The 288,358-nt window shown below is 37.5% G+C and overlaps 2 protein-coding genes across 2 annotated transcripts in view; both read left to right on the top strand.

Moving 5' to 3' along the window:
• ISOC1 (isochorismatase domain containing 1) overlaps positions 1-11,779 on the top strand; it is a 15,749-nt gene extending 3,970 nt beyond the window's left edge. The window contains exons 2-5 of the mRNA XM_086770461.1: positions 5,534-5,653; positions 5,825-6,028; positions 6,415-6,531; positions 10,283-11,779. Of these exons, the coding sequence (XP_086626587.1) occupies positions 5,534-5,653; positions 5,825-6,028; positions 6,415-6,531; positions 10,283-10,429 (588 nt within the window). The 3' untranslated portion in view covers positions 10,430-11,779. The remainder of the gene's footprint in view (positions 1-5,533; positions 5,654-5,824; positions 6,029-6,414; positions 6,532-10,282) is intronic.
• Positions 11,780-137,638: 125,859 nt separating this feature from the next.
• Positions 137,639-288,070, top strand: ADAMTS19 (ADAM metallopeptidase with thrombospondin type 1 motif 19). Its single transcript, XM_086770465.1, has 23 exons — positions 137,639-137,717; positions 138,718-139,328; positions 169,097-169,262; positions 176,641-176,813; positions 177,721-177,804; positions 178,625-178,782; positions 187,767-187,810; positions 214,384-214,489; positions 226,786-226,926; positions 227,988-228,138; positions 235,500-235,601; positions 238,484-238,614; positions 240,220-240,389; positions 243,484-243,611; positions 245,552-245,672; positions 247,674-247,754; positions 257,524-257,681; positions 258,524-258,677; positions 261,580-261,715; positions 264,080-264,284; positions 266,161-266,313; positions 283,558-283,735; positions 286,826-288,070. The coding sequence occupies exons 1-23, from the start codon at positions 137,639-137,641 to the stop codon at positions 286,975-286,977; spliced, it is 3,582 nt and encodes a 1,193-aa protein (XP_086626591.1). The 3' UTR covers positions 286,978-288,070.
• Positions 288,071-288,358: the final 288 nt, after the last annotated feature.

The following is a 288,358-nucleotide window of genomic DNA, read 5'->3' as shown; positions in this document are numbered from 1 at the left end:
AAAATAAATATTTATATTCCTAAGTTGAAACACTTGTAACCTGTTTTTCCCTTGAAATACATTAAAGTGAATTTCTTCAATTTTTTTTCACCCTTTGAAAGATAAGCAGCAACATAAAACTGAATCTTACAGGTTTCCTTTTAGAAATAAAGGGAGAAGAAAATATGATAGTCAGCTTCTTTTTGTTGTCTTTTTATGCCATCCTTGAAATACCAAGGCTGCAAGGTCCTCTGCTCTGCCCTTTTAGTGGGTAACCTTGGCAAGAGATATATGAGGTGACTAGTGATGTCACATGGGATTATTTCTCTGCTTCCATTTTTGTGTTCATTACAAATACTGGGGGAAAATTGCATTTTGTATGTGTAATGGTTTCCTGAAGTTTAAACAGGGAAAGGACAGATAAAGAGCCAGTAGATAGGTGAATATCTTCATAAAGCCAATTCTGTAATTACAGTATTTCATTGCAGTCACATTTTGTATGATTAATAATAATCAGCAGAGATGAAATAGAAGTGAAAAACACCTACCTGTCTTTTCCCACCTAGGGCTTTTCTAGAGTATGATTTAAAGCTGTATGTAACTCGTGACAGCATACCTTTAAATCTTGGTCTGTATGAGGTCCTAGGGATGACTCCTTTAGCTGGGTAAAAATGCTGTATCAGGTTACCTGGCTGTCTGACGTACCTGTTCTGGTTGTGTGGTGGGTAACTTGCAGCTGGTGACTAACTGAGAGAGGTGAAGTGAAGCAAATGGAGAAGCTCATATACTGTGTGGGGGAACTTCAGGTGATTTGAGGTATTTTTTTCCTTTTTTTGCTTTTAAATGTAGGTTGTTTAATGATATCGTGGGCTGAGTAGATGCTGTATTCGGCGTGGATTCGGACAGGTACTGTCTGGCTTCAGTGGCTCACTATCCTTGCCCAGCCTGCCTGTCCTCGGAGTGAAAGCAAACAGGTGCTGGCGTCCTGGCCCAGGGTTTGGTGTTTGGGGGTAGGTTTGCCCCCACCCCAGCTCACTGGTAGAGTGCGATGCTGGAGCAGTGCAGGCAGTGATGGTTTTCACTGTCAAAGGATGTGTGAGGTGGAGGTGTCCTGTGTCCCTCACGCAGTGTGGCTGTGGAAGGGGAGGACAGCTTTGAGAGAGAGTGGGTGGTAGCATTTACGTGGCACATTGAGGAACCAGTAAACGGAAACTTTTCTTTATGCGTAGTAGGTAATTCTATGAATTTCTTTATGGACTACATTAGCTACTATTTATGAAACTTAATTTCAAACTGCTTTCTGCTGCGCTCTCTGTCCCACATCTGCTGTTCCAAGTTAACAACAAGGGTTGTTTTTTCGATCTTACCATCTATTTCTTCCAGTTTCTTCCTGTTCTGCCATGGGTGGCATGGTTCAATTCAGACTGCAAGTTAATCAGAAATAAATATGGAAATCAATATAGGAATTATTTGTTTCGGATTTTGTAAAAGCTTTTATTTAGCAAATACAGTAGACCCAGCTTTATTTTAGAGTGCTGCTGGTATTAAACTGAGGGCATAAATTAAATCACCTTAAACCAACTTGATAATAGAGGAAAGCAGATATGAGGCTTTTGCTGCAGCTCCCTGTGATGTTTGTCATAAACACATGGGATTACGGATTTGGTGGAGGTCTATAATGAAATGCTCCCTAACTGGAAAGGCAGTTGTTTTTTTTCCGCGTTTCACTGTGAAATCAGTGTAATACTGAATTGGACTCTATGAGATCTGTTCCGAATCAACTGTTTATAAGTATTCAGTCATCTATGTCATTGCTGAAACTTAGGCCAAATACTGTTTTTGCAAAAGGTGCCAAGCTGGGAGGAGCTGTAAGCATTTGAGAGAGGAGAGTTCGGGCTTTTCATGACAAGTAGGAGAAGCAAGGTGAACTAAGATGCAGTTCAAAATGGAAGCAACAAAGGTAGAAATAATTCCTACACTAAGGTGGAAATAATCCACTGCGCAAATAAAAGATGAGGGAGAGTTCAAGGGATGATTCTGAGGCTGAAATGCACTATAGGAGTCTAAGTATCATCGATTATGAAAAGGGCAAATAGCATCCTGGAAAGTACAAATTGAACAAGGCCTGCAAGGGCTGTGAATTTATCTTCTCTGAGGCTCTACTAGTATGAGCAGAGAGACACTACTGTTATAGTAGTATTGAGTTTCTCACTGTAGACTGCAATTTGAAAGGGCAATGAAAATATTTGAGTTGTAGAAGGAAAGATTGAAAGTATTAGGTATGTTTTAGAATAAGGAAGGAGAGGAGAAGGACTAAAGGGAGACTCAGTATGAGTCTTGAGGTATGGTAATAGGTGTATTTGCATGGTTATGCATGTGAAGGAAGATGCTAGTGCTCTTGCATTTCAAAGGCACCATGGACAGAACTGGAAATAATGCTTTTAAATGGCAACAGAGGATCTGTGGGTGAGAAAACACTGCAAGGTAAAGATAACAGAGCTGTGGGATGGATTGTATAGGAGCTCTGTAAATTGCGCATTGCTGATGGCCCAGACTAGGTAGGTATCTGTGCAGAGTATTTGCATTTGGTTGATCCTTCTGTAGAGGTGGACTATGCAGATTCTTGAAGGGCTTCCTAGTCTATTCGTACTTGTTTGTCTGCAAGGGATGGTAGTGCTATTCACTACTTGGCATAGGAAGGTGTATACTAAGGCAGTAGACTAACTCCACATAGATCACTCTACAATCCATGATGGTTTTCAGGAGTTCCAAATTGATCTTAAAAAAATTGAAGTGGTGGAATAATTTATAGGAGAAAATAATGGTCTTTGCTTGCGTATAAATACCAAGACAAAATGACATGTTTTCTGAGTGGGAGGCACATTTATAAATATTTTCTATTCCAGTTACTCTAATTTTGCTGCTTAGCAGTAGGAAACTTAAATATCATGATTGACTGCTTTGATGGTAGTAAGTGCCAGTTAGAATGGGTCACAATAGATGCTAACTGTGATGCTGAATTGTACATTAGTACTTCCCACCAACTGACTTCTGCATTGTTCAAGCACATAGATGGATGGTGTTCGAGAACAAGGCAGTTACTCAATATTTACGTTTTTTTCCAAACATTCTTGATCCCAGGCCTCATTTATTACATGGTGTAGAGTTGCAGAAGTGTTGTTTGGGAGAGATATCTAGAGGCTGCTTCCCCTAACTCTTATGCAAAGCCAATTCTTGATCAAATCAGCTGTTGCTTTGCTGAATGCTGAAAACCTCCAAGGATGGAGATCCCACCACCTGTGGTAACCTTTTTCAGTGCAGCTGTACCTTCCTAGAGAAAGATTTCCTTGATGCTTGTTGCGATGTTCTTCTGTCTCCCTGTGGTATCAGTGGGCCCAGTGTTAGAGCATCTGCTTTGTGGTCGTATTGCATTTGCCTTCCTACCTGCTTGTGTTAAGAATTGTATTAATGCCATTTTGCCCATGAGAACTGAAGGAACTGCAGTTATGAGCATTTGCTGTTTTGGCAGTACTGGTGTACTGAATCTGAAAGGTGTGGGAATTTAGTGTTTACAATCATAATGCACAAGTCTTCTTGACTTCTTGAGGGACTCACATTGGAGAAGTTCATGAAGGACTTTCTCCTTTTGGAGGGATCCCACTCCAAAGCAGGGGAAGAGTGTGACAAGGAAGGAGTGGCAAAGATGAAGTGTTATAAACTGACTGCAGCTCCTGTTTCTCATCCCCCTGTGCCGCTTGAGGGGAGGAGGCAGAGAAGTTGGAAGTGAAGCTGAGCCTAGGAAGAAGGGAGGGGTGGGTGAAGAAGGGAAGGGAAAGGTGTTCTTACCTCTCGTTATTCTAGTCTGTTATTGATTGGTAATAAATTGAATTAATTTCCCCAAGCTGAGTCTGTTTTGACCGTGACTGTAATTGGTAACTCATCTCCCTGTGCTTATGTTGACCCATGAGTTTTTTGACATTATTTTCTTAACTTGTTCTGTTGAGGAAGGGGAGTGATGGAGCAGCTTGGTGGGCACCTGTCAGCCAGCCAAGATCAACTTGCGACAAGGGAAGTGAGAATCCTTAAATATCAGTCAAAAAATCTTTCATTCTGCAGTTCTTCACCAGCTGCTCCAGCATGGGTCCTTTCCATGGGTGCAGTTCTTCAGGAATGGACTGCTCCAGCGTGGGTCCCCCATGGGGTCACAGGCCCTGCCAGCAAACCTGCTCCAGCATGGGCTCCTCCTCACAGGGTTACAGGTCCTGCCAGGAGCCTCCTCCAGTGCACTGCCACAGGGTCACATCCTCCTTCAGGCATCTACCTGTCCTGGCGTGGGGTCCTCCATGGGCTGCAGGTGGATCTCTGCTCCTGCATGGGCCTCCATGGGCTGCAGGGGCGCAGCCGGCCTCACCATGGGCTGCACCTCAGGCTGCAGGGGAATCTCTGCTCCAGTGCGTGGAGCACCTCCTTCCTCTCCGTCTTCACTGGTCTTGGTGTCTGCAGAGTTGTTTGCTTACATGTTCTCCCTCCTCTCTTTGTCTGCTGTTGCACAGGAGTTTTTTCCCTTGCTTAAATATGTCAGCAGAGAGGCACCGCCACCATCACTGATGGGCTCGACCTTGGCCAGTAATGGGTCTGTCTTGGAGCCGGCTGGCATTGGGCCTATCTGACACAGAGCAGCTTCTACCTTCTTCTCACAAAAAAGCACCCCTGCAGCACTCCCCCCTGCCCCCCGCTACCAAAACCTTGCCATATAAACCGAATACATCCTGGCTCTTCCAAAATACACTGTTTTACGGATTTTGTAATTTTATTTTAGTTTAAAACATCACAACCTCAGTTTGCAGAAAATGAAGTGTATACAATTAGTGGCTTCTGCAGGAAGTGCAAGTAATTTCATAATGTAAGAAAATGCTATCTCTGATTCTCCCCCCACCCCCCCAAAAAAAAAAAAAAAAAAGAAAAAAGTATGCAGTTCATTTTCTGGTCATAATAATGACAAGCTTCTCCATTTTTATTTTACCTTTGGACTTTAATCAGACTTGTGCTAAGAGATGTCATAGACAACCTGAGTTCACAATTAAACTAGTAAAAATTTGTGTACATACAGTATTGAAAAAAGTGGAAGTCTGACTTCTTTTTCATGTTAATTTATCCTGATTTTATGTCAGTTCCAAGAATTGTGGATTTAAAAATGAATTTGAGGAATGTAATTTTTCTGTTGGGTTTTTTTTTTTTCCCTTTACAGTACTTTAGGCAGTATGCTCCTCTGCCCCACTTCAGGGTTCAGAAGATTCCATGTGCAGTTACATTGACTTGTGTCTCCCTCCTAATAAAGTCTTGATTACCTGTTGAGGTTTGTACTGTACTGCTCAGTATCAGCCATTCATTTGAATTTAGAAACATAACAAAATCAGACTTGAAAAACCTTTCTCCCATTTTGACCTAAAGTAACATAACCTGGCAGAGGCATTGTAGAATTTTTCTCCTGCTGCTGCTTTAGTGAAAGGATCTTCGCTGCCACAGAAAATGTTATCTTTATTTTGTTTTTCAGATTACTACTTTGGGCAACCTGACACCCTCAAGCACTGTGTTTTTCTGTTGTGATATGCAAGAGCGATTCCGGCCTGCCATCAAGTACTTTGGTGATATCATCAGCGTGGGCCAACGACTGGTATGAGTTTTGTGGTTTTTTTTGTAGTGAGTTTTCATCATACATGTAAATTATTATTTTATATACAGCCAGTCTACTGGTTATTCAGTTTCAGGTAATAACAGTGTCTTTGCTATTATTGTTCTTTAATAATTTATTTTCTTGTATGCTTTCCTCCCTGCTCCCTTGCAGCTCCAAGGTGCACGGCTCTTAGGAATTCCAGTTATTGTAACTGAACAGTATCCCAAAGGTCTTGGCAGCACTGTGCAAGAAATTGATTTAACAGGAGCTAAACTTGTGCTTCCCAAAACAAAATTTTCAATGGTGTTGCCAGAAGTTGAAACAGCATTAGCAGAGATCCCTGGAGTCCGCAGCGTTGTCCTGTTTGGAGTAGAAGTATGTGCCTTGCCCTTCTTATACTGTTTTGTGGTAGTGTCTCTTGGCCTACAATAGTATTAAGCGTTGCTCTCTGTAATTAAAAAGAGTTAATTTATGTTGCTTAGAGTTCAGATATCCTCTATGGATTAACTTATTCTTGTGTTATTTCTCTTTGATATTATCTCATAATATGATTTGAAAAGAGGTATTTGTAAACTACAGGCTCGTCTCAAGCTTGGCTGGCATTTAAAACCCATAGAGTTCCCTAGTAATGTCAAGGGTAGAAAAATACATGTTTGAACCCTAATTGATTATGTACACTAATTTGGCATTGTGCTGCTCATATTTTTCCTCATGATAATCGTTTGTTGGTGGGGTTTTTGCCTTTGATTTGTCCCTTGTAGACTCATGTCTGCATCCAGCAAACAGCATTGGAATTAATTGGTAGAGGTCTGGAAGTTCATATCGTAGCTGATGCCACCTCCTCAAGAAGTATGATGGACAGAATGTTTGCTCTTGAGGTAAGTTTCTTAGTCAAAATTTTCTCCACCTTGGGTCTTTATGTTAATTTCCCTGCTTACTGTAAGCTAACAAGGAATTTCTAAGGACAGTAAGCAGTGGACAAATGTAGACTGAGCAGTGCAGAAGTGCTACAGAGCTTTTGGTTTTGTTGTTCCAAACAGTATTTGTTCTGTTCTTGAAATTTCGTGAAATCCAATGGAATATAGTAAGTGATCCTTTTCAAAGCTCCTTCTTGTATGTCTGGCCCTCCCTCTACTCTTCCTCATCAGAGCAAATTAAAGCCTAATCTGTGATGTGATTATAGTAAAGATATTTTTTTTCCTCCTGCTTCTACAAGTTTAGTCTAACTAAATATTGAGAAGGTGGAGATAAATGTAACAGGAAGATTGAAAAGCGTGTGCAACTATGTGGTAGCAAATTCATGCATACCTTTTTTTGATAGTGTGTTTTAACTTAACTACAGGCATCACTGTTGGAAATAAACTGATAGATACATTAAGTATTGCAGTTTTTGCCTCAATCCGTAACAGTTATTTGGAAATTGAAGTGAATAATAACTACAGCATTTTATACTTTTTTCATAGATCTGAGAAGATTTTTAATTTCTTCTGTTTCTCATTCATAAGAGAATTAAAGGCTAAAGGGAAATCGCCAGCATATAGCGTTTGATGAAACCCATGATTTTGATTAAGTGGAAGCTTAATGTCGTCTGTCACATAAAGCATAGTGACGCACACAAGTGCAGGAATGACTGAAATAGTGGACTTCCCAAGTTAATGTGATGCAGCAGCAGCAGCAAAACAAATACAGGGAAACTGAAATCTGTTTGCTTTATTGTATATGTCTTTGTACATTTGATTATCGCTTATGCTGTCTGCACAAGCATAGAAGTTGGTTCAGTGTAATAGACATTAAAGCAGTGATCAGCTAGCTTTGCTTTTCTTTCTAGTCAAAAAAGTATTGATCATCTTAAAAGTGTAGGTGGTTGCAAAAGCTGTAATCCAGGCAAACTGGTCAGCTTCAAGTAACTTTTTCATAAGTCTTTGCAGTGTTTTCTCACCAAGCACAAAGAAAATGTTTTGCTGTGGTCCCTTAAGTGGTCATCATTAAAATGTGACTCAGAGAGCGTTTGCTGGCTTGCTGTGATGAACCAGCCAGTTATGTGGCAGTAACTCCTACTCCTCTGTGGCTGCATGTGCTAGCATTATCTCCTTTTTTGTGTTGTACTGCCTCTCTTAAAAATACTACGGAGGGCTGTGGGCTAGAGCGGGCAAGAGGTGGGCATGCTTGGGAGCAGGAGACAAGGAGGAAAGGACACATGTACTCAATACGTCAGTAATCCTGCTTGACCGTGGTGATAATGTTTCTTAAAGAAGTTGGTAAAATACCAAAGCATTGAGTAATCCTGCTTTAATCTCGCCGTACAGCTCACAGTTCCTAGTCATGCTTTTTTAATTAATGAGCCTGACATTCTCTTGTGCAAACTTCTTACATACCTGGTGAGCCTCTGAGGTAGGTTCATTGGTCCAGGTTCCCTGCATCCTTACCCTTACCTTTCTGGGAAGATAAGTGTAATATTTACCTTTTCCCAGTAACACAGCCCCCTCTGTTCACAGTGACCTTTCAAGAATGATTAAGAGTGACCTTGCAGTGATAACAACCAGCTTCCTCAATAACCTCAAGTAAATCCCATCTGGTCCCACCCTCCCCTTCAGTTCTCCATGTTTCCCCTCACATAGCATGTGTTTTGATGGTGCTGGTAACAAACATGCAAATAACTGAACAAGTGTACTAGGAAATGCAGTTTGAATTAATTGATAGCCAGAGCTTTCATGTCTGCCTGGATGACCCTAAAGTGTTACTGTCTCCACTTCTCTTGTGTGCTTAAAAATGACAGCAGGCAAAAATTTGCAATTAAAAAAAAAAACCAAACAAAACCAAACCCAGAAACCAAAAACCCTCAAAATTTTCATTGATTAACTAATTCAGCCCAACTGGCCAAGGTTGTGACTGTTCTTAATCTCTGACCTACCTGGTAAGGATACCTTGTGTCAGATTGAGCCAGTTTAGTCTGTTCCTGCTGGATTTCTTTTCTGTTCTATATCTGTTCCACTTGTTCCTGCAGTGGGGATGCAACATGTGCTTGCAGCTTTCTGTAGTCTGAAAGACTGTATTCTAAGAAAACTTTTCCTTTCCTTGAAAATCATCCAGTATGCTCGTTCTTTCTAATCTCAAAACTATAGAAATTATACCCAGTCCTAGAAGGAAAGTATAAGCCGGTGACAGCCTCTTTGACATGTTATGGTATGTTTTACTTCTAAAGAGAAGACATTCTCCTTTTTTTCAATCAACGTTTCTCAGAAGGCAAGGTTCCTTAACAGTCTGTTTTTTCTGTCATCCATGATAGTTAAATCAAAACCTTTGTATTCCTGGAGAAGTACATCTTGAAAATGTTGTTTCATTTTGTAATGTTTCATTTTGATTTCCCTATTTTTCTCCTTCGCATGTGTATGTGGTTTAAACAAATGTGTGGTGGTATGGAGTAGGAGAAGCTATCTGCTTTGTTTCAACTTACGAATACAGCTAGGATTGCTGCCATAATTGCGAGCAGGAAGCATTGACTTGAGTAAATCTTGCCTAGTTAGTTTATCATTATATAGACTGTAGTTATATATATTTTGACTGGTCCCGTAAAACAAATAACTTGCTCCCATCAATCGCTTTGTAACTGAATAACTAAACAGCAGTGATCTATGTTGCCCTAGAAAGTTTGGAGCTTCTCTTTCCATTAGTAATTACAACTGAAACCTGTCTGAAGGTGTACACATCTGTATTTTCTGCCTCTTGCCCTCCCTGGCTCATTCAGGACCCCATTAGATTTGGTGGAGCATGCAGCTGAGTAGAGGATTATTGACTGAAAGCTGGATCCATGAAGAGTTTTACTACCAAAGCATCTGTATTGATTGCTGGGAAGCTGACAGGGGGCTGGAGGTGGTCAGACTTCACTTAGAGTACTTTGCTGCATCGGCAACAAACGCAGTCTTAAAAGTCCAAAAACTTTGCAATAGGTCCTGTGGCTTGGGCTACATGAAGCATTGCTCTCTAGTTGTGCAGACCTGTTTCAGTTTTGCTTTCTATGCAGGGATGCTTTTTATTCTGTAGCCTGTAAGAACTAACTGAGGTCATAATGAGATGTTGGTTAAAAGGAGCCAGTGTTGTACCAGTATGATTTATAAGGTCTGTAAACCAGCTTTTTGTTCTGTCTCCTGAGATTATCAGTATTAGTGCACTGTGTAGTCCAAAGACTGAAGTACTAGTGCATAACAAGCCTTGAAAGAGAAATTGTTATGATTAAGTTTCTTGCTTAACGCCTTTAGCCTGGAGCTCACTATTTTCTTTTTCCCCAGGCCTTTCAAATGTACATGAGAGTGAAGAAAGCTATCCTTAGGACCATGCAAGGGGAAGGGATTGTTAATGTAAGAGGGACTGGGTCTTCTGCATATTAAATCTGATGTGGGGAAAGAATCCAGTCCAAGTAGGAAGCCTTATTGTAATCCAGGGCAGCCTTTTTCCTCGGTAAAGTCTAAAAACAGTCACTTTTCATCCTAGCTTTATAATTGGCATGGCTAAGAAATGCTGGAATGAAATTGGCAATACTTTTTTTGATAGGAGATGTTTTTAAAAATACCTGTATACTCATTCTCGTTCACAAGTATCTCACATCATTCTCTCTGCTCTTTTCTCTTGCAGCGTCTTGCTCGTACTGGAATTATAGTTACTACTAGTGAAGCTATATTGTTGCAGCTGGTAGCTGATAAAGAACATCCAAAATTCAAAGAAATCCAAAATCTCATTAAGGCGAGTGCCCCTGAGTCAGGGCTCCTTTCCAAAGTTTAAAGAGGATGTGGAGGAAGCAGAACTCATTGTCATCTTTAAGGAGGAAGGAAAGCTGTAAGCGCACATGTACACCTTCTTTCACTCAAAATTCAGCAGAAGTGTAAAATTAAAAATTGACATACTTGTGCTTGCCTTAGCAAAATTGTCTGGCTTTACATCTAGGTGCCAGTGTGTTCTGTTTAGTTACAGCTGTCAGAGGCTTTGGGTACCATAGGACCCTTTTGTTGTCAAATTACCTTATTTATTTATAAAACAAAAATTAAGAGGTGCCTGCTAATCTATCCTATACACTGATTGTAACAGGAAAGTGCGTATTTCTGTGACACCTCTTGATTGTGCACTTTGTAAAAGCATTCTGTGATACTCTGTTTTACTTTTGTGTTAATAGAAGGTAATTACCTGTTGAATAAATGTAATGTGATACGCTTTGATGTTCTATGTAAATGAAGTATTTTAATATGGCATAAGTTAGAACCAAGTAAGATATATGGACTACATATGTGCTTTTGTTCTCTAGGATAAAATTTAAGCGCTTTGCTTGGTAGACAAGACACATAGATCAAGCCGTAGCTGATGTTTGATTGCTCTAGGTAGATGAATCCTGCATCATGACTTTCAATTACTCTGAAATTGACTGCCCAACTCTGTACTTCACTTAAGTGTACAAAAAAAAAAAACCTGTCATTTAATGTGTGCTTGATAAACAACTGGTGTAAGTCCTTCAGAACTAGCAGAAAATTACCAAAACTTGAAATAAATTGGCAATGCTAAGAATATTAAAGAACGAAAGCTTTTCAGCTTCAAGTGCTGAATCTACTACTGTATTCAGATTTATTTGGCAGTTTTTTACTCTGTTTTAGTTAGATTGAATAATTCATCTGATTTACTCGTTTGGCCAAGCGAGCTCTGAAAGGAACCTCAGCTTCTCTAGGCTTTTGTGCTTTTTTTTTTTTTTTTTTTTTTTTTTTTTTTTTTTGTGGGCTGCAGTTGGATGGAGTTTGAATAGAATCTGGCCTAAAAAGCATTCTTTGGAAAAATGGCATCTTTAACTTGATATATATATATTTTCTATCTAGAATCAATATTTTAACATGTGGCTGTTCATAAAGGCACTTCCTTCATGTTCCAGTAGTTGAAACAATATTGTATAAAGTTTACAGTGTGACTGAGACATTTATTTTTTTAAGAGTACTAGAAGATGTCATACAGAACACTGATCTTTTTGGTAGAAAAGCAATTAGAGTACATGTATTGTTTTAAATTGCTTATTTTCCCCACAAGATGGCTCTAAGAGAATTGTTTCAGAGTTATAACCTTTATATGTTCAAAACAAATAAAATGTTAACATTTGCTGTCTCTCTTACACTTGTGATATTTATTGAAGAGCAAATCTTGAAAGCTATGTTTGCTGTGGACCCTATTCTGATTTGCGCAGCTGTGGAATTTCTATAGATGTCATGGGAATTTTGTGTAAAGATCAAGGGTGGATAATGTTTAATAATTCTTGTCTTCTGTGTCTAGTTACAGTGTTATTTAGTGCCCCAAAATAAGAGGAATGAATGTTATGCTTCAAGTTGGAGGCAGGGAGGCGAGCTGAGTTGAAGAACTATTGTCCTATATCACTGACCTATTTTTTATTTTCTTTTCTGGTATATTAATCAGGTTGCCTAGCAGTATAAAGTCCACTTATATAAATCCACAGCTGTGCACAAAAATACTATAAATTTCTTAATGAAATAATAGTTTTACAGCTTTCTTATCTTTATGTGTTGATGGTACCTGGAGTACAAGTTTTTTACACGTGTTTATTTTTGGAACGATATAAATTTCCTCAATAACAACTACATGTATTTTTAAGAGATAATTGAATTTGTTACTAAAAATTTACTATCGTTATACAAACATAAGTTGGAGGACAGATGTCACAAGTTCCTTTGCACACTGTCCTTTCTAACTAAGGTTTTTACCACAAGGGGAATCATTTGGTAGCAAGATGGACTAGAGAAGAATCTGTAAAATCTATTTATATTCTCTGTGATTATTTTACTTTTTTTTTTTTTTTAATATTTGCATAGCCTTCTGTGGTAAACTAGATTTTTGTCAAGGTCCTTAATTTGTGGATTTTTTCCGTAAGCTTTAAAAATAAGAATGCAGAAATACCCAGTGTTAAGTTGTAAAACTGAGCTCTTAAATGTGAATTTAGGGGTAGAGTGATTGAAGTCTTTCTCCTTCATTAGATAGGTGCGTTAATCAGCATCACATGCATGGATCATTCAGATGAGATTCTGAGAGTATTTAAGAAGAGTAGACATGGTGTTGCCATATTTCTCTTATGTAAAGTAAGTTTATTCACAGGAGAGAATTTCCTTTGCTGCATCGTGCTCTGAATCATCTATATTTTCTGTTCTCTGACAAGTGGATGTTCCCATGCAGTTGAACAGCAGCACTGAGCCATGTAAGAAGAGGTCTGCAGGCTGTTATCTAGTGTAAGTACTGTTTTGCCCTTCAAGGATATAAAATAAATTAATGAAATAACATGGAGGAGAATTCCGTAGAGGTATACTCAGGTGATTCTGAAGAAGCCTAATTAATCACTTTGTAAGTGCCAAGCTGTCTTTTATTTGAAGGCTTCACCACAGCTATGGCTAAGCAACACAATTGCCACCTGCTGTAGGTGGCTTCAGCATAATTTCTCTTTCCTTGGGGAAGCAGACAGACAGTCCTTGATGGAGAACACTAGTTTCTTTTTCTCAGTAGGTGTTCTGCTTCTCTGCAAAGTTGCCAGTGTGTTGTTAGTCTTGCTGGAGTGGCTGGTGTATAAATTCTACACTAAATGTAATAATAGGCATGTATGTGACTAGTTTTCCTAGTCACATACTAGGAAGATGTACAAAAGATGAGTGCTTACTCATCTTTTACAAGATGAGTGCTTTTTTCCTTATTGGCACAGTTTAGGTTTTGTGTTTAAAATACAACCTGTCTGTTCCCAGATCCATGGTCCTTTTATTATTTTTCCACCTGTATGATATCTTTGTATGAACTAAAACAAGTAAGGTCTCCAGGACCCTTTGCAAAATCTTAAAACGGAGACTGAATTAAAAAAAAAAAAAATTGTCTGTTGCTAGCCAATGTTTTCTTTCATGGTCATCACAAATGGCTGGAGAAATTATGCTGCTCCATCATCGTTTCTGCACTTCCTTGACAGTAGTTTCCAGGTAAAGATGCACTTAAATAAATCACGCTGCTTATTGAGTATGTTTCCTAGTAGACATCAGGGTGATGCCCTCTCCCTCCTGCTCCAGCATGTTATTACATTACCTAAACAGTGACATTAATCTCTCAGGAGAGAAGAATTAAGATCAATCTTCTCTTTGACGTGAACACTTTGGTTTCTGCTTTTAGAAGTCTCATAGATTTTTATTTTTTGTAAAGATTATTGTTGAGCTGAAACTCTTCTACTGCTATAGATTTGTTCTCTTATGTAAGAGATGAACTTTCAATGCTTTGTTGCTTTAAAAACTTTTTCAATTAAACAGAAGTAATAGCTGGAGCTATGGAGCCCTGAAGAAAGGCAAATGCTATTAAGGAGGATAAAGGCTTTTACTTTAATAAGTGGTGATTCTGAGTAGTCCTGTTACGTAGCTCACTTGTTATGCTTCAGAGTATTTTCTACCATATTAAGTGCTATGGCAGTGACAGAAGATGTCAGTGATTTGTAGAATCTGTTTTTTCTTTTCCCTCTGGCTAAATTAGAGATAAACTATACTAGATGGGCGTAACAGATGTCCTTCAGATGGGTTTAGAACATCTGCTCTGCAAATGGTCTATGGCAGGAAATCCTTTTTAAAAAAAAAAAGAAAAGTTCTATTTTGATTGTCCAGTGCTGGTTTCTTCCCAGTAATCTCAGAAACAGCATACTTTCATGAAGCTGTTGTTAGACCTTTCTGTAATCTCGAAAGGTGCAGCAGAGGTTACAATTGATAGTATGCTGCTGTTGTGGAGTCTGATCTTTTATTATTCATTTGAATTGCATAACTTTTTTTTTCATATGAGATAAAGGAATATTTGCAAATGACTGCTGTGAATAGAAGGAGTTTATTAAGTATTAGCATGCTTAGGTCAGCTTAATAGACTTAATAAAACTGCCAGAGTTGGCAGCTCTCCTGCCACTGACAGCATTAGGCTTTGCTTTGATGAAACCCTTTTATCTGCTCAAGAGAGAAGATTGAGCAAACAAACGAAGAGAGCAGTTAATAGAGAATAGATGGTGAACTGCAAAGGCAAAATCAGAAAGAAAACTTGTTTTCTAATTATTACTGAGGGTTTTTTTTTTTCCATGGGGATGCTACAAAGCTGGAACACTTGTTAACATAGAATTACATACCTTAAGTTTGCAAAAACTGAGTAGATCACAGCAGTCCTTGCCTCTGTCTTGCTGTGTACTTTATTCCCTTCCTGGACTGTTTTAACCTTGTTTTCCTTACCTTTTAACTGTCCAAAAGGCAGGATAGCTGCTAAGCTTTTTGGCTCCGAGTATCGCAAAAATTGCCAACCAGAAGAGTAAATAATCTGTTATCAAAGTAAAAAGAAGCAGAAGGTGTTAGAGCAAAGACTGAAGATCACCACGTACTTAGCACTGACTTATGAACTGTTGTGTGTACTGTGGTTTGAAGAGCAGGAGCACGTACAAATGAAAAGCTTTTTGAAAACAAAGATAGCTCATTGTAATTGGAGTTTTTTACTTGTCTGGGACATGGATTTTTTGAGCTAAAAGGTCTTTGTACACCTGAAATACAGTAAGTTGATCCCCCTCATCTCACACCATAAGGAGGGGGCTAGATTGTTAGACTGAGCCAAAATCCGTTAGAGGTGGCCTCTCGCAGTGCTGCCACAGGGAAACAGACATTTGTAATTAATATGAATGAGAATATTTGAACTATTTTTTTCAGAAGTATTTGCCTGTTCAAGTTCACAAAGCTCTTGGTAAAACCTTAGTTCAGCTGAAGTCTTTAAGCCAGGTTTTAAAGTATTGTTCAGGCATCTGGAAAAGCAGGTTTTTGGCTATTATGTTGTTTCCATACTTCATAGGACCTTACTAAAATTAAGTGCAACACTGCCATTATTTTGAAGTTCCAATATGTACCTGTTTGTGTTATTGGTATCCCAATAAAAGACACTAGACATTCTGGCTTTCAGATTTTGATCCTGAATTTAAAGCCTTCATTTGGTATCTTAATAATTTCAATAGGATTTGAATTGAGGTGTTGCAGACAAGGAAGACTCCATCCAGATTTCCTCCCAAGTAATAAAGTAGGAAACATTGCTGATAGGAAGGGAACAAACTGTCCAATTGTTCCGTGTTTAACAAACTCGTGGCATCAGTGTTTCCACTTTATGTCTCTGGGTATCTTAAGAAAGACAAACTGAAGAGTCCTCTCAGACATTGTATGTATAGTGGCATTGTTTACTTTTTGTTTATTCATACTGAGGCACTGAAAATCTTGGAGTGTTTGTCATGTTGAGTAACCCTGCTCTGTCTTCCTCCTCAAAATCCTTTTATTCAAGGAATCAGAGAATTACCATGTCATCTGCTAGCAACTTCAAGGCTATTTCAAGACCCTTACAGAAGAAAGACAGTCTAAAATTTGGTAAACAGGAAGATATTATCACTGAAACACGGTAAATGTAGATCTATGCTCTTCGTGCCTACTGACTTAATACTCAAGGTGCCATCACTTGCAAATCCCATACCCTAAAAACCATAAAGTACCTGCACAGTTCTATTAGTGTTTAGTAGATGTGTTTCATCTGGTAAGTATGATTAAAATGACCAGTTTCACTGAAATTACTAAAATCAGCAGAAACAGTAAATACAGGAGATGTATTACTCCATAATCTAGTAAAATTGTGCTGACCAGATAGACTAGACTATGATGCTGCTGCATAAAGTTCCCTTAAGCAAAAGACAACCTGTTGTAAAGATTGTAATTTCTATTTCTGCAACTTCTAGTGCAAGGATTAGTATATTAAAAATTCCAAGGGGATTAGTTTATTAAAAATGCCAAGGTAAGTAAATAGTTAAATGGGTGAAATCTCACTCCTGTGTACTATATGGGAGTTCTGCTGTTTGAATTAAACAGGCCACACTGTTGATCTCTGTGTTTGATTGGAAATGAGCTGTTTATTGAGCTCTGGCGTAACAGCATGGAGCTGAAGCCCAGGGCAGGGTTCTGCACGCTGCTGGAACTGATGCAGCCAGTGCTGCTAATTCCTCCCTGCTCTGGTTTCTCTGGCAAGTCTTGACACACTTATTAACTGAATAAGAACGAGGCAGGTTCTGAGTAGCCTGGCACAAATAAAACTTATTCCATGTAATACCCAAATTTTCATACAGTTAAAAGGAAATCAGTGTCCTGCCATGTCAAGGAGCTGACAGGTGGTGCCTGCTATTACTAAACTAAGTGTGATGTACTTCAGATATAAGCTGAGAATGAAAAGTGTATCTCTAAAGTTCAGGATTTTCCTTCCCTCCACCCTCTGTTCCTTCTGCCCTCCCCCTTCCTCTCCCAAAGTAAGAAGTAGAAGATTTTTGCTTAAAGCGTGTCAGGAGAGAAAGGAGAACCTGGTTTAATCTCCTTCACGGTCGGATTCAGGCCATTGCGTTCCTGTTACTGTTGCACAGCACAGATCCTAAGCATGCTCCAGGACAGTGAACTACTCAATACATGGGTGACTGACAGGAGGTGACAAGAAGTATCAGTGCCATGACCATCCAAAAGCTTAGACCAGGCTTTGCCAACTCCAGGGACAGACCTTTGCAATGCACAGTATCAGTCACTCTAGGGAAGCACTGCAAGAATCTTGTGAGAGCGAAACAGCAGATTTCCTCCTAGGAAGCAGTAGTAGTTGAATGCTTAGATGCATCTCTCTCTACTGGGGTGATATGAGAGGGAAGAGCAGCTGAAGTCTGCTAAGGAACCACTCTTCCTCCCTCAGTGATAAACCTCTCCTCTCACAATTGTGGAGGTCGAGCAAAAGGCTGAAACTGAAAAGCTGAAGAAGAGCAGTTTTATTGTTTCAGACAGTTAGTTTATTTTAATGAGTACCCAGGAGGATACTCAAGCAATCTACAGGAGTGGTTGAGACCAGCAGGGCATGACAATTCAAAGTTCCACACTGGAGAAATACTGAAGATTTACCAAACTCCAGTCTGTAAAATGAGATAGGGTTAGACAATTTTCCTGAAAAGCCATGATTTGCAAGGGTCACTGTATTCAATTAAATGCTTGTCCTTAATTGTACATCCATGAAACATGATTTATCCTATAAATAGCGTCATTATTTCTTTCAGAATAGCGTATTTTAATATTTTTTTTAATTTCTGAGTATTAAAAATGATATTCCTATTATGATTCTTTAAAACAATTGGGTAACATAAAACAGGTTTAAATAGCGGATTTTCTGGTGAGGATAGCTAATATGGTCTCCTTATAAAAATGTATTTTCACACTAGAACCTCTGTATTTCATACTTTGCATATGGTAAGAAGAGTGGCAGTAGCTGTGTTCCATATTATTCATTAACTAAAATCCATGCATTCCCAGTGGAAAACTGACTAACAGAAGCTGAAATGCTGTGCTAAAGTAATTTCCTCTGTGAAAAACCTGTTCTAAGCGTGCAAAGAGGGATGACAGAAAATATTTCTTGCAATGCATTGCAGTAGAAGCAGGTTAGGGCATGTAACAAAACAAAACACAACATCTTGCAGGGATATGCATTGTAGCATAAAGGTGTTTTAAATTAGCCTGTGAAGGTGACTTTTTTTTTTCTCTAAGCTACATTAGCTCAAGTAGGTCATCTGTATTTCTGTTGCTCATTATCAATAATTTCCATTATTCAGGAAATAATTTATGCATCATTTATAACTTGTGCTCCAACTAGAATTTAGACCATGTGCAAACATCACCAGTCATGAATGGAAACTTTCAATTTTCTCAACATGTGTCTTCAGTACGCTTTTATACTGGTGTACTGATGAGAGTCACAAAGGTCAGCTGTGATTGAGACAGATTGCCCAGTCCCCAGGTGTTCACATCTGGGCTGTCACAGGCCATCGCAGCTCTACGTGATGTACTTCCTGATGTCACGGCGAGAGGCAAGCGGTCCCACACTATTGCTGCACAGCTGAGCCAGGCAGCTCTCCAGTCCAACTGCTGGCACAGAAGTGTCTGTAAGAAATGCTACGTAAAGTGGACCAAGCTATGACATCTGAGCAACTTCTGAAGTGACACAGCTCATATCCTGCTGACTGAGAACAGACAGCAGTCAGGCCTCTCTGAATTACATGCCTCTAGGAAAAGATGGTTAGGGGCTGAATTTTTGCATCTCATTGTTCTAAAAGTTGTTTTGTTATCTATTGTCACAAGCTGATACACGAGAGACAACTGCTAAATGCATTGCTTACATACTGACATTATACATTTGAAAAAAACATGTTCATTTCCCAAATGGGATCTGCTGGCAAAGTGGAATTTGTGGGGTCAAATAGGGCATAGCACCAGAATTTATTTTATTTTTTTTTTTTGCATTGCACTCCTTTTAAGATGCTCCTTCAAAACTTTGGTGATATACAGAAGAGGAAATCACTGTCATTTCTGGTCATGTGGAATAAGTATACACAGTGGAAATTGTTGTAGCCAAAGATCTTTCAGGTTTCCAAAATGTATTGGCGTAGAAATGGTAAGAATTTCTGGCATTATATACTTCCTTATTTCACACTTTAAATCTTAAACAGAATTTTATCATTGACCATTGGAAATCCCAGATATGCAAGTATGTATCAAATAGAGTAGAATGGGGCAGTGCCGGATGCAAAGCCAAGTACCAGTGATATCTTACAGCCATTAGCAGTATAATGCACTACTTACATGCTTGACTAATTTTTCTACAGAAATAAATTGATGTGAAGTAAGGAAAAAGTATGAAGTTAAGGTGACTTTACAGAGACATTCATAAAGGCTCATTATGAAACTCCACTGTAATATTATTGATGCCTTATGCAACCCCTTGCCCCCATGAATACTTCCAGTGAATGTGTCTTCTGTTTAATTTGTGAGTGTAGGGAACGGTAAGAGATTTCTCTTTCCCAGAAAAAAACCAACCAAACGAAAAATTTCAGAGTGCATGAAAAGATATTTTGGAAACAAAATGTGAATGTTCACAGAGGGTAATTCTTCCCAGCAGGGTTTTTGCAGGCGTTCAGGTGCAGTATGAGACAGCATCCTGTTGCTTCACCACACACCACAACCTGTTTCTGAATACCAATGGAATAAATGCAGTGAAAGATAATTAGGGTAGTATTTTCAAATGTAACTTGAGTCCAAATACGTACTAGAACTTATTGAAAATCTCTGCTTCATGAATGAGGAAAGACACTTTGTTCAGATGCTTTTAAAAAATTCAATTACTAGTTTAAAAGACGTGGGATACTTCAAACTATTTGTTTTTGGACTGATCCTGTCTAGGTCATCAGTATTATAGGCCTATTACCAGCATATGCACACAAGCAAATGTTTTTTTTATAATGTTTGCTCTTTCACAAGTGTATGTCTGTATTATTAGAGTTCTTTTAATGTCATCTTTTGTTCTGCAGCTAAGGGTAATTAAGATGTCTCCTTGTTGGCCACTTGCCTCCTATTGAAACTGCTGGACATAGGTAGGCTGATGCTCAATTTCTTTGCAGATTATATTCTGGAATCTAGATTATGAACCCATTTTATTTAGATTAATGATCTGATAAACTAGCGAGTAATCCCATTGATTACAAAGAGATTAGCAATTAAATAGGATGCAATAGTTTCACCATGTGTTCTATAAACAAAGCTACTAAATACTCTCTGTTACTGTTTATCACAAGTCCTTGAGATCTTCCACTGTTTCCCGTTTATAGTACATTCCATATGGCTTTTTTTTTCATAGGGAGATTAAATAATTCTTACATGCCTGAATAACATGTGGCATAAAAGAAGCAAGCATATTGTCACCACTAGAACAAGAATTAATGTTTAGTAATTATTAGTAATACCAAAAGCATTTTTTCTGAAAGTGATAGTTGCATTCTTTTCATTGTTACATGCAGCCCTGCAAAGACTTGATAATATTTTGTCTTTTTCAATACCTAGTGGAGTGAACTGTTCTGTACAGAATGCTACATATTGCTGGTCTGTATATGACAGAAATGTCACACCTGCATTACCACACTACATTTGATCCCATCCTTAAAAAAAAAAAAAAAAAAGATAGTTGGAAGTTGGTGGACAGGCATTATTTGCTTCCTGGACACAGCAGTATAGTAAAGGGTCCAGTCTGGCTAGGTTTGACTGTACTAAAATGGAGAGCTCAGCTGAGAGACAGCTTAGAAAGCTGTTTCTTACAGCTTACCAGTTGTTAGCTGTTATTTTCAAACTGAGAGGCTGGTGCCTGGCTGTGTGTTACTTTGGATGCAGTAAAAATTTAGGAGTCTCAGGCACAGGCCAAATATGCCGTGTGAACGTAATTTTTAGATGGTTGACTTATTTAAACTAGTGGAGTGAAACTATATGTTTGCTCTCTATATAAGCATTGGGAGAAAAATGCTAGAGAAGAAAAAAAATCATAGCTAGGGAAGAAAAAAAATCATAGTTTAAGAGTTACAATCACAAACAAACAAAAAAAACCCAACCAACCAAACAAACAAAAAAACCAGCCAGGAGTGACTTTAGACTGGAAATTAAAGATAATTGCAGGTCATCAGAAGAATGTGTTTCTGAAATATTCCTCAAGTGGAAATAGTGGCACAAACACTGACTGCTTTCAGATGGAATCTATATTTGTAACCTGCATGTCAAAGCCTGTTAATAAACAGGAATATAAGATGTAATTACTTCCAACAGTAGGGAGCTGGTTAGAACTTAAACTCTGAATACTTGCCACTTCATGGAGATGAGCACTTTGCACCTGCACAGACCAGCTGAGCCTGGCAGGCCTCCGCACACTTGTGCTGAGATCATTGGTGGGTCAAGACGGTCACACTCGGCCAGCGCAGTTTCAGACAAAACTGACAACAAGCTACAAGACTTAGATGGGAATAAAATCAGACCAGGAGCTGAATCGAAGTCCCCTAACAGGCTCTAGATTTATCATAGAATCACAGAATCATAGAATGGTTTGGGTAGGGAGGGATCTTTAAAGGTCATCTCGTCCAACCCCTCTGCAAGGAGCAGGGACATCTCCAACCAGATCAGGTTGCTCAGAGCTCCATCCAACCTGGCCTTGAATGTTTCCAGGGATGGGGCATCCACCACCTCTCTGGGCAACCTGTTCCAGTGTTCCACCACCCTCAGTGTAAACAATTTTTTCCTAATGTCTAATCTAAATCTGCCTCCCTCTATCTTGAAACCATTACCCCTTGCCCTGTCACAACAGGCTCTGCTGAAGAGTTTCTCCCCATCTTTCCTGTAGGCCCACTTGAGCTACTGGAAGACCGCTATCAGGTCTCCCCGGAGCCTCCTCTTCTCCAGGCTGAACAGCCCCAACTCTCTCAGCCTGTTCTTATAGCAGAGGTGCTCCAGCCCTCTTACCCTTGTATAAGTATTAAAGTTACAAATAAACTTTTGTTTCTATATGGATAGATACGTAATTGATCTGTTTACACAGAAATAGTTCTATTATCACTTTTAAAAAATATGTATTTAGGTTGCAGGATAGTATGGGCTGCTGGATCCAAGAGCCTGGAGAGGCGAGGCTGCTCAGCTCCAAGTCCCCGGGTCCAACCAGCAGTGAGTCTGGAGACATGTTCCCAGAAGGCAGACACACACAGAGAGCACATGTACGCATCACATATGTACCTATACACGTGTCCAGACACACGGATCACAGAAAGACACTCAGAGCACTCACATGAACACAGGCAACACCAGGGACCTCATCCTGCTCCTGCCTCCAGCAGAGCCAGATGGGGATCCACAACTGACAAAATACACGCATGGATGAGGTGGGTCCCTCTGGCTGCTGGCTAAGACCCTCAGCCTGCCCAGCAGCTGCACCTTGATTGCAGTCTCCCCAACTGCCAGCACTGGGACGTACAACCCCTGAGGCTGCAGCTGCACACCAGCTGCTGCAACAGGCTGTGCACACCCATACATGTGTGCACACGTATGTGTGCACACACACACGCGCGTGCACACAAAACTGACTAGGACTTCCCCGTCCTCGTAGCATGTCACCTTGTGTTCCTGCCGTCAGAGACCCCCATACCCACTCATTCCCAGCCACTTAAGAGCCCAGTACTGTGCAGCGCAAACCTCACTGGCACTTGCACGCTCACTTGCACACCCACACCCACTATGGTCACCACATCACGGGCAAGAGGCTCCCACCCACCCGCCACTGCAATCAGACTCTGAATGTGTGCACAGATGTGTGCACATGTGCACTCACACCCACACGCAGACACGTGCATACAGAGATGTCACCCAGGACAACTTGGGGAAAAAATGTCTGCATGACAGGAAATTATAGACTGGAAAAACTAGGTTAAACAGGCAAGGCTGATAAAAGGCTGAGGCATATTATTAAAATACAATGATATTTGACAAATTCAGTCCCATTGCTACCTATAGGCCTATGCAGGAAAACAGAAACCAGTTCTGTTCCATTCAATTTTTCTTCTATTTCTTCTAAGCATCTGAGATAAAAGTGGGAGAGAGTTAGCTTGGTGCTTGCTTTGTAATGAAGACTTTTAATTAATATTTAAATTATGGCCTTTAAACTATGTTAAACAATATTATCTTTGAAAGTAAAGCTGTATTTCAACAAGAGTAACAATGAACTATATTAAGTATTTTCTTTCCCGTAACATTACAATAATGCTGTCTCTGGGGTGTTTTTTGTAGAGTTATACATCTTTGAATTTTTTGTATGTAAATAAAGACATCTTAGATGTAATCTAAAATCACATTTTGAGGTCTTAGATAAAAGTGTTCATTTTCAGCAGAGTGTGGCTTCAGCCAATTAAATTTCGAGTATTCTACTTTTCAGCTCTTTTTTTTTCTCATATTCCAAAATTACATGTACTCCTGAACAGTTCCAGTAAGTACTAGAGTTTCTTTGGGACACGTAGTTTATCACACAGGAAAGTGTAAATCTGATTTACTCTTTCCATTCATTCTTAACTTGCTCGCATACTTGGCATGGGTATAGCCTGCTTTAGTGCTAAATATTTACTGTGGCAGTCTTGAATTGAAACCTCTGAGTGTTCAAGATTAAATATGAAACTCCTATGTCTTCTATTTTTAAATCCCCCAGCCACACACACAAGCGCACACACACACTCACATGCCTTAACTGTGGGGTTTTGCTGACATTTCATAGCATTTTATTACTTCTAGAACGTCTCAGCCACAGAAGCCAGTGTGTCCCCACAAGTATGCCAACAGCTTATAGATTATTCATTTAACTTCACAGCTTTTTACACAAAGATGCTGCAAATCCCCAGTGTAGCCTGCTCTTAACTTGCATGATTGATAGTCCCATTAGCATTTCTCAGCTTTCAATTACAATATCTTGAGAGTGATAACCATGATTCTAAACAACTTAATGGTACAGCCTTTAGTACCTTTTAAAAAACCTCAATGTCTATTACAAATCTTTATGTTTAAATACACACACATTCTGTTTTCCATACCCTGTTCATGTTCACGACATCTTTGCGCTCTCCTAACGTGGCATTACACTATCACGATGTATCACTAGGACAGCAGGCAGTCTAGGGACAATTTACAGCTCGGTGCTCCACCATGTTCACCCTCTGCACACTTGTAGCCTGCAGCCTCCAAGCTAATACATCTTTTCTGGTATCGAGGAGGATGACAGTATTTTCCACTGACTTTACAGAGGCACAACTGATCGGAAAATGTGACAGCAAGGAAAATGTGAGTCCACATAGTCTGATTTTAACAATAGCTCATTCTGACTCTCTTCACCAGGGAGCAAGACAGGGGAGATCCTAGTGAGTCAGATGCATAGCAGCTGGAAGGCATAGATATGCACCATGCTGCATGAGGTCTGCTTTGGGGTTGACCCTGAAGAAAACATGATCTTTTAAGGGCATCGGGCAGCAGAAGCAAACCAAGGAATGCTCAGTTGCCCCTATTGCCAGCTTCCACAGTGCGCTGCACTAGAAACTCAGCGGCTAGACAGAGGGAGCGTGTGAGGAGTTAATACGGGAGAGACGGTGGTTGTGTTAAGTTGCAGTTTAGCCATGGGGTTACCACTTCACAAAATACTGATAAACACGATACTAGAGAGAGGACTCACGACCACAATTTTCTTGTTGTGCTTATTACTTTGTAAAGTGTTACTTGAAATTACTCCCAAATAACTGTGTTAATTCTCCAGTTAGTCATTCCAGCTCATTTATCATAACTTCTTGAATTTAAGGGTGATATTTCTTTTTATCAATGTACTTGGCAGTGCTTTCAGGGATTTCAAAACCACTGATTAACAGATGCTGAACAAGTTGTTAAGTAACATTATACCTCCAGATTCAGACAGAGTGGTCAGAAAAAAAACAACTTAAGGAACATTCTTTAACTGTAAGGATTGTACACACTGTGTCTGTAATGCACAGGGTTTTACATTAAGATTTAATGAGCACTTGATGTTCTCTTCATCAAGAAAATCTAGACTGCCCACAGGTCTAAAAAGCAGGTGTTATGTACTTAAAATAAGATAACAGAAATTACTTGAAAAAATAGTTGCTGTGATACAGTGAAATCCATGTGTATCCTGGACAATCAGAAAGCTGTTCCTCACACACTTACTGAAGTGGAAAAAAAAAACATACTTAAGGCTGCCTAATTATTACCTACAGTTGGATTGTGATACTGAAAGGAAGACTGCAGCTAGTTAATAAAACCACAAGTGCCTTGAAAGTGTCTTATCTCAGGATAATCCTTTAACTCCACTCATGGGTTAATCAGTAACCGCATGAATGGTAGAGCAATCACTGTGGAAAGAGACACATGAGGTACTTTGGAAAACATTAAATGCTGAAAAGGTGAGGAAATGGAGCAAAGTACAAGATGGTTAGATCAGGCAATGCTTTGGAGTTAAACTTTGATTCAGAGGATGATGCTGTTACAGCACATATTTAACCCTCAGAGGTAGAACCAGCCCAAGCTGACAAAATATCTGTATTTACCAGTGTGATTTCTGGATGTTCTCATTAGGAGCTCAGTTTGGGCATCTTTATAGCTGACCCTGCTGAAAAGGTCAGATTCGAAGCTCTGATGTGAGGTACAGCAATCAAAACACCAGTGTTTTTGATGTAATAGTATGATTTCTGATGTTCTATGATTAAGGACTAGTGGATCCACAACCAGACAGTGACTACATGTAGAGAAGACCAGTTCTTAAATTCTGCCCTGTAATGTTAGAGTTTTTTAGTTGTCGGGTTTTTTTCCCCCCTGAAAAAAAGGTGAGGAATCTGGTAGCACATCTTAATTTGAAGAAATAAGATTTGATTAATCTTTGGAGAAAATCCTACTTTTAGATCTTTTAAGACCACTATCTATAATCTTGTGCTGATTCAGCTTTCTAAGACTTTTTTTTTTTTTTAAAAAAAAAGATACTCTTCTTCCTATTATATATTGGAAATTAAAAAGTCAGAAAAAAATTACTTTTTTTTTTTACCACTATGCTTGACTTTCTCTAGAAGATTGCTGAGGCTTTCTCTGGGAAATTTGTTACAAGGAAATATAGCTGACAAGCATTTAACTTTTAATCTAGCAAAGAAATATTGGTAGAAATCAACAAATTCATTGCTAAGATGAAGTCAGTCTACAGTGCGTTGTTAAACACGGGCTGGAGAAACGTGAAGTGCTTTTGATTTCTCTCTGTGTTTTAGAGTCCATAAAATCTTGATAACAATTTAAAATACGTATTCTACTTGTGTACCATAGTTTACTGACCCTGTAGAGACATCCCCTAAAGACAAACCTCCCACATAGAAAGAAGCTACTCTTATAAGGCTGCCTTGACCATTACTTCCCCCATGTTTTCAGAATGAGTATCAAAGGTCTCTAAAGTTCTTTCCATTTAAATAGTGCCTGAATTGGTACACTGGTGCCAACTATGCTTCGGTTCTTGCAAGAATAATAAAGGTGTGTGGGAAAAAGTCAGATACCACAAATCCTTTAAGGCATGACATTTTTAGTGTGTGTTGTACAATGTGTATTTATGTATGTGGTCTCTGTTGAATGAGAGACCTGACTAGCAGTGTACCTTTTACTGCCAGCTGCTTGTCTGCCACAGCTTTGGCTTTCGGGTGTTAGGTCCCAGAGTACCTATGTCCTTTGCAATTACTGCCAAGGGTCAAGCCATCCACGCTGTGACAGCAGTCCCTCTTTTGGTATCATCTAGGAAAAAAAGAAATAAAAACCTTATTTATACTTTCATGGTGACACAGATGAGATGAACAGAAGCCTAAGAAGCATTTTCTAGCAGAGAAATAGAGAAATGGTGAAAGGAGCCTGGGGAATGTTTTCTCTGGGCTAATCTAATATGAGAAAACAGAACATTGAAACATTTGAGGACTGATTATTACTGTTTTGTATTATTAGCAGTTTTCTAATGGTAACTACAAAGGACTAATTGGCACAAAGTTAACCAAATTTCCCATAGCTTTGTTTTCTGAATTATTTCTGGTAAACTTGATGCATACTATTCCAGTGATAGTCTGATACTTATTTTGTTTGGGGAGAAATAGATCCAGAAGGTGTGGGTTTTTCAGCATTCGGTAATTGGCTATACATTACACTGAAATAAGAACTGCACTTTTTCAGGGAGGTTTCAAGGGTCTGCTAAGGAACGCATTTAAAGGAGTGGGAGGTCTGAGGGGTATTTCAGAAGTTTTTCTGGAGTTCTGCTGCTTTTCAATTTATTTCTGTCTCATTTAGAGAGGTATTTGTTCTTCGTTTATAAGCCAAGATTCAACATAATACCTGCGTAATTATTGTAACCTGTCAGAAAAAGAGATGCTGTAGTAGAATCTGATAATAAATTTCATTTAAATTGGGAAGTGGAAGATGGGTGCTGCTCTTCAGAAAAAGTAGGTCACCTATCAGTGAAGGCTTCTGGCAAGAGAGCATGCTGGTGCTTGCAAGAACAAAAGAATAAATCCATTTCATGTTGTACAAAGCACGAAACTAGTATGAGGAATATTTACCTACTTTCTAAAAAAGGTTTTATATTAAGCTAGATCTTAAGATATGCTCAACAATCTTTCTTAAGAGTGTAACTGTAATCTCTACCAAAGTACTGAGAGGAATAAATTGTTACCAGACTCTTCTACCCCACTGAAAAACAAACGGAAAACCTACAAAATGCCTGATTTCATTATTCAATTGGACTGCTTTTGAGCAGTATATGTATTTATATTCTCAGTCTTTACTAAGATCTTTCACTTTTGCTGATTTATCAGGAAGATTCAATCACCAGAAAAGACTAGAAAGGCTGCTTAATCCACAAACTTCATACATGCATCAAAAGTCTGGGGATTTAGTACCCTTGGAATGGTACATACCTCTTTTTCCCTCATGAGAAGACTCTTTCTACATCATTTAGGTATATTAAATACTGAAAACTGCAAAAAATGTAAGCAAATCCTTCTACTTGATGAGAATATAAAAAAGCTGCTTTCCAGTCGTAATACATGCCTCAGTATGATCTACTTCTGCTAAGTTTAAGAAATGTTATTTTCATACACGCCAACTCTCCCAAACTGGTGATGAAACATATTTCAGCTTCTAAAACTCTCTTTTAACCTTGAATTCAAATCTTTCCCAAGTTCTTTCTGTCACTTTTTAGAAACTTGTAGTTTTTCAGTTTTTCATTTTACATTGTACAAAAGCTTACAAACTTTTCATTTGCAATACAAAATTTGATGTACCAGCTATAATGTGTATGACAGTAGCACACCTGCCAATGCACTAGATAATATTCCTGCTTGAAAGTGAAAAACAGAAGGTGTGTTAATTTCTTAACAAAAACCATATCACTTGCCCTTATGTGAAGTTAAGTGTGGTGAGAAAATGTTCAGACAGGAAAGTATCTCCAGGTTTATGAGAGGAGGGAAATAATCAGCTTGAACTCTCTCTCTTCTGCACCTATATCCTAAAGGCATGGTGGAGCAGTAGGACTTTGGTAGTAGCATCTACTGCCCCATAGACAGAACATAAAAATATTCTGTACAAAGCCAGACCACAAGCCTACCTAGACAAGCCCAGTCTCCCACAGTGGCCATAAACAGATGCTTAAGAGGCCAAGAAAAGAATAAGGACAAGGCATGTATTTATCGATCTTTCCCAATCTTCAACTTTCCTCAGCTTAATGGATTTCCTGAGGTGGCTGTGATTTTGTGTCTTTATTAAAGCTCCAGTAGATTTTCCTCCAAGTGCTTGTCCAGATTTCCCTTCACCCTGTACAAATTATAGCATCAAAAAAGTCCTTTTCTTGTTTCCTTCTGTACCAGGAAGAACTACCTCCTTGCATGGGTCTTACTGTTTTATTTGCTGCCAGCCACTTCTTGTATCAGGAAGGACAGTAAACAGCAGGTGTCTAGACAATGCTCTCTAGACTACTTCGATTTTTGTAGATATCGGTGACATTCCCTCATCCTCAATGTCCCTTTTTTTCCATCTGAAGTGTCCTAAACTGCTCCAGAGTTCCTCACAGAGAAGCTGCTCCATGCCTTTCCTCACCCTTACTGCCTTTTGAATCTTTTTCAGCATTCATATATCCTGCTTGGAATGGGGGGACCAGAACCACATGCAGTGTTCAAAGAGACAGTGAACCAGGGCTTCATATGGCTGCACCATAATCTGTTCTAGTTTATTTGCTTGTTTTGAGCTCTGAGCAGAAGATAATTTTTTCACTGAATTTTTAGCCCCGGGATCCTACTCCACCAGTGGTCACTTCTGAGCCTCTCTGTTTATAACTGGAGGTGAGATTGGTTTTGCCATATGCATCACTTTGTGTTTATTGACACTGGCTTTCATTCACCTTTTGTTTCATTGCCACTAAATGGATCTAGTAAGGTGTTTCTTCCATTCTTCTGTTGGCCCTTCTCCTAACAGGTTTATTAAATTTATTCAGCAAACTGTCACCTTATACAGTTTTTTTTTCAAGTCATTATACTTACATAGTGCAGGTTACTTGCTTTATCTCACGACTTTACTGTAGTATTATATAAGGCCCTTTTTTCACCAAAAGCAACCTTCTTTTACTGTAGAAAGAATCTGTGAAGAAACACATTTTGGTGCTCTGATTTGCTCTTCTTACTACTGAAAACACAGAGCTGAACAAGTTTTAAAACTGAGAGAAAGACATGGGTCCTGAACTATCAATTTATACTTCAAATGTGTTTTAAAAAAAAATAACTCAAACCCCCAAACATAACAATTTCCAAGAAGCAAATATTATCTTGAAGATGGCTTTTTGAAATAAAATGCCTTATGCAACATCTTATACAACATGTCTTCCTTCAGTGACAGGCTCTGCAGCAAGTGTTTGATTGAAAAGACATCTCTGTGGTACTCCAGTAGATGAAGGACATACCCAGGATTAAAGAATTAAGAAAACAAACTCACAGCATGGAAGGTGTTGATGAAGTAATGATAGAAGTAAGACGAACACACATTTAAAGTTAGATTTTTGGAGACAGGTCCAGAAATTGGGGCAGAAAGCTTGTAGATGCCGATAAAAAGATTCAGAAATCAAATAACATGAGAGAAAAGTAATTTTAAATGTGACTGGCAAGATCAGAGTTAGGAAGAAGAGGATGGGATATGATTTGCTAGTAAAGATGAGAAGAGATGAACAGATTAACACACTTCATCAAAACAGTCCTGTTTTGGACAGGTAAACATGAAAAATCTTTCAAAACTGGTTTGTAATTGTAGCAGGTATTCTTAAGAACTGCATGTTTTTGTTTTGTTTTGGGTTGTTTTTTTTTCCTTCACAGACTGCCATATCTTTAAAAAAGAAAATTGTGTTCCCCTGAAGATGTGCAATTATTGAGTTGGATTACTATAAGCTGCTTTCCCATTCCCTGCACTGACAAGGAGCCACTTACTAATTATCACAGGAAACCGGCTTGTCCAGATACACTTAAGAAGCTCATCTTTTCATTTTATACTGATTTATTGAGAAAGATAAGAAATTCTTTCCCATAAAAGCTGTGCAGTCAATGGACTATAAATCTCTCCTTGTCAGAAAGCCCATGGAATATCAAGCACCTTCTCAAGAATCAGCAGAAGGGGCAGGAATAGGCATCCACGTTGCCTTTTCTTCTTCCTCACTGTCTGTCACTCTTTCCTCAGAGGTCTGTAATTGGTAAGATTTATTTTCTAGAGGAAAAGCAGAAATATCTTGACAAATGTGTGCATCTGTGCATAACAATTTCCAAGAGGAACAGAATTTCAGTCAACTAGAAACAGCTCCCCACCTCATCCGGCAATTTCTTTTTCATTAGTTCTGCGAAGTGGAGGAGGCGGCAGAGCCTTTCACATTGAGTCCCACTGTCTTTGGCAAAAATCCCTTTCCTACATTTCTCTGTTGAGACTTGAATCTGTATTTTCAAAGATTCAAGAGAGGTACTGATCCCTAATTCTACATGGCTTACAGTGAGCTAATTGCAGTGTCCCAACTGGAGTACTGGTAGAGAATACTAGAAGAGAGTACCTAATGTAGATAATACATTCCTTTTCATGTAATCCAAAACAATTTTACTTTCTCTCTTCTTGTTTTTAAGTACAAACTTGAACAAACAAAATACAAACACTTAATTCAACTTTTCCAGGGGAATACCACACTTAAGGGCTCAATTTGCCAATGTGTAACATCCATCCCTAAAACACAACTGGAAATGCAAACCACCCACCATAGCATCTGAGAGAGATGTTCAGGTGTTATGACGAGCAACATAGCTGTCCTGGGACAGGGTTTTCCTCGGCATGCCCTGGTACGTGACAGGGCTGATGGCATTTCAGGAAGGCTCATGCCACCACTGCTGCCTCTGCAGACAGTGCCTGGGGGGCCACCTCACCTCCCATAAGTATCTCACCACCTCAGCAGCCTCTGGAGCCTCCACTCAGCCTCCAGTGGAAGAGTTTTATTTCTTTGCTCTTCACCTACCCTTTTAAAAATCATAGAATCATAGAATGGTTAGGGTTGGAAGGGACCTTCAAAGGTCATCTAGTCCAACCCCCCTGCAAGGAACAGGGACATCTCCAAACAGATCAGGCTGCTCAGAGCCTCATCCAACCTGGCCTTGAATGTTTCCAGGGATGGGGCATACACCACCTCTCTGAGAGGCAACCTGTTCCAGTGTTTCACCACCCTCAGTGTAAACAATTTTTTCCTAATGTCTTATCTGAATCTATCTCCTTCTATTTTAAAACCATTCCCCCCCGCTCCTCTTGATGCAGCCTAGGATGCGGTTGGCCTTTTGGGCTGCAAGGGCACATTGCCAGCTCATGTTGAGCTTCTCATCCACCAGCACTCCCAAGTCCTTCTCCTCAGGGCTGCTCTCAATCCATTCCCCGCCCAGCCTGTATTTGTGCCTGGGATTGCCATGACCCAGGTGCTGGACTGGGTTGAACTTCATGAGGTTGGCATGGGTCCACTTCTCCAGCCTGTCAAGGTCCCTCTGGATGGCATCCCTCCTTTCCAGCATGTCGATCACACCACACAGCTTGGTGTTGTCAGTGAACTTGCTGAGGGTGCACTCTATCCCACTGTCCATGTCGCCAACAAAGATGTTGAACAGGGCCGGGCCCAACACGGACCCCTGAGGGACGCCACTCATCACGAGTCTCCACTTGGACACTGAGCCGTTGACCACCACTCTCTGATCTCTCTTAAAAGATCTCTCTTAAAATCCGATCTCTTAAAAGGTCTTAAAGCTCTCCATAATGCTGCTGGCAGGCACGGTATCAAAGTGAGTTTTAGAAGCCATATTGAAAAGTAAAATAAACAAATTACAGTGCACCTATGTGGAGCTTATTTCCTGCTATTTTGAATATTACAGAATACTTTAATAAATATCAACAAACTAATATAACATTAATTAATACTAAATAACACTGGGAATAGTATCTTTTTTTTTTTTTTTTTTTTTTTTTTTTGCCTCCGATCGTTGAAAAGCAGTTGAGCAACATTTTCTGGAGAACCAAACTACAGGAAACTCGGTCTGCCTTTCGGGGCGCAATGTGGAGGGTTAAAAACACCCTTCCTGCAGGCGGGGTGCGCGTTCCCGCGGGAGCCCGCGCCGCTGCTGCCGCGCACTGACGGCGGGCGATGCTGCAGCGCCGCCGCCCCAGCCCCTGCGCTGCCGCCCGCGGCCCTCCGCTGCGCTTTCCTCGGGAATTGGGAGGACGGGGCCAACCGACTGGTTCACAGAGATGCTCTTCCCTCAAATCGGAAAATGAAGTTAGTCAGCAGACGTTTTAATCGTCTGTAGAATTTAAATGGTTGTGGCTTTTTTTTTTTTGGTGTGTGTTCTTTTTTTCTTTTTAATTTTTTGGTTTGGTTTTGTTTTGTTTTTTATTGTGGGTTTGGTTTTTTTTTGGGGGGGGGGAGGAGGGTGTTTGACTTTTTTTTGTGTGTGTTTTTTTTTTTTCCCCTCTGTGTACCAAGGTAATAAAAACACACATGAGATTTTTTTTTTTTCCCCCTCTATAGAAAGGGAATGTCTTTCACACCTTGCAAACTTTTGCTGGACATAACTTCAGCAATGACTATGAGATATGACCTCATCTGTCAGAGAGAGTCCAGAGGAGGGCCATGAGGATGAGCAGAAGACTGCAATGTGTCTTCTATGAGGACAGGCTGAGAGAGTTGGGGCTGTTCAGCCTGGAGAAGAGAAGTCTACAGGGAGACCTTATAGCGGCCTTCCAGTACCTAAAGGGGGCCTACAAGAAAGATGGGGAGAAACATTTTAGCAGGGCCTGTTGCGATAGAACAAGGAGTAATGGTTTTGAAATAGAGGAAGGTAGATTCAGATTAGATATTAGGAAAAAATTGTTTACAATGAGGGGCAGGTTGCCTCTCAGAGAGGTGGTGGATGCCCCATCCCTGGAAATATTCAAGGCCAGGTGGGATGAGGCTCTGAGCAACCTGATTCCAGTTGGAGATGTCCTTGCTTCTTGCCAGGGGGGGTTGGACTAGATGACTAGAAGACCTTTAAAGGTCCCTTACAACCCAAACTATTTTATGATTCTATGATTCTGTTATTCAGGTAGGCTGTGATGAATGCCCAAGAGAAATGTCAAATGCTTGAATCTGCTGAACACTAGTATTGATTACTTGGACAGAAAAATACTTTTACAGATCTATGTTCTGGAGGTTACAGTTCTGAACATGTCTTCAAGGAAATGGAAAATTCTAATTCTGAAGTGAGCTTGAGGTAGGGAGGGGCAAAAGACTTGTGACTGGAGTGAGAAAGGCTTAGATACACACATATGTATTTTTCCTGCATGACTTCAATGCTCCTGAAATTGAGAAACTTAGCAACGGCTTGGATCAGATGTAGTGCGGGCAACCACTGTGAAATCCTCCCCGTGCAACTCTTTTAATGCACCTCAGTGCTGGCTTCTGGTATCCCTTTTTGTTCCAGTTCTGGACCTCTCTCAAGCGGAGGCTGCCGACTGTATTGCATTATGCCAAATTATGTGGTGGTTTTCAGATATGCGCAAATTGTGCCAAAGAGAGATTTATTTAAAGAAATGAATCAGGTGTTGAGATGTTGTTACAAATAAAATAGCACCGGTTATGTGCTGAGCTGTTTTCTAAAGTCTCTTTTGATACACAGATCTAAACAATCCAACTCTTGTTAAAGTGCTAATTTGTTTTGTTTTGTTTTGGTTTGTTTTTTTTTTCCAATTATAACATAAGAAAGCCACACTGACTAGGTTCAGCTGAGAAATGGTTTGTTAGTTAGTATGCACAGTAGCAACCCCAGGAATTAAGTTGAAAAGAGCCAAATGAGGAATAACAGATTCAGTGGAACAACCTGTTTCGAAGTTTTAAGGGTTCCCTTCTTGCAGCTTGTTCTATTCGTCACACAGAGTGACAAAGTGGTTTGTCTTGTTTGTCTTCCCATGTAGCTCACAAGTAGCTGGTTCCTTTGGTAGTACAGATGTGTGGATATAAGACAGGAAATTTCCGGTTTTAGATTCAGCCACTGCCAGATGAAAAAAAAAGCCACAGAACATAGAATCATAACAAAAAATATTTTTAACATGGTAACTGCATACCCTAAATTTTTTCTTCATTCCATTGTTTTGGAGCTAGCATTGATGAAAGAGAAAACAAAAGACCTGGTTACTATGTTAAAAGTGTTTTTGAACCCTTAGGCTAGGATTCTCGAAAGTGCTTAGTGCTGGCCTTTCTTTGCCCCCTCTGACATCAACAGGAGCAGAAATAAGTCAACACTGACAATGCTATCCTTAACGTGTTCTATAGTAGGACTTATACCCCATGTGACCCCACTTTATTCTGCTTCTATCTCATCTAATTAATGCTTTCTTTTAATTCATTTACTTTTCAAATTGTTTAACCGGAGTGTTCAATGCTAAAGTAATTTTTGATACTTCATCCTTAAAAAGACTTGCTGCTTTTAGGGAATGTAGGACAACTATATGCAATTTCAGAAACTATCCAAATGTCATGGCAACATACTGACTAATACAACAAAAATCTAAGACTTCTGTTAAGATAAGCATAAAAAATGGATGATTGGTAAGAGATCTCTAGTATACAAAATGGTCTAGAAGTCTTGTAAATGCAGTGAGGCATTTCTATGAGGTTGCTAACATATCTTTGTTTTAGCCCAACTTCAAGGACCACAGCAACAAACCTTTTTTGTTGTTGTTGTTGTCTTTTCTCTTTGGTTGACTGATAGTCTCTCTTCTCACCAAAACTAAAAGGTAAAGAGGTAAAATAAAACACATACTTAAGTGATTTGGACATGCAAAGTTTAAACGCACTTTTGTCTGTAAGCTCAGGTCCCATTTTTTAATGGGATCATAAATGTAGAAAGAATGTAAAGGCACGATTATCCCCTTTAAATTTGATCTAAAATTGAAGGCTCAGATTCTGTTCTGGTTACTCCACAAAAATACTGGGCTAGTACTAATCAGTGAATTTCAGTAGAACCTTGCATAGAATCATAGAATCATAGAATCACATGGTTGGATGGGACCTATAAGATCATCTAGTCCAACCGTCTTCCCACTACCATTGCTGCCACAGCTACTAAACCATATCCTGTAGCTTCTCATCAAGCCTCCTCTTGAACACTGCCAGGGACGGAGACTCCACCACCTCCCTGGGCAGGCCGTTCCAGTGCCTTACCACTCTTTGAGAGAAAAAGTTTTTCCTCAAGTCCAATCTAAACCTCCTCTGGTACAACTTGTGGCCATTTCCTCGGGTCCTGCTTGTTGCCTGGAAGAAGAGGCCAAACCCCTGTTCATCACAACCTGCCTTCAGGAAGCTATAGAGTGCAATGAGGTCTCCCCTGAGCCTCCTCTTCTTCAGACTAAACAATCCCAACTCTCTCAGCTGCTCCTCATAAGACTTGTGCTCCAGACCCCTCACCAGCTTTGTTGCCCTTCTCTGGACACGTTCCAGGGCTTCAATGTCTTTCTTGTAGTGAGGGACCCAAAACTGAACACAATACTCAAGGTGCGGCCTCACCAGCGCCGAATACAGGGGGATGATTACCTCCCTGCTCCTGCTGGCCACACTATTTCTAATGCAGGCCAGGATGCCGTTGGCCCTCTTGGCCACCTGGGCACACCGTCGGCTCATGTTCAGCTGAGCATCAACCAACACCCCCAGGTCCCTTTCCTCTTCACAGTCCTCCAGCCACTCAGCTCCGAGCCTATAGCGCTGCATGGGGTTATTGTGGCCAAAGTGCAGGACCCGACACTTGGCCTTGTTGAACCTCATGCCATTCAGCTCAGCCCAGCGATCCAGCCTATCCAGATCCCTCTGAAGGGCCTCCCTACCCTCAGGCAGATCAACACCGCCACCCAACTTGGTGTCATCTGCAAACTTACTGAGGGTACACTCAATCCCCTCGTCTAGGTCATCAATAAAGATATTGAACAAGATGGGCCCAAGTACCGACCCCTGGGGGACACCCCTTGTAACAGGCTGCCAGCTGGACTTGACTCCATTAACCACCACCCGCTGGGCACGGCCCCCTAGCCAATTCTTTATCCAAAGAAGGGTATACCTACCCAGTCCACAGGCAGCCAGTTTCCCTAGGAGAATACTGTGAGAGACCGTGTCAAAGGCCTTGCTGAAGTCCAGGTAGACCACATCAACAGCCTTTCCTTCATCCACCAGTCTGGTCACCCAGTCGTAAAAGGAAATGAGGTTGGTCAAGCACGACCTGCCTTTCGTGAACCCGTGCTGGCTGGGCCTGATCCCCTGGATGCCACTCATATGCCGAGTGATCTCACCCAAGATGATTTGCTCCATAACTTTCCCAGGTACTGAGGTCAGGCTGACAGGCCTGTAGTTCCCCGGATCCTCCTTACGGCCCTTCTTGTAGATGGGAGTCACATCGGCAAGCCTCCAGTCCTCCGGGACCTCCCCAGATAACCAGGACCGCTGGTAGATGGCCGAAAGCGGCTTGGCAATCACCCCCATCAACTCCCTTAGCACCCTAGGATGGAGCCCGTCCGGTCCCATGGACTTGTGGCAGTCCAGATGGAGAAGGAGCTCTCTAACTGTCTCCACCTGTACCACAGGGGGTGTACTCGGCCTGGCATCCCAGACTTCCAGATTAGGGCATAAAGTGCCCTGAGGATAACTGATCTGCCTATTAAAGGCAGAAGTAAAGAAGGCGTTGAGGACCTCAGCCTTCTCCTTATCCTCAGTGATCACATTCCCCGCTGCATCAAGTAAAGGGTGTAAATGCTCCTTATTTCTTCTCTTACCACTGATATATTTGTAAAAGGATTTCTTGTTCTCTTTTACTGCAGTGGCCAATCTGAGTTCATGCTGAGCTTTTGCCTTCCTAACTTCCTCCCTGCATACCTTAGAAACTTCTTTGTAATCTCCCCAAGTAGCCTGTCCCTTCTTCCAGAGGACATAGACTCTCTTTTTCTTCCGGAGCCTCAACAATAGTTCCTGGTTCATCCACACCGGTCTTCTTCCCCTACGGCTCACCTTACAGCATTCAGGAACAGCCTGTTCTTGTGCCTTTAAGATCTCCATCTTGAGGAGCGTCCAGGCTTCCTGGACCCCTTTACCCTTAAGGAGCGACTCCCAAGGGACCCTCGCAACAAGCGTCCTGAACAAGTCAAAGTCCGCCCTCTTGAAGTTCAGGATAGCCGTTCTGCTAGTGATCCTTCTGACATCTCCAAGAATAGAGAATTCTACAATTTCATGGTCACTCTGCCCAAGACAGTGCCCAACCTTCACGTCTCCCACCAGACCTTCTCTGTTAGTAAAGAGTAGGTCAATCAGGGCACCACCCCTGGTAGGCTCTCGTACCAGCTGCATAAGGAAACTATCTTCCACACCCTCTAGGAACCTTTTGGACTGTTTCCTGTGCGCTGTATGATATTCCCAGCATATATCAGGGAAGTTGAAGTTTCCCACAAGAACGAGTGCTGGTGATTGGGCGACTCGCTCAAGCTGCCCATAGAACGCCTCGTCCTTCTCTTCATCCTGATTAGGCGGTCTATAACAGACCCCCACCACGATGTCACTCCTACAGGCCTTTCTTCTTATCCTTATCCATAGACACTCAACTGTATCATTCCCAACCCCAAGCTCTTCAACGTCAAAACAGTCTTTAATATAAAGGGCCACACCACCACCCTTCCTTCCTCGTCTATCCCTTCTGAAGAGCTTATAGCCTTCCATCACAGCACTCCAGTCGTGGGAGTGGTCCCACCACGTTTCAGTAATGGCAACCAGGTCATAGTTATCCTGCCGCACAATCGCTTCCAGCTCCTCCTGTTTGTTACTCATGCTGCATGCATTGGTGTAGATGCACTTCAGCCGAGACAGCTGGCTCAGCCCCAGATCGAGCACCGTTCCCCTGGGCTCTTCCCTTGAGGGCCTTGTTTTGTCCCCTTCCCCCTTCGTAGCTAGTTTAAAGATCTGTCGATAAGCCCTGCCAGCTCCTGTGCTAGGATTCGTTGTCCCCTGTAAGAAAGGTGGGTATCGCAGATTAGGTTTATTTGCACCTACCTGCGATCCTTCCCTGACTTCTGGGCGCTTGGTGCTGGCACTGGCGCCATGCCAATAGCCGTGGGCTGAACTGTGCTCCCCCTCCCCCAGCAACACTAGTTTAAAGCCCTCCGGACAAGTCTGGCAAGCCTACGTCCAAGCACAGTCTTCCCATTCTCGTTTAGGTGTACGCCATCCGGCCCTAGCAGCCCGGGCTTCTCAAAGCACGCCCCATGATCTAGATACCCAAAGCCCTGGCTGTAACACCACTTCCTGAGCCATGAGTTGACTTGCCAGATACGCCTGGCAAGGCGCCTGTTTAGTGCATAAGCGCTAAACAAATTAGGATTTAGGACACAGTTAGGTTTGTTTTTTTTTTTTTTGTCCCAAATACTAGTATTACAATATAGAGAGAACAATATAGAGAGAACAAGAACTAAAAACTTAAAAAACTGCTCTTACTTTAGAACTAGCATAATATCTTTGTAAGCATCTTGTTTCAACGTGACGAAAATGCTAAAATCAAGAAGTTACACAATTCTGGAAAAAGTTACAGAAGAATTAATGTTACAAATGAATTACTATATGCAGTGATTCAGTTCTTCAGTGATGAACAAGACAAACATACATCACCATCCTAGTTTTTGAACAACTATCCCGTTTAGAGATGGTTAGAATCAGCAAAGAGCAACTGAACTTTAGAGACCGCCCAGAGGAGGGCCAAGAAGATGATCAGAGGGCTGGAGCACCTCTCTTATGAGGACAGGCTGAGAGAGTTGGGGCTGTTCAGCCTGGAGAAGAGAAAGCTCCGGGGAGACCTTATAGCGGTCTTCCAGTGCCTCAAGGGGGCCTACAAGAAAGATGGGGAGAGGCTGTTTAGTAGGGCCTGTTGCAATAAGACAAGGAGTAATGGTTTTAAAATAGAGGGGGGTAGATTTAGACTGGAAATTAGGAAAAAATTTTTTACAATGCGAGTTATAGAGCACTGGTACAGGTTGCCCAGAAAGGTGGCGGAAGCCCCATCCCTGGAAACGTTCAAGGCCAGGCTGGATGAGGCTCTGAGCAACCTGATCTAGTTGGGGATGTCCCTACTCCTTGCAGGGAGGTTGGACTAGATGACCTTTGAAGGTCCCTTCCAACCCTAACCATTCTATGATTCTATGATTCTAGGATCTGAACCTGAAATCTGTCTTGGATTGTAATCCTAAATTTGAAAATGGAAGAAATTTGAAGGAGTGTAGATCGTCATCCAGACAGCCTGGCTTAGACCCATTGTTATTCTTTTGCCCATGGATTTAACTGCCAGACGCTACTGGCTGATTTTTTTTTCCAAGCATGACTGCTGTTGCTTTTGTGTGCTTACTTAATGGAACTGCTCAATAGCACAATTTTGTTAGAAATCTTTTTAGGAATAGTATCCTCTCATTTTCCTACTCAAAGAGTATACTTCTCAGTGATGGTAGTGTTTTCCTTTATGTATGAAATGTTAATTGCTAAGGTAGATGAAATCAGTTTTTAACCATGGAATTAAATTATTAGCATTAGTTTTGATTAACATTAATGTGCAAGACCTTTTCCAGCAAGGTTCTGTTCTCATGACACCTACTGTAAGTGTAACTCCTCAATGTGGAGAAATTGTTGCTGCTGGTTAACACAGCTTTCCAAGATACTTTTTTTTTTAAAATTTTGTCTTATGAATTACAGACACCATAAAAGTGAATTAAACACCTACTTGGCTGCTAAAACAGTAATACAGAGCACTGGCATATTTTTCTCTTTCAACACGGAAGATCCTCCACAGCAGACAAGAGTGACCTAGTTACAAAAGGTACTATAGGAAATTAAAATGAAAACGGAGGAAAGTAATATCACAGGCCACTCTTTCTTACTATCAGAGACTCCTTCTGCGAATAAATAAGTTATAAAAGTATTCTTCTTCTTATGACACTAAGATTGTTCATCTATAACAGTAGGAAGAGCTGAATTCACATATACCAAGGGAATATCAAAGTTAAATTATTTTTGAAAAGCATTTTAGAGTATGCTTTTCCTCCTTTTTCTCCTTTCTTACTTTGCTGATGAGCTAGCAGATTTAAGTGTAAGTCAACCAGCAGGTGGTAGCAGTGTTTAAGATTTCTAGAACTGGTGTCTAAATCGTGCAAGTTACTAATACATAGACAGAGAAAATATTTCAGAGAGTAGGGACCATATGGTCAACGCTTCTGCAAGTTTACCTTCGTGTCCACGTTCTTCTGTCTTTATTGATGATGGATGGACATTTACTGGACCCCTTTAAGACATTTCAAAGATTATTCATGTGCAGGGTAATGGTAAAATAAGACTAACAGGGCCTTTTTCTTTTTTTTTGACAGGTGATGTTTTATTTACCTAATGGGTCATCTTCACTGTAGTCCTCATTTCACTGTTTCCTCTGCATCTGCAAAACCTAGGAATGACTTGAAAGAGTTTGTAGCAGAGGGTTTTTTTTTTCACATCCTCTTCAATTTCAGCTCTACCTTTTTATTCTATTTGGCTTCCTTTATTGTAGCCGTTAAAGTGAATGGAAAAAAATGCACTCCATGCTACCATATCTTTGTAATTACTTTTGTAACTTAAGATAAATAATTGCAAACAATATGAGAGCTCTGGATGTTGTAGCACAAACAAAATTTGATTTTAACAGGAGAACTTTTGTGTTAATAAGACAGTTAAAGTGCATGATACATGCAGTCTCTGTTAATAGGTAGTTCATTTCTGAAAAATGCCTGAGGCAGATGCCTTTTAATGAACATGTGCAAGTGTGTAGCTGTACTTGAACAGCCAACCCTGTTTGAATAAGTAATTTTGATCCATACTAGGCAGTCACGAAGACGAGCACAATTGCATTGACATTACTGATCCATATAGCCACAGTTTCCCAGCCAATAAGTAGAGGAAAAGAGGTATATATCCCCATACCTCAGTTTTAAGAGGTTCTTATTAATACGTTCAAATTGTATTTAAGATCCTTTCAGCAACTGCCAATATTCATGTAAATATTAGCAAGAAGACTCTGGCAACAAAGTACACTGGGCATTGCACAGCATGCAAATCTGTGGTGATATCAGGGCTTATCTTTTGCATTTAAGGCATATTTGTTGCTCTTCTCCATATTAAGCAACCCAAAATCTCACAAAATGGGAAGGAAAAGCATGACTGTTAGGATATAATTATGTCAGAGATAGGAAAGAGAAGAAAACAGTAGATCTTAGTCACAAGTGAGAAACAGAGAATGATTTAGTCATAACATAATACCATTCTTTAAACATTCCAGAACAGAGTGCACAAACAATGTGCATATATCATCACAAGTATCAGAAATCTATGCTGGTATAGCAGTGTTTACAGTTCCCAGCCTTAACATGCTAAATCTTTTAAGAAAGAGAGATTTTGTGTCCTTTTTGGTACTTTTGAGGTAGCTGCAATGTATAAGCCTGATACAGCTGTCAAGAGCTGGTCCGCTTTGTAGGGTCAATCACATTTTTGGGAACCCAACTTCCTCTCTTCCATTTACTGCTAGTAATTTACAAGAAATATTTTATTTCTTCAAGTAGTTTTATTATTATATAATTTTCTTTCATCACTGCTTTGTAATCAATTGATCTCTGATTCAAGTAACTCCCTAGATGTTGTCAATAACATTTTCTCTTTTTTTTGCATGAATTTGATAGTCAATGGTGCTAGTAAAATATCATTCACTGTCTTGCATCTGTTAAGAGTATGAAGAATAGATAGCTGCTGTTATTTGAAAAAAAAAAAAGGTGATCTATCAATTAGTGTGAAATGGAGTTAGATATTTGGCTGCACACACAACTTCACAGAGTGTCCTTAAGATTGTAAATGTAGGTAGTTGCTGAACTAAGCCTTCCAGTACCTAAAGAGAGCCTAGAGCAAAGACAAGGAGAAACTTTTTAGCAGGGCCTGTTGCAATAGGATGAGGGATAATGGTTTTAAAATAGAAGGAGGTAGATTCAGATTAGATATTAGGAAAAAAATGTTTACAATGAGGGTGGTGAAACACAGGAACAGGTTGCGCTGAGGGGTGGTGGATGCCCCATCCCTGGAAACATTCAAGGCCAGGTTGGATGAGGCTCTGAGCAACCTGATCTGTTTGGAGATGTCCCTGCTCCTTGCTGGAGAGTTGGACTAGATGACCTTTAAGCGTTCCTTCCAACCTAAACTGTTCTATGGTTCTGTGATCCAGAGCAGATCTAGCTTCCTTGGGCCAGCTTGGGCAAGAGGACCTGAGCTTACATCTCACTGCAGCTGCCTATGTAGATTTACCTTGAGAACTGGAGTATCTCATTACAGTCTGCTGTTCACTTTATTTTCCCTGTGTTTGCTACAAATTTTTCACACTGATGTTCTCTATAGGAAAGATTGCCAAGTTAGCATCAATGAGATACTTCAGGTTTTGAGCCCATTGTTTCAGACATTCTGGTGCTTGTTCAGAATTCCTGATCTCAGACTATATGTTAATTTCAGAAAATAAATAATATTTATGGTAACGTGTATAAACTCCACCCATGGTCCTGGATTAGGGATAGGGTCAGGCTTGGAAGAGAGACAAAGCCTAGTGATCCTGTTGATGTAGGGCTGCAAAGAAGAAAGACTGGGCTGCAAAAAGGTTTCTCCCCTAAGACCATTTTCCCCTGGGCCGTGGGGTGTGTTAAGGCTAGCCAGAGTGTGCCTAAACTGGCCTTGTCCTACTCATCGTGGAGAAGTATCTGAGTCATGTGCTGAATTTTGAATTTGCATTGTATGGCTTTCAGTTACATGAGCAAATCTATGGCTTAAAGCATGAAGAAGGCTGGATGTGACTATAGTGGGTAGATAAGACATATAAGCGATTTTTAAAGGATAAATTGAGCACAAGATATCAATGTTAGTTATTGTAAAATTAATGCCGTTTATGGTTTTTCCACTTCTCAACATCTTCATTTGTTCATAACCCACAGAAGGTCTAATCTGAATCCCTCTCAACAGGTGCAAAGACTCCTTTTATCTTTAAATAGAATTGAATGGGAACCTGAAATATTGCTTCTGTACATTGGCTGCACAAATATAAAAATTTTGCTCTTTTATGTGGAAATCAATTTCATTTCGTCATAAGGACGACACAACCTCTTCTCTGAGTTGCTGATGAAAAAGGTAATAGTAATTTTATCCCACTGCATGATGAATCACACTTGTTCCCTGTTAATTTCTGAATGTATTTCATCAGCTTTTCCATAACAGTGCACAAAGAAACATAGTTTAAATTTGTTTATGGACTGTATCCCTAGCAAGGTCTTAATCCAGTCCTCAGGTGGGCTTTTTTTCTTGTTTGTTACTTAAAAGGTTTGATCCTTTGGTCGTTTTAGGTTTTCAGGATGTAAATTTCTGAATGACAAGTAGGAGTTGACTTGTGATCTTTCATTTACTTTTATTTCAGCTAACCTTCTTTCATAATTTATGCCTTTCATATCAATACTTGCATTATGAAACTCTTTGCCTTGCCTATATCACACATTTAACAAGTAATGTATTGTACATTTAGTAATTTTTCATACTCACTTTGCAAAAAGAATCATAGTAATGATTAGAAGTCTGCAATACTTGAATATGATGGTTTATTATCTGGTTTCATTGTGCCTCATATCTACTCATAAATATATTACATGGCAGCCAAGAAGCAACTGCAAGCACTCTGTTTTTTCATTCAAGAACACACTTGCACTTGAGGTAGTGTAAAGAAAACATCTTCCAGAAAGACAGACATCTGCAACAGCTGAGCTTTTAAGCATTTGACCAGTTCACAGTATTTCTATACTTCTGTGAAAATACTTAATCTTTCCCTATATTTTTATTTATCAGTAGCCCCTACCATATGCATTCCTCTCAGTAGCATGTTCTACTTTGACTAAATAAAAATTATTTATGTCATACTGACATTCCCTATCGAGCATAATAAAGCCATCTTGTTTGAGGTTTTCTTTTAATTTCCTGCCATAGCTTCTTCCTCTTGGAAGGCTGAGTGAACTTTTATGCAGTAGGCATGCCAGGTGTTGCTAAACCATTTAGTCCATATAATATCTGTCTTACTAAGATAAAAGTTAGGATTCACTTGTGGTTTTGAATGTCGGAAAACACTCTTCCATATTTTTAAAAAATAATTTTCATCTATATAGAGGTGATAAAAAGCAAGGAAGATAACGTGACCTGCTTAATGTACTGATTCATGGGAAAGGAATCCAAGGACATACAGTAACACGAAGAAATTGCAGCGTTTGTTCAACTGACCTGCCTTCTCACCAGGCACTGATTATTAACATAGAACTGAAAAATATGCTGCAAATAATCAAGTGCCTTGTTTCTGTGATGTAGCACCTGGAATTGTTTAAGGAAGGGATGTCATGTTCACAGACAGCCTAAGGAAACTTATTAGATGCTGCAGGTGGTGCAGTCAGTCACTGCATGTCATTTTGCTTTTATAGAATTGACTCGTAGATGAATCAGCCATGAAAAATGATTTAGTGTATTTCATAATTTAGGGCACTAAAAATTACTGAGGAAAACTGAAATAGTTGAAACACATTTAAAATTAATCTCACAAGTTGTTTATTTATTTTTCAAAGTATAAACTGAGAACTCTGGAAGAGGATCAATCTCCTTTCAATCTTCTCTCCAGTAACCGCCCACACAGTCCCTCAAGCTCTGTGCTATCACAACCTGTTACTTCACTTCCCTTTGCTAGTGTCACCATCTAAATATCATTTAAATGTGTAAACTGGCAAAACTTTATTAAATAATTTAACTCTGCTGTTCTGAATAACCTCCCCCGTTTCCTGGATAGATTACTTACAGTGACTGTAACATGAAGAACTGATCAGCTGCAATCAGCTAGCAAGCTTGCCCAGTGGCTGCACAAGTCTGCTGCTGCTTAGTGTTGTCCTTCAAAAATGCACACGCTCTTTATCTCTAATGAAGAATTAAACTGATCATTTCAAAGCAATAGATAAACAAAGTTCTGCAAACTAGAAACAACAACTGAAGAACACAGACTATATTTTGTTTTAGTAATATTTTGGTTTAATCCTAGGGTTTGTTGGTTTTTTTTCACTTTGATATTGCTTTTCTCCTGTCAGAGCTTAATTCCAGTGAAGGGCTATGCACTTTGTTGCAAGAGGATGCTCTGGGAAGATAACATGGCTGAGATTTGTGTTTAGAATGAAAATTAGGGGAAAAGTATTGAAAATATCTGTATCAAGACATGTAGCTGGCAAACTATTTAAAGATATTATTTTATAAATGCTTTTTATTTGGCTAGTTTATGGCTATGAAAATTATGCACACATGTTCGCAAGCGCTTCCTTCTATTCTTTTCTTTTGGCAGGGGGGAGTCAGGTTTGTTCTATGCTACTCTTTCCAGTGTATTTTTGTTTCCAACAGTAAATCAATTCCTGGAGCATATGATCTTGGATATTTTCCCCAGTGTACTTAAGTTTCAAGTTGGACTACAACAGGAAACTGCTCTTAATCTTAGATGATAGTAATGATGTGTTCAGCAGAAAGGTCAAATATCTACTAGACCTGTCATAACCTTTCCTCCTTTGATCAGATGTTGCTAATAACTCAATTAAGGAACCTTGCAGAGTTGACCAAAACTTTCTAATACGTTGATTCAACTCCTGTTTTAGAAGATCACATGGCATTGTACATTTGCTCTTACTCTCTAGGGGTCCTTGTTCTGTTTTCAAATCAGTCACCTGTCTCAGCTGATATAGAAGTATACACACACACACACATATATGTGTATAAATATGTATTTACACACACACATATATGTGCATATATACACATGGGAGTATCTATATATACATATACTCACACAAATATATACACATAAATATAAATATATCTGTATTGGAACACATATGAAACTTCTGTAGCTCTAAGAAGTTATGAATTACATGGGTGATAGACTCACGTAACCAACTAGGACCTTTCAGGCTATGACTTCAAATTTGTATATATATTTTCAAGTATTTTCCTTTAGTACACCTACAGTTTCTTCCATTTTGGCATAAATCTAATAAACATTATTTAGTCATTATTCACATTATGAGGGAAAAAACTGGGGGGGGGCAGGGGGGAAGGAAAACCATATGTGAAACTGTGCTCAAGACAGCTATGTTGGTAGTGTGCTGATAACGACTACTGGCACTTTGGCATTATCCTGTACTGATTTCCTCTGGCTCATACTTTTGTAGTTGCGTATAATGCCATGTGAAACATTGCCAAAAGCTTTTCTAGGCAAACTCAGTGCATGTGATTAGTGCTTTCCTTTGCTCAGGAGGCTATCAACCTGTTAGAGGAAGAAAACATTGTTTTAAGATTATTTGGATTTTGATGGTGTTTGCAATGTGGCTTCTTGTCATCTTATTTTATTCAAATAACTGACATTTGTTTGTTTACTTACTCATCATAGCATCATAGCATCACAGAATAGTTTGGGTTGGAAGGAACCTTTAAAGGTCATCTAGTTCAACCCCCCTGCAAGGAGCAAAGACATCTCCAACTAGATCAGGTTGTTCAGAGCACCGTCCAACCTCACTCTGAACTTTGCCAGGGATGGGGCATCTACTCTTTCCCCTTGGCCCCATGGACATTAAACTCCAGGATTCTGTATGTACCTCACAGAATCACAGAAGAGTTGATGCTTGAAGGCACCTCTGATGGTCATCAGGTCCAACCCACCTGCTCCAGCAAGGCCATCTGCAGCTCGCTGGCAAGGACACTGTCTACATAGTTTGTGACTGTCTCTAAGGGAGCAGACTCCACAACCTTCCTGGGCAACCTGTTCCAATGCTCAGGTAACCTATTCCAGTGGTCCTTCCCCTATTCCTGTTCTTTTACTGCTAACTATCACTTTGGCTTTCTTCCAGTTCTTACCTGTCATTGCCACTAAACAGGTGAATGTTCCTGATCTTTGCAACTTGAAATCAGAGGGACTAAAGTTAAATTACCTTGAAGGTGACTGTAGACTAACCTGGTCACACAGAAATGGAATAAGAGTGCTCTGTAGTGGCTGTTACTGTAGTGTAAGGCAGTAACAAACAACTGTTGGGAAGGCAATGCATTGATTTCTTCTTACCCTGGAAAGATCATGTGGCTATGCTCAGTCACAAACCTTGTATTTACCTAGTTCAGATCCTCGACATTTATCTTCTCCTTTGCAATTATTAAGACTGTTGTAGGAACTATTTACTTGGTAATAATAAATTGAATGAGAATTATCTACTCTTCACTTTGCAAACAAGAACTGTAAGAGATATAACCTCCACATGTTCCCCCTTTCTGTCTTTTTTTTTTTTTCTGATTTAGTTTGCAATTTCAGTTTTACAGATATGAAAAGCTGAGTTCAATTCGTGAAGCTGACTTAAATGCAGTACATAATTCTAGCTGGAAGAAAACATATTGGAAGCAGAACTAGAATCTGCAATTGGTACTACTGCTGCTGCCAACATCCCTACTGTTTTACCTAATGGTTGACTGAGTGCACGGAGGACAACATTCCTATCTTTCCCCCTGTTTAGGTGGAAAATAGGCCTTATCATATGTCCTCTGGAAAAGCGTTCTGATCATCAGGCTATAGGATATTTTGAAATAGGCTGTTTTCTGTCTAATTCAAAATTCATTACATCAGTTTTAGATATCCTGTCACGAATGCATGCTCTAAATGGCCTCCATTCTGAACTCTTTACTCAGCTATTATTTCTGTTAAATATCCCATAAAATATACAGTATCATCACACTAACTTGAAGAGTGTCATAATATCCTGTAGCCCACAAGTGAATTTCCCTGGGAGGAAAGGTATCCCAAGCTGCTCTTTCCCCTCTCTGTCTCTGCTGGAGAGCACAGATTTGTGCTTAGGGCTCCCTGATCCTGGTGAAGATCCTTACCTGAAGACCAGGTATTTTGTGCCATCAGAGGGAAGCAGTAGACTTAGTAGAGGCCACAAGATACTAGCATAAAATAAAAATAACTTGCCCTCTGAAGTTTTGTGGCGTGGTCTTTAAGGCTTATTCCTTTAAGTATAACACTATAAAAAGTAATTTTAGAATCAAAAGAGTGCTACAAAAACAGATTTATTTGAAAAAATATATGAATTGTCCTAGCACTTTTGCTCACTGAAGTCTACTTAGGCAGTTTAAGTGTATAAAATATGCAACATACATACTAGCAGTACATAATTTAGGATCCTGTCATGTGTGTCTAAATGTCTAGACCAGGTATCCTGTTCAGTTCAGCAGCAGGCCAGCTGTTACAGTTTACCAACTACAATATAAACACTTAGAGCTTGGATAGATTTCAAAAATACTAATACCATTTGCTTTTCTAGTCTGGAAAATGAGCCATTAGCTCTTTACCTACTGTATGTAAACTACAAACTAGACTATTTCAGCTATAAACTTGAAGACATTTAGTTATTCCTGTAAATTGATTTATTTCAGTATGAAAACATAACTGTTGGACTTGTTATAAATAGTCTTGGACTTTTTTTTTTCCATTAGAAAGCAGCATTACCTTGGTAGAGTACAGGATTAACAATCTGGATTGTTAACTTCTATCCCTGGTTCTCTCAACGATTTGCTATAATAGTCCATGTAAATCACTTTCTTATCTTTCCAAATGCATTCTACATCTTCAACTACTTCTAAGATTATAATACTGGTATTTGTAAAACCACTTGATATCTTTGAATAAGCAGTTTTGTAAGTAACAAAAGCTTTTTCTAGTTACGAGACAGTTCAGATGAAAAACTGAATATAACTGCATTGGATCCAACTGCCCTATATTAAAAATATTGTATTCTTCTATTTTCTTAGCTCTGGCACAATAATAATTTAAAAATTATTAATTAATTACTTTGAGTAGATAGTCTTGATTACTTTTTTCCTTTGTCTTCAGCTTGTAACTTCTATCAGTGTCAGTGAGAACTCCATATGTAAATCCAAGGTTAAGGAGCAAAAGTTGCCTTTTAAAGTACATTATATGGCAAAGGTGCATACTATTTAGAGTGCTGAGTACCCCTTCCTGCTCCCTTCACTAGTTCTGAACTTGTTGATACTTGCCTTTCATTTATAGGAATTCAAAATCATGTCAGTTATGAAAATTAAGGAATCCTTATCATTGTTAAAGTATCAGTTCTGTGAGGAAGTCTCAAGTGACTTCTGCTGCCTTGCTTATCTTCTTTGCAATATACTGATAAATATAGTCCAATTTTTACAATATTTTCACCTCTGGAATACCAGTAATTAATTATTGCAAAGCAAATTAATTTATCCTACATTTCGGTTAATGTTCTGAGCTAATTACATGGTAATGATTCTGTTACTAACAGCTCCATCTTTTAAGTCTCTGCTGATATAGAAAAAATACAGATAAAAATAGTCCGATTTGCTTGAACTCTGAGAATAATTGCCCTTATGAAGTTCTTTTATGTGCTTGCAGAAATAATTTTTTTTTCAGCCCTTGTCTTTGAATTACTTTGAAGGGAATTCAGTGCTATCAGTCTTCAAAGTGCTGAGAAAAAAACATTTAGTCTTCAGTGCAGCCCTGGAGGCCACAGGGCTCTGCACTGCCTGAAGAGATAATTTTCCTGAAATATAGCAGTTTAAATGAGGGAAATAAATTTGAAAAATTATTTTTAAGACTCATCAGAGTGATCACTGTGCTGAAGTAACAGGACTATTTGATTACAAGTGTTGCAAAGCTGCAAGGCTTAAATATATGGTGTTTGGAGCTACGAGGCTGGGCCAGCATTCTAGATGAAGATGACACAATTTGTACAAGCAGTAATTTGGTTTATTTTAGGTGACCCAGAGTAGAAATAAGGTCTTTGCACCTCCTCACAATGGAGGTGATGAACTTTTAATCTCAAACTCTCTGCAGAGTCCCAGCATCCTTCAGCCACCTTCTTATCAGGTGAGATCAAAACCTCAGATGTTCCTGCGGCTCTGTGTCTTTTCCTCAGAGGCATGTGGAAAGCACAGCTGGTCAAATTTGACATGTTGATGAAAAACAGAAACTAACACTCGGAATGATTTTAATTTTTGTTTTTCATAATAATTTTCACTTTCAGCCAGGAAGAAGGGCTGGCAGAACTGGAAAACAGAAGGAGATTATTAATCTGAGTGGTCCCACCAGGAAATCTTGGCAAAATGTGATCAAGTTATAAGGAATTATCAACTCCTTATGTGACTAATTTTAAAACTTCAAAACTGACCGATTGCAGGAGATGCTATCACAATTTTTGGAGGTGGTAGGGGCTGAAGTGGTTTATGTAGGGAAAACTAAACAAATACTAGGAAAACTGGAAGAAATTATCCAAAGAAATAATTTTTTAATATTTTTTCTTTATAAGAAAGCAGAACACTAAAGCTTTCATAAGGAGTTTTATGTTCTGTCAAAAGACATCATGTGTTTAGCAGTCCTGCAAACTGAGCAGCAGGACTTGTTTTCTGCCTTATCTGCAAATTTCAGCAGAATTAAAAGATGGAGCTGTTAGTAACAGAATCATTACCATGTAATTAGCTCAGAACATTAACTGAATGTAGAACAAATTAGTTTATTTTACGGTAATTAATTACTGGTATTTGAGATGTGAAAATACTGTAATGTAATTTTTTTTTATATTAACAATTTTTAAAATTTGTTTTCACAAACTGATTGCTTCCATATGACAGCTAAGTATATTTTAATGACAAATAAAACAATACAATATTTAATAATAAAATAATGATTTAATTTGTTTTGCTGTAATTAAATATGAGTAGGTAAGAGCTATTCTTTTCTAATAATGACATCCTATACCAAGGCAAAAATAATTCTAGCTATGGTGTCATTTCAGGCTGACCATAATAATGCTTGTATGTTATAGTGTCGAAGTAGTTAAGCATCTGGAATTAAATTAAATCTTAGTGAAAAAAGGGACATTCAGTGATTTCAAGGGAGTTATTCCTCCGTATCTTGGGAAAGCTTCTGCTACTCTGTACTCATAATGCAATACCTGTGAAATCCCTTGAACATCCTTCTTGCTTCCTTCCTTGTTTTTGCTGAAAGCACTTTGGCCTGGTTTATTGAATTATGAGTCTAAAAGTATTTTGGTATTTAAAATGCTTTATTGAATTGGTTTGACAGGTGTGAAAGCTCACTTCTATAATCCATTGGATATATATAAGAAATATTATTGCCCTGTGTTCTTCATTGATATCTATTGTCTGTGGTGTTTCCACCTCTTATCAGAGTATCTGAATGCTGTGTACTGAAACTGAGTCTTACAATGCCTTGACGGTAGATACACAGATAACTGCATATTAAATTTAGGAAAATTTGGGTATATGTATAATGATACCTCTGAAACTGTAGTCTCTGACAGTGTAGTACTTCCATTTTATTTTGTGCATTTGACTCTTCATCTTTAGGTACCATAAAAGAATTAAGACATGAGATAGTCTTCTAGACTTCTAAAGTTAAGGTTCCTTAACTATAAAAATATGCAGGAACTACTTCAATGACTGTTCTGTGCCGTAAATACATCAAAACAAAGTACAGTACTGCATAAAAGCCTTCAGTTTGGAAAATAATCGGATAAGTCTTTTCCAAGTATTTGTCTCAGCCTAATGGAAGTAGGTATAGGTCAAAAATAAAGGATTTGGCCCAAGGGTTACACCTGCCAGACAGCTTTCTGAGCATGTGAACCACTCATGGTATCACATAAAGACTGGTGTTAGAGAGAAGCTGCAGAAGACTCAGTCCTGTACATGAATTTGCACTGTTGGACCCGTGCAGGATCCCACTGATACCATCAGGGCTCGGGGAGCCAGCCATAAAGCCAAGCAGCTCCTCAGAGATTTATTTGCAATGATCAGAGTCTTAGATGGTGAACATGTGAATTTTGTGGAATGGTTCATTAATTTTTTACAGCTTTGGGGGAAATATGACAAATGACAAAACTTAATTTCACAGCTCATAGATCATAACTGATAGAGAAGGAGAAAGCAAGCGGACGGGGGTACTGTAACTTCCCGTTAAGGGCTCCCATCATCAGGAGCACAAATTTCCCGTTATGTGCTGGGGAGGCATCCAGCTGCATTTGACAGCAGATAACAATTATTTCAGAAGTTTAGTTTGCTACAGTGCAAGGATGTAGGTTTTTACAGGATAATTCATAGGAATGCTAATGGCTTATTTTGCTAGTATTTTATCAATGTGGGGATATATCCTCAGACTACTGGAAACACATCCATAGATTTAAGTGGATTTGAGAATTTAACAGGGAATGACCTTGAGAGCAGATGATCTTTTCCTCTAATTGTATAATTTTTGAATTGGAGAGTGCAGGATTGATTTCTGTACTTTTCATTTGTCGGGCTCCTGTAAAACACTTCAGTTTTTAATTTTTTATCCTAACAGAGCAAAAATAAAGGCAAAGTTAAACCAGAAATTAGAATACTTTTTTTCTTCTCTACTCACGAAAACTGTCATTGCCTACTGACAGGCTTTCTCGGTAGCTGGAGGAAAGAACGGTGAATCCCAATTTTTCCCTGGGAGAGATTTCTAGCAGTAGCACTTGGAAAGCACTTAGAAAGCTCCAACCTACACTGCAACCCCTGCTAGGCAGGGCAAGACTTCCAGAACTGTGGCAGAGAGGGTAATGGATAAAACAGTTGCTAAGAAAGGATATTCAGTAAATGGGATTATCTTAAATGGGATCACTCAGTAGGGGACCAAGTGTGAGTGAATACTCTTATGAGAGAGAAAAAAAAAACCTCCAAATTAACAACAGGTTGATGTGACAGGGCTAAGGGGAGTGGAAATTAAGTTCACAACTGGTCTGAGATATTTGCCTTTCTGGAGTTAAAAAGTTAATGCAGGCAGTTGACCAAGGTTTGCCTTTAATGCTTCAAATACTGTATATTATATGAAGTGGGTTTCTTTAAGCTTAAAGAATAATTTTTACTAAATAGGCTTGATATGCAAGACTTTGTAAAATTCATATTCTTACTGACTTGGCCAAACCTAGAACTAACATAAAACTTGAAGTTTTAGCTTCACCTGGAACTTCTGAAGCACATAATTTTGTTCTCATGTTGACCAAAGTTGAAAAATTGAATTTACAGAAAGCTAACCCCAGAAAAAGTGTCAGAAGCTTTCAGTTCAGTGAAGAATGATACATTTCCTGATAGTCTTTCTATTAAAATAAAAATCTGTAACATCTCCAAATGTTTTTGTTTGGTTTGCCAAACAGTCTTTCCTCCTTTATAGAGATTTAAGGATGGAGCATTTCTCAATTCTGCAGGTATCTGGCAGATGATGCCTCCTAAATGAGGCCCTTGATAAGGCTTGGTAGGAGGTAAGGATGCACTACACTGGAGGAGAGGAAAACTTCAGTGGATCTGGGCTCAGAAAAAAAAGAATGATGCCTTAAATTACATGTCTTATGGGGCAGGGGGCTGCTAAGTAAATGTTGACCTAATTAAGTTCAATAAACAAAACAATTTTGGTAGACAAAATATTTTGTATGTATTGATAAAGAGGGTTTAAAATGTCTACCAGTTACATTTTATTTTTTAAATAAATATTCATGTTAAACTATCTGTTGCTGGGTACTGATGGTACATTTGATGTCATTTCTTTTGACAGGCAGTAGAAACGCTGAGTGTGAATTAGGCTTATTGACAGAGCCTGTTCAAAAGCTGCTGTCCCTAAAATACTAATTTTAACATATCCAACATCTGCATTACATTATATTTAATTCATACAGAATAATTCCAGTCATTTACAGTAAGTATTGAAAGAAATTTAAAACATATGTCTCATAAACTGTTTGCCATAATCTATGTAGATTCATTGCTACAGCACAGACGCTTATGTCCAGGATGCTAAATAATAAGGTTAAGCATATTTTTGCATTATTGAAAATCTTTAAAATGTTCTGTCAGTTTTTTACTTCTGTGTATCATATACAACTATTAGCCAGAGCCTTTCTTTTTACAGTCCCTAAGTAGCTTTTGTGTGATTCTGAGAGTAGGCATGAACTGATTTTTCTTGGGATAAGCTACCACGATGACACTCCACTAGTCGAGCTTTATAGACTCAGAGCTGGACACATGCACTCAGCTAAATTTATAAGAACTGGAAACATTTGTTTATGGGTGAACCTGTCCCTTCACGGGTGTGTCATGCATTCCAACAGCCATGAGAGATGCTTTATAGTTCTGTATATATACCTCTATTCCTATGACACTTGTCCATGATAATTCTACAGAATGTCATATAAAATATGATTACTATCTCTGATTGCATCTTAAAATAGTCACCTCGTGTCTTTGGTAGCACATAGAACATGCTATCTGCCTTCACCTGGTACAATTTTTAATCTAATAAAACTAATTGAAAACTCAGTTCTAATTGTAAGAAACAGGATGTTTCCCTTGTTTGTAGTAAAAGCTACTGTCACAAAGTATTCGCTTTTTTTTTTTAAAGGAAAAATAAATCTGAGGAGAGACATTGGATATAAACTAATTTAAAAAGTAGAAATAAAGAGAGGATGCATAGGATACGATGATCTTTATTCACTTTCTGGGTAGTAAGTTGTATTAATTCTGTACTTAAGTGAGCAGCAGAAAATCTGACGTCAATACCTGAGTCTATAAAAGAGCACAATATAATTGCGTTCTTGAAGACTTCATCCTGGAAAGGCAAGAAAAAGAGTCGAATTATTGAAAAGAGCAACTTAATTTCTTAGGGATTCAGGGAACATACACACACACACATGCACATATATACATGTATATGTGTATATATATATACACATACATAAATTTTTTATGCACATATATGTATATAAATATAAAGATAACTAGACTTGAAGAGTGGGTCAGCTCCCACTGAGGTGTTTTGACTTCAAGTTGCATCAGATAGGGATTGTCCAACTACAGCTGGGTAACAGTCATGGGACTTAATTTTATTTCCACAAAGTGGTTACAGTGTTCATCTGCAGCAGTTTTTAGAAGCACAAGGGAACTTATGAGATTACAAACCTCATGCTGTTTTAAACAGCTACAACAGGACATCCACTCTGATGTGTCCAGATCTTCTCTTTCAGTGTTCATACTTGCCCACTTCTCATGAAGTGGTTTTAAATGTATGAGGTAAACAAAATAACTATGTGGAAATAATGGGGGTTTATACCTTATATTCATATTCAGCATAGGTTAGTGTTCCAATGTAGTCAAAAACATTAAGTGAGGTAAAAGTTAACTTTATCCACTAGCATTTTCTTACAGAATGTTACAAGGAGTCTATACATCCAGCAATCCTCGTCCCTCTGATTGAACCTCTTGGGTAAAATTCTGGCACCGCTGCAATCAGCTGAGGTTTTACCGTTCTATCTACTGGGACAGGATAACCCCTCCTGTTTCTCACCACCTGGTAAAATTAAAACAGAGGAAATGTTAACTCTGTAACTTACACAATGTCAGTGTCCAAAATTTGTGGTGTTTTCTATCACTTTTAGTTGCAGATAAGATGGTATCTCTTAGATGCCACTGACAGATCATTAACAATAAGTTAATTAATAACTAATTTGCTAATTAGTTGTACCCCCCCAAAAAAAAAAAAAAGAAAGGCCTTTTTTCCCTTTAATTACAGTGCAGAGGATAGGAGTCATGAACATTTCATGCCCACATTGCTGGAAGAGCCACATGCAAATTAATGACTGTCCCTCTGACCTTTCAGAAACATCTGTCCAAAATCTACAAGAAACCTACCAGGAAACAGGAATCTTAGTCAGTAGTCCCTAAGGTAGTTAAGCTTTGGTTGCTGAAGTAAAGAGCTCTTTGTCGCCCAAACCCTTCCTTTGATTTAACTTGGAAAGGTTGCTGGAAAATTGTTTGAGTTGGCCTTTTCCCACCCAGTGATTTCTGTGTAGTCCACATCTAAGTAAATATGTAATCACAACAGCATAGAATTATGTTAAAATATGACTCTAGATTAATAAAGGATTTGGGGGCTTTGCAAAGTGACCAGAAATATTTTTTGTCGTAATGTTAATTGGCACTTTAATTATGAAATGTATGTTATTATGTAGCTTGGTTGTTAAAGCTGGATGAAAGTAAAAGTAAAAACAAATAATCAAAATTGGCTTTCTTCTTCCTTTCCTGCTCAGAAAAATATAAAGAGTTTCATTCGATTAGTCATTGACTTCATGGCTCATATGTGGCCTTCACACATATTTGGAGGTTAATATCCTAAACCAAACTATTTTTCTTCTATGAAAGGTCCTTATTGTTCAGCATTGTTTGATCTGGAAAAAAAAAAATTTCAATTTTCCCTGCATTGCTATCAGAATATTCTAAGCTAGAACTATTGAACTCAGTATGAGGAAAAATTTACTGTAGGCTATAACTTCTCTGTGAGCTTGGAGATTAGAGCAGACAACCTGAGTTAGAAATATCGCTGTCAAGCATTGTCTTTGGCAAGGCTAAACACAAGAATTTCTGGGGATATCTGCTTGTTAGTCTTGCCTTTTCACAGTTGAGAGATGTTTGAGGGGGGCTAAGAAGTGAAGACAAGCCACTTATGGCCCATTAGAAGAGTGCTGATCCCTTCATGTTCTCAGAACCCTACAAAATATTGCCTAGACAGAATCTGTTTTTTGCAAAAAAAAAAAAGAAAAAGGACAAATCTGAGAAGAGCACTGTATTGAATGATTTGTGGGACAAATGACTATGAGGAATATAATAAAATAAAATTTCAGAGCAAATGCACACTGGAATTGGTGTAATTTGTGGTGTACTACTGTACTAGTGAATAAAGAAAGCCTAATTCTCCATTAAATTCTGACATTCAGCATTGAATTTCCTAAGAATGTAATTAGTATATTATGAAGCAATGTACAAAATCAGTTTCCATGTGATTATGGAAACTTCTAGTGAGTTTACTTCAACCTCGATGATGATTTGTTACATTCCACTTACAATAATATCTTCCCCTCCAATTGTTTTCTTTTACTGCCAGTGAGATTGTATATTAAATTCTATAGAAATTTGACTCCTCTCCTCTCCGAACCTCTCTTCTTCTCTCCTCTCTGAACCTCTCTGAACCTCTCCCCTCCGAACAGAACCTCTCCTCAACAATATTGCAACAAGTAATCATTGTACTGTAACACAATGTTATCTACATTCTGCTTTCTAATTTCTAAGAACACATATTATCTTTTAAAGTAAACATGTTTCAATACTCTAATGGACTATTCAGACCATGCAAGTCTATATACATTTGTCTTTTGCACATATATTTTTGCTAATGTGCAGTGTTGTGTCACTAATACATAGATGCAGCTGTTCAGCTGAGCAGGGAATGTATGAAGATTAGGATACCTCATATTCCTCTTTAATCCTTTTTACTGAAAATTATTTCTAGTCTTCAGTTTTCATCTTTATTTTCCAGTGTCAAAGATCTTATGGCTTGGAGAAATCACCAAGGTAATCTACTTACAGAAGAAAAATATGAAAATATAAAAAGTCAAAATAACAGGGAATGGGAGCAGAATTTGATGCAGAATACTTGAATTCTGAGACTTCACATAACATCATTTCTTTCTTTACTTGGGTATGATAATGAAACATCGTATCTATGTGTTTTACCTCACGAAGCCAAAAGTATTTCTGAATCCATTCCTGTTTACTGCTGGGAGAACTTTCTTTTGCCATTGATTTCCATGAGTTTTAGCTGAGATCAAGATGAACAGCACTTTGAAGCATTTGTTAATTGAAAAAAAAAAAAGTATCTAATGATTTTTTGTTTACTCATCTCCTTTAAAAAGCTAATAGGGGTATTTCTGTAGGCAATACAGAGGGGTTTGAATGTCTCTGATTTTTGCAATTTTCACCTTGCAATATTCAAGTAAGCTTTTCTGCACTCTTTCTGTCAAGAAATGTGTGAATGACACTGCTACAGCAGCCCACTTCTATCTACAGTTAACTGAGAAGGTGACAGCCTTTTGAGACAGAAGATTTCTTATAAAGGAACTATGTAAAAGTCTTAATCCTACTTCCTATAGAGGTCAGTGAGAGTTTTGCATTTGACTTTGTGGAAGTCAAATTGGTCCCCAGTTGAATAGAAAACAATCACTCACTGTATAGCAAGAATTTATATCCTGCAAAAAAAAGAGTGTCTATTATTAAGAGAGACTGACATAAGAGTCACTGGGCAATTTTAGTAGCCTACAGATCATTACATTTAGTACTTAGTTTTTTTTCCTTTTATGCAAGAAAAACTCACAGTAACTTCAGCAGAGTTTTTCTTACTTAAGGAATACAGGATTGGGTACTTAGTTGAGAACTAAAACAGCATTAATGGCTTCCATATGTCATTGCATAAACGTTATTCATGTGTTTTTGATTTAATGGATTATAAAACAGAAAACAATAATATTCTGTGTAACTTTTTGTGAGAAGTAGAAATGCTTTAAAGATCACGGATGAAAACAATTGGATTTTAGTTAGATGTGCAGTAATTGTTTGAACCCTGGAAATCACTTATACAAAACAGTCTCTTGTTCTTTTTGTTCAGTCTATCTGTCTTACATACTGTTTCCATTCTCTTGTCTTCGCCTTTTTTAGTTCCAAAAACCCTGTGGGGATATTATGTCAGCACTTCTTGACCTCATGTGGTGAAGTTGTCAATGTTGAATTAAGTATTTTTTTAATATAACTATACCAATCCCATGCACGGATCTTCCATGCAATGTCCTTGATTTTACAGGGAGGTGAAAATGCATAAGGTAATGCTGCAACCGAACTAAAGTGGGAATGTGGAAGCTAGCAAAATAATATGAACTTGTTACGTAATTATTGATTCAATGTACGAATAGTGCTAACCTCTCAGTTTTATGCGGAAATCCTTCAGTACAGACACAATCCACTGCCCTAGGATGTGGGATTGCAAGGACAGCAAGACTAAAAAAGAAAATGGAAAGAAAACCCTTTGCTGCTGAGTCTGTAAATATTAGCAGCATCCTAAGGTACTGAGAATAATTAGACTATTTTTTTGTTTGTTCTAAATATCATACCAAAATATCATATAACCCAGCCCTGTAAAGACAGCTGTCCAAAAGGTCACTATCTGGGATTTTCAATTACTTGTATTCTCTAACTCAGTTTTCCCCCCATGGCTGTTATTTGGGTTCCTCTGCCAGATAGCTGTAGGCAGACAGCATGAAAAAAGCTGCTATTTTTGCATTTACTATATTCAAAATTCAGCTTGCAATTTACCTGGAAAATAGTGTAAGCTTTAGATCATGATACAAGGAGTTGATCTTTTTCTTCATATTTATTTAATGAACTGTGCTGTGTTACTCTCTTACTGATGAAGTGAGGAAGAAAACATGAATATGGTAGTCTTTTAATGAGCCGTGGTCATACCAGACTAGCAGTTTTCAAGCAAACTTGCTGTGGCTGGAGATTTCTATAGTAGTAGATCAAGAATTACTGATTTAGAGAAAGACACTGATCAAGAAGGCTGTAAAATTTAGCAGCATGTATGAAACAAACATATATAAAAACAGCAAATAAAGCAAGCTGAAATGAAATAAAAGGATCAAGGAGATGGAAACATCTCCAGGCCTCTTCCTGTGGATTATTACATTTTCAAGAGCTTTAGTGAGGGCATTGTCAACCCTTGAGGAAGGAAGATGTGCCTCTAGAAAGACATGAATAAGCAGTCATCATTTCATACATGCAAAATGTAATTTTCTCACTATCAATAATCTAATTTTTTTCCCCAGTAGTTCATATATCTCTTTGCCTGCAAAATAAAGTTAGAGCTTCCTCCACGGTACACTTCCAGGCCTTTGACCCTCTCCACTGTTTGAAGCAGTTTCTCTCTCATCTCTCCTCATTCTTTGAGTGGTGCCTGGGGTCTCCCCTCAGTGTGGTCATTCTCTCCGGTATTGCTTACATGAGGCACTCTGGAGCACTGTCTTTTGAAGCTAGTACAGAGGACTGAGAGAACTCATAGAAAACAAGTTGTGGAGAAGGAATAAATAGGTGGTTATTATCTCAGAGTTTTTCCCATCTTCCACCATTGCTCTGAAATCCTGATGGAACTTTCCAACTGAATGATATGAGCACTGAAGTATTACTCATCTAATCCTGAACCGCTTATGTGTCATTGATCAGGAATGCAGCTTCTCCATTTTCATTTTGAATAACTTGTTTGATCAATGTAAGCAAACAACTGAACTTCTTTACTCTCAGAGGTTGCTAAAAAGTTCTATCATCTCTGTTTTGGATTGCTGACACAGGAATTGATTGCTAATACAGGTAAGAGATTGTTTATCAGGACACAGACAATTCCTCCTGGGTGGTAGCCATATTAATGGTTGTATTTTAGCTATGTAAGCAATAGTTTGAATCATATTTATCTTGATTTTAGGCAGATAGGGCCTCATAGAATAAATTAGAAACAGTAAACTGTTACATAAACTTGATAGAAGAAAGAATCTTTTTCAGTGAGAACAATCAATCACTAGAACAACCCCCCCAGGGATGTGGTGGAGTCCTAATCGCTGGATATTTTCAAGATGTGATTGGACAGGATGCTAGATAATCTCATCTAGACTCTTTTTCCCATGAAAGATTGGACCAGATGATCTCTTGAGGTCGTTTCCAACCTGAGATATTCTACGATTCTGTCTTTCCATGATAACCTTAAAATAGCAAAAAAGCCACACAAAAGATGTAATTCAGTAAACAGAATCTCTGCCCTTAAAAAGTTTTTTTCTTAACGTTGACAGTAAGTTTCCAAGGCATTTAAAATTAGAGATGGCAGGGGTCCTCTTGAACGTTTTTTTTTCATTGCCTTGCACACTTGATCTGTCTAAAGTTCCCAGCAAAACAGACCAGGATCTTGTGTCCCAGCCAGAAGCAGGAAGTCCTTCTGTTCTCTAGAGGTACAATATTCTTGCTGGCTTTCTAGACAAGTTTTTGATATCTAGGTAGGCATACATATTCAGTGCAAACCCTCTGAGTGTTCTTATTGGAATTTAGTACTGTTTCCTTCACCTCAAAGAAGTAGTAGTTGCTCACTATACAAATAATTGAAAAAATGTCTATACTTGTCCTCTCTACAACGATGTAATTAGAAAATTAAAGGGAAACATTGTATACAATTTATTTCCTGGGGTACACTGTGGGGAAGTCTGAGATATATAGTGTGTTACTGTGCTATTAGTGACAAATTACTGTTAGGGTTTTTAAGTATGTAGACAAAATGATAACACAAGATCAACTAAAAAGTGGATAACTTAGATCAACGTTTTTAAAAAAATATTCTTTGGCCACCATCTCCCAAACACTCAGCATTTGTTTTTCATTTGCAGACTTTGGTGGCAGAACATTGATCATGTTGTGTCAAAGATTTAAAGAAATATCACTTTGAGAAGAAGGATTTAGTTAAAGAATGTACTTTGTTAACAGAGATGCTAGTAATAATGTATGGAGTGTAACATATACAAACGGCGTGGCTTCCAGCTGTTGGACTTCACAGTTATGTGCACTGTGAAAGAATAAATTAGACTTTTGATACTGCAGCAAAACATTCTGAGGTCCATCAGTTACTTTTTCTGAAGATGTAAGGAAAGTTTCCTCTCACTGTTAATTCTGAGTGACATAATAACCTCTATTGGACAGGTCCTAACAAATTGTAATGACCAGTGAATTTTGAGAGTGAAACTAAAAGTTAGTTCAAGAAAATTTGTTATGTTTCCCTAGATATAACATATCTGCCTTAAAAGTCTTTCCAGAACAAAATACAATTTCAAGTTAGTACAGTTAATATTATTTCAGAGTCTTCTATTCTGATAGTGATTTAAGTCTAGGCAAGTGTAAGTAAAAATTTTGGCAAATCCAGCATTTAGGGGAAATATATATTTGGGAGAATTTTCGTAGGTTAGTGTGTACTAAAAAGGTGGCTGTATTTTTGCAATTTCTAACCTTCTGATTTTTTTCCCCCCTTTTAATGCCAGATATTATCCAAACTGCGTTTGAAGGAAGTTCTTTAAGGCAGCTTTATCATTCTTACAACACATTTTCAGGGGGAAAGTATTTCTGCTTCTTTATCTATTTCTTGTACATGTGTGTAAACTCTTGACAATATAACCTGAATCTGTATTTACACCTAGGAAGAAGTGTACATGTCCAGAAAAAGAACAGAAACTGAAAATGGAGGTAAATGCAATATAACATTTGACTTCTACTGCTTGGGTTGAAGGAGATGTTGTTCTGGTGTCACCACATTCCACTGGCTACTCTCTTTAATGAGAAACTAGAAAGTTCAGTTTTAAATCAAATATAAAGACCTTCTGAACTTGGCAATTCCTTAAGACACAGCATTTAGTGAACAACACTGAGATTTAAATATGAAATGTACAAATTGTGCAAAGTGTTGAAAGAACTTGGAGCTGACTGAACAAGACCTGATGTGCTTAGACAGATGGGAATTCTGTTTGTAAACCTTCATTTAAAGGCTGTTATTTTGGCCATAAACATAAGTACAATTTACAAACAAGAACTTCTCTTGTTAACCTCCTGATACCTATGCCAAGAAATTTTAGAATTGTAAGATAACGGAAAATAAGAGACATGATTTAAGAGGTTAAGTATCTCTTCAGTCTGCTCTTTGAGCTCCAGCCTGAGATACAAAGGTGGCTGCCAACCCACCAAAATACAACAAAAGTTAAGCAATGAAATGAATTACAGTCTTTCTTCTAGGTGTTTCATTTCAGCAAATGGCCTGCATGTTGGAATGAGACACAAACACAGTAATTATGCCTGTATATAATGCAAGATTGTATGTGTGTGTGCATATACACCTTATTATACAGTAAAGTGAAATTTTTGTTAAGCCATTATTTTTTCCATCTTTGCATCCAGATTGCACTTAGTGGAAAAATGGCAAGATTTAACTCTCTTACTGTCATTTCAGGAAAATGTTTGTATTGGGAGAACGGCCACTGGGGAATTTGGTTTTACCCAGTGAGCCAGAACATAGACAATAGCTGTTTTTCCTTTGTGTTAATCTGTCCAGCTCTCTGGTATTTCTGCATCCATCTTACAGCACTATACTTGACCTCATCATCCTAACTGAGGTGAAGTTATTCACTATCTTCTTTTCATCACTAGCATCATTTTTTTCTGTCCCGTCTTGCCGTTAATAGTGTTCTTGGCTCACCTTCTGCATTAGTCTTCACTGTTACATGTTATTTTCTCAGTTCGTGTAACTTAGTCCATGATTTAGCTGTTTATTTGCATTGCTATTGTAAGAAAAAAAAGTGCATAGATGGCTCTGACTCTGAGTCCAGAACAGCATGAGTGGAGCCTCAAACTTCTAGGTAGCTGCTTTAAAGATACATAACAGAAAAAGAAGACAATAAAACTCAATAAAAGATCAGAAGTTTGTCCACATGGGCCTTGTTACGGGATTGGGGTCCAAAAATTATGTCATTTTGGCGTGTTTTTACAGATGGTCTGTAAAGAACTCTTTGGCCAGGTGATCCTTTTTTATTCCGCTTACTTGTGTAAGTCACATGACTACCACAACGTGTGTGGGGGCTCCAAAGGTATAATTACATTTCAGAAGTGGGCACACTTGTACAAAGTGCTAAAATGACTTGCAAGGAACACAGAGGAAGTTTGGGGCAGAAAAATAATGGAATTCATATTTCTCACCACATTGCCAACTCCTCGAACCGCTGGTACATCCTTCTGTTTCACTATTACTGTCAACACTTTGACTCATAAATTGTCCAATTTGTAGTCAGGCTTGAAAGCTTTGGTTATTAGAGCTGGGAAATTAGTAAAAGAAGATGAAGTATTCAAATAAACATGCAAAAAAAGGGGCTTTGGTCAACCGTGAACACCATTTGTATTTACTGTGCATTGCTAATTATACAACTGAACCTTCTTAGAATCATTTTTTTTTCTGAGAAAGAAAGATAAGTGTTGGATATTTTTCATACATAAATTTCCTATAACATACAGCAACCTGCAATGTGTGTTCAGTTACAGATAACTGGTCTCAGAAAAATAGAAAAATTCCACACCTAGGATAAAAAAAAAATAGTGAGAAAAAACATCACTGATACTAGGAAGGGTATGATTTTACTTTCAAATGTTTAAATCTGAGTGGACCATTTCATCCATTTTTTTTTTGTGGGTAAAAATGGACAAGCAGTTTTAGATATTAAGAAATATGAAAAGATTGTGTTTCTCTGTTAGGAATTCTATGAAAAAAGACAAAATTACAATGTTGAATAAATAATTATGTAAGGACTGATTCTCCCCTCTCAAGGAATTAACTTCTTGTCTTTTTAGCTTGATCAATACAAATTAAACCATTAAATTTAGTTTATGTTGAAGAAACCTCTCCTGATCTTTAGGCATTAAGAGCTTCTGCTGTGAACAGAAGGATGTTTGTCATACAGATCAAAGCCATTTAGTATTATTTTCTTAAAATAATAATTTTCTTTAAAAATATTTTATATGTCTTAAAGTCACTGTATTTCTGTATTTTAGTTGGTTTTTTTTTTTTTTGCTCATCGCTAAAGCTTACCTCGCTTGTTGGCACTTTTCTTTTCCCTGGAAAACTTTGTCATACTATTTATTTATTGTAGTTTCACAGTTGTTTCTACTTCATCTGTCACTAAGTTCTCCTTACACAAGTGCAGAAGTATGCAACAATGAAAAACAATGGCAGAAAAACACTTAAACAAACATTTCCAAGGCTGCAAGAGAGTTCAGTCTGGCGTGAGAGAAAAGAATGAAGGTTCAGGTCATGGGGGTAAAATTTTTTCCTTATTTTTTTCTAAACTATTTTCCCCTCATCTCAGTGGTACCATAAAACAAAAGCTACTAGTAAAAAAAATATTAAGCCACCGCCTCAGTGAATGTATGTAGACCTATATTCTAGGAACTGCTGCAACTAAGAGAGAAGCCACTCTTACTTTGTGAGGCCAAACTTCATCAAATTTTTAAGGAATGATGCAGCTAAGCTAGTTATTGATAAAAATAATTTTGCAGTTTTCAGTTTACTAGAATGTATCTTAGGCTTCTGGCCAATACAGATCTATTAGATTTTACTTTTGAAGTGTCTGCAAGGGACAGTAATTTATCACATCCCCACTGAAAGCTCTCAGATCTAAGATGAAAAAAATTGCCACTCACTTCATTGAGTGTGAAGACAGATGAGACTGCCTCAGCAGTCCTCATTTGGGTGCTTTGGGGGAAAAACCAAGGTCATTCACTTTGATCAGCTGTAACAAATAGAGTCTGGGCACTGATTTCAGCTGCAGGTTGCCTGCTTGGTGAATGCAGTTGAAATGAGTTTCTGTCTGCACTTATCTCCTCTTCCACTTCTTTCTAGTGCAAAGACAAACCAAGTATGTTAAGATTCCTTAACCTCATCTGCTTGACTAGAAAGAAACAGAAGTGTTAAAAGTTAGAAAGACTTGAAAAACTGTTTTAGAAGCAACCATCTCATACTTTAGTTTACTGTCTTTTATTTGCTTTTTACTTGCTTATTACCGAGCAACATGAGCAATTTTATTATTTGCTTATTACTGAGCAACCTAGTTGGAGATGTCCCTGCTCCTTGCGGGGATTGGACTAGGTGACCTTTGATGGTCCCTTCCAACCCAAACTATTCTATGACGCTATGATTTCAGCCCAGAAACTAAATGTACTTTTGTGAATGGGCTTTGGTATATGTTAGCAAGTAAAAACGGATGATGAGGCAATTTATGAACAAATCTGGGCTGAAAATTTGCAGGCATACCTCTGTTGCAGTATCTCCTGAGAAAGCACTTCAGCAGTGCATGAATCCTCTTAGTTCTGAAAGACAACTCTGCACAGGGCTCTACTGCCTTCCACGCTCTCCTGACTCACCAGAAAGCTCACAGTTACTGTCTTCCTCACTCTCCTCCTTAAGAAGAGGATAATGAGCTTCCCATGGCAAGATATGCAAATGTGGAGGACCAATCAAAATGCTAAGTGGGCAAATGAGGAGCTGAAAACTAAGGTGAAATAGCCACTTAATATTTTAAACAATATATATATAAAGATTAATGTGGCATTAGCTAAAAGCAAACTATATGGATTTTTTTGGGTGATTTTACCACTATATTATACACAGTTTCTTTTTTCTTGTGCAAAAACCTGCTGTGAAAAGAAAATCTGGTCAAAAAATTGACACAAATATCTAGGCAGCTAGATAACCAGACATGCACAGCACTGACTCCAGTGGGACTTGCGTGCATAAATACTGTTGTAGAGCTGAGCCGTAGTACCTAGCACTAGAATGGTTAAGGACATATTGGGGATGTCTTGCAGTTGAAGCTGCCTAAATATGTTGGGATTATTAGTGAGTTTGCACAGAAAGCAGGAGAGGCTACTTAAGCATTTCTTACCCTGTTCAAGTTGTTTATCAAGTTCAGCCAAAGTTAAATGTTATGTTCAATGCACTTCATGTTTTATAGGTGGTATGGGGATAGACACATGAAGGGCTGTGCTACTTCTGCTTGTATTCAGCAATTGCAAACCTTCTTTTGCTCATTATCTAAAGCTGGTCTCTATGGGTCTCAACTATTTGGGACACATATATTTAGCAACACCCCTATGTTAATATGGCTCTCCTGAGATCACAGCTGGGACACAGAGTTTCTGTAGCTGCTTATGATTAGACTAAGACTTTTCTCTTTCCAGCTTTTACTCCTTATGTCACTGTAGAATCACAGAGCCTGGTGTTGCAACTTTTGACACTTAAATTCTGCAGAGATCTCAGGAAGATGATTGTTTCTTGATTTTATTTATCTATTTTTAATTAGTCCTGCTGTCATTGAAAGGGTTTTAACTGTAAAGACTTTTAAACCAATGTTACTCCTGAAGGAATAACAAAGCAATATGTTCACATCCACCTCTTATTATAAAAAAGGAAAATGTTTTCATGACTGCATTCATACCAGAGGGTACATTTGCTTAAAGCTGCCACCTAAGTCACTCATACAACAGCTACTTAACCTGCTTCAGCTGATACCTGCTGTGCTATTTTAAGCTGACTAAGCACTGGATGTGCCCTGAATCCACTTACTTTGATTGAAAAAAAAAGAATAAGGCATACCAGATGAGTATCTCTAACACCAGATCCAAACAGATGTGCTTTTCTGAGGGAGTATGCAGTAGGACACTGTAATTTTCTGGATGGCTAGATTTCAAAAAGGATGCCCAGTGCCTGAAAGTGTGCTCCTAAGACAGTACAGATATAATTTGGAGTCCTGAAAACCTCAGAATCCTTTCACAGGAGAGTCTGCCACAAGTTGTCATTCTTGACGTGCTATGTCTAGGTTTGACCTTCCTGTGTCCGGTATGCGTAGCTGTACATACGTGCACGGTCTTTCAAACCAATGGTATTTCTCCACTGCTGTAAGTGGTGCACAATTTTCTCTCTTCCTTTTGACAGAAGGCTGTTTTACTGTTCTTTGATTCCTTTTGCAGTATTTGTCATGGCTGCTCCCAAAAGACAGAGCCCTTATCTTCTGACTGCTTTAATGCAGCCAGTTTTCTGTCAACCTGTTAGACAAGGTACACCGATACATCTGCAAAGGTATACTGATGTCCTGTACTGAGTGAAGAGACATACTGCATGTTTTCACATGGGGATCAGCTGTAAATCCTTGCAGAGGACAAATCAGGAGAGGTCTAAGGTTATCAGTAAGTTTTCTGGTACTAAGTGAATCAACGATGTTTCCTATTTTGTAAAGAAAAAAAAATCTGCAATTAATGTTGTTTAAACATATTGCTTGCAGGAATTTTTCTTAGGTGAAGCTTTCGGTATCATTCTGTTTAGTGTTGTCCTTGCTAACAGCCTCTAAAAATTAATTGATCCACATTCTTCCTGGTGTTCTCTTTTGGAAAAATCTGGAGAAATGCAGTGAAGTTTTGATGTCTGTCATATCATGAAAGACTGTAAGAACATCACATATGAAATACAAAGGAAATTAACTACACAACCATAACATCTGTTTCATTACCCTTTCAAATTTACATGTGTGTTGGAAGAACAAGCAACTCAGGTACTGCCTATTTCTGTAGTGTCCCTGACTTCCAAGGCTGTGAGCACAGGGATAGCAGTAATGTTAGCAAACTCCAACAACAATATGAAATAATATCTACCAAAATTCATAACTAATGAGGCAATGGTTTTTTGAGTCCACTCTCCTTTCACTATAAAATTCAGAACTAGTTAGACCATCTGTAGTTTAACAACCGGACATTCATTTATTAATTACCTCACAAAAGTTCTGTGGTCATATCTTCTGTCCCTGAAATTCAGCTCAGTGGGAGGGAGAGAGCCACTGAAATGGCATCAATGAAGCACACAAATGCACGAGTAAAACCAGCTGTTCGGGGTGCAGCACTCTTTGCACGGAGAGCAGTCTGACATTCTGCACCCACACAGTACGTACTGGATCAGTCCCCCCAGTTGTTGCACTAGATGCATAAACAACCGAAGAAAGACTGAGCTGCTCTGTAGTTCCTCTCCTCTTTCCCTTTTTATCACACAGCTGTGAGAATTCATGCGGACAGTTTTATTGATGTGGTGTTAGTCCTGTTTTGCAGGATAAAGCTCTTAGCATGTCACAGCCTCCTAATGGGTGATACTTTGCAGTTAGGGGATTTGGTCAAAATTTGTTTCTGTCTTCCTCCCTCCCTCTTTCCCTCCCCCTTGTCTGTCTTTAACTTTAAAATTGACATTATAAAAAAAACCCCTATGAAATAATTGCTGAAAACTTGCTTACTCTTAAGATTCAGTACAGTCTTTGCAAGAAAGAGTGTGTACTGTATATATGGATTTAATTTTTAATATACTGCATGTATTTTATAACTTTTGCATGATGTTGATATTTTGTATGTAATGGATGGCCACGTGTGGTGCATGTGTGCTACAACCACACTATGCTGAGGGTTTATTGACACTCAGATATATACCTGCTAGCTAATACTTCAATAAATGAAGATACTCTTCATTCTATCCATTCTTCTATTTACTGGCACTGCAAATATGCAAATAGTCATAAGTATTAAATCACTAAACTGATGTGGTATCTGTGTCTCTGCAGAAGTACATGATGATTTTCAGAATTCCCTGCAAGGATTATTGTTAAAAAGGAATGGCAATTTAGTCTAATGTAAGACAGAGCTAGTCTCACAGCTAAGCTTTGTAGGTGTTGAATTTAATAATGATTTTTATTAATTTTACATTGTTTTGCTTAAAAAAAATCATTCTGTCTTCAATACCAGTGAGAACTTTCTCATCTGGCTTATTGCTGAGCAGGGCTCTAAGAAAGGACCTTGACACAGTGGCAGTGGCCAGAGGTGATACTTGCTCCTGCCACTTCATATAGCTGTCACAGCGTGCTGCGTAGGATTCAAGGAGATGCAGTGAAAGCTCTGTATCTGTAAAAAATTATTTGTGCAACAAATCTTGAACACATAGCAGTGCTACCAGTTTGCATTATTCTTATTATTAATGTTGCAGCACTTTTTTGTTTGTTTTTCCTAAAATCCTAACTACTGAATATCTGTCATTGAACGAAAATTTTAACTCGGAATATAAATTTCTAACTTTGATTTTACCATCACCTCTCCATATCTTCTCCCCACTCTCCTAAAATTCACTACTAGATTTGAAACTCTATAGAGTGTAAAAAAAAAAAAATCTGTTAAAAGCAATTTTTCAAATCCATGTATTAGCTGATAATAAAATATTAACTATATCAAAGGTTGTATCTTTAGACCCTTCTCATTCATGTTTCTGATTATAGTGGTTTTAGATTTTAAATACATTATAGCACTGAAAAAATAAGTTTGTATGGCACATATGTGGTTAATCTAGTTGATGGTTAGACCATGAAAGAATGAAGGACACAAATCAGTGAAGAGTGTAAACGATATACTGTATGTCAGCACTATTAGTTCAGCTTCTTAAAACTGGTAGGAGAGTAGGTGAATAGCAATCCATCATAATGATATTTTCTATCATTAACTGAGAGAGCTCAGAATTTTAAAAAGCGCCAGTTTAGTCAATTTAATTTATTAAGTTTAATAAATTCCTTTAAAATTGTCATAAGCATTGATCTAATACAGATTGGGAAAACAACTGGAGTTCCTCCAGCCTCAGAGTTTGCATAGTTGTTATACTCCAAACAGAGTTTAACTCCATAGCTAGTTGCACTGAAATCACAGGCTTTAGAGGAATTTTTTTTTTGTATTGATCTCTTAATTTCTTCACTCTTGAAGCTGCAGAAGTGGAACTTCAGAACTCTAAAGTGCATAGTGATAGTGAATGTGCAAAAATTGTAGGGGCTTCAGTAAAACCTTGAGCATCAAGTCACTCTGATAATTTAGAAATACATTGAATTGAGTTTGGGTTTAAACCATGCAAATTTCAAATAAATATATTTCTGTTAGACATGACTTCTCTTCATTTACCTTCTATCCAATCTCTCTTAATTTGTGCATAGTTCCTTTGTGGTTCACTACTGTGTTGGAGAAGCTATTTAATCTTCAGGATTTACAGACTGTGCACCTTGTCTTTGCAGAGTAAATGTTGAAAGTGGTAAAAAATGCAAAATACAAGTCTTTATTTTGTTTCTGTATCCTTTCCTGGGGCGGAGGAATGGGAAGGAAGGTCTTTTGGTGAGTTCAGAACAATTGGTTGAATTTGATAGTTGAATGTTAAATTACGGTAGAACTGTAGGACTTGATATAATTACCACAGCCTGGAATAAATCTTCAGTATATGGTAGAATAAAGATTTTCAATCTTATGGTTTGTTAGTCGAGGTTTTTTGGTAGGTTTTTTTTTCTTTTTCTCTTTTTTTTTTTTTTTTGGTCACAGTTCACCTTGATAAATTCTCTTCCCTACTTAGAACGAAGAACAAAAACATTTTAGAAGTGAACCCTGAATTCCTTCACCTAGCCAAAGCCTTGCAAAGGAGCTAACAAAGAAGTTCACTATTTCCTTCCAGTTCTTCAGCTGATGTCTGCCAAGTATGTAATCTAGGTATAACCTGAAAATCCCAGTGAAATTAGAGGTCAGTACCTAGAAAAGGACAGAACTTGTCTAACACTTCTTAAATGACCCATAGGCTCTAGAACATCTGGGAAATGTCAAAATAAAGGATTCTCCTATCTGCCAAAATACTCATTAGGTGTAGTACTGGGGAAGATTAATACAGTAAAAAGCCATGGGACATAGAAAGAATACACTTGATTCCTTTTCTTTTTCTTCATTTCTTTCTTTGCATGTTTTTTTTTTCTGTCTGTCTGTTCCTTTTTCTAAAGTAGAGAACTCCAGTAATGTGATCAGAAAACTTATGTAAATAATACTTCAAAAAGATTTTAATCCTAGAGTTGAGTGAAGATTTAGTAAAGAAGAAATAATATTTTGTGTTATGAGTTCACCCCATTAGCATCATGTAATGCTGTGGAATCTACTATAAACAAGCATTCTAATCCATACGATAAATATTTTTTAGTTCTGTAAGCAATATTGTGAATGAGAACATGTGGCTGAAACAAATGGTGATAAAACTCTTTTTTCACCAGGTCATATCAGCATGAAATATGTGTTCTGTCATTTATAACAATAAAAGGATTTATTATTAAAGAGTCGTTTGTTCATACGCATTACAATTTTATATAAAAATCACAAAAATTTGGCTTAAAAGAACAAATAACATTTGCAAACATTGTGCAGCTGTTAATGTCAGTTTATCACTGTGATTTTGTTTTGTTCATTGTGTGGCAGCTGGAGATTTGCTCTCCATGGGCTCTGCAGAGGTCAACAAAAGTCTTTCTTGTGATTTCAAAGGCTCTATTCCTGTCCTTAAAAAGAGCTTGACATCTTTCAGGACATAGTCCAATTTGCTAATACCAAACTATTGTGTACGGATACGTATTTCAGATATGTTTTTAGATGATGTATTTTATATGTATGAATGTTTATATACAGCGCTAAAGATGGAGATTCTTATCTGGGTTTGGTTCCGATTTTCCTGTGGACTCTCCAAAATCTGTCTCCCTTATCAAACACCATGTTAGAGTTTGGACTTTATTTTACTGATTTATTAGAATGATATAGTAAAGTAGTGGGATCAATTGATTGTATGGTTAAGCAATTTCATTTGTATTTCATACTTGGTTCTTCCTTGCAGATTTGAACTGTAACTGACTAAAACACATAAAAAATTTAAATGTTTCTAGTTCTTTCAGAAAAGATCTAGTATGGTGGAATGGCTACTTGTGATCTCAGTTGCTTTCAAAATTGGAGAAATAATAATGTGGTGAAGGATTTATCTAACTGTAATAGGAAATTACAATGAAACAAATTATTTTATTTTCCACATTTCTTTGACAAGAGTCTGTGAATGTGCTTATGTGTATACACAAATTAAACACTATTATTTTTAGAGGTTACTTGCGAAAGAGAGAGACTTTCGAGTTTTGTTTAGGAAGCAGATAGAACTACTTTTTTTTTTTTGATACTCCTCACATTTAGGAATGTAAGGTTATATTAACATTTTTCTCTCTTATTTTGCCTTTAGGTCAGGAAGAACTGGGGTGAGAGGTTTCACAGTTTTGGGTTTTTTTACAGACAGAAGAAAACGTGATCTGAAGGTGCTCATTTGAGTGTACCTTATAATTTCAGCGGAGAAAAGATTGAATCTCCCTTTTAGTTATTAAGAAAGGATTGTTTTCTTCAGAGGGACTCAGAAGCCACTGGGGTCAGTTGTTTGCATGAAAATAAAGGTTACAATTCTTTGAAAACCCCATACTAAGTATGTGTAAGTCTATATTAACTGTTTTGAAAAGAATTCTGGTATAAACTAGTTAGCATTTTCAAAGAATTAAAGCAACCCAGGGGAATGAAGAGGTTTTTCTTCTGTGTAATCCTAGATAATCTTCTCTGTCTGCTTGACCTTCGTTCATTCAACCTATCAGGGCCCAAACTCTTACATGCTATAATAATTTGCAGCATTTTCCATCTCTTCTATTTTGAGTTGTTGTTCAATTTTGGCAAGTTCATTTATGAGTTCTGGAGAGAGTTTTTAAACTGCTATGGGGAATACCTCCCCAAAGAATTACACGCATACATTTCAGTATAACACTGTTGTCACAGACGCTCTTCATCAACTTCTATCTGTGCCACAATTTTAAGTCTTAAAGTGACTTGGCTCATTTGTTTGACTACTAATGAGTGAGTTAACATGGTAATGACCTAATTTTGTAATAAACATTTGGATACTATGACATGCAACAGTAAAGCTGTCTTAAAACCAATAAAAATGTTTCTTGAAGTAAAGATTATAATAGTAAAAGCAGTTAGTTTTCCAATTTCTGATTACCATTGTTATTGGAAATCTAGGGAATAAAATACCAGATAAGCTATTTCATATAGCAGAATGAAAATAGACCTAAAATATTAATGTCCTTCAACATTCAAGAGTACAGAGTAAAAACTTTGTTAGATTTAATTCATTTTTAAAAGCCATCATTAAACAGTTCAACCTTAATTTTGATTCCTGCTTTAACAATGTGAGAAAACGATCTTATCTTTTTCTCTGATTGTTACTCTTCTTTTTTTAAGAAATAATCTGCTTTTCTGCTTGAGACACAAAGTTTGTATGAGGACAAGCATAATTTTTGTTCCAAATCAATTTTTATTCCAACTATGTGACTGCAATGATGTAAAGCACATAGGAATACATAACTTGGATTTATATTTACAGATCTTTTTTAACAATACACATATACTTCCATTCTCTGCATTTTTCACATTTTTACATGCATTATTCAGTATTCTTTCAACACAGCAATGGAGGAACAATCAATTTCTTTGTTGAACACCATTTCATCCTAGTATATGTATTTTTTTAACACTGTGTTAGAGTGTGTTGTAACAGATGGCTCTAAAAATACTTGAAGAGCATGTATTTAGAGTAAAATTGTTCTTCAAAGAATACCCAAATACTATATTTTGCTGGGCAAAGTGAATTAATTTACTATTTTAAACATACGTATATACTAACATTCATGACAATGATTAATCAAGTTTATGTAACAGTTTTAGTGTAACTATAGAAGATCAGTCATGTTTATCAATCTCATGCTAATAGCATTCCTCAGTATTCCAGTTCTTTTATGTCTCTGTCTTGAATTCTTTATGCTCGTAAACTTCTCACTCATGCTGTTTTGTACTCACGAGCAAAAGATTAACAAGGAACCAGAATAAATACACTCAAGTTCTGTCCCCCTTTTGCTGATTTTTTTTTTTTTAATTGCTATTCACTTTTAGTCCTTCTTGAGACTCAGATGAACTCCAAAAGTTTTGAGATTATTTTTCTAGCTCCTTTTTGAAGGACTTAACGTCTTATCCTACTGTTTATGAAACATTGCTATATTCCAAACTGAGGCATCCCACATTGTGTATGTGTATATATATTATATTTTGGCTTTACTGTCAAGAGGTCTTCCACTGTCTGTGTGCTCTGGAAAGTCCAAGTCCTGTACATGCTTGGCTCTGCATCCATAATGATGTTCTTACTGACATAATAGTGTATCTGCACATTTAAAATTTTGTGATACTGAAATGCAAGGCTAAAAAATGATCCTACTTTATTATTCTGCTTGCGTTTTTATAGGCTTACATAAACTGGACAGCCAAAGAAGCCAATAAGCTGTTTTTCCTTTCTTTCCTGATACATATAATCAATTCGTCAGTGTAAACAGCAGTTTTTAAATGAGTATGTTAACACATCTGCAAAAAAACATCATCAGAAGTATGCAGCCTTCCTTGAATTTAATAAGATGATGCTAAAAAAAAAGATGTTGCTACCAAAGATATTGTACCCATAACAACAGGGGTTATCAAAGGAACACTGCTGCTTTGATCTCTGATTCACTGGAGTACATGATATAGTATTGCAGATTTATCCCTAAAAGTTCATGTAGGCCCAGTTCAGTTTGTTAGTGCACTCTCCACACTAGCTGCACCATTTTGCTGAATAAAAGGATGAGGATGAGGAAGAGATGACAGTCACAGCAAGAATGGAAGAAAACAAACAAGAAGTGGCAGATGCCTATGAGCAGTTGTAGAACATTGCTTATTTTCTCAGGTTTCAATGATGGCTGGAAAATAATACTGTAAGGCTGCTTCCATTTATCCTTGTTTTGCATGTAAGGGAGATCTGAATACTATCACTTGGGAAGTACTGGGTATGTAATCTATTTGATTGACCAGCAGATTGCTATTTCAAAGTACTGGTAATCACAAGCATAGTCTCTGAAGGTGTAATTACTGAGTACATTAAGAAATTTGCATATTTCTTTCTAATTTCAGTTATTCAAATTGTAATAACCAATAAACAGGGCATATGGACCTTGGACATTGAATATTAGCATATATTTTAAACATACTTGTAAGTTTAAACACCGATTGATTTATGCTGACAGATGCAATAAAAACTTTCAGCAGTGCTTTATACAAGACAAAAATCACAGTAGGAAGTTCATAGATATTTCTGTCTGAAAAATATTTATTATTGTTCAATTTTACTCCTGATTTTAAAAATCTGACATTACAAATATAAATCAGTTGCTCATGGTAAGGAAATATTTCTTGCCAATGTTTTCTGAATTCCTTTTAATAGCATATTTCTGCACATATGTATTTTCAAATGATTGGGATTTCAGGTGTGTGAAAATCACCACACTTGTGGAAAAAAAAAGAGGAAATAAATAAATTTCAAAGTGTTTTGTTTTGGCATATACAATGAATGTAAAAGAACTGCTGAAATGGTGCATTATGAATCTAGTCTTCTAGTAATCTAGAGGCAATACATATGTCAAAATCACATGGGAATTAGACTGTGGAGGTCTAATATAAAGTAACAGATAAAAAATAAACAGCAAAGAGTTTAAATGTACCTCATTTGAAAGAGCTTAAATGTACCTCATTTGTACCCACAAAAGGCATAGCGGTGTCTCAGAGAAATTTGTGGCTCTATATCCTAACAGATTAGCTAACTAAATAATTCAAGGTATTTTCACCTCTTTTGCATTCTTCTGAATATGAATGACAATTCATATCAAAGAGTGTATACCGAAGTAAATGCATTTCAAAGTAAAATGTAATGACTCATGAAAGTGAATCTTCTCATCAAATATAAATATTGTAACACAATAATGGAAAGAAAAATTTCCGTGAATTTCTTTACAGGCTACTTGGAGCAGGGGACAATTTCCAAAGAGTTCTACCACCTTTCCTTGTAGTACAATGTAATACAGTTTTCACTGCAAATTTAAGTGAACTCCTGTCTGCTTTGCTCAAGCAGAGCTGTGAAATAGCCAAAAGCAGAGCTGTGAAATAGCCAAAAGCACAGCTCCTAGCTCCAAAATAAGGTTGCCAGTTTTCACCTTGCAGACTGAATCTACTGATTCAGTGCCTGCAGCACACTGGCAGTTGTGGCCTATCCATGGAGCCTACAGACCAGGGTATGACAGTTACAGAGGCCAGGGGAATTGTCAGGTTGTTCTGCAAGATTTATCTGCTCCTGCAAATTTTTCTGAGCTACGTGACTATACTTCTACATGTTCTTATTGGCTTTATATTTGAAATTGTCTCTCTTTGAACAAAAACTGCTGTTTGCTATGCCAGCTTGTCCATATCAGGCTTGAGCACTATCAGGCGCTACTAAGTGCCCAAGTGCAGACACTGAGACTTTGTCTGCATTAATAAATAAAATAAAGCAGGACTTATATTCTGGCTCCAAAGCCAAGTAGCATAGCCGAGGTTGAGTTCACACATCCAAATTTTCCTTTTCCTGTTCGCAGCTAGATCTCCTAAAACAGGACAGTCACACTGGAGTCTTCCTAACTGGAATTGTTCCTGGAGTTTGCTATCCCCCAAGTTATGCTTGGGAAAGCACAAGCTGCCCTGGACCAAAACTGCACCAGGGAGCATCCTAACAACAAAGTAGAACAAGCAGGCACAGAAGGGAATTCACACTATCTCTATATTAGCATGCGGACTCATTTTTTTTTGCCTTTGTGCTCCTTACAAGCTTGCAAGATCCTGATACAGGACACACTCAAGGCTGGCCCCAACTGAAACTGAGACCTTGTGGAAAAGGCAGGACCTGCTAATTTACTCCTCTCTTGCAAAGAGTCACTGTAGTGCTGTTTGGACATTATTCTGATTTACCATCTTGTTAGAAAGAAAAGTCACTTGTGCCTACTGAAATGTGAGTATATAATGGAAGATAATAAATTATTTTCCAGGTGTAAAGCAGGCTGACTTATTTCTACACCTTAGTCTTCAATTCCAGAAGGAGTGATCTAGTTATTACTTCATGGCAGGAATGGTTTCCCAGGTAAGGGGGAAATAGGCTTCAATTTTATTCCTTTAGCAGCTCAGTAACTTTAAATTTGTGGATGATTTAATTGACATCAATGAGACGGTTCATATTTTTAAAGTTATAAAGATATCAGACAGTACCTTCAATATATGCTTAAATGCTACCCCCTCTCCATCTTCTCACAGTTTATGCTTTGATAACAGATGCATATTTGCATCAACGCTTTTTGGACAGTATGTCTAGCTAGGCACTCTCGTATGAAAAAGAATATTGTTTCCTCCATGCTTGCTACTTTTTATTTCATATTCAAGATACATTAGCCTTTTCTTCAGTTAAAAACAGCACGCGATCTGGAGGTCACGAGCAAAACCTACAAAATATCAGACAAACTATAGAGTGAGCCCTGTACAGATACTTCTGTAGAAATGGGAGGCATCTGTAAATATTTCTGGAACAGAATGAAAACAAAATATGTGATAGAGTATTTATATGGGATGACATTCTGAGTGGGTCTAATAAAGATAACCTCTTTTCAACAAGAGATACGCTATTGCCATAAACTGGTTTATTTGCATTAATAATTAATGGCCATTTATAGTTGTTGTAGTTACTGGTGCTGATTTAATTCAAGTGTAATTTGTGGAAAGCATTGGCACTCCTATTAAATCCAAAATCATTGGTTTAGATGGTACTGAATGGATTTTTACTTTTCCTCTCATTTTGCACATTGAAATCTTCCTCCAAACAATATGTAGTGTAGGTATTTCTTTTCCTCGTCTTGAGGACTGCTTAACAGTTTGGGATGTTAAAAATATCTCTAGGCACATTTTTAGCCTGGTTTCCTGAGGAAACAAGGCTTAGGCAGTCATGCTGTCTGTGTGTCTGTGTCTCTCTCACTAGTACCCTGCACTCCCTTGGACAGTTTCAACAAGATTTGACAAAAATCGAGTTTTCAAAGATATTAAGCTCTTTCAGCCGGCCTGCACAAAATATTGCCCAGGGGCCTCATTCAGGCTGCAGAGCTGTTTGTTTGATCCATCAAAGTTGAGTTGTTCTGTTTAGGCTCACCCAGCAGCCAAGAAACAGCAACCAGCCGGGCAGTCAGCTCATGGAAAGCTGCCGGTCAGACAGCATGGCTGTGATTTTCACCAAGCCACAGTGCGTGATGTTTCTTGCCGGGCTGTCAGGCCACGAAAAGATAGATAGAGACTGGATGACTTGTGGGCAGGCTTATGCAGGAGTAAGGAGATGGCTGTGTAGGACTGCAGGGCACTGGGATTCAACCATTCTACAAATAAAAAAACCAACCAAACAAAAAAACAAACAAAAAAAAAGAATGAAACCTCTATAGCTTTGTTTGTCTGTCCCTTGTCACAGAACTACCTAAATGCTGAAACAAAACACAAGTTTCAAAACTCACTTGCTAGCATCCAAATAAGAGTTCTGAACACTATGTGAGCAATACATCTATTAGGAAGCAAAAAATATCTGAAAGCTACAGAAACGGAAACACACATCTGAAACATGTATGAGCATGTAGATATACATGCATACTTGCACATGAATGTACTAATCCTGGAACCTTCATAATATGATGTTCGTACAAAGAACCTCAGGTTCTGTGCTGTCGTTATTTCCAGTGTGTGTTGGCAACAGGATGTTAATTTGTTAATTCAGTCATAGATGGTGGAGTACAATATTTGACCACAAAGATTAGGGTCTAACTCACCAATTTTACTGCAAATCTTACTGATTTGGTTTGTATAAATAAGAGTTTTGGATAAACTATGTTGTTTGTCCCCATCAGGGCTCATATTACATAATTACAATGTGAGCTGCAAATAAGTTTTGCAAGGGCAGTGGTGTCACAGAAACATTCTAGTAGTTCTAGTAAGCAGCTTTGTTTCAGAAAAAAAAAGTCAGAAACTATTTCACAAATTTCTTTCGTTGCCAAAAATCTATCTTAAAATGTGTTAACCATTTGCCTTTACTCTTTACCATGAACCAATGTCTGTCTTTGGTTAAGAACTAAGTGATTGGAGCCAAATGTTTAAGGCAACAATTTAATATTTTTGTTTCATTTCACGAAAAGTTTGTATTAAAAATGAAGAAAAAATTGGAGGGAAAAAAAAGAAAAAAAAAGAAGCATTTAGAGGGCACAGCAGAGTGGACAGCAAATGTCCCATAAGTAACGCCAGCAGGCAGGAAATAACATGTATTAAATTCAAAGCAGCCATTCGTGTCTTCAGTCTCTCCAAGAATGCTAGTACAAATCCAGCTGGCACCTCAGGTAGGTTCTCCAGCCACATCTGCCTGACGCATTTGGCTGTGTCTGATACTTTTTTTTTTTTTCTCTTAAGGAAAGGTCTAAATGCTAAGAAAAGTATAATTCATTTATTTCAGGATTTCAAGGAACAGATAATCCACCACGTGGCAACATTTCTCCTCATCAGCTTTTTCCTACTGTTGTAATGCTGAGCAGAAACAACTGAACAGCTATGACTGCCATGCTTCATACTATTTAGAGAGGCATGGCTGTATTTCCATCATGTGTTTGCACTGTGGTTTTCATTATCCAGCAAGATGCCCAGTTATTAGCTTGAAGAAATGCTAACTTCTTGCTGTTGCACCTACGAAGCCTTGGAGCAAAGACAGTAGCACATCAGCAAGCAAATAGGTGTTTGTTCTGACTATATAAAACACTAGCTGATCAGCATCGAGTTGGTCCAAAATGTTTTTACAAGATACTAGAAATAATTTTACATCACAAATTATTGGGCTAGGTCCCTCCTTCATTTAATTCTGTTGACTTTTGGCTTAAAATCAGAAAGGATTTGGGTAACTGGCTAGTAATGGGCTGTAGCCTTAAAATGTGAATCTAAATTTTCAAATGCTTCTAAGTTGGATGTGGGGTGTTGTTACAAGCAATCTTTCTTTGTAACAGCATGGCAAAATGGGATTATAGAATTTAAATTATTTGTATTTTGTTTACATGTTTTTCATCTCACGGCATTATAAGCTATTTGTCTACTTGAAATAAACATCTTTTGTATATTTGTGTGCATAGAGTCACCTTGGAAAATTGTATATAAATTCCTAGTTCTGTTTGAGTTACAAGTGTCTATGTGAAACTTCAAAATGGCAATACTCTATTGCATGAAAAAGAAATATTAGAAATTAAAAAGTGCATTATTCAGTCTATTTCTTTGTGTCTGCACAGCATCAGGCAAACAACCAGCTCTCAATAAACCATAAGAAATAACAAATAAGCACAAAAGAGTACAACTGAAATAATAACAAAAAATTAAGGCCAAATAATTACAGCTTTTAAGATACACTGACTATAAAGAACTGTTTTCCTTGAGGGAACTTGAGGTTAACCATATGGCGTACCGATCTAATCTTCAAAAGTATGAGAACGAGAGGCTTTTGATGAAGCATGGCACTGCTGTCTACATCTGTGACACAGGAGAACAGATTATGTAGCTCTGTAGATAATTTGGCAGTCTTTATTAGTAATTGTAATTGTGCAAGTTAATAGTACAGCAAACATTCAAGTATAAAGTTTTAGGATGTAAACTGAGCAGTGATCCAGCCAGGAAATCAAGTTCCCTATGTAGAACAGTGACTCATTGCAGTATGAATCATTTATGTCTAAAAGCAGAACTGGTCTATTGTGTTCTGCATTGTGTCAATATTTCCATGGTAAACCATTGTTTTAGGGACTTCTATCCATGGAAAATGGTTTTTTTATTGAAACTGGTACAAAAAACACCAGGCTAATGGCACAAATGTTAATTACTGTAAGTAATAGGTGTTTTCCCATGTGAAAGTAATTTGGGTCATTCTTACAGATACTCAAGACAAATCTGGTTTTCAAATGAATATTTGAACCATATTTAGATTTTGTGAACTTGAGAGGAAAAAAGTCTGTGTATTTGAATGTATCTCATTATTTAGCTTTTATATTTTTGTTCTTTCTTCCACTATCTTTTCTCCCAATCATTTCTACTTTCTACCACAGATATAATCGCTTCAGAATTTGTTTAGCTACGGGAATAAATCCAGTGGACTTCTAAGGGCCTGATTCTTTACTGAAAACCGGCAGACTTTTACTTCCCTGTGCATTCCGTGTAATTGGATTTATACTTATGGTTGATTTCCTAAATGTTTTGTGACAGATATAATGAAAATCTGGGCTACAATTATAAATGGTTTTAGTCCACAGGTTTTAATCAAACCTTCATAATCAGAGCAAAATCTTTCACAGTAATGACAGCATATGAATAACTCTAGATTTGCCAGACAGAGAGTTTGAATCCAAGTTTCATTGGTTTCGGGTTGGCATGTGACTGGAACAACTAAAAAGTCAGGTTTGACCAACTCCTACTCAGCAAAATCAGAGAGATGGAGGTGGAGATTTTTCTGTCCAGTTTCAGAGATGGATAAACTGGACATTTCAATGTAAACCAGTTACTTGTGTATTAAACATCAGTATCATAGCTGTATAATGTGAAGATTTTCCACCATGAAAATGATTTTATTTTTCTTAACTCCTTTTCTCCAGATTTCAGTGCTTTGGGCTCTTGTATGCATGCATTTCACTACCAGACACGCACCCCGAAACAAGTATGGGATGCCTGACAAAATTTGGTGAAAGTGGGAGGAATTTAATAAATGTTGAAAAAGATTAATAGTAATAGGGCATCGTTATGCATTTTGAGTCCTCTGAAGCTTCTTGATTAGAGTACAGTCTATCCTGTGAATATTTGAAATGTTCTGATCTAATTCAATAGGGTTTTGTTTCTGGAGTTCTATTTTCATTATTTTTCTTTTTGCCATGATGCAAAACAACCAGGTCAAGTTTACGCAAAAAAAAAAAAAAAAAAAAATTACCCTGTAGAAATTTTTACTAAGATGAACTTTTACCTCTGAAGACATTATGGGACTTAAAAACATTTTGCTTTCTCAGATACGCGGTTTTATTCCTACACAGTCTGCTTGTTGTGCCCTTTACCCGCCCCAAAACTTTAGAAGCAGTATTGTTTTGCTAAAATTAAGAATTATCTTTTCATCCATGACTAAATCTGTTGGTAAGGTAAATAAAATTATCACCTCACAATTATGACAATAACTATTGAAATTAATAACATCATTCAAGTTATCACTGAAATATGTTTGGGACTAAATCTAAACGCTAGTAATTATTAAATAAAGCATCAAATAAGAAAGGTGACACTGCTTAATAAATACTGTGGACAAAAATTAATAATAATATTAATAATAATTAGCAACTAAAAACTAAAAGTAATTTAAATAAGACTGAAAGGATCCAAGAGGTATGATCTGTAATCTGACATTTTTGCTCTGACTCTAACATCATCTTGGAGCTCTGAGAATGGGGACAACTGTTCTTTTCTTATTATTATCTGATTCCTCAGCATGAAATGATGCAACTTTCTTATTCTTTTCTTTTTAACATGGACATTTATAGTTGAGCTCTGCTTAGATCCTCTTCTTTATGCCATCTGGCATACCTTGACTTTCTTCTCAAGCTCTTCTTATCCCTTCTTTCAATAAGTTTTATAAATGTCTTCCACTGAGGTCAATACTAAAATACTCACTGTCTTCAATATTAAGAGCTTTTTTTTTTTTTAAAGAAAAGTTCTACTAAATTAAAAGGACAACTCATGATGACTACATAACTGTGGTGACTTCACCTTTGTCATCAGCTGTTACCCATACAGTCATCTTCTATCACTTGTCTCATGATATTTCCTTCTTTTACAAAGAGATATGCACAATTCTATAGAAAATAATGAAGTTTAAAGATCTGTGGTACAGCTTTTTTTTTTACATAGGGTGCAGAGACTCAGTTCCTGGTTTGTAATTTTCAGTGCAGATTGGGAAATGATGACAGTAACAACTTCCTTCAGCTAAGAATCAGATCCAACGTGGATGACCAGGTATTTCCCTTGTACATCCATACTCATGTAAAGAACAGGATGGGAATTCCATAATGGCAAATTAGGAATTCTATATTTACTGTACTTAATACTTAAAAATAACCTGATGACTTATTTGCTAAATGAATATATTACTGAGCGGATCTTCAAGTGAGGGACAGGAAAGATTACTAACCTCAGTTTACTCCAACCGTTTTCTATTAGGCACATAACATACAGGTATTCGCAGGGATGTTAGATGGCCCTCAATTCAGACCCATTACTACTAAAACTTTCTTCTGGAAATTGCTGCTGCAATTTTGATCATTCAGATAATTAAGACCAAGAATTGTGAAGGACCTTGATTCAGAGACTCAGAATCATCTGCGCGCCCTATGAATTGTCAGACACTTAAGAAAACTTCTATGCATCCAACTACAATTGGATGCAATTAGCAGTTGAAGTGCAAAGAGTTTGTGGTGCAAATATGCACTCACGTTATTTTTCCACAAAAAATTGAATGCACAGTTTTGAAAACTATTTATGTTCCTTAAAATAGAATTCCATTACTTCTGGAATCAATACTTATGGTAGTAGGATAGTCTACATTTTACCATACCTTATTAATTTGAAGTTGTAGATTTTTCCAAACTTTCCTTCTTGCCTGTACTTTTCCAAAAGTTATTATGAAATAACAAGCCTCAGTAATGAAAAAAGGGATAATATAGAAAGAAAACAAATACCAACTAATGACCATTGAATAATTGGTTTTAAATTGTCAAGAAAAATATTATTTTTAATAGGTGTTCATGTCTAAAATTAAGGAAGAAGATGAAAAGTTTTTTCCTAACATTGCCTTTTTCTGCAAAAAGTTTACATGTTAAACTCCTACTGCCACTTTTTATTTTTGTGGAAGAAATCTTGTCTTTCTGGATTTTTATTTTTCTCTTTCTATTCTGGCCTAAATGTAATAGTATGAGTTCAAGTTTTAACCTGAAAGTACTCAGAGGAGAAGGTGGGAGAAATAGTCATACTTCCGCTAGTTGAAGTGGAAGATTACTGACAACAGTGCACCAGCCTACACAAAACATGTGGGAGAAGCAGATGGGAGTAAAGATCATAATCTTATTTTCTTCTCCATGTGAGTCAGAAGAGCAATTCCTTGCGTGGGTGATATGTACTTCTTTCAAAAGGATGTGACATTTCCATTTTGCCCTTGCAGCCCAGATGCAAGAGATGTACATATGTCACAAATCTTCCGACTCCAAGTAAGGAGGAGGTGGTCAGGATAAAGTGGAACAGTTAAGGTCATCTTGGGTTTCCTGTGATATACTCACTGAGGATACTATGAGAAAATATTTCACACCTGCTATAGTCTTTACTTTTCCAAAAGCAGAAAATTTTCTCTGAAGTATTAGTCAGTGTCCCATGGATATGCTATCTCTGGCACCGATTATCTGAGTGCATCTGCAGGGGAAGGTTGCCCTGTAACCTTTTAGCAAAGGTCTCACAGGAGACACCGGGAGCTTCCTCCAGCACTTCACTATCTCACTCAATTATTTCATCCTTGAAGCTGCCAACTGGAACTTTAGCTAATGCCTACAGATAAATGCCTACAGATAATACAGCCATCATACTTTGCCCACTGCACTCCATGGCAAGGCAAACCTGCATACACTTTCAGTATGCTTGTAACGTAGTAGGATTTCTGTTTATTTTGGAAGCTTGTGGCCATTTATAGGAAACACTTTCCTACCCTCAAAGGTATGCACAACTCTTGCCATCCCTAGGTGTTGCGTTCAGAATTCTGTCTGGAGTTTGCAAGTGTCTCCTTAGTCAAAATTAGAAGTTTTATACTCTATGCATAAAGACCTGATTTTTCTTATGTGAAAATTAACAAAGCTATTATGGATGCCAAAGAGCCGCATCTGTCTGTTCAGATGGAAATATATTCAATACAGGAGTCCTTGTGATGCAGCATGCTGTGCATCAAAGGATGCAAGTGAAAAAGGATTTATAATGTCAGTCTAACAGGCTCTTGAATCAGGTTAGACAAATGAAAGAGTAAGCACCTACTGCTTGCAGGCCTCAAGGGGAGATCTGTTATATAAATGTGCATCTATTACAGTATTTAGCAATATCTCCACTCTTGGAGACATTCAAAGCCTGACTGGACACAGCCCTGAGTAACCTGCTCCAGCTGCCCCTACTTTAAACATGAGGGTTGGACTAGTTGATCTCCACAGGTCCCTTCCAGCCCCAACCACTCTGTGATTCTGTGTAACAACATCTATGTGATAATCTGCAAAGCTCAGTGGATTATTAGATTACTTGGATGCTTTTCCTTCTTCACTTATATTCCAACTGCTAATTAATCTAATTTGCGATGCTTGCAAAAGAAAATAAATCAAACTTTGTTTAAATCTAGCTTTTTTTTCCCACTTTTTAAAGTTCTAACTCCAGATGACAGCAACTTAAAAATTGTTATTGAAGAGAAGCTGAAGTGCTTTTTTTTTCCTTTTTAACTTTTTATTTAATTTTCTTTCCTTTCAATTAAATTATTATTTTTATTAGCTGTAATTCAAACATCTCCTCTGTATGCCTTGCCTTTGCACACAGAATTAAATAGCAGTTAGTTGATTTGTGGTTCATAGCAAGCAATATTTGCCCTTGTAATACATCCTTGTCAATCTAGAAATAGGGGATGAAAAACAATAATTCTTTTTCATCCTTGAAGCATCAGTACCAAAAGCCCAACATTAAAAGTCCCTGAAACATGAGGATTTATAATTTTCTGGATGAAAAACATAGTCAAAGTCGTCCTGGCTTTTTAATAACTAACTAATTCAGTGAGTGAATCTGGCTAAAACATGTCCCTGACAGGTTGAGGAGAGCTACTGTTACTCACTTTTTGCTTGGTTTGGTAGCTGTAATGGTAAACTGGTGTTATGATGGACTGAAACAGTCAGCATAACTTCAGAGATGTCATTTTATCACCTGTTTAAGACAAAGGCTACATAAAACATTGCTTAGGATTGATTAATCTGCATTTGGCATAGGGTAGGTGTACCTTTCACCAAAAAATTCCCAACACTGGGAAATTTTAGGCAGTTTTCCTAGTTCTGTGATGGTGAGGTAGCCACATAGAAATCACTAGGAGGTTACTGTAGTTATATGCCAAGACAGACCAGAAAGCAAAGGCTTTCAGGGCTTGCTGGTAGGTTGCATTTCCCACTGGAAGCTTTAGGGACTGCAGTTCCCAGGACATGCCCTGGCTCTGCTGTGCATCCGGATGGAGCTGAAGATATGGTACACACAAAGCCAAAGTCTGCCTCAGGCTGCCTTGCCACCCAATTCATGCCACCACAGCTGCAATCATGTAACAGTCTCAGGTTGGAATTTCATTTCTTTCAGAAGGAAACTTCAGCAGGGAGTTTTCCTTAAAAAAAACAACCAAACAAGCAAAAAAAAAAAAACCAACAAAAAACCCCCCTGAACTTCACAATGTGCTTCTGAGCCAAACACAATGTAATGCAGTTTGTTAAGCCGCTCAAACTCATATTTTAAGACAGATGCAGTGAAGGTAATTGTGTGCGTTGTGCTGCATGGCTTTGTTATTTTACAAATTGTGTTCTGTAGTTGTCTATATAGGGAGCAATATATTTCCATACAGTTTCTGGTATTCTGCATAGAATGCAATGTTAATTTGATTGCACTGGGTATGTGTTTGTCAGAGTTAACATGAGTTCTGAGTAGCAAATGTACTCTTTCCATACCTTTTCAGTCATAAATGTATGTGCTTGTACAATCAGTTGTGTCACCTTGCCCAAAGGCAGTTCCCTAGGAAAACTTGTCCAAATTGTTCGTGGTACTTTTCCTACAGTGTTGCATAGTGACCAGGAACACAAATCACACTTTGAAAAATGCTGAGCAGCAGCAGCAGCTACATTTGTTTCTTTGCGACATAGTATAGATACTTCTCTGTAACTAACACCACATGTCCTGGATTGAACCCCAACACAATTGCAGCATTCTTAGCTCTAATAGAGAGAATGTGTTAATTCGGCTTTTGTTTCTCAGTTTATAATGCTTTTTTTTTTTCTCTTTAAGCTTTTTGATTGGTTCTCAGGCACTTTGAAGATAGCCGTTTCTGTTCTCTTACTGCTTTAAGCTCCATATATAGTGTTTGATTCAAAGCAAAGAAGCTTCCACACCACAGAACCACCAAAAATAGATTCTCCAGAGCATTTACTGTGGTACCCAGACTTCTGCAATGCTGAAGCCAGCCACAGTTTAGCAGGCCATTTAAGGTAATTCTCTTCATTTATATTCTTCACAGATTTTCAAAAGTTTGCTGGAGATTGATTTAAACACTGAGGCTAGGTTATGGAAAATGCATTACTTAAGCACAATTCACCCCCATGTGTAAGCAAAGTTGCTCCTTATAGCCTCCTCCCTCCCATACCTGGCAAGATCCGATGATCTCTGATATCAGATATGTGCGCTACTTAATCACTGGGTAACATAAATTGTTATCCAGAATAGATGTGTTTTGGATTAATTAGCTGGAATATATAGCTACATGTTTATATAGTATTTGCCACAAAATTGTCACCTATGGCCCTGATTGCTTGTGTGTGTTCTCTCCTTGTTTGGTGGTGGTGGAGTCTTACTCCATACATGTCTATGATGCTGAGCCTGTCACCATCATTATGGTTACCCTGAGGACTTGATGATTGGGCTTATATCTCTGTGGCTATCCTAGGAACTGACTTTGTTTTTAAGGTCAGACACTGTTGTCAGTAAAAGCTCAAATAAAACTACAAATCTCTATGCCAGGATGGGTATGATTCAGGGGGCAATACGTGCCATTCAGAAGGCACTTTCACCATGCTGACTGCAGATGGTGGACCCACAGAAGGTCACAAGTTTTATTGACTTGAGTTTCCTTATCCATTTTGGAACAATCAATTGGATGTATCAATTGGATATATACTTTTGTTCTCTTCTCTGGCCTCTACTGTTCTATAAACACCAGAAAAAAAACACTTCTCCATTGCATTTTAAACTGAGTCACTGTATCACAGTGAATGCTTTACCATCATCTCTGTACATTGCATTGTCACGAGATACAACATCTAGGTAGACAGCTTTTCCTAGTCAAAACAACACCAAGGAGGCACAATGTCCATAATGCTGTGTCTGTCACCAGCACTATAGTTATGCTTGCTAATGCATGAGGCTTTCAAATTTATCTGTTATGCTTTAAACACAGGTAATTTCATTGACTTTATTTTCAACGCTATCCCACAAAGAATTGCAGAGGAACAACCAAGAACTTGGTATGCTGGGGCACAGAAATAGAAGGACCCTTGTGAAGTTAGGGGACAGAAAGGGCACATCTTCATTCAGCTCTGCTCTCTGAAGAAAGTAGTCGTGCACTTGCGTGTCAAATGCTTCTGAAAAATTGTGAAAAATTGACTCTCCATCTACGTAGTGAAGTATGAGTCTAAGAAATAGAATTATTTAGATTGCAGAGCAAAACAGCATGTAATTTAAATGACTAAGCTCAAAATAGAATTTTAGTCTGAGCATCAGATTTAAGCAACTACTCTACGATTAAGTCTGCAGTGTAGTGGGAAGATTTCACTTAATTTATAATGATAATGAAATATTAAGGAAAAGTATTTTTGCTGAAGAATGTACTTATTAAGAAAAGTAACTGCAGAAATTCTTCATTAGAAGTAATTTGCCCAACTCTTTTTAAAATTCCATTTTAAAAGGAGGATAACTGGGGACAGTAATCTTGTCATTGATTGTAGTAATGGTAACGGCAACAACTAGTTTCTCCCTTTTTTTTTCAATCTCTTCTGTTTATTATTAAGGTAGTTTAAGTTTAGTGTGTAACATCTGGTTGGTTTTCTTTACAGTTGAAATTACTTAATTCATTCTCCATGGAACTGATGTTTATATAGTCTTTTACAATTTAAAAATCTATGTAACATACATGTTATTTGTTTTTAGGCATAGTATTTTAGCAAAGATTATACAAATGCTATGCTGAATGGGGACGAAGATCCTAGGAAGGTGGTAAAGCTATTAGAGATAATTCTAAATGTCAAATAGTAGGGTTTAACTAGGTGACAAATAAGACATTAAACAGGCCACAGTCTTTGCAGAGATCTTGACATTACTTTGTAATGGAAGGAGGATTGCAGACATGAACTGAGTTCAAACGTTTCTAATGGAAACAGAGTAGGGGAAACTTCTTAGTGAATAAAAGTCTGTGTGGTATTTGATTTAACCCTTGAAAGGCAAAAATCTGCACAAACTAAGTAAAATAAAGTAATTTTTAAAATCTCACCAAAGCAACAACAATTAAAATCCCCCAAAACCCCTAGATACACATATTAAATTGGCCATTTGGCTCCTTTTTTTTTTAGGATAGCTTATCCAGTACCATTGCCTGCAATATTTGTGTCAGTATGTTTCCACAATGCAATGCTCTTAATAAGCTAAGTACAAACATGCAACAACTTGAAACAATAATCTTTAAAAGAGGAGCCTGCATGCCGTTTGGATCAGACCAAACAAGAAAAAAACAGATTTCTGGAACAACAATATACCAACTACCTACTGCAGTTGAGTGTGAAGTTCAATTTAATTTAGTGTACAGTATCTGTATTGAATTTCTAACACCCAGTACTTTAATTACTGTGAAACTAGCTCTACTGAGCTGGTTTATAGCATATGGGTAGGTATTAGGACTCCTCTGTGGGATTTTCTGTTAACTCCTGTTGTCTTGCTGGAAGCAACTCGGTTCATCATGGTCTGCCGTGACACTGCCTGCCAGGAGACGGCAGCAGACCTATGCTCGTAATTGCCCTTCCAGCACTCGGGAGAGCTGGCATTTTGGTTGTAAGAGGAAATTTCTGAACCGCAAAAGGAATCTACCATCTGTAGTACCAGTTAAGCACAACACTGTAAATTGCCACTGGCAGTAGTGGGCAGTGTGAGGTACAATGTAAGGGCAAGCAATTATGCGTTGCTAGAAATGGAGACCTTATTGCAGAGCTCTGGCCCTCATGCTAGATTTGCTCATTTAGAAAGCATACATCAAATCATCACAAGAGTTTTCCCTATTCAGACCATCTGCATGTAGTGTACATACATAACAATTTGATTCTCTGAAAATTTACGAATAAATTTTAAGTATGAAATATCAGTAAAAATTATGAGAGTTTTTAAAAAGAACTGTTTTAAGGCTTGTGCTCTTGTCCATTTCTGGCATATATTTCATCTAACCTTTAATCTCTTTAATATCTCAATCTTTCCTACTAAAAATGCCTTACAAGTCTCACACAATTCAGCCTTTCCCTACTTTTAAGTCCCTCTTCTACCCACCCGCTATTCCAAGGCAATGTGAGTTCTCAGATTTTCTTACCCTTTTACGTCACTCTTTAACACACATCACACTTTTAGTGGGATACTACTGCTAAAAAGCAAACCTCAGTATGCTTTCAAAATCCATTTCTACTTTCCTGTTAAAGACAGTTTTGTTGACTGTAGAGATAAACCAAGCCGGAACAAGCTTCCCCTGAAGCACTGTACTTATGTTTAATACGTTTATGCCTATTACACATCTCCAACACAAGGCCATTCTCCTATCTATAATTTCAGAATAAAATAGACTTAGAGCACAGGTTCCAAGCTTCTTTCTGCTTGAAAAAGAGCTCTAAAATATTTGTGTGTTATCATAAACATAAACTGCTCAGTACAATTATTAACAAAAGTGCCAATATTTTAAGCCTTCCCAGTTATCTGTCTCACCAACTTTCCATAACTTCAGTCAGATCACCCACTTTCAGCTGAAATCTCTCCCTTCTTCAGCTGACACTGTAAAGTGCTTAGAAAATCAGTATAGATTATCTGATGTTCCACGTGTCTCTTGTTAGTTCTCTTCATACAAAGTATTTCAGTCAAATAAATACTAGAAAAATCTGTACCAATTTTAAGGTTTTGCAGACGGAGGAGAAAAACAAACGACTGTTTTTCCTTCCTTTGAAAGTGCTTTAATTAATTTACATAGAAGTAGGATGCAGAATCACATTTTCATTAAAATTCATGATGTGAACAAGCGGTATTCTTAGAAGATTCTTTTTTTTCAATATCTGCTGTCTGACAATATTAATGTCAATCAATGAAATCATTAAGTAGTAAGACTTCTTTTCCAAACAGTTTTTTGAAGTTCTGTGGTGGACAGACAAATTTGCTCTGAACAGCTTGGCCTATTTTTTTTCCCCTAATCTATGTAAGACTGTGAGATGCATAAGTGATTGTGATGACTCTTGAAGCACTTTTTGTTCAGATAGAGAGGGTTATAGAACTGACATGGCATGGTCATATCATATATTACTGAAAGAATGAATGGGTACATTTTTGGAGGAAAAAAAACCAAAAAGGCTTTCATATGAAAAAGGGAAATAAAAAAAAAAAACAAACAAGTTTTCTCTAGCTGTGTGCTCCTAGGATTTAGACAATAGGAAGGGCAATCCGTTCTGAGACTTTCTGTAGACCTGGGGTTTTTCCATAAAGACTTGTTGGAAGCCATTCATTCAGCAATCCACTGACTGAAAGAAAAAACCTCTCTATTTTTAAGCTGGTATAGGATAAAATTCCGGTTTTGCAAAAAGAGTCTAATGTATTTATAATGTCAGGGTACAAAATAAGTTTTGTAATTAAATGAAAATGGTAAAGGAGCTGTGGGAGGAATTCTGGATGTGTGTACACAACAAAGATCAGAATCCAGAAAACGCATATATTTGTAGCCAACAGGTGAAGGAAGAAGTAACTCAATTAAGACAAATTTTCTCAGAATTTAGCAATAAGTGGTAAAATAAACAGAAATGAAAACTCATTAAAAACCTTTGAAAAACTTGCATTTTTTATAGTGAAAAGGTTAATCAGGATGATCTACTCAGTGATTCAGTGGAGAAATCCCATCTTTTTTTTTGCTTACACTTGAAACTGATGGTGATTCTAATTAGGTAATGTTCATAAAGCTAAAACTAAAGTAGTTTTCAGAGCTTCAGTTTCTGCAATAGCTGGCTTTTAAACATCTTTCTAAAGTTTAACATGATTCTAAAGACATTCCTAAGACATCTTTCACACATCCAGTGTGACTTAAAAAACCCCCAGCTATTATTTGCAGTTAAAAGGGACTAGACTTAATATTCCAAGATCTTTCCAGTTTTATGTTCTTACATCACATTAGAGAAAACTGCAGATTAATGAGGTTCATTATTTTTTTTATGCAGTTGCTGAAGCTCTGCACATGAAAAAGTGTTAAGTATTTAACCCAAGAGAGTCTGAGTTTGTTTTCAAGAGGGATAGTACTCAGCACATTACACAGTTGGGACTATGGTCTAAAATACTGAAAAGTGTCAAAAATTAAATGCCCATTTTCAATAAATTACTACTTAGGAACTTATATCCTACTCTTTTATATAAGTAAGGTGCTACTAGAAATAAGATATATGTTCTTAAATCATGTGATTGCTTTCAAAATTTGTACTTATTAGTTCCTGTAAATGCATGATCAAAAAAACCACTATTTTAAAAAACATATATTTTACAAAAAGCTCAACAGAAAATTACAAATCTGTTCTTGAAGCATTTCTAGGAGTTACTTTCTGAGTTTTGTGATTCAGTATATGACTTACTGTGATGTATCAGCTTCTTTCTATACACCTAAGAAATTGAATAATTCTGAAATCTCATAGTTATCTATTTTGCCACAGTATAAAGTTGGTACCTTCAAATGAGAAGCACTGTAGATCTGTAAAATATTAAGCAATTTTACTATTTCTATGTTCATTCAATTCATCAAAACAACCTATCAAAGTTTGTTACTGCTTTGATGCTACCAGTTACTATCTGTTATTTTTCAGGCTATTTTTTAGTTAAGTTTGAGCAAATCATTGATTTTGCTGACAATACTTCATAAGCTGCTGCTCAACAGACAATTACCACATTTATATGCCTAAATAGCACAGCTTGCGATTCTTAATTGAGCTTATGGATAGGCAAGGTATGCTTTCTGAAAGGTAGCTGTGGAAAAACGGGCAATTAAGCCAAGTTGCAACCTTGCATAAATGCTTAATTGAGAATGGCCATGATGAGGGAGCAAATAAATAGTGTATCAATACTGGGCTCTTTTTTCCTGTGAAAAGATCTATTTCTGCTTGTGAGTTTCATTGTGCTCCTTCCCACCCCGGTACATCTGAAGGCGAGCAGTGAAGGCCCCAAGGAACACTTTCTCTTGGTTTCACAGCTTAGTTCTATCTCCTACGGACAACAGCTCGCAATTAATAACAAAAAATACTGGTCCTATCCAGACACATTTATATTCCAGGTGTCCTTCTGCAAATTTAGGCTGTGAATGAGATTATGTCTGCCTTTTTTATGTTGCTTGCTCTGTTGGCTTTACAGCACAGTACCCCCAGGTGGCCTGTTTAAGTAAAAATTCAAACACAATGGTTTTTTAATGAACAAAGCTGAAACTGAACTAAGATTAAAAAAATAGAGAGAGTAGCAGGGAGTACTTCAGAGAATCCTTTGTAAACAAAACCACAGCTCAGCGACCACCTCAGAGGAAATGAATGTTTTACTTAAAATCATGCAGAAGACAATCACCCAAGTTTTCACTTTGCAATGCTTTTCAGTGGTCTGTGGGTCCTGGCTTGTGGTTGCTCAGAGCATCTGTAAAGTGGTAATGCTAACCTTTGGAAGTCATTTTTCCCCCCCTTCATGGAAGTTTTCTATTATCATGAGCCAAGATGGACTGCATAGAGCTCAAACTTGTTATCATGCTTATCACATGGCTTATAAACCAGCAGGTCAAACGGTAGACCGGTGACAGTGATACTAAGAAGATGACAGGAAGGAGAGGAAATGGGAGAGGCAGCATCACTAGGGCTTTTTTTTTTTTTTTTTAATTGGCCGTTCCCCTACTGTTTATTCCTGAGCTGTATTGTAGTACATTTTATACTGGCAACTTCTGCTTCAGGTAGTCAGTCAGCCTGTTGAAGAAAAATGTCTTTGTACAGTTGTCATCAAGTGTTTTGATTGAAACCATGTTGCTTTAAACAGATGCAGGGCCATATTCTGCAAGGAGCTGAGAGCTTAATAGTTTCACTGAATTTACTAGGAGGTAAAGTCATACTGGTGTCAGTCGGGGAGCGCGCAGTACCTTCTTCCATGTGTAGCTGAAGTCAGAGATATTGGCTTCATAATTGGCTGGGGACTGTCGAGGATGCTGAAAATACCTCTTCCTGTAGCCTTTACTCACAGCCTCATGAGAGCTATTCTGGAGCTGAATGCTGAGTCAGAGGGTAAGGCAACATTTGGTATGAGGTCTGCCTGGCTTACATACAGCAATAAGGCTGCTTGCATCTGATTTGTTCCTACCATTGGCATAAACATTACATGAAAGCTACTAGATGTTGCACTCAATCTGTCTTTCACTGCAGTATGGTAGGAAATCATGCCTTGAACAGAGATTTCTGGGATACATCCCTCTCTGAACAGTGCCGCTTCAGCTGACAGAAGGGTAAGATGATAATGTGGCAGCAAACAAAGGGTTCCAAGTTATACGATACCTTTAGAATTTTTTCTCTTGTTTTAAAATATGAAATAAATAGTATTGTATGTGATTAGAATTTCATGTCAAAGGCAGATTTTATCTCATTGAACACAATGGTTGAACAATACTGCCAATTAAAATAACCAAGTTAAAATAAACCACATATTGTCAGAGTCTACATGGTGGTTTATACAAGAACAGATACGCCGGGTTAGTATTGCTATTTCAAAGGTGATTCCAAAAATCACATAAAGGAATTATAGTAGCAGTAGTGACAAGTTACCAGCAACTTACTGTTTTAGATTTTGTTTCTTTTTCACCACATAATTATTGAATTAAATAAAAAAAAAAAAGAAACTGCTAGCTGAAAATAAAATGGGAGATTTAGGATTCGATGTACTATTCTACCCAACTCTGAGTGCTCAAGGGTCTTCTGTTAATGGCCACATTCAAGAAACTCCCTCCAACTTCCCTCCTGTGGCAGTTCACCCACAGCCAAGGCAGCACGTCTTGCACAGGCTCCCAACTTTGGATGTGGTGAATTTGCATCTTCATTTTCAGAAAGGTGCGCTAGTCCAGGAACCTCATTACTCTCTGACAATGATCATGATCATGATAACAAAATGTCATACGGCAGATTAAGGAGGAAAATATTGAGAGCTGCATAGGGAAGCTACAATCTACCCTTTCAATTTCTTTTATTTTTAGAATCATAGAATCATAGAATGGTTAGAGTTGGAAGGGACTTTCAAAGGTCATCTAGTCCAAGCCCCCTGCAAGGAGCAGGGACATTCCCGAATAGATCAGGTTGCTCAGAGCCTCATCCAGCCTGGCCTTGAACATTTCCAGGGATGGGGCATCCACCACCTCTCTGGGCAACCTGTTCCAGTGTTCTACAACTTACATTGTAAAAAATTTCTTCCTAATATCCAATCTAAATCTACCTCCCTCTATTTTAAAACCATTACTCCTTGTCCTATCACAACAGGCCCTTCCGAACAGCCTCTCCCCATCTTTCTTGTAGGCCCCCTTGAGGTACTGGAAGACCCCTATCAGGTCTTCCTGGAGCCTCCTCTTCTCCAGGCTAAACAGCACCAACTCTCTCAGCCTGTCCTCATAAGAGAGGTGCTCCAGCCCTCTGATCATCTTCGTGGCCCTCCTCTGGACCTTCTCCAACTGGTCCATGTCCTTCTTGTGTTGGGGGCTCCAGAACTGGACACAGTATTCCAGGTGGGGTCTCACCAGGGCAGAGTAGAGGGGGAGAATCACCTCCCTCGACCTGCTGGCCACGCTCCTCTGGATGCAACCCGGGATGCGGTTGGCCTTCTGGGCCGCAAGAGCACATTGCCAGCTCATGTTAAGCTTCTCATCCACCAGCACTCCCAAGTCCTTCTCCTCAGGGCTGCTCTCAATCCATCCCCCGCCCAGCCTGTACTTGTGCCTGGGATTGCCATGACCCAGATGCAGGACCTTGCACTTGACCTGGTTGAACTTCATGAGGTTGGCACGGGACTACCTCTCCAGCCTGTCAAGGTCCCTCTGGATGGCATCCCTCCCTTCCAGCGTGTCGATGGCACAACATAGCTTGGTGTCATCAGCGAACTTGCTTATTAGTGGCATTATTGGTTAGATGCTGCCAACGTGCACAGGAAATTAAGTTTTCTGTCCCAGAGCACTTACAGTCCAAGGACCTGATCCTGCAAAATTTGTATATGACTATATAGAGGTATATGCATGCTAGTATATATTTCTGTTCACTTGTTGACAAAGATGCTTAAAATTGCAGTTTATTCAAGAAAAGCTCCCATCTATATCAAAGGTAATTCTAATAGACTAATTGAGCTATGTGCTTTTTGAGTACCAGCTAGTACTAGTCTGTATGTAAAAAATCCATATAAACTGACTGGCAAGTATATTGATGCACATCAGGTTGTAGGTTTGTACATTTGTCTAATAAAATCAGCATTTCCAAGTAGTCCTGCAACTATTTACTTCAACTATTTAGATAAATTTTTTTTTGTTTGTTTTCTGAATCACTTGGTTTTGCTGGTTTGTTAACTTCCTGAATTTAGATTTCATTATATCATTTCTATGTTGTTCTAATGTTACCTTCCTGGCACTGGATACTTTTCCCTCTTGAGTCCTATCATTTTGTCAAAAAAGGAGACTAACCTTATAGCCAGTCAGTTGTTAGCTATTCATCTTTACCTTGTTATTCCAAACTGTGAAGATCACACAATTTTGATTATGTTATTTGTTTGTGGTTTTTTTGTTTGTTTTTGGTTTGTTTTTTTTTTTTTTTGCTATTGCTGTATGGGCTGACTCTGCATCAAATATATTTATTCATCACAAGTGAAAAAGTATAGCAATCCAGCACTTTTAAATCATTCTTGTCATTTTTGTAGAATTTCAGAGAAATCCAATGTAGTTCTGTAAGTGAAATTTGGCCTAAATAACATTATTTCTTCTTCAATACCCTGTAATATGAGCCTGGCAGAGTATTTTCTGCATTTTGTATGGAAACTCTAAAACTGAATGTTATTTAGCTGGCACAGCAGTCAAATCTTACATTTCTGAACAAGGATTTTTGAAGATTCTGACTTTCTGCAAACCCCAACAATTTGCATATCACAATTTGAGAGTGAATGCTGCATATACTGTCCTTTAAACAAACACTCATTCAGAGAATAGTAGTTGTGTAGAAGCAATTGTTTTCTCACTTTGTAGTCTTTGTTCATGAACAATTAGACATGGTGGTGTTCTGTAAAGAAAACTTAATAGGCATTTCATATGAGGTAGGAATGTAAAAGCAGAAAAAAAGCAGCTGTGTCATACAAGAAACATGAGTATTTCATAACAATTTTCTTTCAAGCTGTCCTGCTTAAACAACATAGCCCTAAAATATGTAACTATCTTCAGTCTTCTTAGTTTTCACATTTAGATAAAAGAAAGCCGTGTGAATAACCTTTGTCTTTCAATAAACTTTTAAATATATTTTTTTTTTCTGCAAATTTTGCACTTATTGAATACTGCCTGCATTTGATCTTATAATGACCTTTCATTTGCTGAAATCTCCAGTCACGCATTAACCACTTCTTATCTGGATGATTGCTATTCTATCTTTATAGTCTTTATAAATCCTTATTATCTTAACTTCAGGGAGACTGAAGTATCATGGCCAGACAGTTCTGTCTACCCAGTAAATAGCACTATATCAGCTTCATCTTTCAGACCATTCTCCAGCTTTCTACATAGGCTGACCTTCTAATCAAACTTAAAATGGAGTTTTTTCAAAATGTTTCATAAATTATTCTAATTTACTATGTTTACTTGTTGTTTAACTACATCTAACTTTGCTTTTCCGCTTTGGTATCTTCTTCGTCTCTGCTCCATAATTCAAGCTGACTGCTAGGGTCTCATGGAAGCCAAATGAGATTCCCCATCTTCGTAGTGTCTCTGTGACCAAGTAATTTAAAATCTCACATTACTTTTTTGGCACAGGTTTCTTGATTTTGTGCAAATCTTTGTATGGTATTGCTTTATACACAATTTTATTTCAGATTTTGCTAATATGTGACTGCAGAATAAAACAATGTAATCGTGTAATTTAGTAGTTTCTTTCCTTTCATACTGGATGACTTAAGCTGATGTATGCAATTTCAGTATAGCTTTTGTTTACCCGAGTCTTCCCAAAATGGTCCATAATATTTGTTCTTTTTACTCCTCCAAATTGAAAAGGGAGTGTACAATAAAAATACACATATAAAAATATAAATTCTACAGCTGCATGATGAATCTGAAGGTTTTCTGTTTTATAAACCAATATATTTTAAATGTATTTACTGCATTTATTTTTTGAGCCTTAGGCACAAAAATAAAAGAAGATTTGAGCAAGTAGTACTTTTTTTTTTTAATTTTGCAAAAGTGTCTAAAAATCGTTAGCTCAAGATATGAAACTAATTTGATGAAAATTCTCTAGTATGAAGTATGGTAGAAGTTTTGAGAAGTGCTTTATAGAAGGAGAAACAAATTCAAAGAAATAAATTAAATAATAACTCTCAATCTCAATGCTAAAATCCACATTAGCTTTTTCCAAGTTGAGTAAATGACCACTTCTCTTTCCATAAAAGCAACAAAACTCTGTAAGGTTATGATAATGTGACATTTTAGTACAGCCTGGAAGAACAGACTTACGACTGTCCAAACCACCTCAAACTGATGGGAAGCCTTAAATTTATCCCAGCATCCACTTTTAGACAGACTTATAGTGGGAAGCTCCCTTTCTATTTAATAGAAAGGGATATCCCTGTTTTGATTCATCCTTTGAAGGATTTTATTTAATTTTTTCTACTGGCCACATTCTGAATACTATATAAAAAATACAAAAATTAAAGTACAGATCTTTTGTTTGATGAATTCTCATCTGTGTGACAATGAGGCTAATTTATAATGTGTGAGCTCTGTTTTCTTTCATTTTGTAAAATGTTGACTTGCAAAGTGAGGTAGGAAGTAATTCCACTACTGCAGGCACTTTCCACAGTTTTACTGCCCTGGTTATACATACTTTCACAGAAGAATCCTCCCTTTTACCAGACTAATTGAAAGTATTTTTGTTTTAAACTTGGGTTATGAATTACTGTATGATTTAACTTGAAGAGCTGCTCTGCAAGCTCTAATTTAAAGTCATAAGGATGCTACAATCCAGGAAACTGTACTTATGAAACACCCTGACTTTTCAACGAGGTACAAAATGTCATGTGGTATATGAAAGCTGCCAGTAGAAAAGTAGTAGAGAGAAACAGAAACAGGAAACAGGGACAAGGTCAAGTCTGGAATATTTCAGACACTGAGCAAATGACAGATGAGTGTGATAGACGCATGAAGGAATAGATTCCTGGAAACTTATTTTATAATTAGAATAGGAGTCCTGAGTATCTGGTGGACACTTTTCAACTGCAGCTGTGTTGACATCTTAAATAACTTTGTGTATTCTTTTCATATAATGGCAAGGTCACCACAACTTCTCATGTTCAAATCGCAATATGGCACACAGAGTACTTCGCTGTTCACCATTTCTTTTGTAGTTCACACTCTTCTGACCAGAAGGCAGAAAGTTGGACACAAAGAATCTCAACAAAAGGAAAAAAATATTAGAAATCAGAATCATGTTATTTCTCTGGAGGCTGCACTGCACACATTTAAATTCAATGTCAGTGAAGAGGCTTGGGTGATCAAATTTTGCACCATTTAACCACATCTTCTGTCATATTTAGAAAGGATTTAAATAAGGTTCTGTGAATGCAGGTGAATTTAACCTGTAACTACCACTTCATAATTTTAGAACTACCAAGTCATGTGACATGAGGAAACACAGCCAAGCACGGAAACAAAAAGAACATTTAATAATGAAGACAGAGAAGAAAAGATAAATTGGAAAATTAATTAACTGAAAGAATGAGATTTTCTGATATAGCTAAAAAACAGCTTGAAAGAGACTTGTGAAGGTGATGACAGTATAACTCAGGGGAAGGTCCAAGAATCATTAGCTTAATGACATTTATTGGGTATTGCTCAACCAGTTGCTGAGCTATGTCTGTAGACTTTCCCCCTACCATGAAATAATCAATGTTATGAGCACTCCTTCAGTGCAGAGTTAAACAGATTGAACCTTGGATTCCTTGGACCATTTCAGATTGAACCCCTGAGGAAGCCAGCCTGAGAGGCAGCAACAGTAAGGAGCTCCAGGGACAGCAATTGCAATTCCAAAGGTACACACAGCAGAGAGTGATTTTAGAACAGAAAAGAATTATTGTGCAAAAACCAACAAAAGGCATAAATATTTGCTTAAATGTGAAGAAGAGTCAGGATCTGCAATTATCTTTAAAAATTATTAAAAATTCAGGTTACTTGCAATTCAGGCTAAAGAATAAAAGGTTAAATACTCTGCTACTTGTCATTCAACTCTATTTCTCATCTCAAAAACAAGATAAAAAGAAGACCACCCGTGCAGTCAGTTATATTAATAAATATGTTTACTACATGTAGTATTACAAAATGGTATGCTACAACAGACATGAGCAAGCTCTTCCCAGAGCCTGACCCAATAAGAGCCATTTAACTGCCATTAGAATACCACAGAGACCAAGCTAATAAGCCCTGCTTTGAAGCCCTGCATATTATTTTAGGAATCACACCCTCCTAGTGTGGCATGGCTTGTATTGGTTGAGAGTGTGAAAGACCAAGATTATTTGCTAGCTAAAACCCATGTGAACACAATCATAATTACAGAAAAGTGTTCAGGTTGCTCAGGCAGCTGAGTTGTGTATCTCTAAAATGAATATCTTCTACAAACACAGCTAGAGCCCCATCTAAGAACAAGATGAGTAACTGCTTTGTTTCCATACCAAAGTAATGACATCTGCTACCTAAGCTATTTATAATTAACCTAATTAAATTATAATTCTTTCAATATTAGACTCCAAAATTCTACTGCTTTTTAACTATAATTGGACATGATTTTGGAAATTTGGGAGAAGTGAGATTGCAAAAACTTTATCTGGTATTTTTCTCTCTCTTTCGAAATAGTGGAGATCCCCTTCCCCTCCCCTCCAAAATTATCATAACTGCTACATTGCTAAAATTACAGGTTTTAAATCCAGATGGATTTGCAAATAATGGATATGTATTCTTAGAAAATACGTTCTATACACACAGACAACTCTTTACTTCAGAGGCTAAGATTACTTGCTCTGAAGGCTTTCGGTATATAGATGCAAGGCCACTGGAATTGAGATGCTGGAGGATGTAGATCTGCAAGAGCAGGTTGCTGAGGAGTACCTCATTCTGTATTTACAAATAAATGGGTACCAGTACAAACTAAGATTTTCAGACAGTGGCTTGATTTTCTCAACTGTCTTGTACTAGAACATTTATTGTGTTTAGTAGTTCTCCGGTGCAACAGGAAGATCTAGGTAGATATAACATTATGTGTTAACATTGCCTTCTATAGGAAAGGAAGGTGTGTGTAAAAATACAAAAGACAAGTAAAATTATGGAAGAATCTGATTCTTCACCTGCAGTTCAGACTGTAATTTTAGCCTGGCACCTGACTTTGTAAGGCCAAGATAGACTGGTCAAAAACAGGAACAGAGAGATTTCTAGAACACCCATAAATAGCATTTGGTGAAATACTTAGAAAAAACTGCCACACTTTCCTGCATAAGCCAGAAATGAAAGGAAAAATCAAACAAAATAATCTGATTTTGCAGGCTGAGCAAAAACTCTTTTTAAAATTCCTGAATTGTATTTTTCTAAGCAGTTCAACCCCCTTAATAGGTCTTCACATTTTTTTTTTTCCTAAATTGCAGGATTGATGTTCACCCAAGCTGCAGAGCAGCAACAAGGTCAAGTGACATATGAAAATCAAGAACACTCAGAAGTTAAAGCTCATGTTCTCCACTGTTCAGTTACTCCTGAGGAAATGAAGTAAACTTGTTTCACAAACTTAAACATAATCTGAAAAAGTGACAGTGTGGTCAAGATATTCCAAAAATCTTTGTGTTTATAGATACAGTAAACGCCTTTTATAAAAATACATTCGTTTGTTATGTTATGCTTGAAAAAGTTTACTTGGTCTGTAAGAACAATCTGTTTGTCTCTTAAGGATTTTGTGAAGTTTTGTTTTGTCTTTTTTTTAATGTAAGTTTCCACAGTATTGTCAAGGGGAACATACAGCAGATGCTTATTGTGAGTGGAACAAGTGAAATGTCATTACTTATACATTGTTATAAGCTGGTTGCATTTCATAAAAAAGCCACACAGAGTGGAAACCACTGAGAAGACAACTGGTAACTGGGAAGCAAGACAAGATTTCTTAATAAAGAAGCCCTTACTCTGGAAATAGCCAGATCTCATGAGGAAAACACATGAGCACATATTGTGGTTCCCCAGCTGTCAGGGAAGATGAACGCAGAAGTAGAACAAAGCAATTCAGTCCAGACAGTCCAAGACAGAGGAATACCAAAATCCAATAGTAGCACAATTTATTTTTCAAGTCAGACTTTTTGTGAAGCACAATATTGCTGATAGTTGCAGGAAAGATCTGTCTCTGAGGAGCGACATGTACGAAGATTTAATGAGGATTATTGTGGACATAGCTCTGTTGGTGATATTGTGCTAATGTAGTAGACTTTCAGACTCTACTAAACACAAATAATATGATGTATTACATGTAGTTAAGGAAAGGAGTTTGAATGCAGAGCTATGTGTCAGTAGTGTCAGGCACAGACACTACTTCTCCCACAGATCTTTAAGGGATCTCTTTGCTTTGGTAGTGGCATTAATCCTAACCTGCCCTCACTGTTAATTAAGACATTCTTGTACAAATTGGCAGGTTCCATTGCCCCTTCTCTTAATTTTTGCACGATGCTGGGATGATAGCACCTACCTCTTCTCAGTTTCTGTCTGCCAAATTTTGGAGAACCTGCTACATGCTATTACTGTGTTTTCCCCTGTAAGACCTGTATCTTTTTCTGTGTGGGAAAGACCTTCAGATACTGTACCATATTGATCATGCTGTTTGGCCTTTTTTGTTTCTTTGTACTTCTGCAATTCCTCATTTCCTTTGACATCATTTTAAAATATTACAGTCTCACTGTATCCAGTTTTCTATTGAATATGACAGCTGCACTTGGTTGATGCCAAAATATAATTTCATAGTGCAAAGTATGAATGACTCCACATGATTTTTCTAAAGGTACTTCGCTACTCTAAGGCAGTTTTCCTGTTGGGTTGGGATGAGTGATTTTATACCTAACCCCCAGCTTCAGGACCTGAAGTCACTTTTGTTGGTCTGTGATTATACATTGCTGCTATGCTAGATACACTAAATCTTGAAAAATAGAGTACAAAATAATCCTGGTTTTCTAGCAAACTTACCTTTGGAAAATGAGATTTATGGGACTTTGGGGAAGCTCTAGGGGCTGTAGGTTTGCTGTGGGTGTGAACTGCAGATTTGCTTTGGGTATGACCCCTGCCTGCCCTCAGTCAGTGTACCAGATTTTGTCTCCTTGGCTTTGGAGTTCTTCTTACCAGCTGAGATGATTGGGTATCATATGGGTCAGGATTTTTAGATGTCTCCCAAAAGCTGACCAAGGAGGAGGTAACTGGAGCATGATACAGCATTGTGAAGCAGGCTGATGCACAAAAAAACAAGAGAAGATGATAAGAGGCAGGGTATGTGAAGGAGATGATGGAGGAGGGTATGTGAAGGACCATGTGCCAAGCTCCTCACCTACCCCAGCACACAGTTGGGGCTCAGCATCCTCCATTTTCTTCTTGTGGTGGCAGATACGTAAGGCTTGCTGTTCTTCTGGGAAGGTCCCTGAAGTCACCTTTCACAAGGATCTTTAGTAGCTTGAACTTGACTTGGGCTCATCTTGCTCGCAAGGCAAACAGAACTGCAAGGTGGCTGGGCTGGGAGCTTTGGGATCTTCAGAGGCACTCTGGGACCTGAGGACCCAAATGCAATGTAAGTGTAAACAGCTTTAGTCTGATACTTTTGAAAAAGTGATGTCCCTGGAGAAATGCATTCTCCTGCAGATAAGGTAAAGTTTAACCAGTCAATATTTGTGCAACTGAAAAATAAAATTATCATTAAGACAGAGTGTAAGTAAACTAAAAGATTCCTGTTATCTTCACCGGATTGGGACTGGTCCTGTACATAAACCCATCTGCTGTTTTTGCAAGCCAGCCCTTTTTGAAATTTAGGCTGATAGATAGCTACCTTTTTACATGGTCTGGAAAGTCTTGAGGCTTATTACAAAGCTGTGTGCTCTACGTTTCCTCATCATAGCTCTGTGCTCTCTTGCAGCTCTAAATAATCAAAGAGTTTACAGAGTTTTTTTACCCCAAGCATATGCCAAATCCCGTTCTTACTTATGAAATGGTGGCATTCAGCACAATGAAATCAGCCAATAGATCAGGATTTATCCTATGAATTTTCTAAGAGAAGCACAAGCAAAAAGTGAAGATTTATTAAGAAAGGAAATTGTTTGTGGTTTAGCATGGCGTCTAGCATTGTAAGTGATAATTCTATTGGTTTTTGAGTAAAGCAGGAATAAAATGTTTAGCTTATAGTAAACTCTCAAAAGGAGGCATTATGCTATGCTGGTGTTTATTTTATTAATGTCAGAAAAATTAGATTAACTTGTCTGGCATATCTTACTTAACAATAAAGCTACACCATGACTGTCATTAATCATTTCCGTGTTAAACACACATCTTCTAAAAAGTTTATATATGCTTGAAATTAACCTTGCATGTATTGTTTCGGTTTCATAGAAGCATGTTTTACATGCTTTTTTCATTTCCAAATGGAGAAAAAAAAAATTGTTTTGCAGCAGGGTTTTTCTTTTATTTATTTCTTTTTTAAAAAAATCTCTTCATAGTCCTATGGTCTCTTTGACTGCTAACAACGACAAAATCCTGTTTGTTTGGCAAGTATGAAAGAAAGCACAACCTTGTTGAACAACTTCATACAAATATCTGTGCATATAATGATCTTTTCAATACACATATCAAGTGGTTTTACTGTTTATGTTATCTCTTCACCACAGCCTCACTTTTCCAGTGCCAAAAATAGAAGAGTTTTCCTTCTTATTCCAACCACTGTACAGTTGAGTATGAATAATAAGGACAAGGGAGTTGAGGAAGACATAGGGGTGAGGACAGGACCAGGGGCAGGACTTGAACTGGGTGGGAAAATGGCTGTGAGGGAGTGATTTCTTGGTTAAAAGAAGCTGTGGGAGATAAACCTGTCCTGTAAGGCAATGATGTGGAGGGGGAGAAAGGCTGATGTCAGGGTGAGAGCCAGAAGGAAGTTGGAAGAACTCCAGAGCTGACAAGAGAGTACTGGCATCTGTTTAGGCAGTGCTTAAAAGGCTTAAATTTCAGTAGTTGGCTGCATCTTAACCATTCCAGGAGATGTTTTGTTTTGCGGAGACGCTTTGTTTTGCGGAGACTGTGGTCAAAAGAACCAAAAGATGAAGGAAAAAAAGATGAAGATGTTACAAAAGGGACAGACTTGTGCTAGCATCTTCAAAGATCACTAAATACTTCACTGAAGTAACTACGTGGCAAATGATCCCACCTACGAAATGTGACTTTGCTAGAACTGGAGAATGAATTCAGGAGGTAAAGCCTGCAACAGGAATGCAGCCCTGCTTTTAGAGTTACACCCCAGTGCAGTCTGAAGGGCAGAATGACTAGTGGCCTCAGTTTTAGGGCAGAAAAATGCACTTCTGTCTGTATCTTGGTACCACAAAAATGGAAGACAAGTCATGGAAGAACCCTAACTAACTGCTACTATCAGAGCTGCAAGCTTTCAACCCATGAGATCCACAGCAAACATTCAAATCATCAAGGCTTTAGGATGGGCTTAACTATCCCCAGCATGGTAAATAGGGTAATATTCAGTGCACCACGAAGTATTTAAGGGGAAGATGGTGTTTGGGGTGAAGCAGCGCTTGTGAGAGTGAGCTCAGCAGCATGCAGGTGCAGATGGGGAATGGATTGAGAGCAGCCCTGAGGAGAAGGACTTGGGAGTGCTGGTGGATGAGAAGCTCAACATGAGCTGGCAATGCACCCTTGCGGCCCAGAAGGCCAACCGCATCCCGGGTTGCATCCAGAGGAGCGTGGCCAGCAGGTCGAGGGAGGTGATTCTCCCCCTCTACTCTGCCCTGGTGAGACCCCACCTGGAGTACTGTGTCCAGTTCTGGAGCCCCCAACACAAGAAGGACATGGACCAGTTGGAGAAGGTCCAGAGGAGGGCCACGAAGATGATCAGAGGGCTGGAGCACCTTTCCTATGAGGACAGGCTGAGAGAGTTGGTGCTGTTTAGCCTGGAGAAGAGGAGGCTCCAGGGAGACCTGATAGGGGTCTTCCAGTGCCTCAAGGGGGCCTACAAGAAAGATGGGGAGAGGCTGTTCAGTAGGGCCTGTTGTGATAGGACAAGGAGTAATGGTTTTAAAATAGAGGGAGGTAGATTTAGATTGGATATTAGGAAAAAAGGTTTTACAATGTGAGTTGTAGAGCACTGGTACAGGGTGCCCAGAGAGGTGGCGGAAGCCCCATCCCTGGAAACGTTCAAGGCCAGGCTGGATGAGGCTCTGAGCAATCTGATTTATTCGGGGATGTCCCTGCTCCTTGCAGTGGGGTTGGACTAGATGACCTTTGAAGGTGCCTTCCAACCCTAAACATTCTATGATTCTATGATTCTATGATTCTATGATTCTATGCCAGCCTAGCAAACATGTAAAGTAGAGGCTGTGCCCTGCACAGCCATGCTCACTGTAAGCTCAGCCTCCCCTGCAGTATGCTCCTTGGGGTGTCAACTATGAAAAAAAGGGGTGCCATCAAAGCATTTCTGGCTAGGGTGAAAGGGGCAGATGTTGGGCTGCTCAGCCTCTGTAGACAGCAGTTGTGTTTTGGGTTATGAGTATTTGCTGAGCAGGGTAGAGGAAGCCGGCAGCCTTGCAACATGTGAAGGAACAGTTTGTCTAACATGTAGCTTGTTTTTCATGGATGTGATGTAGTGAGAGCATTTTCCTTATTCCCTGTGGAAGTGAAGGAGGCCATCACTGGAATAGCAGCTGCAGAACATAATTGCTATCAGTCTCAATCTCAAATGAGGTCATAAAAATAAATATCATAAACATTGTAAAGTACATTTCATGGTCTCCTTCAACATCTGTATTTTGCTTAATATTTGTGACAGCCATCACTTTATGGAACAGAAAAATATAAATATTTTTGCTATTAGAAATTGGTCTAGATTTTCTCTGTTTCCATGTTTCCCCTTTTCTATTCCTACACTAACTCTCTTAATCTTTTTTGAAGTAATCTGCTATTCAGATTCTTTTTCTTAAGGCCTAGTTTCCTGCTAAGAAAATCTTAGAGAGGGAGAGGGAGTAAGAGACCACTATGCAAGGCGGACACTGCTTTGCAGTAGAATTTCTTAGATTCTGGCATAACTACTTCTCTTCAGTAAATGTATGTTTTCCATCAGACTTTGCTCTACAATGTGGCCTAATCTTCCTGATATTTTGCCCAACATATTATGAGTTCAAGCTACTATTTCTTTCCTTTGTACAAGCCAGTAATATAAACGCTAGAGCAAATGGTACAAACCCCAATGGAAAACACATATCTATTTCATTGGGGTTATTATTTGCCAATGGGAATAAACAGATTTTCGTCTTTGAAGAGCTCATTAGCTTCTAAGAAAAAAAAGCAATACAAAAAACCTTTCTAACCTTGTAAATCCATTGGGATCCAAACCCAAAATTTCATTTAGCATTTTTGGGAGCCTCTGCTGACCTTGGCTTCGACAAACCTTGTGAGCTGTACTTTAGCCCACACAGCTTTAGATGCTCACAGTTAACTCAGAAGATATCCATTACTGCTTGTGTCCAAACTGAAAAAGGGTGTTGATTTAGAAAACAACTGCCTGAGCTTCCACGATGAACTCCTTTGTTAGATCATCCCTATTGCTAGCTTTTCGCTACTATTTGAATACTCGCCTTTTCCTCAAGGTTGGCCAAGAGGCCAGTGTAAGGCATCCACCAATATTGCCTGAAAATCCTATCTCTGTACAGAGTGCACTCTATGCAGGAGGAGCAAGTCCACGCCTACCTGTCTCACTTTCTGCTTCCATTATTAAAAACCCTGAATCTTTAGAGGGAATTCTAAAGAGACATTTTAAATAATATGTATTTCAGAATACCAATCATTTTACAGATTGGAAAAAGAGCCTGTGGATAAACAGCACATATCAAAAAATGTGGGAAAATGAATTTTTATTTGGGATCAATTTTACTGGTTCCATACCACTTAAAGTAATGTTTTTATGATAAAGACTACTATATAGAAAGAATCAAGTAGTTCAACTTAAATTGAATTATTTTCATTCAAAATTTACTCATTTGAGCTTGGAAATGCTGCCAAATTAATTAAAATTTCCAGACTTGTAAAGACAAATCTCTGAATAAATTTTGTAAAATATATTAAATAAGTTTAATTGTACTGCTCAATCTAACAAATCACATTTTCAAATGGATCTTAGAAGACATAAAGGGTGACTGACAATGTATTTGAATCTGAATTCAGGTTTCATAGTCTAGGCTAAGCAGTAATTACAATACGTGAGCGGTACACAGTAATATATACAAATGACTTACTCGATCTAAGGGAATAGCACCAAAATACTGATAACGGTTTGTAAGCTCTTAAAGAATGTTTTTTTTCTGTATTGGTAGATCTGATCAGTGAATATAACTTCAGATTTCATGGAGATATGAAATGGCCATAGGTAGCATGATTATTAGTGCCCCAAGAACAAAGCCACGCTAACCTCAGGATTAAGATTTCTGTCACTACCATTGGTATGTCATCTGTCGTGTGACAGCCTTGCACTCCAACACACTTGGCACTCTGCTTAAAAATAACTGTTAAAATTAAAATTTCTGTTACTGAAGATCATGAACAGGGTCTTTCTTTCACTTCAACTACTATTCACAAGTTTATTTGAATTTCATGCTCCGCCCTTCTCCTTGCACAAGCATTGGATGATTTTTATATATGTAGTCTCATCCTCACTAAAAAAGACTGTAGCTGGCAGTATGTCAGCAGCTGTTTCTTTTTTAATGTACTGCCACTGGCTATTATTAAGAAGACCTCAGTAGTAAGCACTAAAGGAATAAGATCACTTTCATCAGTTATAGAGAAAAGTGAGGGAAAACTTGCCTACCATGTTTGAGCCACATTTTCTTCACTAGTGCTGTTATTTTTTCCTATCCCTTTCAGGACAGTGAGAGGATTCTGCTCAGATTTAGTGACACAGCTCACTGACAACTGTGAGTCATCATGAAGCAGAACCCTTGGCTCTTTTTTGTATTTGCACAATGAATAGCAATAGTCAAGGATATTGTTTGTAGACTGAGCAACCTTACCTGTCAACTTCCACCTATGTTAAAAAAAATGTTTACCCTTCAGAAAAATATTCAGCGTTTTGCAGCATGCCTCTCTATGTAAATAAAGTAACTCTACAACATTTTAAACATCTAACTAAAATATAAGAAATATAATCATAATAAGTATTCATATAAAACCCCTTTTCAAGGCTATTTGCTTCTGAACAAATACGGTGGTTTCATGTGTACCATAGTCCCAGGATTTACATCTTTGTATCAAGCCAAAAACAAAATTGGAAGATCTGGTACAGAAATTTGAATCCAACAATAAAGTTTCTTCAGTAACATAAAGAAAAAAAGCATAAAAGTGGTGGCACTATGCAGTGAAGACAGAAGTGAAAAGGAGGACAATAGAGATATAAGCCAAAATTAAATTAGTATTTCACTTTTCCAGAACGATGCTAAAGTTGAATTCAAGGGCCAAGGCAGGATGGCTAGATGGCATGAGAGTATGGAACAAGAAATTATTATGTTAAAGATGGAAACAGAATTCCACTAATTTACTGCCCTCAAGTTAGGGGAACTTCATAATCTTGACTGTAGGATCCTGCAAAATCCGCCCCTATGGTATCATAGAGGTCAGAGGAAGGTCTTTAATACTGAGTGAAAATCTAACCTCATTTTCTGTGTGCATGTTCTACATCTTTGTGAATTATAGAACAAGCTTTCCTTTCTAAACTGGAGACTAACCTTTTAGAGGCAGGAAAAAAGAAAGTGTAAAGCTCATTGAATTATTAATCATAGGAATGTAACAGGATACTGTTGCGATTGCAGCAGATGCTATCCAAAGCTTTACTAAGTAAAGTCGTTTCCAACAGAGATCAAGAAACACTGTTGCTTTTCTACTATGCAGAGTGAGATCCTACCTGTAAGGAAGATGGGTGCAAAATGAAGTAGGCCATAAGAAGGATAGAAAGCGTTTCACAAGAAAATAATAACGGAGCTTTATTGTTTTGTCAAAATTCTTCCAAATGAGAAGGCCTTACAGATACATCAGCTATTAAGGCCAATGACAAAGAAAAAAACAGATGTAAATCATCAAGATCCGTAAGCTAAATATTTCTAACCATCAGGGTGCCATAGAACAACATTTCAACAGGAATAGTGATGGCAAAATAGACTACTGAAATAAGTGATGGTTCTTAACCTATTTGTGGAAGAGATTACTTGGCATGCTGAGCAAGCAACAGGATTCAATGCTGCATTAGGACTCTCCTAGTCCTACGTTTTTCAGGGTGTAGAGACCTGTTCTTCCCTGTTACAAACAGTATAGTCAGTGAATTTGTACTTCCTCCTTGCAAATTATCTTGTAAATTTTCTTCCTCATACTATGAGATACTTCAAAAAGACGAGAAACAATTTCTAGTCTGAAAGTCTCTGTGTAAAAATATAGAATCTAAATGAGAAAAATCTGTAAGGTGGAGTGAGGAATTTTTGCAGGATCTCACTGAGTTGATTATATCTTAGTGTCTGAAGGAAGAACAACAGGCAGACTTCCAGGGATGTGGTACAACACCTGTAATTGGCTGAGTTTTTTTAAAGTGTGCATTAAAAAAAGGACAAAACATGAAAGGTACTGGTTTTGGAGGTACAGTAATCTCAATCAGGGGACTTACAGAATCAAGGAATCATAGAATAGTTTGGGTTGGAAGAGCCTGTTAAAGGTCATCTAGTCCAAGCCCCTTCAAGGAGGAGGGACATCCCCAACCAGATCAAGTTGCTCTGAGCCTCATCCAACCTGGCCTTGAATGTTGCCAGGGTGGGGCATCTACCACCTCTCTAGGCAACCTGTTCCAGTGTTCCACCACCTTCATTGTAAACAATTTTTTCCTAATGTTGATCTGAATCTGCCTCCCTCCATTTTAAAACCATTACCCCTTGTCCAATTGCAACAGGCCCTGCTAAAGAGTTTCTCCTTGTCTTTCTTATAAGCCAACTTTAGATACTGGAAGACCGTTATAAGGTCTCCCTTCAGCCTTCTCCAGGCTGAACAGCCCCAACTATCTCAGCCTGTCCTCATAGGAGAGGTGCTCCAGCCCTCTCATCATCTTCATGGCCCTCCTCTGGACCCTCTCCAGCTGATCCATATCCTTCTTATGCTGGGGTCTCCAGAGCTGGATGCAGTACTCGAGGTTGCATCTCACCAGAGCAGAGTGGAGGGGGAGAATCACCTCCCTCAACCTGCTGATCACGCCTCTTTTGATGCAGCCCAGGATGTGGCTGGCTTTCTGGGCTGCAAGTGTGCATTGTTGGCTCATGTTGAGCTTCTCATCCACCAGTACCCCCAAGTCCTTCTCCTCAGGGACTCTCGATCTGTCCTCTGTCCAGCCTGTATTTGTGCTTGGGATTACCCCGACACATGTGCAGGACCTTGCACTTGGCCTGGTTGAACTTCATGAGGTTTGCACAGGCCCACCTCTCCAGCCTGTCAAGGTCATCCCTCCCCTCCGGTGTGTCGACCGTACCACACAGCTTGGTGTTGTTGACAAACTTGCTGAGGGTGCACTCAATCCCACTGTCCATGTTGCCAACAAAAATGTTAAACAGTGCCGGTCCCAATACTGACCCGTGAAGAATGCCATTTGTCACCAGTCTCCACTTGGACATTGAGATGTTGACTACAACTCTTTTGAGTGTGACCATCCAGCCAATTCCTTATCCACTGAGTGGTCTGTCTGTCAAATCCATGTGTCTCCACTTTAGAGACAAGGATGGTGTGCAGAACAGTGTCAAGTCATAGAATCATAGAATCATAGAATGGTTAGGGTTGGAAGGGACCTTCAAAGGTCATCTAGTCCAACCTCCCTGCAAGGAGCAGGGACATCCCTGACTAGATCAAGTTGCTCAGAGCCTCATCCAACCTGGCCTTGAATGTTTCCAGGGATGGGGCATCCACCACCTCTCTTGGCAACCTGTTCCAGTGCTCTACAACCCTGTTGTAAAAATTTTCTTCCTAATATCTAATCTAAATCTACCTCACTCTATTTCAAGTGCTTTGCATGAGTCCAGGTAGATGCCATCAGTTGGTCGTCTGTTATCCACTAATGCTGTAATGCCATCATAGAAGGCCACCAAATTTGTCAGGCATGACTCGCTCTTGGTGTAGCCATATTGGCTGTCACCAATCTCCTCCTTATCTTCCATGTGCCTTAGTGTGGTTTCCTGGAGAATCTGCTTCATGGCCTTGCCAGGCACAGAGGTGAAACTGACTGGCTTGAAGTTCCCTTGTTCTTCCTAGCATATCCCTAAAAACTGTGTATTTAAGGATACCTCAATGTGCTTGCATCATTCCTGGGTCTGTGCCATGATTTAACCCCAGTAGGCAGTATGAGTCATCCCTTTGGTCAGTTGGGGTCAGCTGTCCCTGGTGGGGCAGTGTGAGTATCAGAAAAGGCCTTGACACTGCATAAGCACTGCTTGGCAATAACTAAAGCACTGGTATGTTATCAACACTGTTTTCATCACAAATTAGCCCCATACAAGCTATGAAGAAAATTAACTCTATCTCAACCAAAACCAGTACAATTTGTTCAAAATTTCTGTCACACTTACAGTATTTATTAAAAATATTTTCCTTTTAAGACATAGCTGTCAAAGTGTAAACAAAGACAGGTGCTGCTGTTTTGGGCATGAAGACACAGTTTAGGATTGTTTCCAGCTTTTTTTTAAAAAAAAAAAAATAGAAGCAACGAATGCCTTAGCATTTCCCTGTTACATTCTGAGGCTCTGACCCTGCAGGTAGACCCCAGGGGCAATTCCTGCTGAAGTCTGAAGTACTTTTATAATCCATGTGTGAATTGCTCTATATATAAACCTAAACAACTTTTATAGTATGGTAAGAAATTCTCACTTTCTTTGTGGAATGAAGAGTTTGTTTCTTGAGTCATGTGCATTTTCATGGAGTCTACGTAAGCTTCAGAGTATGACATGACAGAAGCTTGTAGATTGTGTAGGTTCTGTGACTATTGCATTGTGACATCTGTTTTGTACATGACAGAAGTAATGTACCTCAGTTGTACTCTTACAACAACATAATTAAAATTTGAACACATTAATGTCCAACTTTCTCCTGCCTATTGGGCTGATTGCATTAAGATTTATCAAACATAGGTTGCATTACAATTTCTGACACCTTTTGAGATGCTGCTGCTGCCTTTCCTGCTGGACTTCTCCAGCAATTCTGACGCCAAGCGCAAACTGCTAAGCCAATACAGTCTATTAATTCCAGTTCCTCTCCACACACACTGTATCACATTTAGTGTTAGAGTGTTTGATGTCATTGTAAGTAGTGGTCCATCAGTTTAATATAACAGTATAGTTTCAGGTACAGTTTTTGAACACTAACATTCACTTTAATGTTAAACACAGACACCATTTGTTAACCAGTGCACATTGTAAGTGCACTAACTCCACTACCCTAATTGCATACTTTGCCTACATTTTTAACCATGAGATATCCTCTGCCTGTCTGAATTGTCATCAAATACCCTAGAATTCTGCTGTTAATTTATTGTGTCATTTTTAGAACAACTCACAACTCTGGTTGCATGGCATATACCATGGATGAAATCCATGAAATTACTTGATTAACTTCCCTTGCTCCACCAGATTACTAAAGTTATTTATTTCAGAGTTTTTCAATATCTTATTTAAATAAATAGCAATATTTTATTTTAAATTAAATATTTAAATAATTTCATTTAGTTGAGTAAAATACTTCTACTTGAGCTGATCCAATGTGAATAAACTTACTGTATGGGCAACTATTGTACCCACATGAACACAAAATCCTCAGAACAACTTCAAAAACTCATAGATTCTGTAAGTAACAATGAAAGGAATAATTAAGGTAATTATGGACGCTGCATATTTAGTCTGTCTTTCTCTGGATCTTACTTGGACTGGAGATAGCAATAGTGCAGTATATGGAGTATATATTCTATAAAAACTCCCACTAGAAATCACTCTAATCCATTATGATCAAGGATTTCCTTGTTATAGTCTGGACCATTTGGTGATCCAGATTGGTGATAAATAGCTCTGAAGAAGATCTATTTTGCTGCCTATTAAGTTATTGTCAAATTGATGTGCTCACAGCTATAGGTGCAATGGTATAATTTTCAAGACTTAGCATAGCAATGTCCTAAAGTATCACAGGAGATAACTAGAGTGTCAGTGACAAAGATGCTAACAAAGACTGTGTTTTATACCACAACTGTTCAAGAAAAAATCATATGAGCTTTCTTTTCCATGACATCTGCAACATCTCAGTCAGTGACTAGTTCCAAGTAATTGTCTACTCTTGGGGTTGCTTGAGTGTTTCATGATGAGGAATTTTTGTTATACTTGGATAAACTCACTAAAACGCAGACTTGATTTTTGGCTTGCAAAAAAAAAAAAAGGCTGGCTTCAGAAAGGACAAATGTATTTCTTGAGTTTTGGTCAACAGTATCTCTTGGTGTGACTAGAAGCACTGGGGGAGTTTCAAACTGATAAATAAGCAAAACACACAAGTTGCTTTTGATCAATGAAATTACAGGGAGAAAGTAACATACCACTTCATTTGTAGTTAAAACGGTTATAAACTTGCTTTAGTTCTCATTGCTTTGCACACTGACAAATTCTCTAATTACAAACTTGCTATCACACACTCCTTCCATGACATCACACATAGTCAGAGCAAAATAATCTAAATCCTTGTTTTTCACATGTTTTATATTGTGTGGCACAAATACTGCACTGGTCTTTAATGCTTGTTTGCCACCTCATAATAAATAAGAATAAAGAGTGTAAACTCTAGCCATTGATGCTAATTGAACAAAAGGGGTTATAACCATAGTCCAAGACGACAGAGACAAATCCAACTTGGAGTATTTGTTTGCTTGTTTGTATGTTTTATAGGTCTTCTACTCCTGTTTTCAAGACAATTTGTGATGGTGATAACACAGTAGTGCTTGTATCTATTACTTAGCTTTACACTGTTATTTACTAGGTAGAATACCAGTAGTCATCTTGGCTTTTTTGTTCAGGGCATGTACGCAGATAGGTTAATGGGGAATTAAAATAAGCAGAATTACTTTTGTAAAAACTTATCAGGAGAGCTAATGGTGGTGTTCAGTGTTCTGTTAGAGAAGGTTGTAACTGAGGACTCTATCCCAGAGTTTTGAGTTGAGAGGATTACAGGGACTGTTAGCAAGAGATTCTCAGAAAGCAAACTTCCGCAATGTTCAGGTTTTACTTAATTTCCAGGTGGAATACAAAGTTTCAGTTTTAATTTTTGTTTTGGTTTTATTTTTAAACTTCTATCATCTTCTTAATTTTGTTGGTTCCTACTTGACTTAAAAACAGGTACTCTCAGAAGAGGGTTACCACAGCAGATGAGAAAGTCTTTGGTAGTCAATTTAAGACTGACTGTTCTATTCAGGAGAAATTTGAAGCAAAATATTTTTTAACGAAGGAATTTTCAAAGTTTAAAACACCAGACAAGGTTATTGTAGTCTTTTGTGAAGATGGTAATGAGTATATGTAAAATCTTTAAGAAATTTATGTTTTTTCACAAAAGGAACTCTAATTTGACTATGCTAAGTTGTAACCATTACTTGAATGAAAATGGCAGAACTGACAAAGATTACTGATATATTTCTTGCCCTCTTGTTTGGGTTACAAATGATCAATGTCCTGTCTTTGGTCTGCCAATAGTGAGACTAAAGGGCCTTGTCCTTTGACATAAATTTTCAAGTATAATACTCAGGGACTCTACAGTCCTTTCTGTATGGGATTGGACAGCATTGCCTGCATGCCGTCCTACTGCTGCATGAGCCAGTTTGCCACTAAGCATCCTTTCTAGCATCTGGCTTTGTCGTTATATGTATCCCCTTTTGGAGCAAATCCTGTTGTTCCAGCGTGTTTTACTTGACTTTCATTTATTTGACACCTTCTACTATTAGGACTGCTTGCCTCAGTTGTTGTTACCATTTTTCTATTTTTTACTGTAACGATTGTTTCTTTGTTTTTCTTGCGGTTCTCTTATTCACTCCTCTTACTGTCAAGGGAGCCCTCTTTTCTTTGCTAAAGAGGTTAAATCTCCATCTGACTCTTCTTCCGTACTGCCTTCTCTTTCAATTTCTTGCCTGATATCCCTCTGATTTTTCCTCCCTGGGAACCTCAAGTCAATCACATTAATTTTAATTATCCAAGACGTTCATCAATTGAGGAAGGGAAACCCAGACACTGTGTTTGTGTACAGGTATATCCACACACAGTACGGACACTTCTTTTACTTACAGGCCTGTAGGCTAGTCCGTATGTTTGGGCAGCCTTCCCAAATTCCTGGGTGAACAAAAGGAACACAGAGCAGGACTCTCTGCTCTTGGAGCTGCCAAGAGCTGCCAGGAGTTCCCAGGAGCTGCATTTCAAGCCTATGACGTAGGTTGTCTTTGATGTCCCTGTCTATCAGTCCATTCACGCATGGATCCTCTGAACCTATTACAAATTCTCCTGCACACTCAAAGGTAAAGGCCTCATTCCTTCCTCTCAACTGAATAGTAGGATGCTATTTTTCTGCATGTGTGTGTGTGTGTGTCTGTCTGGTCCAGATGTATTTCACAATCACTTACTAAAATCTACTGAAATTATTGTATTTGGGGGTGTGCCTAGGGGAAAATATTCATGATCTCAGTGAATTTTAAATTGTTCCTGGTATCCTTGTTTTTGTTGAAAATGATCTAAAGTAAGCTTCAAATGTATGTCCAGAACAAAACTGGACATTGAGTTCACTCTGATTTTCATGGCACAAATTCAAAGGCTTGTTATGATTGAAGGGGAAAAAAGGCTATTCACACATATATCTTCTGTGCAATTAAGCCATACCTCCAGATTGTTCCTGGCACTCCATAGCTGGAATCCTCAGTTCATACTCAGAAAAACACAACCTTCTTGGTATGCCTCTCCTCAGACGGCAAACAAACAGATTAAGTTTACTGCTGATTCTATATTGCGGATGAAATGAAAACTGATTCTTTCTGATCAGTTCATATCATCTAAAGTTGAAAACTGCCAGCATTTATTGTCACCAAACAAAAGGCAAAACCACTGCATAAAGGAAACCAAGATAAAATAACTTAATTTCTGATTTAAGAACACACTTGAAACAAAGAACTTTTTTTTTTTTAAAAAAAAAAAAGGAAAAATGCACAAACCTACATTTCTCCTACGTAAATTGGTTTTCAAAAGACACCAGCAAGTGCTAAAATTCATGTATACATGTATATAGCAGCCTATTGCAACCCATCCTAGTCACTTACTGTTGTAAAACCGAGAACTAAGATTTTCATTTGAGATAACTGTGGTGAACCACACTGCAATATTAGTTCCCAAGTGGTAACAGTGAATAAAAAGAATTATACTCTCTTGGACAGGGATAAGGAAAGATCTTCAAGAACAGAAAAGTAGTTAACTGGTCACTGAGATAAAATATATGATCTATTTGACTGTAATTGCCTCGCTGCAAATAAATAAATAAACAAGCAAATGAACAAACAAATAAATAAATAAATGTCACAGACGCCAGCAGATGCCCTGTAGTCTTACTAGATGCCCAAGCACATAGAAATATGGGACTGTAATGTGGGCATAAAAATAATCTTGTTCATAGCCTTGGCCATATTTTTGTATGTTTATTTTGTTTATTAAAACTATTTTGCCCTTTTCCTTCAGTATTACTACTTGATTTTTGTCCCATGGATTGCCATGATAGCTTCCATAAATTCAGTCTTGCGTTGTCCCTGCCAGAACATATAAATTGCTGTGTTTCTTTGACAGGATTAAATATCTATGTTTTTAAATATACTCTTTGGCTATTTTGTTTTATGCTTAAGGTTATGCATTCCCTTTCTGATATTTTCAAGAAGCTCCCATGCTGATCTGAGTGACTTTATATACTCATTTTTTTAATGTCATATTGTGAGGCTTTTAGCTCCATCTTTTAGGTACCCTATCCTTAGCACAAAGATCACAAAACAAATCATAGAAACATAGACTCATAGAATGTTTTCAGTTGGAAGGGGCCTTAAAGATCATCTAGTACCAACCGTGCCATGGACAGGGATATCTTCCACCAAACCAGGTCACTTAAAGGCCCATCCAACCTGGCCCTGAACACTTCCAGGGATGTGGCATCCACACCTTCTTTGGGCAACCTGCTCCAGTGCCTCACCACACTCATAGTAAAGAATTTCTTCCTTATGTCTAACATAAATCTACCCTCTTCCAGCTTAAAGCCATTACTCCTTGTCCTGTCATTACATGCCCTTGTCAAAAGTCCCTCTCCAGATTTCTTGTAGGCCCCCTTTAGGTACTGGAAGGCTGCTACATGGTCTCCCTTCAGCCTTCTCTTCTCCAGGCTGAACAGCCTCAGCCCTCAGCCTGTCTTCATAGGAGAGGTGCTCCAGCCCTCTCATCATCTTTGCGGCCCTCTGCACTTGCTCCAACACGTCCATGTCCTTACGCTGAGGGCTCCAGAGCTGGACACAGTACTCCAGGTGGGGTCTCAAGTGGAGGGGGAGAATCACCTCCCTCAACCTGCTGATCACGCCTCTTTTGATGCAGCCCAGGATGTGGCTGGCTTTCTGGGCTGCAAGTGTGCATTGTTGGCTCATGTTGAGCTTCTCATCCACCAGTACCCCCAAGTCCTTCTCCTCAGGGACTCTCGATCTGTTCTCTGTCCAGCCTGTATTTGTCCTTGGGATTACCCCGACCCATGTGCAGGACCTTGCACTTGGCCTGGTTGAACTTCATGAGGTTTGCACAGGCCCACCTCTCCAGCCTGTCAAGGTCCCCCTGGATGGCATCCCTCCCCTCCAGTGTGTCGACCATATCACACAGCTTGGTGTCGTTGACTTGCTGAAGGTGCACTCAATCTCAGTGTCTATGTTGTCAAAAAAGATGTTAAAAAGCACCAGTACCAATACTGACTCCTGAGATTTTTTGTTTGTTTTGTATTATTTCTTTCCTCCAGACTGTTGTACTTGTCTGTACTGTGGAGAGGAGGAGACAGCAATTGTGATCCTGACCATGTTATCATTCAATGTTATGATCCTATTCAACTAATTCAGAGACATCTCTACCAGAAAAAAAGCAAATCCTCTCTGACTGCCACCTACTCCATCATTTCAGTTTCATATACAGTAGTAAGCTTACATCTGCTCCTAGATTTTCACATAGATTATATAGAATTTCTGTTTGCTATTGAATACATGCCCACATTGTATCCATCTAAGTTGTAGGCAAAGACTGTATGATAAAGGCATTATCAGATTCCATATTAAATGCTTACTTTAATCACTCTGCTGCTGGAGGCTGCAATGGATGGAAGGAAGGTTGTTCTGATTAGTTTCTAGGAAGCGCAAAGGAGAAATGATGAAACAGCTCAGCAGCCTTACTAAGCCATGGCTTAGGCCCCACCTTGCAGCAGGAGAATGGAAACAGGAGGTTAGAAGCACACAGAGGAAAATGTAAATGCATAAGAACACAAAAGGATGATGATGATGATGATGAGAAGGTTTATAACTACCCTTACAGAGCCTGAGAACCTGACCTCTTCAGAAAATATCTCACTTCCCTCCAGAGGGAAAATATGCTTTCGCTGTGTTAGCACATTTGTTCCCTGTTCTTGATTGCGGAACCCTGAGGTTGGGAAAACCAAAATAATAGTTGCCAATGAAATTCAGTTTGGTTTCCTTTCACATAAGCATCATGTAGCATTTCCAAAAAAGGTAATGCTAGTAGTAACCACAGTGGTTTTGGAGGCAGACATTTAGTGAGATCATTATATTTGCTTTCAGTTAGATTAGATTAGGTGAGATCATGATAGAAACAGGTGAATATTTTTTCTGGTAGTAAATTTTGTGCTTTCTGTGGAACAACTACACTCTGATTTTTTATTTAAAAATTGTAGTCTACAGTCTCATATTTTTAGACATTATTTCTGTTTGTTGGCTATTAAATTGAGAGAGTTTTCCTGAAAAGATTGTACCTACCATTTCTACGAGCAATGAAAATTGAAGGCCATTTGGAAGAACCAGGTCTTATAGCTGTCACAGATTAATAAAATGTCCATGTGGATAGGTGTAACTCTTTGGTTTAGGACTACAGAATCTGCTAAGGAGGATAAGAAATCACCACAATGTTTCCTAATGCAGAATCTAAAAGATCCAAGAAAACATAGGGAGGTAGAGAACATCCTATCAAATACATCTTGAGGAGGTTTATATACAGTTTGCTCCAGCTAATACCTGGAATATACCTGACTCAGAGATATTAGGAATCCCTTGTTATAGCTCTTAATTTCACTCTAACAGCAAAATAGGAGAAATTAAAGAGTGCTCTGTGTGCTAAATTTCTCCCTCCTGCTCGCTTATTTTCACTGGTCTTTCCCATATAGCAAAATCTATCTTATTTCTATGTGTCTTTGCTTTTGCAAGCATTTATGCTAGAAGAAGAAATGGTATATTGTCCTGGAATACAATGTACCAATACTTACTTACATCACTTAGTCATTTTGGAATGCATTTCCTATGAAATAACACAAGATAAGTATGTTACACAGTTAGCTCCTATGCTAACAAAAGATTTAAAGTCATGAGAGTTTTCTTGTCTGGGATCAGGACCAAACTCTATGTCAACAAACTTCCATAAGGGTTGCTGGATACCTTCTTGTAAGTTCTAAATAGCTGTGCTTTTTTAAAGCCAAGGAAACAAAATATTTTTCAGCACTTTTTCTTCAAATGTGCTGTTGATGAAGAAAAGCATGAGGAAACACTGAAAAGAAACTGAACTGTGATGAAAGAGCCACCTATTGAACAGAATCGTTCATCAAGTCCAACAGTAGCACAAAGTAAATGAAAACGTGACCTGAATCAGCAGCTGAAAAAAAGAGTAGAACTTAAGCCTGTTAGAAATGCTTCTGTCAGATTTTTGGCATAGTTTTGCCCTTATATTATATGTCTAAAATACTGTAGGTATGTTCTCAAAATAATAATAATAATAATAATAATAATAATAATAATAATAATAATAAAAACTGTAGCAGACATTAAAGCAATTCTTGAAGAAGCAATAGAAGTTTAATAGAAACCATCTGTTAAGATGGTTGGACTCAAGAGGCCATTGTTTTAGCCAGTTATTTTGATCTTTCGCTGTGATATTTTTAACAACACATTCCTTGCAAAAATACCCTATTTAAATAATTTCTAAATTAGAATGTCTGTATTTTCCCATTTTAAGGGGGAAAAATTCAGTCAAACTGTACTTTTACTCTACTTTATAACTGCTTGTACTCTCTCTTATTCATGACAAGAAGCTCCTCCTGGAACCATTTGCTACCTCATATTTAACAAAGTCTTACACCAAAGCTTTCTCGTAAGCACAGCATAGGAAGTTGAAGTACGTCATGAATATCTAGTAATAGCTTTTTGTCCCTGTTTTTTAACACTGAGCTCTGTCTTCTGCTCAGTAAGCTGTATATGGGAGGGAGATACAGCCAGAGGTCAGTAATGCGATAGACTCTTGTCTCTGCAACAATTAATAAAAAAAAAAATGTTTTTATTAAAGCAAAAGCACTAACAAAGAAAATTTTGTGTCTTTTTTTTTCTCTCACTACACACTTCTTAACTTTGTACTTTCCTTCATTTAGAGGCCATCTCTCTGTGCATAGCACTGCAGTGCAGCACACAGTCCTCTGAAATAGGCCCGAACTAGTAGTTTGCAGTTCTGCTAGCAACAATACAGTTACAGTGGCCAGAACCTTTAGCACAGGTAAAATGTCAGAATATTTCCTTGCTCCGCACAGGTTTTGCACAGGGGCCATTTCACACAGGGGAATTTCAGGCTGCCTTGGCTGCTGGCAATGCCAAGACACGCTAATGCAAAGCAGACACTGAGAGGTCACAGCAGCACAGCTGTACGGAGGTAGCAAATTGAACAGCGGGTAAGAAGGTAGACTGACCTACCCAGGAACGAGCAGAGGAATTTGACTGTAATTTACAGGCCTAATTAAGAAAAGGAGTTGAATTCTTGATCAGCTTAAAGCACATGAGTAGAAACTGCAACTTTTTCAGAGCCCATATGTTTTGTCTGGTTGTACCTTAAAAGCAACGGATGTTTTGCCTTACACAGGATTAGGGTTTTCACTGCATTTCTTGTACAACAGTATGTTCTCTGTCTACATTTAGGCTTGAAATAGGAAAGAAATTTTATTTCTTATCATAACATTATTCATATTCTTGCATCTATAACAGAACTACCATTTAAAGATACTGCTGTTAAAAGCAAACTCTAATTTGACAACAAAAAATAATGTTAAAAGCAAAACCTAATGTTTTACAGACCATCAGTAACCTACATGTTGCACTTGGGATGACATACAATATATCTATGCCATTTCAAGTTCACGTTAATTTATCATAATTCTGTGTAGGTGAGTTGCAAATTCTTGTAAAGTTCACTTGTTTGAGTAAATATGTAGCTGCAGAGCTCCCTCTAGCAGAGTTTACTTATTCCCAGTCATTTTAACCAGTATGTCCTCTGAAGTGGTTCTACAACTGCTTTTATCTTTGTTTTCTTAAAATAAATTGCTTTATATAGATGCTTTTTCTGAAGTTAAGGCTAGATATTCTGGGAATCAAACTTATTTTGAAAGAGATCTATAAAATGCAAGAATATTATTTGCATCACAGACCTAAGAGATGAGGAAAAAACACTTCTATCTTGAAGATATGTGAAAATCTACCTGAAAACAGCTTTGAAATTTGCAGTACCCTCTTGTGAAAGTCAAACACACTTTAAAAAGACAATGACAACTACATTACCACCAAAAAAAAAAGAGAATTTTTTTTTTCACTCTATATAAAATTGGGAGTGGTTCTTAAGAAGTTTGTAATTGGTAAATTGGGAAGGTACATTAACTAATGAAAAGAGTTCAGTCTTTCTATGAAAGCTGTTTCTTTAGGAAATAGATTCAATTGAACTTTCATTTTTTACTATGTTGAAAAGTCTAATCTCACCATGAAACTTGACTGCAACACTCTTTAACTGATAGCATTTTCTTTCTTAAGAAAAGTTTTTTACTTATCTTCATTATACACATCCCCTTTATGATTTGTGTTGATTAAAATATATTTTATAAGAAGCAGCAGATTTTCTTAAATCTACCATTTGCTTACTACTTTACATTATGTATTACAGAAATGCATTTATTTTTCTTAATTGAATAAATTAAACACATTTCTAACAAAATCTTATATTCAAAGTGTAGGAAGAAATCAATCAAAAAATAAAAGGGTAATAAAAGGTATCATGACAAATTTTGACCAATGTCACCCTGAAGCTCTGAGCAACAGAAACTGAGCAGTGTCATTAATATATCACTGTCTCCACAGAACTATTAAAACCACAACTTATATTTGAATACTCAGCAAAACAGAAAGGAGGTTTTTTTTCTAGATCAAACCACAAAAGCCCTGGAACTTTTAATATCTACTGCTGATCTATTATGACTGGCATATTCATTTGTCTAAAAACAATGACAACATTTGTTTTTCTTCAATGAGATAAACTACTGATTGATATTAGGAAAACAAACAATGTAACCTACTGATAGATGCTAGGGATTCAAAATTAATCATTTGAAACATGGAAGTGGGATTAATTTTTTTGGATGGGTATTTCTTTTTAAATAGAAACTCTGCTTTAGAAGAGAGCATGCAGAAGTTTGACATAATGCCTAACATGCCTTAAAATATTATGCCTTTTGCAAAGGTCTGTAGGTTACTAAAGAAGGAGCAAAACTTCAGCAGGCTTCAAACTGAGAGCTGGAATGTCAGAAAGCCACAGCAGGAACCTTGCAGTATTCATAACCATCAAAGGGAAAAGGATGTTCTCTCTTTTTTCTTTTTTTTTTTTTTCTTCTTTTTTAGTTGTTTTCTCATTCATTCATCAGTTTTGCTTGTATTTATGAATCACACTTAACAGAAGAGACACTTGATTTTGCGTACCGTCAAGTATTTAATACAGGAATAAAAGTAAGTAGGGAATATTGCGATGTGTTAATACAGGCGATATGACACTCTGCTGCCAGCCAGATCTGAACTGCATATTCATGCTGGTTCAGCAAATGCCGCTGAGCTCCTGTGTACTGAGGAGTGAGCAGTCTATTACAATATGTTTTGCAGAGCCAAAAACAGGAGATAGATTTTGCCCTCTGAGTATGTTCTTTGGAATGAGGCAGTGGTCCTTCTCACCACCTTTTTCATAGGCCAAAAGTGAGAAAAGGAGGAACAACTTGCTCATTTGGTGCATTTCCACTACTGAGATGGACATTTCATAGGGACAGTTAGGGGAAGAGCTTGCTTATTTGGCCAATTTCCACATAATTTCCTGCAATCAAACCGTATTCCTGTTCACTTTTGTGAGATCAGCTGCTGTGTCTTCATCCCGTTTTTCTCCAGAAGTCATACTGAAGGGGAATATAAACTATATGGTCCTCCTAGCATGTAAAAACACATACATTTCTTAAAGGACTCTAGCCTTCACGAGCTCAGGTCACAAATGAATCAAAATTTATCTATCTTTATATAAACATCAAGTGGAAAACAGGTAATATCAATTATGCTTTTATATATCAGTGATAGCTTCTCTGGTGCATATGTACTATAAATAATCATACCTACCTTCCTTCCCAGCACTAAGTTAAGCCTGAATGCAGGTTTCTGGATTCAGGTTTCTTCTGAGCAATCAATGATTTAAAGTTGAACTTAAGATTTTTATTAAATGGGAAGAGTCCTACCTATGTAAGTTTTTGCCTTCACAATCCCCTTAGTTGTAGCTGAAGTCATAAGAGGCTGTGCTGGAACACCTGACTACAAAGAAGGAAGCTCTTTAACCAGGAAAGGCACCTCACTCTTCCCTTTAATCTGTAATAATTTGAATTTCTTAACTTACAGGCCATGTTATGAAGCCTCCATCTCCCCACCCCCACACAGGTTTCTTCATTGCTTTGCAAAAAATATTTCTTTGGCTCCTTTTAACATTTGAGAAGATTTTCCAAAAGAGATATCTTTATTTCCAAAGATCAAAGGAAGTCTTTCTCCTAATGTCTGCAGAGTGATGAATGAGGGGATAGGTAACATACAAAGACATCTTGCTACGCTATGAAGGAAGCTGGAGGTGCTGCTTTGGCACCAATGTGCAGATACCAAACACAGCTTTCCTGAGGCAAAAAAAAACAAACCCAAACCCAACGTTCTCTGATCTGTAGTCTGCAAATACTTAACTTTCCTAGGTAACTGCAAGATGAAAAAGTATATTTCATTGTTTTAAAAAAGACCATAGGCCAGATAGGCATAATACTTATGTGTAAAATATAATATTCTCCCTTTAAAGCCATCTTCTGAGTATATTTATGAACAACTTTGTTTGTACAACTGGTTAAGCCAGTTTCAAGTCACAACTTAATTCGCATTTGCACAAACATTCTGCATTCTCTGCTCAGCAGTTATAATTCCGTCTGATTTTATTACTACATATCTCTGCTTCTAAGGGTATCTAATTCAGTTCATGTCTTGCTGCACCCTTATTTTGTGTGAGAAGCTTGAAAATTCTAATTCTGATTTCAAACACAAAGGAAAGTCCAAAACACGCCTAGGGGCATTACAGACTCGACTAAGGCCTTCAGAATTCAGAGAGTTAACTGTTGCTGTTACTTACAGAGAAGAAGTAAGGCTTCAGCAAGAACCTGCTTTGGGTAATTGCATTTCCAGAAAGATGTGAGGCAGTTTGAGAGTCCAGGGCAAAGCAACTGTGCCCATCAGAGGTCTAGGAAACATGAATCTGAAAACACAACCAGCAGGAAAATACTGAAAAAAATGTATTGGGTGTAGATAGCACAAAGACCCCAAAGACCAGGGATAAATACTTGGCAGGCTGCTGTTGAAAAGAGAAAGGGAAAAAAAATTTATTGCTATCTACATCTATAAAGTAACAGATTGAAAGTGGAACAAAAAAATTAAATCAGACCTGAGGAAAAATAGGCTTTCTAAGAGTTATAATAGTTTAACACTAGAATTGATATCAACTGGAGAGCAGTGATTTTTTCATCACTGAGGTTTTAATTCTCCTGATTGATTTCTTGAACAACTGTCAGACAGGATACTGGCATTACAACAGTTTAATGAGCAGGAAGTTCGATAGATGGCCTGCCCAACCACATTTCTCAGAATTGTATGATGTGGAGAGGTGAGGGAGAGGGAAGCTCTCCGGTATGCTTACCCTATCTCTCCCTACCATCATGATGAATAGCTATGTAATTGGGTTTACTGAAGACCAGCTTCCTTAGGAAAGAAAAAGGGAAACACAGCTAAGCCTTTCTTTGATCACCTTCCCACATTTTTACACTTCCTTCAGTGTGTAAGCTACTGGAAAATAAGCTAATAGTCAGAAATTACTGTATTGGTTGCAAGGCTTCATTCTTTTTGCGGGTGTGTTCAAAAGCTCTGGCTGGTACAAAGACTTATGGAAAGAAAACAAAGTGAGGAAACACCATACAGAAATCAGGTCTCTGTGAGTTAGAATTATGATTGCTGTATGAGTGAGGTTATTCCCACTTCATGGATGCAACCCTCACAAAAATTCTTCCATGAAGGAAGAGCTGGACATCTTCATGGTGAGACATCCCTCATGAAGAGAAAGTGGGACTATAAATCTTGGGATGGTAGTATTTCACTGAAAAAAATGTGCAGCTGTATAGCTTAAAAATTTGTGGGTGATACGCAACTGAGAATCAAAATCAAGGCCTAAATCAGTACTGATCAAAGTGAGCAGCAGTGAAATGAATGCCAAACACATCGCAGTATCTTCAGTTGTTAGATGTGTTCTCTGAAAAGCTGTCATGCTGACACCAGCCTTGTCAAGTCAGAAACCTCTACTGATAAGACACCTCTGTGCTTCTAGAGCTGGGTCCTCTCCTTCACTTCACATAAAAATTAACTTAAAAGATCAGAGGGAAAAAGCGCAGATAACCTTACTTGTTTAGGAAATGACTGAACATGTAACTTGTATTAACATTAGCTTCTTTGCCTAACATAGATATCAAAATAACTGGGACTGGTATACAGAACACCAGCTTGGGAAGTGAGAGATCATAGAATCACAGATGTGACTTTAAACTCATCTTTTACTATTTTGTCCTTGTGTAGCTTTAAACAGATCACTGGATTGTTCCTAGGTTCTTTGTTTCACCAAAAATGAAGACAAAAATACACTTGCATATCTTTCAGGTGTGTAAGTACATTAGAAGTACTGAAAACTGTAAAAGGCTATGATAGCATGGCCTTTAAAAGTTAGGGTTAGGTACCACACAACTGGATCTGTAACAGGCCATTACATTTATGTCCTATGGGAAATATTTCTATTGATAGGAAAATTCCTCCATGTATTTCTTATTACTAGAACAATTGCTCGCCTTTTCTTGGCAAGATAGCCGTTGCTTCTGGTTTTTTTTTTTTGTGATACGTTTATACTACCTGTCCCAGGTGTCATACATAGTACTTAGTTTGTACTTAGTACTTACTTTGTGCATAGTACTTACTTTGAATACTTACAAATCTGTTGCCTTCATATTGGCCGTGAAATAGGCTTATACAGCTATCTAGGCATGGAGGTAAAATCCTTGGTCCACAAGCTCTCACACTGGCAGAAAAGACAGGAACAATCATGGACACTAGATTTATATCAGCTGGTTTAGAAAAAGTATTTATAAATAATCCCAAGCTTTTCTGACAACACATCATAGTTTGCATTTTACTGGACAACAGGGCTTTTTGGATAGTAATGATATATAGCACTTCTAATCTTCAGGGTGCTCTGCAAACAGGAACTAATGTCTCCTCTGTGACAGAGATCTTTGAGGTCTCTGTTGACTGACACTTCCTAGTTTTGGCCAGGAACATGATCACCTTTGTGAGGCTTGTTTATTTCTACTGCCTGACCTCACTTAAGTACACCAGCTTTTGGGCTTCTACTCTTATCTTTCTCAGGATAATGGGAGGGAGAGGGAGGTAGAGATTAAGAATTGAAGAGCAAAACCAAGAACATCTTATAGGATGCCAGTATTTTTTTTCAACCTCAATTCAATAAAAAGACTACTAGAAAGTAGCTTCAAAATCCTTTAGCCATGTGTCCTTGGCTTTTTGCCTGTTTAACAGAGGTCTTGCACAATCTGTGTTTTATGTGCTGTCACCTTGATTTCTCTATATTTTAGCTGGTCTCCTGGTGCCACTGTTTGCCATTGGCCTGCCTTCAAAGCAAGTGCCTGTGGACAGTACTCATATGGTATGTAACATACCATATGCTTTGACAACTCATGTGGTCTTAATGGCTTTCCCAGTTACAGATGCTAAAAGAGCAAGGCAGCCTGTTCTTCAGGCTAACACACAGCAGTTCTTATGAATAAATCCTTTAGATAGGAAAAAATAAATCATTTCTACAATGTTTGTTTTTTATCTGGTAGATATAATGAAGTCTTTCTCTCCTGCAGCAGGGGAAAGTGCAAATAGGATATCTGCAATGTCATTTAAATGAATAATGACTTGGAGACTAGTTAACTTCATTTCAGTAAGGCTTCATGATATCTCCAGTGCTTCCAGCTAGGTGACATGTTGAAGAAGGATGTCTAGAAATCAGTGGTTATCTTTGTTCAGCTATCCTATTGCATGCTTTTGTTAAATCTATACGGAAAGAAAGAGGTGCTTCAGAGAGCGAAGTTATTTATATGTCTCACCTTACAAAACAGCAAGGAAATTAATCTTGATGCATGCACCACTTCCTTTGATTTACTTACAGCTTTTGAAGTGGTATCTCATTATCTTCTTTTTATCCTCTTTTGTTTTCCTTGACTTTATCTTGATCCGCTTTCAATCACTTCTACACTGGCTTTTCCTGATCCACTCTCCTGCCTCTTGTATTCTTTTTCTCAGTGTAAATTAATAGCGTAATACATTTATGGTTATATAACAAAAATAGTTATGCATCTATACTGATAAACTGAAAACCATATATCAATTTAACTGGCAGAATCTCTATATCTCATTCAGTTTTTAAAACCTTTCTTGGAACCATATTTCATGTTTTACAAGACTTGCCTGCATTGCCTTTCATATTTCTTACTTACATGTTATTATTCCGATCATCCCTTATCTTTATCTTCAAGTTTATATGCTTTCAAGTTATACTGATCCTTGAGAAAAAACCAACCAACCAACCAAACAAGCAAACCAAAACAAACCCAGGCTTTCTGCCTTTTTTTCTGATGCTAAAATGGTGTAAATACATTATGATGATAATACCACTCAGCCATTTAAACTGTGTATGTAAGTAATGGAAAGGCATTTTTAACTCAGTATATAATTCTTAATATGACTGCTCCATTTCTCTGCACAAAATCAGAATAAATTCTGAAATAGACTGGTTGCCTATTTGTTTCTGATATAAATTAGAAGAGGTTAGAATATTTTAAAATACTAATGCTACACTCAACAATAGCATAATTTTCCAACAGGAAGAACTCTAATTTTCCACCATTTTTGATGATGTAAAATTCCTTTGATCTTGTAACCTGCTCTTACAGTTTGGCAGAGAAGTCGGTTTCATTATATTTATTTCAGAGAGAGACTTCACTCCACTGTGGGAATTAATGTCCATCAAGCTATTTTAGGGATATTTTATGTAATTGCTTTTTTCCCCAGTAGTTAATGTTTCCATATTCCCATATATATTTACAAATTATAATACAGCTGTAAAAAGTATTTTTATTTTTAAGACATGACTATTTTAAGACATGCTTATTGTATTATTTTAAGATGTACTTGTCAAGAAGAACCATGCAGTGTTGATAATGTGAATGAATTCTCCGTAAGTAGTCTGTGGAATAGTATCTCTTCTACATGCTATGATAGCAATAGTGATATACTTGTTTTTGATGGTGACTTGTACATGCTGTTGAGTACCAGCAGAGTTTTATAAAGACTGGAACAAGAATTCATTAGAACTTGTAAAACAACAACTTTAAGCTTATATGCATTGACGTCAAAAGAATTACTTTTCTAAATTCAAGTATGCAAGTAAACCACAGAAGTGTTGGAACCTTAATTCTTACTGAAGATCTGATTCAAAAGGCAATCTTGAAAGTTCTTAAAAACTAGTATCTTTATCAGCTTTACCTTTTTGAGTAAGAAAATTTTGAAATTGCAAAGGACAAAAGTCTAAAGGAGAGACTAATCAAACTGTTACCGTGTACAAATATTTTTACTATGCATGCCATTTTTTTCCATCACTCTTCCACCTAATTCTTTAAACCAAGTAATTTATTTCAGAATCAAAGCAAGTACATTTTTACTTTCAAAGGAAATAATTGTTATCCGAGATTCCCAGTGCTACACAAGGTCTTGAATTGTTGTTTTTGTTTTTTCTCTGGTTAGAGATAGAAGGCTTTAGATAGAACTCTGCATTTATTTGAATGTTTACACATTTTCAGCTCTCAGCCGTCTCCTGAAATGCAAATTAAGGTGTCCTTTGCCACATTCTTAAGTAAGCAGAAACTCACAACATTGTTCTTTTCATGGTCTTGAAAATTCAGCAAATACACTTTCTTCTTAAGTTGTTTGAATTTGAAGAGAAGTTCAGAATTTTGATGGGTTTGCTTTTGTATTTGAAGAAATCAAGCAGAGGTTTGTAATCTTTAATGCGTAAATCTTACTAACTGGGTCACTACCCATAGGCAGAGTTTTAAAGTTGCAACAGGGAATCTGTGTTCAGGGTTCTTTTAAGACCTATTATGTTGTTTCTTGTGTTGGTTTATCTTTCTTTTTATGTTCAAAAGTGAGAGATATGATTTCAGCCTCAGAAAAGCTTTCTTGCAAAATGGCTTTTTTTTTTTTTTTTCCTGCAGCAGGTGGCTTGCAGGTTTCAAATTTGAAGACTTGTTCTTATAAGGTGTTCCAAAAATTGGAACTATTTGTTGATCATTGTGGATTAGCCTTTTCCACATAATTGATCAAGTGATATCTTTGCTTGATAGATGATTTCCAGTTTAGAAATGTGAGGAAGCTCCTGTTTGTTGGAGACTTTAGCTTGGCAAGTTGTGTGGGGCTTGAGTTCACAGAGAATGCCTTGATGTCTTTTAAGTGGCTTCAACTTGAGTAGAGAAATCTGGTACTTTCCATTGTCAAGATTGAGCTTTCTGTCAAATTGTCAACAATTGCCAAGCATTCATTTTTCTGAGAAAAAAAAAAAGTCACTAAATGAAAAGGATGTAATAAAAGAGTTGTGAAAGTCTATGGTATTTAAATGGTGACTCTTCCAAACATTCAGTAGTGTGTTGAAAGTGTATTTTTACCTGTATGCACCATCAGTTTCACGATATGAGTTGGTGAAGTAATTCACAAGGAGTAAATTTCACTGAATTACCTAAACTTAACAGGATCATAAGAATTGGTGGCTTAGCATAAGAGCATTGAGCTGTTATGTGTTTAGCTTTGCACTTTCAAAGTTTTTGCACTTTAAACTAGTCTAGGTATTAAGTTCACAATACACACATCTTACTCCACTGGTCATCTGATTGTACTACTGAGTTGAGATGTAACTGTGAGATTTGCTCTGAAGCAAGACCTACTAAAGAGAAGTTGTTTGAAGTGGTCTTAAATACATACATTTTAAATAAACCACTCATTTTGAGCATGTAAATAACGGTATAGAATTACAGACTAAACATTCAGAGTCAATGAGCTAACAGGCAGTGGAAATTCACTGTTCAGTTCAAGGGACAGGGAACCCAACATACTCTAAAATGGAATAAACCTCATTTCATTCACGCTTAAGTGAAGAAAATTTGCATCGTTCGGTTCACATATATCTTGCAGAGAAAAAAAATGGAGTTTGTTCTGTTTTTAAACAAGTTTATTTATACTGAAATAACATTTGCAAAGCACCCTAGAAACAGGATGATGTGAGTTTCTGTTTCTAATCTCAACGGTCATACAATACGTGGCCTTAAGGTAGTAAGCACCATTCAAAACAGAATAGATTTTTTCCATTCATCTAATATATTTTGTTAAGTTGTAAAAATTTGAAACAAACGTACTCAAAGATTTTTACAAAATCAATTATATCATCAATCTGATTTATATAAAACATATGCACAAATAATTAACAACTATTTCCCTGTGAAGAGGATTAAAGATTTGGGGTTTTTTGGTAACAATTACTTGAGGCAATCTTATTTTGCCATATATTGTAGAGCTGAGGTAATTTTAAATCACTTTTGTATGTATAAAGCTGATAGCTTTTACAGTTAGATGATTAAATAAAGAGAAAAAATAAACCAAGGAAAGTCCCTGACTTAAGGTGGTGTCTCTATTTCCAGAAGCTGACAATTCGAATTCAACACTATCCATTCTTATCTTAATCCCCAGAATTAAATCCCTGAAACAGACTCACTATGAGAGGTGGGGAAGATTCTGCCCTTGCTAATATAAGGTAAGACAGTAACTGCAGCACAGATTTAAATAAAACCATAGTGGTGAAGAGTGTGGAGGTTGAAGAACAATATCCATGGCTTCAAAAGATTGCTTGAGATGTCTGTGGTATGTCACCCGTGACTGGGGCACTATCATGAACGATCTCAGCACTGAAGAAATGAGAAGTCAGCCTGTGGCGGGGCCTGAGAGAGCCTTTACCCTGGCAGCTCCTAAGGGACTGACAGCACAATTCTGTAAATTTAACATCAGAGAGGACTAAAAGAGAGGAAATTGCCAAATGTCTATTGATTTAAACAAAATTAGGCTGATTTATCTCAGTCAGGAAGGACCAATGATCCAATATTCTTTACCTCATTTTCTCATATCAGTGAGATGGTCTGGATTACTGTTATACTTCAGAAATCAACACATTCTTTACTTAAAGCATTTGTGATTCTGCATGAGTCCCTTAGAATGCCAACAGGCTTGGATCTTTCAGATAGGAAATGCAGTTTTAAGAATCTACCAAAGCAAACTAACTGTTTCTTCTCATTTTGCTCTATATTGAGTTTGAAGATACTATTTCTTCTATTTCTTCCAATTTTATGAAGGCATAGTTAATACTAGTCCATGTGCAATACATTCTGTTAAATAAAAACTATTTTGCAAAGAGGTTTGGTGGTTTTGTGATTAAGAAAATAGTCTTTTGTACAGTACATGTGGATACAATATTATCCTCTCTGCAAAATTATTGCAGTATGAAAGCATTGTTTTGTTCTTTCAATTCTTATTCTTTTAGACACAGACTTCTCTGCACTAGTTTCACAGTGACGACAGTTAGCATGTGGTAGGCTACAATACCGTCTACCAATATTAACCTATGACCAGACTCTTTGTTAAAGCTAATGAACACCAGTAGGGGCTCTATTTTACAGTGCACTTTCCCCGAAGTTAAACATAGAGAACTTCCCCCTGTATTTTTACTTTAAGTATTGAAACAATAAAAAGAAAACATAAAATGAGCTAAAGAAATTTGTTGCAGCTCCATGTTGACTTCAGCTTGCTTTGTATTCATATGTGAAGACTTATTTGAAATGCTCCTCTTTTTTTTTGGCTGGTGATAAAGTCAAACATATTAAAGTCTTTCTCAATTGGCTTCTTACAGTCTCTTTACCCCCTGCAGCTTGTGTTGAAAAGGCCAAATTCTGCTTACCTTACTGACAAAAACTTTTCTTTTGTATTTTTAGTAAGATTATACATGTGAATGAGAGAAGCAGAATTTGGTCCAAAGGGACTAACTTAACTTCAGTAGACTGAAAACAGTTACAGTAATTCACAGTTTTAAAATGAGCAAACGCACATGCTGTGTCTTTTTTCTTTATTCCTGCTGGTTGTCCATTTATATCTTTTGGGATGTAACTGTATGCATTATAAGTAAAGATTTTCTCTGTGTATTTTTGCATCTTGTCTTTATGTTCTGATTTGTTCTTTAAAAAATACAGTCAGAATCTGTATCTAGTATTTTCACAAGAGCATAAAAACCACATCTTGCAGCACTTCCTAATCAGTTGTAAAGAGAATTTTGGATCTGGTAATGCTGCAGTACTGGGCCTATCATCTAATTCCACTGTAAATTAATAAGCATCTTGTTATTTACTTGGGAAACAAAGCTTCACTTTAAATGCATTTTAAGGTAACTTAATTATCAGGCAAACACTAGTTTGCAGCCTCTGAAAAACTCCCCTCCTGCTAAACTGTTACATGTAAATCTGTCATCTTGTTTTTACTAAGACCCTCTGATTTTGCTTAGTGTAAGTTGGCTTAGACGTGGAAAAAAAAAAAAAAAGGACCACTGTATGGTAACTTTTTTTTTTTTATAAAACCAAACAATGAATCAAAAACATTGTTTGGAAGTAGTTGAGAACACATACCCGTGCAGCATAGATTTCAAGCTGATTGAACAGAGTGGAGAGCAAACCTGAGCTGCATTTGGCTTCTGCGGAGTCTAAACGTGTTTTTATTTGGATCCCTAACATGTGATTTTTGTTTGTTTGTTTTGCTTTTCATTTCATACAACTAATTTTTATAAAGAAGTCTTGCGACTTTGTAGCTAACCGTGGACGGCACAGATGGCTTTCCTCTCCACACTACATTGCTTTGCTTTCCCCGAAAGCACAGTAGTCACCTTTGACACCACCCACAGTAGGTACAGCAGCACAAGCTGTGACAAGGAATCAGGCTTTTGGAGGGGGGCGTTTACCTGTTGCTTCTGCAGTTTACACCGAAGTTGGATGTGCATTTAAAGCTTTTGCTCAGCTCTCCATTTAATCATTCCTCTGCTGACAAGGGCTGGGGTGGAAAGTGATGGGTTTCCATGGAGGAGCTGCGTAGCGGGGGCAAAAGGAGCTTAGAGTCTAATTACACAAAAGCAGGCAGAAATCTCTGCTGTTCCCTGAATTTGAGGGAAAGGCCGCGCAGAACGCCTCGCTGGCGATGGGGATGAGAGGAGCCCTTCCCGCTGTCGGGACGCGCCGGGCCCCGTCCCTGCCCGGTCTGTGGAGGCTGGCGGGGTGCGAAGCGCGGTCTCCTGGGGGTCGCAGCCGCGCAAGGTGCCCGCGGGGCTCAGCTGGCACCCCCGCGCCCGCGCAGTCCCCCGGACGCCGGCCCCCGGCCCGGCGGCTGGACTGGCGGGGCGGGGTGGAAGAGGAAGGGGGGGCCGCGGCGGGTGCCCGCCCGGGCGGGGCGGGGCGGGGCCGGACGGGACGGGGCCCGGCGCGTCCCGCCCCGTGGGGGCGAGCGGCGGGCGGGGGCAGCGCGGTAGCCGCCGCCGGGGCGCAGCTGCCCGCCCGCCGCCGGGCGCTGTGTGCGCGCACGGGCCGCGCTCTTGCCTGCCGGCGCCCACACACGCACACAGACACGCAGACAGGCAGACAGACACACACACACACACACACACCCGCTGTGCGCTGCGCATCCCGCGCTGCCGGTGCTGACCGCCCGCCCCGCCGGGACGCGCGCTCCGCGCTCAGCTGCAGTTTCTCCGCGGGCGCCCCGGTGGCTGCTCTTCCCGGCGCTGCCCGCCCGGCCCGGCCCGGCCCAACCCGGCTCGGCACGGCACGGCCCTCCTGGTTCTGGCCGCCGGCGTCCCACGGGCGCGGAGCCGCTGGGGATGGGCGGGAGGATGCGCCTGAGCCGCGTCTGCTGCGTTTTCTACCAGCTGTGCGTGCTGTCAAGCGGGCTCGCAGCAGGTAAGTGCGCGCCTTCCGCGGGACGGGGCCCGCCAAGCCTCGGGGCGGCCTCCCTGCCCCGCCGGCCGCCGGTACCTGCCCGTTGTTACGCGCCGGAACGGCCGTGCCCGTCCCCTGTAGTCCACGGGCCACCAGATGATGCCTACCTCCGCTGCGGGGGTGCGGGGCCGTGGGCTCGTCGGTGCGAGGTGCTGATGGTCGCACGCAGCCCTGTCACCTCTAGCGCGCGTAGGATGAATGTGTAAATAAAACTGTCTTCTGTCTCAGGCCACTGGACACTGTCTCTGCTCCTGCCTTTATAAACATAACGCTGATATGCCGGGAATTGTGGTTAAATTGCGGTATGGTGTGCGCTATACGCAGGCATCGCTAATTGGTGATTATAATTCTGTTTGAGTATAATGGTAATGATGATACAGCATGTGCATGCGTCGGCCACTTGTACGTGCACTCGGGAGTGTGCGGCAATGGGGGGAGGGGGGTGTGAGTTTGGCTGCCCTTTTGAAATCATAGTGGTTCTTGCAAAACATGCTGAGAACAAGGTTGAAATTTTCAATTTTTTTTTGTCCAGGTTTTCCCTGCTAAAATAATAAGGTTTTTTTAGCTGTGTGAAAAAGTTGCCACTTTGTCTAACTGGTGAAAGGTTTGTGCAACTCTGCTTGCGTGGAGGTGGTGGTTGTGAAGAAGAACATCCCCGGCTACTGGTAGAAACACGACCTCTGCCCAGCTTGAACTCCAGCTCTCTCTCTCAGCGTTCACCGGGGCCGTGGTGTGTCCCAGGCCCCTGAACAGGCACAGAGACATGTAGCGGCTGACTCGCCTGCCCCATGTAAGGGCAGGATGAAAGGGCCAAATGGAGCCCACTGTATTTTGGGTGGCATGCTTGGTGGGCTGGGAGCCAAGAGGAGCGCGATATGGGGTGCATAGGGCAGGTTTCTGGCAGGCACTGCGTGCTGCTGGGTGCTCCGCTCGTTTACAGCATCTGCTGGCCTTTCCACAGGTCTCCATGCTTCAGAAGAAACTGAGGAGTGGGAGATCGTCTTCCCCGCGCTGTGGAGCAGGGGCCAGCAGGAGCCAGCGGGTGGCAGTGGTGGTGGGGGCGGCTGCAGCCCCGACCCCGGCTGCGGGAACCGGAGCAGCACCCTCAGCACCCCCATCACACCCAGCCCAGTGGTCGGCAGCTCCCGGGAGGTGCGCTCAGTCTCTTCCTCGGTGGAGGGACAGGCACAGGCTGTGGGGGAAGCAGCAGAGGAAGAGGACACCGAGGATGAGTATGAGTCTCAGGAGTTTTACCACTGGACCCCCCTGCCCCAGGGGTCTGGTGCTGCCTCTCAGTTGCCACCACCACCATCCCCACCTCCACCACCTCCAGCAGAGGATGGAGATGAGGTGCTCCTGAGGATCCCGGCTTTTGCTCGGGAGCTCTACCTGCTGCTCAAGAGGGACAGTCGCTTCCTGGCTCCTGGCTTTGCCGTGGAGGAGCGGCTTGGAGGCGAGGGCAAAAGCCCACCTGCTGCTGTGCAGTTGCATCCTGAGAGAGCTTGTTATTACAGTGGTGCTGTCCTCCGCTACCCTGGCTCCTTCGCTTCCTTCAGTACCTGTGGTGGATTGGTAAGATGACCTTGCATGCAGGGGTAGCACCAAGGTCTCCATCCAAGTGTCAGCTTCATCTGCTGCTTTTCACTCTCATCCTCTTCCTGAGGTCTTCTTTCTTTCATATCCTCTTGGGTCCTCCCTCTGTACTTATCCTTATTTTTAACCATTTTGTCATTCATACTTTTATTATTCCATTCATAATTTTTCTCAAATCCTACTTCTGCCTTTATCCTGTAAAGTTTTGATGTTCTCTGTCCCATTTTCAGGTACACTTTTGTGTCTCAGTCCCATGTCTTTCTTTTCTGGATCTCCTTTTTATTCTTAGGCCATCCTTTCTTCAACTTTTCTCATCTCCATCCCTAATGTTTTCTTGGTCTTCAGTGTATGTCTGTAATTAGTTACATCCATGCTCACTCTCCTTCCTTTTTCCTGTATCGTCATCTCTTCTCCAGTCCATCTGTAGTCCCTTTGTTCTTCATTCCCATCCTATATTCTAAAATTATCTTTCTCATCCTTATCTTCTACATCTCAGTTTTCAGGCTGTTCTGCCTTTCCTACTTCTACCACTATTTAATGTCTGCTTTCTCATCTTCATTATTACTTTTTGTTCATTCCTCTCATCCCTTTGGCCTTTTTTCTCTACCTCACAACTTCCCCCATGTGGTATTTGTAGTTACTTGGATTTGGGACTCCATACCCTTCTTTCTTTTCAGTTCCTCCATAAAAGTATGCAATGAGTATGTTCTCAGCAGAAATGTTAATACAGTCAGACTTTTTGAATGGTTATTACTTCTGTGGCCTACCTCCCTTAGTTAAAACAAATTTCACCTGCTATAATTTCAGTTGGATCAGTCGTGATTTTTACTAGATAAAGACCAGAATTGGGCACACTGACAACAGCAGCGGTGATCCAGTGAGCTGCAATCCCAAGATACTTGGGGGTGGATGGAAGGAGTAGAAGGCAGCTGGGATGATGTAAAATGCTGGCAGAATTTAAAACAAAAACAATTATTACTACTATTATTCTCATTTGGGGCCTTTATGGAGCATCATAAATGCACATGCCTGCAACACTTTACAGACTAGAAAATACAAATAGTAGTGACACTAGGGAGAGTTAACATCATCATGATCCTGTGATTCTGGGCGGCTAGATTGGTGTAAATGACCACAACCACATGATAGATGTTTTCTTATATTTCTTTCTGAATTTGAACATCTAACATTCCTTTGTTGATTCATGAAGATATGCCTGCCCGGTTCTTATTTGCATGGTCGTGAAGTGAAACCAGGTAAAATGTGGAAATTTTGACTGCTTATTCATTTGCCTGTTTGGACTTACTCAGAAGTCAAAACCTAAACTGAAACTGGTGGAGAGGGAACATATGTGGATTGACACCAAATAAAATATTTGCCTGCACTCCTGCAAAGTGAAACCGCCAAGTTTCACACAACTCTTAAGTGGCTGGCATTTAATTATTGACATTTTGTCAGATTTTCCAAAGCATGGTAGCAGAATTAATTGTGGAGAAAAATACTGAAAGTCAACTGAAGGTGGTTTGAAAGCAATCAGGTAAAGGATTTTTAAGTTCTGGAAAAGCATTTGACTTCTGGTACTCTTTGTTCTTGTTAGAATTTTACTTCTTTCTATATTGCATATGCATAAAATTAGGTTAGAGAAAGTCTTTGCAAAGAAATTGGTAGAGATAATTATCACAAATGTCTGCTCAAAAGTAGTGTGCATCATTGCATATCTGTAATTCCTTTGACTTGATTTATAAACTGAAATTCACCATATAAATAGACCTCAGTTCCCTAGGAGCCCCATTAGTGATTTTTTGATTTAGTCAGACTTTTCCTAGGAGTACCAGCTTACTCTCAGCCAACCAGCCGTCTGAGCACGCCATGTGCCCAGATCACATTCCCCATTCAGAAAGCTACAGCTGAAATATAAGCTATTCTATGTATCTCAAATAAAATTGGAAGCTGCTGTTGATGTTGACTGGTGTTATCATGATCCTCAACTGCTTAGTGTTGTTTGCCATGAAACAGTTAAACAGCTGTTCTTTCTGAGAGTGTTGCTGCGTCAAGCACATAGTTAACAAAATTGCACAGTGCTATTATGTCAAAGTTGTCATAACAGATCTTAAGTTATTTGTCATTCTTCATTCAGTCATTGCTTCAGCTCTATTACATATGTAAGTTGCTCTGTTTCCAAGAGTCTTGAAAAAACATCATACATACATTGCATATTCCATCCTGCTTCCTCCAGGCCTTGCTCTGCAAAAAAAGCCAAACAGTATTTCAAATTGCATTTTCTCTTTTAAGATGTAAAAATCCATTGAAACCTGAGCCTGCAAATATTTTATTGTAGTTACTTCAATTGAAATTTGTTTTTTCCTTTTAAATATAAAGAAATTTCAGAGAAAATATGGTATGAATGTCTTAGATATACTCCCATTTCAAGGCCTTGCAGACTTTGTGTTAGTATTACTAGGCTGTATACACTTTGGAAAGCCAAACAAGTGGACTGTAAGTCCCTTAATATGCAGCTTTTCTTTTCGGTGTGAAATATAGCATCTCTGTCTAACAACAAAACTTCCACCATGCTGCTCCTTAGGTAGTAGCCTTTTAGTGAATCTCTGTGCACTGAGGAAAGTAACTGTAGTCTGACAGACCACAGTGATTTTGCCACACAGGAGGAAGGGTGAAGACATGTAAAGGCCAATAGAAAACATTTGGCTGTCATGTGCAGGGGAGGGTCATACGTGGCAGTACAGATGTGTGGCTGATGCTGTAGGGCTAGTTTTGTGAAAAGATATTGGATCTTCAATAAAACCAAAAAAAGGCCTTGCATGAGATTGTTGTGCCATCCAAGTTAGAATGTTGGTGTTGGCTCCAACTTCTCAAGGCACAGAGAGACCTGACATGCCAGTGACATTCAGGAAATTGAAAAAATATGTATGTAGATGTCTTCACTGCTCCTATAGGCAGAAAGACAGAAGAATATTGTTGCAGATGTTAAGTACCTTGTCCCCTTGAAGTGGAATTTAGATGCTTTTTGAAGAATTCACTGGTTGCAGCTGGGAAAAGCATGTAACGTACAGCACAACATTAAAGCTTTCCCCCTGTTTCTTTTTTTCACAGTTCTTGAGAGCTTCAGTATTGTGTTTTTGCTTGAGCTGTTTGTCAAAAGCCAGTATGGAGGGGTGATAATAAGGGGGTTCATAACATACCATGTTTGTCATGTGAATGTGCAAGTGAAGAATGAGAGTTGTACTCCCAGGTGTTTACTAACCAAATTCTGACTGCCAGCATTGGCTTCCTTTGGCAACCTATTTTGATAAATGAAGGAAACATAACTCAGTGGATATTTTCTAATCAAACTAAAGGCTGGAGATATGCATGGACTGTCTAGAAACTCCATCACCATGACTTTGGTGTAATGTCAGAGCTCACAGAATCAATGGTGTCAGCCTTATCCAGCTCCTTGGTAAAACACTTGGGGATTCTTACATCCTCTTGTAGCTCGATGGGATTTGCTCTGAGTACGTTTTGAGATTCTGCATTGGTGCTGTGGGAAGATTAATAAGGAGAGGTTTCCAGGAATTCTCCATCTGTATGCTGACTGCCTCCTTGTTCATCGTTAGCCCAATTCTGGGATGTAAGCACTCCTGCTGATGTCACTGAGACTGCTCTTCAGAAAGTCATGAATTGCAGAGCTGGACCATTAATTATTTGAGTGATTCTTTTTACTGCTTACTTGTGTTTTGCCATAATATTTGAAGTAAGAAAAAAAAGCATGTCAAATGTTGTTGAACAGTTTTATTTGTAACTGGTAATATATATAACTTAGAACTAATAGTTCTTTTAGAGCATGCTGTAGGAGGAACCTGCTGTGTACTTTAGAACTGAGAAATCTGCTTACTGGTTCTTTACCAACAATCTGCTCTGCTGCTAGCATGGAGGTTGAAGTAGTCTCACTGCATCTCCCCAAAGAGAGCTGTAAACACAGCAAATGTGTGCTTTATTCCATATTTTCTTTCATTTCAGAAAGAGGGGCATTAAATGTCATTTTTTTTCTCAGCACTGAATTGCTTAGGTAGTAGTCTGTGGCTATGTGGTGACAGGCAGGAGTTTTCCCAATGTTTCTTTTTCTTTTTAACTGAAGCAGTTGGCAATAAACAGCGAGCAGCTAGGTGGAGAAAGGATTTGAATGTCTTCTTATACCTAAAGCGATGGAATATGTTTAGACTGCTAGGATGTGCAAACAGGAGCAAATGTATAGAGAGAGGATGGACAGGAGAATGCAGTTCTATACAGCTATGTTGTGCATTGCAGCGCTTAGCAGGTTGTCTGACAGAATGTGTGTGGAGACTTGCCTAAACAGACAGCATTGCCAGCTGTGTTAATTTACTGGAGAGAAGCTTTGAAATTAATCTGTGTTGTTCTGTATTTTCACTGGATCTTAAGAATGTGAAATGGTCAATAGTGTATTTATAGTTCTCTGCACCCCTGAAGAGTCAGTGTCAAATACTATTTGCAGTGAAAATTAATGTACATTTTCCAGCGACTTGAGTGGGAACAAGTCTTAACACATCTCCAATCCAATCCAGGGAAGAGCTCTCTCTAGAGAAGTGTATAGTGCTTTTATTAGACCTCATTGCCATTAACAAGCAGGTATTTAAAAATCTGATCAACAGTTTATTGACAAGTAGTCAGATTTACTCCAGCTGTTACAGATACATTTAAAGAGCGTTATCCAAAGCCATGCTGCCAGCATCAGCAAAAGAATGGATGTTAGTAGTTCTGTGTGTGCAGAGATGTGCCAAATATTATTGGACAACAACATTTTAACCAATACTTACAATGGCAACATCCTACGTTTGCAATAAAACTGAAATAAATTAGGATGTGAAAAAAAAGCTATGTGCCTTCTTTGGCAAATAAAATGTTCGTGTGGTACTTCAGTAAGATTTTAGAAAAACTCGAAGCACCTTTTCAGAAAATGTGTAATTTTTTTACATCTGACATAAACTGTTTTTTTTAAGATTAGTGCTTTTAACTAATAGTAAGGTAATGACACATGATGGATTCAGAATATTTTAGATTTTTTAGGATATTTGAAATTCACATGACCCTTAAACTCAGGACACACGACAGAGCTTCTATAAAATGGGAATTTTTTGTTTTGTACGTATCCATCACAGATAGTCTGACTTTACAAGTTGTCTCAGAACAAGCAGATTGAAATTTTAATAGAACAATAGTAATAAAATTGAAAAAATATTTTCTGTATTCCTAAAATTCTGCACACAGTTGCTTTAGAGGATAGAATTCAGCCTGAGAAAGGGCTGAATCCTTGTTTTGACATCTTTACTCGGAGAGAAGGTTTTTAACCACAGTGTTTCAACATTTATATGTGGGGAAACTCCCAATGAATATAGTTTTTAGTTACACTCGGTAGTGATTCCTGCAATAAGAGTAGTGTCTGACAAGCACACTTGAAGTTTTAGACAGCTTGGACAATTTTGGAGAGCAGTACTGGACTTCTAGCTTTTGGTTGTACATTTTCTTTCAGTGGCAGTGCGATACTTACCTGCTGCAACTCCTTTCCTGGCACAGGGTCAGACCGATGGGGAATTAAGAGATTGTTTGCATTAGGTGTGAGTAGTGAGCCTGACATTTGCTGTGCAGTGCATGTGCAAGGTAAATCCTTGCTTTTGTGAACATCCCTGCTTTTGGGGGGCTCTCGGAGCAGGTGGTCACGAGCAACTCACAGACTTCATAAATAACCTTGGGAAGCTGTGGTATGCCAGGCTGTTTGGTCCGGATGTTAGGCTCTGAGGCTTCTTAATTGACTTCTTGCTTCGATCAAGCTGGAGAGCAACTACCCCATTACACGTTGCGGACCATACAGTACCAACATGCAAGCCTGAAATGGGTTAAATACCAAGCTTCTTGTCAGCCGAAAAGAGCAGCCCTGCCTCCCCACTTCAGTGATGTTGCAGTTACACATCGGTATTGAGTAACTTCTACACCAGATGCTTTTTCAAAACAAATTTGAGACAATTACCGTCTATTTTGTGCTGAGGGTAAGCATTAAAAAACAGAGATCATCAACTATTTTTCAGAAAAGGGGAAAGAAAAAAGATTGTTGGTAATAGTCATGGTCCATTTGATACATACAAGCTAAAGTTTGACATTGCAGAAGAAGGATTATAAAATTAAATAGGATTATCCTTCAAGGCTGCCAGGATAAAATGAAGTACACACTCCCTCCTTCTACACACTCAGTTTCCTGGGATCCTTGAATGAAAGAGAGGACAAATAAAAGCAATAAAATCTGTGGTTAGATCCCCTCTTTTTAAAAGCTAGTCCTAACTCAGGACAGAAAAATGTGGGAAATCACAGGTGGTTTTTTTTTGGAGGCTTTATCAGTTACTTAATTAGAATGCTAAACTCTGTATTTCTTAGCACACAATCTGCCTACTGTTGCATTGCAAGTTTGTTAAAGAAATCAAACTTTGCTGAGAGGGAGAGAAATAAACATGTGAATGAGGGTACTCTGTGAGTATCCCTTACTGAGAAGTCATAGGTTCACCAAGTTTTTTCTTTGTTAACTTTAACTTCTGCCTTATTTATGTTTTAAACAACTTTAGACGGGTAGTATAAAACTTGTCGTTAGTAGAAATAGGTGGGTGAGGTAGGGTGTGAGAGGAAATGTCAGCCCTTAACAGAAAGCAGCTTTGCTCTGTGATGAAAGTGGGTTTCTTTGCAGAAAGAACAGAAGCACCCCTGGGAAAATGAACTGTTGGACTAAAATTTGGGCTTCCCACCTCTGCATAAGGTATAGAAGAACCAATAAAATGTGGTGGTGCTCCTGGGAGAATACGCATACTTTCAGTGTATGTGTTGGATCTGAGCCGGGTCGGTCCGCCCGGATTTACGTGGCAGTGGAACGTGGGAGAGAGGAGAGCAGCCAGGCTTCTAGGAAGTCTGGTGTCCGATAGGACAAAACAAGTTGTTTACATGAGGCTACTTTGGCATGCTTAGGCACAGGAGCATCTTCCTCACTAAAGGCTTATCTGCTGTTTTTGTTAATCTCTCTGTTATATTAAAATATCTTTGTTATAGTCTCACCTTGAACAACTAATGAAGCACAACTGAAAACACAGTAGAGACACTAGACAAAATTAAAATTGAGAAAGTAACTATGGCCAGCTGGAATATTCAACATATATGTACAAGCAAAGAGGTATTATCAAACGTTGCTTTAAATTACCTGAACAGGAAGGTAATTACAAACAGAACTACTAAATAAGGTTAATTTTTATTTTTTCATAAAGAAAAGGAGTACTGGAGATGGTATCTCTTTAAATGTTTGATTATTATCATTAAGAACCATAAACCAATGAAGATCTATGTAAAAATAAAGGACTAAAAACTCTTTGTTTCTCTTTTCCTCTTGAGCTCTGATGCTGCAGTCTGCTGCTGTTCATCTTTGCCTTTCTGCATGAAACAGCATTTGGTTGGATTTTTGTTTTCTGTATCTGAGAAGTCTTGCTAATTAATAAGAAGGATAAGTCTTTTAAACATGAGACCAGTAGTGTTAATGTAAAGCTGAAAGGTTTAGAAAATCAGGTTTGATTTAGGCCGAAATTACATTTGAACTGTAACGATCTCTGTTTCCTCTAATATTAAACACTGTGGCATGGTATGCAAGATTTTGGGCCAAGATGCCTCAGACCATGTGGTAATGATTCCTTTCTTCTTTTGAGAGCTCTCCTATAATCATGTAATCACTCAATCCTGAGACAGGTTTGATTTGTGATTCTGATCCTGCTTATAATAGCCTGCTGTTCTCTTAAAGTGCTTAGTTTCAGTACAAATACTTCCTTTGCAATGTCTTTCCAAGCCATAATTAGAAATGAGAAATATGCTATCTCCCAAGTAGCTTTATTTAAAGAAATTGAGACTGTAGTGAATCACTTTAAATCTCTACCCATTGTAATCAGTAAGTATAAAATTATCAGGGTTATTTTGCAAGATACAGAAGTGAGATGGTAAATCAGAAAAACTGAGTAAATCCATTAATGAATAAGGTTTTTGCATTAATTGAATTAGTAAAGTTTTGACCTCCTAATTTGAAGGTAATTTCTTTAAAAAGGAATGACAGAGCATTGAGCCTCTCCCACCTACAGCTGTTAAGGTTAGTGAATTTAGCATTTTCTCCAAGTCTTGTAGCCTTAACTTTTATTTGTACCTTATATTATTTGCCGAGTGTTTCTTCCATAGCAAATGAACCAGGATTTTTAGAAGAAATGAATGTTCTCCATGTTGAAACCCTCTTAGTTATATTTTAAAAACAGTGTTGTTTGTCTTTCCTTTTTAAAAGACTTCTTAGACCTGCAAGAATGGAGATTCTTTCTGGTAGTTAATGACATATTGTCATGGGAAAAAATTGGAACATCCATGATTTCCAAGATGTTATACTATAAAAATAGGGGAGCTGGGAAATAGGGAGGGAACAACAGAAAGTATCAAGTGTGAGAGTCATTGTGGGGTTGATGGTAGGTGAGGATATTCAAGGAGGAGTCTGAAAACTGATGGTCATATAGAGGTAGCATGTGAATTCCTCGTATCTTTCTGCTGTAAGAGAGCTACCGGGGTAGAAAGGGATGAGTTAAAACTGTTTGGATTTGGGGCAGAATGAGCTGTTTGTAGAAGTTCTGTAGAGCACATGCCTTTCCTTGATTTACTCATGTCTCTCACTGATGACTTTAGGGAGATAGCATGAGGGCTGGTTTGTTGCTCCTTGTTTAGTAGAAGCACCAATGTAATGGAAATAGTGTGAAATATGCTGAGCACGTGCATGTGTGTGTTAAGTTGTATATCTAGACAGTAGTTGGTCAAACTTTTATAAATCAATAGCCAAAAAAATCTGTATTAGATTTAAAATCTGATCTACATCTGTTGTGCATTAGCAGTTCAATTAACCTTTTGTTGTTAACCTGTCCTTGTCTGGACAATCTGATCTCCTTGGTTATTTCTGTTGCTTATAATAATGGCATAAAGAGGCAAAAAAATATTATTTGGAAGGGAAAGAATGAAGAACATTTCTAGTGCAAGTTGTAGAACAATGTATTTAGAATGACAAATCAATATTGTAACCTTAGCTGCTAATAATACATGCATCTGCACGTAAGTGAATAGAAGTAAAATTTTTGGAAGCATGTGCTGTGAATGTTTTTCTTGGGTCTACCAGTACTTCAGTCTGAATTATTTTCTGAATGAGTTTTGCATCAAAAAAATGTAGAAATGTGCCCAAACTGACTTGTGAAGTGACTTAGTTTCTGTGTGACTATCCTCCAACGATTGCATATGCTTGCTTTATGATCTCAGCTGCGCTACCTTAAGTTCTCATTAGATGTCAGAAGTTTAACTGGGTCAAGTCAGGTAAAGCTTATTTAGATAGCAGTATGTTAAGGAAAATACAGATATTTCTGCATGTGGTGTTAATTCAGCTGGGGACCACCTTTTGTGATTCTGTACAGGCTAAATGTCCAGTTATGTCCCTCTGCGCTTAAGGGGATGCTGGCTCGGAGAAGTGCAGAGGTAATGGCTAGAGCTGCTACAGTAATACCATATTTTATATAAAATGTTAAACTGCTTCAGATGTGCCTAAACTTCTCAGTGCTCTTTTTGTCAGTGCCTGATGATCAGATTATGATCTCGAAAACTGAGGTGTAACTCTGCTTCAGGGCTTTCTGTATGGAGAGCTTTGCTTTTCTTCTGAAGATGGGAAACAGAAAAACAAAGGGAAATGATAAAGGACAAAAAACCCCCAAAACACTGAATGCTGTGTTATTCTGGGATACAGCAGTGGGTGAAGGGTGAGTTCTTATTCTTGGGAACATAAAGCCAGGTTTGTACACATGCTCTCAGGACTTAGTATTTACTTCTCGTCTTGCTTAATTTGCTTTTTGAAAATACTAAGCATAAAGCCTCTTCTGTCATATGCTCTGTGTGAAACCCTTCTAACTTAGGCAATTTTTAAAATTGTCTGAGAATTTACAAGCGTGTTGCAAGTTAAGGGATGGGAAGTTGCAGACTGGATAGATCCCCAGTCTGTTTTGTCCTTCTATGACATAAATGGACCTCACCCCAAATATTTTTTTAAGTAATATGTGAGGGGAGTGAGCAAGTTCCAAGCAGAAGAGAATTTATAGGCTAAAATCGATACAGTTATGCATATAAAACACTTAATTTTCCAATTTCTGGCTGATAGTCCTAGCACGTTTCCCTTTTTCTGTCTGATTACCTGTTTCTTCTGTGGTAAGCTATCTGAGGTAGCATATAATAAAGATTTCTTCTATGTCCCTTTAGGGTGTTTTTTTTTTTCTCTTAAAACTAAATTGTTTGCATTGTAAATGATTCCTTCCTTTCTTATTTCATTTTGGGTGATAAGTCTTTTGCTTGTTTCATCTAAACAAATTTACTAAAAAGTGAACAGTCAGGCTAATGCTACTTGGTTCAGGATGCTAATATCAAAACTCTATTCTGCTCACCATTTTTATTCTTATGCACATGAAATCAAGCTCACTACATTTTTAAAAAATAAAAAAAAGCTTTTTTTCCAAAGTCTATTTTTTTTTCCTTTTAGTTAAAATAATAGTTCTTGAAAAATTATTAAGTACTATTCCTTCTTTCATGAAGGCAGCAGAGCTTTAGTTTCTATGTGCAACAAAAGGTAAATTAATATATTTTTCCCCAAAAAGGGGAAGGAGCATCTGGGCTAAGAAGTTAAAAGCAAAAAACTATGCATAGTTTGGAAAAAAAATTTAGATAAGACTTTCAGTTAGAAGTGGAGTCATAGAAGTATATGCCTTCTGTAGATATTTCACTTTTTAAAGCAATATGGGTTTAAAATGATAATAAATTGTGAGAGTCTTATTTATTTCTCTTAAAGTCATAAGTTCTGGATTCATATAAGTCTACATATAAATATAAAAAGCCTAAGCGTAACTTTATTTTATAGATGGACTAACTTGATTTGTTGAATTATAGTTCTATGCCCATAAATATAACTTTTTTTTCCCGTTCTTGAATTACTGTTTTCCACAGTTAGTAGTTTTGGCAAATTGTAGATTTGAACAAAACTGAGTTTCATGGAGTGTTGCCTTGAATTAAATAGTCTTTGAATGCAGTTCAGCCCCTCTCTCAGAAGAAAACCAAAATAATGGAGTTGTGGATAGATATTTCAATAAGGATTAGCAGAGATTAAATTTCTCTGTGGGCAATCATGAGCAGGTTTTGGAGCTTTGCCACATCCCTCTGTGACTACAATGAAAGCGTATGGGCTTGAACAATGGTAGCTCATTGGTATGCACTACTGAAGTGTTTTACACAGATGAATCAATTTAAGCTTGGATCCCTTCTACGGACCAATACTAGTTGGATACTAGTTGGATACTAGTTGAGGTGTTTTATCTAATGTAGGTTACATACACAGTTGCTGATGTTTTCCATCTAAATCTCCTTCACGGGACTCAGTGTAGAATGTTTTGTGCTCATCCTTTGTTTACTATTACATAAAAAAAAAAGCATTTCGTATTCTGATGGGTTTAAATCCAGGCTTGCACTAAAGAAATGAGGTTAATGAAGTTTAATTAGCTAGATGAACATCAGTTTGATTCACACTCCAAAAGACTGCTTTATAGCCTTACCACAAGAAGTGCTGAAGTTACTTATATTACACCAAAATGCTCCAAAGGAACACACATCTTTACAAGCACTGAATCTTTCATTGCAAGGATGTTTTACACAGGTAATATGTTTCCATATGTGTTGCTTTTTCTAGGACTAGTCATGTTCAGCTATGCAAAGAAACTTTCTTACACAATATTAATAATTACTGAAATGTTGTTATATAATAAATTATCTGGAATATCACTAATCTAGTTCCTTGTAAAGAAATTTAAACTTAAGTTTTATGTAATAACATTTTTAAAATCCTCGGTTACTTTAGATAAGCTGCTGTATTTAGTCTGGAAGTGGGATATGGCTGTGGTGGTGAATTTGTTTTTTCTTTTTTAGTGGTAAATAAACAGTGGTGTTCCATTTAATATAGTATGTAGAATATAAGCAAAACCAAGTGATTGTTAGTATCATGCATCACACAGTTACGATAGACATAATTTACAGGTCATGTAGCTGTTTTAAAAATTGATTTTTATGCCAGTTCCACTTTGAATTTTGCAAGTAAAGGCCTGTATCATGCTTGTTCAAGTATAATTATATCTTGGTTTTAAGTTTGATTGTAGTTTATTTTATGGGTCTCTGTTTGTCATCTGTGGTTGGTTGAGCGTGTTGCTCTGCATATATATTGAAGCACAGTAAAATAAGGCTTTCCAGAACATTTCAGGCAACAGACAAGTAGCATATTTATTTATTAGTCAGTTGATGCATGCACCAGCAATGAAGTTGAAGTTATGCAACCACATAAAACATCTTTTTAATCTATGATTGTGTGGGGGCCACATAAAACATCTTTTTAATCTATGATTGTGTGGGGGACAAAATTAAGATCTTTGTCCATAGGACTCAAGTGTTTGATATCTTTTTATTTTTCTCTTTGGTTTAGCAGCCTTGGTAGTTGATTAATGCTTCCTTTTGTAATGGTAGTTACTTCTTTTGGTTCCTTTGGAAACTGCTTGAATCATGGTCAGCTCTGATCATTGTGTTTTTGATGAACCAAACTGAAGGCATGGCCCTTGTAAGTTGCTGTACTAGTACTGTGTCTTCCTGCTTCTTGAAACAAAGGCCTACATGAAAGTAAGAACTCATATAAATAAAAAAGTAATTCTCTAGCCCACATGAGGACAGATCAAAATATGAAACCTGAAGGCCAAAATGCTGAGAGAAAAAAAAAAAGGTTCTGATTGTAGTAGACCATTTAGCGTCGAGAGTGCAGAAAGTTTATCTTTGTACAAAGTAAAGTGTTCTCTTAGTAGAAAAATAAATTCAGTTTAAATGGAATTGATTTCTGATTAATAGTATTTTTTCATGCAAGTGAAGAGGAATAAGCTAAGTGGCCAATTCATTACTTTTGCACAGATGTTGTCTTCTAGTTTCTTTCTGTAGTTCTGGCTCCATGTATTCATTACTATTTTAAAAATAAATTAATTATGTAACATAAAGATACAGGCATGAATTTTTCTACACATCATGAAGTCAGAATCTTGCTTATATAACATAACTTTATATTTACTGTCACAGCACTACCTCAGAGCTTGTGTTTCTTCTGCAATAGAAGCAAAACTGCTTGAGAGGTAAGAATAATTCCAGAATCTAACTAGTTTTACTAATCAGTTCAACCTTCTGAGTTAAAGAGTAGGAGCTACTGAGTGAAGGGAGAAATGATCAGAGAGACTAGTGATTTATTACATGGTGGGTTGGCAGAGTAGGTGATGTTTTCTTTTGTGAAAAAGTCATGGTTGACATAAAATCTGTATTGTTTTAGGCATCCAAGGTTGAAAATATCATATTTGTTTTCTTAATGATTTCAGAGTGTGCCTTGTGTGCAGTTATGGATATTCTGCACATTTAATAACTGCATCACTGATGGAAGTCTGGCTTGTCAATAGCTATCTCTATTCTTAGTGATATTACTCAATCCCTGCACCCTTACCTGGAGCAAATGCATACAATATAGTTTTAAATTTAAGTTAGTTTAAAAAATCAAGATTTTTCAGTGTGTCTTTACCCCAATATGTCTTGACAATAGGTTTTAAATTGACTGTCACATACGTAATGTAAAAATTCGTTTCCTATTTCAACAATGGTGTATAGCACTTGGATCAGAAATGCTAATTGGATTTTAAAATTTTATAAAATAAAGTCACCTGTGCTAAAAGTAGTAGGTTTTCTGTACCTCATAAACTTTCAGAGTCCTGCATAAGGAAAAGAAATAAGAACATGTCTGTGGTAAGTCTGCTTTTCTTAGTTTGTAGTTTCTAAGTATAAATCTTTAGGTGTTAATAATTTTGAATTTATGATTTTCAATATATAACTGTGGAATGCTTTTCTTAAGGGAACATAAAATTGTGTATGTGAAAGAAGGTGGAATTTAATGTACTGCAAACTTAAAGTCCAGATCATCTTTATATTGTGTGGTCTCTCTCCCCCTCTCCTTTTTCCCCTGCTTTGTTTAAAGAATGTAGAGCCTGAATAGTTGATAGATTAATAGATGTATAGCTGTGGAGAATATGTATTTAGAATTTGGGTAGTTGCAATTCAGTTTAAAAAATTGTTTGTTTACACAGTAATTTTAGCTGTGTAGCATGGTAACAGGAAAAAGAAAAGAGGCATTTAGAGTATTTATGCTCTGTCAGACATTTTTAATGTATTTACATTTGCATGCAACTGCATTTGTTTGTTTTGTAGATGTTGCAATTGAAAGCTAGGCTTTAAATTGTGGTTTATGTCAAAATTTTAAAATATAGCCACTAGTTCTGAATATCTCAGTTTGAGTATTCAGCATATACATATACACTCCCCAAACTGAATGCTAATTAAGAATACATGAACATAAGCATCTTGGCCAAATTTATATTTCATGTCATTGACAGAACAAGATTAGAATTCAAAACTTAAAACAAAGACAGAGAAAAAGTAAATAATAGAATTGGACTAGAATTTAGAGATCAGGATAGTATCAATTTAGTACAACATCACAGCCAAGTACATGTCCCCTCTGTGGGAGGTGCTGATGTTGATGCAGGCAGTAGCGTAGATCAGCTGTTATTACCAGGGAAAAAAAAACAAATTCCAGCAGAACAAATTTGGAGGAATTATTCAGCCTAAATTGAGGAAGGACTGAATGAACGCATCTTTTAGAAATTTTATATACTGAAATGTTCTACTATTCATGCAGGATTGCAGCACTGTTTATTTTTTTAAAATACCTTGGACAAAGACATTTGAGTAAATGTTCTTCTTTCTGGATATGTATTAGACTTCAGTAGGATTACATATATTTTTCATTATGCTTTTTCTCTTTATTTGCATATGTCGCTTTGTTGTATTCCATGCTCCACCTACTGCCCGCAAGGATGACTGGGTCTGTTTTAGCAAATCTGCTTGCCATCTGTCCATCCATCCACCCAATGGGAAACCTATATCAGTACAGGAGGTGAATCTGTCCCCAGAGCTGGACTTGGCATTTATCCTTGCTGAATTTCATGAGGCTTTTGTTGATAACTGTTCATAAATATACATATTTGTATATATATTTTATATGTATAGGTTGGATGGGACTAAAATGAGGTTATGTAAATGATTGGTATCTCCATGAGACGCACATTTCCATCATTCTGTGGCTTCAGTAAAGATGCTGTGGCTCTTGTTGGCTATCTCTGATCCTCATATGTTTATCTGGCTCATAGATTACATTCTCTGTCTGATCAGACCTCTTCAACCGCCCAGATTTTAAATTGTCTGAGGGTTACTAGTATCTATAGTGCAGATTGTTGGGTAACAGAATTATCTTCATGTGAAACATTGGGAATAAGTTATTTGGAGATAGACACAGTTGGTTTGGTCGCCATCTATTTTTTAGAAAAATAAACTATACAACAGGAATGGTACATTTAGCTTTAGTAGTTTGTAATTTGTATTTGTTACACTGCTGTTTGAAGTGTTTGAAAATCGCACTTGCAATTGCCTTATGGTGGTAGTTTTCAATGAGTTATTATTAAAGAGACTTCAGTAACCTCGAACTGGAACAGATTTAGACTTGTCTCTATGGAAAGAACAGCATACACACATCTAGTTCATGGGACAGTCTGTGTAGGGTAGTGATTGTTTATAAAGATTTCTGCAGTTGTTCCAGAAAGAGTCATCTTAAGAAGAGTTTCGCTCAACACCAGTGTCCTATTTACCTCCTTTTAACATATAATATTTTGAAATTTGAGTATGATACACTAGTGATTTTGGAATTTTTCATGAATGTTTAAATTACATTGTGCCTTCTCAGTGCAAGGCTTAAAAGTGTTAGGTATGAGTACTGCATTTTAAAGCACTGAGCCTCTTCTAGTATTTTTACAAAACTAATTTGACTACAGCAGACTACAATTAAACTATACTTCTGGGTAACTGCTGCCAAAAAAAGAATGTACAGTGGAGTCCATTTACAATGTGCTGTTGAAGCAATAGATCTGTGAAAAGAATAATGTATGTTTAATTTCAGTAAACTTCTTCTTAAAGTTTGGATTGTTTTTTTTTTTTTAAAGGAGAATCTATGAAAGCTTATACATGATATTGCAGTGAACCTGTGGACACACTACTTAGGAGAAACAATTTTCACCACCAGTTCTAGCTAGTAACATGTTGCATGCCTTACAATACAAGAAAAGTTAAGTAGTGTCGAAGACTAACAGACAAAACTAGTTTATCTAAGAAATTGACGTATTTTTTAAAAACAGAATGTCAGATGTAACGATGACTTTAAAATAACAAATTGGAGATAACAAATGGCAGGAATTCTGTTATCTCTAATGATCATATTATGTGTTTGACTGTTCTGTGCTTTCCCACTTCTTAAAGACTTCATTCTCCATGTGAAGGTGCCTTTCAATGGAAGATGTACCTTTGGTGTAACTTGGCATGATCATTCTGAAGTCCCACTCTCACAAATTTAGATGGCATGGTGAGAGACAGGGTTCCAGCTTGCCTGGTTTTCAGTGTGACTTTTTTTTTAATATTGTTATAGAGAGAAGGCAGTGTTTTAGATGATAAACAACATATTCTTTTTGATGATTTTTGATGATTCAGTATTTTTGAATGAGAAAGCCCCTCTTTTGCTGGAAAGCTCCTGGCCAGTTTCCGTAATGAAGAACCTAGCTTGGGTGCTTTATTTGAACAGGAAGTAAGATTGGAGGCAACACTTGGGGAGGTGACTTTGCTTTAGTGGTGACTTCAGAGCTAGGAGGCACAAGAGAATTAAACAGACCAAAGGCTAGTGTAAATGGCTTCTAGTGTGACTTACTTTTATACTACATTTATAGATTTGCTTTATAGACTGATGACTTAGCTGGCAGTGACAGGAGGAGAAAAAGATTGTGTATTTGCCAATCACAGGATCATTGTGAGACATCAGGCATGATGTGGGTGTGAAAGATGCATCTAACCGGTGAAGGACATTTAGTGGGGATACACTAACTTTATTCCCATTTCACAAAGTTGCAGTGAAGTGATACCTGAAATATGACTTGCAGTTCTGTTTGCTTATGTTCAGAGAGAGGAATTCAGTTGCGGATTTGGAATTCAAGGATAATTGAAGTAGTAAAGCCTATTTCGTCAAGCAACAGTCAAAGGCTGGCGTGTTTATCATCACACGGCAGAAACTGTGATACAGTATGATTACCTTTTATAAAAACACTGGAGTGAATATCAAGGAGCCTGGAAAGCTGGCCAAGAAGGAAAACAATGTAGACCCAGAATCAGATGGATCTAAAATAATGGCCATGGATAAATTAAGGTTAGGAAATTGGAAAGATTTCCAACTATTAGAAAAGAAAAATCTAAACCACTTTTCAAATAGGAATAGTAAAATAATAGAGCAGCAGTTTTATTGAAACTACTTTCATTAACAGTAACAGCAAGGAAATATATTAGAAAGAAACCTAGGCTGCTAAAGGATCTGTGTTACAAGGGTAAGTGTAAGAAAGCCTCTCTTTTACACAGTCTTGAATGCATAGGTGGCTAGACTTGATCTTTGGATTTAACACATCTGAAATACAAAGGTAATTTGTGTTCTCTGTGGTAGACTATTTCTTATCCTTTATTAATTTTTCAATACTACAAGACAAGAAGTGAGAATTAAGGTAGTATAATGAGAATAAAGAAATAATGCATGCTGCACATGACATAAAGAGAAAATTTGATTTGATTTAGCAAGTTGAGTTTAGCTGAGTCTGGTTTTAATATTCATGTGAAATTTATAAGCAATTCTACAATTTCACAAGTGATGTATGATTCTCTTTGTTTGATTTCCTGGCTAGAGTAAAAAACATTAAATGGCTTTTTATTACTTTAAAACAGTAATAAAAAAACCCATAAAAATCCATTGTACTAGGTAGGTCACTAGGGGAATCGGCCAATCGTTCTCTTGGCTGGTGCTTCTTTTGAGACAATGTCGTTTGTTCAGAAAAATATGCATGGCCTGTGTTAATACTAAGTGCTCCAGTCAGCACTGGAGAAGTCCAGATGATTCACTTGGTGGCAAGTGGTCTTTTCCTGACGAGGTGTTCTCCCTTTTACAGAATACGTAGCTTTTTCATGAATTGGGGTGTGTTTTCCTTTGCCACAGGTGTTTCTTAAGTTTGGGGTTTTTTTTGATCCTTTAAGCCACAGCGTAATCCACCAGAGTCTGCGCAGGAGCTTCTTGGGCAAGGGAAAGGGGGTTTGAACACATAATTTCCGTGTTTGACAATTGGTTTATCAATTTTGTTGAATTCTTCTGAGGATCAAAGAGCAAGTGTACAGTAGTTGAAAATGCACTGACTTTTCTGGAAACAGTGGCACAAGCTGACCAGGTGGATTCATGAGTGACGTGACACTATTGCTGCAAGAGTCTATAGCCAGTTGATAGTTCTAATAGGAAGAATAGAGAGTAGTTGGCGTGTGAAGAGGTGGTCACTTGAATCTGATAAGCAGCCTGTTATATTGCACAGAAGGCTGTGACACTTGGAGGGACTTGCATCAAGTTCATGAGTTTCACTGCTGATGGCAGTGGCTGAACATCTGATTTTAGAACACCACCACAAGTTTAGGAAGCACATTTGTGCTTTTGTCTGAAAAAGGCACTTAGAAAAAATGAGACAGATTAGGATTGATAAATTTTATGTATTTTATTTGCAATTTCATTTTGTTTAGTGAATGCTGTTTACTAGTGAGTAACATAGGGAGTGCTGCTGAGTAACAACATAATTACTTCCCTGCATCTGTATGGATAGAGAGTGAGGAGCGTGTATTTCTGTGTGCATGTAGTCACTGTAAAATGATATGAAATGGCAAGAGAAGCAAGGGTAATGACTGCTTCAACATTTTAATGTTATTCTTCAAGTATTTTTAAACTATCTCCTTAAGATGGTGATAGTGAAAGATGGATATACTGTGCTGGAAACTAGGGAATCTGTACTTGATCTGAAATTTTTATTAGTCTTCAGCAAAAAAATAATTTTGTACCCTTGTGCTCACCCTTGTGAATTGTGTTCAGATTCATAACACGCCCTTTTAGGTAATGTCTTGATTAAAAAGAATCTTAACCGTACATTATGTAGGCTAAAGCTCATTTGGTGTAAAGTCCATGAAATATAAATATGACCTCATCATTGCACATTTAGTATGATGATCATGTATTGTATCACGGGAAATATTTCAGCTTTTCTTCTTTGGCATGGATTGTTGCAGATTTAGAAAATCTCCATGAGGCAGAAAAAAAGTAAAAGAGATGAGAACTGTTATGGTAAACCCAGATACCATGAGACCTATGATAAAAGTGACAATGCTGAAACAAAACCCAAATGTGGAACATGAATTAAGGAGCTTATAACGTTGTAGTGATACAGCTAGGTTTTTGATTAGACCTTTGTTGATATATATGCCTTTACAGCTTTTCCTTTCCTTTCTTTAAAACTGGAATTAAGTGAAACACTTCAAAGTTTAATGTTATTAATGATAAATTTACCTGTAAGCATTGAAAAGCTTTTATTAAATGCTTAGGAAATCACAATTTGAACTATCTATGCTTATGTTAATTTTATAATATCTGTTTTTGTTGTTTTATCATTTTATGATAGGTTTGCAAAATGCATCCTCTTCCTTTAAAGACATTGTATTGCACTTGTGCAGACATGTTACAGTTTGAGAGTTAATTGTTTCAAATGTGACATAAGAATTTCCCAAACTGCCCTACAAAAATTCTGAATTTTGAGTCTTTATCCTGGAGATGTGAGTACTGATCATTATAAGCTGTAGACTCCAGAGCCTAATGATACAAATTATACTGAAGCATTTTTGTCTAACTTCTAATAAAATCTAAGTCCATCACAAAGAATACATTAAACGGAACTGAGACATTTCTACAGATGCCTTTTGGATAAATTAAAAATACAGCCCAAATGTGAAAGGTTAGCCATGTAACTTAGAATATTGTGGTAGCTTAGGCCCACTTGGCACCAAACTGCATGGTCTCTGAGTCAGTCTCCCCCACCCTCTGATGGAATAGTGGGGAGAGAATATAAGAAAAAAAGGCTTGAGGTTTGAGATAAGGACAGGGGGAGATCCTTGAAGTTACCGTTACAGGCAAAACACACTTGACTTGGGGAAAACTATATTTATTTGTTGCTAAAACCAAAGCAAGATAATGTGGAGGAGAACAAAACTACTTCCCCTCACTCCTCCCTCTTCCTGGGCTTAAACTTAATGTCAATTATCTCTGCCTCCTTCCCCCTCCTGCCCTGAGTGGCACAGAGGGGAAGAGGGAATGGGGGTTATGGTCAGTTCATCACTTTTTGCTTTATGTTGCTCCTTCCTTGTTGAGGGAAGAACTCCTCACATTCCTCACTGCTCCATTGTGCAGTCCCTCCCACGGGCTACAGTCCTTCATGAACTGTTTCAGTGTGGGGTCCATTTCCATAGGGTGCAGTCCTTCTGGAATGGCTGCCCTACTGCAGGCCCTCCATGGGCCACAGCCTCCTTCAGGCATCCGCCTGCCCTGGCGTGGGGTCCTCCTTGGGCTGCAGGTGGATCTCTGCTCCTGTGTGGGCCTCCATGGGCTGCAGGGGCACAGCCGGCCTCACCATGGGCTGTAGGCCTCACCAATCTTGGCCAGGAGCAGCATTACTGCTCCCCCTCCTTCTTCACTGACCTTCGTGTCTGCAGCCGTTCCTCTCACAAGAAATTCTTCACAACCGGCTCAGGCAGACGCCTCTCAGGTTCTCTTCACATCTCATCTCCTCTCCACTTCTTGCAAATGGGCCGGGCCAAGTTGGGCCCAGTGGGCCGCCCAGTGGGAGGCCAGAGGGCTGCAAGGCCCACAAGGCTTGTACCTCCCTGTCTCTGCCCCTGCTCCAGCTTCTCACATCTTGTTCTTGTTTTTTTTTTTGTTTTTTTTTTTTCCTGTTTTTCCCCTTCTTAAATACGTTATGGCAGAGGCCTTATCAGGGAACATTCTGCCACCAATTGGCTTGGCCCTGCCCACAGTGGGTTCGCCCTAGGCCCAGCTGCGTCCACCGGACAAAGCGGAAACGTCCAGCAGCTTCTTTCGGAAGCTGCCACCATACCCCACCCCCCCACTAAACAAAACCAACACAGGTATTTATGCTCTGTATGTAGTCGATAGGTAAATAAGCCTATGTAAAGTTTTTTGTGTCTTTTATGTTTTAGAAGTGCAGTCTGCAGTTTAGAGATACACGTTCAGTTTTAGAGGTTTACCCTTATAATCTTAGATTTTTATCTAGGGAAAAGAAATATGAGCTTCTCATTCAACAGATTGGCACTTTTGGGACCGTTTGGGTGAACAGGTTTTTTTGCAGAGCTGTGGGATCCTTGCAGAGAATATAGCCTGTCAGCTATATTCTCTCATATGTCTTTTCTTAGCTTAGCTGTATTTTAGCAAAATGCCATCGGAAGAACCCAAGTCTTTCAACAGGATAGGTTGCATGTCACTGAGAAATAAATAACTAAAATTCAGAACCTGAAACTATCATGGGAATCTTGTAGGCAGTGAGTTTGGAGCATGGCTATGAAACAATATGTTGCTGGTGAGGTACTTGTGTCATCAAGTAAAGTTGCTGCTTCTCCACCGCTCTTCTGTAAGCAGGAAACTGAAAGATAGAGAGCCCTGTACAAGCCAGATAATTTATTTTATTTTCTAGGTCTGGCAGGAAGAGCTTTCTTTACTGTGAGATGCAATTTGTTTTTACTTCAAAAACTAGTCTAAGTAAGTTTTTTGTTTTTTTTTTTTTAATGTTAATATAGCTTTCATGTTGCAGAGCTAAAAAATAGAATGTCAGTTTGAGCAAAAGTTAATGTTACTGTTAGAACTGTATTTTGCCAGTGCTGCAGTGTTTGCTACAATGGATTTTTTTTTCTTTTAAGTTGTGGCTTAACTGCACATACAATAAAATATCCATGGTTTCTTATGGAGCTGATTGAACTGGAAGTTTCAATTTATAACCATAATTCAGAAAGAACAGGGAAAAGTTGAAGTAGGATTAATAGATTTTCAAAGCATTTTTATGAAAAAAAAGAAAAGAGGTTGAGGAATGAATTCTACTTGAATCTTATTGCAATTTGCCATATATCATGTGATAGGTCTTAAGGTGGTATTATTGAATGTTCCCCACTAATCTTCAGAATGTACAGCTATACTGAATTGATTTTTAAATCAAGTGATAGTTCATGTGTTTCCAATTGGATTTCATAAATATGAAATGTTTTATGTATGTAATCATTAATAAATATTCTTAAGGTATTAAAAAAATAGTTACAGAAGTGGCTACTAAATTGCTAACATGTTACCATTTTAGAGAATGTCTGTTAAAATTACAGGTGATGTAATTTACATCCTCCAGACTAAAATGTACCTCAAATATCTATTGTCTTACAATGGCAGTTGAAGCATTAAGAAATTCTACCTTGCACAGAGGCAAGATGCCAACAAGTATCTGAATGGCAGTGCCTTATGCAAAGAAATGATTTATTGTGCTTCACATCACCTGTAAGATATATGAGCAGTTCAGCTGGCCATAAGGCGAGAGGCACACTTTGGCAGTGGAGGCAGGCAAGAAGTTCTGCTGGTAAGAGTGTAGGAGGTTTTATTTTGAGTAGGTCTGGTTGTGGTGCACATTTGTAGGAAAGGCATTTGTGGAGCAGGACAGAAGAACTGAGACGTGCAAAGAAACTTCAGACTGCAAGACACAAGTTAATGTTCAGTTTAATGGGGAAAATGTAGCTGTATTAAAGCAGCCTTTCTTGAGATCCAAACCTGAATGAAAATCAATAGGTATTTCTCAATCCTATTGGTTTCACTGTTGTGACCATATATCGTGTTGCCACAATTGCCTTGTTTCCAAGGTATGTTAAATTTGTCACAGCTCTCAAGTGATATTTAGGAGGCTGTCAACCTCTTAGGGATTATGAGATTAATAAATAGTAAATGTTTGACAACATTGAATCATTTCCAGAGCTACAAATCTGTTGGCTTGCTTGAGTTCTGGTCTTCAGCACTGGACCTAGCCAACACTGTTTATATGCAGTTCCAGTGCAGGGATCACAAGAACAGTGTTTGTATGTTACTCATTATAAAGTGGGGAAAAAAAAAAAAGGGATGCTTTTAAAAATAAATGTCAATGAAAGTGCAGTCTGTGAGTCATGGAAGAAAGAAATCCATCCTTCAATACGTTAGGATCTTACTAGATCCTTTTCCATGTTCTTGTTATAATTTGTATTAATAGTCTCGATATATTTTTGAGATCTCATTCACTGTGCTTGGAAAAAGAACTCTAGAATTCGAATCCTTCCTATTTGGAAAATAACTCTTAAATAGTACTTTTTGTCCTGTGATCTTGTAAATGAGCGAATGTAAGGAGGAGGAATTGTTTTGTTTATTTGCACTGCAGTTAAACTTTATGCATACTGTAAAGCTACTAGTACCAGTTCCCTGGTGGAGTTTGCTGTAGGCTGTGAGCCTACAAACTACAAGTTTGCTCTGTTTTTATGTCCCTTCTTGTCATCTGTTATGCACTATCGAAGAGAGGATACTGGACAGGATGGACCTTTGTTCTGACCCTGTCCAGTCATTCATGTGTACTTAACATAGATGTGATTGTGTTCATAATATTGTCAATCAGCAGTTTTTATCAGTGGTGCAGGTTATCAACCAGCCTGGCAAAACAGCGTGAGGGCAACTTTACTAGTTGGAAAATGTCCTTGAGAAACAGCATGTCAAGATCTGAGAACGGGAGATGCTGAAAAAATGATACAGTTTATGTATTTTTGTTGAAAAATTTCCTGGTAAAAATCTCTTAAGAGATGAAAATATTTTAAATGTGTTCTCCAAACAGCGAAGGCACAAATGCAAAAATCGTTATTTTAAGTACTTACATTTAGTAAAGCTAACATCTGAAATAACTGGTAACATTTTGTGATAGATCTGTTACAAAATATTTTTATTGTGGAGGTAGTCAATGGTCGACTGTAGTCACTTCTTAAGTAGATTGTACTTTGTTTAGATATCATCCTGCACTTGAAGATAGTTTAAAAATCATAGCAGATATTACAATATTGGCAGTTCAAGCAGTAGCTGTACCAAATACAGCATTGATTTCTAATAATGTGTTCACAAGGGGACACTTAGGTCTAAAAAAGGAAATGCGTTATTTTTGGCTTGCTCAGTTGAATAAGGTTATGTGAATAATAGCACCTGTTGAAATGTGTCAGAATATGCAAACCTTTTTCAATTTTGCATGCTTCACTATTCTACTTCATTCATATCTAACACAAATGAAGGTATCCTTTTGCATCTGCATCAGCTTGTTTTGATAAAAATAGTCATCATATTAAACATCATGAGAGCAGCATCCTACAGAGAATGATTTTCCTAAAGGTTCATGGTAGTGTGTATCTTAAACCACACTGGAAGCAGAGGAGTTCAGAAGAGTTTAAAAGCCATGGAAAAATTGTTTCTACAGATCTTAAATTTGGGGGCCAGTAGCTGAACTGCTTTTAACTCGGTATTCTCTGCATAACAGTCTGAAAGTTTTTCCTCTATCAATCAGGGCTGTAAGGTGCTGTGCATATGCATGTACTCCCTTAGGGTGCAGTTTTTAAAAAAAAAAAAAATTCCCAGAAAGGATTGGACTGAATGCAACTGAATGGTCAGTAGCTGAAAACCAGTCAAGAGAGATGATACTGGCTCTATCCCTGCCATGACTTCTTCTAACTCTGTGCTGCAAAGTAGGGTGAGCAAGTAGATAGAGTAAACCTCTAGAAGTACAATGTGCATGCTGTGCAAAGCCAAGAAACACAGTTAATTGAAGATAGAAGTTGCCGGCACTTAAGAATTGTTTCTTCAGCCTTCAGCAATGAAGGTACTTAAAGATGGAAAGCTGTAATGTTTGAATAACAAGAACATGTGAAGGTCTTACTGTGTTATTTATGCAGTTTGAAAAGTTGTTCCTATTTGCTTTATTATGTGCATTCTTGAGCTGGAGACTTATTTTTGTTGTGTTTCAGCTGAAGTTAAGTCCTGACTACATTTTCTACAACTGGTAGGGATGCACTTTTCCTATGACAGTATTGCTACTTGCCTTGGGCAGTATGGTGGGAGGGTGAAGAAGTACAGTTTTGTGCAGCCTGCCCTTGCACACTGTGTGCACCTGCTTCACAAGACTGTGGAGAGTAGATTGCAGGGAAAAATTGTATTGGCATCGTGACATGGCAACTCTATGTGCATTAATTACTGAAATCTAGTTTAAGATGCCTGTGGAATGGATGAAGAGGCAGAAGAGCAGTCAAAAAATAGGAAAGGTATAACACAGTGGCAGTTTACTTCGGGTGAGAATTAGGAAATTTTGAATCTACCACTCATTTAAGGGAGCACACCATTATTAGGTCTGCCTGTGTCCATGCAAGCATGTAGCTGGTAGTAATAATCTGCAGGAGGGGGACACGTATGTAACTCTGTATGGATGTGAAGGGTGAAATGCTGCCCAGCAGTGTGAGGAGTGAGAAAAAAAAAAAAGTGAGAGAAACATCCCTGCAGACACCAAGGGTGGAAGAGGAGGAGGAGAAGGTGGTGGTGGTGCTCCAGATACTGGAGCAGATATCCCCAGTGCAGGTGAGCGTGCCCTAAAGGACATTGCAGGCCGTGGAGAGCCTACACTGGAGCAGGCTTATCCTGAAGGAATGCAGCAGGAAGGGAGCAGCAGAGAGAAACTCTTGTGTGCTGACTGTACACTCTGTTTTTCACCTGCCCTGTGCCACACGGGGTGCATGGGGAAGATGTTGTTTTCATTTGTCTTGTTTCTCACTATCCAAATCTGTTTTAATAGGCAACAAATTAAATTAATTTTCTGCAAGTCAAGTTTTATTTGCCCATGATAGTAAGAGCTAAATGATCTCTCTGTCCTTATCTTGACCCATGAGAGGTCTTTTTAAATCTTATTTTCTCCCCCTCTCCTGCTGGGGAGAGGGAGTAGGAGAGTAGCTGGGTGGGCATCTGGCAGCCAGCCAAGGTCAATCCACCACATTGGTGAATTGTTTAGTGAATAAAATATTTTGCTTTGACATGTCAAGCCGCAGGGTTAGAAGCTGCTACTACCTAAGCACCGGATGATAAATTTTAGACCACTGAGACTCATCCTTCAGAGCTGGCAAACAACTTTGTTTAAAGAAGTTTAAAAGTCTTAATGTTCTGGCATTTCTTTGAAGTCTGTGTTATGTCGTCTGCATTTATTATTGCATTTCAGTGAATCTCTGTGGTGAAAACAACACAACATATTGCCAAAATGCCATTTCATAACTGTGTTGTGGTATGTAAAGTCTCCTTTTTGACACAGTAGTATCTGTGCCCCATCTCTTCTCTGGCATGTTAAAATAGGAATGACTTTATCTCTGACTGTAGTGCATGCTTGTGGATATTCTTCTATCATCCCTTTTTTCTTGCGATAATGATAGCAAGAGAAATATATTTTCTTCTTACTTGTCAATTAATGTTCTTAGGAAAGCACACTCATCTTTCTTACATGCCTTTGCTACCTTATTTTTGTAAATTCTGCAAGAAATAATATCTTCAAAATCTGCATTGTTTCAACTTTGAATGATAATAAGCTGTCACCCTGAATTGTTATGCACGGAAGAGTATATGAGCTTAAAAAAATCTTTGCCAATCTTGACATTTTCTGGCTTATTTCAAGTATCTGGTAACTATACGCATGGGTGGTCTTCACAAATTTACTTCAGTTTCATGTTTGTATAACTTCTTATGGTAATATAACTTTATTAGATACAGTAGACTTCAGGTTTTCGTAGGATACATGACAGAATGTCAAATCCTTATATGTGCTCCAAATAGGAAAAAAAGAAGTTACTGTCATGTTAGAAAAGAAATGCTGGGCACAAAGGATGAGCATGAGTGTTAGATGTTAGAAATAATGTGGCATAACAATGTCAGAAATAACGTAGCATAGCAGTTACTGTTATAATGTCTTTTATCAGATGCAGTTGCCCAAAATATTCAGCTATTTTTCATTCTTCATCTCTCATCTATCTTATTTCCAACTGGATGTAAGAAAAAACCACAGCTTTCATAATTCAGAAAAGTTCTGATCTGCCGAGTTTTTGTGATTATTGGGTTATTTCAGATGTGAACTGTTTTTATTATAGATAAGACAAAATGTTAGTTTTCATTCAAGGGTACAGTTTCCATGACTTTTTATGTTTGTTTCTTTTAAGAAAGTGAAAAGTCTTGATATGATGTGAAGGTATGTTGTGGAAAGCTTTCATTTATGAGGGCAAGTGTCTTCTTTAAAATGTGTGGTAGATGTGAGGCCTTTTCAGAGTGTCCATATTTAGTTCCATGTAGTGCTTTACATGCTTATTTAATGGCATCTACTCTGTAGGTAAGGTCTCACTCTACTGCTTAAAGTAAGTAAAATGCAGGGCAAGCACCCAGTGCATCCTTACTTAGGAGATCTGAGGAATTTTTTGCTAAATGAGGTTGTCCTGGGCTTGAACTCCAGTAGGATGTAGGAGTGCGACATTTAAGTTTTGGTTTATTTCAAGTGGGAAACTTGAAAAGGCAGGGATACATGAATGCAGGGGGAAGAATTGTATGTTATGTTACCCTAGCATGAGAGAAGTCCACCATTCTGGTAGCCTTTTCAGTTGCAGCTGTAAACAGTGGTAGCTTTTCAGATTAAACTGGTAGATGGATCAGTTCCTCAGAACTCACAGTTCTGCTCCAGATGCTTGCTTTTTTTTTTTTTTTTTTGTTACATTTTTTAAATTGTTGTTTTGCTGTGCATTTTTGTGGCATGGAGGTTATGCCATTTGAACTGTCTGAAGCCGATATTTGACCCTGACATCCAATATCTGAAACCATGTTGAAACTGTAGTGGTTTAATGCATGGCTTTGATTTTTCTCTGCTTTGTGTGTTTAGTTTTATGGTAGAAGATCTTCTTAAGGTCTCTAGTAATGATTATGAAAAAAATAAGGGCGTAGCTGGCAAGGATATGGCTTCATCTTCCCTTTTCTACCTGTGAAATTGTGCAACAGATGGAGAAATAGTAATATTTTTTTTCAAAAGCAGTCAGCATGATCACAGAGATTATTTGGTTGTCCAAATATGTCTGAAAATTATGCATATATATATGCATATATAACCTCAGTTATATATATATATATATAAACTTTACATCAGTGTTCAGTTCCTTAACTTCTGATTCAGGAGATTGGCAACAGTTTTCAGAGTTCTCTACCAATGGATTAACCTTCAGTTTATGCAAGGAGCTGAAAGAAAACAAAATGTCAGCGATCCTTTATTTTTAAAGTAATGCCCACTTATGTTTGAAGGAAATTGTATTTCGTATTACTTATAAAATTTAATTTTGTTTGCTTGCTTGAATCAGAATTGCTTCTGATGATTTATCCATATGTCAGGCAGGATGTCCAGTGTGATAATGGCATCTACATAATTCCAGAAGAAACAAAATTCTTTTGTATTTCTGCCTATTCATACTACATGGAAGCATACAGAAGAGCTGTTTGCTTCTCTTAGCCAGATGTACTACATTGTTTTCTTTCTATAGCAAAACTGTTTAGTAGGTTTTTAAGTTTAGCAATGGAAAAGTTAACTGTCAGTCTTGCTGAGATATTTTCTAGGAGGAAAAAGAAACAACAAAAACTTGCTGTCTCCAGCTTTACTCTTGGTAGAAACTTATGTATGTTGGCAGGTTAGCAGTTTGAGTCGAGTTAGATTTGTATAGTATCTATATAAGTACGTTTTATAGTTGTTTGGTTTTTTTTTTTTAACTTTGGCCACACTGTTGTGATATTAGATACGCATCTGGTGTGTTAGCTTTTTATGTATGTTTGTACGTGTAAGTATGTTGGAGGGTGGGGGGAAGCTAACCAACTAAATGACTGTATTAGAATTATTTTTTGTTTTGGCTGCCAGCAACCGAGGAGGGATTACTGCCTCTTTTTACACTTTTTTTTTTTTTTTTTTATTTGAAAAAGTGTAAAAGGAGAGTCACAAGACATCTTTTCCAGCTCCATGGTTGTTTAGGATGTATTTTTTTGTCCTAAATTATTCCTGTTATTTCATTAAATATAGCGTATAACTATCTAAAAATGTGACAATACACTGAGTAATAAAACTAGGGTATATAGTTTTCTGTACATGCTGTACATATTTAAGTGACCCTGTGGGTCTCCCAAAGCAAACTTTTAACATTCCAGATCTTTTACTGTGCATCTGCTACTGGCATGTAGCCACCCACCCACACAGATTTAGTTGAAATAAATGGAATTTATTCTAGTTCACTTAAGTAGAAAGGCTTGTAAAATGTAAAGGTAGTCACCTTGCTGGTAAGGTTACTAAAACAAAGGGATTTTTTAAATGGAGTTTTGTGAGTTTTTTTTCTTCTGCAGGACTGTGCACAATTTCTTATCTTCTTATCTTATGTGTTCCTTTTGTTTTCCTTTGCAGATGGGGTTTATACAGATTAATGAGGACTTCATATTTATTGAGCCACTCAATCGCACTTTGGCTGTGACAGGTCATGCACACAGGGTGTACAGACGAAAAAGGTCCATAGAGGAGAAAATTACTGAAAAGCCAGCTTCTCAGAATCAGTACTGTGGTGTTGTTACAGGTAATATACAAATCTCACTGAAAAGATCTAATGTAGCAGACATATTTTAAGATATGTGGATAGTATTTAAAAACAACCCCCAACAAAAGCATATCTGATTATTCTTGTAGCAGTAACTTATGGTGGACTTAGACATGGCATGCTGAGGCTGCCGTTTCAGTTGTTGGAAGAGGGAACTGTCCATTAATGAATAGACACTACTTCTTAATGTCCAATTACATTTTAAAGTAGAAATCTTCAAGTCATTTTTTAACTTCAGTTTAATAATTACAAGCTATTTCTTGTCCCCTTCTGTCTTTGTAGTTGCTTAATTACTTACTATGTGCAGTGCTTGTACTTAATTTTCCTTTTTAAAACATCAGTAAAGTTCATCCTGGTTTCACTTAGCAGTAAGTCTTGAACTTCCAAATGGGTCTGACACTGAGTGGAAATGACTTTTATAACAGCATTCTTGTCCTGTTATTGACACTTAGAACTGTTAAGTTCCAAGTGTCAATAATAGAAGTATTAAGTGTTAGTGTTAAGGCTCAGGGGAGACCTTATAGTGGCCTTCTAGTACCTAAAGGGGGCTTATAGGAAAGTTGGGGAGAAACTGTTTAGCTGGGCCTGTTGTGACAGGACAAGGGGTAATGGTTTTAAAAGAGAGGGAAGTAGATTCAGACTGGATATAAGGAAGAAATTTTTTACAATGGGAGTGGTGGAACACTGGCACAGGTTGCCCAAAGAGGTGGTGGATGCCTCATCCCTGGAAACATTCAAGGCCAGGTTGGACAGGGCTCTGAGCAACCTGATCTTGTTGGAGATGTTTCTTCTTCTAGCCAATAGGTTGGACTAGATGACCTTAAATTGTTCCTTCCAACTCAAACTGTTCTATGATTCTATGATTCTAACTGTGTGAAACAATCCTAATGTATCTTCCTCAATGGTGAGTAGAAGAGGTTGTTGAAGTAGATTTCCACAAAAATTTGGCTCATAGTGATGACTTAATGGTTTTGAATGGAGAGGGGAAAAGTGACTTTTGTGAAAGATGACATTTGGTTGTTCCTGCTTCATCATCAGCTTCTCCTCTTCAGAGGATAGAGGATATCTCAGTCTTTTGACTTCAGCATGAGCTGAGAGTGTTTTTAATGTTGTTGTGAGAAACTATTTTCTCCCAGGAGATAAACTGTTGAGATGTGCACATTTATGGGAATTTTTTATGTCTCCTAACCTAGTACAAGTGAGATACTGACAAAGTGGAAAGAAATAGCACAGGTGCACTGACATGGCTAGGCAACTGGATTATATGACATTTGGGGTCAGGCAGAAGGAACTGGGTTATTTCAAACAGGTAGAGATAGGTAAAGGAAAGTTGCACCTGCAGTCTTTCAGTGTGTAAGGGGCTGCAGATAGAAGATGAAGCCAGACTTTCCTTAGAGGTGTGCTATGACAGGATGAAAGACAAGAGTTGCAACTTGCATTCAAGGAAATTTCAATTGGGCATAAGGAAAAAAAATCTCGGCAAGAATGCTTATCATTGGAAGAGGTTGCCTAGAGAGCCTGTGCAGTCCACATCCTCAGCTGGAAATGACTCTAAGAGAGCTGATCTTACTTCGACTCTTGCCCTGACTGGAATAGGACGTTGGCCTAGCTGACCTCCAGAGATCCCTTCCAGCATACACTTTTCTGTGGCTGTGAGTTTCTTCTTGAACACTTAACTGTTCTGTCCATTTTATATGGTTACAGAATAGATGTAGCAGGTTGTTGTGTTTTGTTTTGTTTTGGTTTTTTTCCATTTTGGAAGTATTGTTCTTATAATTAGGCATCCATCCACAGGTTGAAATCGAAGATGAATTAGCAAAGCAAGGCTCTTTTTGTAGTTATTAGGAGGAACTAAGTAAATGATGTTTAACTTCCTCTAGCAGGCTCTACATTTGTCTTCTAGGCATTGTATTATATTGCCACTGCTTATCCAAAAGTGAAATTTTCTACGTTAGCAAAAGTTGTTCACATAAAGTAAAGCTGGTTATTCTTCCTTATTAGTGATAAGTGAGTTAGAGCATGCATGTTTGCCTGTGTTTGGGAGTGAAAAAAAAAGAGGAAATGGGAAGTATAAGTGATGTGTGCACTGAGAAAGGGGAGAGGGACATCTGTTAAGCAAACGATGATGTGCATGAAAACAAGTAAAGTCGCAAACTCTTCTGTAAGGACATTATTTTTCTGTCATGTTCATTACCAGTCGTCCTTTCACTTTTTCTTATGCTCTAAAATGGGAAAGTCAGCTTATCCTGTTCTAATAATCTTATGCCCAAGGCTCTGACTTGGTGCAAGTAGTCTGTCAACAGAGATTCAAATATTTGCTTGAAATAAGTTTTGTTATCTTTATTACCAGCCTGAAATTTCAAAATAACTCAAGCTGTGCATAACTGATTAGCATCTGCTGGCATAACCTTATTGCCAGTGGGGTATAAATATCTGCAACTTCTAACTGAAGCTGTTGTACTAGCAAGACCAGTCCCTCCCTCTGCTGCTACAGGTTATTTTACTAAGTGGGGCTGCAATAAGTTACATGCATAAAAGCTTTGTCTATGCTAGGAGCAATTTGCTGGTGTGACATGCATTTAGCTAATATCACCAAAACATTCATGGTATGGGCGTAGCCTTAAAAGTGCATTGAACCAACAAAAATAAGCCTTTACAGCAATATTTGAGAATTTGGAGTCAAATTCTAAACTAAGTAGATCAGTGAAACAAAGATAAAACAGATGAGTATATTGGGCGCTTCCAATACTCTCAGGTTATGCACAGCTACCTTTGGTAGAGTTTTATCTGCATGACACAGAGAAACTATTATCTCGGCAATATGGCAACTTCTCAGCCATATCTTACAACAATCTTACTTATATCTTACAACAAGATCTCTTGCTTCTACAGTACTCATGTGTCAGAATAGTGCCCTGGGATGGTATTTATGGTGCTGATTTTGAGCCAAACTGATCTCAGATACTGGCTACCTATCAAGCAAATGTAGATTGCCAGTGATGAATTGTAATTATTAGAAGGAATGAATGTCTGTGCTGGAGGTGTTGAAGGATCACTGTTGGAAATAATAGCTTTTCATGCAGAACTGGAAGAGGCGATCAAAGAAGGTATTGTTTGTTGTCCGTTACTATTGTAAACTGGATTGAAAGATGTTACACAGGCAAAGTTGTTTGGAGAGAACAAAGAACTTGTTTTTGTGAATGGGGTGGATTTTTCTTATTAATTAGGGGATGGAGAAAAATCATACCAACAGAAGCAGATGCTTTCTGGATTTTTGAGAGCGTGTGTGTATATCCTTTTGTTGCATTTGTGTATGATATGTGAGCCTGTTGCACATACACAGGCCTCACACACCACACCTTTCTTCAGCACATTGCCCATAAAACCTTTCAAAGCAACAAGTTCACAACCGTGTTACAGAGAAAATGTGAGAGAAGCAGTTGCTATTAGAGCAAAGGGTCACGTTGTAAAGCTAAGCTCTTTTCCTTCTACCTAATCTACCTAAAAAGTTGTTTGTACAGTGAACCTAACTCATAGTAAAGGCATGAGGCACTTTGGGGGGAAAAAAAGAAAACTGTCTTCTCAAATGGTCATTCCTTTTCACTCAGACCAATGAGAGCTCTTATGCAGGATACAGCAGATCTGAATTTTGAATCCCTTCTATATTTGGGGGACTGGAAACCTCCTCTTTTACTTCTCAGTTCTGGCAATAAACAATATACTGCTCTGAGTTATGAGCACATTGTGCCTCTACTCTTAGAGTGATGGCATTTTGCACAAAAAAAGCCTGCTAGTTTCACTGGATCAAAAGTAGAAGTTTGACTTTATGGGACGTAGACTGGGCAGTCAGGTGGGAGAGTTGTCTTGGTTCTTGCTTTACAGCCTGTTTCCATGTGATAATCAGTAAATAAAAAGCATAAACAATCTTATTCATAGGTCTAGATCTATGAGATTGCACTAGATGGAAACTGATGCTACTTGAGGTATTGGTTTCTATTCCTTGGGTTAGAAACAAGTCATCACTCTTCATTAAGACATTTAAATCCCTATTGAAACTATAGTGGAGGTATAGCACGTGGCTTCCTAAGCTCCTGAATATTCCCTACCTAGCGAGAATACTGCAGTTTTCATATGGCTAGGGTACCCATTTTTTTTTCCCCTGGGAAAATAAAGCCTTGGGAGTGATGGTGATTGCTCTGTAGTCTGGACCTCATATGAGTGTACTGAAAGAGTGCTCCTGTGCCTGAGGACCGGAGTGTCCAGGAGTCCTGCAGCCACAGTCTACTCTTAATGTTGGCTCAGGTACTTTATGCAACCTGTGGTTATAGTAGCTGGATTTTCAGCTCTTTTAGGTTTTTTGGGGGTGACTGTTATTGTTTTGTTAATACTTCTTTTTATCTTCTCTTAATTGTACATTGAATGTCAAATGTACTTGCTGCAGTGTTGCTAGCCCTCTTGCTGAAGTGCTGGAGTATTTCTAGCTTTCCTTTCAGTCAACTGAGTTTAAGTAATAAATTGATATGGAATCTTCATATTTTCTGTAGTTACACAGAAAAAAAAAGTCTTATTGCACAGAAGCCTCCTGTAGCATTTATTTTTTATTTTGCCAATGTAATTAAATTTTTAAGGTGAATTTATACATCTTTAATCCCAAGAAGCATTTTTTTCACCTAATGTGACTTTTATCTTATTAGCACATGCATTATTAATGTAGGTATGGGGGGTTTTTTTTGCGGGAGTTACTCTCTTACATACTGTACCTTAAATAATGTGCAATTCTTTGCAATTTTTACTTATTTATGAATATGCAAAGAAACAAGTGGTTTTGCCTAAAGCTTGTCTTGCCTGTTATCTGGCAGTAATCATGGCAGTTGTTTGAATACCAGTGGTACCAAGATTACTAGTTCCATTTATTTAAATGGAAGCAGCTAAAATTTTAAGATAAATGAGATCTCATGTGATGGGGAATTTTGCCAGCAATTTGGAAAAGGTTGGCTGACCAAGAACAGATTGTCCTTTGGTTTGTAAAACCAACAGATATCTGAAGCAATTAGTGGGCACTACCCTTCCCAGCCAGCTTGTCTACAGAGCTGTGCAGTCTTCTCATCCACTACAACCCCAAAAGACAGAGGTTTCAACAGTTTATGGGACTGCAGTGATCTTAGTATTTAGCACAATGTTGTATTTTATTGTGGGCTGCTTACTGTCAATTCTGAATAAAAATGCACTTCTAGCTAAAACCTTTAGAGTGATGTGTTAGCAGACTTCTCTGAACAGACATGCTAATATTATATTTAAAGTTTTCAACCACTAGCTGCTGTGTTTTACAAAAAAGTGAACAATGAATAAACTGTGTTGCTGGAAACTGTGCTGGAATCAATCACTGCTCCTAGGAGAAAGGCAAGTTGACCAGATGGCTCATGAGAGATACTTTTAACCCAGATGGGTTTACTATTTAAACTTAGACCTATGGCCTACTCTTGCAGCATTAGATGCTTGTATGGTAAGTCATAATTTTATAGCTTATAGGGTGTGGGGGTTTTGGCACAAATCCTGACACTGAAGTTTTGTTAAATTTTTTTTTCTCAAAAGAGTGACAAAATACACAATAATTTTTTATAAAATAAGCTGTAGATCCACAGTTAGCAAGCACAAGTAAAGCTAGAGGCTAGCTGTACATATAAGGCTAAGCAAGTGTCTGAAGGAACAAAATGAGAGAGATTTAAATTAATTTTAGATAGCTTATGAATATGTAAGTTGTTTCTACTTCTAGGCAATCAAACATCAAATATTTATTTATGGAGAATATATGATTTTTTTTTCTTTTACTAAATTTATATGCTCCTCAGTGTTAGTAATTCTGACATTGTCATCAATTGTACAGGAGTCAGTAAGCCCTTCTAAAATGTAGCAGGACAGACTAAATAATATCTAGTGTAACAAAGGATTACAAAAAAAAAAGGTAGCCTTTTTTAAGCATGGATACTTAGTACTTTTTACATTCAAAAGTATGTATTTACATTATATTTACATTAAATGTATGTTACACATACATTTATATTAAATCATGGATCCTTCTTCTGCTGGTGTCTTATATTTTAAAGTTCACTTGTGAGTTCAGTGACTTTTAAGGTGTATATTTCGCACTTTCCTGAAGAGTGACTTATTTTTTGGAGAGCAGTCAAGTGTTATAAAATGAACTGCAGGAACTTTCCTATTAGAGATGAAACTGATTAATTGCAAAATGTTTCCTCAAAATTTCTGAATATTTGATTGTTTCCAGAACATGTGTTTATAATTGTCAGCTCAAGCATCACTTTTGTTGTAAATAGAGAGCCCAATATTCCATTGGGGAAGCTGGAAAAAAATTCACTTGATTTCAGTGACTTCAATGAGTTCAGTCCCAGAAGTTTAATGTCCTTCCAAGGGTATCTAACAGAATTTGGCTATTTCATTTTATATCTTGTTTTAAATTAAGTTATTTGAAATATCATTGCTAACTTCTATATGCATATCTGGCTGCCTTCTGGCTTGAACTGTTTCTCTGTACTTAGTTTTTCTTTTTCCATATGTACTGTAGTAGTGATGGGGATTTTGTCATGGTTTTGGAGGGGAAACTTAAAATTAACAAGACCAGTAAACTCTGTAACATGTTTTTGATTTGTAGCTTTCTGTAGGTTTAGAACCCTGTTTCCAGGGTTGGTTTTTTTTTTTGTTTTTTTTTTGTTTGTTTTACTTTTGCTGCTTATAATGACAACAGCTTTCAAGTCATGTTTGTAAAACTTCACTTTTTTTTTTGTTTCCAACAAACCTATATCCTACATATCGTTCTCTGTAATGCATCTGAAATATTCTTTCATCTTTGCAAATCACTGAATTGTTCTGGGTTTTTTCTTAGTATTGATTTTGTGGCAAATCTATATTTGTCTTATTTTATGCTAAGATACATCAAGATGTTTTCTCTGTGCTTTATGAAGATGGGTAGATAACCATTCTGCAGTCTCAGTGAGACTGTTTTTCTGTCAAATCTAACATGCATTTCATTTTCTCCCACACACCAAACTAGGAGGCATGTACTCTTTTACAAATATGCTAGGTGAAAGGATACAAAGAATGTTACTGACTTTATTTGAGCAACTGGATAAGATTCTTGTCTTCTTAGTGTGAACTACCATTTATACTACAGGCCTTCAGTCTGAACCTTAGCATTGTCAGTGCTAAATAAGCATGTATTAGATGTCATAGATTTTACATTCCACATAATTTGACTTAGATCATAATCACAGGTAACAAATCCTAAAAGTACTGTAGGGGTAGCTTGAAGGATGAGTTTGTCAGGCAATGTTTTATGTTACAGATAAAAGAAAATCTAAGAATCAAAAAGTATCGGAAAGTGGAAGAGGAAAACGATACTCTTACAAGTTACCTCAGGAGTACAATATAGAAACTGTTGTGGTGGCGGATCCAGCTATGGTTTCGTATCATGGAACAGATGCTGCCAGAAGATTTATTCTAACCATCTTAAACATGGTAGGAGATTTTAAATTAATCTTGGTGTTTTGCCAACAATGCACGCACCATGGGCTGATTTCATTGTGCCTTTTAATTATTTTGATTGAGCAGCTGTAAGGGACAGTCAGTACATGACCATCAGCAGGCTGTCAAGAGTTACTCCGTATGTTCTGCAGCATAAAACCATGGTGCTGCAGTCTGTAGTGTCTGGTTTTATATCTTCAGGTAAGTTAGAAAGTGAGAGCTGAACAAGATGATTTTTTGGTTAGAAGCCCATGATGTCACTGGGAAGACTAGGGTATTGGATGATTTCTCATGACTTATGCTTGTATGAAGAGCTGACATTGTTGAGAAGGACTGTGTGATCATTAGTGCTGGAAAAAAAAATAATAATGCCCTGGGACAATTGCATCCCCTTCCAGTGCTATCTAGAGCTGTAGTATACACATTTGGTCTATAAAGTAGTGAAAACGAACATCTTTAATATTAAAGGAAAGACTGTTGAAGGTATATAAACTGAAGAATAAATAAAAACTAACTATTCTAAATAATGAGAGAAATTATTGGTGTGTCCTGGCTCAGACCACTTGGGCGATGATCCTGGATTTAACTAAATCGGAATTTTTGTGTGAGTAGTGTTATATGCATCTGCAAGTATTTGGAGAAACAGGCTACAGTTTATAACATGGTCAGAGCAGTTAAGGGGAAGAGGTCTTTTTTGTGCTCTCAGAATGAATACAGCTTAAGTTCTGTTTTCCTTTCAGAAGACCAACGCAATACATTAGCTTAATGTTCTGTTCAAATTATGGGAAATTAAAGCAGTCACAGAAGAATATAATAAATTTTTGAGGTTCTGTTATTTTTAGTCTACAGTGTGTTGTGTGCAATACAAGCATGTATTTTTATTTACTGTTTTTTATCTTAGGTTTTTAACCTTTTCCAGCACAAGAGTCTTGGACTACAAGTAAATCTTCGGGTGACTAAGCTTGTCCTTCTTCATGAGACTCCAGTAAGTATATATTATCTTTGTCTTAGCCTGTTGAGGGTAATGCTACTTAACTTATTGCTCCACAGACACTTGTAATATTCACCAGCTTTAATGGCTGACAAATTTTCTCAGTTAATTATTGTGCATTATTTATTTATTTACACTGCTGGGTAGCCCAAATAAAGATTAAGCTTATCCTAATTTATTTTGAGATTTTTCCCTGTCTGCAGTTGAAAGTCAATCCAACAAAGTTTCCCTGTGTAAATCAGCTAGTTCTTAACAAAATCTGCTTGTGCTCAGCTTTTTTGTGCATTCATATAGTTCAATACAAAAAATCATCTCCATAAACCCAGTGGGTGGTTAAAGGAGAACTGATATTCTTTGTCAGCCTATCCCTAGATGAACAATAGGTACCATGATCATACAATGGTTTGCATTGGAAGGGACCATTAATGGTCATCCTGTCCAACCCCCCTGCAAGGAGCAGGGACATCTTCAACTGGATCAGGTTCCTCAGAGTTCTATCCAAGCTGACCTCAAATATTTCCAGGGATGGGGCATCTACCACCTCTCTCGGCAACCTGTTCCAGTGCTTCACTACCCTCGTTGTAAATTTTGTTTTCCTTATATCCAGTCTGAATTTACCTCTCTCTGTTTTAAAACCATTACCCCTCGTCCTGAGAAAAGGATGATCTCTTCTCCTGAAGTTCAAGTCATTCTGCTGTGAATGTATTATTCTCCTATAGAAAGGAGAATATTTTTGCTAACTCAGTCAAAAAATGTTCTTAATTATGTTTACAGAATCACAATTTTAATAGAATGAATTGTTTTTTATTTCCAGGCAGATATGTATATTGGACATCACGGGGAAAAAATGCTGGAAAGCTTTTGTAAATGGCAACATGAAGAATTTGGCAAAAAGAATGATATACACTTAGAAATGTCAACAAGCTGGGGAGAAGACATGTCCTCAGTTGATGCAGCCATACTCATCACAAGGTAATACTGAAAGATGACCATTAAAAAATAGTCAGTGGCCTAATATGAATATAAATCAAAGGAACTGATAGATGATCAGCACAGTTTGGAATTAGTTTTGCAATGAGGAAGAGTGTGACTTGAGGCTTCTTTCCAGAACTCAAAGGTGGTGGTAAAGTGGTGGTAAATGGGCCTAGTCCCATTTTTGAGGTGGACCTTGAACTGGATGACCTTCAGACTTCCTTTCCAAGGAAAATTCCTGTGATTGGATGTATTAGAATACCATTGTGCCATCCCATGCTAATTGGTGACAAGGTATCCTAAAATCATGTGTAATCTTTAAACTTATGTGTAGCCTTATACCACTTGTTGAGGACAATCTCACTAGGAGCTATATGCATTTTTAAATAAAACTATTTTACATTCCGATTGCTGCAATATCTATAATGTATTGTTTTGGTTTTTTTTCTGAAGCAGAAAAATGCTTCCCTAAATTCCCCTGCTTTGAAGAGCCAGTCACATACCCAAAGCAGGAAATGATGAAGTCTGTATTGTCTGTGGTGACAGCTTTTTGCTCTTCAAACCCTTACCTTTTCTTAGAAAAGCCCACACCCATCTCTTCTTACCCTGGGCCATCTTCCTTTATTTGTTGTATTTGTCTGTTTTATGGATTGTTGGGGCTTTGAGGGGGCAAATTAGGTTTTTTTACACATTTATACATTAGCTAAGCAGTAGTCCTTCACACAGGCTCCTCTGAAATACTGTGGAAGACATGAGAAATAATATTTTCTCTAAGAAATTTCCATTAGCTGATCAGAAAACATGCTTGGAATGACAGAATGGAAAGAAATTTTTCAGATTAAGATGCAAGACCGATTTTAATAGTAGTGCGTGTGTTGGTGGGGGAAAAGTCTCAATGGAGAAGGAAAGATGTGAGTAGTAGGAAGGAGTGTACTTGGGCCAAGGCATAAAGGATACCTGAGTATCCTGCATGGCATTGGGTTGATGAGCATAGCTAAAGGGAAACAGACTTTTCTTGCATCTAGTTGTACTTTGTGACTATCCAAGGATAATGCAATTGCATACTGCTTGGTTTCTAGAAATGTGGAGTTGTTGAGTGACCTCTCATCTATCCTCTGGTTCTGTTATTTGACATAGCGTAGACAGCAGTACCTGCATAAGCAGCAGCAGCTTGAGGGAGCATTGAACCCTTCAAGCCTGCATCTGTCAGGAGAGTGACTCTAGGGGTGTATTCTTTAGCTTGTGAAGTGTATCTCACAATTAGTAAGATACTATGAAATAAAGCATGTAACACCTCTTTGCTGTCATTTTTTCATCTTCACCTTAACCAGCCTTTATGGAAAGAAGCAGAAGAGTTCTGAACTGATGCAAGAGAGATGTTAGTTAAGCAGTTGAGAGGCAGTGGTCTGCAGATATCTTTGGCAGCCAGTGCATTTGGCCAGAGCTTCTTGAATTTGATGCAGCATTTCTAAATGGCAAAAAAGCTTTTGGAAAGTCTAATCATATGTTAAGACATGCTTTTCTGATATGCTTTGTAGTAATGATATTCTGATTTGCATTGCCTACAGTTTTTTACCTGTCAGTTTTAATATATTTTCTGGAGTAAATCTCTGATAAATGTTAAAGAAATTGAAGTAGAGAACAAGTGATTGGTTGGATGTCAGATAGTAAGTCAGTACTGGAGCCAGAAATTAAAGATCTGTTCCTATGACATTTTGATTTTTTCGGTGGTATTACTCTCTGGACTATACTGCCTCCCATCTCAGAGCTGCTTTAGCTGCTAATAAATCAAACCAGTGCGGTTTGCTAACTGTGGGAATGTTTTGCTAATCCAGGCTCCCTCTGCACATCATCAGGTTTATGGTATAGCTAACCCCATGTACTGCTCCACTTATGTGTTTTTGTTAATTCAGAGTCTAATTCCGTTTTGCAAACACAGAATAAGCTGCTTTGTCACAACTTCCAAACAGCTTTGGACAGCAGACCTGCTTTATTGAGAGAAATAATTTTGTTTAGACAGATGAACACCAACTGGTTGGTATTTTTCAAGTAAAAATGTAAAGTTTTGGTTATCTAACACATTCTGTGGCAGACCTCCTAAAACTTATCCATGCCTTTTTTTTTTTGTCTTTCATGATAATAGAAGAGTACTTTGAAAAATCTTTTCTGTGCTTTCCCATGCCAGTTGTGTCTAGTAATCAAAAGAGTTAGAAATGAAGTATTGACTATTCCGCAGAGCTGATTTTTAGTGCTTACCTACAAAGAGCATAATGTGTATGTAACAGAGACTGTTATTCAACAGAGTCATCATAGCCTTTTCATGACAAAGGTACTTTTCAAGACTTCTTTTTGCATTTGTAATGTAAAGCAGAAAGCAAAACTAGCTTCTCCCCACAACTTTAACTGCTGCCCAAATAGGCTGTAATGATACATATGAATGTGCTACCAATTTGTTCATTTCACTTCACTGTAGTCCTATTTCAACCTATGAGTTTTTGCTTAGTTTCCCTTTAAATTGTCTTATTCTAATGAAGTAATGTACTGTTTAAAATATGGTGCCATAAAGTAAAAGGAAGACAGAAAGAAAAAGTTTGAATAGTGTATTTAGAAAAGAGGTCCAGGGAGGTTAGGTATAAGGAGAATGTGATAATTGAGACGTAAATTGTTTTAAGGACTCTCTTGATAAAACTCTCTGATTCACACTCATAAATTAGCACTACTACTTTAGAGGTATCCATTATCAGGAAATACTTTCTCTGAGGAAAAGCATATACCATGGTACATCAGCATCCTCCTTGCCTTTTAAGTTACAGAGTGTGACTACACAGAAATAAGAACTGATTTGGTGGCCAGTGAGATGATATTACCAGTTGCTATCTGACCTGAATGAGGTAACTGGAAGCAAGGCGGGAAAAGGCCTGTGGCATCCACAGTTGCTTTATGATGATTCTTAAGTTCTTATATTGCCTCTATTGCAAATAAGGTAATGAAAGCCTTGAAGTGTATATATAGCTTAAAAAATATAAAAGAATGAAGCAGAATCTGCCTTCACCTAAGAAGTATGCATCATGCTGCTTTGCCAGTGGCTAGGTCAATCTATGTCACACTGGTTTTAGAAAAACATGGAAACATTAAAAACAAACAAACAAACAAAATCTGGTGAAGAAGAAAGCTAGACAGTCTTGAGACAAACATTTAAAATAAAGGAAGGCTAACTGTGTTCTGAAGTAGACCATTACCACAGTTACTTACTTTCAGAATGGACAGTTGTGTCTTATTTCTGATTTTTGTAACTTCAGCTTTCAGTTGGGATCTCTTTGTACCCTTTGCTGCTAAAAAGCTGTTAGAAGGCTCCTCGCTATGTAAATACTTGTAGGCTGTGCTCAAGTCACAAGTCATCTTTCTCTTAGATCAGGTTAGGGAGGTTTTTAAGCCTGTTTCTCAGACATGTAATAATTCTCTTAGCTCTTTCCAGACCTTTTCTTATTTTTAAAATTGTTTCTTGAAGCATAAGCGCCAAATTTGACACAGTAGTGTATGAGCAGTTGTACTGGTGCCATGTCTGATATTTTCCTGCATCTTTGTCCAGGGATACTGTTGACTCTTACTGCCTGTTTTCAAGTGCTCATATTTTTTTTGTTGTTGTCGTGCTGTTGCTGAATCTGATCAGGTTGGGAGCCCAGTATGGGCTAATTAAAATAAAAGTTACTTAGATGAGTCATCTTTAATAATTGATTTGTCTTCATTCCTATTTGTATTCTACCGAAATCCATTTAATTTTCAAGCTTTAACAGTAGTGCTCTCTTACTTTCTTCCAGATCACTGTTTAATGCTAATGCTGAGTCTAGATTCTGTTGGACTGCCCTCAAAAAAAACGTTCTTAGCTTCCTAGCATTTCTGTGTCTAGTTTGAGCTGTTAGCTACACATTCAGTTCAGTCATTAGTTCAGTTATCACACTTCTGAGCTGTTATTTTTTAGTTTGGCTGAAACATGAACTTTAGAAGAAGGCCTATTTATATTATCCTTTTTAATCTCAGTTCAACTTTACAGAGCCTATGTGATCTGTTAACTATTTTAAATATTTAAGTGTAGTATTTCCTGTTTTACTAAAATACACTGTCCAGTGCATTTGAGGTTTACCCTCAAAATACTAAACAGTTTCGGAAATAGCATTTACGATAGTAACGTTATCCATTTGTTTAAATTCCCAGCTGAATAGTAAATGTGTGATTTGTCTTTTGGTTCTTTGATTCCAAATTTTCTTTTCTTTTTTTTTTTTTTTGAGTGCATTTATTAGTATGTATGTGCTTTAGTTTGTATGTGGGCATCACTTCAGAATGTCCTGTTATGTGAAGAGACATAAACATCTGCAGTGTTGTCATTATTCACTTAGCATGAGGCAAATGAAGGCATTTGCAATGTGATTATAATGTTATTTGCCATGGGGTGCATTAATTTCAACTATTCTTTATAGAAGCCCTATGATTTGAGAAAACCTGTTACTTAGGCAATAAACCTTAAATATATCTTTGATAACTGTAAGCCCTAGAATCAATGGCAACAGCAGGAGTTAGACTGCAGTTTCAAGCCTGCACTACTTTTTTCAAAATTGTGAACATTAGAGAAGTTCAGAAATTGAAAGTAAGGTGAAAGCCAGAATGAAGATCTGGTAAACTAGTAAAATCTGTTATTTGTCCTCTTCTGTTTCTTCTTTTCTCCAATCTAGCGTATGAAAGGAAATGATAAATTGGTTTGGACAAGAAGTAGGTCTTTTGACTAGTGTAGCTAAAACAAGTGTTAAATTTATCTGAAAGGACAAATTGGTGCAAACTGTTCATAAAAAATAAGTCTGGATTCTTTTTTAGTCATCATCTGCTGTTCTTAATGTCTTCTGTTGTACATCCCATCTACACATCAGGATTTATTTTAACAAAGGTAATGAGATACTTTCTTTGGAAATGGTATAGTTAGTCTTTGTTTGCTGTGAAGGTCCTTCATAATGCTATAAGTAGTTGATTAGCAATGCACTAACTAAATATAATTTTCTGAAACAATGAATTAGTAGTTACCCCTTCTTGCTTAGAATTCTTTTCTAGGATTAACCAACTCATTCAAGCTTGAAAATCAGTCCTAAATCTCATGAGGGCTCCTCTTTTCTCTCACTTGAATAAGGACCTGTTTTCCCTTCCATCTGCATGCAAAGTAACCATTTAGAGTAATAGAAGTTGTGTGCTGGCTACAGGTTAGAAAGGGACTTTAGTGTGCTTTAAACAGTTTATTGCATTCAGTCTCAGATTTGGTTAACTTGCACCACAAAAGCTTCTATATGCATTTGTTATAATGCTAATATCATGGCTTCACTAAGGGCAAATTGTTCCTGACCAATCTGGTGGCCTTCTACAATGGTGCTACAGCATTGGTGGATAAGGAACTAGCAATTGACATCATCTACCTGGACTTGTGCAAAGCATTTGTCACTGTCCCGCGTGACATCCTTGTCTCTAAACTGGAGAGACATGGGTTTGATGGATGGACCACTTGGTGGATAAGAAATTGGCTGGATGGCCATGCTCAAAGAGTTGCAGTCAATGACTCAATGTCCAAGTGGAGGCTAGTGACAAGTGGCGTTCCTCAGGGGTCAGTATTGGGACAGACTCTGTTTAACATCTCTGTCAGTGACACGGACAGTGGGGTTGAGTGCACCCTCACCAAGTTCACTGACAACACCAAGCTGTGTGGTGCAGAAGACACACTGGAGGAGAGGGATGCCATCCAGAGGGACCTTGAAAGGCTGGAGAGGTGGGCCTGTGAGAACCCCATGAAGTTCAGCAAGGCCAGGAGCAAGGTCCTGCGCATGGGTCGGGGCAGTCCCAAGCACAAATACAAGCTGGATGGAGAAGAGACTGAGAGCAGCCTTGAGAAGGTCTTGGGGCTGTTGGTTGATGAGAAGCTCAGCATGAGCAGGCAATGCGCGCTTACAGCCCAGAAAGCCAACTGCATCTTGGGCTGCATCAAAAGAGGCTTGATCAGCAGGTCGAGGGAGGTGATTCTGCCCCTCTACTCAGCTCTGGTGAGACCTCATCTGGAGTACTGCGTCCAGATCTGAAGCCCCCAACATCAGAAGGACGTGGACCAGTTGGAGCGGGTCCAGAGGAGGGCCATGAAGATGATCAGAGGGCTGGAGCACCTTCCTGTGAGGACAGGCTGAGAGAGTTGGGGCTGTTCAGCCTGGAGAAGAGAAGTGTCCGGGGAGACCTTATAACAGCTTTCCAGTACCTGAAGGGAACTTATAAGAAGGACAAGGAGAAACTGTTTAGCAGGGCCTGTTGTGAAAGGACAAAGGTTTTTAAACAGAAGGAGGTAGATTCAGACTGGATATAAGGAAGAAATTTTTTACAGTGAGGGTGTTGAAACACAGGAACAGGTTGCCCAGAGAGGGGGTTGATTCCCTGTCCTTGGAAACATTCAAGGCCAGGTTGGACGAGCCTCTGAGCAACCTGATCTGGTTGGAGATGTCCCTGCTTCTTTCAGGGGGGTTGGACTAGATGACCTTTAAACGTCTCTTCCAATCCAAACTATTTTGTGATTCTGTGATCCTTGCTCTATTTTGCTAAGAGAAGAGAGGAAAAGAACAAAGGCAAATAATCTCATTGGCTTTCCTGAGGGCTTTGTAGTGTGCTTTATTGCTCTATTTTATACCTCCTCTTACTTGGAAGAGTCTGTATCCTCTCTTTTGTTTTGTATAGTTTCAGTATGCCAGTTCCATATATATATTAAGTGTAGAGTTGTGTATATATATATGTATGTGTATATTATATACACATACAGGAACATAGTTATAATATGATGGAATATTTAATTTAGCATGTGGGAATTGGGGAACGATTTCTGTGAGAGTCATTGGTAGGTCTAGCTAGAGTTGCAAATCTTTGAGGCTAGTCTCAAATGTATGTAATGCATTCATATTCTTGGAAATTAAAGGAGGTATTACATTCTTTCAATGTAAATCAGGAACTAAGAATGGTTTATTGTACCTTCCTCTTGCCAAATCATAGCAGTACCGTTTCCCCCAAGTGCTGTAATGAAAGTCTGGATGCATAGCATAATCGTAGTCAAAGTCAGCCAAGAAGGAAAAACAAAACAAAAACAGCTCAGTAAGTGTATGAGAACAAAGCTATTACATAAGCAGAAACCTCTTGGATATTGGCAGTTTTAGCATCTTAGATGGTATTCTTGTACATTTGAAGGTATGCTCTCTTTTTTTTAACTTGTTGTTACATCAGTTAATATTTATGGTAGTGTATGTCCTTTATATGTCTCTACACATGTTCTCTTGCTTCATCACAAGTCCCATATTTCTAATTGTTCTGTCATCTTACTTAACAAGACAATAAGTCCCTTGTGTCACATAGCACAAAACAAAGAATTGAGTTACAACCCAGTGCATTAATGCTATTTGTTGCAGGTTTGAAAAAATAAAAGAACTTCCTTCTGTATCTCATTATAGTTTCTTATTCACCACCTTTGGTTCAATTTCCAGGGCTCTTCTAAGTGGATTATTAGAGTTTCTTTATCAGTTTATTTGCAGGATTTGTTTCTAGCACTGTTGTTTTGCTTTTCTGCTCTGAAATTATCTGTCAATGGTGACTGGAGAAACAAAAGCTGTATAACACCATGTCTTTGGCTGTGTGGCCTTTAACAAGTGTGAAAATTTGCCAGCCTCTTGAGATTGCTTTTGGATCTAAATCACTCTGTGGGAGTAGTCCACGGGAAATAAACAAACAAACAAACAAGCTCTTGGAGGAGTTACATTTGTAAAAATGATAAATATCACTAGTCTACTTTCTCATCTGAAGCACCAAACAATTCCTGCATCTCGTTCCTGGAAAATGAGTATATATATTTGTGTGCATCTTTATAAGTCTACGTGTGTATCTATGTAGCATCGTAAACGGAATAGAAAAATGAAATCTCCTTGGCCCATATGGTCCCTCTCTCAAAACAGAGACCATTACTCTGTGGTACTGCTAAAGAACAGAAACTTCTTTATTGAAGTAGATGTCAGAATGAAGATCAAGTAATTAGGTTGTATTTTGCTTAAAAGTTACATGTGGGGGTTTTTGTTGTTTTTTTGTTGTTGTTTTTTTTCCCTTGTTGGTTCCCTTCTCCCCTCCCCAGTTCATGCATACATCAGCAGCCCTATTTTTACTTAAAATAAAAAATCAGCATGAGTTATAAACACTCCAGTAAAAAGCAGCTTTTCCTTTACTCTTTTCGTAACTTTGTTATGTGTCTCTGAGAACAGGTAAAATAGGTGTGAAACTAAAATGAATCCCAAGCAGATGCTTTTTAATATGGAGATGAATGAAATATTTATTCCACTTCAGGCAGTTGAGCAGTCTTATTTATAGAGCTCAGGCTGGACTGAAATCTGTGTTGGTCATAGGATAGTCTTCTGCCACCGAGTTAATTTGTAAGTATTCCACTACTCGAATTGGATGCCCTAGCAGAAAAGTTTGTTCAGAATGTATGCCCATTAGTAATTTTAACCATTGACATTTTAGCACAAAAACTTTCTGACTTTATTTCTGATCTAAATGCTGCGTTACAGTGCTGCTTTTGGACCTGATATTAAGCACTAAGGATATTTTCATTTCAAATGAAAGAACGATTAACTTTAGACTTGTTACATTTCGAGATACTTACATGAGGGGAAAAAAACCAGAAATTAGGTACAATGCAATTTAAATATATGGTACAGGTTTTGTCACCTGACTACTCTGTAATCTGTTCTGAGAATAAACTGAAGTTTGAATGTCCTGGGTAATCCTGACCTTTGCTTCCCTGTGCTCTTTTTTTGAGATAATGGTGTTCTGTATTTATTCATTGAGCCATACAAAATATTTGTAAATAGGTCACACAATCATTACCAGTCTGACAGCTTGGCTTGCTTAACATTTTTCTCTTTCCCCCCCAATTCTAGGAAGGATTTCTGTGTACATAAAGACGAACCATGTGATACTGTTGGTAAGTAAATAAATATAAGAGACTATGTGTATAAACCACTTCATAAAATAAATATTATACAAATAGAGATGTGAAGCTGAAAGATGACAACAGCATCTGTGATGGATAGCTGTAACTAGCTAAAATGCAAAACACATCTAAAATGCCAATAATACTTTGTTAGATTTGTGTATGCTTCTAGCAGAATAGTATGTTTAAGTACAGTATTTCCATCTCATTCATAGATCAAACTTTTATTTTTTTTCTTTTTAATCTCACCAACAGTTTAATACAAAATTGTTATAATATTCAGAATATGAAGCTAAACAAATATGTCTAAGGTTTCTTTTTTATGCAGTAGATTTATCTTTGGTGAGAACAGGTCTATGATGTTTAAAACCAGTTTCCATGAGAAAGTAATGTAATATAGTACAATGATACAGTGTTTATGAACTTTGTAACTTCAGAAGAATACAGGATATGAACTGTTGTGCAATGCATCTCCTGACATCTTCAATTAAAATGAGTGCTAGCTCCACTGAGTTTTTCTACCAAGAGCCATTAATTTAGTTCACATCCTTTTGGGAAGACAGTTTTTCAGTGTAAAGGTCTGGTGGAAAAGCAAGCATTTGTTCTGTTCATTTGTAATTCTGGGTAAAAAGGATGTCATGGCATGTTTTTGCCCTTGAATTTCTTTTAGGTAATATAAGTCTTCAACAGTTCTATATGTAAACACAAGTATTCAGAACCTAAATTGCTTCAGCAAGATTAGAATGATAGTAACGGACTATTAACTATTGTCATGCCTATGCTCCCACTTACTTAGAAGAGAAGTAGATTTTTTCAGTGGCAAAGGTTTGAAGAGAATTCTTATGTAAATTGTATTACCTCACTTCTTGCTAGTCTATTTACTGCTGTATCATCTCAAGTCTATGTGAACCTGTCTGTGGGGTGGGTATCAATAAAGAATCCTTCTTAATGAAGAACTGAATGTTTTTCACAGCTGTTAGTGATTAAGATTTCATAGTGTTCTTCTACTAAACAGTTTCTTGGTCTTAAGTGAATTTTGTATGAGTGTTTGGTGCTCAGAGGCTTTTATTTTTGTTTTGGAAGTGGAAAAATGTTTCCTTCCAACTGAAAGAGAAGCTATGTGACAAGAAGTCTTCAGCATCTTATACTGTTCTAAGCTGAAGATCAAATCTGGAATACTTCCAGTGTTTTGAAATCAGGATAGGCTGCTGTCTGGATTTTACAAATGAAGTGAATGTATTCAAGGATTTTTCCCTGAAAAATGTTTCCTCTTTGTTTGAACCTTGGAGGTAATAGAATAACTACTTATCTCTGAATTTGTGTATGGAATTGTAAATGAGATAAGATTAAACTGACTCAAGTATCAATCGTTCACATTTCTGTGATGAAGAAGCTTGGATGAAACTTGAAAATGAGGCAGTGCATTAATTGTAATTGCACAGGAAATAAAGAGTCTGCTGTCTTAATATAGTGATAAGCAAAATGAAGTAAAGACCTTGGCTGTCTCATTTGGCATTTTGTAGAATGGCTGTTGTGGACTTTCCCACTCCAGGTATTGTTTAGAGTTTTCTTCAGGAATGGAAACATAGTTCATATGTGTATTTCTTTCCATATAGCTACAATTGTGCAGCAAAACCTAAGGTCATTCTTTTCCTGTTGTTCCATCAATTATTTTATGAATTTAATTATTAGTTTTCCAGACAAATGTAGCACCTTTCCATAAATTAAATCACTTCTTCCATGCACATTTAGCAGTACTATGGGCCCATGCTCACTCATAAGAAGATAATGGAGGTCTTGTCTACTGTGATCTGTGAACTGGTCTAAGGAAGAGTGTTCAAAAACGAGGGAGAACTTTGTGCATTTCTCTTGAAGAGGATTTTTAAATTGTCTTACTGTCATAGATGTATTATGTAAATATTTTTAGGATTGCAAGTTTATATGCTAAATTTTTGAAAGTACTTGTAGGTAGATGGTAGTTTCATTTTGGCATCTTTTCTTTTACTTTTGATTTTCCTAGGAAAACTCAAATGGTGATTTTTTAGTCTTAGATTGTATAATGAGTAAAAGTTCGTTGAAAGGTAAAGAAGAGCATTTCATCTTAAAATCTATCTTACTGTAGATCTTCATGCAACATGTTTATAGGCAAAAGGAGACAGCATATTCCAGGGATGTTTAACATACTGTAAATGACAGAATTTGCCAAAGAAAGTAGGTGAAAAATGCTAATGTAATATCAGCTGTACAATTCTCAGCTGTCCAGAGCTTGCCCCTCCTTTAGCCCCTAAAACCCCAAAAGAATACACCACAATACAGAGTTCTATATACTATAAAGAGTGGAGCAAGTCAGTTCTTTGTGAAATGTTAATATAACTGTACATGTACGTGAGGCAGTCAAGGTGATCTTTGTAGTACATTACACAATCCAGAAATGAAAGTCATGAGAAGGGAACATTTACAGGACAAACCTCATTATTGGAAAGGATTGTCATGCTGGATCATAGTTCTTCCCAGTGATGGACACTAAACAGACAAATACTGGGTTTATTGTTTATTTATTAAATGCCAAGACTCAGTTTTCAGACTGGACATCAGTACCCACTTAAGCCAGGTTACGTAAGTGCCAGTATTCTGTTATATAGACAAAGTTTTCATGTGTTTAAGTGGCAAAGAATACATTTCTCTGTGCTTCTGGTATTGTTGCATTAAAAGTACAGAGCTTATGCACTATTAAATTAGTACTTTTTCGTTGTCTCTTAAAATAACAGTGATTTATATGAAGATTTAATGGTTTAAATGTAACATTAACCAAGAACTCTGTTAACCAGAAAAAAAATGTTTACTCAAAATCAAAAACATGTGTCAGAACGCCATAAAAATATATAATTTCATTCTTGATTTTGAAACAAAATACATGGTACATACAATCTTCCAAATATTCCTTCACAAAAGTATTTAAGGGGACAAATATACAAAATTTTTTTCCATAAGGACAGAAAAAGTGATTTGGAATGTTTGTCCGATTTTTACATTCTTAATCAGGAAAAAGAGTTCTGGCTATCTGGGTGATCAAGCACAAAATGTATTAATACTTCATATTTGATTGTTTTGTAAAGTAAGCAGAAATAGAAGAATTAGATCTGGAATTTTATCCTATTTCCCAAAGTGTGTTGAAGTTTACAAAGCAGAATATCTTTATTTTATGCTTTTCAGAGCTTTATTAAATATTATACTATTGATAGAAGTGTTTGGAAAGCTATGCTTTAGCTAGGGGAGTTGTGGGTCTGCTTTCTTACTTCACACTGTAGATCTAGAGGAATTAGAATGCCTTCCTTGACTAATCTCACATTACTGTGAAACAATAAGCTAGGCTCTCATGTGGTATCAGTCAGCCCAAGTCAACTTATTTCAGCTAAGCTATTCTGATTTCAGCATTGTCAGTTGTGACAGATGCTGTCACATTCCTTCTGGATGGAAAATCATGAGACAATTGTTCCAGGGTCAAAATCTACCAGACCCAAGTGAGCTTCCTCTGGTTGGCTGGCTGCAGCACACTTTTATTGTTACTTTTTTTTTTTTTTTTTTTCCCCTGCTGTTCTGCTCATGTGTGTGCTCCCTGACTGCTACTCCTGCACAGAGGTGAGATCCTGTTGCTGCACCACTCACAGCTCTTCTGTGGCTTAAGGATCAGACCTTGCTTTACTGTACGATCATTAGAGACATCCAATGATTAAAACAAACAGAGGGCATGTCTGGGGATAGGAGAGTAAGAAGGTGTTTATATACACATTAAATTTACTTTAGCTAATGAAAAAAATGGTTTAGATCTGTAATTGTCGAAGATTCTTTTCCCTCAGAAGACAAATGGGGTTTTGGGGTCATGGCATTTCTGTCCCCCAAACAGGTTCTGTTAGTTTAGTCAGAGGGACTTATCCTTTGAATTTATGACAATTTGAAGTGTTGTTCTTTTTCTTGTGCTGTAGACAGGTAAAATTACGAGTGTAAATGTCTCAAAGAATTTGTGAAAAATACAAGAAATAGTTCAGTTATCAATTTTCAGAAAATTAAGTCTGTGATAAAAGAATTGGCACAAAATGTAAACTGGGGGCTAGTACATGTTGTACTCCTCTTGTGCATGTTTCTTCTGGTATTATTATGTTTAAGTAACTGAAAGGAGCAGCGATTCATAGGGTAACTTGTTAGTGGACTATTGCCCAAACCTTAGTACCAGCAGATGGAAATTAAGAGAGAGTTTCTCACTCTCTTCAAGGATTAGGCTAACAAATAAGTATAGGAAAACTATTTCTTGAAGCAAGTGTATGCACATTTGTTTTTGCCTTCACAGAGTCATAGAATCTTAAGGTTGGAAGAGACCTCCAAGATTATCAAGTCCAACCATCAACCTAACACCACTATGCGTACTAAACCATGTCCCAAAGTGCCACATCTACACATTCTTTGAACACCTCCAGGGACGGTAACTCCACCACTTCCTTGGGCAGCTTGTGCCAGTGCCTGATCACTCTCTCAGTAAAGAAGTGTTTCCTAATATCCAACCTAAACCTCCCCTGCTGCAACTTGAGGCCATTTCCTCTTGTCCTATCACAAGTTATCTGGGAGAAGAAACCAATACCTGCCTCCCTACAACCTCCTTTCAGGTAGCTGTAGAGAGCAGTAAGGTCTCCCCTCAGCCTCCTCTTCTTCAGACTAAACAATCCCAGTTACCTCAGCCACTCGCTCCACACTCCTCACCACCTTTGTTGCTCTTCTCTGGACGTGCTCCAGCAACTCAGTGTCCTTCTTGTACTGAGGGGCCCAAAACTGCGTACTGCAGCAATGAAGATTTTGACTCTCTGAGATTTACTTCTTTTGGATTACATTTGTTTTTTGCTGCTAGCTAATGTCTCCTGTAGAAACAGTATAATAGAGAGTTCTTAGTGTGAAATGTTAGAGGCACAGGCAGATTGTAAAATGATACTTGTGTTGGCATCTGTTTGGAGCCTCGTTAATCTGCAGGAAGTGAGGGAAGGACTATTTCTAAGCAGGCCTTGTCCTTTTTGGGACTGCTCTGCTTGGAGCTTGCGCACTGCCTTGGTTTAGCATCCCACTGTCTCCTTTTCCAGTCTTTCCTTGTGCCAGCAAAATGACTTAGCAAGCCTTAGCACAAACATGCAGTTGTCTTTAGTGGAAATTGTGATTATTTTCTTAACTAGCTGTAAAATTTTGTTTGTAGCTTCCATGCAGCTCACTGTGTGCAACAAAAGCTGCAGGTTTAGATTGAGGGAGAGGTTCTAGCCGGGTGCTTGAGAGCTTCTCATGCCCTGGAAATGTTCAGAGATGCATAGTAGTGTTCTCGCAGCAGTATAATCTCAAAATGTTTTTCACAAGGCATAGGAATGAGCATAATTGCTACAGCTGGAAACACTGGCAGACTGAATAACACACACAGGATCAATGAATTAGCAAGTGGAAGAATCAGGAAGGGAACCCAGCATGTTCTTTCTCTCTGTTCAGCCTATTACCTTGTCTACAAAGTGCCTATGCTATGGCTTTTAAGAAAATACAAAATGTTGGTATGCTGTCATATCACTGTAAGTTGTAAAGCTCCAAGTAAATTTATCCTTAAAGAACATGTAGATGTGAAAATAATTTGTAGACAAAAAAAAATCTTCTATTCTGCTATTTGAAAGTTGTTACTTTAGTCATAGTATCCTATAGTGAATATTAATTGCAGTTCCTGATGGTAACTGGTTTTTTTTTTCCTAAGTCTTTATTGAAGGTAGACCATTCCAGATATCAGACACTAAGCTCCTGAATCCTTATATTATCCCTTGTCTTATGCTATCTGATTCTTCAGGTAATATCTTCTCTCATCTCTTGTCAGAAGTCCACAGGTGTACAGCACATGTGCTATGTAAGATCTTGTGACCATAGTTAATGTTTTTAAAGATTTATGACGGCTAATAAAATGTCCTAGTAACACTGATTGCAAGAAAATGGAAAACAAAAAAGTAGTATTTCCAGATTCAGTTACCGTAAGCCTTTTACTGCACTCAGTTAAAAAAAAATACCTCTGTCAAAGGAAGGTCAGGAATTTTCTCAGCATGTATAAATTGAGTTCCATTTGACCTAATATATCTAAATTATGAGTAATTTCAAAGATAGCTTTTGCCTTAAGTAGGCTGACCTCAGCTGATTGTTTCAATACTATCTTCTTACTGCAGCTGAGTGAGGCTTCTTTCTTTAAAATACATCTCTGGCTGACATACCTATATTGTTCTGCACACACTTCCTTTAAAGCTGATAGCATGTGCTTATACTCTTAGTCCTGCTTGAAATTCCCAAGTAATAGGACGTTTCAGAAATAGTAAATGGAGCTTTCCTGTTGCTGTATGAAAGACATGGTTTCCAGGATTTCATTGATTTCAGATGAGTGTAAGTGCAATGTTCTGATTGTGGTCTCCTGGAAATAAAGTAATTAAATGCTGTTTTCAAACAATATTTTGTATCTTATTGTATCACAAAAGAGCAGAGTTTCCTTTAAAAAAATAAGATTATTTTTAAAACTTGATACTGTGTCATTTGATCCTGTATTTTCAGGTACCATTTTCAGTTTAAGCATCAGCTATAAGAACATTGTTTCCCAAAAACGTGCTTCCACCTAAACTGTTTACTAGAAAGCATTTTCCAATAAAATGCTGACATGACCATCTCTAAACAGAATTCCCTTAAAAACTCATCAGATTGTTTTAGGGGGATGGTACAAATACAGTATATTATAAATTTCTAACTTTGGTAACAGACTCTTATAGAGATAAAAACAATAGTGAAAAATTGAGGCGCCATCAGGTCTTCATTCTGTACAAAGGGTCTAAATAACATGGAGACAAATAATGACCGGTGAGGAATCAGACAAATGTCTACACAATAAAGACCACGAAACAAAATGAAGTGAAAGAACACATCCTCCATCCAACTTAGCAAAATGCCAAAGGTAGATTTATTTACTTTTCTTTTCTAATGTGAAAGCTGTAGATCTTTAATACAAAGTGTTTGGCTTTTTCCTCCAAAACTTGTCCCCAGGGACAAAGGATTAGTCCAGCCCTATGCATTAAGACATGCAACAGAAATAGGGTTTTAGGTAGGCTGTCATTGTCCAATGGAGGTTAATGCTGGAAACACTGAAGCTGAATGATTAGAGCCTGTTAGCAATGAACAAGCAGCCAAAGATGTTGCACAGAACATGGGCAGCAGCACTGCAGAAGTTAACTTAAGAAGTCTGTTTACCTGTTCTTCCTCATTTGTATCCTTCGGGTGTCCCCCCTTTTATCCAGAAAATCGTTCTGTTGTAGTCTTGCGTAGCTGCCCTTAACCTAAGTAGCTAGGGGGGTGGTAACAGTTTGCTGAGAAGCTGGGTGAAGTCCCTCCTGCTAAGCCATATGCCACTGTGGCTGAACTCCTGCGGGCACTGGATATTGCTAATTTATAGCGGTTCAAGTACCTGTTCTGTGTGCTGCAGAAGAGGAGCCTGTGCCATGCAAGCCCTGTAGGCAGGGTTAGTCCTTCTGCCTCTCTAACACTTCCTGCGGTTCGGTCCTGGCCTGCGGCTAGACAGGTCCGCGTTACTGGACCCTGCACTGTGTTTCTCCAGAGGAAGAGAAAAGAGGGAAGAGGTGCTGCCACTGTGTTTTCAGTGGGCGTATTTGGCTTAAATGGGATGAAGAAACAAGGGAAAGTCTGTTCCCCTTCTTCCAGGGCCTTGTGACTATCAGAACTGGATCCTGAAGCATGTGTCTGTTTTTCAGGAAGATACTAACCAGGCCCTCTGTTGTTTTTATTCACTAGAAACGTTTTGTTTGTTTGTTTCTTCTCTTTTGTTGAGGCACAATTGTGGAGGAAACACACTTAAGGCAGTTACAAATCAATACTGTAGGTGATTAAATTGTTGACACTTGCAGGGAGGTTTCTGATCGGTCAACGCAAACAGGCATCCATAAGCCCTGAGACCTGTCGTTTACAGTATGTCTTAACATTAACATGCATTTTTGGGAAGAGTTTCTCTAAAAGACAGATAGGCCTGAAAATAGGGAGTGGCCTAGAACTACTTCAACAAAGGAAGCAGTACAGAATGTTTGTATAGGTCCTACTCTATATATAGCAGAGGGTGTGGGGGTGGGGAGTTGAGATTCCTGTCAGTCTTGCAGGGGGAGCTGTGGGAGGTATGCTTAGAGAGCAAAATCAGTGGAGGTTAGAAAGATGAGTTTTGCAAGGTGTATGCGTACATCTGTTTTTTGGAACATTTTAGCATTCCACACAGTCAAGTTGGATATTAGTGAAAAGTGTTATGTTTTAAGTAAATCATAGAATCATAGAATGGTTAGGGTTGGAAGGGACCTTCAAAGGTCATCTAGTCCAACACCCCTGCAGAAGCAGGGACATCTCCAACCAAATCAGGTTGCACAGAGCCTCATACAACCTGGCCTTGAATGTTTCCAGGGATGGGGCTTCCACCACCTCTCTGGGCAACCTGTACCAGTGTTCTGCCACCCTCGTAAAATATTTTTTCCTAATATCCAATCTAAATCTTCCTCCCTCTATTTTAAAACCATTACCCCTAGTCCTGTCACAACAGGCCCTACGGAGCAGTCTCTCCCCATCTGTAGGCCCCCTTGAGGTACTGGAAGACCACTATAAGGTCTCCCCGGAGCCCCAACTCTCTCAGCCTGTCCTCATAAGAGAGGTGCTCCAGCCCTCTGATAATCTTCGTGGCCCTTCTCTGGACCCTCTCCAACTGGTCCCTGTCCTTCTTACACTGGGGGCTCCAGAACTGGACACAGTACTCCAGGTGGGGTCTCACCAGGGCAGAGTAGAGGGGGAAAAAGAAACACTATTTGAAGTTGCTATTTTAAAATTCTGTTGGCTGAAGTTGCTTATACCTGGAGATGTATGCCTAGCCCTCCAGCTGACTACTGCAACCAGCATTTTTTTCTGATTTTCATCATTACTGTAATTAAATTTGTTTCTTTTGTTGTGAATGTTACTGTACTGGGTGCCACGGGGAATTCAGAGTGGGAGCACAAGCAGTTGAGCAGCCAGACTGGATGAGGAGAAGCAGCCACAGCAAGTTTCTCTCAGTGGAGGCGTTGCTGTTAAACTTTCTAGGTCAAAAATGTTCTCTGACATATCCAGCTTGCTGCTGCACAAAATTTGCAAAAAAGCACTGTAAACTTTGAGGTTTTTTTCCTGTAGTAGTCCTCATACAAAATCTGTCCTGAACAGCAGATACTCTAAACATATCCCATATAAAAGAAAGATAATTTTTGTCGGTAAGATTGCTGGCACTCAGAGAACTCAGTTCACCATTTAATCTGCAAATGACTTCCTGTGGGGATTTGCAGTGTGTAACCTAATCTAAGCCATTCATATAACTTTTACCACACGTAAAATTTTGCATTTATACAACATTCTCTTTTGCAGCAAGATCATGATAATAAATTCACTAACTCCTGTATAAAGGAAAACCGCGTACAGTGAGAGCAGGAGCGTCTGTTAAGTGCTTTTGTGCAAAAGCTGGCCATAGAGATCTCACTCAATTCCACTTAATGAGCTCTTGTTTTTGTTAAAAGTACTGTAGCTTAGATGTGTATCCAGTAGCTGCAACTACCCGAGTAACTACAATGTTCACATGTCGCTTCTGAGCATTGATTTCCCCTATGTCATTGCTAGAATGTTTTATTTAGTATAATATGAGCTATGTAGAAGTATGGAAATGTAAAAGTTCCCTAGGACATGATATCCATATGATAGTACAGTATACCTGGTACACAAATACCTTTAACACACAAGATTTTTTCAATCATCAGGGAAATTTTTACTTCTACAGTCTATAGAATAAAACTTGCTTTTGTGAGTGAATTACATGTCCATAAGTACAGCAAAGCAGAACCTAGTTAGATGTGAATTCCAATAATGTAAAAAAAAACCCCAAATAAATAGAATTTAGTCTACCTTATGTGCCATGAAATGTCAAATTAGTTATGCGTGGTTGGTACAGTTTCTCAGGAAAGCAGAAGAATGTGGGACTACACTACATGTGATCAGTCATCAGATCTAGACGTCTACTATTGCAAACCTCAGCTTTATTCCTCTTCTAGATTTATGAAATTCAGTTTTAAAAATTATTAAGATTGTTGATTCCAGCATAACTCTGAAGATGCAATTCCACCTTACCTTGCCGCTTGTTTTACTGAATTGGACTAAATGGAAACACTCCACTGAGATCAGAGAGCTAGTTTTTCATACCAGCCTTTGTTTTCAGGGTGTGTTGTAACTCAGACACAAAATAACTAGGTTAAAACATGTTAGATTGTTGTGTTTTCCAGTGTTTTAAGTGTTTAAAGCTTAATTAATCTCAACAGTACTAAGGTAACACAGAATAAATCTCTCTAAATGGACTCTTGATGGCAATTTCATAATCACTGGGCTTACTTTTAATCACTAGCCACTTATTATACTTAAAAACCAAGTCTTTTCTTCCTTAAACAATTGACCAAGGACTTAACTGCTTCAGGCAACTCCTTCCTTTATTTTATTTTCTTTTATTTTCCTTTGAAGTAGTTAGCCAATGCATTTAGAGAGCTGGAAGTGAAGGGAAAAAAAAATCTTTATTTTTCAGATTATACAGCAGAAGTCACTTAGTGCTTTCTTCCTAAGTATGTGTTAACAATCTGTCTTAGGAAACAATAGGGCCTTGGAATGTATTTCGGAAGACTGGAATGTTAATTCTTATGTTTACATCCAGTTTCAAAAGTTTACAATGAAATCTGTAAGTAAGTTTTAAATAAATGTGGATGTTCTGGTTCAAGGAATAATAATTTTTGAGTATGAAACAGTCTAACACATTTGACATGCAGGATAATTTAGTGTATTTGTTCATAGTGTTGGTATTTATTGTTTTCTTTAATAGTCTTTGTTTTTATAATAGTTATAAATGAAAAATAAATACAGGATAGTTAAGATAGTATTAAATGTGCAGTCAGTCCTCAGTTACTAAATAAATAAACTTTTTCAGAGATTGTGGTTATCTTGAAGTATCTCTGAGGTTACCAATTATTTTTTCTTACATTATAGTAATACATCCATTCAGAGCCATGTCCAATTCTTGTTGCATGTTCCAGTTCAGATACGTTCATTTGTGCTTTTTCTCATTTAGGCGACATGGCTATGACTGTTCTTAACATATGTTATAATCCCAGCAAAGTCAACTACATGCTCAATTGCTGGATTTGATTCTTGACTTCAGTAAGTGGTCCTGTAATATGCCGCAACACCATCAACAGTTCTTCATAATTTCTTGTGTAATCATATTCCTTCTACGAAAATATAACATAACTTTGTCATTTTCTGCAGATTATACTACTTCATTTCTAGGTAAATTTTTGTGTTCATTTTGTGTCGTTTTCTGTGTTTAATCTCAACTTACCTGAGGCATCTAAAATTCTGTCTTAAAGGGATTTAAAATGTAGAGAGACTCACTATATGTGAAGAATTTTAACATTACACTGAATAGCATTTAGAATATTTGTGCCTGGAGCTGGAACTTTGATTTCTTTCACAGGCAAAGCTTCTGTGTCTGTCAGAAAAAGTCGTTCTCAAGTAAGGACAAAGGAATCTATAGAATTATATGGTGCATATTTGCTTTGTGTTAAAGAAAACAAAAGGAAATTACAAGCTAATTATCACAATAATTAGTGGTTTTCTTGTGAATAGTGTGTACTTTCTAACTTCATATATGAATCCTTCAGCTACACATGCCAGATTTAAAAGTGAAAAATCAGTCAAACATCAGAGCAATACTGCATGGTATGCAAGAGGTGTTCATTTCAGGGCTAGGGAAGAGTGGTGAGACACAAACCAGAGGACAGAGTGGGCATGGCTTAACTAAGCTCAAGTCTCTGCTGGCAAAAATTCTTTCACCAGCAGAAAATTTACATTTTTAACTAATCATATCACAAGAGATAAACAAATGAGTGATTTAGTGACTTTGTCATTACATTGAACAGTAAATTATGTCCTGTGTCATTTTATTCATCCAAAGTGTTGAAAAACTGAATCTGGCCCAAGCAGCTGTAAGCTCTTTAAAAAGTCTTTCATTGTCTCATGGATTTTACAACTTCAGTACTTATCTTGTATAGCTTGTTTTTATGTGAAAAACATTTAGATGAAATCTTGTGTACATTCTGAATAAAATTGTTGGGTTGGCAACTGTAAATAATTGTGCATTGATAATAATTTACTCTGTATACGCCATAATACTGATATATATTCTGTATTAGCTTGTACAAAGGATTACTCTTCATTTCATGTATCATGATTACAATTAAATTTTAAAAACAAAAACTAAAATTTGGTGTCAAACATTATAAATTAAAGACATGCAAAATATGTAACTGTAAAATAAGGTATACCTGTTCTCTAGCTAGCCAGCCATTTCTCTAATATTAGAGTCTTGTGCTTAGCTCTTGGTAGATATGCTTGTGTATAGAATTTTCATCCCCTCAAAAGAAACATTTGCGAAGTTGTTTTTTTGAATAGAGTAGTCAACCCTGTATAGTATTTTGCACTGAAAAATTCCACTGTTTTTTATTGGAAGATTTTTCAAAATTAGAGAGACCAGGTAGCTCCTTGTGACTAATGCATCAATTTCTGTGTCCTGTAGCTATATAGTGGAAAAAACCCATCAGCATAATGGAATTAGATAGACTGTATAATGAATGTGTATCTTTCTCCGAATTTTAAATAATGGGATGGGTACCAGTGATACATATGTCCTTTCACTGAGGAGGAAACAAAAGGAGCTCCATATTTGTAGAGAGAACTGCAGGTAATCCATATAAGTGCATCTAACTGTTGTCAAAATACAAGGAAAAGTGCTGCACAAATACAAGCAGGAAAGAACAGAGGAACAGGGTCAAGGCTCACTCTTCATTTAAATGCCTTTCGTCAGATCTTCTGTTTGAATCCATCTCATAGCTCCCTTCTGTGAAACTTAAATGGCAACAACTTCTTCTTCCGGGTTTCTGTTTTCAGTCTGTAATGAAGGTTTTATGTTCTCAGGATTATGGTACCAATGTTGTATAAAACATGAGTTTCTCGTCAACTAAGTCATCCTTTACTCAGCTTGCTGAAGCAGGGACTGGTCAGGGTCTAGTGGCTGCACATGTGAGATACAGGAGCCTCCGCTAGTTCTTGATTACCTCACATATTGCAGACTTTACAAAGGTAGTTTGGATAATGGATTCCTGGAAGAAGAAACACTTGATACTCTCAGCCTTTTCAGATTGCTCTTATAGACTTGAAACTTCTTGAGGACCATTCCAACAAACTCAAAGAATTGAATTGGAAACAGTTTGCAAGAACATTCAGATACGATGTTGAAGCTTATCAGGTGCAGGAAAAAGCTGGGCTGCTAATCAGTTAGAGCTAACTCTTACTTAGCATAACCACTTTCATCACATGTGCTAATACAGCACGAAACAATATATGCTTGGTTGCACTAATGAAGATGGAATACAGGATGGATATTTGGAGATAACAGTAGTAATTTTAAATTAAATAATTCTAGCTGAAAAGAGGCATTATGGAAGACTCTTCTCAGGATAGCACTGCCTTTGTTCTTTTGTCAGAAAGGTAGAGGTTAAGCTAGCTATACCCGTATAGTCGGTGTTTTCTGTATAAAGGAACAGTCAGCTATTTAATTCACTTTTCCTAGAAGATGAGCTACTGGTGTCTGCTATAAGCAGTCCCAAGATCAGTAATTTTCTTATAGTGCATCTCTCTCATAATGAAACAAAGTGTAATTTCTTCACATTAAAAACTTAATGGTCACAAACTTCAAAATTTTGACCACAGAGTAAGAGATTATTTGAAAAAGCAAACAAACAAAAAGCAGACTAATACCTCTTTCAATCCCCTTAGCTGCCCCTTGTCTCATACAAAAGAGAATGCAGATTACACCATGCTTTAAGAAAAGGAAAAAAATCCTAAATTTTACTGTTTCTCAAAAACAGGAAAATAATTACTTTCTTATCACTTTTAGCTTGATTATCTCATGAAAACATGAGAAATGTTTTACAGGAATCGCGCAGATTGCAGAAAATGAGGAAATTATGTGTATTACTGTGCCAAAGCCCTATTTGGCAAGGAACAATTTTGTGTTTTTACAACACAGTGACATTTCCATACTAAGGGTATAACAAAATAAATTTCAAAATAAAGCAAGACAGTCTTGTTTTTCTCATATTTTGTTGTAGAAATAAAAATAGGTCTAAAGAAGGTATGTTAGAGTGAAAATTATATAGTCTCCTGAGTGATTTCATATCCATTTGTTGCACAGAGGATACTGTGGGGACAATGGGAAGAAGGCATCAGAAATTAAATTATAGGAAAATCAGCTTAATAGGATATCAAAGCTAGAATCTTTGTAAGAATAGGAAAAGCATCCATCAGTGATATGAGTAGATCAAATTGGTAAAGGAATTAATGTTACACAAGACTTGGAAGCGTATTCAGAAAAAAAAAGAGATTTGATGGAATGAGACAAGAGGTGAGTTCAAAGGCATTGCAATGTGCATAGGTGTACAGAACATGGGAATGACTTTAGCAACTGCGCATTTCATGAATGTGAGAATTGAAACTCAGATGTCAGGAAGACAAGAAGAGAAATAAGCACCTGGGTGAAAATTTTCACTATTTGGATGGAGTGACACAATTCTTTATTACCTCTAGTATACAGAATCATAGAATCATAGAATGGTTAGGGTTGGAAGGGACCTTCAAAGGTCATCTAGTCCAACCCCCCTGCAAGGAGTAGGGACATCCCCAACTAGATCAGGTTGCTCAGAGCCTCATCCAGCCTGGCCTTGAACGTTTCCAGGGACGGGGCATCCACCACCTCTCTGGGCAACCTGTGCCAGTGTTCCATAACTCGCATCGTAAAAAATTTTTTCCTAATTTCTAATCTAAATCTACCCCCCTCTATTTTAAAACCATTACCCCTCATCCTATTGCAACAGGCCCTACTAAACAGCCTTTCCCCATCTTTTTTGTAGGCCCCCTTGAGGTACTGGAAGACCACTATCAGGTCTCCCCGGAGCCTGCTCTTCTCCAGGCTGAACAGCCCCAACTCTCTCAGCCTGTCCTCATAAGAGAGGTGCTCCAGCCCTCTGATCATCTTCGTGGCCCTCCTCTGGACCTTCTCCAACTGGTCCATGTCCTTCTTGTGTTGGGGGCTCCAGAACTGGACACAGTACTCCAGGTGGGGTCTCACCAGGGCAGAGTAGAGGGGGAGAATCACCTCCCTCGACCTGCTGGCCACGCTCCTCTTGATTCAACCCAGGATGCGGTTGGCCTTCTGGGCCGCAAGGGCGCATTGCCTGCTCATGTTGAGCTTCTCATCCACCAGCACTCCCAAGTCCTTCTCCTCAGGGCTGCTCTCAATCCATTCCCCGCCCAGCCTGTATTTATATTTTACTCTGTGATGCTAATATATTTTGAACCAAGTATGGAGTTGTAGGCTTATAGTATTTTAAAACATCTTAAAGTGAAGTCACAGTTCATAGCATTGGAAGGAGTTGTGGTGAATAATTGGCCCATGTTGTGTTGCAGGATAACATCTCTTCATTCTGTTTCTTATGGGAAGAGTTAGATTTTCTCAGAAGCACAATAAGAAACAAGAGATGGTTTTAAAAATACAGCATTTGCATTAAAATAGGAGTGCAATATGTGTTTTCTACCTTTTTTTTTGACAAATTACGGGAAACATTTAGTGTTTTTGAAATGACATACACTCAAATCAGCACAATTTTTTTAAGGTTACATAATTTATGTAAAATTTCTATTTAGAATATAGAGACTACCTCAAAACTGATCTTGAAAATGAAGGGAAGTTTCAAAGTACCTATATGGCACATAACTCCCTTGGAAGTCTAAAGCCTGCTCTTACATCAGCATTTTCATAAACATGCTGTTCTGTGTGCTGTGCTTCCTGTTTCCTTGGACCAGCGCCCTGACATTAAATGATGAGGCTTTTTAAAAATATACTTTAAAATAAAATGCTGGGAGTTTTTAATGTATTCCTGACATTTAAAATGTTTTTAAATCAACCAAGACTTTTTGTATGTATTTTTATAGAAGTATGTTTAAAATAGTGCTTACGGTAAAAAAAACTGTAATAATTTAAAGAATTGGCAGTGGCGAGAAAGTATACAATAGCAAAGCTGTAACAAATTATTAGAAAATGCCATCTTCATAAAATGAAATCACTTTGTGTTTCTTAATGCTAGCAAGTATTCAAATTGCAATTTCTTGTACTACTCTGGTATTCCTGGCAAACTAAAATTTCACTTGCCTTTTTGGCAAAGGTACCTCCCTTTGAATTTAATCTAGAGTCTGTGATTCCTACTTTTCCTTTTAAAGCTGTATTGTAGCTGAAGCCTCAGTTTGCAAGCCTCTGAAGTTTTGCACAAAGTATTTTTACTGGGCTAGAAAATTAACTTATTCCTCTTTCTGTGGAAGATAACTGCTTTTAAATACACAGTAAATCTGTGCCATCTATTCCTTACAGATTTTTAAATGGACAAATACCAGATATGAGTCCAATATTCATCAGGCTATTTAATAATTTACGATATTTCTTCCTGTATATCAAGTGTTTTATTTCTCAAAAAAAAAAAAAGTTCTAGAAGGAAATATGTAGGCCTGATAGTAATTTTCCCCATTTTTACAATGGAAGGTTTACTTTTAAACCTATCTGAAGGTTTTTCATTTTGAACAACTTCACAGAAAATTTCTCACTTTCAAGAATGCCTCCAACTCTCAGGCTTTTGTGTGACACTCTTAAGCCTCTACCTACACAGGTAGCCTCTTTATATCCAAAACATTTGTAGGGGTCCTGCTTGCTTCCTGACAGGTTCAAGAGCTACCCTATGCTCTGACACATTATTAGTTTCCAGCAACTGAACAGGACTTGACTCAGACTGAAAACAATAGGCAAGAAAGTGAATTCTACAGAAGGCTGATTCTATATGGATGCTGTAATGATCCATATTACTTTTGCTTCCATCCTTTGAAAGAATATCCTCTGTGGGGAGCAATGAAATGCAAGAGTATCAAAATCCAATAGTCACTGACCAAGCTCTGTTAGATATTCCACATGAGGAGAGTTTAATGTTTAAAACAAAATTAACTTATCTGAAGACACTTGATGCTACATGGGATTTTGATTTAGCAGAGTGGTGCAGCAATGCAGTGAAATCACTGTGTATCTGTTGCAATATACAGTTGGATTGCAGTCCAACTCTGATTCCCATTACTGACCTTTATATGCTCACCATCATGATGCTGGGCATCCCTAGGTGCCAGGAAGGAATATGTGAGTTAAAGTCAGCTCAAGCCCATTGCTGTCTTCAAAGTTCCTTTTGTCAGTTGTTTACTTTTTGTAATCTCTGTTGGGCTCAGCAACATACCCACTTACTGCTTGCTGGGCTGGCTAACTCAAGAAGCCATTCACACTCTTTTGATTAACTCAGAGAAAAACATTTACACAAGCAGTTAATCCACTGAACTGATACAGGCATTTATCTAAAACAAACCCTCCAGTCCTTTTTCTGTTGAAATAAGTTCAGCTTTCCTTCCAACAGTTGTGGTCAGTCGCTCCCTATATCCTTCCCTCAGCTTCAGAAGCACATCACTCTTGCCTATCTCATCTAGTCCTTCTGTTTTAGGGGTTTATTGACCAGACACAAAAAGGTTTGTTTTTTTTTTAAAGTTTATTTAAGTAAAGTAAGTGTGGCAAATAAAAATGAAAGATGGGCTAAATAAGGATCAAAAGAGGGGGAAAAAAAGAAAAATTTATATATTTGTACATAGAAATGTAGAGACAGTTAGTCAAAGGTATAGACACAGCTTTCATAGCATGCGCACATATACCACTTTGTAACACTTTATACAACTGTATGTGCCCATATGGAGGAGTGATGTGTCTGGTCACAAAGGTAAACAAGAAACAGGAAGATCTATGACTGAATTTACGTATCTTCTAGTCATTGTAGTGATCGATTAACAGCAGTCTTTCCTTAGCTTCTAGGTTAGGCTTCATTCTATCAAAGAAAAGCAGAATTCAATCTCTACTTTTTTTCCATCTAGCATAATTTTTGAAAAGATGTTTCTTCCTAATGGTCTTTTTAGTGCTGTATATGCATTTGAGAAAGTAATGGACAATAACAAAAGCTTTTCTTTGTGAAGAGTAAATTCTTATTCCTGTTTTGCTACAATTAATCCCAAGATGAGAAGTGTCATATGCTTAGATATGATGAGGACTCGAAATGGCTAGTCCACACAAATATTGTTCCCTGTTCATTTTTGCCCCTGGAAAAAATATGATTGCTAGAGGAGGCTGATAGAGAAAGCTACAAATGCAGCCTGAAAGTCTGCGAAACAACATTGTCACATTGCCTACCTGCAAAGGAAGCTGCAGAATTGTAGAACAAGTTGGAAAACACAGAAAGAAAGTTCGAGTTGTTAAAAATACTTTCTGTGGGGTACCACAGCGTTCACTGTGTTCACTGTCATCATCTCCCCATCTTGTTTGTAGAGTAGCAAGGGTTTTCTCAGTGTATGGAAATGGAGTTTTATGGTACAAAATAGGAACCAACCCTTAATCTGAGACATGTGATACTCATTCAAAGCAAACTATCTGTTATCTCTGTCCAGTGAATCGGTGAAAAGCATATCCTCAAAATCAATGTGTTTATGCGTTCTCAGCTTGAAATCTGTTTCTGACTTTTTAGTAAAAAGCTTCCGCTTTACTTTGGAAAGCTCCATTCAGTTTTGTTGCCAAAGAAGTGAGGTATCTGTTTTTCAACGTCACATCTTATTTGATTGTACACTGCAGAGTTCCCTGAAGCTTTCAGAAGGCACTCTTACAATTTACGTGTGTAATTTAAGCATTGAAAGTCTTTATTGGTAAGTCCTAAAAATAGACTTTCCTACTTCTGTCCAAAAGTTAAACTTACAAATGTAGATCAAGATTATTAATAATTTTCTGTGCCATGTTAAACAAACATCTAGAAAAATTGTTTATGCAAGTCATGCCATGAGGAAGTTAGAATAATGGATCAAGCTAGTTCAATTTCTTAGAAAAAGATTGAGATATTGCTTAGAAAGGTTACATTAGATTTTTCTTTTATATTAATAGTATAAGAAAATATGAAGCAAGAAAATATTTATTGCACACTACTTCATACACTGTGATTTTTCACTTTTTCTTCTAGACAGAATGACTTAGGATGTGGTGTATAATGTCAATTATATAAAATCTAACCAATTTTTTTTTCTGTTTCAAGATTACAGATGCAAATTAAAGTCAAATGTGAAGGAAAGGAAGTTGGGACTCTTTTGTTTTTCAATTTATGTGTTTTTTATTTTTATTTTCCAGTATGCAGGGTTTTTTTGCATCTTTGTCTCTTTCTGTTCATATGGATTTTTGTGGACAAGTTTTCCACTTGGTGATTTTGCCTTTCCCCCTGCCTAAAAAAAAAGACAATTAAAAGATATAAAAAGTATAGTGGCTGTACTCAGTGGCCATGTTACAGTGTATTGTTGCTTTTTTTCCTTTAAATTTTTTTGAATTTTTTTTCTATATTGCTTGAAATGTAAAAAACAAGACATGGGAATTATTTGTCAGCTTTTTTACAGTAGAAGGAGGTGTTCTTTGATTTCAGAGCTGCCTTGCTTCATAGTGGAGGCCTGAGTATGCTTTCATATGGTTTGAAGCATTCTGGATAGTTCAGTGTAAAAGTGACGAAAAGAACTGTAGATATTCGTGATACTGAAAAAACAGTGAAAGAGCAGATGAAGTTAAGTATTGCCTAATACAAAATAACGTGCATTAGGAAAAATAATGAGTCTTTTCCTTATACGTGTGAAACTATGGGCTTTGCTGCCACTCAGGAAAGTGATCAGAGAATGATAGTGGACAGTTCCCTGAAAATGTGAGCTCAGTGATCAGCTGAGTAAAGTGACTGTTAAGACTGACTAGGAAAGAGCAGACTACAGTAGAAGAAACATAATGCTGGACATGTATTGACCTGTGGTACACCTGACCTTTTGTTTATAACCACTTTTGAAATAAAGACTGTAGTAGAACAAGAGAAGGTAAGTTATGCAGAGGGCTACAAGATATCATAAAGGTATGGTTGTCTTCTGCTTGAGGAATTGCTAAATGTGCTAGAGCTTCTCCATTTGTTATTGAGATAGCTGACAGAGATCTAGGAAGGCACAGATGGCTTTGAAGATATCAGTAGAACTTTAGATTTGAGTTAGAATACCCCCTAAGCAGTCTTCAGAGAAAGAGGAAAATGTACTGTTGTACACAATTATACTCTGGAGCTATTTGCTATCACATGTTATAGACCCAAACTCTGAAGCAGGTTAAGAAGGAATACCCAGATTTGGAGATTAAATGCTTTGGTGGCTGATAAAGATGACAGTATGGATGTAGTGTTTAGGTCAAGGGATCCCTACAAAACTTGTCAACAAAGGCCAAGAGTGGACAGTCAGGGAAATTAACTTAACTGTCTGTGTGTTCATTTTGAGAGAAGTGTTTTCCATGGAGTTGCATTTTAGAAGAAAATTAGTATCTTCCAGAAGTTTTGCCATCCCATCCCTGTAATAACATACTGAACACCTGTGGGTCATTCATAAGGTACAAGAACTTAAAACTGTAAAGTCACACAGTCAGAGTTAGTTCATGGGTGTATGGCATACATTGACATGCCCTCCCAATTTTTAAACTTTTTTCCCACTCTAAGGATTAAAGTGCAGCAATTTGTTTAAAGGGAGAAGAATAAGCCTAGGAGTCTATTCTGAAAGATAAAATCACAGACTTACTAGTTACTGATGAAGTATTTTTCTGGAAGTGTTAGTTTTTGTAAGATCTATATAAATGACAAACTGACAAAACAGGTGACTAAAATTTGAGTTACATTTCTGTAAAATACAGCAGAAGTTGATTTGGTTTTATTCCATTTTTTTTTCTAATTTTGCATACATAATATATGTGTATTTGTATATCTGTACACACAAACGTACAGGTGTGGTTATCATCCCTGTCAATATCTCTCAATTTAAAAAGAAAAAAAAAAATGTCTAGACTTTTCTGTTTACGCTTGAGATTCCTGTTTGTTAACTGTGTTGTTTCAATTGCTGTGGAGTTTAAGGGACGCTAATTCACTGATGACTGATAAGATTTTTTTTTTTTTTCCTGGAAGACCTCAGTGTCTGGAACTCTCTTCAGAGCAGCTTGTGCTAATTAGACTTTTTAAGTCTCAGCTCTGTGGAAAGCTTTTTTCTCCTGCTTCTTAAGAAAGGCATCTGGGCTGCTAAAAAAAAAATCATTTGTTAGATTAGTAATCAAGTCCAGTTAAGTAGTATCATTTATGCTCAAAGGCCCATTGATTTGCCAGTTCAAATTTAAAATACTTACATTTGAATCAAAAGCCAAAGGTGTACTTGGACATTAAATTATGTTTCTATTGCAGTGGCTTGCTAGATTTGTGCATCATCAATAATTCAAATTAAGGTCATGCTATCAGGAGTGTATTGCTGCATGGCACCTTCTGAAGGCTAAAGTTTTTTTTGGAAAGTTAGTGATTCAAATTTTTCTGCCTGTTTTCTATCCATTTCAGATTTAGCTATTTTTAATCAGTGTTTTATACTATAGTTTATGAAGCTTTGTGTAGAAACTTTAGAAGAAAATTTAATACATAAGTATTACTTTTATTCGTAGTATGTTCTTAAGCAATATCTATTGTATGTATAGTGATTTAATAAAAATATTATATCTAATGTGCATTCCATAGTAATAGTTGCTTCATTATTTTACCTAGATGACAGGGAATGCAGCAGGCACTGGGAATCTGTTCTGTTTTACTGTTTTTCATCCTGGTCAAATTTGACAATTTTTACTGATGGATAGATAGCGCAACAAGGAGCATACTATGCTTAGATTAATGAGAATATAACATATTCGTGCATTTAAAACTGAACTCCTATGTGATTCTTCTAGGGCACAATGAAAAAGCTTTACTCTCTTAATTGATATTGCATGTATTTACTTCTGAATTAACTTCAGAAGTAGTTATCTGCAGAGTGAGGTAATCGGAATATTTTACATTTGGCATGTATTCATTCAGTGCTTTTTTGTTTCAAAACACAGCTTTCTTTATAGATAAATAACAGGATCCTTCCTTAAATTATCAATGAGACATACTGCTTTCTAGCCAACACTTTTCAGATACTAAGTTGTCGTAGTTCAGCCCCGATCAGGACCAGACTACGCAGTCTGTCTCTCGCTCCCCCCACCCTCCGAGAGAATAGGAGGAGATCATATAAGAAAAACAGCTCAAGGTTTGAGATAAGGACGGGGAGAAATCCTTAAAGTTACCGTCACGGGCAAAACAGACTCGACTTGGGGAAAACTATTCATTTATTTCTAAAATTAGCAGGAGAATGAGACAGGGAACAAGATAACCTCCCCCCACCCCTCCCTCTTCCCGGGCTTAACATTATCTCTACTACCTTCCCCTCCCGAGCGGCACGGGGGGGGGGAAAGGGAATGGGGGTCGCGGTCAGTTCATCACGCGTTGTTTTACGCCGCTGTATCATCGTCAGGGGAAGAACTCCTCGCATTCCTCCTCTGCTCCTTCGTGGGGTCCCTCCCACGGGCCACAGTCCTTCGTGAAACTGCTCCGGCGTGGGTCATCTCTTCCACGGGGTGCAGTCCCTCTAGAACGGCTGTCCCAGCGGGCCCTCCACGGGCCACAGCCTCCTTCAGGCCTCCACCTGCTCTGGCGTGGGGTCCTCCACGGGCTGCAGGTGGATCTCTGTAGGTGGCCCCCTCCGTGGGCCTCCATGGGCTGCAGGGGGAACAGCCTGCTCCACCATGGTCATCACCACAGGCCGCAGGGGAATCTTGGCCAGGAGCTGCGTTACTCCTCCCCCTCCTGAACTGACCTTGGCGTCAGCAGCCGTTTCTCGCAACAGGCTGGTAGATGTCTCTCAGGATCCTTTTTACATCTTATTCACTTCTCATCTCCTCTCCACTTCTTGCAGCCAGGCTGGGCTGATTCAGGCCCAGTCGGCCGCCAGGCGGGAGGCCAGAGAGGCCTGCAAGGCCCACAAGGCTCGCGCCTCCCCCTCTCTGCCGCCGCTCAGCTGCTTCACATCTTCTCTTTCTTTCTTTTTTTCCTGTTTTCCCCTACTTAAATACGTTATCGCAGAGGTGTTACCATGGGACATTCTGCTACCAATTGGCTCGGCCTTGGCCAGCAGCGGGTCCACCCTAGGTCTGGCCGAGTCCATTGAACAAAGGGGAGCAACTTCTAGCAGTTTCCTACAGAAGCTACCACCTTAGGCCCCCCCTCACTAACAAAACCAGAACATAAGTGTTTTAATTTGAAGCTGTGTGTTGAGACCATGGGGTTCACTAGGAATACCTTAATCATAACAAGGGAACAGTTGTTCATTGTTTTTTGTGGTTTTTTTTTTTTCTTGTGGATTTAACCCTGGAGCAGTTCCAGCTGTGTTAATAAGCCACAGGAAGCTGCAATGAACATACATATATTTAAAGAAGAAATTCCTTCCCTTACCTAATGCAGAGACAACTAAGCAAGAGCAACTGCTTACTGAAGTCAGTTTCTTTTTCTCTACATGTGAAATTAATAGCTAAGGACAAGACATGAAACTAGTTCATGGCTAGTAGTTCACTGATTTACATCCAGTAGCTTCTGTTGGATGTGGCTTTCACATATGAGGTTGACTTTGCTTAATAGAGGGAAAGTCATAAAGCGTTAATTGCATTTGGTACTTTTGGACATTTCTAGAATTAGAAATCTAATTTCATCTAAATGAAATATAGGTCTTACATTTCTTATGTTACACTTTGAAAGGTCAAACATAATCAATTCCCTTCAAGGAATGCCAAGCATAAAGTCATTATTGGTAATACATACTGAATATTGTTGAAAATGCCTACTACTGCTGACTGCTTCTTCTGCAGAATAGGTATGGAACTTGCAATGTGCATAGTTCTCTCAGAATAATTGTGGGGCAGACAGGACAGTAGGCAGCAACTGATAGTACTCATTTTCTATGGAAAGATATTGCTGATGTACTTGAATCTACTACTTTAGAGGCCAAAAGAAGGCTAAGGGAATTCTTTTCCCTACAAAAAACTAGAGGGCATCGGAACAGTTTTCAGTTAGTACTCAGTGTCAACAGGCAGAGGGAGGTTTGGGAATTATCTTTCTATAGATCTCAGCAAATAAGTTTTAGCCAACTGAGGACAGCCATCATCAGTGAATGTTATGGTTTAACCTCAGCTGGCAACTAAGCACCACACAGCTACTCACTCCTCGCCCCAGCAGAATGGGGGAGAAAATCCAAAGGATAAAAGTGAGAAAACTTGTGGATTGAGATAGAAAGTTTACTAATTGAGCTATTAAATAATAATTAATAATAATAATAATTAATAATAATCGTAGTAGTAGTAGTAGTAATAACAATAATGTCATGAAAAGGAAAATAACAGAGATAAATAAAACCCAAGAAAGACAAGTGAAGCAAATGAAAACAGTTGCTCATTGTCAACTGACCCATGCTTAGCTAGTCCCTGAGCAGTGGTCCCCCCACCAACCTCTGCCCTAATTTTATTGCTGAGCGTGATGCCATATGGTCTGCAATGCCTTTGGTCAGTTGGGGTCAGCTGTTGAGCTGAGTCCTCTCCCAGCTTCTTGTGCATCCCCAGCCTACTTGCTCGTGGGGTGATATGAGGAGAGCAGAAAAGGCCTTGACTTTGTGTAAGCACTGTTCAGCAATAACTAAAACATCCCTGTATTGTCAACACTGTTTCCAGCACAAATCCAAAATATAGCCCCTTACCAGCTACTGTGAAGAAAATTAACTCTACCCTAGCCAAAAGTAACCCTACCCCAGCACAGTAAGAAAGGTATTTCTGAACATTTTGTGTTACAGTAATAGGAATCCCCACAGCACTAGAAAATGCAGCACTGGTTTTTGTCTTTTTTTTGTTTTTGGCAAGAGTAATTTTTCTCTTTTTGTTTCAGCACTTTGTACATTCATTTGTGTTGGCTGAAATCAGGGCTCTGAAGTCTGCTTCTTCTGGTATTGTTACCAGCTCTACTGCTTAGAGCTACAGTGTTAAAAGCAGCTCTGTTTTTTTCAGTTTGGTCATCAAAATATGAAAGAAAATGTATATGAATGTGGAACTACAAGGCACAAAATGGTTTTAGAAATATTTTTATTTTTATTTCAGCCAGTGGATCATAACATTTGAAATAAAACATTACATTTCAGAGTGTTTCTTAGTTCTCTTATTTTCAGTAGAGTTAATATAAATATCTATGTTTAGCATGAAGTGTCATTTGAAGGACTTCAGGTTTTTTGCTTTGAACATGTTTTGCCTTTTTTTTTGTATTCTAAATTACTTTTACCCCTGCTCCATTTTTTTTTCTCCTTTCTTTGGAAAGAAATAGTGAAAGTTGAAATATTCTACCTTATTCAAATCTGATTTGTGATTGTTTTGTTCAGTCCTGAACAACATTTTTTGTCACATGAGTTCTGTGTCCAGAAGCTTTCAGCCAGCTCTGTTGAGAGCAACACTGCTAGACTAGTGATGGGGTTACTACTTGAATTCCATGTTGTGGATGAGGCGTTGTGCTCACAGACTGACAAATACTTGGATTGTAAGAAGAATGACTTTTATCTTGTTAACACAGAATGCAAATTATTACTAAATTTCAAACACTGTCAAAGGTTTCAAACTCGACCTTTACATGCAAACATCTAGCAAACCTGTTGGTTGAGAGGGCACCAGTCCATTGAAAGGATGTTCCTGGGAAGAAGGCCAAACACTTGAAGCAGTGTTTTGATTGCTTACTCCGAAATTTCAAACGAGTGACGACAATAAGTCCCTGCTAAATGTATTTGTGATCTGAAAAAAAAATTACCGTTACCCAAATTAAGCTACATATTCCTCAAACTTTTATAATTACAGACATTTCACTTTTTAAGAGCTGAACTTGAACTCAAAAGCCTAACAGTCAGGCTTCTACATTTTGAAAACTTAGGTATTGCATAGTAGTGGCTTCAATATTCATATATGTGTTCTGTCACATCTTACTAAGGTACCTAGCAACACTTTTAAGTAATACGTTTAGTGCACATTGCAGTCTATGTAATCAGGTAATATTACTATCAGGTAATATTACCACTGCTTGCTATTTCTTTGCTATCTTTTACCAAATTTTGTGCTAAAATCAGTCATTCTGGCTTATGAGTAAGTAAAGCTTTGTCAGTTATCTGTTTATACACTTGCATGACTCTGACCACAATAAGGTTTCAGGCTTGTTTGAGATCAATAATGCCATAATATGTATGGTTATTGATAACAAAAAATAATTTACTCTGGTGGTTGTGTTTCCTAGGTATAGCATATCTGAGTGGAATGTGCAGTGAGAAACGAAAATGTATAATTGCAGAGGACAATGGTCTGAATCTTGCTTTTACCATTGCCCATGAAATGGGTCACAAGTAAGTATGTGGATAACAAACCCTAGTATTTGTTTGCATTTAATATTACTATTATTTGATTAATTTGATTGTGTACTTCAGTTTTTCCTTTTTTCTTTTATGAAAGCTTTAAAAATTGGTGAAAAACTTGGAAAACAATGTTTTTGTAGTTTAATAGTAATGGGGGCATTTATTGATATATAGTATGTAAATTAAGATAATGTTTACAACTTAGACTAATACAGGAATCTTTGTTGCTGCACAATGACCACATTAGTTGGAAGGACTGACATTGTCTAGAGGAAAAGCAGGTGCCCCAAGATGTGGGTTTTTTTGGGACTGTTGTATTGCATATCAGATCCAGCTCTGACTGTTGTTGCCAGCAAACATTTTAATGAGATCATGAGTTGGAAGAGCCCTTATTACATTTGGCTTTCTCAGGATAGATCCCATTAAAGTGTATAGTGGTCATCGGTCGTCACAACATTAATATTGTTTTTTTCCACCCATTAATAGAAAAAGATGACAAAGTGAAGGTGAAGGTAATTATCCTTTACAATCAGATTGAATATTTTTACTAATTCCATGAGGAATACTTAGAATAAAAAGTGAAAAATTCTCATGTTGCAATAATAAAATATGTTAGTGAAAGTTGTGTTTGATTCTTGGCTTTGGTACCTGTTAAAGAAAAATAAATAGCAGAGTTTGTATTTTAAAATAAAAAGAAATAAAAGGGAAGTGTGTATTAATCTGCCATTTTTACCTGCAATATCTGATTCAGGTATCTGTGAATACATTTTTACAATAGCAGATTCAGAGCGACAACAGAGATGTTTTGTTAAATCCTTTGAATGTCTGTACATTGTGGTTAGGTATCTTAGGACAAATACGTTGACTTAAAAGTGATTTGTTTTAAATTCAAAGCTGTCTGCAAATAGAGGTCATAGCATCTAATGTTGAAACATGCAGTTGATTACAAGAAAGAATTGGAACTTAAAATATTTCTATTTGAAATCTTTCCTGGATGCAAAATAAGCAAATTCAGAGCAATTATATAACTTGAAGAGAAAGGGTCACATGAATATGGGTTACTGCATGAAATGGATCTTTTCTGTTTTTTCTTTTTGTGAGTTTTTGTAACTGGAGGAAGCAACACTAGGCTAACATAAGCCATCTTGTTTGAATGATAGTTATGATAAAGCACAAGTCAGACCAATCTTTGACATCCTAAGGACTGCTGGATGCCAAACAGTATCTGGAAAAAGTTAGACAGGGAAGCTCACCTTTGCTGCCTAGCAGTTCTTGCATGGCTGCTGGGCATTCAGGCCTCAACTTGAAACATTTTCATGGTTTTGCATTGCTGTGGGACTGAGGAAAAGAAAGGATTTAGCATGATATTCCTATAAGGACATAAAAATTAAATTGCTGATATGGGAATCCTGGGGAAAAAGAAAATATTAAAGGCTACACTGTGAAATTTTAGAAGTTTCAAATCCCTTCATATTAATTCAAATAAATTTGGAAAAACAAATCGTGATAATACCCCAGCCATTGTATTCTCACAGTAATAATGACATTTGGATGTCCTTAGAGACAGTGTCACATTTCTCTGCAGGTACTGTAACAGACATTTAAAAACAGTGGAAATAAGAATAAACCAAATCTGATTTCATCGTAAAGGACAAGATGCTATTTGAACCACATATTTCTTCAAGAAATTCAACCTCATGAAGGCTAGTAACAAGCCACATAGAAATTAGGAAGACTACCACAAAAATGAAAGAATAGGTAGCCAGAGATATATGAACAGCTGCCACCCAAAAAAAAAAGGGGTGGGGGGGTGGGGGGGGTGGCAGCCTCCAATGCAAAACATGCAAAGGCATTCAGCTTGATCCCCGCTTGATTATGGAGCCAGAGTCCTTGACTGTTGCAATCTGAAATAGAGTGGGCTTGCAGTAAAGGTAGCAAGGTGATATTCCAGAGACATTTTTCTCTGCATGACTGTCTCTGTCTGCCAGAGACAGTCTGCTGAAATCTGTTCACTTGCACAGCAACACAGTTGAAGAATTACAGTTAATTATATTGAACACTTCTGATATGTGTTTATTAAGTGTTTTGTTGTGGCTTTCTTAGTTTTTCCAATTAAAACAAATATTCTTTATTGGCAAACTAAAGCTTACTTTGCAATATATGTCTTTGTTCTAGACATGTATATCTGAAAGCAGATGATCTTTTAATGACATTGAGAAATAATGTTTTAAGTCAATAACTGATTTTTGAGCTCTATCTTGAACTATTAGGAGCCAGTCTCTGTAATCTGAGATTAAAAACTGTAACACACTGATGGATTTGTTTTTAATAATGAAATCCTATTTATTAAAATAAATATAATGAGCAATTAGATAATTATATAATGAAGTCATATTACAGAATAAAAACTAACAACAATGAATTAAAAGATATTATCTCCACATGGAGAACTGAGAGAAGAAGAGACAGAATGCTATTATTTTGGTTATCAAGTAACACTTATATTTTCATTTTACTTACATGATTGCTCTCTGTGGGATATGACTCCTTAAATATGGAGACATAAAAGATAGATGTAATCTGCAGTATCTCAAAATATATTCATTAACAATTATGTGCTCCAGATATAATTGAAATGTTGTTATAAATAGTTGAAGGAGATATTGGTGGAATTTTTCAGAATTAATTTTATACACATCTGCATTGCCTTTTTGGTAAGCATTTTGTGAAATATGAAATGTACCTACTTTTACAATTCAGGATATTCTACCAAGTATTTTGTAGTTCAAAATGAGAAGTCTGTGGAATTTTTCAATCACCTACTTAGTAACTCATAAGCAAACAACATACATTTTTTTTGTGCCAATATTAAACAAGTATATGAAATCTAGTGGAACTTGGAGAACTTCAAATGTGAAATCAGGAAATGCTAATGGAGTGTCTGTTACTCCATGTGTTTTTGTTATCACAGCCCAGAATATGATAACAGAACACAATAAAATCAAGAATAATAAAAGCAACTGTCTACCAATTTTTGTCAATGAGTTACTAATGTGGAATAGAAAACCTCATTAAAGTAAAAAAAAAAGCACTATCTTGATATTTCTAAGGTTAAAGTAGAATTTTACAATTGAATTTGTGTTTAACAAGAAACAAGATTAGCACATGGAAATTAAAGTTATTAATTAGGTTTGACAGAAGTCCTCCTTCAATCTTGAAAGTCATGTAATCACGAGTATTCTGTTTACTGGGTCAGTGACAACAGTCTTTCTTATGAATGATGAAAGAGTTGTTCCTCTTCCATGTGCCTGTCCCTTTTCTAAGATGGGCTACTAAGGCAGAGTTTGTAACTCCTACTGACTCGTGATAAACATAGCGGGTTTTTTTTGTTTCCCCAAACAGAGAAATATGTCTAGGACTGTAATTCTTAGTATCTGTTTTAACAGAATACACTTCTGAAATTACCTGCTTCCACAGAACCTTTCTCTTCTTACGTGAGGTAATGGGCTTCTAGCCATGCAACAGATTGTACTGTTCTTATTTACATAATTATTTAATTACATTTATTTTACGCTCAGAAAGGGAATAAGTGGGATAAGTATTTATTTTATAATAGATTAGAGCATTAAAAAGTGACATTTTAATACTGTTTTACCACAAAGGAAGAAAAATACTTTGTAATGTAATTTTCTGCTCTGAGAAGGCAGCGAAATTAATGTTTCTGAGTGCTCAGAACATGTTTTAGTTGATTAAGAAATGAACCATAAATGAAGTAATACATTATCTCAGGGCAGCGGACCACAGTATGAGATTATGAGGTAAACAATTGCGGAAGCTGAAAACCTGTTTCCTGAGAAATAAATGCAGGTATGATAAATTGAAGGGTAAGTTGTCTAACCAAGGGTATATTGAGCTGACATTCTCCATTTACTGATAATTAATCTAAGCCTTTATTCAGTAATGGCCGTAATATCACTCTAGGGTCCCTTTCTCTCAGAGCTTTGTCTTCGCAGCATCCTGACTCAGATTATCTTGGGGTCCTGCGATGCTGGGTGTTCCCATAGCAGTGACTGTAGAGTAAGAAAGAAGCTGCTGCAGCACTGTTGTGTCACTGAGGACCATGCCAGTAACCTGTCCCCAAATAATCTAGTTGCTTCCTTCTCCCTCTCGTAGATCGCTTATCTCATGGGCTACAGGGGCAGTGGGTATAAGGTGCAGGGGATGTGCCTGTCGTTGTGGCCTCCTCCCAGTTGTGCAGACTCTCTCATTTTTCCTCCATTGCTTCTTGCCCTTAATTTTTCTGTCCTTTTTGGCTAACAGTTCAAAGCTGAGTTTCTTTGTCCAAATTTAGGTAGATAGATATTAATCTATCTGTAGATACAGAACTATTCATAGATTCAGGGAGTTGGATACAGAAGCAGCCTGACTGTCAGAGCTTTAACTATTGTGACTGATTTTCATCATTACTGAGTTTTTTGTTTAAAATAAAGTTATTGACAGTAAACTACACTGTAGCCTCAGGAAACTAAGTTTCAGTAATCCAATTTGAAAAGCACAGCAACAGTTTGCAGAATTCAGCTTTATAATTTTAAAAATATATGCACAGTAAATCATAAGAAATTCTCTTTCCCATGCACATATTTTTGTCATTGACAGATTTACAGAGAAATGGCTGTACTTATCTGCAATTTGTGGGTAACTGCATAAAACATGGACATATTTTCATATTATTTTTGGTATTGTTTTTCTATTTGTGTTAACATTTTCAGTCCTTCTTCTTCAAAAAGGTTCTCTTCACAAGAAATTTTATCTATAAAGCATAGTACTTGTTTAATAAAAAAATACTTTTATTAAATTTACTCTTAACAAGAAAGATAAAGTACTTCCCTTTTTCCTTTTTACTTGGTTTATTGTTTTCATAAAAAGTAATAGGCTATTTTCACTTTTCACTATTTTCACTGTACTGCATTTCAACATTACATATTCTTTATTTCAAACATGATTTATATGAGAATCACTCCAGCACTTTCATCACAAAATCTGGCCTTTTTTCTATTACATTAGGAAATAAATTGTGAGGTAAGTGTTCAAAACTATTGCAATAAAAACCTCACAGTACAGTTACTGATCTTTAAAGCCTTTTTAAAAATACCTCTCCCTCTTTTTTTAAAAACTTATTTTAGTGAAGTTCAAAGCACCTATTAGATGTTCAACTGTACAGCAGGACATTTTATACCCATCCAATGACAGTAAATAGAAAGTAATGGCAAAAAATAGAGTTGTCCCAGAAAAAGCGGTTACAAGGTCCTTCAGATCACCTTAGATTCTGTCATTCGGTTTTCATGCTTTAGTAACTAAGTTCTATAAAAACTGATAGTTTCTGGTCTTCATGCTTGCATATGAAAGTAGGCATCTGTGTTCTGTTTTCTTGAAGTTATTCTGACTTTAATCAGTTTAGGATCTTATTGGACAGATGGCTATGTCATACCAAACTTCCCAGTGGTCTGGAAATTTTCCAACATAATGCACCTGCAATTAGTGATGACAGAAGAGGGTGCAGTTTATTACATACTTTGCATTTCCACTTACTCCCAGAATTTATATGGTGATTCAAAACTGTAGGAAAAAAAAATAGTTTTGTTTAGTCTAGTCCTAAGAACAGACAGAGGCTCAATAAAGGTGTTATTTTATGCAAACACATCACTACAATGCCTAGTTCAAATCAAGCCTCACTAACCTTTTGTTGGTAGCTAGACAGCTGAAGAAAGAAACAACTCAGAAAGACATGAAGCACTGAGACAATGAAGTAGCACTGCATCAGCATTTTTAGTAAGTTAAAAGATACGGTAATTTTGTACTTGAAATTTAGAAGATTAGTCAACTCTTTTTCTAGTAAGGTATTAAGGTTTCCATTTCTGCCAGACTATATTGTTTCAGGATGGATTTATAGTTAATTTTCCTTAGAATAGCATTTGTGAACTGAACAGTTAGTAACTGAACAACAGCTTGCGGGATGCATAAGCTTAAGTAATAGTCTCATACATTTAAAATAGCTATGAAAAAGTTATCAAAAGATCATAATAATGTTAATGTTTTTTATTAATAAGGAGACTAATTTTTTTTTTAAATTGATCTGTTCACTGAATACCTGATAGATCAAAATCTTTTTTCCTGATTACATATTTTTAATTTGAAGACATTATATGTTAATGTTTTTTCTTGGCATAAGATATAAGATTAGTCATAAACTGTAGACATAATTGTTTATCCTGAAATACTGCAGTTTACATGATGTGGCATGGGTATTATATTTGCCAGAGGTGAATACTTTTCCTGTATTATATACTCTCTGTAAAAACTTCAGCAAGGGTCCTTCTGTATCTTCACGTTATGATGCTAAATACATCTGTCACATCAAAGCTTTAAATTATTTATGTACTTAAGTCAAAGGACCATGACACCATGCTGTGTCTAGATCCAGCCTCTTGAGGCATGGTGGTAGAAGTGTTGGAGTGATAGAGAAGGTGGCAGCTGTTTGGTGAAAGGTACAAACTCAACTGGGCAGTAGCATGTGGTATATGTTAATATCCATATTTTAATATAGGTGTTGTATTTTTTACCCAACTGTTTTAAGACTGAAAGTGTGATCTGAGTTGCCAATATCCTAGAGAGCAATGATTCACAGAAGAGAAATACTGATTGCCTAAAGATACTTATTTTGATTTTTTTTTCTTTTTATCATTGAATTACTAACACTAAGACTGAAGTTTCCTTGTCCAGTACATTCTTCATTTGAAGACAAAGTTTTTTCCAAAGGAAATAATCTTCTACCTTTTAACGTCATCGTTTTTCTGTTTTTCTGTAGCTGGGTTACTTGCCTTTCAGTTCACTTTAAGCTAAATAATTCATTACAAGTTGAGCCACCTGTCTTATCCCATTTACGCAATAATCTGTGAAGCCCTGATATGTTTTAAAACACTTACCAAAAAATCATATAAGTATTATTATTTAACTCACTGGGATTTAAAAAAAAAAAAAAATCAATGTATAGTAATGCTTTTTTTGCATTAAGTCTATAAAATAGCATATGAAAACCTGCTACTAGTCTGTTTGTTTACATAATTTTCTCTGTAAAGATAGCAATGTGATAACACTTTACTTTTTTGTTGGAAAAGTGTAATACAAGTACTAACAAAGCAGTGCAGCTTCCATGTTCCTGTCTGTGATAGCCAAATTTGTGTTATTTTCACTTATCAAATACATCCCTGTGATACTGTGATATGCAAAATTTCAGATTAGGCATTGTTGGACAATCTTTGTACTATTAAATGCCATGTAAGCTTTTAAACCTTGTTATTTCCAAGTGCATAGTTTAAAAAGTTTTGATCTTTCTAGCATAGTATTGCACATAACGATGAAAAAAAACCAAAACTGTGGAAATAAGGAGGATAGTACTTGGTAATTAATAATAATTTAAAATGATCCTTATTTTTATTTTTAAAAGCAATATAATCCATTGTATGTTTGTGATTTATTTGCCATAATGGAAAAAAAAAACCCTTATGGGACAATTATCTGTAGGACAATCATTGTAATAACTTTACAAATGCTATCTAGCTATCATTTATAAAAATGTGAATTTTGAAAGAAATTAGATGGCATCCTGTTCCTGTCAAACCTCACAGGTATAAATAGACAGCAGCAGCATTCGGAGGTTTATTATCTCCTTCACAAAGGGAAAGTTTTTTCAGTAATTAAAATTCTGTTGTGCACTTAAACTAGTACTATTATCCTGGATCTGCCATTTACATTCATCATTCCTCTGCTGCTCCTATCTCCTGGGCTGAACTGTTATCTTTTAGGATTTGGGAATCTCTTTATCATACTGACTATTCAACAACCTACTGCTGTTTCCTTGGGTACTTGCTTTTGTGGTTTTCCTAATCTATCTCTTATTTCCTAACCTTTCTAATGTTAGTGACTCTAAAACGTTGAACGATGGTAGTTCTCTTTAATTTTTTTAATTCTAGGGTGGGTTTTTTTTTTGTTCACAGAACTCTTCCAATTAATTGCTCCTATCTTAAGTTTTTGGTACTACTTAGTCTTTGTGCCTGCTTTGCCTGTTTCTGGTTTAACAGCATCATTCTTGTTAGACTGCACTACCATGCATTTAAGTGGAACGTGGTGGTGATAACCAGGTCATCATCTGCCACTTGCAAAGCACAATGAAAATAATGAATAAACAATAAAGAGTTTTCCACCTGGGAGAGTGTGGGGTCACTGAGCAAATTCATTATGTCATGAATGTAGCGCATGTAGGAGAATTTTGGAGTCCTGTACTAGAAGTGGTATAAAATAGCTCTTTACATTGCAGACCCAATTTTTTCCAGAAGGTGTGTTCATAGCCTTATTTTACTTATTTAAATATAGCATAATGATTGAGGACCCTTTTTTGAGACTTAAAGGAGCTTTTATTTCTTAATACTGTGCTATAATAAAATAAAATCAAAGCGTGGTACTTGGTACTTTTTCAGTTTATGAGTTGACACTGGAATCATTTTATGCCTGTAAGAATATAACCTGTTCCTGTGATAGCGGGAGAGATGCTGTCATCTATCTTGGATCCAGCTGTGTGCAGATAATTGCAGCAGTAGTGAATTGTAAAATAATTATTTTTTAACTGAAAAATTGAACTACTAAATGTTTCGTATCTTCGATGGCCTGAGTTGTTAATTATGACTTCTAAGCACAGAGAAATTAAAGATGTTTCCTTGTACTATTCCTGCTGCTCATTAAACATCAACAAGGATCATCCTCAGAATTTAGCAGAGGTTGTTCCAACTTTCTGTGTGATATCACAAAAAAAAATCTGGCAATGTTTTTAAACAAGTTTTAGAGGTTTTATTAGATAAAAATATTTTTTCAGTTGGCTTGACAACCATGTATAATGGTAGTGGAGTTTATTTGACCAAGGCTCTTTGTCAAAATACTTTTAAACTGAGATTATTAAAATACAGTTTAGTTGCATAATGTGAGTTGAAATATTGCTAATATTTTAGTTAGGGAATGCATTCCATAGGATGCTTCCTACTTTCCTATTGTGTCTGACATATATAATCTTTAACCAGAATGGGTGGAGCATTTTTATGTATCAGTGAAAAAATAACACTTCTGTTCCTAAAACAGAATTTTATTTATTTCTTTGTAGAGATGATCTACTACTCGTTAAAGTACAGTACTGTCTTCTTTGTTAATTAAGCTTTTTCAGACTGTTATAAAGTTATCCTCTTACCCAAACTCCTTTGTCTTCTTCCCACATGCACATAGTGTTGCTTTACTCTTGCCTGAGGCTGAGTGATCACAGCTGTGGCAGAGAGGAGTTATGGTCAGAGAAGGCAATGTGCCCAGTGCTAGCTTAATAAATTCTATAGGGAGAGCACAGAACAGCACCTAACATGGATACAGTTTCTGCAGTGCCTTTGTATTAGTGAAAGGATGTAGTTGTCTCTTTCATGTAGACAGTACAGAAAGGAAGAAAATACCATGCCCACCAGTGTGAACATTGAATATTGTTATATCCTTGCTTATTAATGAAAAAGTAGATACACATGCTTGCATTACTACTGTCTTGGTGGATAGGAAGGTAGCAGTGACTGTTCAGCTTCTTTCTTTCACCACACACATAATGTGATGTGGTAAAATAAATCAGAAGTCAATACTACTGCATATCTACTTTTATGTGGTCTTGTAATTGATACTAAGTCAGATAAAAATATGCAGTCATGACCATGCTATAGAAGAAATCAACAGTATGTTCTGAGGAAAAGACTTCTGAGAATGTTTAAGAGCAGATTCTCTTGCTACTTTGGCATACTCCTCACATACTGTCTTGTGATTTAGTTAGTTGATGTTAAAACAGTGACCCGTGCTTCCCTTTTGAAGTAGCTATTCACGCTGATAGTCAAAGACTTCGATACTGGTCTTCACTACTTGCTGGGTATTTTGTTACAACAAAGGAGGTGGAAGCGTATTGAGAAATGAATCCTGTTGGATTAGTGCAGATATTTTGAACTACATTTGGCTGTCAAAGCAGAATAGGAGAAGTGTTACAAAAGTATAGCAGCTGAAGTATTGGAAGACTGTTGTAATTAGATTTTTTTTATTAGTGCTTAGTGTTGCTGGTATACACCATTGTTATAAGTACGATAGTTTTTACTACTTCTTATCTTAAAAGACAATGTTGTCCTCAGAATTCACGTACTGATATGTATATCAGTATACAGACCGCTTCTGTGGTAGTAGTTTGGAAAAAAGGGTTATATTTGATGTTTGTATGTAACGGTGACTAGTGGAGTTGGTTTATGAAACAGCAAAGTTTTGTTTCAACTCAGCACACATTTTTCTGTGTGATTTTACAGACTAGTTGGTGACAAAGACTCATTTAAAAAATTGCTCTTTAGAGTGGATGGAAAATAATAGTAATCATAAATTATTTTTAAATTTTTACATTTTAAAAATGTTTTAAATAACATACAAATGTGTTAATTCCCACTCTGCATAAATGAGAGCCATCAATTCTGTAATAAATTATATTAAAAAGATTTTATGCAATTGCAAATGCTTTATTTCAAATCATAGTATATATATGATACTGATAAATGAATACTTTTGCAGTGAGGAAGTATATATCTTGAGGAGCTGTGAGCAAAATCTATTTCTTGTGCAGTCAGCAAAGTAAAGTGTCATTAGATTTTCTGTGTATTTTTCCATAGTTCTTACAGATAGAACTCTGGAGGTAAAGACATTTCAAATTTGGCATATGAGGCATGTAAGAAGAATGTAAGTAGAGTGCAAGGGCACTTTGCTGTAGTTGTTTTGTCCTGTTCAGGCAGTTCAGAAAAAGACAGAACATAAGATGAGAGTTAAACAGATTTGTTTACCTTGGTTACACTGTTTACAACTAACAAAATTACCCGATTCATCCACAGGCAGCTGTTGCAGTGCTCCAGATTGTGGGGTGTACACGTCGCTGTAAAAGACTGAGCACTCTGATAGGCAAGATAAAGCCTCACACGGTCTTTAAATTCATTTCATTAGTAAACAGAAGGCAGTGCAGTTTGCAAAACTGTACAAAATTTGATCTAATCATGAGGGGTTTTGGGGTAGAACGGAGAAGAAAAGTGAGCTGGTGTTTTCAGTGATGGGTGGTGGGCCCTCTTCGCCTTGGGAATTGCAGTGTGATGAAATATAGAGAAGCATGATGTACTCTAGTTTTTCTACAGAAGCGACAAACTTCTGTCTTTGCAATTTGACTGTTCTTTGGCTGAAGGAATCAATACAAGGTATAATGAAGCTTTATTCACTCTAAAGCTTTGCTTTTCTGCGGTGCAGACTAGGGCTGCAAAATTCCAGCATCTCTTTGAATGCAATGCTCTGGAGAGTAGTCCCATGCTCATTTATAGATCTTCAAGAACAGCTGAGAGTATTTAATTTATTTTTCTTAATACCAGTCAAGCATGTATCCACTTAGCTAATTTTGAAAACTTTATTTTTATTTAAGTCTATCTTCTTTACTCTTTTTACTGATTGTGAATGAGAGTGACAGTAAGCCTTCACTCCAGTTAAAGTAGCAGCTTCCAGCAGATTTTTAGTGGAATTTTTCATTGGAGTGCCCCATGTGAGAACTCACTGGGATGTATACGCATGCTCAGTCTTTAAAATCAAAATCTGTTGAGTTGCTTCATCAGTGTTATTCCTAACAGTAGGCATTAAAAACATATTTAGGTAATTTTTCTTTATACATAATAATTATACATTGAACTATTAAGCATTTTACTATTCTGCAAAAATTTCAACAAGCCAGTTCCATAGAGAATTAAGATAAGATCACTGCCAAAATAATGCGTGATTCACTGATCTCAAAATGTGGATTTCCAGTATTTTTGTTGCCCGGTAGTGAGAGAAGTACAGTTCATTAAACCTGCAGTAGTTATGCAGTTCTGAACATTCAAAAAGTTGTCCAAAGTATATATCAGAGAGCTGATTAGAATGTAATATTTCTCATAAAATGAATGAGGCTTTACTTTCACCTTTCAGTATAGAATTGTCCTTCAATGGTTCCATGTACTTCTGTGAGAGATATCATGGGAAAAAATCAAGAGATTTCCTATGTGTAATATACATGATTTTTTTCATAGCCTCTTGCAAGAGTTTTAATTATAAACATTTTGAAAACAACTTGTTATTTTGCTGTGCTTTGTTTTATTTTTAATAACTTCAAAATGTAGCATGGGGATAAACCACGACAATGACCACCCATCCTGTGCAGATGGTCTCCATATCATGTCTGGGGAGTGGATTAAAGGACAGAATCTTGGGGATGTTTCATGGTCTCGGTGCAGCAGGGAAGATCTGGAAAGATTTCTCAGGTATATAATTAAAGAAAAAGAACTCTTACTGCATGTAATTTACAAATTGTTACAGTAAATATCCTGAAATAACAAGTTTTCAATATTTTTTACCACTTGTATGGGAGATTTGTGTTTGCATGGTCCATCAAAACAATCTAAATAATCATGAACTATATAGTATTTGATAGATTGATTAAAATCTAACTGTTTTCAGCAGTTATTTGTATTTCTGTATTTTCATGTGTTAATGTATATGATTATATCTATATATACTTACATATGCATTTTATATAGATGTAAATGTGTATAAAATATATTAATAAGCTATATATTTAAGAATGCTGGACACTATGTTGATTCTCTGATCTATGTTGTGCCATTCAATATCAAACCATGCAGTATAGTTACATTGTTAATATTTTAAATAGAAATTTACTGTGCAATATTTAATAGAGAATAGTATACCTAGAATATAGGAATAGTTAGTATAAGTCAGATGTGTCAGTCTGACACATTTGTACTGAATCTGGGCAGAGATCAAGACCATGACTTGGTGCTTTTAACAGGTGTAAGTATTTTCAAATATTTTTTCTTCGGTTTTTGAGAAAAGTTATATTTCTGGCTACCAGCTCAGAAATTTATCTATTTTTAAATGTATATCTGTATATAATCTGAAGAGATTAATTCGAGCTCCTGCTGGGTGTGAAAACTAAGCTACACAACTGCCTGTGCATTGTAAGTTGTCTACTTTTTAACAATGTTGTAAATCTCTATCCAAACCTTAATCAGTTAAGTAAATTTTACACTAAAATATTGTCCTGCACTTTCCTGAAATTCCTATTATAGCTGATAAATTCCGTTGTCATTCTGTAAATGTGCAGCATAGAATGCACTATTAGCTAATATCAAGTAAGGCATATTAATTTATACGGAGTCATTTCTCTGAATGACAGCCCAATGCTGACAAATAAAAAGATCTTAAGCATCCACATTTTTCTAATGTCGAATGCATGTTTAAGTCGACATTACAATCAGACTCTCTAGAATTGCTCAGTGTATGAATCTCTGCACATTGCCAGGTCAAAGGCCAGTAACTGTCTGCTACAGACGAATCCTCAGAGCCTCAATTCTGTGATTATTCCCTCCAAGCTCCCAGGAATGACGTACACTGCAGATGAACAGTGTCAGATTCTTTTTGGACCAACCGCTTCCTTCTGCCAAGAAATGCAGGTAAGGATGGGTGTATACTATGGAAAATATACCTACCAAGTAATTTTCAGTGAGAGATGTTTTTGTGCATGTGTTTGAGAGAAAGATAACATAGCACCTTTGAAACAATAAATTTACACTTTGCTTTCTGAAGTTACTATGAACATTTTCATTTTTTAATCTTGTAAGGCTTGCTTTGGATCTCCAAATATCCTGAATCATGTTGAATCATATCATACCACTGCTATATTCCTTGTATTCTAGAAATAGAAAATGTCATAGTGTGAAGTCACCTCATTGCAGCAAATGGAATATTTGCGATGTAGTCCACTGGGACGAGATTTCACATGTAGGTTCCATTTCATTATGTTTTGGGTATTGAACCTCCATATCTAATCTTCAGTAAAGTACGCTGTGCCTGTGCAAGCTCTGAGGGAGAATAGTGGTGTTAGCTGGGCTCTCTGTATCCCTTAATATACCCTCCCTCCCAGCAGGTCCCCTGTGAGCCCTAGCAGATCTGTGCAATAGGGGTTCCAGTACTTAAGTGAGTTTGCTGACCTTGCTTCATGACATTGCATTGAGCAGTGTCACTGTATAGTAACCTTGAAAAGACAGATTAATAAAATTGGAGAGCACTTAATAATTCTATGGCTTAATGGTAGTAGACATCTTGTTGAAGAAGCATTTTTAGAACTGGTTTAACAGAGAAAAATAATCCTTTAATGTCCTTGTACTTAGGACAAGTACTAAACATGTTGGATACCCTTGAGAAGGTAACTAAGACAAGATAGGGAGATGATATTACTAATGTATAAAGAGCATGGAGTATGGGTTGCTAGAATGAGGGCTTGGAGGAATTGTGAAATAAAATTTCAGCAGGCTCAAAGCAGACAAATAGGCTGGAAAGTTCAGTAATATTTAATATGAAAGCATAATTCCTTGGTCCTTTAGTTCTTTAGTTCTCTTAATCTTTTTAGCTTGGACATAGTACTCTTTCTTTAGTGAGTTTCAGTGAGAGTAGTTTTTATCCTAAAGATTCTCAAATGAAACATTGGAATACATGTATGACTACTGCAAGGCATAGTTGAAAAAAGGAGTTGTAGATTACTGGTCATTATTTTAGCTGTTGTATTGAAAACATTTTCACTCCAAGAGAAGAGCAGTAGAACTCAATATAACAATTCTACAGATGTTCTTAATTAATTTCCAAGTGCTTTTTTCATGAATTGCAATCTGTTTCTTGGTTTTTTGGGACTTTGTTTTCAATTAAAATATGTGATTTTGGTTTCTTATTCTTTGTAAACTTATTTTGAACAAGAAAATGGTACAGCATTAGCCTATTATTTCTTCTTAGTCTTATTTACTGGGTAGAAGAAATTAAAAAGTAATTGAAGAGATAGTCAAACCTGGAGACTTGCTTTATATGCTTTTAATTTCTGTGGGCACTTCCTCTCCTTTAATACCTTTGTGTTTAGTTCTAATTCAGGCATTTAAATACAGGTAGCCAAGTGGTCCTGTGCCTGTTGTGTTTCATTCACAGATGCAGTGAGTATCCTTCTCCTGAGGTTCTGACTGCAGAGTTTCTTTGTTTTTCATTATTATTTTAGAAATGTTAGGAAGTTAAATTCCATTAATACTACACTGGTAATGTTCAACCGCTTCCACAGAGAGTACTTAGGCTCTGAGTGCTGGTACCTAATTATCCATTTCTAATCATCTTCAATAATTTTCTCCTGACATTTTGTATGTAAAAGGACATATTTCATCTAAATAACTATCATCTTTTTTTTTTCCCCATGTACTGGATCACTACTTTATATTAAAATGGTTAATTTAGGAAAATTCCTATTAAGAATTAATATTAAGATAACATAGTAACTTAAATCCAAAGATATGAGGGCTTACTTTGAAGAAAAATCTAGTAATGATGCAAGACAATACAAAAGGCCAATGGTTTTTTCAACTATTCTTTTTTTTTTTCTGAGAAACTGTGATTCAATTTTCAGTTTTCTTCACAAACCAAGTCTCTTCCTTGATAACTTTATCATCTTAACAGTAAGAAAAAGAGAGCTTGATAACTTGTTCTGAGAAGAGAGCAAGGGGAAGAACCTTCTGCAGTTTCACTGAAATACTCTCCAGCCCTGGTAATACTGAACCAGAAATAATATAAGCAAATACTGAACCACAAAATTATTGTAATGCATCTTTAAGAGCTTTGGGACTATTAGAAATTCCGTAAAAATTAATAAAGACTAAGGATAGAATTGAGAAAATCTAGTGAGGGCATTTAGGCAGAAAATAAGTTCTCCAAAACTCCACTGCCAACCTCTATAACATCACCTTGTTGATTTTCCTCTGTATTCTTTTGTCTGGAAGCAAAATCTACACTCTTACTTTCCCCGCAACAAAAAAAAATCCAAGAAATTTGATCCTCAGACTGTAGACCTGAAGAGTTAGTTACAGCAAGCTTAGGCACTGTATTCAGATCTCCTTCTTTTGTTCTCTGCTGTGGGTCTTAAATTTAGCTCTCTGGTATGGAAGTTTCGAGTATCCTAGTCCCACTAAATAAGATTTCTATGGTGAAGAGAAACTCAGAGCAATAGATAAAGCACAGCCCAAAGGATAAGAAGGCTGTCCCACTCTTACATATGTTTCTTCTATATATGGAGATAAACAAAAAAAGAAGTGTTGCAATTTAAATTGGGCTAGAATTAAGGTGTATAAACTTTCCAGAAATCCTTCATGAGTTCTAGTACATAGACCGTGCAACACTGACATTGTCTAACTGCAAAGTGCAGTTAGTCAGTAGCTGATTTTATAATCTCACTCTGAAACAGGAGGCTGTTAGATGGAAATAATCTGATTTTAACCTACCAAATAATTACATTTTACATATTAGAAAGGTGACTGAAAGTTCACTGTGTTGATTGTGCAGATTATTGTGGCTCCCATTAGAGAAGCCAACATTTATAAGACTTTTTAAAATTGAATACAGTAATTCATTAGTTACAGTATTAATTTATTAAAATAATTATTTTGTTACACATTGGCAACTACTGAATTTTCCATGAAATCCAAACTACTTTCTTTTATCTCAGTATACAGTCTTCTACTCTGCCAGTAACTGGCAGTTTACTGGGGTTACAGTTGTTGTCCACAGGCCAGGAAATGAGAGAGAAACATACCCCCTGAAGGTTCATTTAAACTTCAGTAAATCCAACAATTTATAGCTCAGGATTTATTGGATACATTCTGAATTCTGATACATACTGCTGAACAGTTCACAACTGTAACTATGTAAAAGATAAATTATGAACTATGTCCGAGTCTTACATTTTTTGTGACTGGAAGATAATTTGGTAAGCAGACTTCCATGCAATCTTTTGCATTAAGCAAGTATGTTTCATACATAACAGTTATTCAGCTAAGAAAACAATTGAGTAATGATGGAAAATAATTTTCTTAATGATCTAAAAATAATCCACAAATATCAGTGGTACAATCAATAATGCATTTCTGCTGAGATGTAATTTTCTACAAATATTATTACTGAGGAGCACTTTAGGATAATTTACAGTCACATTACATGGCAACCTCTGAGAAACACTACAGATGCCAATAATTTCCCTTGCTATCAGGAACTCCTCTTTATGATTTAATGGCTAAAACCAAGGACTGAAGGGAGCAATGAGGGCCTACTCCCATATTTTCCTAAGTGAGCTCCTCCTATTCCTCTTTCATGAATGGTGTCCAGACTTTATTTTTATATTTTCATCTTTATTTCAAAGATTTTTTTTCATACCCTAAGCAGAATTTATAGAGCTTAGAGAAAAGTGTGAGAGGATCTCAGAGTACAAGATTTATACCATGTCACCATGCTTATCTTGTAAGGGAGCCAAGTTTGCTTTTATGCGCATGGTGTCTCACACAAGAATCAAGTAGACTCTAACATTATTTTACGTAACAGATAGTGAGATCATGGCCCAGAAGTACTTCTTGATGATTAAATGTGATTGTAGAACTGGACAATTTAATATAATTGTTGAACTATTAAATCTTGGCTTTTAAGATTAAAGTCCAGGATGCAAATGCTATCTAGTCAGTTCCACTAAAACAATTCTTGTCATAACACAGCTGTGATCTTTTCAAAGGAGCAGGAAACTGGTTATATTTCATGGTGATTTTTAAGGCATTTCAGGGAAAGATCACAATGAAATGAACAAAAGCCATGGAAATATTATAGCCCTGTCCTCATCTCCACCACCACACTTTAAACAACCTTGACTTTGCACAAGTGCAGTTCTGAAATGCTCTTTTTGTCTCTGTTCTTTCCTCTCAACTGGGCCTTCTTTCCAGATGCTTATATGATTGGAGAAGCATCCCTCTCATACACACAGTTCTGCGTCACTCTTCATTCAAAAGCACCACCTAAAAGCTGGAATGGCCTCTGCTATTTCTGTAGTACCTTGTGACTTTCATGTTGTATTTACCAGATTTTGCTGTTAAAAACTCATGATTAACACATTCTTTCAGAAAAAAAAAAATCCGTTGTGTGTGCTTGACAATACTTTGTTTTCCAATGTGTACACAATAAAATATTTTACAGGTTGTGAATAGTCTAAGATCGTGAGTATAAATTTATAATCTCCAACAACTTTTACTTCCTTTGGCTAGTCTAAAAAAACTGTAATACCTGTTGAACTGTGTTTATGATAGATAACTAGTAAACCTCTGTGAATGTTAACTTAGCTATCTTGATTTTGGCTGAATGAAATTTTCTTGCCAAAGGAATAAACTTCTGGTTTAGAAGTTTGTACTCGGATTTTGAAGTGACTATAATACTGACACTAGCCTCCAGATTTCTGTTAGTTTTCAAATCAGTCCTGATCTGCAGCATTGCAGGTTGCTAATGAAAAAAACAAGTTGTGTATCGTGATTTTTCCCCAGCCACATGCAGAAATCCCCAAATGTCAAAAGTTAAATAGTGACAGTAGTCTCCATTTCTCTTATTTCTGCAGCAGAAGTACAGTCTGAAGAGTAACTAAAGAGTCTGTTTGTGATTTGACTGAAATGGAAAGCCCAGAAAAAAACTTAGAAGTCATACTCTGATTTTAGTAATTCCATATCTCAATTTTCTTGCGTTTGGGGAATCTCAAAGTCTAGGATGAAATGTTATAGTAATACGGAATACTTATTTTAAACATCGGTGAAGAGAAGTGAGTGGTTTTAGAATACAGTTCACTTAAGGCTCAAAGATATTTCTAGCTGGAGGAGTTAGGATCATGATTCATAAGGAGGTGATATACAAGTATTTGCAGAAAAATGCATATGTATATAAAGCACATTAGCAAGTCAAGCATCTTAATTTGATTTACTTGATTTACTTTACACAGCTCAAGTGCATCTCTATGTTCAAGCATCCAAATCCGTTTAATCTGACTTCATATCTTCCTAAGTTTAGAAAAATTGTTTCTGGATTTCTAAGGAACTGTAGGTTTGTTCTCAGCAATTCCACAGTCATCTGCTAGTGAAATTGAGCACAAGACAGAAGTGTTTAGGGGGAATAAAAAAAGGATAACGTGATAACATACTTTAAAATGGGATGACATAAAGTAAAATTTGACTTTATTTTTTTTAAACCTGGATAGCTTTTCCTCAAATGTAGTCATTGACAAATTAAGATTTAGGTATATGAAAAGAAAAATATTTGAATTAGGAACATTAAAATTGAGTTGTTCCAACAATGTAGTCTGTCATTTCATACTTTGTCTCATCTGCATTGTCTTGTGAAACTGACTGAGAAGTCTTCTTGCTAAGTTTATTTCTTGGCTCTGAAGTTGTATCTTAAAGTGCATGTTTAAAAAAAAATAGAAGAATAAATTATCTTTCTTCCTTGACCAAGAACAGAAATTACAGCTTGATATTTGAAAAATGGTTGTTAAAATTACCCAGAAACAGACTAGGACTTCTGTAGCTATATTTTATAGGCTAACTGTTGTCTTGTTAGTTCACCTTCAGCAACAAAACTCTTACAGGATGAATGAGGAGTGAGTCTAACTGCTGCCATCCTGTCTCTTGTTTCTGTGCAATGCTTCCGACCTCTACAATCTTTGACTTTTTTTGAAAGCTCATGGTACAGACATTTTTAGGTGCCAGACTCCCTCTGGAACTGTCCTGTTCCTTGGTTCAGACACAATCTTTTGTTGAATTATGTTTCCTGTGCCCTAAGACTTTTTTCAAGGTAGCATAAGATTTATCAAACGTTTTTCATGCATAGAGTAAAAGGCACAAAGCCTCTTACTGAGTGTACCAATGTAACAAATCATTTCAGTCACAAAAAGCACGTCTTCTGGGAACTCTGGTTTCAAAAAAAACAGCTGACCTTTATCTTTTATCCTCCCTGCAACCTGTCCCACTCTCCTCATCCTTCTTGACCTTCTTTGGGGATACTATACATGTTTGGGGGAAATCAGTCTGCATGTGCAATAACATTCAGGCCACAGCTGAGCTTCAAATGCCCTCTGTTCACTTCTACCCAGTTTACTAATAAGGGGGGAACAAGACAGCTTTTCTTTCCATCTCTAAAATGCACTACTGACCAGTACCCCTCTCATCTCTCTTCTCTTCTTCCCAGCAAAAATATTTCATCCTGAGTTGTCAGTCTGATTTGTGTCTTCTTTGTGGATATCAGGTTTAATTGGGTTTTGAGATCTTTCTAGAGGAATAAATGAATTCTAGAGGAGTTATGAGTCATTGTAAGAGCGTAAGATAACAGCAATCATTGGGATGGGATGAACAAGGGGAATTTAGATGTCCTAGAAAAGCCTCAAAGTTTCTTACAAACAATTTTTTACGAAGCTTCTGTGAATATAGTTCTATGTAGCTGCACAAAGACTCAGTAGTCCTTTTATATATAGAAATGGAGTAACTTTAAAACATTGGGTTTTGTTGCTAGTGACGGTGCTGTTTTTCTCCCTTTCACATAAAATGAATAAGCACTAAATAAAAGGAGTAAAAATATGAATTAATTTTAAAAATAATTCCCAGAAAGCTCACAACTCTTCCAGTCTCTGGAGGAGAGCATCTGTGCAGTGGTCGCTTCACATCATGAGGCAAAGTCTTCCCCATGTGCTTTGTTAGATCTGCTGTATGCAAAGACCATGACCTCCAGGGTTAGACTTAGAGGGTTCTTCCCCCAGTTTGACTTGTTTGATGTGTTCATGATCAGTGGAACTCTAAGCAGAATATGCCCACATCAGTTTTTGTGCATGTTTAACCTGTCTTTAAACTTCCTTCAGTACCATCAAACTGGTAACTTTATGACAACATTAGCAGATTGCATGTAGGTAGATTTTGTGTTTACCTGTGTGTTTGATTTTCAGCATGTCATTTGTACTGGGTTGTGGTGTAAGGTGGAACATGAGAAGGAGTGCAAAACTAAACTGGATCCACCAATGGATGGAACAGACTGTGACACTGGAAAGGTATGTTTCTGGTGGAAAAGCAATATAAATTATATTGAACACTTTACAGTTAAGGAAACTAGCTGAATAGGTCTCTGTACTTGTTTAAAGTTCCTACTTACCTCAATTATCATAAAAATCATACATATGTCATTGTATTTATTATATGTTTTATATTGAATAATATAGATATGATTAAAAGTACATTTCCCTAAAAACGCTGAATAAAAAGTTAGTCAGAGCCACAGATGTTTTAAGGCTTAAGCTGTTTTAGTTCATTCAGATTTTGTGTCCTATTTGTGAATGGAATGCCAGTGTTGCATGTTTACTGTAAACCGAAAGCTTTCAAAGATACAAAGCTCTCAGCTATGATTTAAGATTTAGAAATAGTCTCATAGAAGGAATCAATACAGATTTGTGTTAAAACTTTTCAGGATAAGCTTTGTGAATAAATATTTATAGTGCCAGTGCATGTAAAAGAGTGATAAATGTCATTAAAAGCATACCATCAAAGAGCAATTAAATGGTCACCTGGAATCAGACTTACATTAAATATCTTTCCAGAGCTTTCCTGTTTCAGTTGTCTTTGTCATCTGTGTATATAACTGTAACCTCAAGTGGGTAACAGAGCAGGAGCATGCATATATCTTGGGATTTTTGTGATATTGTGCTAACAGCAGTCTCCCACAGGAGTGATTTGCTCTTTGAATCATATTACATTCACCAGGACTGTCATCACCCCGCTAAAAAAGTAAACAGATCAATTGAGTAAGATAAAATGTCCATATAATATCATTTTACATACTGAAGGTAAAACAGGCTTTATTCATTTTTGTGTCTCTAAAATAATACCATATGCTGTGGTCTTTTGATTCTGATAAATGTGTGTAGTTGATATTCTCTCTTAAGTCAACACGTGGAAAGTCAGGGACATGCGATGTTGCATGGTATGAGCCCATGATATGGACGAAGAAGGCAGCACCTCTTATTAAGAATACTCGGAATTTTTCATTGTGAAACCATAGCCGTCATGAACTGGGCATCCAGAATGCCTATGCATTTTGCATATTAATGTCTGACTTGAAAAAGATAATAATAGCAATTCATTGCAGAGGGCTCACTCTAATTTGTGGGAGCATTACGAAATGGTAGTGACATGGGTCCTGGGAAAGTCCAATGAGGAAGGAAACACCGTTCTCTTTATTGTAGAGCTTAGCTAGTAGGGAGTAAACAATTGGTAAAGGTAGGACAAAATACTGATTCTAATGAGAATGGCTCATTGAGCCTTGTTCCAGGCTACAGAGATACTTTATTTATGTCTAGCAGTAAAAAACTAAGCAGACATCACTGAAATATCTCAGAGGATTAGAAGGGATTTTTCTTCTTGTTTATTTTATTATCTGTCCAAGATAAGCTTCAGATTACACAAATCACTGTCTTTGTTTTGTTTTCCATATATTGCAGAGATGGAGTACTGTTGCCCCTCTTAGGATCTTACGAAGTGATATAAATGTCATTTGCAGAGCCTGTCCAACTTGATTGTTTTTTAAGTCAAGGATTTATAAGCATCTCTCAGACTCTACATAAGGCAGATGCTCTCCATAGAGAAAAATCTATTTTGCCCATTACATCTGAGAGAATATCTTTAAATAAAGATGAGCATTTTTGGTCTGAAATATCCAAGAGCATTACAAAATTTGTAGTTTCTGATTGCAAATCAAATAGAATGATGGAGCCATCCTCTGTGAAGGCTTTTCAAAGTATAATTATGCCATCATTTTAGGGCCACAATTTAAGAGAGAAAATTAACATGAGCTGATCAGTGAAGACCAGTTTGAAACTGCAAGTGAAGTTTAAGATCACCAGTCAAGGATTTAGCACAGACACTGCAAGTAACAGAAGTGTATTCTGCAAGTGACAAAGGCCTTTACTGACTGCATTAGTGACTTGTTTTGCTCAAAGTATGAGACTTCTTCATGAACTTTATCCATTGATAACAGTAATTCACTAATAATTCAGAGTGCAGAGAGAAATGGGTTAAATTACTGATGTTGATGATATTAGTGTTCATTGTCTACTTGCAGCCTTATTGCTTTGCAATTGCTGAAATTTCATAATACATGGGACAGATATTCAGCTGGTATAAGTTGATAAAGTACTAGTTATTATTATTTATACCAGATATGGACATAGGTTACAGAGAATAACAATAGTGAATGGATAGTTTTTGAGTGAGAAATTGCAATTGCAATTATTTAGGTTGTTATTATTTAAATAAATGCCAGAAATTCTCTTGGCTTTCTCAACACTAGCTTACTGGGGCTTCCATTCTCTCTTTGAATAGAAGTTGTGAATAAAATCTTATTTTCTCTATTATTTGTTATATATGTCCTTCTATTGAAATTAGCACTGGATAATCAAGGACAATGCACTTCCTGCTAGTTACGTGGGAACTGTAACAGTAACCAAACAAGTCCTGAGTACAGCCCTGAACACTGTGCTGTGATCATCCATACAGCTGGAGGATGATGTCTGCTGTGATTTTGGGCTGGACCCAAAAGCGCTTTCCTAGGCAGTGCCCAGGCTCAAATGAAGGAGACAGGATTGTCTGGGGACTATTTCCAGCAGGCCATTCCAGGAGGCATCCTTTATTGGTAATGAATGTACTTGAACTTGTGGACAAGAGTTGCACCTTCTCCTTGGCCACTTGGCCAGAGAAATGTCTGTTGTATTTACGAGGATAGGAAAAAAAGCTATGTGGAACAGGAAAAAATATATCTCACTCATATGAAAACTATGCGTTCAACTAAATGTTTATATTGTGCATCCCATGTGTGTGTGGAGTAGTGAATTTTTTTGCATATGCCTTGATTTGTTTATCTAAGAGATGAATTTTCACCTAGTGGTGTAAGGCTGGAGAGTGTATCAATCGGACCTCTTTTGTGGAGCATATGGAGGGCGAGTGGAGCACATGGAGCACTTGTAGCCGTACTTGCAACACTGGAATCAGCAGTCGACAACGCAAATGCCCTGGGTAAAAACAATTTCAGGTTTCCATTACTGTTAATCAGAATTTCCGAACCGAGTTTAAATCTTATCAGTACAGAAATCCATTAAGATACAGTTGTCCTATACATAAGCAATTCATTTTTACAAATACTGAAAAACACTTAGGAGAATAGGTATTTCAGGGTTTTTTATTGCATGGCAGCATTCTTTTTCCTCTTTTCTGCTTCTGTCAAAAGCTTATATAATATTAGTGGAAGAATACAACTTTCTTTCTAAGCTTCACCTGAAGAAGCAACAGAAAATTAAATTAATAACTTTTGACTTGCAGAGTGTCAGTGTGTAATTCTAGTCTTTCAGTTTTTTGATGGAGAAAATTGACTCCTCTTTCATTTGGAGAGCCAAGGAATTGCAACTTTTACAAAGAGATTTTTCTACAAGTTTCACAGACATTTAGATAGAATATCTGGAAACAATATTTAGATTCTGTATCTTGTGAAGATTAAAACCTTATGCCATTGGGTATAAAGGGAGTTTTACCATTGTCTTGAGTGGAATCTGTTTCACCATTTCTCAGCGGTCAGCTAAAAGATGCTTTCCTTTTAATTACTCAGTGTGATATCTCTTTCATGGGTCATTTATACACCAAGAGAAAAAGAATAAATAGAGAAGTGAGAGCTGAGTAAAGCTGAGTAATGAAGACAAGTGTAGAGAAGACTGGACCAGACTAGGCTAGACCACAGTAGACTAGAGTAAGGAAGGGTGGGGTAGGGCAGGGCAGGGCAGGGCAGGACAGGGTGAAGTAGATGATTTAGGAAAAAAATAGAACAAAAGGGGCAAATGAAGAAAGGTGAAAGACAATATAACAGAATTGGGGCAAAAAAAGATGATGACAGGAAAGACAGAGGAATTAAAAAAGAGAAGTTTGCATAAAGAAATGTGAGGAAAACTTGTATATGGCTGTACAAAATCATGGCGTCTTAACAGAAGCCTTAGATATGCAGAATGTTTTCATATTTCCTGCCATCTAAATGCAACTTCCAGCTATATGCCTAAAAGCTATTTCTAGAATTTAGAGATGTCTTAATTTCATTTTCATTCAGTCATTTTTCCAGGCAAGATTCCAAATAATTAGCTCCAGTTTCTGCAGTTCTATTCTTTTGCATTTGTTCATTGGGACCTACAAGCACAACTGGAGCGATCAGAAAGAAACAAAGCATATTGTCTGAACTCTGCAACACCACACTTGTTAAAAAGAAGAGGTAGCAAATCTGCAGATGTTACTTCCTTTCAGTGGCACCTTTGGCTCTGTCCAGCTAGAGAAAAATCAACTAAACTATATCAAAACTGCAGTTGAGGTTCTCCTTACTAGTCCTAGTGCTTCTTTGAGACCAAGTGTAAATTATGGTTTAGTGTCCATGACTATTTATATGTAATGTAACCAGTACAAACAGAAAGCAAACATGTTTAGTTCTATGACTGATTTTTTTTTGTGGGTGATTTCTCAATCTTCCGTGTCAACAAAAAATCTGCTATTTAAATTGAACTTATGTATAGCATAAATAAACTGTACTTTAAGTTTGACAAAACATTACCAGCAATGAAGCATGATATTCATCCCATTCTTTTCTAGTTCAGGCCTTGAAGGAGAGTGTCATGGTCCTACGATGCAGTATAGAGTATGTGAAAATCCTTCTTGTCCTGCTGGCATGCCTGCCTTCAGAGACTGGCAGTGCCAGGCTTTCAGTGTTAGATCTTCGTATCAGAAGCACGTGCTCCAGTGGCAGGCTGTCATTGATGATGGTAAGTATAAACTACCTCTGATGTTCTTATCATCTGCTCTTATGGCTTATAGCTTTTTGGTGGTGTTGTTGATTAAGATAGATATGGTAAAAACTGAAGCAAGCAAACAAACCAACCCTAAATCCAAGATTTTTGGTAAGTCATTTTTATTTCATAGGCAATATTTGGTGGTATTTTCACACACCTTGGAATCTTTTGTCTTATATTCCTATTGAATTTGTCCTTCTTGATATATAATGACTACATTTGAACTGAAATTCATTATCAGTTTTGTCCTATTTAGACAGAAATGTAGTACGCAGTGACTCAGAAATACAGCTGTCCATACAAATGCCACATCATTACACATGCATATATCAGTTATACTTCTACCTACAAAGACAAGAAGACAATACAAATATTGTGAGCATCTATTTTTGAGAAAGGGGAAAGCACTTTTTGATTAATACTCGAGTATTTCATATACCAGTGCTTAATTCTGTCAGAAATCCATGTGTAATGGATACTGCAAACTTAGATATGATTTCCTTAAATCCTAACAGCTACTGCGTGTAAAGTCCTGGCACACTGCATACATGCTTCAGTGTAACAAACGTACTTAGATACCATATCATTAGAAGCATACTCAAGTAGGAGTATAGTAATGTTGAACTTTCAGTATCTGCAAAGATAATATGGCATAAAGTATCAGCGACTAGAAAACAAAACATTCTACCCAAGTTCTTGCTAGGAATGTGAACAGTAGCTGCCATTCCACTGAATTTTTTCTAAATTTTTATGATGTAGTTTATTTAATTAAAAAAAAAAAGAAAAGAACAACAGAAATACTTCAGTTATTAAAACAGTTAATTTGAGAAATTAACAAAATCATAGCAACTGGTGATAAAGAAGAGCCTGGAGTGACGTAGGACTACTGTAGGTATGTGTTACCACATTTTAAGTAGTTCATTATTGCCATTTATATTTAACTCTTGAAACAAATTATTAGAAACCATTAGAAAGCACAGATTTTAAGGGAAGATTTTGCTGAATTAAAAAAAAAATGTGAATTTATTGTCAAGAACTTATTTTAAGATATGCCTAGCTAAAAAGGGTTTGTTTTTTTTTTTCCTCTAAGCCTTTATTCAAGATGCCAAGGTGAAAACTTGTGAGACTGTTTTCATTAGGCTTGCATATTAGCTCATTTCATAGGCAGGAGCACTCCCTCCAAGCTATTTTATAGGTTCTTATCTAGTTAATTGAGTTTTGTTTGTTTTACTAAATTTCATTTTAGCACAGGAACACATATTTATATCCTAAGAGATCAAAAAGTTTCAGCCTGACTTTGAGTAGTTCAATCATCTGATAAAAAAATTTTGACACTCTCCTGTACCATGTCAAGGAGTATGGATGGTTACTTTTGTCTAACTTTGTTCTGGGACATCCTGTTGTCCTGAGATGTCTCTCGGGAGACGCAAAAGTGGACACTAGCTGAAGAGTTCCAGCATTACAGAAATACGTTGTTCCCAAATCATTAATTAATTGTACTCTTAGCCTTTAGTAGACACTAGTTGTGCACCATGTCCAGAATAGTTGCTGTAGTTCAATGAGGTCTCCTACAGCCTGTTGAAGCTGTCTAGTGTTGAATTACTGTCTCTTTGAATTCAGTGTCCTTAAAATAATGTTTAGGTTGTGAATCTTGTATTTCTTTAAAAAATGCCGTTACATACTTAAAGCTCCCAGGGAACTTCGGGATTGCTATTTAAGGAGTATAACAGGAATGCAGAGTGCATAAACTCAGGCAGAGACTCATGCTTCTCAGTTGGAGATGGCTTGTGTCTGACTGGCTTCACATGTTGGCAAAAGACACCACATCTGTTTGCATCAGTCCCCTAGAGATACCTAGAGGCTGTGTCAATTTTAGTAAATTAAATGTGCCCAGACCGCTCTCTAATGTGTAAGTCAGCTGGCACAGAACTCCTATGTCCATACTTTTGAGCTCTTTTGCAGTCTAGAAAGAATGGTGACATCCAGACCGCTTTTTTGGAAATAATCCTTTGCAGGTGGCAATTTCCAGTCTAGACTGATCTAGGGCTAGTTAGCACATGCAAAAAAATGTGGCATAGATTGTTTTACAGTTCAGCTGTATAGACAGTAGAATTCCAGTGCCCATGAGTGTTTCCTGGAACTGTTTAATTTACTAATAAAAACGCAGTCCAGGAATCTAGAAGTCAGTACGAAGTCAGAGTGGCGTAGATTGTGTCCAACTGAAATCAGTTTCAAGTTCACGATTGACTCTTTCAAAAATCTGCCACAGATTTAGGAAGAAGTTCTGAGTCAGTACGCTTCTGAATAAAAATATGAAAAAATTGTGTCATTTTGTACTCACTTGACCACTGAGAGGAGACTTATCTTATTTGGTATTATTTTGGCAGTAGTAAAGCAAACTTCATTATTTATAAATTATGACCATTAGGAATACATGGATACATAGGACATTGTTACTTTTAAATTCTCTTTCAAAATTAGAAATTATTTGTAGAATGTTTTACAAATGTAGTAGAAAGTTGTCTGCCCTTGGTAAAAATGTTAGAAAGAACATATTCAGGTTTTTGTCTTTTTTTTTTTTTTGTTAATTTAGACTTTGTAAATCCATATATTTTGCTTCCCAGGGTGTCTCAGTTACTTATTTTTTTTTCTCTTTAACCTGCATAGTTAGAAAATCTGGAAAGTGTTAAGTTTCTTTTTTAACCAATATTTATGATCTGCCAAAAATATAGGGGAATGAAAGTGTAGATTACAATAAAAATATTCTAGCAGCTGTAATGTGCATATTCTTAATTGTAACAATGAACATGACATGAGTACTATCTAGGCCAAGATTATAGCACTAGTATGCTCTAGCAGAAAAAAGAACTTGAGTTTTTCAAACAGCTGAGAAAAGGATCAAAATCTTTTTGTTTTCACTGTTTCTAAGATAACTTGTTATGCTAATGTAGATTCATACCACATAAATAAGAAATACCATTTTTTAAAGTAGTGTTGATAGTAATTCTGTATTTGTTAAGTGACCCTTTATCAATTTGTTGTTTTTTTCCATCAATTGCTACTACAGAAAAGCCATGTGCCTTAATTTGTTCACCGGCTGGAAAGGATCAACCTGTTCTTCTAACAGAAAAGGTGATGGATGGGACTTCTTGTGGCCAGCATGGGTTAGATGTCTGTGCAGATGGACGATGCCAGGTATGAACTCTTATTTCGAACCTGGATACGCAAGCATATGTATGCAAGCACATACATTTGTTATCCATATGTTTTCTCTGATAGCGTGTAGCAATATGCACAACCAAGACTGAGTGGCTCTTTTTGTATTATATTAAAATATTTTAAGCTAGTTGCAGTCAGTGTAACACAGTATGTGAAGCAGCTGAAGGGTTAGCTTGGGGAATGTCTATCTGTGATGATAAGGATGCTTGTAACAAACTGCTGCAGAGTGGAAAATGAGTATAACTGATTTTGTCTTCTAAGGGAAGCCTCAGCTTTCAACAGGTTGGAAAATTTTGCCATGAGGTGTACATACGTATATCTAATTCTGCCTTTTTCAACAGTACAAAAGTTTACATCTAAATAAAACAAGACTGAAGGAGCGGAATAACAGATAATTAAACCTAAGTGCTTACGCTATTAATGAACCTCAGAATTCATTGTTTCATAGAAGTTCTTGTGTCACTTTTATAGTGCCTTATATGGAAACTCTTCTATATAAAAAACCCACAGGGCAGTTTTTTTCTTTTGTCCTCTTCTCATTGTAAGCATTGAATTCAGTAGAAAACACAACCTTTAACACAGAAACAGCATTGCTCATCCTTTCTCAAGTAAGTGAGTGCATGCAATAAGAATGCTTTTAAACACTTTGCTGAATTGAGGCTTCTGTTCACCATGTAACAATCATAGGTTTAATCACAAAGATGATATATAGCCCATTTTTTCCTGAAAAAATGTCATATGTTTTATCATTCACTTTTCACAGCTGACTAATAAAGACCAAAAAAATCCTTAAACCAAACCCACCTGACTAAGACTAAATTGGCTTCTTGACACATCAAGCGTCAGAGAGATAAGTGCTAATCACATTTGAAAGTCTAATTTGTAAGGTCTTCTACATTTTACTCTGTTTTCTTAGACAACCCATTAGGGAGAACTTTGGGGACTACAGCTGTAGAGTTAGGTATGTGTATCTTATAGATATGTGCCATTTTGGATACACAGCTTTTTGAATGCTTATGCTGTAATCAGGATTTTGAAATCTGTATTGCTTTTTAGGTAGAAGAACTCTAATAAATTCTGTGCAGTAACAATCTTAATGTATTTGGAAATGAGTGACTCTTTGATAGACCATGGTTTCTGTTCTGAAAGGAATCCTTTATTTTCTCTTTAACCTAGCTTTTATCTTCATTATTTATCAAACAGTCTTGAAGTTTAATTGGTTTTATCAGATTCATTTATACAGTGTTACATAAGATTACCCCATGATGACTTCTCTAGACTTTAAAAGGCTTTTATTTCATATCAAGCCAGCATATGATATTAACTGTATTCCTGTCATCAAGTTACCACAGACATTTATTGATAGAAGTGTGTCTAACATACTAATGTGAAGACGCTTGAGTAAACAATTTGTTTTAAACTGAATGCTTTTTAGCCGAACAAATACAATTTATATTTACATATTCCAGATATGTTCATGTCCTGTTTGGAATAAGACATTAGGGAGACATTAGGCAGGACTTTACCATTGTGGGTGTGGTGAAGAATCTCCCATATTTTGAGTAGAAAGCTGTAGAGTTGCATGCATTGCAGTCACTGAGCAGGAGAGCCTGTGGGGTGTATCTTGCACAGTGGTCCCAGGACAAGGTGGGAACACGGTTGTGTTCCTCTTGAAGAGCAACTGCTAGAGTTAGCCAACCATATAGGAAGAGTGAATGCAACAATCTACATAAAAACATAGAAAAAAATTGTTATGGAAGGGATTTCGGCACAGGAACTAGTGCAGCCCTCATTCTGAGCAGGGCTAGATCATGTTGCTTAGGTTGTTTTGCAAAAGAGTGAGAGGGCCGCTACTAAAGGCAGCTTTCTAAAACACATGGCGTGTGTCTCAATAGCTTTATTGTATTCTCCCACAGAAATTTGGCTGTGATGGCATATTAGGATCTCTGGCTCGTGAAGATCATTGTGGTGTGTGCAATGGTAATGGAAAGTCATGCAAAGTTATTAAAGGTGATTTTAACCATACCAGGGGAGCAGGTAAGTCTGTTTATTTCAGATACTCAGGAAACCAGTAGCTGTTTGATTACTTTGAGCACTGGGAGCTTTAAAAAGCTATACTTCTTAAAATTATGCAGTTTCTCACTGCATAATCCACTATTTCTAGGATAAAAAGATATTTAAGAGAAAGCATGAGCATTTTTAAAATTAATTGTTGCAAAATTACTGCAAATTGTTTCAATTATAAAATTATGGAATTACCTAATTTATCTTCCATTAGGACACACATTATTTCATAGAAGAGCCTGATTCTTGAAAAATCTGTGAAATTTGTTTTAGTAAATAATGAACTGTAAATTCTTAAAATGTTTAGATTCATTTAGTGTTTTTCAAAATAAATACCCAAATTATGATCTGTAACCTAGAGTAGCATAATTAAATCAAGCTAAGCAATGGGAGAATGTAAAGCTGAATGTGTGAAGAAATGCTATATATTTTAATTATATTTTATACTAATAATAACATATCATAAAAAGCAAATAGATTTTCTGATGCAGAATGAACATGAAATTTTCAAGCACTGCTGTGATCTATTCTTTGAATGAGAATAATTGACCGGCATCAGTTGTTGACAGAGTAGAGGACTGAAATCCTGATAATGTGTGCCATACACCATGTATACCTTGTCTCCAAGAAGAGTATTTTCTTTGAAACAGTTTGACCAACTGTTTTCAGCATTTTTCTGCCCTTACATTTCCAGTAGTTTCTTGAGTAGAAAATGTGCAGAATCTCAAGACAGTAAGTAAATCATGTAAAAAAAATACTGTAATTAGAAGCAGACAGTATATGTTTGAAAAATCAAAGACTTTAATGCATTGCAGACTGAAGTATAGTACTTAAAAAAAATTTTAAAAGTTAGGCATAGTTAGGCCCTTTGTAAAGCTGAAGCAGTGATCAGCTGATCACTGAATAGCAGTGATCCCAAACCACAGATGAGTCTGGAGAACTACAAGATCAAAAACTACAAAGAAGGTGGCTGCTAATAGTAATTACAATATGTCAGCTCTCTTTTAAGTCTAATTTAAATACCCACACACTTTCAAGTTCATTCAGGGTTCTGTGTCAATCCACAACATTGTGGTATTGCCCTCTGAACAACTGTGTAAGTTATTTTCCTTCTCAAGAAACTGGACTGTCAGCAATACCTAGAAAGTGTTACTAGTTCTTAAGGAAATTAAAGATAAATAATACTGCTTTGCAGCAATTTAATTTTCATGTTTCAGGACTATTGAAGAAGTTGTAAATGCTTAGTGTTTTGTTATAGAACATTACATAGCTACACAGAACAAAAACTTGGTTTATTGTCCACTTTTTGAAGTTCACCCAGATAATCTAAAATATATTCTTATTTATTTATAACATTCCTTCTTGCACCATGTTTTTTAGCTGCATTGCCTTTTCACCCATTTTTACTTAAAGCAAATTGCTCAACAGCATGTATTAGTCCCACACTCTACGGAAGCAATTGTAATGTAAAGGAAATAATTAATGAGAGCCATTCATAACAAGGTTTGAATGTGTTACAGCAAGAAGGGGCAGATGAAGCACAAAATGTTAAAAAAAAGCCCCAAACCAAAAACCAAACAATGAGAGGAGATTTGGGTTTTAGTGCTCTATCATTTGTCTCTACACACTGAGTGAAATTGGAATTTTTGGTCTTCTGGTCATGGTAATGACATTAAACTACTTGGCCAGAGACAACTTCATCTGCTCTAGCCCCTATCTGCTTAGCCTCACTAGATCTTATTATGTTTTACTTTGCTAGTCTTTTAATTGTGTATCATGGTATATATATAACACATAATACAGATTTTCATAGCTTTTTTCAACATTTTGTAAGAACCTTCAAACTTTTGCTATATAAATCATAACTTGTTACATTTAAAAATAAAAATAGAGGAGAAGAAATGAAAAAAAACATACAAGACGTACTTTTCTACACTTCTATATTTAACTTGGGACATCTGGTCTTATGTCTAGGTTATGTGGAAGCTTTGGTGATACCTGCAGGAGCAAGAAGAATCAAAGTCGTGGAAGAAAAACCAGCTCACAGTTATTTAGGTAAATGTCATATATTTTAGTATTCATGTCCTGTTTTGGTCAGCAATGAAAAGTGCTAGCTAAACATGCTTTTGTGATTAAACAAAACTCTAAGCTTGTTTTTCATGCTTTAAAAAAAAAAGCATGAAAAATACTTCTAAAGAAATTTTGTAGAAATAACAAAATAAAAGAATGGTAATAGCATTACCAATAATTCTTCATATAAGTTTTATTTTGAATTTTTGTCTCATCTCATTTTGTTTGGAGAATGTTTCAAAGAATGTATTTAAATGATTTAAGAACAATTCTGCATACTTTAACATTTTCAATTTTTCATATGGAAAGTGCTAAAGAAAATACTTCACATTAAAACTGATGAAAAGAGTTTCTGCTGAAATATGGAATAATTTGTGCTCAGACAAGAAAAAAAACCACACTGACCAACATATAGCAAATTACCAATAAAGTTAAAAGTTCTAAAATTAGATTAAGAAAGCTGAAAAATATTTCTTTGCATTATTTTGAATTGTCTGAATGTTTAATGGATAAATTTAATCACAATGATTTATTATTTTTTAATTTTTCCATTTTTATGAAATTGTCTTTCATTGAAAAAAGAAGTTTTTCCCTTTAATGAGCTCTAAAGCTATTGTGTAGGAAAGTGTAATTTGTTACTATTATTGTTACAGGGTTTAAGTGAATATGTGAAATATCATAATTGGTGCTGTTCCATGCACTGCTTAAGTTTAAATTGAGAGAGACTTAGTATGAGAAACAGGACAACGGAATGAAAAATCCCCTGATTTTATCACTGTTCTTAGTTCTGCTCTTAAGTAATACTACATTTTTAGAAACTTTTTACCTGAGTGTTCTCAGTACTTCAGCTGAAAGAATGTTGAAGGTGGTGAATCTTAATTATGACAGCTTAAGTTATCAATGGGTGATTCTTGGTTTATCATGGGGTCTGCACCTGGCCTGTTAAGATACCACAGGAGATTCAGAGATCTGGATTATTGCATTGTTCACCAATGGGCCATCCAGATGAATATGTAAGAGTGTCAAATCAATAACTGAAGTTTCCATGATTTGTTTTCTGAATTTTCTAAGTTTTTTTTTCTCTCTTCGTCTACTGTATTAACAAATGTGGACAAAATAAATGCTTTTTTTTTATTTATGCAGAAATTTTTTTTTTTTTATTTATGCAGAAATAAATGAATGTTGGAATTGTATTTAGGGAAATTAATTCCTTTTTCATGAGAAGCAAACTGATTAATCCCTTACCTTTGAAAAGGCAAAAAGAATGTAATGCTTTTTATGCCTGTGAAATAACGTCAGTTATGCTGCCTTAGTTTTGAAAGGTGCTAATTAGCACATAATCAGGTCTTAATTGCTTGCCACTTTAATTTTAGTTTTCTTAATTCTTACTAATGTCAGTCTGAATGAGGATCAATCAGTATTTCACTGCGGTATTTTTTTGTTAAGCCTTCATGGGGAAGCAGGAACGGGTCCGCTACAGTATTTTAAATTAAAACCTGTGTTGTTGCAACTTTTTTCTTTTTTTACTAGCAGAAGGTATTTAAACTTTCTTCATTTATAGGAGATTTATTTGGAAAGCATAAAAACCTGAACTGAAAAGGAGTAACATTTTGAACAGGAACACTTTTGAATAGGAATAACATAATAAAAGTTTTAAGTTGAAGGCATAAGTCTTTCATCTTAGAAACAATATTCTTCAAAATACTGTGATTAAAAATATGAAATGTAGTACAGATTAAATTCTCTTGTATTTCTGATTTGTTTTCTACCTTATAGTTCTGTATACTTATTTTGTGTTGCCTAGTACTTTGCTGTCTGCATTTCTGTACTTAAAATGAGTCAATAAGGTCAACACTATTTCTGTTTTGCTAATTATCATAAACACATATTAGAATTTTTTTTTAATAATATTGCTTGTAATACAATTAATAATTGTATGATTAGAGATACAGCTGTAAACATAGTTTAATCCAGTGTACATTAAGAGCTGTGGCTTACCAAGTAGAAGCTTGTTTAAACAGAGAGAAGATTTGATCCCTGTTGAACAGCACAGGTCAAATACAGAGGCAGTCAAAGGGAAATGCCCTTCTCTGAATTTACTTGGTGGTCAGAAAGCAGAGTCACTATGATCTGAAAGCTGCAATGATGTTGCTAAAGTGATCGGTAAAACTACAGCCCACACCAGTAGCATCACTGGGTGATTGCGCTGTTGAAGCAAATCTTCAGAGGAATTCTTCCTGAACACCTCAGATATCCTCGTTATCTGAGGTGTATCAACATATACCAGAGTAACAGGAGCTCCGGCATCCTAGGAGAAAAGATCAGATATAACTTGCAACTGCATTTACTGAATTGATGGATCCATTGAGGTCTGTCCTGTCTCTTCTCTTCTGTGGGAATACAGGAGCAGTGATATATCCAAACATTAGGTATTCCTCCCTGCTGAAGTTATATGCGAAGATGCATAAGAGATCATGATTCTTCTTTCATCAGTAGAGTATTCAGGAATAGGAATTATTTGTAGCACTATAAAGGGAGTAAAAGTGTTTATTTAATTTGAGAATATTTCCTAAAGCATATACTTATTAATTTTGTAATTAGAATTAATTATTTTAAGAAATAATTTTGATAATTATTTTTAAAGAATAAACTAGTAATGATAACCTTGTCTGCTTATAACCATGTTGACATAAGACTTGGTTCGTTGTCAGTTACTTTAAAAAAATTATTGTAAGAACAGCTATAAAAAAGTTGTTTCAAGCATTATCTAGATTCCTGTGGTCTAAGATAATGCCTTTTCTGTTGCTGAATTTACCTTATATTTGTCAAATGTTAAAAAATTTAAAAAAAAAATTCTTAATGTAGAATACATGAGCCGACAGTGTACCCAGGTGGCCAAGAGGGCCAATGGCATCCTGGCCTGCATTAGAAATAGTGTGGCCAGCAGGAGCAGGGAGGTAATCATCCCCCTGTATTCGGCGCTGCTGAGGCCACACCTCAAGTATTGTGTTCAGTTTTGGGTCCCTCACTACAAGAAAGACATTGAAGCCCTGGAACGTGTCCAGAGAATGGCAACAAAGCTGGTGAGGGGTCTGGAGCACAAGACTTACGCGGAGCGGCTGAGAGAGTTGATATTGTTTAGTCTGGAGAAGAGGAGGCTCAGGGGAGATCTTATTGCACCCTATAGCTTCCTGAAGGCAGGTTGTGATGAGCAGAGGTTTGGCCTCTTCTCCCAGGCTCCCAGGAAATGGCCACAAGTTGTACCAGAGGAGGTTTAGATTGGATGTGAGGAAAAACTTTTTCTCCCAAAGAGTGGTCAGGCACTGGAATGGCCTACCCAGGGAGGTGGTGGAGTCGCCGTCCCTGGCAGTGTTCAAGAGGCGGCTTGATGAGAAGCTACAAGATATGGTTTAGTAGCTGTGGCAGCAATGGTAGTGGGAAGACAGCTGGACTAGATGATCTTATAGGTCCCATCCAACCATGTGATTCTATGATACAAAAAGGAAGATTATAGTATTTTTTTTTATAAGAGAATGCACTAGGCTTTGAGATTAGAGAGCTCATTCATGCTAAGGCACATGGAGCGCAAGGAGGTGGTTGGTGACAGCCAACATGGCTTCACCAAGGGCAGATCGTGCTTGACCAATTTGGTGGCCTTCTGTGACGGGGTGACGGCATCGGTGGACAAGGGACGAGCAACAGACATCATCTACCTGAACTTGTGCAAAGCTTTTGACACTGTCCCGCATGACATCCTTCTCTCTAAACTAGAGAGGTATGGGTTTGATGGACGGATCACTCAGTGGATAAGGAGTTGGCTGGATGGCCGCACTCAGAGAGTGGTTGTTAACGGCTCAATGTCCATGTGGAGACCGGTCACGAGTGGCGTCCCTCAGGGGTCCATGCTGGGCCTGGCCCTGTTCAACATCTTTGTCAGCGACATGGACAGTGGGATAGAGTGCACCCTCAGCAAGTTCGCCGATGACACCAAGTTGTGTGGTGCCGTCAACACGCTGGAAGGGAGGGATGCCATGCAGAGGGACCTTGACAGGCTGGAGAGGTGGGCCCGTGCCAACCTCATGAAGTTCAACAAGGCCAAGTGCAAGGTCTTGCACCTGGGTCATGGCCATCCAAGGCACAAATACAGGCTGGGCGGGGAATGGATTGAGAGCAGCCCTGAGGAGAAGGACTTGGGAGTGCTGGTGGATGAGAAGCTCAACATGAGCCGGCAATGCACCCTTGCAGCCCAGAAGGCCAACCGCATCCTGGGCTGCATCAAGAGGAGCGTGGCCAGCAGGTCAAGGGAGGTGATTCTCCCCCTCTACTTTGCCCTGGTGAGACCCCACCTGGAGTACTGTATCCAGTTCTGGAGTCCCCAACACAAGAAGGACATGGACCAGCTGGAGAAGGTCCAGAGGAGGGCCACAAAGATGATAAAAGGGCTGGAGCACCTCTCTTATAAGGACAGGCTGAGAGAGTTGGGGCTGTTCAGCCTGGAGAAGAGGAGGCTCCGGGGAGACCTGATAGCAGTCTTCCAGTACCTCAAGGGGGCCTACAAGAAAGATGGGGAGAGGCTGTTTAGTAGGGCCTGTTGCAATAAGACAAGGAGTAATGGTTTTAAAATAGAGGGGGGTAGATTTAGATTGGAAATTAGGAAAAAATTTTTTACAATGCGAGTTGTAGAACACTGGAACAGGTTGCCCAGAAAGGTGGTGGATGCCCCATCCCTGGAAACGTTCAAGGCCAGGCTGGATGAGGCAACCTGAGCAACCTGATCTAGTTGGGGATGTCCCTGCTCCTTGCAGGGGGGTTGGACTAGATGACCTTTGAAGGTCCCTTCCAACCCTAACCATTCTATGATTCTGTGATTCTATGATTCTAGACACTTGTATAAAATGAATGGCATGACAGATCCAGGCCCCATAATGAATTAGTAAGATCGGTTAATGGTATATAACTCTAACCCAGAAATTTTTCTGTGCTAATTGGAAATGGGAGATATTATTTGTTTTCAGATGAACTAAAGTAGTGGATTATCTGTAACATTATTCTCAAACATGTGATCAAGCTGCTTCAGGGATATAGGTCGTTCGAACCTGCAGTTTAACACTGCATGACGTTGTAATTACCAAATCTCTTACAGGTATCAAGTCCATAGGTGAGCTGTGTTCTTGTCTTGTTTCCTTTATGAAATATGTTTCCTAGTTAAAAAACATGTTGGACCACATTTTGGGGGAAGAGGTTGTAGGAAAGCAGATGGGATCTGACAAACAATACAAAATTTTGAAGTTCTCATTTCTGACAATGCTAATAGTTTGAAAATGCCTTTGACCAAATCCTTCGACTGTTTCATTTCTAATTTCAAGAGAAGCCAGCTGAGGACCTGGTTCCATAGCAGAGACCAGAGTTGACTGAGACTAAACATGTTTTTCTTTCATATATAGAGGGCCATAGAAGATGGTTAATAAGTAACACCTTCTGAAACCATTTTACATCAAGATGAAACAAATGCCCTCTATATAAAAAAAAAAAAAAAGGTTGACTTCACAGACCTGTCTTTGAAAAACAGCCGTAAACAGATTGAGAGCTCATGGGTGGAAATTAGGGGCCAAGCCAACAAAGAAGACTTCATGATTGGTGTTTACCAATGTTGGCTGCCCAACCGAGGGGAGCCTGTTGGTGAAGTGTTCTTACTTCAGCTACAGGAGTCATCACTCTTGCAGCCTCTGATCCTGCTTGAGGAGTTCAATAACCTTACATCTGGTGGAAAAAAACTGCACAGCAAACTGTAAGCAGTCCTAGAGACTCTGGCAGTGCACTGAGGATAATTTCTTAATCCAAATGATAGATAGCCCAACCAGAGAAACAGCGTTCCTGGACCTTGGTGGTTGCTTATCAACACAGATGAACTATTTAGAGAGGTCAAGATTGTGCAGCCTGGGCTGCACTAATGATGCCCTGGTGGAACTGATGATATTGAGGGTTATGGGCCATGTGAAGTCAGGACTCTGAATGTTAGGAGAGCCAAGTTTCAGTTGTTTAAGGTATTAGTGGATGGGACTCTTTGAGAAATTGCCCTCAGAGATTAAGGAGCAGAACACAACTGGAAGCTCTTTAAGGACATTTTTCCTAGATTGCAAGAGCTCTTGATTCCCCTACATAAGAAATCAGGCAAGGAAGGCAGGAGACCAGCGTGGCTGAGTAAGGACCTGCTGGTCAAACTAAATGTAAGAAGGAAATGCATAGGTGGTGGAACCAGGGACATCTATCCTGGAAGAATATAGGGACACTGCTAAGATGTGTAAGGATGGGATCAGGAAAGCTAGGGCACAGTGGGAGCTGAATTTGTCAAGGAATGCAAAGAATAATATGGTCTTCTACTGGAATGTTAGTCAGAAAAGAAAGATTAAAGAAAATATACACACACACACACAAACACCCTGATAAATAAGACAGGAGAACTAATGACAGTAAACATGGAAAAGACTGAGGTACTCAACAGGTTTTTTTTGCTACAGTTTCAATGGTAAACACTCTTCCCACATCTCTGAAGTCCCTGAAGGTGAAGGGATGGCTTGGTGGAATGAAGTCCCTCCCATCAAAGATCAGATTCGAGACCACTTCAGGAACCTGAACATACACAAGTATACGGGACTTGATCAGATGCATTCAAGGGTCCTGAGGGAAGAGGGTGATAGAGTTGCCAAGCCACTCTCAAGCCTATTTGAAAGGTCATGGTAGATAGATGAAGTCCTCAGTGACTGGAGAAAAGGCAATATTGTACCATTGTTTAAAAGGGTAATAAGGAGAACACTGGGAATTACTGACTAGTCATCCTTACGTCAATTTAAATTTTTAAAAAGTTACTCAAATCTCAAGTCTTAATGTTCTTAAGATAGTTTGAAGGAAACACGTGATAACCTGAGTTGAAGTGAAACACTGACCTCTTTGACAAAAGATATCAGTGAAGGTACTCCCATTTAGAATTGAGTTACAGCTATTTTTTGTATTTGACAATTTTCTTGAGAAAAATAAAAGTCAGTCAAAATGGCATTATCATCATAAAATGGTTTTTGTTGGAAGAGGCCTTGAAGATCATCTAGTTCCAACCACCCTGCCATGGGCAGGGACATCTTCCACTAGACCAGGTCGCTCAGAGCTCCAGCCAATCTGGCCCTGAATACTTTCAGGGATGGGGATCCAGAACTTCTCCGGTAACCTGTTTCAGTGCCCCACCACCCTCACAGTAAAGAATTTCTTCCTTGTATGTAGTCTAAATCTACCCTCTTCCAGTTTAAAGCCACTACCCCTTGTCCTATCACTATATGCCCTTTTCAAAGGTCCCTCCTGAGTTTTCTTACAAGCCCCCTTTAGGTACTCGAAGGCCACTCTAAGGTCTCCCTGGAGTCTCCTCTTCTCCAGGCTGAACAGCCCCAACTCTCTCAGCCTGTCCTCATAGGAGAGGTGCTCCAGCCCTCTGATAATTAAATCACTAAATTTTGCACAGAGCAAAAGGCAAAATTCATAATTCACAATTCTTAACCTCTCTGTAAAGTGTGGCAATTTCAACTTAAGCAAAAATTTCAAAGCTAATACAGTGGTGTCGTATTTTACAGTTTTGCATAGAAAGCAATAAGACCAGGACAGACCATGGCACAGTTGCTCCCTATTGAGCACCGGGAGATGCAATAGCTGAGCCATGTAATGTTGCATCTCTGTAGTTGTGTAGCCTCTCACACCTCATTAAAATTGGAAGGGCATATATCCCTGGTACAGTAATTAAAAATACATTGCACTTAACACCATCACTTAATTGTCATTGTGATTGTGGCTATTTTGTGCTCTGCAGAGGCACACTTGTAATTGGCTCCCTTGTTTTAGCACCGAAATTTGGGTCTTGGTTACAGCTGCAGTAGATATTCCCAGCCTACGTTTTCTTTGTTTATCTTTTTAGTAGTAGTAGATGTATTGCTCAATTTGCTTTATAGCAAAAATATGAGAGAGGATACACTTTATAGCAAATATATGAGAGAGGATATACTTGTGTGCTGAATTTTCTTCCTGTATTGCATTACTTTGTACCGAAATTCCTCCTTTATCGAAAACTAAACAGAGTGGGAGTACATTTGTGGTGTGGAATAAAACTCAGTGAAGTTGCTTATCTTATAGATGGTGACAGGGTCAGGAACAGAAACTGTACTGCCTGATTCTCAGCCTATATTTTATGCTTTAGGATACCCTTTATTAATTTGTCTAACCTTAGTGGCTCAAGTGAGGAATGTGAAAGCAGAAAATGCAAGATCTAGCATATTTCTGTATTCTGGAGCTAGGATTCCCATCCTCTGCACATGACTGCACGCTGTGGCCCACACAATCATTTTAAAGACAAGACAATATGATGCAAGATCTGCTGCTCTCCAGGGATAGGATGCTGCTCCATCTGAACAGCATGACCCGACTGGACCTCAGAACTTTGGAGTACACTTGTTTTGTTTCTCTGCTGGGAAGAGGATTGGCTCCTACAGTGTAAACACTAAATAGAAATTAATTATCATTAACAATAGAATGTTTAAACCTAAAACATCAAATTTTAAGTTCTGTAAAATCACTGGTTATTTTTAGTACTGGGCTGTTCTACAGCATTAATGGATTTTATAGCCTTAATATTTATTACAGTGCTGCAGTGGTACACATCAATGATGTCTTACACAATTGTATTTCTGCCAGTCTGTAGACCTGTGCCATTGTTTCCCATAGAAACAAAACATAACAGTATAAATATGAATAGGAGAGAAGATGATTACAGGAGTGACTCACATTAAGTTACAATTTTTAAAAAGACATTTTGGACAAGGCTTAAACTGTTTAGGTTCTCTTACAAAAGTCTGATGCCAAACATGCAATTTCAATGAAAAGGAATGTATAAAACTTCTTGTCCGGAAGGTGACTTCAAGTGTATTCTACTTCACATGAACAAAATAAAATGATCTGAACAAAATAAAATAAAATAAAGTAAGATAAAATAAAAATACAAGTCCTCTACAGAAGAATCTATTGAGTTTACTATAGAAAATCAATGTAAAAGCCTGATTTCTCAATGTGTGAAATATATCTTATCTGACTTGATGATGCTTTTGAATATAAATTAGGCCAACAAGGGGAATGTTACAGCCAAAAAGAACAAGCTTCTCCAGTTTGTTAGAAGCATCACATTATGTGGTGAAAGTGTATAAAAGACGTGTTTAGGCAGGAAGATAGTATCGTCACATTCTAAGGTGGAGAAAAAGGCAAATGTACTTATTAGAGGGGAAAGAATTCCAAACTAGATTTTTTTTTTGACGTTTTAGCCTAATTCCACAGATCTTGAAGAGTGTCTTGTGAAAATGTTGTTTCCCATGCCTTTATGGTTTATAGAAATGGCCAGTCTTGGAATAAAGAATGGTTACCTTTGCCTTAAATTAATTCAGTGATTGAATTATGCTAGAGCTTATCAGTCTCTTCAGGCATTAAAACACTGATGTTAACTTCAGGTAATGTTAAATACACATGGTTTTGCCAGGCATACTTTCCAGAAAGTGTTTCTGAAGCATGTTCCAATTGAAGTTCATGTATAGTAGCATCCATAAATATCTTTGCAAACAGAGTTAGGTGATTTCATCTTCTTGTTAAATTATCCAAACATGAAGTGAAAGGAGGCACAAATCACTACTGAACGGGCACCTTTTATGTTGTTCTTTTTTCATGTATTTTGCAGCCCTTCGAGATGCTGGAAAACAGTCAATCAATAGTGACTGGAAGATAGAGCATTCAGGAACATTCAATATTGCTGGGACCACCGTCCATTATGTTCGGAGAGGTCTCTGGGAGAAAATATCAGCCAAAGGTCCCACAACATCACCATTGCATTTACTGGTAAGACAATATGGATTGGAGTTTTTTACCTAATTCCTATCATTTAGCATGGTAACCAATATTTTTTTTTTCTCAGGCTCCTCAAGATAATGAGATCTATGTAAGATACACCTACTTTTATACATATAAACACCTGCTTTTATATATATATCTGACAGCCCATTTCTAAAAAAATGCATTTAACTCCAAGAATAATCTTTTCATTGTTGAGGTAGAATAGAAGGTATTAGCATTCCTACAGATGTCATAAAAATCTGATATGTTGCTTAAGGAGAGAGATTCAAATTAATATAAAATGGTTTTATCCTGGTGGATGGTGGACTATAGCACAGCATCGGCATTTCAGGATTGCAGTCTCCAAGTTCTCCATGAAGATGTAGAGTTTTGATGCATTTCAGTGTAGGGAAGTAAAAGTTGAGAGCCGTCAGAAAGGAAGAGGGAGGGATGATGAGGAAGTACTTCACAATTAAAAATCCTTCAAGTGCAAGAAATTGTCTGATATATGTAAAATAGTTTTAAATTTGATGCATCTAGGAAAGACCTCCTCTGTGTAAGAGCATTGAAATCACAGGACATAACTGTCCTCCAGATTTCTAGTGAATTTTGCTTATTTCACATGGACAGCTTTTTGAATTTTATGTTAGGTAAAATAATTTTTCCTATTGCCTTGATTTGGATAGTCTCATTTATTTCCTTTACGAAATCCATCAGGAGGGTTGGAAGGCTATAGAGCATTAAGTTATTCAGTTGTGCTTTTCCAGATTATCTCCTCACAGTTTGGAGTTTGTCTTCCACAGTGTCTGTGTACATATAGGTAGGTTTTCCTTCTCTGTATCTTGCAGGTGCTGCTCTTCCATGACCAGAGCTATGGTCTACACTATGAGTATACAATCCCACTGGATCCTCTTCCTGAGAATCAGAGCTCTAAAGTAGCGGAGCCTCTTTTCATGTGGACTCATTCTGGCTGGGAGGACTGTGATGCTGTATGTGGAGGAGGTAAAATAAAAGAAAAATGTACAAACACACACATATTAAAAATGTATATGTATATACAATATGCATGTATATACACAATACATATATGGGAGTGTATACAATATGCAAATATATGTACATACACTATGTGTGTATATGTATATATCTCCATTAAAACACATGGTGTATTAATATTTAAGACTCTGATGGTCAGTGTTGTATATTTAATAGTAATATCCTCATTGCGGCTTGTATGATTCCATACGATGGTGGATATACTTCAGTCTCATGCTTCCGGATTATATTAATAGAATAGTGATAACTCCAGGAAAAGTTTCAAGCTAAATAAAGTAAATAGAAAAACATGGTAGTGAAGGAACAAAATCCAGATTAACAAAGTAAATTCAGGATGCAGTTTCCAAGAAGAAATACAAGTGCAAGAGCTAGAACAAGAATAGAAAGTTCATATGCATTCCACTCTGTGTTTGGAACTATTGAAGATAAATGATCTGTAAAAGACATTTCAAACTACAGAAAAGCTGAACCCCAGTCTCAGATCAAATATGTACAGTTAGTAACATGAGCCGAAGATGATCCAGAAACATATGGAACAAATATTACAACAGCAGATATTAGTATGCTGATGTGATATTTTTCCTATGTTTATGTTTATAAACTATAAAAAATGTTAATTTGGAAGAACAAAATACGATTATAAAAACAAATATTGGAACATGAACAGTATTACCGTCACAAAATCCTTTAGAATTCCTGTTTAGAAGCTGTTTATTCAAATAGGTAATTACACTGAAAAAATACTTCAGAGTTTTTTAATGAATGCAACCTATAGAGATCTGTTCATACCTTGTGCAATTAGTCAGACTTACACTTTGAATATTGTATTGATTTTTCATACCTGTCCTGATTACAACCTTGACAGTCATGGTTGCTCTGATCAGCAGTTCTGAAAACTGCTGTGCACCTTGTGATTGAATAAGAAGGCCTGGAAACGCTTTACTTTCTCATAACAGCAGCAAAAGGAACACAGTGTTCTACCTCCTTTGACTCTGTGAACAATCCTGGTGTCATGACAGATTACTGTAGTTTCCATAAACATGGATTTTGTGGTTTGGTAAGAAAGCTTCTTCCCTGAAGGTATTTTGTACGTGGTACTAGTAGCATCCTCTGTTTCTTAGTAGTGCATTTGTATTCACTTGGAGTATTCATGCTTTTTACAGTTTTCTGAAGTATTTTTAGAATAATTTTAATGCTACCACAACCTCTCATTATTGCCCCAAATATTTCTAAAGTGACTTATCATCTGGAGAAGTCTTAAAGTGCAGTATGTCGGTAATTTATTCTACATTAACACTTAAATAAATATTTAAGTGTTTTACTATAGTGTTTATTTATCATATTTTTCTCTTGTAACTGGCTTTCATTTTTGTTATTGTCTAAAATAACTGAGCTGATACAAAGTTCCATAAAAGGTATTTTTACTGCAAATATTCTGAAATGCATGTCCAAGATTTTTCTTTACTTTAGACAAAAGCATTTTAACTGTTCTTTTAGTTCTTGGCTCAAATATGACCAATAATGACATTTAAATGCTGCAGCTTGTACCCTGTGTAAATATTTATGTTTCAATTTTTAACATCAATATTTTGATGAATCCAATTAAATAATATAACAATTATTGGTAGTTTTTCTTAAATGTTTGAAGTGTGTGTCAGGATGAAACTATCGATAAAGCCATGTAGGTTTGTGCATCTTTATATATGTAACTGGTCTGCGACCTCCTCTGTTGCAGGAAAGTTTTATTTGTGTGCAAGAGAATACAAATACACAGATGTATATGTAAATGCAGAAAGAACTGCCAAACATTTCAAATCCTGTGTATGATAGATTAGTTGCATGTGCCCTCATGTACACAAGCACCATGTAAGATTTTAGCTGTGGTCACACACATAATGCACATTTATAACTTGACTGCTCCATCCGCAGGCACATTCTGACCGCTGGTGAACACTGCCTGCTTAAGTCTGACCCGCTTATGCACGCACCCTGTTTGTCAGTAGACTTCCAGATAGAAAGAGAGCATAAAAAGTAACCATAGGAACAAATGGTTATCAAGCTGTTTTCTCCTAAATGAAGTCTTTAGTTTAAGGATTGCTAGTTTTCTAAAAATTGGGCTCCAGTCTAAGTACAAGTTACTCCTTGTGGTAGGAATTAGGTTAAATTCTGATTTCTGATGCTTCCAGCTTCGAGAGACATCAGGCTCCAACCCACCCATCAGGGCAAGGTTTCTGTAGAGAACATGCACTAGGTCTCTGCCAGCAGTACCCACCTTCCTAAATTATTGCCCTACAGATCAGGTCAGCTACGTGGCCTCTTTAATTCACGGGGGATAGTGCAGGCTCCTTACTGAAGGTTGCATGTGCTCATTCCCTTTGTCTGAGTGCTGGTCACGCCTGCCAGTATAATGCTAAACCAGGCAGAACTACTAGGCTCGAACAAGACAGAGACTTGTCATTCCTTTCTTTATTTTATGTACTAATGAACAACCATACTTTTCAATGTAATTTTTTTGCAAACTTTTCTCAATGCCAAGGTCTCAGTGGTTGAGAAAGAAACAATCATTCCAGTAAGACTAAGGATTTGGCCTATCAATAGTTACAGAAATAAAGCAGCAATACTCCATTGACAGTGCTGTGCAAATATTTGATTAGAAAATCACATTGTTCGTTACAAAACTTGCTATCTCTCATGCTCCCTGTTAGCTTTGATTTTCTTGCGCAAGTTTTATAGTTCTTTTAGCCAAACCGTACATGAAATAGCTGTATCTGGTAAAGATACGTTTGTCCTTTTTTAAAAAAGTTGCATATTCCTGGTTTCCTCACATACCTGCTTTATTTTTTACTAGGTGAAAGAAAGACAACAGTCTCTTGCACAAAGATTATGAACAAGAATATCAGTCTTGTGGACAACAAGAAGTGCAAATATTTAACAAAACCTGAACCACAGATCCGCAAGTGCAATGAGCAGCCATGCCAGACCAGGTAATAGTGATTTGGTTAAATTAAACTGTAGTATCTAGGTGTACAAATCTTAAGAGCTAAGAGAGATGACTGCCCCTGGCAATCAATGTGCAGTAAATACATAGATCCAAAAGGCTATATTGCAAAATATAGGGAAAAACAAAACACTGGCTGTTGTTTCCCCTGAGTTTTAATGAAAGAAAGCTCTTATGCACCATGCCTAAATTGATTCTTGTTCAATAAAGCAGCTCAGGAGGAGCTCTCACAGACTGATGTATACAATGACATTGAAATTTAAATGCTATTTATATAAAGATTGATTTAATCCCTGCTTTTAATTAATTATATATTTTAGTGCTTTGTTCAATCAGGGTTTCGCTCCTTTAAAAGCTCTCGGTAAGCTCAGGGTGCACTAAGTAGTAAATAAATAAATAAAAATCTGTGAATTAGGTTTTCTACATTGATGCATCTTGAAGTATGGAGAGCCTTCCCCTCGCTCCTCTCCTCCCTCTTCCCCAACCCTTTGTAAATGCTCAATAGGCATAATTAGACTCTGATGGTGAAAAGGTAGAAGAAGCAGGAGGAGCTTTTTTGCTCTGAATTTCACCCCAGGAGGCAGCTGCAGCACGCAGCCTGTGGCCTGTGAAGCCCACCTCACTTGGTGTCCCTGCAGCAGAGCTGGCTGCCTGCTCTTTGCACTGCCTGGCCAGGCTGGCACAGTGACTCATTTCAGAGTTTGCCATCCTGTTTCCATATGGCAGCTAAGAATTATGAGTAAGGAAGTCCCCAAGTATTGTGTGGACTTGTGTAAATTATCTGCTGCCTTTCAAGGGAGGGGAGAGCAGCTAGCAGCAGTAGACTAACATCCCCAGGATCACCTGCTGTGATAGGTCTACGGAAGTCATCTGGAGGAGAGGTAGATGGTATTTTTAAAGAAAACAATGCGAAGTAAATAAAATGCAAGTATTGAACCAGAAGACATAGCTTTCTTGGAAAGGATGAAATACTGAAATTGATAAAATGCAAATTATGATACATTTTAAATAAGACCAAACCAGTCAGGTTTGGACTTTCCCGGACTAGGGCATCACACTTTGGAGGGATCATTTGTGTTTCATTATATACATGCTTGAGTAGATCTTTATTTTATTTTATTAACATGACTGTGCACTTGAAGGATAGAAAGGATAGAAGAATCTGATCTTTTTCTGAGCCATTGTCAACTATATATTTTGAATGTTCTCTACTTTTTCCAGCTTATTAAATGAAACATTTTAAATGTTGCTAATTGGCAGTCAGAGACGCTGTGCTGAGACATACAGAAAGATACCATGATGCTTAACTTACATATCCAGTTTTTAATACAGTGTTAGTATTAATAACGATGTTTGTAATAATAATTACAAAATTATTAATAATCGTGCTGAATTATTACAAAACAAATATTGTTAGCTTTCAACAGAAACTTAACTAAAGCATAAGCTTGCGTAACTGGTTGTTTGTTAGTGGCACTTGAAGAAGTATCTTAAACTCTATTGCATTATCTTGACACATTGTGATTTGTAAATTGAGTCTCTGGACTGATAATAAAAAAACCTTATTTAAATGTTTTATTTTCAGCAAATGTGTGCCAGAAGGTAGGTCAGAACAGATTTGTTAAATCACAGTTTCCTAAAACCTCTCCCTTGCAATCTAAGTCTCCTTAGAGACTTAGATTGTATACTGCATCGGTGGCAGAGCTGTTTGATTTTTCAGGGCACATGGCCATAGTCTGGAGCTGCAGAACATTTGGGGAAAATTATGTTCTAGAACGATTGCTCTCCATGTATGTGAGCCCTGCCAAGCTGCGTCAGCCTTCCTTGCTGGTTGGATTAAAACCAGACAACTTGAGTTAGGCCTGACCCTGAAGAACATGAAGAAGTCTGAGCTTTTACACTTCCTCCAGAACAACGGGCCTTTCACACGAGTGATTCTGTCTCACAACTGAGTGTTTTCAAAGAATGCTGGACTTTACATGCATGGCGTGCACTTGACATATAGATAGCCCTATAGATAGAGAGTAGCAGACAGGCTGATCAGTGATCTGTCATCTTAAAAATGTATGTGTATTTTGGAGCTTTTCTAATTGGAATTATAATAGGAGAATACTGTGAAAACATAGGGACAGTGGGCTGGGGAATGAAATTATATGAACATTATCATCTTATTTAATGTAAAATGTGTTAGATTAATAAGTAATCCATTAACAAAGTGAAGTTAAAAGGAGACAGAAAATAAGCAACTATATCTTGAGTGTACGTACGGGTAAGCAAGAGAGTAAGATGATGTGATGGTACTTTTCCCTTCCTGATTTCTTGTTACTTCATTGCCTGTATTTCTTTGTAGATGGATGATGACTGAGTGGACTCCATGTTCAAGGACATGTGGAAAAGGGACCCAGAACAGACAAGTAGCCTGCACACAGCAGCTCAGAAATGGGACTCTGATCAGAGCTAGGGAGAGGGATTGCCTTGGGCCAAAGCCTGCTTCTGCACAGCGCTGTGAAGGCCAGGACTGCATGACTGTGTGGGAGGCAGGAGTCTGGTCTGAGGTGCTGCCTTTATTTATACAAATAGTCCGTAATGATTATTTATGCCTTACTATTTTCTGGGAATATGATTTTTTGAGCAGCAAGTGGCACAGCTCAGCCTAATGGTTTTCACGGTCCTCATGCAGTGATTTGGCAAATGGATCAGGGACTAGGAAAACCAGCCCTGTAGAACTACTACATTTTACCTAGTTAATGTCCTGGAACAGTTTCTTTTGGCCAGATTTCAAGCACGTTTAATCAAGTATATCCAGACTGTAGTAATGGGTAACTAGGGGTAAGTGGAATTAAGGCCATCACTTATCAGCTACTGGACCTTAGGTTCAGGGTGGGAACATCTCTGACATACTTTTGTACGAAGGGATGTTGATCGGCCGATGGTTGCTGCCATTCTGCTTCAGAGAGGCTTCCTTTGCAAAGAAGGACATTTCCTTCCCTTCCTCTCTCTTCTCACCTCTTTTTCCAAGAACAGCACGAGCAGGGGGCAAAAAGGCTTGTAAATAACACAATTTCACATACATTACATCCTGAAGCATTGCTGTAGAATGTAATGATTATTCAAAAAGCTTTACTAATTTAAGATATTTTAATGTGCATGTCCATTTGGCTTTCTTGTTCTGAAAAGCTATACTACTTCAAAAAGTAATTGACTGTGGAGGACGAAGAGTGTTGTTATTACTGCCATCTGGACAAACTGAAGAGTTTATTTGGAGCTTCTCCCTCCATTGGAGTAGCAAAGGCAATTCTGATTGCCTCCCATACCAGAAGCTGTGCTATGGGTCCCTCCGGGTTGAAAATATGAATAGCAGCTGCTGAATGTGGGTGTCCCTTCTTTGAGCTCCTCTGCTCAGCAGCACCCCTTGATCCTCAAGCAAGAAAGAACTAAGACGTAGGGAATGCTTTCCAAGATGAGAAGCAGATGCTAAGGTAAAGATAAGAGAAGTAAATAGCAGCAGTTCTTGGTTTGGTACACAGAGGTTTATAATGCAAGGGCTGGCTGTGAGAAGAATGGTATTCACTTACAGAGGTGTGAGAAAGAAGCCCAGATTGGTTAGTTGGTTTGCTTTACTTGAGACATGAGAAATAAGCAAGCATGTTTTTGTTGGAAGCAATAAATATATTTTGAAGAGTGAGGTGTTTCCTGTGGCCATTCCTACTATCACCATTATGTTGGAAGCTAGCCATTACTGCTTCCTGCGGTTATAATGAGTGGCAAATGAGTGTTTTGATCTGCAAGCAGTGGGATGATCAAAAGCAGTTATAATGTTTTGAGAAGGAAATGGCATAATTTTTGGCAGTGTAGGTGGGAATGGTGGAAAAAAAAACATAGATTAAGACCTTCTGTGCAACTCGGAGAATTTTCTCATTCTGTATATGCAGTAACTTTGAATTTTCAAATTCAATCTGGATTCTTGCATAGTTTTAGAATGTTTACTTTTCCATTTTAACTTTTTTCCCTCCAAAAGAAAGATCTATTAGACACTAGTAGAATTTTTCTGAAGTTGCTTTCTATCTTATTCTTACGAAAACTTAGATTTTCTTTCATTATATTTCCTTTCATTTCTAGAACAAAGATTGCCTGATATTTTCAGTATAACATTTTGCATTCACTTAATTATAACTTTTCAGAAATTTTCTTATCCAAAAGCCTTTACCTTTTTTTTAGCTGAAAATGCAAACATTTTCATTCTGCACCATAAGGAATTTTTGTTCTTTTTTTAGTTTTTAACAAATCCAGTGTCTATATAATTGAAGATTAGAGGTCAGGAAATCACTGAAGCATTGAAACATTTATGTTAGCCTGGCAGAGGTCATTAAAAGGGGATAAAATGGGGTAACTGACTTTTGTAGAAACCTGAAAAACATCTTTTTCCAACAGTGCTCTGTAAAGTGTGGTAAGGGAGTACGGCATCGGACTGTGAGGTGCACCAATCCCCGCAAGAAATGTGTTTTGTCCACAAGACCTAAAGAAGCAGAGGACTGTGAGGACTATTCCAAATGCTACATCTGGAGAATGGGAGACTGGTCTAAGGTAAGGCATCCTTGTTACTAGCGCCCCACAGCATAACACATTTTGCAAGCTGAATTCCTTGTAAGATTGCTTTTATCACAAGTGTAGGAGTCACTCAGCTGAGGGAACAATCAAGCTACAAAAAAAAACGCCACAACCCAAAACATGTAGTCACACTGACACCATAGTATATATAAAAATCAGAAATATGAAGAAAGCATGAGATGAATCTTCAGTATTATGCAAATCTGGTGTAAATTTACTGTTGTCAGTAGGCAGGCAAACAACTCCAGAAACTGCAGCTCACTCCAACCTCACAGTTTGCACATTTCATTAATCTGTGTTTGCACATTTTATTTGTGTTTCCAATAAGTTACAGCCTTCAGCCTTATAAGGAAGCACCTTTAGCCTATTAAATTTCCATATAGACTATTTAATATCTAGGAGGCATCTGTTACTGTCTATTCTGAACACCTGACGTAGCTGTCAGTACATTATTTGCTTGGCATGTGAGTTTTGATTTCAGTGAGGTTCATAAGCATAGGCCAAACTGTAACAGAAAATGTTGGTTAGATCTGTGATTAAGTGTTTTATTGGACTGGGACCTTGAACATCTGATACAGTTTTGAATATCCAAAACATGCTGAAATGCTGAAATTCTGAAATTGAACCTTAAAAGTCAAGGTTTTCTCTTGCCGTATCACAGACCATACTTTAGCAGACAGATTATAATAATTTTTTTCCCCCTTGCCTCTCCTCATAATTTTGCACACAACACTTCTACTTTCAGTGCCTAACATTATTCAAGCAGTTTTTAACTTTCTTGTATGGAGAAGTATTTAATGTATTTTTAGTTGTCTTTCATGTGATGTAACAGCTGGAAACAAGGACTAAAGCCAGCAGTGTATGACTAGCCAGCCTTCCAAGAATTAGCAGCAAGTACTCTGTGGGCAACTAGTGTTTCATAGAATTCTGCTTGGGAGCTCCTTTTTTTATGACGATGGGGTACAAATTGTCACTATCACATTACTATTTATTCCATTTTCTTTACCGTTTTCACATTTAAAGGGTAATGTCAAATGATTTTTTTTTTTTTACAGCAGTGATCATTTAAAATATTTGGAAATATTTTGGAACAGCCTCACAAAAGCGAGGCTACCTTAGTTACCTCCAAAGCACAAAGTAGTATAACCATTAATTTTTTAAACAACAGAAGCAACTAACTGCAATTAGCAGGGTTACTTTTACAAGAGGATATGTTTGGCAACAAAATTTAGTATTTGCATTTCCATACCACAGAATTGCAGTAACAAGCTGCATCATTTAGCACTAGCACAGGCAGGGATTAGACTATGGAGAAATGACCACCTGCTTTCTTAGTTGATGTAGTCATTCAAATCGGGATTGCTGACGCTATGTGGGGATGCTTAGACAGTTACACAGTGTTCCCAGTGCCTTCTGGCGAAAAGAAGAGTTTTATTCTGTAATTCAGTACTTTTCACAAACATCCATGTCATAGATGAATGTACAAGAACTTACTTCTTCCTATTTAAAATTTACTGACATCTTGTATGTTCTGCTTTCCTCCTACAGTCAAAGCTGTAACACTGTCACCTAAATTGTCCTTTAAACTTCAAAATCAGGAGATGAGGAAATATTTCATCTGGAATTGTCAAAACCTTTTGAACAGTTAATACACAGCCTGACTGTGACTTTTGCACCTGAGATTTTCCAAGATTTATACCAAATAATAGATACTTTAATTTCTCTACAGAGACATGAGTTCAATTTAAAATATACTTGGATTTTCCTTTTTTTTCCCTTTTATATTCTCTTTTGTTGCTAGAGTACATAGCAACATGAAGTCATGGCATACATGTTAATATATCTGCAATGGGGAAAACAAGTGGAAAGCTCAGATAAATGTTAATCTTTGTTCACTGTTTGTTTCTAACTCAGAGGTTCAGTGCAGCCTTCTGTGTTCACTGTTTTTACTCTTTAGGATTGTTCTTGACGTTGACAGAAGGCTGTTCCTTTAGGCATAGCCAAGTTCCCCCAAGCTAATGCCAAGACTTGGCTTGAAAAATTTAAATGACGCTTCTCACACATTGAAACAAGAGGCTTAATGTGATCCTTACTGGCTCTGCTGCTCCCCTTGAACTCCTAAGGCATAATTTTAAATGAAGCTTAAATTGCAGTATTACTGAAAAGATAACATTATTAGTAATCGTAGTAGTGCTGTAATGGAGTTAATTTGCTTTAGAGGTACAATCACATAGAGATCAAATAATTATTCTCAATGTTTTAACAATAATACCAAGATCAAAGAAAAATTACAAACTCTAATAGGTCAATAAACATATTGAGAGTTCTAAAATTCTGACTTAATTTAAAAGTATGCTGTATAACCTGGACTGTATGCAGCACTAAACTCCATAATAGCTCGTAAGTCAGCAAGGTGGCTCAATATGCTAAACATTGCTGTTCTTAACATGAGTTGAGCTCTGTGCCTGCCCTTGTGAGGAAAATGAGTATGATGAGAAAGTAAAGAATAAGGGCTCAAATTATGCTTCTGAAGGCAGCACTTGGCAACATTACCCATTACATTGTCTTTTCCCATCCTTGGAATACCATTGTTAATGTTAATGTAAAGGTTACCTTCAGATGAAGAAAGCTCACCACATCTACTACAACGCCAGTCAGGATAAGGCATAGCTCAGTCTTATTAGCAGCAGTGTCCTTTACCAAATTTCCCATTGCCACCCATTTGAAGGCTATACGAGAACAGGGTCATGCTCAGAGGAATTCATCATCTAAGGATAAGCGAGTAGACAGGGGAGAGGTGAAAAGAAATGCATGTGAACTGCATGCTTACACATCTACCTGGCTTACTAGAGAACTTCATGTCATTGTAGAAGTCAGTCTCCAAAAAAGACCTAAATGTCAACAGCACAGGAGGCTCTAAGGGCAGGTCTAGGGTACTTTATGTAGGAAGCTGTGTATTTTTTTTGGTTACTATCTAGAATCTTCAGAACATTGGTGGAATAAATGAAGCATGAGAGGCTAGACGAATTTTGGAAGGAAGAATAATTTGGAGAGTGGGTTTTGAAAACCATCATTAAAAACTTAAGTTTGATAAGACGTTATACTAGAAACTTTTGGAGAGATTCTGCAAGGGATAATAGGATCAAAATAATAGGTAACAGAGTAGAACTTGGGAGCAGCCATTTGTAAGATGTGAGAAAAATAAACTATGTGTGTATAGGAGGTCAGAGAAGATAATATGGTATAAGTTCTAAAATGATATTTGGCTATGGAAACTGGAAAGAGAATGCATTCAGTAGAAAATAAATAAGCAGTAGCAGCAGAATTTCTAAATAGTATCTATTTGTTAGACCAGAGATGCAGAGGAGTCAAATATGACACCTGGGATACCGGTCCCAATGATTGGGATCGAGCTCGCTTTGTCTTTAGCCTGAAGAAGCAAAAACGGCAAAGAAAGATCAATTTGCTTTTTTTTTTTTTTTCCAGTGAGTCTGAAAGGACATCTGAAGCAACTGCTTGGTTTTTATACCAGTGAGTCCTAGAATTCATGGCCTATTCCAAATTATTTAAGACAGTGCATGCAGTGCTTTCTAGAGAGAGTGTGTGTGTCAGGGGGAAGTCAAGTCTCCAGCTGTTGGTAGGACACAGAATGCACCCAACAGGTCACAGAGAGATCTCCCAATTGAGTGGTACAAAAAGCAGCTGTCAGTGATGATTGCTTCTCTTCAGTCCCAATCAAAGAACATGTGAAAATGGAGAAAGAAAAAAAAAATTTTTTTTTTTGCCAACTATTCAACAACATGGGGCATTCAATTTTTAAACTGTGTGCTTAAACATTTAAACAACCTCTACATTTCCATAGCAAATAGACTCAACTGATTTTGTCTCCTTCAGTTAAAAAGAAATTGAATTTGGATAATATTAATGTTACAGTTTTACTGACAAGGTAATTAGCCTTGGTTTTATTCTTTGGATCTCCATTCAACATTGTTAGCTCCTTTAGATTCTAGGAACAGAACAGTGTTGGCCACGAGTCAAAATACGACACTATTAATAGATTTATGGACAAAAAAATTATGTGACTTCTATGAAATAATAGCAGTCTAAATAATACTGGCATACTGTTAATAACTTTTATATAAACTTAATTATACAGTTAGTGTCCAGCAAATGAGATATGTCTTTGTTTCAGAAATGAAGTATGAATAAATCATATGGAAGATGTCAATATAATGCAATGAGAATGGGGAGGTTTTTGTACATTTCTAACCAGTCCTGTAATATTAACATAATTTGTTTCAGATAAAGTGGGTTTTTTTGTAGATCAATGTGCTGTTATATTTTGCCTGGAATAAATGTAATGTCATGTTAGTTTCTAGGAAACCAGAACAAGGCCACCCTTAATAATAGGCAAAAGCACTGATAAGACTGGAAAGGATTTTAGAAGTAGACATTCCCTATTTTGCACACACAAAATTATACATAGATGGGAAATTCTGGTATCTGTATAACACTTAGATCTACGGAACATCTTTGCTAGTTTTTTGGTACAAGCCTCTTGAGGCTAAGCAAAGTTTCTGGGAATGCCAAACTGGAATCAAAAGGTAATTATGGGCGGATGTTGTGTTGTTTCTGGAATTGCATTATCTGTAAGTGGGGTTATATTAGAAGAAAATTAAGTTGTGGTACATCAATAGTTCCCATAAGGACTGAGCCCTGCTAGGCCCTATAGGAAAACAAACCAAGAACAAACAAGAACAAAAGAAGTTTAGCTCCTGCTGAAAAATGCTTGCAGTTTTATCTGACAAGTGACTTGGTAGAGGTAGAACTATATAATCAAATAGATAATGAAAAGGAAAAGAAAGAAAAAAACATTTTAAATCCACCTGATAACAGCTACTCTTTTTTTTTCCTATGCATCCTAGGAGAGAGTCTCAAGCAGAAGGTACAGCCTTTATACATTTGTTTTGAATGTTCCCTTCAAGAAGTAAACAAGTGAGTGCCTATAATGACCTTCTCATGGGGTACAAGAGATGGTATAATGCAAGAAGAAGGGAAACAGATGAAAAAAAAAAAAAACAATCCACATAGCTAGAAGAGGATGCCTGGAAGTTGGCAGCATATAGCAGAGGCAAATACAGCCCCATGCTCAAGCAGGTCTGTACAGCCACAGTCTCGTTGTGTGCTGTACAGCATGTTGCAGGGTGCCATCTGAGAGAGTGGTAGGGAGACAGAGAAGATTCACTTACACAGCCACTGCTGTTGCCTTTCTGAGAAAGGAAAGGGTAACGTTGATGAATTCAGCAATTGTATGAAATTGCTTTGGACTGTGCTGATGGTTTTGAGGGACACATGCTGAGGTACATGCTAGGGATGCAAATCAGTAGTGAAAAGGTTCATTTCTAAGTCACATTCATAAACATTAACAGAGAGAGGAAATCTAGGAAATTCCAGAAGTAAAGGAGACCCAAAATATACCTTAAAAAGGTGGGTATTCCTTATTTCCCTGGTGCTAGAAGGAGAATGATGAAAATGCTGCTGAAATAGATAAATGAGTTAGTTAGTATTAATACGCAGTCATAGACTTTGAACCTTTGGGAACCTGTACAAATTTTCTGGGCATTCCTTCCAGACATACGCTCTGCAGTTCTACCTGCAGCCTGAAACCATAGGTATTAGCAAAGCAATCTGTCTGCTATTTGCCTTATCGGCATTTGGCACTCCTTAAAATTGACAGGTATGATTGACTGGACTCTGGCTTACTGGAATGAGAAAGATCTGTCTATATCATCAAAGCAGATTTCTGTTTCTAGTGAAGCAGAAATTTCTGTGTCAGTTGGCACGGATTTTAAAAAACTTTTCACTATAAAATGTAGTCCATTTTATCTTGAGTAGACTGTAGATATTGATGCTGTACACATGATCTCTATTTTGCTGTTTTCTGTTGTTTACAACTAACTGTTCCTTTACCTTCTGTAATTACCTTCTGTACTGGCAGTTTGACTAGCTGTTTATGGATTGCTAGATCTGGCAGTTCGGCACTGCCCAGAAGGATAGATAGCTGTGACAGGTATTTTAGTGGTATACTGGATTCAGAGATCTAGGGTATCCACTGAGCTAGAGCATCCAAAATGCTAATTTATCATGTTTTGGTTTTTTTTTTGTCATTTTAAAAATCATCTTTGACTATAGGTAAAAAAATTGAATGTTGAGAATGTTAAGAATATTTTTGAAGCATTCTTTAAAATTAAAAATTAATTGCTTTAGCTCCCAAAAATTAAGCTGAAATATTTTCATGAGAAGTGGATTGGTCAAACAAGATGCTATCAATGGAATAAGTTCATGGAGTGGCTTTTTTTTGGACCAACTAGGTGAAAGGCTCCTTGAAATTTTAGAGTAATACAAAGGTATGGCTTCATGGAGAAAGTTTGGTTAAATTGTTAAGCACTGTGGCATTTTTTTAACATCTTTACAAAAAGAAAATCATACATGTACATTTGTATTGCAACATTAAACTTTGATAATGGATATTATTTTTAAAAGGGGATGGGGATTACCTTCAATGGAAAAAAAATTAATGAGAAACTAGGAAACTAGAATTAGCGGGGGGGAAAACACCTTAGCTGTAATTATCAGAGCTAGAAGTATAGGTAGGATGCCTTTGAATAACTGTTAAGTGTTTCTACTACAGAGAAGATAGCAGGAACTTAATTACTTGTGCTGAGGCTTGCTCAGTGTGGTCTTTCAGCATCTGGGCGTTGTGATCTCTTGGAGCAAACAAGATGGACAAAGGAGACAAGTTCACACCTAGCAGAAGATGTGTCATGCAGCTTCAGAGGCAGAAGTCACAGAGGATAGGAGTAGCAGCTTCCCATCACCTCATTTTCCACTGCTCCTAGCATAGAATCATAGAATGGTTAGGTTTGGAAGGGACCTTCAAAGGTCATCTTGTCCAAGCCATTCTAGTTCCATCTAGATCAGGCCAAATACTAATTCCAAAACTTTTCTGTTTGTGATCCTTACAGTGCCAGGCCAGGCATTACTGCTGCAGGGGACTTACATATGCAGACATATGCATATAAGCATATATTTAAATAAATAAAAACATTCTTGGGAATTGCTGAATAGAAGCAGTGACCTATATCCAGGACTTCACTATGCGCTTTCCCAGAAATGCCTACCAATTGTTGTGGAGGGCTGCTGGGATCTTTGAACAATGAATTTCTGGAAGGCTGATGCATAATTCAACAGGTAGATAAATGGTGCTTTACCAGTGAAATCTTTACTCCTCTACTACGAAATCATTACAATGCAGAACTGTATAGCTTAACTAGCAGGATGCATATCCCAGAGTACCCTTCTGAATTAGGAAGAGTAGTAACACTGAACAGCCCTTCAGTGTCCTTGTGCTGACACTAGTTCTTGCTCAATCACACTCAGTCTAAAACTTATTTTCAATGAAATTTTATAAGATAGGGACTACATTGACCATCAGAATTTCAGTATCCCAAGGAGCTATGCTGAACTGATCTGCAAAAAATACCATCACATAAGATCACAAGTAAGTAAGTAAGAAAGGAACTAATGGTATTAAAAGTAACATCGGATGGCAAAGGGGGGAACAAGACAAACAAGAGCAGCAACTTCTGTTTTATCTTCTCAGAACTTCACTTAAGTGAAATGAGTATGTTGTGTATGTACAGCCCATTCTACGTAAGGACCTCCAGAGTCTTTACAATAATTGATTATGTACCTGAGTCTACACTGTAAGTCTATCTCAGTATACAAACTGGAAAACACTGCAGTTTGTCTGACTTTTCATGGCTGGTCCCACAGTTTGGAGGTGAACACCAGTCCCTTGATATTTTGAACCACATACCTTTTTTATCTTTTCAGTATAGTTCTTTTCTGCATGTTCATTACTCTAATTTCTGTCTTAATGTTCTTTCTTACTTTTGCTTAGTGACACACATTGGGCAAATCATTTCATCGGTCTGTTCATGACAATGCCTAGATTTTTTTCTCTGATAGTCTTTCCAAAGCTGACAATGTGTGCAGAAAAGTTCAATTACTCAGTCTAATGCTGAGACTCAGTCCCATAGGTGTTCTTTTGTCTGGTGTATCTCCATCTGTAAGATCATCTCTCTCTCTCTTTCCAAATGTTTTCCTCAGCACCTCTGACTGTATTGTCTGCCAACGTGTAACTCATTTAGCTGGTTCAGTTGGGTTCTGTTAGAACTTATGTAATCCTTCTGCTCATGTGGGATCTAATTGATTTTTGTGTGTTGGAAAACTTTTTTCTTTCATGCAGTATTTTATCCTATTATTCATGCAGTTAATGTAGATAATACTGCTTCAGGTGTTCATTCTTGCAACAAACTTGATCTTCTATGAAGTCCTCATTTTGTCACAAAACTATTTATTGTTGTTTATTTTTTGTTATTTTGTTTTAATCTGTGTGATTCTCACTTTTTACTGTTTTCTAATAGCTTGTAATTAGTTACTAGCTGAAAGTACTTTAAAAATATAATTAATTCTTGAAAATTTATTTTAAAATAATTTTTAAAGTTGAAGTCTATGATTTCTGGCTGGCAAGACAGAATCAGAATAGCTGTTTAACATTATTCATTTACCAGTTTTAAAGAATTACAGGCATTATTACATATTTTAAAATACTGTAAGAAAGATTTACTCTTCTGCTTTATCTAGGCTGTTTCAGGCTGTTGTTCAGATTTATGTTTAGTCTCCAGAGTTCCCTCATCTAATCTTGCCACAGATGCTTCCAGTAATGTTGACACAAAACAGAGTTCACCCAGAAGTAAAGAAAGATCAGTCTTTGGTAAGTTTATAACAGGATCACAACAACTCAGGTCAACATTGTCTATCTGCTGGCTTTCTGATAGCTCCCTCAGGACAGTCATGCTTTTGGGTGACCTCATCATACATAATTAAGATGTCCCTGCTCCTCGCAGGGACTTTTAAAGATCCCTTCCAACCCAAACTATTCTATGATTTTATGATTCTATCAAAAAAACATTGACTATTTGGTTTCCTCTTTGTATCTGTATTGCCTTTAGAAAGCAAGAAGGAGTAACACAATTTACAGAACTAGGAAAACAAAACCTATGACTTCATATCACTGAGAAGCATGGAAATTATTTTATGGTTGCTGAATAGATCTATAAATTGTAATGGTCTTCAGTCAATTTAGAGACTATATCTCATTTAAGCTTAAGCAGGGATACACACTTTTCTGGGCACCTTTACCTGAAAAAAAAAGAGATAATAATGTGATGTTGAAACTGGTGACTTGAATTTTGGACCACTTGCCTAACTTTTTTAAATATAAAAGACAAACTTGCCTTGCAATTTAAAAAATGTAATTTGTGGATATATTTGCATATTATCAATGAGTCTGAGCATCTCCACTTTTTACTATAGAATACTGCAGCCATGCAGAATGCTGATATGTAATAAATCATTTGTCAGCATTCCCAAGCTCAATTTTTGTAAAATCCACCAGTGTTCTGATGTCAAATATAATTTAACAATGTGTCTGAAGTCCTAAATAAAAATAAAGAACTGATTTTTCAGGTGCAGGTGTGCTTAAAATGGTCTTAAAACTTGAATGTATTTTTGTATTAAATATAGATCTATAGAAAGTATAAATACAAAATTGAAAATTATATGAAAATCATAGAATCATAGAATGGTTAGGGTTGCAAGGGACCTTCAAAGGTCATCTCATCCAACACCCCTGCAAGGAGCAGGGACATCTTCAAACAGATCAGGTTGCTCAGAGCCTCATCCAACCTGGCCTTGAATGTTTCCAGGGATGGGGCATCCAACACATGTCTGGGCAGCCTGTTCCAGTGTTCCACCACCCTCATTGTAAACAATTTTCCTAATATTTTATCTAAATCTCCCTCTATGCTGAAATCATTACCCCTAGTGCTGTCACAACAGGCCCTGCTGAAGAGTCTCTCCCCATCTTTCCTGTAGGCCCCCTTGAGGTACTGGAAGACCACTATCAGGTCTCCCCGGAGCTTTCTCTTATCCAGGCTGAACAGCCCCAACTTTCTCAGCCTGTCCTCATAGGAGAGGGGCTCCAGCCCTCTGATCATCTTCGTGGCCCTCCTCTGGACCTTCTCCAACTGGTCCATGTCCTTCTTGTGTTTGGGGCTCCAGAACTGGACACAGTACTCCAGGTGGGGTCTCACCAGGGCAGAGTAGAGGAGGAAAATCACCTCCCTCAACCTGCTGGGTAGGCTCCTCTTGATGCAACCCAGGATGCGGTTGGCCTTCTGGGCCGCAAGGGTGCATTGCCGGCTCATGTTGAGCTTCTCATCTACCATCACTCCCAAGTCCCTCTCCTCAGTGCTGGTCTCGATTCATTCTCTGTCCAGCCTGTATTTGTGCCTGGGATGGCCATGACCCAGGTGCAGGACCTTGCACTTGGCCTTGTTGAACTTCATGAGGTTGGCACGGGCCCACCTCTCCAGCCTGTCAAGGTCCCTCTGGATGGCATCCCTCCCCTTCAGTGTGTCAATTGCACCACACAGCTTGGTGTCATCAGCGTACTTGCTGAGGGTGCACTCTATGCCACTGGCCATGCTGCTGACAAAGATGCTGAACAGGGCTGGGCCCAACACAGACCCCTGAGGAACGCCACTCGTGTCTGGTCTCCACTTGGACATTAAGCCATTGACCACCACTCTCTGAGTGCGGCCATCCAGCCAATTCCTTATCCGCTGAGTGGGCCATCCATCAAACTCAAGTCTCTCCAGTTTAGAGGATGTCATGCGGGACAGTGTCAAATGCTTTGCACAAGTCAAGGTAGATGATATCCATTGCTCATCCCTTGTCCACCAATGCTGTCACCCCATCATAGAAGGCCACCAAATTGGTCAGGCACGATCTGCCCTTGGTGAAGCCATGTTGGCTGTCACCAACCACTTCCTTGCTCTCCATGTGCCTTTTGCAGCTTAATGCTGAAGTTTAGTCTTCACTTTGAAGTTTTCAGGAACTTTTATCTTAATTATTTCGCTACTTCCGAGATGACTCCAGCAAGTTGGTTAAGATTTAAGCCTATCAAACCCTACTATTGATTTGGATTATATGAGTAATTGTATTCTCAAGTATTGATTTTTATATACTATACTAGGAAAAAAAAGATCTTTTTTTGTTCATTAATAATACTATTACACTAAATTTTAAATGGTTTTCCTAACCAAATTTTACTTGTAAACTTTCAGTTCCTTCTTGTCTTGTTACCGAAGGCAGTTTTCCATTATCCACCAAACAACTGAATGTTTCTGCATGGGAAGCTAAAAAGAATTTTAAAAAAAAAAAAAAAGAAAGAGAAAAGAAAGGTCCAGATTCCTGAGATGAGGTCATGATGGTTTCCTCCATAGGAATCCTATCTCTAACCCATTTTATCAAAGGTGAGGTGAGCCACTGCCTGTCTTACTTTAAAATCTTATCTCTTTTGAACAGTTACCCAGTACTAATTATTACTCCAGAAATAGAAAAGAAAAGAAAAATCAGGTGGGAAAAAGAAGGAAGAAAAAAAGGAGAAAAGAAAAATAAAAGAAATAAGGACAAGTCAAACGTACTAAACTCAGGAGAGAACAACAGCAGAATTTTTTCAGCTAAACTTAGCACAAGTTCTGAATTTTAAATTTGGCATTCACATACTGAGGTGTTGGGTGTGTCAGAAATGAGAGAGGCAGAAAGACCTTCCTGGAAATGATGCATGGGAGAACTCAGACTCCATCTTATGTTTGGATCCATTAGTCCCTCTTTTTGTATTACTTACACTACTCACAAATGCCTTTATTTAAAAAAAAAGTGCTTAAATAGACTGCTTTATTTAATAATCTTTAGGAATATTGCTAAATTCAATATAAAGTCTTTTTTGAACACCAATGCACCACTTTACTATCTGCCTTCAAAAGTAAACTTCATTAAAAATATAAGATACATGAAAAGATTGCAAGCAGGTCAGCAAATATGAATCCTGTTGCTCAAGTCTGCTTGCTATCCTTGTTTCACACTCACTTTATGAAAAGGTTGAAACCACTTAAATGCTGGAACTGATGAACCTATACATAAATGATTAGGAATGCTCTGCTAATAATTTCCAGTAGAACTCATCACTGAGTTTCTTTATGAGTACATTACTCTCCGCTTTGAATGCTACTTAGACTTGTAAAAACTTTTTATTGAACAATCCATTTATTCTTGAAAATAAATTGTCCAAGTCAATTCTGTTAATATTCTCACAGATTGAGTTTTTCATTGTGGATTGTATCAGCCTATGCAGTGATTGCCTGTTGTCTTGGCAGAAAGATGCATTTTGACCGTTACTGTCTGCCAGTGACAATTTTTCCCTTAATTTAGGAATTCCTACTTCTTATGAAGGCCAGCTGGAAGCAGCTAAGGCATTACAGCACCTTCCTCAGCTGTTGGCCTTGGGAATATGTATTCTCTCCAGAATATATATCTTTGGCAGGGAACAGAAAGAAGGAATCTTGGGTAATGGCTGTGCATGCCAAGTGTAAGGATTGTTATATTTAACACCTAGGTTTCTGTCCTTGAAATTATGTCTGAACAAAGTTTAAAAGTAGGACAAAATTCAAACAGGGTGGGTATATTTTTTTGAAAGAAGTAAAAACTTTCAAAAAAGAAATAGCTGTTAACTCTATTTATCCAGGAATTTTTTTGTGATCTTTAACAGGAATGTTTTACATGTCTTGCTGCTTGAATGGTTTTACAGTACCTTTAGGACTGTGTCCAAAATGCACAGATTAACAGCCACATAAAAGCCTCTGGCTGTGTATTAGAACATTTAGTCTAAACCTACAAACACAGTTGTCCTACGGGAACTTTTGCTAATCAGCTACATGGCCTTAAAGTGTAGGTCATCTGAACAGCCAGAAGTAAAATGTAATTAATCACTAAAAAAATTAAGTATAGTATGTGCAAGAGTGACATTTGGGAGGTAGAAGGAATGAGAAGAAGAGCTATAGAAAAGTATTCTGCATTCACTAATAAGAAAAGCTGTGGGATGAAATTAGGCTGAGATCTGCTAAATGGATGCAAGTTACTACAGATTGATTTAGAGTGGGCATTTTATGTAAATTTTATACACCTAAGCTTTATCGTAGTATATATATTTATGTATAAAATCATGGAAAATACAAGCTGTTTTGACAGATAAATTGCTTTCTGATTAAATTCACTGCTTAATATGTAAAAGTGAAAGGTTTTTTGTTTTTTTTTTTTCCTGGAAGTTGAAAGTTTTGCTATAATTTTAAAGATCGAAACTCCAGAAGTATACAGAAGCTGTGCAGCTTTAAGTACATACCACAAGTGCTACCTAAAATGTGACAGCTGGACATCCAGTGAGAGGTATTTGCCTCAGGTTTAATATTTTTAGTGAGAGAAATCCCAAAATGAAGCAAGCTTAGGAGACAGATTTGGAAGAGTCAGCTTCAACTAGAATGTACACATGCATATGCAGTAAAATGAGTCTCAAAATGAGGGTCAGAGCTGTTGCTCTGGGTTGCATCTAGCTGGTTTGCAGAAGTTGAGGTGTCTCCTGGTAAAATTGGACCAAGTCCATTCCTTTGAAGGGTGAAAAAGAAAAATATTATGGATGCCTTTTATCCCCCAATATTCAGTGGCTGCTCTCAGTTATAGCCGCAGTTGGCTCATCTGTATGCAGCACAGTGGTTTAAGACCACTTCATGGAGACAAACAGAAATCTCACTGTTTGTCTGTGTAGCAGCAAATGCACTGATGAATGCCATACGTGAAGTGTGTTTTCCCTGTTTCATACTATGTCATACTACTTTGAATGTGAGATAATATAGATATGGTAAAAAGATTTTTTTTTTCTGGCTTCCAATCAGTAGAATTCTTAATTCTACTTCAGTCAGACACCACTGCTGATGATGATGTGTGAACAAGGAGGAGCACAGCTCGACTATCAGATCTTTGGTTGATTTTAAAACACTAGTGGTTTGGAAAAACCTCTCTTTACTGTAAACTGGCTTTGAAAATTTTGGATTGCAAATCAATGTGGTAGCCCTTCCTCTTCACAGTTTTCCCCAAACATCTTTCAGGACTTAATAAAAGTTCTCAGTTTTATAAAATAAGAATAATTACTAAGTTAAAAAGTAGTACATTTCTGTGAAAAGAGAATAAGATGAAACAGAAGGCAAATTTTTATTTTATTTCCTGCTTTGACACCGATTTCCTATATGAACCGAGACATTTTTCTTTGTCATCCTTTAGTGTCAATTTCATCCTCTAAAGTTGGGATGTTAATAAGTAGGTCATGCAAGACTAAAATTAATTGTTTGCAAGATGTATACATCTTTGGACAGAAAACTACATTGTAAGGCTTCATAATGCTCTTTGAAATATCTCACAAAGGCCATTAGCAGCTCAGTCATTAAAGGGATATTAGTTCACCAATTAAGATATAAATGCCAAAATCTTCCCAAATTCTGCATAGAAACTCAGGGCCTAAACACCCATTAGCTGAGAGAGAGATCAGTTGCAGACACGAGAAGCTTTCAGGCCAGAGCTCGTTTGATATAGAGAAGATGTGACTGCTGCTAGAGTGCTCTCCACAAAGGCGCCTGCATACATGAATTTTTATGCATTATCAATTAGCAGATAAACCCTTGGAGCCCATTTTGTCAGCAGAAGTCTAGTGTTTTCAAATCCCATTCTCTCCTCCAGTACTCCAGATGGCTAGGTTGCACATACTCATTTTAGGATAACCAAAGGATAAAGGCAGATACATTATTTTAAGGACATCTTGCATACCAGATCCACCTGCCTGTTGTGTCCTCCTCCTCTGTAGCTGATAAAAGAAGATACGTACATGCTACAAGCTCACACATACTCTATCTTTGGTTAATCCACATGCAAGCTTTTTACTGAAGGAAAAAAATACAATACTCTAAATTAAGATCATTGTGATAATCTGTAAATCTTATTATTTTATTAAAATATTCATCTTACTACCTTTATCATATTTTCTTCATCACATTACGTTCATCTTTCCTTCATTCTCAGGTTTTGGGGCTTTTTGTGTTGTTGAGTTTTTTTTAATTTTGCTATTCCATTGTCTCACTTGCTATTCCATGAAAATATTCTGAAGACAAACTTCTCTGAAATTATGGAGAGAGGAATCCAAGAAGTTTCTGGACTTTTGGCAAGATTAAGATCTATGTTCTGGCTGCTATTGATGATTAAATTTGGGTATTTCTATATCTGTGATTATACATCTTTACCATGTGCCTAATGTTGGCCAGTACAGGAAGTCAGATTATTTTTAGCTGCACAAGGAAAAGACAGAAAATTCAGGGAAAAAAAAATCTGTTCAGAGGCTTTTTCTCATGCAATTTAAAAGCTGTATACTTAATTCAAACTTGATGACAGACTTCTACTTTGAAAAGACTTCAGTACTAGCTGGATTCCCTCCTGTAAACAGTATATGTGTTCATATCTTAAGCTGTGGTTGCTATTGAATAGAAAATCATGTGCTCATAATTGAATGTCTTTGCATGCCTTGGCTCATGCATGCTGTATCTGATTAACTTTGCAAGAAATTGTAGTTCTTTATTGACTTTATGGAGTTACTCCTGATACACATCTCTGAGAACAGAAGCAAAATCAAGTCCACTTGCTGCCTCTGTAGAATGCCAGTGTTTAATTTCATGTGGTTACAAGTTGAAGTGTGCTTTCGACCTTGTTCAGTCCCTTGTGAAAACACCCTTCAAGTGTATATCCTAGTCTCTTGCACTTCTCCCAGAGTCTCATGAGTACAAAAAACATGAGTCTCACCTCTCTTGATGTACGTATTTGGGTGCAAGGCCTCTGTTTCCCATTTGGCATGTGTAAATATTTCCTCCAAGTAGCAGTGTTTAAAATGTCACTCAAAAGGGTTGAGTGACACATAGACAGCAAAAGCTTATAGATAACAAAACTAAAGGATAGAAACCACTTCAGTGTTTCCTGCAATCAAAATGTATTCTTTCTTTAAAGTTAACTATACTTCTCCATCTCCATCTTGAGACAGGGTGGTTGGGAAACCTCTTTTGTTATAGTCCCTGCTTCTTGTCTTTCTCTCCCAATATTTTTTCAGCTTCTTCTTGAAGCTTGAGGAAATTTTTTTCTGAATATTTATGAAATTAAGATTTTTTAGGGTACGAATATTTTCAATATTATGTGGAAGCCAGTGGCATAAATCTTTAGCCAGTGCTCATATCATTCATTGCAAGAAATAGATTAATATTTGAAGATGTCCTCTATAGTACATTTCCTCAAAACTTAACTTAATGAAATATGTGAGCATTTGAGTCAAAATCATTAGCAGGTAGGAGCAAATTGCAATACATAATTTTTTTAACACATTTGTAGTTAAAGCTAATGAACGTATGTCAATGGACTTGAAAATAATTCACACCCTGTGAAATTTTGTTCACAAAATGTCAGCGAAGGGAAAAGCATGTATTTTAGTTTGGAATAGGTTTTGTATGCATCTGTACAGCACTGTGCAAGTTTTCATTCTAATATGGTACTTTACTGTGATAGAAGTAGAATGTTGCCATCGTTACAGTGCTTGGCTGTTTTCTTTTCTTATCTCACTCTCTGTGGCAACAAGATGGGAAGGCTGATTAAAGGTCAGGCAGGGTGTCTCGCGTTGTGTGTTTCATTTGTGGGACCCACGTGAAAACATGAAGATGTGATGCAAAGAGAGGAATCATACACTCTGCTCAGTAGAAAAAGCAGTGGCAGGAGTAATGGCTTAATCAAAAATGCTTTCCTCTGTCAGTATCTGTGAGTATTTTATTTTGTTCCATCACTTTCACCTCTAATAAGAGTAAATTAGGATACAGGTACAGGAAAACAGCCCCTGCTCCCTAAAGGGGCACATTGCTGTGTTTCAGTTTCATCACAGGCTCTACACAATGAACCTTGACAGCAACAGTTTGCTGGAATCAGTCCTTCAATAAATACTACCAATTTATGGGTGCTTTTAAAATTTATTTTCATTTAGCTAATGGAATGGAAGGCAGAAATCTTGGAATGCTGACAACTGAAGGAGCGGCCACTGACTTCACCTGGACTGGCATTTCACTGTCATTTTTACAGGCAAAAATACCTTTCCAATGAATGTGTGTCTTCTGTGTGTTCCAGTGTTCCGTCACCTGTGGCAAAGGGATGCAGTCCCGAGTCATCCAGTGCATGCACAAGATCACGGGAAGGCATGGCAATGAATGCTTTTCCTCAGAAAAGCCTGCAGCCTACAGACCCTGTCATCTCCACCCCTGCAATGAGAAAATTAATGTTAACACAATAACATCACCTAGGTTAGGTAAGCAGTCAAAATGACACATTCCTGCTGGAAATCTATTTTTAGTTCTTTCTCTCCATATAGTAATGGCAATCCCAGTTTAAAAACAGAAGGCTAGGACTCAGAAGATGTAAATTCTATGCAGAGACTCATCTCTCTGCCTCAGTTTTCCAGTGTCTACGTCAGAGGCTGTATCTTAAAATGGTGAAGGATTTTGTTGTCCAAGGAAGGACCGTATTATTGGACTATATGATATTACAGACACAAAACATCTTCAAAGGAAATTTTTATTTCAGAGACATTATAAACATATTATATATGTTTATATATATTTGTCCACTAAATTTTATCAAATGTTTTTAAAGTAAGGAAATACCTTGTTTTCTCTTTAAAAGCTCTGCAAACTGTCTTCTCATTATATTTGTGAGCTCAGGAAGGTCCTTATTTGTTCCACAAATACACATAGCTCTTTCCACTTGTCTTTAGTTCAGATGTCTACAATGTGTACAATCTCTGCCTGATGGATTAGGACATGTGAAGGAAAATTACTAACATGAAGAGATTTGCTGTTACTGGATGAACGCTGTTACTGCTTAACTACAGAACTGTTAATTCTGTTAATTGTTATTTCCTAGTAGGTTGATGACGATGGTCTTACCATTAGCTCCTCAAATCGTTCATCTGCTTCTTGAGCATGACTGGGGAGTATTCAAAGCCCTGCTGTAAGACAGCATACCCTTTCCAGATGATTTTCCAGAGCCTTTGTTAAGATAAACCCTCCTGTCAAATAGATTACTCCTGCATGGAAAGCAAGTCTAACATTTCAGGCTGTATGTAATCCTTCCTTTAAGTCATTGAAGGGTGTTTCTCTTTGAAGTTTTTAACCCTTAAACATTTCTGTGTAGTAGTCATTGTTTCAGTTTGCTGGATAGGATGGCAGCTGTTGCTTATGGCCCTCTCAGCTATTTCACTGTTGTAAGGTTGCCCTTCATACTTTTATCTGTCATTGTTCAACTGATCTCTCAGAAGCAAGGGGCCATCGCTCAATCACTGAGTTGTCCCTCTGGTGAGGTATAAGCAGTTTTGTGTCTGTGATTCACAGAGTAAAGTGAATCACAAAGTTTCACAGGAAAAATACAGCGTCAGAGTCATTAACATTTTACTTAATGTGAAGTGCACAAAAAAAAGATGAAGCTATGTTGTCCTTATAGAATGGATTATATAGCACTAATCTTAGTAATCTACAGGTCAACCTCATACAGCAGGAGTCAGAATCCACTCCAGTAGAAATATGAACAGCTCCAGCATACATAATGCAATGCTTGTCTTTAATATATTGATCATTTTGGCCTCCAGTTCCATTGCTATTATGCAGTATGGGGGGAGGGGCTAGTGTAAACTGATGTGGATTGCACCATCTCTACTCTTTTATAAATACGCTCTCAGTTTCTCTTTCCCTTCTGTTAAAAAGGGAGAGTAACTCAAATCTTCTGTGAGGTTGACTTTTTTTTCAGTTCTGTTTATGATGATTTTTAAATGATGTCTCTTCCTTGTGCCCTATTTTTTCACTGTTTTCCCATATTAATTCCATGAACGCGCTATAGCTTGAATGTGCAAAGACCCAAATTTGGTACCAGGGTCCTTCTATGATAAGCACTGTAAAAGGCTTTCATAATCTAAACAGGTGGGTGGATTAACAGATGACTTCACAAGAAAAAAGACAACAGACATTAAAATATCCCTGGTCTGTACAACAGGCGTACAAGAGAAGTCAGGCTTCTGCATCCAAATCTTTATGACTCTTAGAGAGAACCAAATAGTTATAACAGTGGGAGGAGGCAGGATAAACCAAACAGTGGCTTTTCAGGCTAGTGTGGTGTCCTTGTCATTTTAGGAGGTTTCTGGGGAAGAATTTGGTAGTCAGGGATTCCCAGAGCTAGAAAGCAGCAACGAACTACTAATAGACCAACCTGAGTATCAGGGTGAAGATATGACGTGAAAGACATGGAGGTAAGGATTAATAGCCTGATTTTGACATGGAGGAGGGAAGATCCATTGGTGCAACTAAAGAAAGGGTGATGTCTACCAATGTATTGGAAGACAATTTTTAAAAAAAACCCAACATTTGGAATGTAATTGGAGAGGAGAGTAGAAGGTCAGGAAGGTATGAAATGCACAGTATTTGTGCATCTGAGAAGCACAAAATGTGATAATTGGGCATGGACAAGTATATTTGCCAACATATCAACTGTTATTAATTCCATACTGTAAGTTTCATTTTTCTAGATAAAATGAATTTGCATTATGAAATGTACCATAGGACTTGCTAACTATCTTCAGACGTTGTAAGAGGGCCACATAGAGTGGCATCTGTAGTATTCAAGCTAGCAAGAGAATATAATTCTGTTCCTTTGAACAAAGAAGCCAGACAAAACTAAAGGTGTAGTAGATTATTTCAGTAACCAAGAAGGATGATGTAAGACATCATGTAGCTTTGTTCAATTTCCATTCATGGACAACATGGCACAAAGTCTTGATTTGTTGAGCAAAAGTTGATCAGAAACCAGCAACAGTCTCCATGCTTTAGTTCCTACATTTCCCTGCCTCTGATTAAAAAAAAAAAAAATCCCCTTACAGGTGTCATTGAGAACCCTATTCTGGTACTGTTCAAGCTGATGCTTCCTGGTTTTCCAGTGGCAACTTCTGTCTCTGAGAGCAGTTTCAGCTGGAGATGCTGCTTCGTGCAGCTTTGCTGGCACTGGCTTTGCAGCCCCCACATAACCCTAGCCCCAGCCCCAGCCCACCTCTGTATAGCACAGAAAGATGGGCTTCACTCCCTGGTGAGGAGACAGCTGCAAGACATAAAACCATTTAGATTCAATGCAATTTAATCCAATTGATAAATTTAACTAGCCTTAAAAAAATTTAATGTTGAAAATATTGACAGCAGGAGGATGGGGTTTTTTTTCTTTCTTTTGTTGAATATCTAAAACTATTCTCCTTTCCCTTCCTCAGATACACTTCTGGTGTCCTTGTCACCTTTTCTACCTGATTCTTCACTAATAAATGTAACAGTAATGTATATTTGCTTTTGTTGTTGTTGTCTCACAGCTGCTTTAACATTCAAGTGCCTGGGAGACCAGTGGCCTGTGTACTGCAGGGTGATAAGAGAGAAGAACCTTTGTCAAGACATGAGATGGTATCAGCGGTGCTGTGAGACGTGCAGGGACTTTTACGCGCAAAAAATGCAACAAAAGAGTTGACCTCTGTCAGGCTAGCTGGCTCTCAGCTCTTTGCAATCTTATTATTTATAAACACACACACACACGTACACAGACACACGCACGCTTCTTCAGACCAAATATTATCAGATTACATATAATTTAATCAAATTAATTTATTTTGCCTGCCAGACATCCTAAATTGTTTTGGTTAGACAGCCAACTTGTTTTATCTTCTGAAGTTTTTGTGATTAATTTTTATATGAACAATTTTGGATACATTTATCAGAATTTAAAAAAAATAGTAACTAGTATTTTAAATGTTTATTTTCAGTAGGGTCATCTCTCTGTTGCCAAAAAAAAAGAGATCATGTTATCTTGAATTTATTTTAATTTAGCCAAATAGTTTTGTTGTATATGGAAATAAAGCCCTTTTTAATTTTATTATATTTTTGGCATTCAGAGTCAGAATGATCTTGTGTATTTTGCAACAGATGTTGAGGTGAGTAAGCTAACATTATTGAACAGGTTATTACAGAATGTATTATGAAATCAGTTCATTTGATTTAGAAACATACTGAAGGGGATAATCTACTGTAACTTATATTATAAACAAGAAAATTTAAATAGCTAAGTAGGGATTTTGATCATTCTCATGGACACATACTTGAACACAAGTATTGAATCAATGAAACACTGTAGAGATTTACACTGAATCACTGTTGCACTGTTTGAGGTAGTGTAGAGAAATGCAGTCCTAGAACTTGTACCATCCTATGAATCCACGTCTGTACTGTTTTAACATGTCACTTGATTTTAAACGTTTTGAAACAAAAAAAAAAACATGCCCCTCTATACCTTTGTGTGTTCTCTGCAGATTTACAAATGGAAGAGTCCTTCCTCCTGCCACTTGTATGACTTAATCTGTTAAACATTTTCAGTTCTCTGTTGATGATTTAGAAAACAGCTTTGTAATACTACTTTAGTTTTATCTTTGTTTTATGAAAAAGTCTTTATAAAACTAAAATGTTTTACAGTTTTGTGAAACGTTATGAAACAGCTAAAATTTTCCTTATGAGAAAATATTGTACATGATTCACATGATTTTTACATTTTCAATAAAAAGTAAAGCTTCTTTTGTTATTTGTATTTTTCCTCTTTTGGGCATCCGTGTCTGGTAGCCGAATCCATTGAGCCATGCATCGCAGCAGGTACAGCTACAGCTGCAACAAATGCCTCCTGCCTCTTGACTTAGGCACCTTTCTGCAGCTGCAGACAGACATGCCACTCTGTGAGCCCTGATATACGGAAAAATTGGTATAACTGTAATATTCAGTGGAGGCAAAGTTGTTCCTCTCAGATGAGTTTTGTAACCACTGAACCTGGCAAGAAGAGCGAGATAGGTCCCCTGCCTCCATTTTGT

This window comes from Chlamydotis macqueenii, chromosome Z (genome assembly GCF_036417535.1).
Source record: "Chlamydotis macqueenii isolate bChlMac1 chromosome Z, bChlMac1.mat, whole genome shotgun sequence".
Lineage (NCBI taxonomy): Eukaryota > Metazoa > Chordata > Aves > Otidiformes > Otididae > Chlamydotis > Chlamydotis macqueenii.
The sequence above is the reverse complement of the archived record's forward strand: the minus strand, read 5'-3'. Positions and strand labels throughout refer to the sequence as shown.

Bases quoted from the DNA above. Each gene is read 5' to 3' on its own strand.
- ADAMTS19 (XM_086770465.1), top strand. From the start codon at position 137,639: ATGGGCGGGAGGATGCGCCTGAGCCGCGTCTGCTGCGTTTTCTACCAG. The intron at 238,615-240,219 runs GTAAAAACAATT...ATTCTTTTCTAG, and splicing joins CGACAACGCAAATGCCCTGG to TTCAGGCCTTGAAGGAGAGT. The intron at 261,716-264,079 runs GTAATAGTGATT...ATTTCTTTGTAG, and splicing joins GAGCAGCCATGCCAGACCAG to ATGGATGATGACTGAGTGGA.